Source organism: Acanthaster planci, linkage group LG04 (assembly GCF_054643075.1).
Source record: "Acanthaster planci isolate LZ-2023a linkage group LG04, COTS_SCS, whole genome shotgun sequence".
NCBI classification, from domain to species: Eukaryota; Metazoa; Echinodermata; class Asteroidea; order Valvatida; family Acanthasteridae; genus Acanthaster; species Acanthaster planci.
Genome location: NC_141780.1, coordinates 7,533,858 through 7,815,291, shown reverse-complemented (window position 1 = coordinate 7,815,291; position 281,434 = coordinate 7,533,858). Strand labels below are relative to the sequence as shown.

At 42.6% G+C, this 281,434-nt stretch overlaps 9 protein-coding genes and 1 pseudogene across 28 annotated transcripts; 2 read left to right on the top strand and 8 right to left on the bottom strand.

Moving 5' to 3' along the window:
- Window positions 1-7,210: 7,210 nt before the first annotated feature.
- LOC110989605 (galanin receptor 2a-like) lies at window positions 7,211-10,796 on the bottom strand. Its single transcript, XM_022254115.2, has one exon. The coding sequence runs from the start codon at window positions 10,514-10,516 to the stop codon at window positions 9,443-9,445; it is 1,074 nt and encodes a 357-aa protein (XP_022109807.2). The 5' UTR covers window positions 10,517-10,796; the 3' UTR covers window positions 7,211-9,442.
- A 7,649-nt stretch (window positions 10,797-18,445) lies between these two features.
- Window positions 18,446-49,828, bottom strand: LOC110989604 (uncharacterized). 2 transcript variants are annotated; one of them, XM_022254113.2, is made up of 12 exons: window positions 49,600-49,827; window positions 43,925-44,015; window positions 40,261-40,487; window positions 39,487-39,682; window positions 38,355-38,501; window positions 37,744-37,944; window positions 36,353-36,499; window positions 35,290-35,394; window positions 34,587-34,706; window positions 32,808-32,906; window positions 24,396-24,569; window positions 18,446-23,536 (listed from the first exon to the last, which is right to left on the bottom strand). In XM_022254113.2, the coding sequence occupies exons 1-12, from the start codon at window positions 49,630-49,632 to the stop codon at window positions 23,196-23,198; spliced, it is 1,881 nt and encodes a 626-aa protein (XP_022109805.2). In that variant the 5' UTR covers window positions 49,633-49,827; the 3' UTR covers window positions 18,446-23,195. The 2 variants fall into 2 exon arrangements, with proteins under 2 accessions (XP_022109805.2, XP_022109806.2); XM_022254114.2 differs by lacking the exon at window positions 35,290-35,394 and having other exon boundaries at window positions 49,600-49,828.
- c9orf64 (chromosome 9 open reading frame 64) lies at window positions 27,423-66,589 on the top strand. Of its 11 annotated transcripts, none has more exons than XM_087135242.1 (11): window positions 27,423-27,633; window positions 30,027-30,134; window positions 36,190-36,245; window positions 57,015-57,160; window positions 58,070-58,164; window positions 59,576-59,708; window positions 60,712-60,861; window positions 62,221-62,344; window positions 63,549-63,663; window positions 63,890-64,028; window positions 64,834-66,589. In XM_087135242.1, the coding sequence occupies exons 4-11, from the start codon at window positions 57,056-57,058 to the stop codon at window positions 64,996-64,998; spliced, it is 1,026 nt and encodes a 341-aa protein (XP_086991368.1). In that variant the 5' UTR covers window positions 27,423-27,633; window positions 30,027-30,134; window positions 36,190-36,245; window positions 57,015-57,055; the 3' UTR covers window positions 64,999-66,589. The 11 variants fall into 11 exon arrangements, with proteins under 11 accessions (XP_086991368.1, XP_086991364.1, XP_086991366.1 ...); XM_087135238.1 differs by having other exon boundaries at window positions 29,955-30,134; XM_087135240.1 differs by lacking the exon at window positions 30,027-30,134 and having other exon boundaries at window positions 57,018-57,160.
- Window positions 66,590-87,642: 21,053 nt separating this feature from the next.
- Window positions 87,643-94,717, bottom strand: LOC147799345 (uncharacterized). The gene is made up of 4 exons (XM_087135462.1): window positions 94,300-94,717; window positions 91,828-94,147; window positions 89,029-91,192; window positions 87,643-88,602 (listed from the first exon to the last, which is right to left on the bottom strand). Exons 1-4 carry the CDS (start codon window positions 94,715-94,717, stop codon window positions 87,643-87,645), a joined length of 5,862 nt encoding a protein of 1,953 aa, XP_086991588.1.
- A 33,544-nt stretch (window positions 94,718-128,261) lies between these two features.
- LOC147799344 (uncharacterized) lies at window positions 128,262-129,971 on the bottom strand. Its single transcript, XM_087135449.1, has 3 exons — window positions 129,935-129,971; window positions 128,882-129,071; window positions 128,262-128,673 (listed from the first exon to the last, which is right to left on the bottom strand). Exons 1-3 carry the CDS (start codon window positions 129,969-129,971, stop codon window positions 128,262-128,264), a joined length of 639 nt encoding a protein of 212 aa, XP_086991575.1.
- A 26-nt stretch (window positions 129,972-129,997) lies between these two features.
- On the bottom strand, window positions 129,998-135,284 carry LOC147799343 (uncharacterized). 2 transcript variants are annotated; one of them, XR_015425095.1, is made up of 2 exons: window positions 132,307-132,618; window positions 129,998-131,955 (listed from the first exon to the last, which is right to left on the bottom strand). XR_015425095.1 is itself a non-coding variant. In XM_087136298.1 (2 exons), the coding sequence occupies exon 1, from the start codon at window positions 134,303-134,305 to the stop codon at window positions 132,653-132,655; it is 1,653 nt and encodes a 550-aa protein (XP_086992424.1). In that variant the 5' UTR covers window positions 134,306-135,284; the 3' UTR covers window positions 129,998-131,955; window positions 132,627-132,652. The 2 variants fall into 2 exon arrangements, 1 of the variants encoding a protein (XP_086992424.1); XM_087136298.1 differs by lacking the exon at window positions 132,307-132,618 and adding an exon at window positions 132,627-135,284.
- Window positions 134,460-138,486, bottom strand: LOC147799342 (uncharacterized). Its single transcript, XM_087135448.1, has 2 exons — window positions 135,021-138,486; window positions 134,460-134,872 (listed from the first exon to the last, which is right to left on the bottom strand). Exons 1-2 carry the CDS (start codon window positions 138,484-138,486, stop codon window positions 134,460-134,462), a joined length of 3,879 nt encoding a protein of 1,292 aa, XP_086991574.1.
- Window positions 138,487-146,988: 8,502 nt separating this feature from the next.
- Window positions 146,989-147,900, bottom strand: LOC110987736 (uncharacterized; annotated as a pseudogene).
- Window positions 147,901-154,485: 6,585 nt separating this feature from the next.
- LOC110987729 (uncharacterized) lies at window positions 154,486-242,958 on the bottom strand. Of its 6 annotated transcripts, none has more exons than XM_022250738.2 (29): window positions 241,775-242,944; window positions 235,406-235,649; window positions 206,893-207,045; window positions 202,523-202,742; window positions 199,211-202,215; window positions 196,720-198,105; window positions 195,442-195,968; window positions 194,448-194,565; window positions 191,052-191,634; window positions 190,618-190,757; window positions 189,803-189,995; window positions 189,414-189,534; window positions 188,885-188,988; window positions 188,196-188,332; window positions 187,626-187,670; window positions 187,106-187,236; window positions 186,103-186,271; window positions 185,304-185,682; window positions 180,988-181,119; window positions 179,882-180,111; window positions 178,013-178,178; window positions 177,382-177,532; window positions 176,890-176,975; window positions 170,129-170,222; window positions 165,048-165,217; window positions 164,376-164,402; window positions 160,888-161,019; window positions 160,076-160,215; window positions 154,486-159,810 (listed from the first exon to the last, which is right to left on the bottom strand). In XM_022250738.2, exons 1-29 carry the CDS (start codon window positions 241,999-242,001, stop codon window positions 159,655-159,657), a joined length of 9,366 nt encoding a protein of 3,121 aa, XP_022106430.2. In that variant the 5' UTR covers window positions 242,002-242,944; the 3' UTR covers window positions 154,486-159,654. The 6 variants fall into 6 exon arrangements, with proteins under 6 accessions (XP_022106430.2, XP_022106431.2, XP_022106433.2 ...); XM_022250739.2 differs by having other exon boundaries at window positions 186,103-186,268; XM_022250741.2 differs by lacking the exon at window positions 206,893-207,045.
- Window positions 242,959-248,079: 5,121 nt separating this feature from the next.
- nudt5 (nudix hydrolase 5) lies at window positions 248,080-272,021 on the top strand. Of its 3 annotated transcripts, none has more exons than XM_022250760.2 (9): window positions 248,080-248,195; window positions 252,044-252,218; window positions 253,174-253,297; window positions 254,086-254,193; window positions 255,076-255,171; window positions 256,669-256,724; window positions 258,893-258,938; window positions 269,676-269,738; window positions 270,746-272,021. In XM_022250760.2, the coding sequence occupies exons 2-9, from the start codon at window positions 252,141-252,143 to the stop codon at window positions 270,868-270,870; spliced, it is 696 nt and encodes a 231-aa protein (XP_022106452.1). In that variant the 5' UTR covers window positions 248,080-248,195; window positions 252,044-252,140; the 3' UTR covers window positions 270,871-272,021. The 3 variants fall into 3 exon arrangements, with proteins under 3 accessions (XP_022106452.1, XP_022106453.1, XP_086992141.1); XM_022250761.2 differs by lacking the exon at window positions 248,080-248,195 and adding an exon at window positions 248,357-248,381; XM_087136015.1 differs by lacking the exon at window positions 248,080-248,195 and adding an exon at window positions 250,713-251,798.
- The last annotated feature ends 9,413 nt before the right edge of the window (window positions 272,022-281,434 follow it).

Sequence of the window (281,434 nt, the reverse complement as noted above, 5' to 3'; positions counted from 1 at the left end):
CATCCGCAACTGTCTCGGTGGAGAATTTCTGAACTATTCAAAGCTCTGTATGCTGTTTTACCACACTGCAAAAACTATGGTGTTGAATCGGTGTTAATTTGATAACCTCAGTATTTATATCACATACCGTAGTCTGGCCAGAATCTGTTCAGAGTGAGGGCTAGTCTTTGGTTGACTCCAATTCCTCCATGCTCCAATCAATTAACGAACTTGGGCATAGGCGTAAATCCCAGAAGGGATTGAGAATGTAATATCTCCCCACTTTTTGGGGGGATGGGATATTGAATCCCCCACTTTTTTGTGATGAGCAAAAAATTAAAGCGGATTATGAAGAATTTTTCGGATTTCCTAATGACAAAAATTTATTCAGTATCACCCAAACGGGAAAACAATTTTAAAAGTCATCAATATGGCTTTGATGTCACGACCATAGCCCCTAATTATACATGTAGTGTCATGTGGTTTCAGCCCCCCCCCCGCTTTTCAAATTTCCATGATCGGGCAAGTCATCCTCCCCCCCAAAAATTCCCCATCTCCCCCCCCCTCATTTTCCGGCACAAAGATCCGGAGCTACAATCCTGGACAAAATTGTTGGAACACTTGGAAATAGCCACACGCTCTCCAGCCCCTCCCACTCCCAAGCCAATGTTGTCACGTGCGGCCGAAAGGCAGACTGTGCCCGTAGACCCAACATTGAAAGGGGACCTGGGGGTTGGAGGCCCAACGGATATATGTCCAGGATTGTAGTTCCAGCGGTGGAGCTCGGTTTCGTTCAAATGACAACTGCTGTGGGCGAAGAAGCATGCTTTCTCTGGAGCTAGTAGCCCCTCGTATGTCGTGTCGTGATGGAGGCTAATGCATTATGTCGAAGTGCAGATACGATTAAAAAAATTCTGGGAGCGTTTCAGCCTCCTCTTATTCATCGGTAAAATCATCGTGTCAACCAAAACACAAAAGCAGAGCAGCAGTCTCAATTAAAAAATACATAGATGTTTCTGCACTCAAACGGGCATAACACCAAATTTTGTGTCTGAAATGACATGGCTCAAGTGTAAATTTGCACTACCATTAGACCTAAAAGACCCAGAAATTTTATGAGATTGCAGTAAATAAAGACTAGCAGTGCAGGAAAAGTGAAGGGGACAAGGTTGCTTTAATTAGAAAGATTTCATAGTTAACTGGCCTTTAGAGTCATACTGTGCTAAGCGTGCTTTGGCCGACAGCACAATGTCGGAAAAATATCACATTGAATTTCTGTATTGCTCCGTTTTGAGCTCGCCTTTGAATCATCAAATATATTATTAACAGCTCAGTTCGTTTTATATTAAAAGATAAAAAATTTTATTACTTCAGAGAAGTCTGTTCAATTGTTTTCAGGAGTGTAGGGGTATATAAAGGACACCGTACCCAATAAAGCGTGTGGCTGGTATAATGAGGGGAAAACGACTTTGAGAGCTATTCCGAAACAGGATGAAAAAGTGAAATTCCCTCGCATTCCTTGTTTCTGAAATTTGGAGCCTCCCAAAATTAAATCTGATTATAATAAATGATAATGCATGAATACGAAGTTCACCCCATGCCCTTGTGGGATCTGTGCCGTGCACACGTATATCAGCGTATATATGTATACCCTCGTACCCCACACTGCATCGATCGTCTGTGCTTTAACCGTAAACATAACTGTATAAAAACGAACACCTTCTTCTGAAACATTTCGGCGTTTAGAAACTGATACCATCCGATTAACGTGTTTTTGTGTCTTGTTTTTAAATTATCCAAATGTGTCTTTGTGTTTACATTTATCAAATCAATAGGCCTATGTCTTTATTTAAGAAATAAATACCCCAACGTGTTTCGCTTTGGGCTATTAACGCCACCACGCGTTCTTAAATGTAACCAGGAAAAGGCGTCAGAACATTATAGCGATGCTTGTTTCACATACCTAGTGCGGGCATTCCTTAGTCCTCCTGTGGTTAAGAAATTTTGAGGAAAATGTTCCCTTTTCTCCTTCTACGATTACTCCCTTCGAGGTGGATTTTTTGCTGATTTCCTGCACTGTTCCCATTTTGCCACAGATAGGCCCTAACCCTGACCCCAAAAATGCATCGGAGGTTGTTTTGACATCAGCGTGAAACAAACACTATCGCGATCTATTTGACCTTTGCCGCATGGTTGCGCTCTTGACATGCAAAATTGTGTTCGATTAATTGTGACATATAGTTGCTGCTTCTTCTAGCTGACACAAATGCAGGAGAATTTTAACAGGACTGAGAGCCTTGGCATTTTTTTCTTCTGTGAGACATGCCTTGTGGCGGCTGCATATGGGTTTGCATTATCAAGCGCCACGCCCCCAATGGTTCCCTCTATACGGGTGGCTCATGATTATAATGGCTGATAATTTAATCACGAGTGACCAAACTGATTTGTTTCTTTACCGATTGACTTGTCCACCGGTGTTTATTCACGAGAATCCATAGGCCCATAAGTGATCAGCAGTGTTATATATGTTATGGAATGATGACATGTTGACAGTAAATGACTTTTTTACAGATTATTTTTGTTTTAACCATTTTGCCTTTATTCCTGATGTGTGGCACAAGGGTAAGGAATTTGAATTTAATCTTCATTATCGTCGGGGGATACACATTTAAGCAGTGGTTGTCAACAGATTCTCCTCATTGGAATATCCTTACAAACCGAATCAAGCCGAGCCAAACCGAACCGAGCTGAGCCGAGCTCGAACCTTTGTGCATGAAAAACTTTAGTTATTAAGCATGAATGAATTTTCAATTGAAATAACCGTTGAAACAAACGCCACGCGTATTTAATGAAGAATATGTACTCTCACTTTATCCAAAAAACCTAGAGATTCCAGATTTGCGTTTAAGTTTACACATGAGTGGTTAGACAGAGATGCAGTCGTTGGACAAAACCATTGAAGGTATTAATGTCTTTATAATTTAAAAGGTAAAACTAGAGTTTATTTATCAGTTTGGAACATACCGGAGGCTTTTTGCATAGCTCTGGCTAGGTGCAAGCTGCAAGTAGTTTCAGACTTTGAAGTATTGAAATATGTAAATAAATTCAACCGATGATGTCATCGTGACGTCACTGCATGGGACATAGTTAGTCCACTGAAGTTGCGATGTCTCTTACGCAATTTCATTTTATTCAAGGTCGAACAGACCCTTTACGAGAATTCAATAAATAAAGAAATAAATTTAATAAGAAGCAAGCGGTGCCTTCACCTTTTCTTGCAAAGTATGCTGTCCCATGAATATATGCAGCTACGCGAATAACAACAGCTCCTACATACATAACTGGTATGTGTAAAATATATGGTCATGTTTGAGAAGTCGTGTATGACGTCCACAACATGTCATGACGTACAACCCAAATAAGTCTCCACAGATTACATGAAGGTTTTTTGATTTGGTTCGACATGTTGAATGCGATTGAGTGGAAGCTACTCTATTTCTGGATTCACAACTCCATTTAAAGGAGCTGACACTAATAATGTGTGCATAAATTTCCTGGTTATGAAAGAACATTTAATAAAAATTCAGTATGATCTCGACTCTCAGATATAAGCTTAATCAAGACAAGGCCTGTTTCGGCTGGTCCCTGAAACAGCATAAGAAGAGAAAGAAGAAAAACATCTCGACAGAAAGAAAGACTTCTCTGCAGTACACGGGAAAAGCTAACAAGAAAACAATGCACAAAACCGCAAACACAAGTATTCCCTCGCTGAAATGTAGCTCTTTGGACAATAGGCCTAGGATCACTGCACCTTCGCACTTCAAAGTCAGAGAGTAAAAGGTGCTTTTACGTTCACATCTGCTAAAAGTTCGACCTATCTTCTGACCTAGCGGCTAAAAGGATGAAGGATCGCCTTGCATCAGCCATTTGCACTCAAGGGAGGAGGAATTAGAAGCCAAAGTAGCGCCACCTCTTCTCGAGGCCAAGAGTGAAAAACTTCCTCCCAGCGAAAACCCTCACTTTCGACAATCTGTGCAAGGATTGAAATTTGAATAGACGAACGAACTGGCCAAATCAAATTTATACAGGAGCGCTCTCGGCGAATTCCCGTGTGGGTTTTTCGTTTTTAGCTGAGTTGAATTTACTACCCTCTTTTGGTATGGGCTGTGTTAACTTGGCAATAAAAGCGGTAGCGCTCATATCAACCAGCAGACTGTAGGACATTTGCAAGACTCAAAAGGATGAGAAAAATCACGATGTATGTCGTACCATATATTCCTCGTTTCCCCCGTTTCTTATGGTCTGCCTTCTCCCTCTCTATCAGCTGTAGGTCTAACACCTGTGCACATTGTTGTTGTTGTTTTGTTTTAACGGCTCTTTCAGCAACTCAGGCTATTTGCGCCAATAACTGTACGTTTACTCATGCACTTTATTAATCAGCATCACATTACTGAGTTAGGAAGAAGGTCCAGTTTTAGAGGCAGGAGGAAACTGGAGTACCTGGAGAAAACCTGCGAGAGCGAGTATGGACTGGAAACCACATGCACTTAAAGCCTGGGCCAAGCCAGGACTCGAGCCCAGGCCTCATTGGTGCAAAGCGAGGAAACAACCGCTACGCTAACCCGCTCCCCCCACACCTGTGCACATTAAATTTCATTTGAAAATTTATGGTCTTGACGTCATTCCAAAAATTCTTTCATTACCCAGTCTGAGCATTTAATCTTAATTTTTCTTCCCGTATGGACTGAGTAGCGTTGTGTCTGCCAATCTGATAATCTATTGTTAATTATTTTATCACTGATTCATAACACTGAAGAACATCATCTAAAAGAGCTAATTAGTACGCATGATTACTAATGATGGAGACTTTCCCGGTACGTTGCCCCAACAGCCCTGGCGTAAAATGTGCAGTCCTGTATGCACTTCAGTATAAAGTGGGTTAAACCACTGTCTATTGCATGCAAAGTTGCGTGCATCGGGTCCTATAGACTAATCCATAACTGCGGTGGCACCGCACTTACACGCACATTCTTCAGTTTGACGCGCGCGTGCATTTGGCAAATCACGACACCCTATTGGTCGAAGAGGCAAGTAACGCGCGCGTACCACCTGTCCACGAGCGCGTTGTGCCACCGCAGTAATGGCTTCTAATTCTGGTGGTCGAATTACACTATAGAGTTACTTTTTTACCAGGAGTCACACTATCATTGTCTCAATATTAACTGTACAGTACACTGCCTGATCTCCCAGTTTGGTGGATGTGATAATGGCAAACATCCGCTTGCAACGTAAGATGACACTATAACAGGCTTCGTCCCCTGGGTAAGACCTACCTACAAAATGTAATTCATCTTCACATTGACGTACATTGAGACATCTCAGTGATTTTAGGTGGCTGTTGTTTGTACCTTCCCATTGCCGAAGTCATATTTTTGGGCCATTGCTCACTCAAAGTTCCGCCGTGTTCTGTTTGCACGTTTTGAATCTTGGCACATGTATAGTTGGTGAATGAAAATGTGGTTAGTCCAAATTCTATCAGCGTGGAACCCAAGACCACATTGCCAAAATTTCACTTCAAAATGTTTTCCCCTTGCCCTATTTGGGGACAGGGGTGAGTTCAAAGTTCATGTCATGTTTTTTTCAAGAGGAAAACTTTCTCATTCGGAATTTCCGTTGGTCACTAATTTTATTTTGAGTGGTGGATCGGAACTTCTTTTCTTGACAGCTATACTCGCAATATTGCGAATCCAATTCCCAAGTTACTAAAAGCCTGACAGTGGCTCTGAAAAACAAACCTCGTGTGCACTAAACGATGAAAGATGATGGGGCCATCGGAGATCCGGTCCTAAATGGTGGTCATTGTAAAATGCGGCCGTCATTAATAAGTAGACGTCATGCTTAGTCATTACTTTCTGTTGTATTTTAAATATGCAGATGTAGGGGGATTTTTTTACGTTTTTACTTACATTTTTTACCTTAATATAGTTTAACCCGTTCTAATATCGGGCACATTCGAATTCATGTTATAAAGAATGCCCCATGTACGAACGTATGATTCCTGTGCTTAGTGTTTAAATGCAAAATTTAATTTAATCCGCATTCAGTCGGCCATTTTCAAATTCGTATAAGCCCCGAGGAAGGTTGAAAATTGTTTCTGTAACATGTGCTTTCTGTTGTATGAATTTGCTTGCATATTTTGAAAGACTTACTAAGGAAATCCTTCCCAGCCCTGTTTCCGCGGTGCGGCTCTCAGTGTGATCATGCACGAAGAGGACGCCACAATCGAACGTTTTTATCAAAGAAAAATAAAACAGCTTCTGCAGATTGTATCAATCAAAAGATTCCGACGTTCTGCTGTCCGTAAGTCGGCCGCTCTTGACTGCTTGGTAAAAAAGCCGCAATCCCTCCCCCTTTTCTTTCATTGGCCGTTAATCTACTCTACGAAGGAAGATCTTTAATGACAACGTAACCTGCCAAGACAGTGTTTCACTATGTGAAAAAGAAACACTTTGGGCGAATAGTGGATTAACTTCACTTGGAATTTGTGACTTACAGCATCTCTGCTCTTGTCATTTTGTTCGAAACTGAAAGATAAAGTGTGGAACTATGGCACACGCCTGCAGATAATGAACTGGAAACAAAAATGGAAGTCGGATAAAACTTTGTAAATAAAAAATCAAAGGAAAAAACTAATGAGGCGAAAACAGAATTGAAAAATTTGCCATTGCTAATTTTTCAATTGCCGTTTTTTTACCATTACGTTTAGGAGCAAACCAACACAGAGGTATCTCAACGGCGGTACGTAGTAGGCCTACTTTACAGTAATCCAGTTGGACATACCAACTCGTCTTTAAAAATGGCCGAGTATGGTGTAAATCTGATATTGTAAGCAGGAGAAAGGTTTCCAAGTGGTTCATTTTGTCTGCCTTTACCGTGAACGAGGATAGTTGAAGCTCACAGTCTCCAAGCAGAAATATCAAGTGTTGCACGGCGTGACAGCAATGCTGTCAAAAATGAACCATCTAATATTGTGTGTTAACCACTCGTCCTCATCATTGGATCGAACGCGGCTGATCGGCAAACATGGATGAAGCGCTGTTCTGTCGCTAACTTTGTGAAACCTGATATTATTGGTATTGGCAATCTAAAAGCTGCATTTAGCAATTAAGCACAGCCTTGCTGTCACTCTTGTTAATATGATTAGAAGGTAGACATTAGGGCCTACGCGTCAAATTCCTATACGTCGATTTTTAATTGCTAAACACTAGATCAATCAATATTCTGCACACATTTAGTATTTAAGCATATGAATTACAAACTGACAGCCAGGGGGTGTTTAGAACCGTGCTTACTAGCTACACAGTTTTTGCAGTGTAGCTTTGAAACGTAAATATGAAATTTTCACGAAATACAATCAACAGAAAAATATAGAAGATTCTGCTTACTAGTGCAAATAACAATAGTTATAATTCCGAAAGATCTATTCACTCAAAGAGAAACCTCTGATATACTTCTAAATTCGAGGTCAAACTGCATGCAGCTCTTGTATAAGTTTTTGCGGAATATCGAGTACTTGAAATACAGCCTGGGATGACGCTCTGACTTGAAGGGCATCATTGATGCAACTGCGATATCTTTGCGCCGCATTGGAAACATTTTTCACCGCAGCGAGGTGATTTTTGACTCATAGTAAATGCAATCTGTAATTTGGGCCGATCCCTATAGTGTAAGAATGTAACCCATATTACTGAAATGCAACATTTGAAAAAATAACTATATAATGACAAGGCTGCAGTCGTTGAAACAGACTTTATAGACGAATGTTACATGTTATAATGTTACAAACCGACACCAGAATATCAGAGCACACGTTATACGGTAACATACACTGTTGGCATTTTTGAGGTATCCTCGGCTGAAAGCCAGCGGAAGAGTGCACCTCAGCGAAAAGAGCCACCGACCCCGTGTGCTTTAATCACCATGATTGTGATCATTCCATTTTGAAACATATGGTAAAAACTTAACTAGAGACGATAAAAACGCCTTTCTGAGTGCCTGTTCACGAAAAAAAAAATGCCAAACGTCAAATTTGTATGACAAAAAGTGACCGAATGCATGTATCGAAAAACGGTACCCCAGTTTGATTCAATTGGGATGAAGCGCATGGATTAGAAAACTTGCGAACGAAAATAAACTCTCGAATTGATTGTTATACCCGTATTGAGTCTTTTAAAAAATAATTATATGATTTACTCTACCGAAGGTTTTTTAGGTAATATTGCCAACTTTACTCCATAACAGAAACAATCCCATGAAAACTTTAAAAACCCTGTGTGTTTCTGTACATTTAAACGAGTCTGAGCAGTTCAGCTACAGGCCACGCAAACAAACATTGTGAAAACTGTCGAACAACCAAGGCTATATAAACTTTAAACGTCAAATCCTCAAAAACTTCGATATTGTGGAAAACTAATTTATATAACTGGGGTCTTTGTTTCTTCAGTACTTAAATAGCTTCTCGTTGGCGACTTCTTTGACCTTATACTTTCAAATCATTTGATATTTACTTGTACAGGTTAAGTAATACCATTCAACATTTCACTCCTGTAGTCTCACTTTCCTTACATTTATGGCCGGAGATCCCGGGGAATTGGGGGGATACATCCGCCACTTATTTTTTTTTGGGGGGGGTTCACCAAAATAATCACCCCCCACTTGTCAAGTTACTGATTATGCGCATCCTTAGCCTTCACCACCGACTGAGCATTGGCCGGCGTCATGATCTCATCTGAGATCGAGGCCATGCTGAGCTTTCAAAAATCTCTTGAACATGAGGTGCGAGTTGGCAAATCAGAACATCGTGTTGGTCGAAAGAGGAACGCTATTTGTGGCTGTCGACTGTATATATATAATGTAAGTGCTTCAATGTGTGTCCCTTTACTTTAGGCCTAATTACATTATTGATGTTTTGAGACGATGGATGGTTTCAAGAAATGCCTGTATGTCATAACTTTTATAAAAATAAGAAGATATCACAGTGACGTCGAAAACGAAAATTAGGTGTCATTAAACATTGCCATTTGGAATGAAGTTCACAGTTAATTAATATAGTGGTCTTTTAAATAACACTGAGAAATAGACCAAACAACTTAATGGACAACTTAAGTTTAAAATAGCGTTTTTGTGTGTCAAGATAATCGTAATTGCTTAGTGCTTGTTCCAACGACATAACAAATCTGCATGCCAGCTTAACCTATCTCATGGCATCAATAAGTGTTTCAATGTTTGCTATCACTGTCATTGACGTATAGTAGCGTTGGCAAGTTCACCGATCCCCAGCAGAATCGCCAATACATGCCCATGCACCAATGTAGTCAATGACAGTATAAGTTCTACTTCCATGATTCTAGTAGTTCACTCAAGAACTCAAGACGAATTGTAGCCTATCGGACAAGACTTCTCTTTAGGTGTTCACCTGGATTGCAGTTGCTTGCCCTCTTCCCCTCGTAGTTGACTGGAGAGGGTCCGAGCTGTTGTCCGTAATGTCCTCGGCTAATGCATTACCGACTTTATTGGATTTGCATCTGCTACAAAAAGCATTGATCAGGTGCCGGCGAAAACGGGTGTAAGTTACACAGTAGATGAAAGGATTTACGCAGGTGTTGATACACAAGAGGGGCGTCTCCACACCCAGGTGCCACAGGGAGGCGTAGTAGGACCTTGGCACAACCCCGAAATTGAACAGGAGCCAGGTGAACTCCGTGGGGCCCCAACAGATGACAAAGAAGATGGCAGCGACTAGGAAGGTTATGGTCAGCTTTACCTTGGCTGTGTGCAGGGGATCTTTCACCTTGTTGGCAGTGTTACGGTGGCCGGCCGACGGCTTGTTGGCTACTTGGTTTGCCTTCACCCGCAGGCGCCTACGAAGAGCCAGGATTGTCTGGCTGTAGGTGATGATGATCAGCGAGAGAGGAAAGACGTACTCCCAGCAAAATGTGGCCACACCGAAGCTGAGTCTGGCTGTATCGTTGGGCCAGGTCGCTACACAAGAGGCGCCTTCAGGCAGGTGGACGAAGACCAGATATGACTGCCAGAGAACCGGTAGCGACCACACGAAGACCAGGCCGATCTTCACGCGCTTGATGGAGAACCACTGACGGTATTTGACTGGGTAGCAGACTGCCACGTACCGGTCACAGCAGATGAGCATCAGGCTAGCGGTGGAGACGTTGGCCAGTCCCCAGTACAACCAGCCACGTGGAACACGGCAGAAGAACTCACCCCAGGGGGTGTAAAGCCGGGTTATCATCATCACTGTGGACAGTGAGAAGTCCACGAGGGACTGGTGGAACAGGAGCTTATCGGTGATGGAGCCGAAAGCTGACCTATACCTGAGCATAACGAAGCAGACCAAGCCGTTGCCCAGGATCCCCGCAAGCCCTGCGGCAGCCCCAATGATCTGAGTGGAATCTAATCCCGTCCCGGCAGCTCCCAGATTATCAGTACAGTTAGACCCATTTTCAACTGTGGACTCCATGTTCAGGCTGTCGGTGTTTGTAGCTCTTCGTCAACTTGCTTGATCAAAATCGTTTCACAAACGGTTTGTGTTTATCGACGGAAAAAATCGGCGCAAAGAAGTCAGATTATAGAGGAAAAGGGAGCTAGTTAATCAGTCAGAGTCTTCATAGAAACGATTCTCTTTTGCTCCGGATGGGAAGTCTCACACATTTTTTATCCCTATCACACTTATCTCCATCCAGTCCGGCAATATTTTGAGTCACCGCTGCGTGTCGTCATTCATGAATCGAAAAACTGGGCACAACAGCCACTAACTGTCTCCCTTTGAACGTCAGTAACACCCACGGTGACCGATCACGCCTCTGTACTCTTCCTAGAAGAGTGCGCGGGCATCCAGGAAGATGGACCCGCCCCCAAACTGCTTATAAATTAAATTTGTTATGCGTGCATGCGCATTAGTGAGCTATAAAGTAGATGCATTGATTGGAAAAAGGAATTGCGCATATTTCAGTTTTGTGAAATTCTTCCAAGTCTGAATGTAGAAAAAAAACCACCAGAATCAATACCGTTGTTTTTAACGGAGTTTCAGAAATTATTTGGTAGAGCGTCTACAAGATGCATGTAACAATCTGCTTTGGAATGTTTGGTGTGTATTCTTGTCAAGGTCTTGTGGCACTCTTTGCCAATATCTTGTCAGTATAACAAGGGGAACTTGTCGTTTCTGAGTGTTAAATTCTTGTCAAAAGCCTGCATCGAATATTTTCAGTGTTAATTTGTAATGTGGTGTATGTTCCAGGGTTTACATTCTAAATCTAATCGCAAATGTAAATCTTAACAGAGCTGCGAAATGTGTTTCTGTAATTTGCCTATCGGTAAAATAGTGTGCGCAATTTCTAACATAACAATGAAAGCCTACAGTGTTTTTATTAAATGTTTCAAACCATTTGCTGTGTTTGTTGTGTTCAAAACCCTTTTGTTAATATATGACGTCAATATTGACGAGAAATTAACCCTCACAATAAAGTGATAGAATTTTCATTATAAATCCTTCACATAGGATGGGACCCAGCAGGGAGTCCTGTTAATTGCGTTTGACCTCTGTGCACCTTGGGCGAAAGCAAATTTTTGATTCTGTATTTTATATATTGTGAAATTCTTAGACCTGAAAGCTACATCTATATCTACAAGTGTGTTACCTTAAGACAACAACGAAAAAACTCGGAGAATCTGAGAGAACACGCCCCTTAAAGTTTTTACCCCTGTACGTTTTTAATTTTAGCGCACGCTTGCCGAACATGGTCATTTACGCGCATACTTGCATAAAAATCTTGAGTGAGAAGACCGCTTTTCACCACCTCGTGCATTTTGTCAGTGGACTTGCCGCCACCGTGCCCTTTGTGCGCACGCGTCATGGACATTCACAAAATGGATTTATTTTCAGAAGGGTTCATACCTCGCTTAATTCTAAAAGCCTTGGAAGTAGAAATTCAATTTGCTGGCTTCTTGCACAGAAGCAATATCTCACTGCGAGCTTTTAAGAATCACCTAGGCCTAATTGGTGTCGTGGTCATAATGTACGAAACAAGACTTCTTACACACAATTACAATTGACATTCGGCTCTTTTTGTGGTTCTCTCACCTCAGCGCGGGGAGGGGGCTGTACTCCCTCACCACGAACTGACGGGATTGGTTTTTCTAAATTGCTGCATCGCTAACTTTAACACTGAACACTCAGACGGGAATTGGGCGCAAATTATTTCTCAAGGGGGAGGTTTTGACTGATCGTTTTGGTGTTTTGCTGAATCACTAGAAAAATACACAGAGAGAAGCTTGTGTTGCAAACCAAACGAAGTGGTTTCATTCGACCATGATGGTCTTCTCAGCCTGTCGTGCACCACTGCTAAAGGAAGACCTTTTCATCAATTTTCCATTTCAATCTGTGCCGTACTGTTCTCTTCCATGTAACGCAGCCCAATTCTCTGATGTCATCCATCCATCTCTAGCTTTGCCTGCCTCTTCCTCTAGAAATAAGACCTAGGAGTCTAGAGTCTGTTAGCTTCTTGATTCGTCCGCCATTGATTCTCCTGGCAAGATGGCCATTCCCCCTCCACTGCTTTAACTGTATTTCCTGTAGGGTATCATGCACTTTTGTTTTCTTTCGCAGGTCTTTGTCACCGACTCTGCCCATCTTTGTAGCAACAGTCTTGAAGATTCTTTCTATTACCCTCTCTGTAACTCTCAGCTCTTTCCCCGACCGCTTAGTTCTCCAAGTTTCTGCTCCACAGGAGAGCACTGATATTATATATTTAATTAAAAACATTTCTTCAGTGAGAGTTGGAGCGTCAGACTGACCGCTATACGGCAGGATTGCTGTGCAATACGAAAAAAAAAAACAATCGCTAAGAGTGACCTCAAGGGCTACCGATAAATGCACACGTCAGTTCGGGATGGGCCCAATCTGATTTGCAATCTTTTTTTTTTCAATTATAATGACTTTTAGTGCATAACCATAGCAAGCGCACGGCAAAATAGATTTGATTGGCTATACCGTCATGGACACTATCGGCAAATACCTTGACCGAGGTTTAATCGACCTTGGGCTTTTCTGAAGCAGTGTGCATTGAAGACAAAGGAATATTTATGGAAATATTATTGTCAGCACTGGTGTCGTTGACATCCAGGACGTTGACTGTACATGGGCAAAGCTTGAGGTTCGGGGATTTGTTCGCTTCGTGCTGAGTGGTTTTTGTTTGGAGGGGGGTCATTTTTATTGAATTTTTTTATTTTCCTTACGCGCTAAGCCACAAGTGCAATAATTCTGCTACCAAAGCAATGGTAGATGGCACAGAGCCTTAAAAGCGAAAGTGTGCCCTTCTGTCGACCCCTCAACAGATGTAAGGTTGGTATTGCCGGTAGATATCAACCTGTCAAGTGTCTTGCTGTTTCCGGGCTGTAGGCCTACTTACTTCACTTCAGGTCTTTTACTACAGCAGTCCAGATGATAATCTTCTCACCCTTGGAGCGCAAGATAGTGGCAAAGAAACCCGGTAGTTCAACAGTATTCACATGTGACGTAAGGTTTACAACGGCTGAAATCCTCTTTAGAGTAGGGCCGTGTGTGAGTTACTTTGCTACAGCTCAAAGTAACACACGAGGCTATGGAAACTGCATGAAGCAGCTAGATGAAGACCGTAGAGCCAGCGTTGTGGATCAGCAATTTAATACGTAGGAAAATATTTCTTTTTAATAGCGAGCACCATTGGAAGAATGAAGAGTGGGTACCATTTGAAAGTAGCTCAACTTGTTAACCTTTTGTGTGGAATAACTTGTTAAGCAATGGGTTTGGGTAGCTGATTTTAATACAGTTGATTTCAGTGTACTCGCCCCGCCAATAATTATTCAGTGAAAAAGCTTAGACATCCTTTGGTGATATTTGTGTTGTTGATCATGTTACTTTTGCTATGATATTACATTATCATCATCAAAGTAATCAAAGCGAATGCTAATTATTCATGAATTGAATCCCCTTCCTTGCTTTGTTTACTGGGGTAAGATGGACTCGTTCCAGACGAACAGGCATCGTTTGTTTCAATTACTGATTAACGGACTGGTTTGATATTGAAAGGACAAGTGGTGCAGAGAGCGGAATTGGGATGATTGGCACGTCACGCGTCGACACTTATTTCATGTATTTAGGTCCCCAAGGGGAAACATGTCTTCACGCTGACTTCGTTTGCACAGAACAGATATCTAATCAACTAGTTAACAACTGCTCTCCGCTGGGGCCAAATCAAATTCCCGAAATACAGGGCTCTACTGTTCCCTAAACAGAAAGGAGGCTGACTCAGAAAACCCGGATCAACGTGCTATATTCATTCGTAAGATCAACATCGTGTTAATGTGCATTATTAACCGAGTGGAGCCTCAAACAAGCAAAATTGAATCCACTCATTCTTATTAAACGCTCAATTTCTCCGTCAAATGATGCGCGGTGAATTCAAAGGAAAGCCAATTCCCCATCATGCTGCTCTCTGACGCGATCGCTACATGATATCCAATGTCCGGTTTTCAGAGTTCGTCCATCAACTGCAAATCAGGTTCTTGGCACGCTCAATACAGTTTAGCCCAAGCGTCTGCTTTCTGAAAACGCTGATTGCGAAACAGCATAGGCCTACGCTAATTAGACAAACCCTTCGTTCGTCACGATATGGTTAACTACAGCAGTGAATCAGACGTTATCAGGTGTGTGTATACATTACCGGTAAAGTACATATACGGTTTGCCATGCACGTATGGCTTATACGCACCTATGGGTGAGCAAAGTTGGAAATACTATTGATACCATATTCCCTCCACACCCCTCCTCCTAAACGAACAAATTCTTCCCATGCCCTTTCTAGTGAAAAAAATGCCACTTAAGTAACACTTCGCAATCAAATAAAGTATCAAATGTTTTCGTTGAAGCCCTGGAAACTATACTCTCGCTTTTGAAATGGACGAGTTGTTTCAACTCGTCGTTTTGAGTGTGCTCTGTTCGTCATCGGGATTCTCAACTCAAAAAGGGGGAACAACTTGCATTATGTTTACCTCAGACCTTCCACACGTCGTGGCTGACTAACGAGTGCGCCTGAGGAAACTAACGGCTGTGGCTCCCTCGGGAATACGATTACTTGCGTTTCATGGAGCCATAGCCAGTAACTGTTGTATCGGACATCGACACAGCCTTAAAGGCACCATAATTGAGCAGTTTGGTGTTTGCTGTAATGAGCCCCTACAATAAGGGGACACCGTGAGAAACAGTTCGGCAGTTAAAAATCCCTTTTTTTCAAAAATTCGTTCATTCTGATTCACTACTGAAGCTAAAGCGAAGCTCATATTTTCTTTGGAAAGTACCGGTATCCCCACCCGTTGGACGACCCTCCCCGGAAGTGGCATTAGCAGCAACAAAAATAAAACGAATATGATAGAAACCAATGGCCTAAATATGTTCTGGGAACTATGTAGGGGATAGGAAATGATTACAGTCAAAAAGTGTCTGGCTGTGAAAATTCGAACGGGGGACGGGGGCTTCTGGACACCGCATGACACTGAGGGCGCTAATCACGATAAAGATGTACAGCTTTATAATGTGCATAGCAACATCCCTCTCCTTACATCAAAAGGGTAAATGCAAAGCTGTTGTATTTTCCCCCATTTTTCAGTGCTATCGAATACAGTTTGGTTGTGGTTAAGTTCGAAAAAAATACCTCAAAACCTGCCCTTTTGCTATGGGTAGGGGCATGGTCCAACAGCCTATCTTTCGTACGTCAAAAGGTGGGGGATATTTACCCCAACCATCTTTCTGCGGTTTACAACCCCTACATAGAGCTTAGCGATTCTTCGTTTTTGTGCATGACTCATGCTCGGCGCGTCGTGTATACAGCCTCGCTGTTGATCTTTTCCTTATTCGTACAATGATGAGAATGGCATGTAACTAGAGTGACGTACCAATAAATAAATAAATTGGTATTCACAGGTGTAAATTTCTAGCTTAATCAAAGCCCTTCCTCCATTGGTTTGAAATTATTCTTGAAAGGTCAATACCAAATCCAATACAGGATTGCAAGGAATAACAAAACTCTTACTATTTCAAAAATGGAAATTTCAATTTCTATGTAGATGTATCCCTGCCATAATTATCAGTCATTTTGCCTTTTGTTTCCAATGTTATTTTCCTTCCTCAGAATGAGAAGGCAGCGTAGAATTGACATTATGGGCTGGGGACACTAAGCAATGGGCAGGCAGAGCAGTGTCATTATCCAGAGTGCGGGGCACAATGCCCTGACTTTATTGTTTTCCTAAGTGGACTCGTCATGGCACTACACGTAATTTAGGTGCAACTTTATAGTTGTAAAGACATAAAGTTATCACAAAGTTAATAAAGAAATCATGAGAACGGTTTGCACGACGTTTAGAAGCAAGGGGTAGAGACGGGTTCTATGATTTGGGCCTACTTACAATAAATACTGGGAATGTGCCTTTATTTCAAAGTCATTTAACCACCGATCGACTAAATGAGATAATCGCGATAGAAGGGAGTCAGTCGGAATCCCATATAAAAAAAAGAAAAATTGGGAATTTTCTCACTTTGCTGGTATCATTTCCTCATAATTCAATTCATGTTACTACAATTAATTTTTTTTAATTTTATTGTTTTCACATTTTGTGAGGCTCTTTTGCCGTAAAATAGCAGTGACATGGTGTTGATAATATGGAATTGATAACAGGGACACATATTACAGTGCTGGTCAAAATCCAAACCAAAATCACGGGTGTCACTTAAAATCATAGAATGTGCTAATCTTTTCCTCGGAACTTTTATCATATTTACAACACATCCGACCGCGATCTCAATATGCCAACGAAAGCAAAACGGCACATTGCGGGTTACGAGAGGGCGCTATTAATAATTCCTACTGGCGGCTACTCCAACTGCGGCTCATCCACATGAGTCTTCTGTACACAACTTCCACTGTCATACATAACTTCCAAAAAAATTAAATAGAAATCCTAAAATAAAAAAAAATTAGCTTACGTGTACTTGTAACTCAGAAATGTCAAAACCTCAAACTTCCTACTTTAGCACTGTACCGGTCCAGTTGGCCCAAATTGATGCTATCGCGAAGCTCGAATTACATTTCAGCTGGCGCTGTACAGTTTGTTTACTAAAACTGTGACTCCCGTTCACACTTCAAACCTGTACGAACTTTTGTATGTCAAGTTGTGCGTGTTGTCCACGCTCACGAGGTGCGATTCACTCCAGGTCAGAACGAATCATGCATTTGATCAATAACTGTATTGCCAATTTTGCCGTCTATAATAGGTTAATGAGGTAATCAGGTCAGAAACGACACAATGAGTTCAAAGTAAAAATGTAGACCCTTTGAAAGTCCTAGCGTGAGGCTTTTCTAAAGCACTTTGTGGTAATGAAAGGGTAAGGCCACATTCGCACTTGATTTCGGATAAGTAATGAAAAGAATCGAATTCTCTTCCAGGAATGTGTGAAAGTTGAGCTGGTGTGGCCTGGTTGTGCGTGGCCTTCTAGCTAGCTGAGAGTTGAAAATGATGCATGCGTGTCAATTGCCAGGCCATTGATTGGTGTCACTTTGGTGGCTCAGGCCTGAATAGGGAGGGGTGGACCTGAAATCGTTGAGGTTGGGCAAAAAATGGAGGTTGGGGCCAAATTTGGACATTTCTTTACGGTGGCCTTTCTGAGGGGTGAGACAAGATTCAGTGGGGAGGGAAGGGAAGTGAAAAAATCGCTCATCAGTCGCCGCTTCTCCTCATTGTTCTCCACAAACAAACAAAAACTCTGCTCGGGGATGGCCCTCGTTGGCTCCAGGATGATTGTTTTTTTTATTGCACAAGTCTGAGGATAAACCATGTACTTTCCTATGGGAAAAATATTCTTAAGAGAAGACTAATCTTCATGCCTAGCCGTGATACGTGGAAGAGTCCCCTGTTGGAATGTCGGACCTCACCGAAGGACTTCACTTCCCTTAAGAAAACCAATCCGTCAGAGTAACGATTATAGCCTTCGTTCAAGTCGGATTTCCACAGCGTGTTAATATAAAAAGTCTCTTTCCCTTGACATGCCAGGAAGTGAAAATACTTCCTTATTCCTGACTTGCTCATTCACCTTTCGTTTTCTGAAAACATTCCAAAAGACACGGCACTGCATATTATTTTTTTTCATATTCTTTTATGGAACAATTAATTGCAGAAACAATAGAGCGCAAACCAGCGATGCAAGAGTTAAACTTCTAACAGCGGTTGCAACCCATCTTTTGTTGTCTAAACCGTGAGGAACCGTCTATATTTGAAACCGCTGGTGTCGAGGACGTGACTTTCTGCACAGCACACTGTTTATGAACACTGCAAACAATTTACAGGGTTGAGACAAAAACAGTTGATGTCTTTGAGTTTTTATTTTCATTTCACAAATATAAAAATCAGCATAATACATAATTCAAATTCGTTTCATAGAAACTGTCAACATCACCACCAAGGCATGAGAACAATTAAACGTGGTTCAGATTTTATAATGTTTACATTTTTGGTTCAAGCTACAATTTCTCCTAAGAACACACAGTGTAGCACCTGTTATATACCTGCTCTCTGAGGCATATCCACAACCATTTTTTTTGAGGGGGGCCATATTATTACAATTCTGTTTTGGCTCCTTTTCGAGGGAAGGGTCGCCGTTAATGCCGTCCCCCTTCGGAAATTTATACTGGGAAATAATTCTAAATGCCACCCACATATGCCTGTAACTTTTGCACGGTGAAGATACAAGATCAAGAGGTAACTGTCATTCACAGAATGCTAAGCGCTCTGTGAATAAAGTCTAGTGATGCACAATTTGAGATTCCTGCTCCTGTTATTTGGAATAAAAAGTCGGCGAGAATTATTAATGAACCTACGGAGGCTTTTTAGTGAATTTTATTTTTGGTCATTTAATCGCTTGGAATACATCATCACCTTCCGTTGAGCTGAGGGTGGGTGAAATTATTATTAAAGGCCCAAGTCTCAAATGAAAATGACCGTGTTGCGCTACCAAAACAATCAAGTACTGAAATGTGTAAAAAGGACTACTTCATTTATAAGCTTCCATTCACAGGCAGCATTAAGTCGTTACCCTTCATACTCGCTGTAGGCTTCCAATGGCATATTCCTCATACTCATTCAACAAGCTTATCTAGCTCCTTGTCAAGCAATGGTGGCTTTTTACCAAAGATCGTATAGCGCCGCGAAAATACGATCTTTGCTTTTTACCCGGTTGATTTTCTGGGAGAGTTGGGTGTGAAAGGCACTTTGCACTTGGGGGCTAGGTTGCATCTAGTGGAAATGGAAAGGTCTCCATTTCAGGTGGAAGTTACTGAAAGATTCAGTCTGGTGAAATGATAATGCACGTTAACACAAACCGTGCAAACTATGAGTACAATCGATTTTTTACAGCAGACCAACCAGACCTCCTGCTGCCAACATACCAAATTGTTTCAAACACATTTCAGTCTCACGTATAAATCAGTGCACGTATGGCACCAACTACAAAAATACCGACTCCTCGGCAAAATATAAAATTGGCCAAGCTGTGTTTAGTAACAACAAGGTATCTTTCATATGACCAATTTTTGAATTAATAAGTGTGGAAAATTGGCAGAAATATACATTTTACTATCAAAATAGATGCAAACATTATGTACACAATTCGGACATATACATGTATCAACAATATTCCTTGCAGTGGAGCATCAAAACCCCTAAATACATCAAATAAAACTTATACAAATATAAAACTCTGCACGGGGGCATACAGGGAGGGAAAAAAGATATCCAACCATTTGAAGCCCGCAAATATATTTGGTCGCACGATTGATCAACCTACGCAGTGATTATTCTTTTCCCTTTATCGAAAAACCATTTCATAAAAATAGAGGCTGCCTTTTAGTTAGGGAAAGAGAATGGTGGATAAATTCTACAACGTTCTCCCGCAAGGAATGGAGGATGAATAGAAAAGGGCTGCTGTTGGATGTTTATGCTTCAGCCAAAGAACTCAGAGCATGTTTTTCTATTACAGTTGGTTGTACTTAGCATGAAAAATAATGGCCCCTCCCCCCCAAAATACGCTGTTTGAAAAATCAAAATCGTACTTGTACAGAGAATGCTTAGTTGATTGAAAAAAGTCACTGGACACTAGTGGGCCTAACCTGAATGCAATGCAGCTAAAAATCCCTCCTTGATCAAAGGGTGTGGCTTCCATGAGTGATTAAGAGAAGAAGCCTTTGTCATCCTACAACAACATTCCTAGTGGGAGCTTAATTGCGCATGTCCATATGCCAAGGTGTTAAAATTGTCAACAGCGAGGGCGCACTCATGCATGGAGTTCATACAGCACATTTATGACATACGCTACTGTAAGACTTAGTTACACATACACACGCATGTGTGTAGTGTACATTACATGTTGTGACACAGTGTAGTAACTGTGTTGATAAGGATGTACTGCACATGCTCTGATCCATTTGTATGGCATCCTGCTGGCACATGCAACTAATTTTCCTCCTGCTAGAAGCAAGCGTGCACATGTACATATACGTGTACATGTAAGCAGAGGTCCACTACCTCGATAACAATGTTTCAGTGTCTAAATGTTAACGGATGACATGAGGTTCATTTGAATTCCAGATGTAAGGTCCTGAGATCAGATCCTTTCAAAGGTGCAGCTGGGTCCTACATGTTCAATGCAATGTGCTGCAGTTTGGTATCATCACACAGTACCGTCGCATGTACATCCTTGGGCGACAAACTGAGTTTTTATTCCAATGTTGGAACGATCCCAGATTACTAATCTGCTGAAGGCATTATTGCCGATCTGCCCATGTTGACAAGTCATCTCCCTTATTTAGAACGGTAAACTCGACTGGTGGAATGGTGATTGTTTTGGTCCAAAATACCCTTCAAAGGCCCTTTATGCCCGTGGAAGAATTGTGCTTTGGTGAAAACTTCAGCATGTTCACCCTCCGGTGTGCACAAAACTACCTAATGAATGTCACCTACCGGTTCAAGTAAATATTGTGAATCAATCCAAACTGATTTCTTAGCCTCAATGGTGCTTTACAAAATTGTCCACAAGATATCAAAATTTACAAAAACAATCGACAATGGTATAAAAAAACTGACACCCAAATCACAACACTGAAAAGCGCCAACCTCAGAAACACCATCACAGATCAGACAAAAACATGGCATTTCAATCAATAAACCAGCCCATATTTCACAAATACTGCAAGTCAGGGTACAGGAAATGGGACACTGAATAAGAAGGATCAAATGTTTTGGTCCATTGGCACACTATGCAAATTCATTCATGACGGACCACCTATTCACAAGTAGCTGTTACTCCATGTAGTTAAAACGTTTATACTATGCTAACTGTGTCTGTTGGTTTTTTTTTTCCTGAAACGTAACTACACTAATGTGGGAACACATGTCCTTATAATTTTGTCTTTTCAAATTCCTTGCTAGAAGATAAAATCCTCCTATGAGAGCAGTGGCTATCGAATCAACATATCCACTTTAGCCCAACCTTATTCCTACTCATTCCAAATTTAGGTACTGTAACATAGAACTTACAAGCAAATAACCATAGACGTAGCAACTGAAAGCTTAGATCTGTGCCCAGGTGAGCTTCTGCAATGGAGATGCTGTTTTTGTGTGCCTGGGTTGACCATCAGTCTGGTTTAAATGTTCTAACAAAAAAAACTGCCACATTTTTTTTCCAAGGGTGTGAATAATTTTGGGCTTAAAGGTACATGCGGGGTTAGCTTGAAAATGGTTGGTCTGTAGTTTTGATGAAGGTTCCTCTAATTTCAAAACAATATTGTAATTTGCAAGGTGGACATTTATGAATGAGTGGAATTGTAGAACTGAGCAATAGGAGACCAAAGAACGGGAATGTTCAAGTTTCCCTTTCAGAAATGAACAGCTAAGATTTCAAGATGACCCATCAGGAATGGTCTCTTAATAAACATCAGCAGTCAATACAAACACATTGGGTGCTAATGAAGCTGTACACCACCACATATTCACATGCCACAGTGCCTATGTCACCAGACAGTAATTACCCCTTCTGACATGTTTGTTTGATATCTGGTTAGTGTCAAAAATGCAATTAGATAACATTAGGGCTGATTGGAAAAGTTCATTCTGTTTACAATGGGGCCACTCTCTGACATTTATTTCAAAGGTAAAGTACATGGACTTGTCCAATGCTGACCTCAAACGTTGGCTGGGAGATCAATGGAAATTGACAGATTGATTCGTGGTACAATGCGCCACCTAGAGGTTGCCAAAAAGAGGCCGTTTTTCGCAGTGCATTGTGGAAAATGGTTTACAACTTCTTTCTTCTTTCTCTTAGAAGGAATACCCTTAACTATCAAACTATTTGTCTATATGCTCTTCATGCAAGTTGTGGTAAGTCACCCATGTTTTTGCCAACCATAATCTTGAAAAAAACAAAACGGCCTCTCCATGGCAACATCTTGATGGCACTCTACATTGTGTATCGCCTGTATTACTTGAGGTGGCCCATCTCATTACATGTGACTGACCTCACTTGGCCAACTCCAGGGTCATCTATGTGTGAAAGGAAGGATTACATCAACAAACAGGAGAAGAATGAGCCCAACTTAATGCATAACCTTGTTGGGTTCAGCATGGTTAGGGTCAAAGCACAGTACTCCATGTCATGTGGATTATTATACCACATATCAAGGATTTCTCACACTGAACAAAACAAGCAGGTTAGGGAAAACTTTACGAGTCAATCGCAGTAACTGAAATCTATTTACGGTACAACTTGTTCAAATATGGTGACAATATCAAAACAATTGAAGGCATCAGTAAAAATGTTACAAAATCTCCTCCGCCTTCAGTTTCAATGTATACATTGACTTCTTTGCCAACATAATCTGTACACATTACAACAGGGAGGTATTTCACATTTTCTACAATCAAGACAAAGGGTTACAACTCAGGAAGCAAAAAAAAAGAAAATCTTATAAAGGGAGTAACGCCCATCCATCAAAACCTGTATCTTGTTAACAGCCAAAGTAAAGTTACATCTCCATTTACAACTAAAAAAAGCCTTACTGGGGTCAGACGACTGTGTCAATCTGTGAAGTCTGTCTGTGAGGAAGTCTGTCTTGGCTGACGACGTCTGGTAAGCTTTGGACCTCAAATGTGATACCGTCTTCGTCTTCGCTCAGCGCCACAGACTCGTAGGTCGGGGGTGGGCTCATGGGCGGGCCTTCCCCTTCCTCCGTGGCAAACACTTCCCCGTCGGGTTCATCTTCATTTTCCTCTGTGATTACAGCGGGCACGGTGCTCCGCTTACCAGCAGGCATGGTGTCGGATTCGTCAAACACGCAGTCAGAGTAGTTTGGTGGTAGGTCAATGGCCCCGGCAGCCGTCACTGACGGACGCATCCCTCTTTCATCTGTTTAAGGCAGATCCAAAAAACTGAAAAGCCCATCTGAACAAACAAATCTCTGCAGACACTCTGTCAGCATGAGTGTTGCCAGAGCAACGGCACAGCACAAGGGGGAGGGACAAAACACTTGACAGCTGAAGACTAACAAATCATCAACTGAGGAAGGGGGGAAGAGGTTGATTCCATGGCATTGTTTGTTGGAAACTGGCACCTTTCATCTCCTTTTCTCTTTTCTTTTTGTGAACACATGTTCCAGGGTCTCACTGTTTGAAAGACAGTTCTTTAGGATATTCCTTCTTTACCATTTCCATGGGTGGATTTTTCTCCTGTCTCTAAACTATTTGTCTACAGGTATATGCGGCCCAGCAAAACTTGTCTTTAGGCAGAAGACACATTACAAATGCAAAGTCATGCAAGAAGTCAGGAGGTAAGACGATTTTAGAGCCAATTTTCAGACAAGAGGTTACATGTACTTGGATGCTTTAAGTGGAACAGTCAGTCCTGGGGTCATCTTTGTTTAATACCTACATGCATTTAATCATTTTATGACACATCAGAGAATTCCCCAAATCAGCCCTAACACTGTGAAGAGTGTTGGCGAGTTTAAACTCATCCTGTTGGTAACATGTGCGCACATGTACAAGGAAATGGTGGAATTCAATTACTGATCACTGAGATAATACAGTGTACATATATTAATGCCTATGTACACAGGCAGCGACAACTTCTGTTTCAATCAAGATTCAGACAATGCCTAACTTCTAAACTTGATGTGTCGTACTGAGCAATGTAAATCCCAAAATACAGTATTTGGAGACGGTACACAGTTGATCAATATTTGCGGAGTTAAAAGCAAAGGCCTTACCTCTGCTGTGCACACTGACTATTCGCTGAACTCGGCCGGTGGGCTCGTCGGACTGCCGCTTGCGAGCCATCGCTATGAGCCAGCAGACGGACAGGAGGCAGACGGCGCCCACAAATGCACCGATCATGATGCTGGTGTGCTGCAGGTCCGTGTAGTCGGTGTTGGTGGAGTTGTCTGCAATGCAGTAAATGGAAACGCTAGGGTTGTACATTGCTTGTCAGACGGCTGACTGTTTAGTCAGAAGTCAGCAAGGTGCCAACCACGCAAAAAGCATTTACTATTAAAGCCTTTCACGCTCTGAGCAGAGTCGCAGGAAAGACACAGCAGCCACATGTGCTACATGTATGTTATGCACCACAAACAGCAGAAACTTGATGTCATTCAACTGATACAAGCTGCAAGAAGCCAAGTCCTATTTGAGTGGCTTAAAATTCCCCAGACAAAGAAGAACATGTAGAAAGACTGACCAGTACGTGTTGGTATTACTTGTACATGTGCACTGATGAAATGCACGGAAACTAAAAACAGTGATCTAAATTACCACCATCAAAATCTGTATCCAGGACAGCAAGTCTTGGGGGTAAAGCTGTGTCAGAGCTTATCACCCCTGAACCAAAAACCAATACCCACGTGGATATGACACAAAGTACTGACTGACAGCACCGATTACTGTAACATCTGGGTCAGTACATGTATACCAACACAGATCAGTTGTTGGCAAGGAGGTGAATCATTTCCGTGGGCTACATGTAACTAGGCTAAGTGTCCAGAGTCTGTGTACTCCAAATTTAGGCCTCCTAGAGTGCGATAACAAAGCGTCACTACAATCATATCCAGTGTACTAGTTGGATACTTCAAAGGGGAACCGTTGCAGATGGGTTGTCTATTTTTCTCACACCAGTTTCAAGAGCGTACAAACAAACCATGCACTGGGGAATGGGGGGGGGGTCAGGACATGGGCGCCTCTTAAAAATGATCTATATGATTGTCTTCCTGCTGGAAAAGAAATAATTGTTTATCCTTTCAGTTTAAGTGATGCTCATAGACAAGGAAGGTGTTCCAGAAAACAAGGCTACCTTCTCTTTGTGCGAGTGGAAAATGATAACAAAACTGGATAACCAGTTAATATTAATTGTACTGATTTGGCACATTCACCGCTCAGTCGTGCCTGCCATACGTATGCAGTTTCTTTAAGCAGTAGCTGATGAAGTCTATAATTGTCACCCAGTTTGGGTGATTCTCGTCATTTGTTTGCACACAGAGACTCGGACCAGCTGATGGAGGCCGACTGTGTTTACAGTCCTAAGGCCTCTGTGTGGGACGGTAGGATACTGTAGCAAATATTTCATAACACCATTCAAACGACGCTTAATTATTTCACGTGCAAACAATAAGGCTTGGTGAACTTTGACAGGGCAGAGTCAATTGGAATATTTGACCTTAATTCCATTGACTATCCGAATATTCAGTTGTACCGAATGGCAGATTGTTAACGTACAAACCATACAGTATACAAAATCGCTTGCAATAATGCACACAATTGTACATTATAATCATTATAATAGATTCTCATCGTGTCTAGGAGTATCTCAGGCCACGATTTAGCAAGATTTAACAGACAAACAATACTTCTTGCCCTGTTGAAAATTTCTATTCCTTTTAAATTTTCTAATGAATAATTTACTTTTTGTATTGTTGTAAGACATATTTATTGTCACTTTTCATTTGAATCTGCTTTAAACAAGCCTCCATGGTGCGAATTTTCTCATTTTTAACAAAAGAAAATTCTCTCTTCCTTTTCATGAATTTTGCATTCAAATATTCAATTTTGGAAACTAATATTCGAATATTCAATAATCGCTTGAATATTCAGATATTCAGCACAGCCCTAGACAGAGAGCTGCTCAGGAGCCATTGACACAAGCCGGGCTGTGGAAGACCGAGCAGGATAGAGCCAAGCCACACATAGGGCTCCATATTGTGTACCGTATATCATGTGCCACTGCATTAGGATTTAAGATGGCCGTAGAACCCACTGGGTTAAACATGGCACAACATTAACAAGGCAATCAAAGCCATGCGTGACGGGGCAGTTTCACACTAGGACATTTAACATCCTAATGGGGAACAGTACAAACATCTTGTGTGGAAATTGGCATGCTATGTAATGTGAATTTTGTGATGCAGAATGCTGCTGTGCTAGCATAGAGTGCAGTGCCCATTACGTGAAATGTGGATTCACTTGTCGGATAGCGAATGCCTACATGTACATGACACTGATGTTTGTCATGTACATGTAAATACCAGTACAGTCTGTTAGCCATAAATAGGCGTCAATATATTTCATATGAAACCAGTTGAGTGATTACAATCAGCCAGTAATTTACCACCTCAACTCTCCATTAATTGGAATGGTTAACGGTCTAAGGTACATGTATTTATGAATATATACATGTAACAAAAACCCTATCCTGGAAGAAAAAACCCCCCAAAACAGAGAGTTTACATGTACTGTACTTTGCATGGTGGAACTTGTCTCAGCCGTGGAGTCTCCCATTTGTCACCGGACAGTCATCACAGTGGAATGGCAACAGCATACATGTACAATTTCCTGTCCATTTCATCCTGATTTAGCAATTTTATTTTTCATGAGGACCATTTACACTTGTAATGCTTTCACAACAGGAACACACTTGTCCCTGCATCAATGGCTGCCCATGGTACCATGATCACTTCTATGAATGCCCACTGTGCTGGAAATCCTACTGCTCTTGCATGAGTGACACTTCAGTGGCAACAGTATATCAAATGTATCTCTCTCATGTGAATCAAAGTGATTGACATGCCAACGTAAAAACATGGAACATCAGTGAACATGTACAGGTGCTGGTACCGGCAGCAATGATGGCCATTGTTCTGTGACAGTATTGCCATACCGCTGTTTCATGCGTGACGTAAACAAATCCTGCCATGAGCAGCACAATTGATAGCTTCAGCAACATCATGACAGAATAGAGAATATTCATAAAAAAGTAATTGGCCGCATGTATGTGTATGTACATGGACTTTGTTATTTTGCCTCATCCTGCTTGACGGCGCATGAACTTTATAGGCTAATATTGCACTGTTTCAGATTTGTCATACAGCCACAATGAACACCTGTACTGTTCTTCAGAGTAATGAAAAGCGTTAAAAGCAAGCACTATGTGATATATCCGCATTGAACCCAGGCCATTTGGTGAGTAGTACAGGTGAAGTGTCGTAGACATTTAGATCACAGGGATGTAGACCTCTCTCATGTTGTCTATTATGTGCATTCAGGGGTGACCAGAATTTCCAGAATGGCCGGTGTCCAATTTGCCCCAAAATGTAAAGTATACTTGCCCCATTATTTTTACAGAGGGCCCTTATTTTCAGTCTGTCTGTGGTAGTTTATTTCTAAGTATTTATCTTTTCGTTGCTTTGCTAGCTCCATAGAATTTTTTTTTAACTGTGTGGCTTATATTTTTTAGCTATTGTTCAAATGACCAGCCATAGCTTACCAGCCTCTGGTAGGCAAAAGTGCAGCTGTGGAGTAAACAAAGTAGACAGACCAGTATTTTTGAAGACACAATTGACTGCATCTGAGCTGCAGCATTGTTGTGCCCTCGTCCTGAATTATGAATACAGATGAAAGTCATGACATGCTTTGACAATTTCAATAATAACAGGTCAAGGCCAATCAAGACAGGCAAAGATTACGACCTTCATTCACACCCTTGGGGAGAGCTTGCACAAGTACATTCCTAGCAAACAATTTATGACAGTGTATTTGTTGAAGTTAACAGAGATGCCACAGGTTCTGCTTGAAAAAAAAAGAACTTTATCAGACTGCGACAAAATGTAGCTAAGCGCATTTAATCATAGTGAACACTGAACAGAATGCACAATTATCAGGGTTCCGGCTCCTTTCTGTTCTTTCTAGGAATTTTCAGTTGGCTCTACTGTCAACCATCCCACAGAATAAATATCATCCTCTTTTACTGCCCAAGCATGAAGTAAATTTATATCCAGTTTTCAACCTATGCACTGTGGTTTAAAAGGTACGATTGTTAATGATTACACTCCAGAGTGTATATTAATGATGCGTGTGCTGAAGTGCATCATTCATAAAGCCAAGCGCATGGTCCAACTATCACTGCATTGTTAAAAGTACCAATAGGGTGTCGCGATTTGCCAAATGCGCACACGCCAATCCGAGGAATGTGCGTGTCGGTGCAGTGCCACTGCAGTTACGGTGTCTAATCGGATGAGTCTACGAGTACACATACAGCTGTTGGGTGGTTTGTATCATGTCGCATATCGTTGTGCACCTCTGTGGCAATGATTTCCCCCTCGATCCAATGATGTACATGAACCGGGTCTTGGGAATGTGTACAATCTTCAGGTCACCATACTCTGGGGAGTATTAAGCTGATCGGAGATGAGCACACTTCCCTGATAATGTGCGATGCGCAAGACTTCTGTTTTGAAATTTTTGTTTTTCTTCTGAAAATTGAAACAATCCGATTTGTACTCATTTCTGGGTTGACTCATGTACTAAATAGGTACAATATGTCAGAAGTATCTGGTCAATTCAGCTCTATCCTGCTACCGGTACATGTACAATGTACATGTATGTATCAACAACATTAGAGCAGGAAGATTCAAAGAGAGATTGACATATTTATATATGGACAGGTTTTTGCTACATGCATTTCTTAATCCATATCTTTACCTTATTTGATTAGTCTTTTTTTGAAAATTTTATTTACTCATATATGTCCACACATTTTTATAGAGGCACTGTATAATTACATGTAGCCGTCACCGGCAAGTTTAACTAAATGATATTTTGCCAGGACAATTGAAGTAACTGGTTTTTTTGACAAACAGATGCTTACAGTCTTAGTCTCATTCTGCACCAACATAGTCATTGTGACTTCGTATTCACAAGGTGGGAATAAGACCATTTTACAATATCGGATGTTTTTCCCTTAAAAGAACATCCTCCAGAGCCATGATTCAGCAAAAGTAAATGTAGTAAATGTAGGACTCAATTCAAAAAGAACCGAAGAAGACAAGTCTTAAGTTTTGGGGATTGAAAAAAAAGAGAGAAAAACAGCTGGGCATCAAAGCCAGCTAAAACAGTATCGTATGAAATCAAGTTGTGTGCTATCCACTAGACCAATAACCCTACTTGGAATTTAGTAGTACATGTAATTTGAAAACCTTGATGGGCTTACTCGTGTATACATGTATGCATCAAAGGGGGCCCTGTCTACTGGTAGCCGGATAAATACCATGTGGTTAAATTTGCGACAGCTAAATATCAACTGTCTTTTATAAACCTTTTTGCATGTACATGTAATTTGTATTTTTAATTCATAAATACATGTACGTGTGTATGTCCAGGCACCTTAGACACATTTGTCATTCCTGTTGGAATGAAGCCAGCCACATGGCCAGTTTGAAACGGTTGATAAAGCACCGACTGTCTTATAATCCGAAACACTTTTTTGGTTTTACATGAAATTCCAGACTCCTATGAAATGTGGTCCTTTCTTTGCTGTATTGGTCGAATGTTCGCAGTCTGTCTCTTGGTTTGCACAGTACTACCAATGCCACCATATTTTGGGAGTCTAAAATTCACACTGCACTGGTTTATCGGCATTCTGCACCATCTCATGCGCACCAACCCACACGAGCACCAATCTCCATGTAAGGAAGTTGTTTCCGACTAATTTGTGAGAGGGACATACCGTAACAAGGCTAGAGAGGTATTTGAGAAAACTATGACATAAAGTGTATAATTGTTGAACAATATCACTTGTTATGATTTTCTCAATCTATATGACTCAATAGGTATTTATGAATGGGTTTGACATGGACCATTAATTAATTGGCATCCCTTCTCCTAATTTGGTCTTGAATGTCTAACCCTTATTGCCTAGGTTCTTTTCAGAGCACAAACCCTCAATCCTTCAAAATCCTCCAACTGCCCCCCCCACCCCCCGTGAAAAATTGGGAATGGCCTCAGTCCTCAAAAAATCCTCCAATATTTCTTGTAGAAGTTCCGTGGAGGGGTGCCCACTACCTCAATCCTTCAAATCCTCAGGCAATTCCTCTCATTGTGTTGAGGCAGTGTGAATGGTATCCTGGAGCAGTATGGAGGATTTCAAATATATTTGTGGGCGCGAATTTAGGCATGGCTGAACATAAACAACACAAGGTCTAACCCACAACCTTGAGACAATGCATCCTTCGCAATCAGCAATTTGTAATTTTGCCATGCAGCCTCAATCCACCAAACTTGCCTGGAGGATTTTGAAGGATTTGGGATAGTAAGGGTAATTAAAGCCCGCTAAACAAACATTCATTTAAGGGTGGGAACCTTTGTTTTTTAAATATGAAACACTGCCATGCAATCATCATAAATATTCTTAAATCCAAATACCCCCAAAACTTTACTAATGTGCAGGATCTTTATGGTAAAGAACTTTACACATTGACAGCGATCAGGCTTAAAGGGGATGGGCCGTGCTGTGAAGATTTCTTGTAAAACATGCACCAACGCATAAAACATATATACACAACAAAAAACACATCTACATAATTTCAAAATGCGCAGAAGTATGTTAAAAATTATGGTTTTCATGACCCTATTTCACTCCCTTCTGGGAGCTAAACAACAGCCGTCGGGTACAGAAAGTTGTCTGAAGAAATGCCCAAGAATTGTGACCTCATAGGATGGAGTCCTTTATCCGGTGACTGTTTAATGTTACGCAACGGCGTGTTGATTACGTACGTAATGTAGTAGCGTTAGCGTATGCCATCATGTCAGACTCAAGCAACGATAATTCCAGCATTGATGCTTTTTCTGATCACAGCGATCAGTTGTCATGTTCGTCTTATTCATTTGACAAAGAAAGCGACACTGAAGGAGCTGATGAGGCACAAGAAATATTGCTTTATCAGTTTTGAACCAGAATACACTCAGGTTGCAACTCGAGGCTGTTGGCCAGGGGCATGGCGGTGACCCGGAGGATCGACAACAAGACACTGACTGGGTCATGATTTTTTCCTGCACCATTAGACGTAATTGTCCTACCATTGGCTATTCGAAAGCGGTATAGTAGAAGTGTTTTTTTGTCCATGTATATAGGCTGGCCTACTTGGGACAAAGTTGGTGTTCCATTCCGACAATTTTTTTTCACCGTGCACTGCGAGTCACTTGCTTGGCATCAATGCGTTGCATGACAACCGTATTACATAGGGCATTAATTGCACCAGAAAATAGTCCATGTGCGCCAGTGCAATATAGTCCCATTTTACATTGTTTACGCGTAGTTCATGTATGCCTGTACATGTATGTGTCAGTACAGTACATAAACATGCATGATGTATTTTGGAATTTTGAGTCCTCGTAAAAAGCTGATTATGTGTTATCCACAAATCTAACCCGCAAACACTGGTGTGTAAAATCGCTTGGGAATCTACAAAACTGCTCTCCGAGGAATTGTTTTGATTGCGACAACAGCCACTGACAACAGAGTTTATAGGCATTCTTTTGAAATTCACAATTCACGATGGAAATTATTACATGTGTACGGCGCGATGTAAAACAAAATGAACTCAACGCGTCTAGTTAGTTGTCCAATAGCTCTGCCCCCATGTTAAGAGAAGGGCATAGGAAACAAGCCCAAATGTGGTTGACTTGACACGTATGAGTTACGTACCGGACTATGCGCCAAAGCAGAGAATATTATTCTTGTGCGGACCGATCAACTTGCTAGCCAGAACTATGCATTCTGGTCTGGAAAGTCGAGTCCACCCTATGATGACACATTTCTACCAAGATTTGTCTGCTGCCCCCATTGACCAACTTTGATAAGTTTTTATGAAGAAATCAGGCAAAGACTGAAAAAAGCATACAGAAAACGTCAATTCTTGCTGATTTAATGACATAAAAGAGGGGTTAATCCAACTTTTTGTATATATGACGGTTGAAAAACTATCACACAACGTCATAATTTAACCCTACATGACCCATCCCCTTTAATTACAATGGATGAGCATTGTAAGCTGTCATGATCTTATTTTCCAAGACCTTGCCCAGGGTTTGGAAGGATCTGGGCGGTTCGTTGTGCACACCCACCAATACATCCAACGTCACGGCATACTACGTTATGTGGACTTCTTTTATGCGGAGGTCCAAACTGCAGGTACCATGCCTGCTCACACTTTTACACATTCTTATTTCCTGTCAAACGAGCATCATAATACCACGGCACAACAACAAGCAGAGTGTTTTCTTTAAATACCCAGAACAATATCTTAAATAATAAAGCCAAACAGGTCAAAGCTACACACCAAACAAGGATGCACACTTACCAATGAATTCACAGCGGTTGCCGTAATATCTTTCTGGGCATTTGCACACTCCATCGATGCAGCTCCCTTCGTTACAGTCACCCGGCCGGCAAGGAGTGCCTGTGTATAATGACACAGGGCGGTTAATCACTCACTGACAGAGTTAACCACTCACTGATGGGGTTAACCACTCACTGATGGGGGATGGAAACACCAGCTTTTTGCAAATGACAAGATACCAATTTCTTAACAGCGCTGACCCTTTGCTGACCTGTGTTCAAGATTTGTGTGACACTCCTTTCTGCATCATTATTTCCACAAAACTCTGAGACACTATCATGAAGCAACGTCTGCTATGATGCCCTGCTGCGTGGCAGGCAGCTATCCGAGGCCTCTACAAACACTCAACCCCCCACTGATAAGCTCAGGCCTCTGCACAACCTAACTGGCAATCACTCAAGTGTGGGAACGAGTACAGATGTCACCCGGCACTGCATACAGAATTAACCAGAACAGTTTTTAAACGCCCTCTATGTTGCAACACAGGGAATCCCTGGGCACTTATGGTCGAGTTCGGGCGGCCTGTTCTTGACACGGGTTTCTTGTTCTCTTGCTCGAACAGCGGGAACACGACTCAAGAACACTGTTCTCGGAACAGGACCACACACCACCTCCTCGTCAGGGTTTTATAGGAACACATGGAAAAACTTGTGAGATTTTGATTTTTGAACAGCTGCAAAAAGCAGAGAGATGGCTTCCAAAGCCATAGACCATGTAGACAATGGGAAATTTTGCCAAATTAACATTAATTATTTTCCATAAAACAGAAATGAATGTTCCTGTTTATATAGAGAGGAGTTCAGCCCATCCAAACCTTAATTCTCGAATAACATACATGGACGCCGCCATGTTGCATGTTGCTTGTGATAACCGCTTGTTTGTTCCTGGCGTTTGAGCAGCTGACCCACGAACATCAAATCGAGCTGTTCGTGAACATACAGGAACATGCCACCCAAACTCAGCCTATACGTCACCTGGCATAAAGAAATTGATGAGCACCAAGCATACAATGCTGTCAGCAGCAACTTTGTTTTGTACGATTGAGTCATCTGATCCCGAGGGGGCACAAAGCCCATTCATATCACATTGTTGAGTCCAAGAGGTAAAAAAAGGTACCGGTAGTTACTGCAGAAAGTGATTGCTGACCTCCTTCCACGTATTATCCATCTTATATACACAGTCTGCTTCATGTGTCATTGTGTAGAAATAACCCTTAACCCCTTCATACCAGGAGCGGTCCACAGCCGTGGCTTTGTGTGAGGATTAGTGCATACCACACATACAGTCTATTCTCCATGCAGCTGCTGGTTCAATGGGGCCTGCTGCTGGACAGAGCTTTGCATACTGGGCATACCGCAGCCCAGCCATCACGGTCAAAAGAATCCCCCCGCTTAAATGCTGAATCGGCTTGAATTAAGTATCGCAAGGGTTAAAGCAGTTGGGATAATATTTTGAAGAGATGTGTACAAGGTGACATGAAAGGTCAGATTCAACCCTCTGACAGGCAATTGGTACTACACAACAACCTACATCTGAAGAGACAGTGATGTCACTGTTTTTACAGAGGGGAAAACAGTCCTCCATAAAAGACAGCCATAGAGGGTTTGCATAGCTTCCATCTTGAGGGCTGGCACTTTTGGTCCACAGAAGTATGCCCAGAGGAAGTTCCCCTATGGAACAAAAAAGAACTGCCCTGCAAGATGGCTACCACGCAAAGCCTCAATATACCGAGAAACTTACTTTCTTGGCAGAATGGCTGCAGGTAATTTCCCTGGCAAAAGCAAATGAAGCCGGGCCCATCAGACCTGGGCTCACATGTTCCTCCATTCTGACATGGCATGGACGAGCAGTCCATGTTCGCTAAATCAAAAACAAAGGGAAAAAACATTCTTCAATGCAAATGGTCAGTTGTGCAAATGTATTGTCCCTAGAGAGACATGAAACATTGCTCTCAATGTACAGTGTAAGACACTCCTTACTATATGTATTCTGCTATTCCAAAGGTGGAGAAATGTCTACATAAATCATTATGCCAGGTCATGCCCCTGCCTTCTAATTCTTTAATTCATTTAACAGTAGGTCAAGAAACCAGCCTATTTAGCTGTTATAAAACTTTGCTTTTACCGGTACTTCTAATATATGTTAATTCCTTTGTTGACTTAATAGTGGAACAGATAGGCAGCAGACACTGGCATGAAAGTGAACATGAATTTGTCCTTGACACCGACAATCACCCCGACAATTTTGAACCTGTCCAAAATTGTCAGAATGCTTCCCCACCTTTCGGGATCTTCTACCGAAATACCAAAATTATTCTGAGGCAGCCAATTAAACTGATCCCCGATTTACTCAAGAATTACGTTTCTTGGTGATTTGGCTTTAACAGTCTGGATTGTTTGAATCCGCCTTAGGAGACCTAATGACAAGATTGCTTTACGCTTACTGAATTGGCAGAACTCGCCATAGGTCCCATAGGGGCACCTGCAGGAAGGCCCTGGTGCGCTGCAAAACCCACCATTGAGGCAGGGAGAGGGGTTACAGACATCTTCTGTAATACATGTAGATAGGACAGAAGATGGCCAACTATAAGCGCATAAACATTCATTGACAAAAAAATACCGACCGTGAGATACATTTACGTGACCTCTAGCTGTAAGTTATGGAGTCCCTGCACTGCAATTCTGTTTTAGTGCAGTCCTTCAAAATGCACCTTTGATATTTCATCAACTTGATTTTGAAGTTTGTTTGGGGTACTTTAAAAAGTACATGTACTTTGCTACCTTTTGTGTTTTAGGCTGGTGCCCATTTCCATATTCATGAGCAAATGGTGATGTCATCAAGAAAGAAAAACCTGTTTCACCGATGTCTGCACAAAGACTGGGGGAATATCTGACATTTTGCTGGTCTAAATTTGTCTTCTTTGGTGATTCATTGTTCTTTGCGTGACACGGAAATGAACAAGGACCAACCCTTTCCTGGAAGTGTTTTCAGGGAGCAAATTTGCTGTTCACAAGATGGACAGAAAAATCTACGATGTGAGCAGTGTCCTCTCTGGAATAACTTCACAGTAACAGTACCCTCATTTGTTTGTAAAAGCTCAGAAAATTTAAGATGTTTGAAAAAAATGCACTTTTCAACATGCTTAACCCCAGTTAAGTAACAGTTTTCTCACACTGACGAAGAGAAAAAACTTTGAGAGAAATTCATCACACTTCTAGTTCCAGTCCTGAACATTTTTGGTTGCAAAGGGCACCAGTAACAACTGGGGCATATCGAAAAATTCTTTGCAAACCCCAGTATTGGACATAGTAACAAAGGATTTCATATCATTTCTCTCTGACAGATGTGCACTCGTGACTTCCCTGCCACATGTGTGTACTTATGAACCACGAGGAATTGGTGAGTTGCATAAAACACATTCATTGCAAAGGTTACCACAGGGGAGATTACTTTACAAAGAGCTAGGTCTAACTGTTGGAACTCTGCCAGCTACGATCAGCACATACCATGACAGACATCACTGAAACTGTTCCGTGCCTCATCCGACCCATCACCACAGTTGTCAATGTTATCACATGTCAGTGTACTCCTTATACAACGGTGGTTCTTGCAGTAGAAATACAAGTTCCCAACACTGCATTCTCCCGGTGAACCTTAAGAGATGATGAATAAGAGATAAATAAGCTCAGACCAGTAGGCAAACTGCCTGATTACATGCAAACAGCTTCAAGAGTACTTTTTCTCACAACGCAACTTGAATCTTATGACAAAATGCAGAATAAAATGAAAGTGCTGTCAAAATGATTGTACGTCATGTGAACTGCCAGTATCACACAAGCAGGGGGTATACTGTGTGACTTATAAGCAACAAGGATGATGACTCAGAGCCCAGTGGTACATGGATGTCACAAATAGCATTCACATGTGGGGTGACTCAGTGGGATGCCAATTTCAGTTGGGCTGGCTTTTGATATCACCAGGGTGTCTTGTGAACACCTGAGGTTAGGAACTTTTCTACTTGTTCATTTTACACGCTTTGGTAACAGTGTCCTTAGCTCTTTGTTTGGACAGGTTCACTGTTGGTGTTTTGCTTTTACACATCACGGTTTGACAGCTTGACGTATGCAGACACTATGTAGATGAAAATGTTGACAGGTTTCCTACTGCAGCCCCCAAAAATCAAATCCAGAAACAAATTGTCGAAAGAACTGCATGAGAGACCAGCAATGGAAAACTTCTCCCTGACCTTGACTCACTTTGTTGGTATGGGTCACATATGTGACCCGCTCTGTAAAAGTGAGTCTCCGGAGCTACTTTTGAGTTTTACTTCGTATAAGATAGAGGAATTTGAGCTCTTTGTTTTGATGTATCACTCAGTTTGGTACAATGAAAATGGACGTTGTGTAGATGTTGAAATGTTGAGGATTCTTCTTGCTTAAACACTGTGCAAGATTCTTTCAAAGGCCAAATTCAAAATGACTCTGGAAACATGTGGCTCATTTTCATAGAATGGGTCTCATACCGTATGGTTTGATCAGGGCAATGGAGATAGTGTACATACTCGTTTCATGAATACACTGTATGTGTGCTTAGATTAGGATTGAGTTTGTAAGAAAACGGTTGTCTCTCTGTTACAAATTTCATTTATGTACCACATGGAACATGTCAACAGAACATGGCAGAACAGTGAGCGACTATTCAAATAATCTTGCCATAAACACCTACAATCTGAACATCACGCCAGGACTTTGAGCACTGCCGGATGCTACTTCATTTCAAGAGCTGAATTCACTTAAATCTCAGATTTCAGCACCAGCAGAATGTCACTGGACCTGTGCACTGCGTCCTCTTCAATCGTTCCCCTGGCCAATCTGTGGCGTGTGCCAGGTGGACTTACTTGGCTCTTTGAAGGCAGTGAACGCCATATCCAAGGTGAGCGTGGTGTCTCGTATGGTCCCACGCCAGCGGATGTAGAGACACGACTGGGTGGAGGTGACCTCTGTCTGCTGCTCCAGGGTGCCGTTGTACAAGAGGGGGGACAGGGATGTCAGTCCATCTCTTACCTCAATCGGGCCGCTGTTGGGATCGGCATTATGAACTGTTGGCCGCAACACAAAGACGGAAGAAACTTCAGATGCTTCATTTGATGGTGGCCACGTTACAGTAAATTCGGAGTCTGCTTAAACATTGTTTGAAAGTATGCTGAACTGTAAATTCTCAAGAAGGACCAAGTCACCACTCTGGTGACTTTTGGTGTGAACACCTTTCTGATGTCAGTCAATTTGCTTTCACAGTTTTGTTGACAAGACCTTTTGACAGGAATTCTATGGTCTGGAACCGGAAACAATGCATAAATTACCTTATCGACTATGAATATGCATTGCCTTTTGAACAGCACTTTAAAAAGAACATCAAGTATCAAATGGAACAGATATGTAATTGTCTCATAAGGAACACAACTGTGCATTTTGAGGAATCGCAGTACATGTATAACACTGAAATACTGACTGTATGCTTTAAGGTAGATTTTCATTTCAGGTGCTGCTTCTATGTAGTAGAGGCCATCTATAACTCTGGCAGTGACAGCTGCCGGCAAGGGTTGAATGGAAACATCCACAGTCCCATAGCCGTTGCTAATATCTGGTTTTGCAGAGTCTGGAAAAAAAAATTCAAGCTAAAATTGGGAGCGGAAAGGGTTAAAACATGTTTTAAAAATTTGTTCTCTATCTACCAGTGTCTAATCAGAAATTATTTGACACCTACTGAGTTTCAACGGATAAACAGCAGCAGAAGTTATAACGGCCCTTATGTCGTGCATAAAAAATAATGAGCGCATTCTTTCGAAGCTAAAGCAGTTTGCAGCGGAAGGTGAATGAACAAGATCTGACAACCTGCAGGGGCAGGGAGGACTGACAGGCTTAACTGCCACGCTTGCCCAAAGTAGCTATCAGTGGACGTGTGTGCATGCTAATCCCTCATTGGTTTTAAACACACACACAAGCAGTCCAAGATGTCTGTGGAGACAGACCTCGTGTCTAATTTGAACTAGACTGCATGTGCTTTGCCATGCACTTGGCAATGTCATCTATATAGCTGTGCCCTAATCACACACTTTAAGTAAAAAACAGCCGTTGTTGCTACCGACTGGCTATTAAATGTAAACATTGCCAAAAGCTACCTACTGGCCTATGACTCAACTCTCGGTCTTTGAATAACTCCTGGTTGTGTTGGTGGCAATTTTATGTGCCTTTGTGTATTCTTGCCATCCCTTTGAGAACCAGTGAAAGGTGTGACTCGGCATAACGAATTAGTCAGAAGTCATCAGATCAACTTTTGAAAAAGCCTCAACCCTAACCATGTTGAACCCAACAAGGTTATGCAGGATTTCAGTGGTCCCTAGGGGTTAGGGTTAAAGGGGTCAATGCAATGCAATTCTTTTTTTGTTTTTTTTTTCAACTATAATCATTTAAAGAGCAGTTGGTGACAATGGTGACTCTGTCAGCTGTGACCCTTTATATTCAGCGTTACTTTTTCCCCCTGAATGCCAAGCTGTCCAGCGTTGTGATTGACATGAACTCGAGCACACGAAACACTCAGACAGCGAAGGCCTTGCTGTTGCAGAATGTCTCCCTGCACTCACACAAATAGACGTCGCCGAGATTCACGTACTCCGTGGCGGTGAGGTACCGGAATCGGGCCTGAAATCCCCTGAATTCCGACTCCTCGATGCGAGCGGGCCTGACGTGCAGCTCCAGCCTGACTTCCCCACCGTCATGAATCAACATGTCTGGTCTACGGCAGCCGCAGTACCTAGCCACTGTGGAGTCAGAGTATATCTGGGGCAAGAATGACATACTGTACATGTACACACAGTGACGTAACTGGGTGGATGTCAGTGGGAGGGGGTGGGGAATCGTACACCAGTGGGTGTACCATACTTATTCAGTATAGGCGCTGAAAGCAGGTGAACTGCAGCTCGTATTGAGGTTGTGTTCATTTCAAGATTTCAAATGGAGGAAAGGGCATCTGAGGACCACATACCTACCTGTATGTTGGGGCGGGGGAAGGGGGGGGAGTTTGTATGCCACCGCCCACATGTCTGTTAAACTTTACCTTGCCAATAGTGAATAAAAGAAGTGACGCCAAACAACTTCAACTTCACCCAGCAATCCTCAATCCTCCATTTGCAACAGGATATTACATAAACCCTAAGGGATTAGGGCTACCCCCTAGGGGATTAGGGCTACCCCCTAGGGGATTAGGGCTACCCACTAGGGTGTGGAATCAAGTTACATGTACACGTACGATTTAGATTTCTGGTTTCTACTAAAACAAAATGCTGCCGATTTGGTCTCTTGCGCGTGGGATCTGATGACGCACTCGCGCACTAGATTCAAATTCAAACAGTGCTTACAGCCAAGTAGTCAAACTGGTCGGCGTCGCATTCTTCATGGTGCACGTACTCGCTGCTAAGGTGGAAATCTTCAAACATGAGCTGGATGTACTTGCTGGGGTCATCCGGGATGAGGGTCAACCAGCAGGAGTAGGCCTCGGGCAGCTTGGGGTAAGAGGAAGGGAACAGGTAGGAGGAGAACAGACCCTTTCTGTTGGACGAGGTGATGGTTATGGTCCTGTTGCAATCTAGGCACAGACAGAATCGAGAGGCAACAAAACCAAAGGATTGATGAGAATATTCAGTGGGGGATAGAAGAGTCTAAAACCCATTTCTTGCTGTGGTTTGGCATTTGTAGATAACAGCAGTGGCTATGACAGGTTTAAAATCTGCACTGAACCAAGAAAATGAGTTCATTAAGTTCCAGGCCAGTGCTTCATTGGCAGATTTTTGCAGTCTTCAACAACAGGTGCATGTAAGAGTGTACATAATGTACGTATACAAGGAAATCAAACCCTGTTTAATTTTAGACAACGCTGCAATTTTGACACCCTGTTGCATGAGTCAATCACATTTGAAATTGAAAAATATCCTTTCAGACTTACAACTTACAAGTAATTACAGGCTCTGACTTAGGCATTACGATTGGTACAGAAGAAGTTGTCCATGTAAACCTGATAGAATTATCCTAAACACGGCAAGGCTGCTCACATGCTCACTTTTCCTGTATTTCTGTTTTGGGTTTAAAAAAGTACTTACACTGCATGTACTTGAAGTTTACCAGGGCAAAAATATCATCGCAAAAAAAGGCAAGGTTGCTCACATGTACCGGTACATGTACCAGTAGGTTGTATTGGTACCTGTGCAGTATTTGTGTTTTATTTTGGTTTTTAAAATGCACACAAGTATACACAGTACACATACTTGCAATTAACCAGGGCAGGGCCACAACATTTTCCATGGGGCATATACGCATGTACCGCACAGTATACATGTATGTACATGTACGTACCTGTTATTGGTAGCTACACGTATGTATGTAGGCCTACATGGATGGTACATGTACATGCAATGATTAATCTTCCTTTAATCTTTGAGACCATTCACATAAATGTACATGTACCTACACCGTAATACAGAAATAGTCGGTTCAGTTGATTAGAATGGTGGCTGGTATGTACCGCTTCATGTACACGTATCTATGGCATGTGTGCGGATTTTGATGGTTAACGTGATCTGAATGTCATTCTACAGTAAATGACCATATATCTCCGATAAATATGAAAATATAAAAACAAAGATACTGGTAAGTACAGGTGTCATAGCAACCCTTACAGCTCCTTTGTTGCACACACATGTACATGTACAGGGTACATGTAAGTACATTGCTACCAAGACAACAGAGATAATGCAGTTATGCAACATATGTACATGTACATACTGTAAGGTCATCAGGTGGTAATACATGTACATTACAAAACTAAAGTTGAGCCAATCTTTATCTCGTCCTTTATAAAGAGACAAAATAAACAAAACAGAAGGAAGAATATATAAATTGTATCCGGTACACAGCATCTGTACAAGTAAACATTTCATGTAAGAGGATGGGCGAGTGTGTTTTTTGGCAAGTTCTTGGATCAAGATGGTGGGGCTGCATGAGAAGTTCACCACAGCAGCATTCAGAATGGTTGGCAATTTAACCTACCACAGTGTTAGCAGGCATGCATCTTCTTTACACCAATTCATACTTGTGGGTGGAAAAAGGCAAATTTACATGTAAGGACCAACGGCTGGATTCCAGCTGCTAGTCCTCTGATTGTCAGTTGCGCAAACCCACAATTAAGCGTACATCCGGGTGTCTACACTAAATGTACATGTATGAACACTATTTTCAAACAATGTGGTGAGATTAAACTTTCATCGAGTATGAGTTCCCCGTACATGTACCGTATCCCGCATTGCTCTGTTGTTCATAATTGTCTCAGGTTTGTAACAAAAAAAGGGTACCCATGATTGTGCCTATGCCAAGCTATGAACTCTACCCACTAGGCCACTTCCCAGTTGGTACACATGTACGTGTATTATGGGGGGGGGGTGTATTTCTGCAGATATGATGTGTCACAACTTTTGAGGGAAGGTTGGTAACCTTGCAATAATGAATTACCCTTACTCTATCGAATAGAGCAAATCACCAGTATTGTTCAATAGAAGTTTTGACACGTACATTTTCCATCAGGAGGCTGATGATTGATTTCAGCTACCTGGACGAGTGCTTATTTATGCAGCCTAAAGGCATTGTACATGTACAGACTAAATGTGAGAATGGAGATGTGCCGATAAACTTGTAAATATGTTTGTGGTTTTGAGGAGCAGAAAGCTGTGAACGAATCATGAGTCAGTGGTAGGATTTCGATGAGCAACCATGCACACTGAAATACATCTTACATGTACATTCTTAGGGATTTCACAGCTTGTGAAGAACAATTCATTTAACTTATGTACATGTAGATCTACACATACATGTAGGAGTTCAATCCCTGACCACCTGTTTAAACTGTAACTAGCTCAGAATGAGACCACTTTTATTGGACTCTGGTGCCCACTGGACTTGACACTTTGACCTCCTATTGAGGTGTGCCAGAGGTATGCACAATGGGTGTGGGTATAAGTCTGGAATCTTGCATGAAAAGTTGCCCTGGCTGGACATACAAAGTTGTGTAAAGCTATGACCCCAAATCTGGCCATCGCTGTGGGGTCTCCAATGCATACAATATACACTATGCAGGTGGCCTGAATCCCAAAACTACATGTGTACATGTACAATTAAGAGCACAGTAGGTGACCCTTAGAAATGCATTCTGAATTAGAATTTGTGGTGGTACCAAGTTTAATCACTTTAGATTCTCCATGCTTTAAAGACCAATGGCATGACTTGAACCATCAGAAATCAGAACAACCCTTGTAGGAGCCCCCAGCAAAACAAGCAGCTGTGCGAGAGAAAGTGTTTACATGTACATCAATAACCATTTTTGATGTACTGTAGCAAGTAGAACCCTCTTTTTTGGGGAGGGGGCAAATAACACCGGGACTTTTTCATGAGCATGTATTTATCTTACGGAAATCAGAATGTTGAGATTTTTGGGCCTTTGAAAACTCAGAGCTCAGAACAGTTCCCATTCAATTAGAACAGTTGGCATGCAATGGGGCAGTTTCCAAAGTTTACTGGCAACTCAGCCATATAGATCTACATTGATGAGAGTGCCCCCAAAGTAACAATGGCACCTCACCGGATTATAGTCTGTACAAATTCCATTTGATGTGAGGTACTTGGTACTCTGGCTTTTGATGTAAGGTGCCAAGATACTGGGTGCTTTACTATATCATCCCTACGTTAACCCTAACCTTCCCCAACCACACAGAATAAAACAGTAGTGAAGTGTTTAATTCTGTGGGGATAGGTCTGGTAGGCCCATAACAGCTGGCTTTTGCATTGGGTTTGGCATGCCTCAGAAAAACAAAGTCCAACAGCCTCTGTGCACAAAGTCCCATATGGGCGTTTAACTCTGTGTAAATGGGGAAGGTTAGGGCCAGCAACCCTTGGGGGATAAGGCTTAAAGTGCAACATGCACAACACAATGGGTCAAACTATGTGTATATTGTACAGTGTACCGATACATTTACATACCAATGCTCAAGACATCCTTACAACAGTACAGGCACATCATAAGCACAGCGAGGCAGCTCAGCATTGCTTGTCTCCAAATGTGCACCATCTTCTGCAATGAAATGTAAAAAAAAAAGGTCCAAATGTCACAAAGTCCTGAGAACAAGATTAAATATCCAGTATGCTACGTGTATGTGCACCGTCTATGATGATTTTTTTTGAATGGTTGACTTTTTTTAAAATCAGATGTTTTTGATGTTGCAAGTACATGTATTATGACTGGCCGACTCCCATAAATGTATACATGTACGTATACATGCATGTCGGTTTCAACTTTTGAAAATGTTAGTATGCATGCATTCTCTGTCCTAAACTTGCCTCAATGTTTCGCTAACATTGTTAACTTTCTGTATTTCAATTAAAGGTCTGGGTTACATGCAAACACCATAAGAATTTCACAGCATCCGAGGTACCGGCACATGTACACTGCATACCCAAAATAGCCCTACACCAATCAGACCCAACAAAAAAGGCTCATTTGTTTATTTGCCAACAGCTTCCCAAATCACATGATGTCTGTGGACAAATCAGTTGATAGCATTCATGGTCTGTTACAGGACTGATGAGGGTTGATCACACTGAGATTACTGTGCTGAGTAAGTCAACAGGGAACAACTCCACAGGACATGCACCTTTCCGCTGTTCAGTCAGTGACTTCAACTGCAATGGTTTTTAACCCCATTAACCCACATTCAAGTTTTTCTTCTTTTCACAAGCACGCACATGCACATGAACTGAATGTATGGTTGACTAATGTTTTTCAAATTCCTCTGAATAATGTCCAAGATGCCAACAACTCTCTGGCATCAGAGACTGAAGTTCACGGACTTGTAGATACATGTTGTGCTCTGTGGTTGCAAAACTGAATCAACTAAATTTATAGTATGTACTTTTGTTAACTGCTTAAACCGGACTGATGAGTAAATTTATTCTGAGAGGCCTTCTTCTTCAACTTCAACTTCTTCCACTACAGCCCTTGTGTTGGCAGGTTATACAATGTAACGAGCTGTTCCACACATCTACACTTGTACACGTGTGCACCTTGGCACACTCTACTATCCCGAGATGTACTGGTATAATACATGTATGTGTTTGTTCAGGAAAGAACAAATGACAAATACAACACCCTGGGTTACACCACCTGATGGCATGTGACCAATCCACACAATATTTAAGGGTACGTGCAGAGATGCGTTCTTGACAAACTTGTCCCACCTGTCAAAATCAGTCGAGTGATGCCCACTGAATGTGTCTGTGTACTGTGGCAAACCAAGCGGAAGGAATGTTTCACTGTCTGTGACTTGTTACAGCAAAAGGAGGGTTAGACAAAAGTACATGTACATGTATGTACATGTGCAACTGTGCCGATCACTGTCCTCTACATGTACAGTGTGCATGTCGTACACGCTCATTAAAAGTGTATGGAGCTACATGTACATGTGCACCAGGATCTGACCATTCTTCAGGAAGCGTGACCAAGTACATGTACATGTACATGATGATATTGTCCATGGGTCTGCATCCTCCATTATTCAATGAAAATTGCTTTTGACCATGACCCAGATTGGTAGGGATCTGAGTACCTGCTTTACCAAACTTTTAACAGATGCATGCATGCAACTTTACTGTACACTGCACTCTGCATGTACAGTCAAACCTTGTTAATAAGAGACCCTTCGGACTTGGCAAATTACCTTGTTATAACAGGAACCTTGTATTATCAGGAATAAAACAATGATAAACAAAGGATTGGGACCTATGATTTTCCTTGGTATATGCAGCCTCTTGTATTGAGAGTGCTCTTATTAACGAGGTTCAACTGTACCGTACCATAAATTGTGTGTGGGAATTCTTTACACTCAAGGACTAATCAAACCAGGTTAAAAATTCAATCAACACATGACATTATTGTTATTAAGAAAAGTTTGTTTGAAAAGATTCTTGATGGATGTTTCCAAACCTTCCTGAACTTTTGTACAGAAAACAACTACATTTACGTGCCTCATCCAATTGCCACAAAAGCAAGGTGCATGCAGACAATTTGGGCATAGCCATATTTCACTTCTAAATCTTGGTATTGTTATCGAAAATCCACAGTACACAGAAAAGACCAGCCACACATCAGGCCTTTTCATTATTTACATGTACCTGAAATGCTATCACTGAGATAACACTAATGTGACTGGGATTTGAATGAAATCCGGTCAAGGGGCAAAGTAATGGCTGTGTGCATTACGTGCTTGGTATGGTTCAATGTAACTTTAAACTCATGAACAAATAGGTACTGTACATGTACAGTACGTACACGATTGGATCTATGCCTATGGTGTACATGTACAACTATGGGAAACATGCCAAAAACCACCCCAATATGCATGCACAAATGTATCAGTGTTTATTTGTGGGTATTTACACATGTACGTACATGTACTGGTACCTCAGGTGCTAAAAATCAGTTCAGCTGCGTTGGTTTACATGTAGATGGCTTTCAAAGTTCAAGGGCCTGATGTTTCAGCTAGAACTATAGTAGAACTAGAAGTATCTCTTTCATCTGGACCAAATGTTTCAGTTTTTTTCTTTTGAGAAAGCTCCCGCCAAGACTGAAAAGTCGGTTTTGCTACTGAAAAGTTTCTGCTCCTGGTAGCATCAAAACGTCTAGCACTGTAACTTTTAAGATTAATTCCATTCAACATGTACATGTCTGATGGTTTGTTTAGGATTTTCTTACAGGTATACGTAGTTGTTGGAAGGTCTGTCTCTTTCCAAAGATGTAGTTTGGAGAGATGTTAATTTTTAATAACTGAACATATGTTATGAATATACGTGGGTGAAAGGGCAAAACCATTATTAAACATGAGGACTGAGGATTGTTAGGGTTGATATATTGAAAACAGCATGCCCTAAAACATTCAGAACTGCCCATGTACAGTATCAGGGCCCAGTGTTGACAGAAGAGTATATAAATGATCCTGTTAACAGGTCTAGTGCCCAATCAGGCACTATAATCAAAATTTTTGAGTGGTTACAGTGTCCTCATATGATGTGAATAGCCAAACGCAACTCAAAAACTTAATCTCGGGATACCAAGCGTGTTTCTTAAATTGGTGAATAGCTTAAGGGATAATTTCTGAATTAAACATAAAACAGTTTAATTAAAAACCATGAAACTTGTTTATTTCAAAATGTTGATATATCATCACCGTTTTCACGAAGAAAGAAAAGTGTTTCAAATCATGATCATTTCAAATTGTTTTTTAGCAAAATCAGCAAAGCTAACTGCTGTCTAGAAGGTGGTGTAGTCATTTTTTTACCAAATCTACTCAAATCAGCCAAATCAAGATGATCTTGATAGGCAAAATGCAACTTAATCCGCATTTACTGTTTTCATGAAGACAGAAAGTAGTCCTTCATAGATACATCCACATGAATAAAGGGCACAACTGTGGGCAAAATCCATTTTACCGTTTTCACAAAGAGACAAAAGTGATTCAGAAAATGTAACAATTGCACCTAGCACTTGCCAATACGGACCGTTTTCACAAAAAGACAAAATGCACACAAAATCCAGCATTTTCAAGTACAGACAAATGTGTTTGTTTACTAAACAATGTTAATTGATTCCTAAAAATATGATTTTGTGGGTTTTGTGTCTTAAGATCTGACCTTTTATGAAGTAGCTTGTTTATAGTCAAGGGAAAGTCAAGTCTTGGGGAAAGGAATGTTTGCAAAAGACACCAATTTTAAATGCAATTTTCTCGAAACCTGGATTTTGTTCTTTAGAGAGACTTTTGTCTTTTTGTGAAAATGGTGACGGTATATTTTCACAGAGATACAGGTGTTACTAGCTTCCTTAGTATATAATATGCTTAGGCCTGTGAAATACATGTACATTGTAACTGGTCACTCATGCACATGTTCATCTTGGCCATGTCCCCTCGGACCTCTATGTGACCAGAACTTCATGTTAACATTTCCCTTGGCCACGTATATTATTGTTGATGCTCTGTCAACGTACCCCAACTTCACGCAGCCCCTTTTACTAATGTGGCGCACTTTGATTTTTCCAAGTGGCTAACATTAAGGTAACTGTTACGTGACTTCCAAAAGTCTATCGTTAGGGCACTGCACAATAATCATTGCCAATCTATATGGGTTTCAATTTCCATTTATTGTAGCGGCACTGCAGTAGCACATGATGTTCAGCGAGCTAAAGGCTCAGGCTGGAACGCCATTTTTAAAAATGATTTCCTTCATTTTTTTTCATCATTTTTGCAATTAGATCCTAGATGCTTATGTAGCTCCATACATGTTTTTCTTTTCATTTTTGGTCAATTCATGCCCCTAAAGGATTTTTTAGAGAATAAAGTCTGAGATCCATCTGTTAGAGACTAGTAGGGTCCGTCCTCCGCTGCAGACGATAGACCCCATAGTTCTGGGGGTAGGGGTAGGTAGGAACCAGTCAAGTGAAATGATGTTCTATTCAATGGCTGTACTGTTGAATGGAAGGAACTATTCAGTGATGTGATCAATGATCCAACAATCAGATGACAAGGTTTGCAGCAAGGCTCTGGGGCGGCGCGCATATCTGAGGCTCTTGCAAAATGGCGGGTAGTAACCAATGAAAACTGCAACCATTGGCATTGCGACGTAAGCGTGCACCAGCCAGTCAGAGGATTGGATTACAGTCATTTCTTTGATCAGTACGTACGTGCATGTTTGTTGCACTTGTTTAAGTCGGTTGCTACATGTACCTGCATTTTGTGCCACCCTATTGTAAATATCTTAATGAAGTGCGGGTTATAAACCATCCATGGTTATTGTCAGGAAAATTTCCAGAAGCCGTAACGAATTTCAGACTAAATGTGACCCGCTAAAAAGGGTATTAAGTCTCGCAATGCCAAAACACATAATGGCCTGTTCTAGTTGGAGAGGGCAAAATTTCTTCAAAAATATGATTTTGTGTATTTTCCTTTGATAGCTTCTGTACTATTTATATTTTCAGAATTTGTGACTATAAACATGGATACTGATGAATACAGATGAAAAATTGATCGTTCAGTAGGAAATCCTATAGAGCATTGTGTTTCCAAGCGCTACACTTTGTGAACTTTTTCTTGAAAGTGCCTTTATTGAATCCGAAAATGTGGATAGATACAAATATCTATATCTCCGGAATGCAGCGCACTACACGGGTTATTCAGATATAAAATTGAAGCGGAATACAGCTATGTCAAAACTCGTAACCTGAATCTGGCAACTTATTACCCATTTTTCTGGAGCTGCTCACAAACTTCATGACGCTAAAATTGTTCAAAAACATGACAATGATTATATACTACTAGCAATAGCATTAACTGAACGAATTTGAAGCAAAGAGGGTTGGCAACACTGCATGTTCTTGGGAAACGTCGAAGTGCGACACGTTAGGGGACTTCTGGCGCGGGGGACCGACCATTAACCAAGTTTTTGGTGGCCGGTGGACAACGAACACAGTTCCGGGGGCTAGGTGTAGTTCCTCCATGGACCAACGGCCAAACAGTCCATGGTCCTGGAGGAAGGCGTGCTCCACGGGCGCGTCAGCGAACCTAAGATTAGAAATAGAACGGTTCTTTGCCATGTTTGTAAAAGCTACTTACTTCGCACTCAGTCCTTCCAGACCTATCGTACATGAGCTGAATATCTACAATGACAATCGATGACACTTTTTTTCAGTGCTGCTAATGCTATTCTGTGGTGTTAAGTGACCGTAGTACACAGGTACATGTGCACGACCCACACCCCGCATGCACATTACACTATTAGTATCGTTTATTTACATGTGCCATGCACGGCTGCACTGCACCGTGTTATGTCAAACGTTACGAGCTAATAACATTAGCCTTCACCATCGTGTCACTGGTTCCCTCGCTCAACAGTAGGTAATTAAATCGATGCTGTAGGGTAGCCAATGAGGTTCCCTTGTGATCAATGGCAAGTGCACGTCACGGAATTTTTTTGTGAACCAGTGTCCTTGATCCGTCTCGTGACTATTTCTTTTCATTTCATTTATTATTTCTCTGGGAATACAGACACAGGGTACAAAGCCAACTGAAACAACAGACTTAAACAACATTTGCTTACACCCCTGATGGCTAACCTGAATAAAGGCGAACTCAATCACTGTCGAGAGGGTCTCCTAAAATGTCAACAAATAAAAAAACACACTAAAAAATGATGATCACATAATTATAGAGATTTATTATACAGACTAATCTCAGAATTATTAAATATCAGCTTATCAATATGGTAAAGATACATGTAATCAGCTGGTTAGTTTAGGCAAAATTGCACCAGGGTTTGTTGGAAAGTAGTGGGCGTTATTTAAGACTGAGAAATACATGTGTAATAAAAATAAAGTTTTGTTGCTATGGTTATTTACAGGAATCGTAAAAAATGCTGGGCAAAATAAACCCAGTTTACTTGAGGCGGGTAATTAAAAGTTACATTTAGTACATAAATTATTTACTACTTACAATGGACCTGCCATGAAATATACAAATAAGGCATGCGCATGCGCGTTACTACCACTGGTTGGCAAAGTTGCAATATACGCGGGCAAGTATAAGCACATGTACATGTACATACAGGCTCCATTTCTGTATTAGTACAGTTTGACTTGAGTACCAAACGTTATGACAAAGAATTGGTACTTTCCTACCTCAGAGCACCGGCAACTTCATTTAGTTTCGAGAAAAGTGTGCTTAAGTATCGAAAAAGAGTTGTAATAGAGTGTTGATTGGTCTTCAATGCACCAGGATGACGGCTGCATTTGCCAACCAGTGGTAGTAGCGCACATGCGCCTGCAGTTCACATATATTTCATGAAAAATCCATTAAAGTGCAGGTCAAAGGAATTTCACCAGTAGCAACATCAACGGGTTAGGTATCCCACAACCTGGGGAAGCTTACAAATAGTGAATTATAAAATGCTTATGTACATGTACGTGAGAAGCAATAAATAAATTTGATCCTGTCGAGAGGCCTCTTGTTAACTATGGACAAGTTCTCAATGTTTACATAAAACCTGTTATACACACTTTTGGCAATGAAAACTACTGACGGGAAATTTGGCCTATTATTTATAGTAGAGGAGGTGATCCCAGTTGAATGCGACGGGCAGAGTAGTCTGTCATTAGTGCGAAATCCAGGTATGTGTCTTCGAGGTAAGCCTACACACTTTCTATGGAATGTTGCAGAGAACAATAAGATGAAGGTACCATACAGGGCAGTACAATTTTACTTGACTTTGCGAATCTTTAGAAATGACTAGTCTTTTGACAAAGCCCAACATCCTAATTACTGTAGAAACAATCGAATCAATATGCCTTTTCCAGCTTAAATCATCAGATACAACCACACCAAGATACTGATAACGATCACCGATTTCAAGAGGACCGTCCAGTGGTTCTGTCGAAATTCCTCTACCTCATGAAACCTATATCATGACTGTATTCTTTAAACTGTTTTCTGGAAATTGGAATATAAAATAGCTATAGTCGAGAACATAAATAATTAGTTCGGTTGACAGTTTTATGGTTATAATAGTGGTCATTCATAACAGCACTAGTGATCCGACACGTGTTGGCACGCACAGTAGGAAAATACTTCACGGGAACTGTATGAAACTGGTGTTGACGATTATTTAATCAGGAAACAAAATTCACATGGGGGGGGGGTAATTGAACTGACTTATCTAATTCCAGTAAAACAACATATAGGCCTATACATTTTCGCCATTAACTTTGCCGTCAAACTCTTAGAATGACAACGTATGTAAATGATCTTTCAAGAATTGCCTTCCATCACTGACTCTGGACGCTCGGGTGAAAAAAAGTTGGTCGCGTGCTTTTGGCATCAAATCCGCATCGAGTGTAGAAGAGGCGGTACAAGCTAGCCCACAGAAGCCCGACAATTTAGACCGAGTCGGTTCTGGAGGTCAGAGAACGACGATCGAGAATCGTCCAAGATCCGAAACGGCAAGTCTCATTCTAAAAATAACATTAACAGAGAACAGTGACGAAGTAAGGTATGTATGAAACACTGTGGGATTGAAAAGAAAGGTTCAAAACGCCTCGGGCCTCCAAAAATATAAGGAAATCAAAGGAAATCAAATAACAAACACCTGTTAATCAATGGAAGAATAGAAATAATTATTTTCATTCATTTCCCCTTTATATCTGTTCCTTGCTCTATGATCAGAGCTACCCCAACCCCGGCCCCAACATGCCTAAGAGCCAACCCTGGATCCCATTGGATACTGTCGGGATTATGTTTTACTTAGTAAAAGCCACGAGTGATCTCAACTTTGATCAAGTGGCTTAAGTCTGTTCCGGGGATGAAGGGGGGGGGGGGGGGGGCTGAAATGAAAACCTTGCCGTGCACTGGTTATTCGAATCAAGGGGAAGGGGTGCTGACACTGCTTGGTACTATAGGGGGCGTTGTTTATGGCACAGCTGTACATCTCATAATCACCTCTCAACTGAACATCTATACAGCCTAAAACATTTTTCAGAACTATTGATAACGTTTTGTTTCTTAGGAAAATCTACAAACTCCTCAATATTTGTCTTTTTTAACCACAAATAAATGAAAGGAAGATTCAATAGCTCACTCCCATGATTTTTTTTACCAAGTAATTCGTACAATATCAATAAAATGCGAAGGTATTAATAATTTTGAAATAATTGCCTTGATTTCTTTTTTGGGGGGGGCGTCCATAATGTACGTAAGCACGAAATGCCGACTTTTCAGACCCCCTTCCCCTGTACGTATGGCCACGCAGTGGCTCCAACCCAATCCCCACCTTCCTGTATATACTCATTCCACAATTCCGGAAGACGCTGTCGGTCTTTGTGTCATGAGTAATGTTGCAGTTTACTGATAATGGGCGTTGGCACCAGAGGATAAATAGTGGGTGGACGGCTGGTGGATACTGTGTTGGAATGGTTTTTGACCCACAAAAGCTGATTCTGGTATTAATTTGTATGAGAAAATGTATTGATATGATGGAGATTCATTAAAGGCAAATTTTCGGTTTGTACTGCCTTGAACCCCCTCCCCGTCTGTACGCATGGTGTACGTACGTAACTACACCAACCCCCTCGGGGATTTCCTGCTGGGGAAACTCGACTCGGAAAACGTCTATAAATGCGGCTGTGGATGCTGCTCTACGATTTCGGATTTTGTGGCAAGGGAGTCTTCCGCGAAGGCATGAAGACTATAGTCCCTTCTCAAGACTGTAATAAAACCATTTTCCCAGATGAAAGCACGCGGTGTATCCCAAGACAGTTGTGCAATAAAAAAGCCGGGCGATCCCTTCTGAAATTCCACCTGCCCTCACTTAGTTAACACCACTGTTCCAGTGGGTCAAAAGCAGACAGACTACATGCTTCCATAACAGGTTATGACAGTTCCAAAACTCCCAGTGTGCTACACATTGAGTAGGTGAGGACACCAACACCCATCGCCGATGAACCTGCACACGAGCGTACCAGTTATTTACAATAAGAAGTAATGTGTACTGTGATATTACATGTACAAACCATCTGCCACAATCTCAGAGGACTTTTCTTTTAGACATTGCTGAACCTGATGTGAACTTAAAGATGATACAGAGAGAGTGCAAGCATTGCCGGGAGTTGTGATGCACTGCATTAAAAGGTCCACGCATGCACGGCAACGAAACAAGAGATGAAACAGACAACAAAACTTACGGGATTACCAGCAGTTTAAGAGATCACCAGCAAGGGAAATATCGAAAAACTTCCACCAGGCGCAGATACTTCATGAAATTACTGAACAACACATTGACGAAGGCATTCCTGTCTACCCATCTCTCTTAAAGCAAAAGAGTGAAATACTCATTCTTGCACCACTCTAAAAAGAGTTAGCCTATAAAACCATCCCAAAAGAGTGAAAACTACTCAAAAGAGTGAACTTTCAGCTCCTCTAAAGAGCTGTTTAAGCACAACCCAAAAAGAGTTGTCATTTTTTTTTTATTTAATGGTTCCTCTTTTAGGTATTTTTTCACTCTTTTAACTTTAACTCTTTCAAGGATGATTTCCGCTGTCTTAAGAGTGCTTCCCACTCATTGGAATGAGGGACTCACTCTTTTTTGAGAGTGAGTTTTTCACTCTTTTGCCTTCAGAGAGTTTGAATTCCATTGGTATGTAGCGAGTAAATTATTTTGGTGTAATATGCATGTATCATTAACCCTAACCCTCCTCAATCCTTCACCTGTTGGAGGACTGAGGAGTGTTAGGGTTAAAGTTCCCCATTCCTCTCTGGACTATTCCTGATTTCATATTTTGGGGTTTGCATTCTTTTTTTCCAGTCTCAGATACCTGTGTTCGCTTTTGAAAGGTCTCTCATTCCGTGGGAAGGTAGGGAAACATTCGTGATAGGTGTTTTACAATGATTTCTTATACTGAAAGCCGAGTATGGTTCCCAGGGATATAAGAGGACATCAACATAAAAGTGACGAGGTACCGTCCGTAGGTATTCGTATTTATGACATCCGACCATAATTAGTTTCCGTAGCAAAAGTTAACAGGGAAAGGAGAAGGCCGTATATTTTATGCCTCCTCTTCCCCCTCATCGTGAAAACTTTTTAATTCCGATACTTTGTTGATGGCAGTAATCAATGTCATGCATGCTACGCAGTGTTGCCTCCCCTCTTCAGCCCGTCAATGAGCTGGAGGGACAGGGACACCCAGCGAGCAGATGGCCCCCTATCGGCAAAAAATCACAAGCTGCAAAATTATCTGTTGTTATTGTAATGTTCTCTCCCCTACCCACCAGCTAGAGCTGGGCTTCCACAATGCCCAAAGCCGACGATGGGGATGAGTTATGCCCCGCCCCCAGCTCTCCTGAACAAAAATTCTGTAAGGGCCCACATCTGTGCTAGATAACTCGGTTGGTGGAGTGTTGGCACAATAATGGTCTGAAATTTGCAAGTTCTAATTCTGCCCCTGTCATTTTCTTGATTTTTTATCTTATTAGTATGGAAGCGTATTTCTTCGTCGACTTACGTCGACTTATTCTCTCGTTTAAATGACATAGCTATCTCGTTTAAACGCGATATCGCTATCGCGTTATTTCCAATTATAGCGATGCCGTTTAAACGACATAGTTAACTCGTTTAAACGATTTGTATCTCGTAGGGTTAAACGAGAAAATTCTTTTCTTTTCGCGTTGGCAGCAATACGCTTCCGTATATTAGTGTGAAACGACGAAAGTTACTTCCGTAAACTGTCATAGCGCCCTCTCCTGTTCATGGTGTCAAACGAGTCCAAAGAGGTTTCACGTGGGAAACACGGAACATTAACGGGCGTACGTAGAAATAGAGTCAAGCTCTTTACTACTTTCTGCATCACTTACGGTAAAGAAAAAGCTGTAAAATGTTGACGCTCCAACTAATCATTGGTCGAAACACAGTGTAACAACTGTTTTGCTCAGGCATGGAACCTTAAGCGGTGCCAGCTATTCAGCTGCCCACAGCTCAGATGAGATTGGTAACTTTACAGCACTGCTAGGTGCCATGCATGTCAGTCACTGTGCGCTAGAGCCGTATAAGTACCCACACTTTGTACACATTTAATGCACATTTCCATGAAGATAATAATGGGTGTCTTAATAAAAAGGACACCAAGATAAATTTGTATGTTTCTTTAATGTGACTAATTATTTCGGTAAATGGTAACCATCATCGGTTTCAATTCATTACGATATCCTCTTTTGTATGACACCAAGAAATTCAAATTTCTATCACACTCACAGATGACTCATGCAGACTGAGCATGAAGTGAAACAAATCAGAAATGGCTTTGTGCCAAATAGCAAGTTTGCTGTTGAATTCATACTGTCCGGAGATGGCTTTTTTTGTCAGAATTATGTTATGTTTGCTAGACTCTCCAGAATGCATGTTGACCACTTAAAAGCAATGAGAGCAAGGGCAGATGTGATTAGTAGGCCTACTTGATGCTTCACCCTGTGCAAACCTGTGATACATCCGGTGCAAAGCCATGTCTGATACGGTCCATTATTAACAGATCAACCCACTTGTGCTCAGTCATGTGCGATGGAAATGCAGATTTCTTGTTGTCATTTAAAGAAGATGACATACTGATACAGATTCTATTTACCATTGCAAAAATAGTTTGTCACATTCAAGAAACAGATAAATTAATCTCGGTTTCCGTGTTTAAAGACAACCCCCTTACGTTTTTGGTTGTTTCCTCCAGAAAACTCCAACAAGGGAATGCATGTGTGTCTGGACCATTCTCGTTGTCAACATGATGTCACTTTTGCCTTCGATACACATTTGACAATCACCATAAAGAGGCAACAAAAGACCTCTTCATGCCATGCGATCATGTCAATGCAGGAGTTCCTTGATGTGCGACTGTGAGAATTGTTGTTAAAAGTATCTTTTTTTACCCACAAAATAAATGAAAGCTCTGCTCTCTTTCCACAAAATTAAAGGCAAGTGTTTGGAGCGATTGCCAAATACCCGCCACTCCAAAAAGACCCCTGGCATCACTTTGAGTTTGACCTCTACCTGGCTATGAGGTTGATCATGTGGGGTAGTTGGGTATTCAATTGAGCTAAAGGGTTTCTCAGGCTACTGTTTTTTAATTTTTTATTGAAAGTGAGTCCAAATCTTCTCAACTAAGGGAAAAACTGGAATTGTCTGAGGAAAAGTTGTTTCAGATTGTACTTGTCAAATTTGTTCCATAGCAAGCCTACCCCCAGAACTGTGTGGTTCACTGTCCGTGGAATGCGGCGGACAATGAATCCTGCAGTTCCGGGGGTAGGCTTGCTATGGAACTCTTTCCACACTAAACTTGTAGGTGTTCAACCATATGTCCCTCAAATCTCCTCAGGTGTAATCTCCTCACAGGCTTCTGTCAGTATGTGGCTCCAAATTAACAAGATGTTATTGTGACATTGATGACCTCATTTTAATAATTTCTGTTTCCCATGTGATTGTGATGTTCCCATGCTATTTCTAGCAGTGCTTACCAGTGTCGAGACACATAATTAACGTCTGATCATGACAACTGAGCCCTTGATGCCGAGAGAGTCTGGCAAACTCATCGCCTCAAAGAGTCAAGATGTCACCATCTCAGAAGATGGGGCCTGCAATATTGCTAACACGGTGAGAGGAATAGTGCCGTTAATTTCATTGACAGACTCTAGTTTGAGTAACTAGGACTCTAAGTGCTTTACCATTTGGACATTGTCCAGTCACGTTTTAAAATAAAGTGATGTAGAGAGTCCTGATTGCCTGGACTAGCTATGCTAAAGGCAGTGCAGAATGTCACCATTGAACTATAAAGTTCTGTTCATCGGAATTTGGTGGTTTGATTTTTATTTGATAAATTCAGGCCTTTCGATCAAATCTTACTGCAGCCTCTACATTGTTGTGCGCTCATGTTCATTGTATAGTCTTTAGTGAATAATCACAATTAAGAGTTCTGTAACTGGACCTCACTCCACACCCTGTGCTCAAATCCCTGTGAGACTGGTCTGTGAAATTTTAAGTGTTTTCTAAATTCTTGTGGTAAATGCATAAATATTTTCCCTGGTAAACTTGACGTTTTAGAACATATCACTTGCTGATGGCTGACATGTCAGGGAAAAATCAGTTATGTCTATAGAAATCTTCCTGAATAGTCTTTGGAATAGCAGTTGGTTTATTGGTGCAGAGTAGACCTTTTTCCTGTGATGTCACAATCGTGCTGGACCGCCATGTGTTGTGGTGGTAAGGAATGCATAGTGTTGTCATGTTAATCTACTTATACACCAGTCAAGCATGCAGCATTTGCTGGTGGGCTTGCACGTACATGCAGTTAAAGCTGCCCGTAGGAATATGTGCGATCACTGGGGCCTAGCTGGTCCACACGTGGCAGTATTGTTTACATTTAGCACAGCCTAGTCACGTGGGTGAAAAAGGTCTATAGGTACGGAATACTCGTCATGTGTACCTTGTAGGCCAATGATTGCCATTACTAGCCCTAGCCATATTACGTAAATAATTGTCCTTGGAACTGTCACTGTTTCACAGATTTTCGGAAGTTTAAAGAAGAACGAATACAGCGCGAAGATATGGAAACAACATGATCTGCACCCTAAACTGATAACAAAAGAGACTCTCGATTGGTCAGTGAAATCTCTATTCTGATGCTTCAGGCACTCTTTATAAAGCAGTTTCACACATGCAAGGAGCTACTGCTAGGAATGTTTGCTCTTGTATTTGTTAGCCTGAATCCCACTGTTGTTTGAAGGTGAGAGGTACATTTTAGATATCACGATTTCAGGGTGTACATCTTCTAGTTTACAGGCAAAGATAATTAATTCGTGGGTACGAGTTGTTTTGAAAAGTGCACTTCATTGTTCACGTTGATCATGATAACTGATGAAAAAAAAGAAATTGGGCCTCCAGGGTTGAAGACGGAAAGTTGTTGGGGTTGTTGCCTTGGTACAGTATTTGTATGCCCTGTTATTAGATAATAGGAAGGATTATGCAGTGCTTGGAGGGGCTTTCTGAATGGACAGAGATTAATGGCCATCGGGCCTTCTCATGGAAATTTGCTTTAGCTCGTTTAAAGCCATGAGTGGGATTGAAATCACAGCTTACAAGTGTGGCTACATTGGAACCAGGCACCTGAGTACCAGATGGCTCGGATCTGGATTTGAACCAGTTAAAACATTTATGGAACCTGGTACAGTAACCTCACAGGCAGTGCAGAGAGCTTTTTAGGTCTTTGGTTGAAAGTTCCACCATAAAAACCGGTATTCAGTTGACTCTTGTCAAAAAGAATTCTGTAAATAACAAGTTGCGTCGTAATGAAAATCCCAATTTCTTTGGTTTTTTTTTTCTACTCCTAAATGAAGTCCTGGGTTAAAAGTAATTTGTCTGGTCTCTTTGCCGTTGTTACAATGAGAGTTGACTGTATGTGCATTTCGGTAATTTGGGTAACTCATTTTATTTCTGAAGGTTTTTGAAGAACTTTTTAGGGGCATTTTTTTTTTCTTTTGAGGAATGTTCTGTTTGCACTATGGAATGGATCCCTTATACGCTAGGAACATATAACTGGCCTTTTCATACTTTAAAGGGCCTTATCTGGAATGCCATTATGATAAATCTTAAAATCTCTCTCATCTGTGGGTCGATTCAAACATGCCTGAAAAAGAGCTCACATCTCCCAATATCTGACATGGCTTGCTGCTCATTTGGTTTTCAGCAAGCATTTGTTCTCTCATAACGCACATATGTTTTCATGGTTAGGTTTTGCCTTGGTCCAGCTGTCTGTGTATTATTATCATTTCTTGTCAGTCTATCAAAGGGTGTCTTGCCACAGGTCTTGACTTTCAAGAAGAAGCGTCCACTCCAATTTCCGTCCTTTACACCCTTTGACTATTATGTCTCCAGATTTACTTGTGTATTCTGTGCTTGCATTTCTCATTTTGGCATGGAAATAAATGTGAGTCGAATGGAAAAAGGTACACGGTATCCGGTTTACTTTTGCTCACTCCCAGCTCGCGTTGTTTTATCTGTGTATTTGCGCAGGATCTTTGTAGTTGACACGTTAAACTTCTCCTTCTGGAGTGAAACAAATGACAAGCGATTCCTGGTGGACTATCGAGGCGGTACGCACAGCGGCTACTGGGCCCTGTGTGCAGCGATCAACAGGGCATTGGATGTAAGTTGACCTGACCTGTACGGAACAGTTTGAAGGGGGTGAACATGAAGCAAAGCGGTGAATGTTTTCATCATGTTTTGGGTATGTGGAAAGTGGTGTAGCCTGTTGTCTACCGGAGGTGGTAATGCATAATTGTTGTTAAGTTGTACATAATAGCAACCCAATTTCTGAAGGATCTTTTCAGGACAAAAGCACCCATTGCAACCTACAATGTAATAGCGAGTAAATTCTTGAAGGTGGTATTCGTCACCATGTCAGATCAAAGTTCCAGATGCCAAACATCCGGTCTCCAACTGAAGAGCACTAAGTGAAAGCAACCCTGTGCAGGAACTTTTGCACGATGTGTGCTTGTTCATAAGATCTATTCCAGGAAGTGCTGGTTTTTGTGTAATTATTGTGTGAAGTAATGGTCACTGGGTTTTCAGTTAAATGCGCACAACCCTGTCATACCCGGAGCCTCTCCATGTGAGAGGCAGGCACCCCAGTGTTGTGGCCTGGCAGCAGAGCAGGGTTTGATTTGCATTAGAATCCTGGGCCGCATCCAGTAAATTTGATGTTGGTCGCATGCAGCCCCCCAACTTAACAAATCCTACCGTTTAGTCTTCACTTTGCCCGCATTATCTGTTTGCTGTATAATTTAAACAAAGGAGCCCTGTGATGATCCTTCAAAACTCTTTTTAGTCAGCCAATTTTATGATTTACTGGGGCGGTCAACCATGGAATCTGAAAACAAAATTCAAACCCTGTATAGTGAGTACTCAGAACCTTATCCACATTGCTTGTTCAGCCTGAATGCAACCTTGACACTTGAGAATAGCATTTGTTGTCTCTAAGCCATCTTCCAAGCTTGAATCTGGAACAACTTCAGTCAGTTCATGTAAGCCAAACAAAAGCAGTTCAGACATTGCAGTTGTGCCCAATCCAACCCACTAGCATTGATGCAGGTCCCATTCAATTCAGCTTTTCTATATCTTTGTTTTATTTTTTGGGGGGGCATGGACAGGAAGACATTCCAATCACATCACCATCTTATTACTCTTCGATCACCATGGACCAGTTGAGGCACATATTCCGGTCAGCAACGGACACGGACATACCGCTCCTAGACAAGAGGCTGGAGCACTTACACGAAGCTGGCAGCGTCCTTCTAGAAGTAAGTTACTGATTCAGTCAGGAATTCTCACCATTCTGGCTCAGTTTATCACAGGCTTCCTGCAGTCAGACCGGACCATGGGTGATGCATCCTAGTTGCCTTTGCTGTCCTGCTCGGCTGACGCAACATTGCCTGTGGCTGATGAAGCCGCAAATCTTTCAAAGTGATCCCTATTTCTATCCACAGGTCTTGTGTTTGAATTACATTATGCCAGATTCCTGGATATGCATGAGTGTACTTCCATTGTTATAAGATGATGTGTGTGTTTGGCCAGAGCCTGATGAGGTTGTCCTACGTATGATAAAAATAGCATGTATGCCAGTTTCTAACAACATTCCCTGTAGTTACAAGAGTGTCAAATTAACCTCATCCTCACTAAATGCAACAGAATGCACCAGCGTTGAGAAATGGTTGCACATTGGTACACTATTTAGTAGTAAGCACAAGTTGTAGAGTACATTGCGTAGCTTTGTACGGCCCAGGCTGTTGTTTATCTGGTGCACTACACAAGATTCATCAGTGCATTGTGAGGCATTCTGTTGCATTCAGCAAGGTTCGCATTTCAGCTGTGTTGCATTCTGTTGCATTCAGCATGGTTCTCATTTCAGCTGTGTTGCATTCTGTTGCACTCAGCAAGGTTCTCATTTCAGCTGCGTTGCATTCTGTTGCATTCAGCAAGGTTCTCATTTCAGCTGTGTTGCATTCTGTTGCATTCAGCATGATTCTCATTTCAGCTGTGTTGCATTCTGTTGCATTCAGCAAGGTTCTCATTTCAGCTGTGTTGCATTCTGTTGCATTCAGCGTGGTTCTCATCTCAGCTGTGTTGCATTCTGTTGCATTCAGCAGGGTTCGCATTTCAGCTGTGTTGCATTTTTGTTGCATTCAGCAGGGTTCTCATTTTAGCTGTGTTGCATTCTGTTGCATTCAGCAGGGTTCGCATTTTAGCTGTGTTGCATTCTGTTGCATTCAGCAAGGTTCTTATTTTAGCTGTGTTGCATTCTGTTGCATTCAGCAGGGTTCTCATTTTAGCTGTGTTGCATTCTGTTGCATTCAGCAGGGTTCTCATTTTAGCTGTGTTGCATTCTGTTGCATTCAGCAAGGTTCTCATTTCAGCTGTGTTTCTGCTGTCAGGAGTACTCCACCTTTGAGGTTTTAATGCGTATCATACAGCCATTTTCCATCCCACCATCATAGACAGTATATATTTTGTAGTTTGACATTTTGGTGTAGGAGTGAACAGCAGTGGGTAATCAGATTAGATGGTTCAAAATGTGTATTTAATTTTTAACCCAAGAACTTTACAGGCAACTGGCTCTTTAACCCTTTATCACCTGTTATTTAACTTTGATGTTTTAACAGAAGTTTGGAGGCTCGTTTGTCAACTGCGTCTCCCAGTGTGAGAATAAGGCTTCCAAGCTGCTGCATCTAATCCCTGAGAACTTTCCGTCATACCGAGACGTTGCCATGTTTGAAGGAATGGCCGGTAAAGTATATGGGTTCGTTTCCTTCGAAAAGTAATTTCACTGACATGGTCTGCCATCTTTAAAGAATGAAGTGAAAACTATCATAAAGAGTCCTTTTTGCTTCAAGTTACTGGGATATCTCTTGCAAAAGTAGGAGGGATTCCTGATGGCTTGGTAGTGGTGCAGACTTTTTCAATATTTGTAATTCATTATACTATATTGCTCCTCAGTGCTGCATGAAATAAAGCACATCAGTTGGTGAAATTACATTTTTGCCTTTGGAAACTTTTCAATGTTGGTTTAACTGTTAAACAGTAATTGGTGAAACATTGAACACAGGCATGACAAAAAAATAGTGTGCTCCAATCTGCAAGGGCATTACAGCATTGTCGTTGGATTCTTACCACAATTCCAAACCCATTTACATGTACATGTAGTTACCACCAATACACTTCTAGTATACCCACTACGTTGAAAAATGTCACAGTCAGCAGTCAATGTGTCAACACCACATCCATATTAGTGTTATAAGAACTGTGTTCCAGCCTGTTGCATCCTATGAATATTCAATAAAGCTCTGGAATGGTGAAATACCGCTCTGCCCAACAGACTCTGTGTTATCGATCTGTTGATCTTGTCTAGGATCATAAGGATCCTGCAGTAATTGATGTGACTTGACAATGGCAGTTTCCTAGCAGTTGGTATCCTCATCTAATCACAGTGTCTAGCACATGTTCCCTGGGCAACCACCTCAAAGAAATCCTCAGCAGCCTGTTACTTGTGTATATAAAGCGTAAATAATTGATGCACTGCATTTGGCCAATCATCAAGCCATTCTGGTTCCAGTTCAACCCTTTGCATAATTTGTTCAAAATCTACATAATGGAGCGCATGCATAATTGTGTGAGGCTCTTTTTACTTTGAAACTCTGTACCATGTTGCCGGGTTAATTTGTCCAAAATCAAGCCCACTCTTTTGTTCAATTTTATGGGGTGTAGTAGGTTTCAGCACATTATCAACAAATACTTGCAGGACTTTTTACAGTCAAATTATTCAATCTGATAATCCTTTGAAGTTGATTTGGTCCGCAACACAACACCCATACAAAGCTATTGACTTTTATGAGGAATATTTAAAACATGACTGCAGAGTATAATCTGTGTTGCTCTATTATTAAAAAGCTAACGAAAATCTTTTTATGTATCCTTTGTTTATCCCAAACAGTTTCTTTGTACAAAAGGGCACAAATCCTGATTGCTGATATTTGGGCGTGCTTTGAAGGCAAAGGTTACGGAGAGTTCAGCGATATAGAAATTCTGACTATGTTTGCAGATTACAGGTAAGATTGAGGTTTTCAATATGTTAATTAATATTTCTAGTCTGGCATGAACACCCCATCTGTTTATTTAGAATTAAGTGGGAATTATTTTAGGTTTACACTCATGAATACATACCTTGTAAAGTTGGACGCTATGTCGATCACTAATTACCCTAAAGTTGGTATGTTTGTTCTACAATTTTCATGTACGGAGCTCATTTACCTGTCATGATCTTGTTATTTTCAGAGTACCTCAAGTCTTGAACTATTTTGGAGTTTTAAAGTATTCATCCCGTCTCCAAGAGATTCTCCACTCAGGCCGTCTCTTCACACCAGGGGAGAGGCTAGAGGTTGAGATTAGAGGTTGCTCCATCTGGGCTGTCGAGGTGAGACTCACATATGATCTTTCTTGCTCTCTTTATTAATAATAATTGTGGACAGTGGTCATAACTGTCAGTGTGCCAACGTTATCAAGCCTGCTCATCGGGCACATAATCACTCATTAGCCCATCACTGTTTGCACATCTTCTTATGAAGTATACAGCCTGGTGTGACCATTTCAGGTTTAATAATTTGGCCCAATTAGGAATTCAGCTTGTTTAATATGTGGGGCGCTGTATGGTTTTGCATTGTTGGCAGAGTGCACCACTGGGAATATAAGTTGGTCCAGTTGAGAACACATGTCCAGTGCACGTACACACTAACTCTTCAACAGCCCATATCAGGTTGCATTCACATTTTGAATGTGACATTTTAAAGGCACATTTTTTTGAAATTTTTTTTGTCTGAAATAAGTTTGATCTCATACTTTGGAGATGTTCGAGTGCTTGTCAATTTCCTCGTATAGTTTTAATTTATCGGTAGGCCTACTGATTCTCAGTGGTGTTTTGTCCCGAATGCAACAGCTGAACACATCTTTATGAATCACCTTCGTGACTGTTTGCAAGTCATGCTGACTCACTCTCCCTGCTAGCTAGCCTCCTGGCCACCACAGACCACACGAGGAATTAGCTCCCATTTTCTCAGATTTTGCCATTTATATCGCTGAGCTGGTGACGGCCCAGTATTACAGCAAGATCTGACACCTGCTGTGCCTTGTGTCTAAGGAGAGTTGCAGTTCATAGATTTTGCTGAAAAGATGTTACATGTACACACGCACGTCGATGTCATTTGCTCGTACCGTAACTGCAGCTGATACGACAGAAACTGAAGGACTTGATGACCCAAGACTCATCGCTGTCGGGACTGACTCTGAACAGTGTCATCATTGATTTCTATCTGTGGGACTACTCCAAAGACCACTGGAGGGACATGCAGCATATTCCCATCCACAAGATACGCAGTACATTGTATTGAAGCAATCAAACCTGCCTGTGACCAAGTCTTACAGATAAGTATCCTTGTTGTTAAGACTGTGTATCAACTGCATGTTCACAAAGAGTGTCATGAATAGCAACACTAGGGTTTATGTCTAGAAGGATCAATGCAATTAATTTTTCTGAGATTCACCTCTTGTGCGTGTTTCAACTCTTCTGCAGCACATGGAAACTGAAATCATTTTAAACATTCAAAATTGATCAAGCTTTTCCAGACAAGTGAGGGCGCTCTTTATAGTGTGATGTAAATCTGGGAAGAAGACCCTGTTCCATTTGTATGTTCTCATGTTCAAGTTTTGAACCACACATCTGCTGCTTGCAGGCATTTTGACATAAAGTATTCAATAGTAAATTGCCAAAGGAAATGGAAACCTTCAATGTATGAACAATCCTGTAATTTTGGTGTACAAATCAATGTACATTGTACCATTGAGGTTTAGTGCCTTGGACTACTCGTAGTTTTGTGCATGAATATGTAAATTCACATGAGCATAAAACCAAAAGGCCCCAATGCTAGACAAAAATAGCAAAATGTAACTTAAAAGTGAGGTTAAAGGGACCATGTAATAGAAAGATTTTATTAAAGTCCCTGAAATTTTACTTTTATGTAACTGTGTTTCTCATGTGCATTATTTTAGGCAAGTAACAATTCTCACTTGATTGTGAAAGGAAATTAACCTGCATACCACATACGTGTGAGTGTGATGCCACTGTGGTAATGGCTTCTAATCGCCTAATATGTGCGATTCACAATTGTGCTCCTCCAAGAATTTGCAAAGCATTGGCCATTACAATGCATAAAATCTGTCAACCCTTTCCAAATGCACATTTTGCGCATTGTGATTGGCCAATGCGTTGCAACCCTTGGAGGCGCACTACTGTGAATTGCCTTTATTAATCCGTACTTGACAAATGCTTGTTTGGCTGTAACAAAGAGGGTCAGTGTTAACAATACAAAGCCATTGCTGATCTAGTTCTTGATGTAACTATGGAAAGTCGTTATGCCATAATGGCCGAGAGGAATAGGGTTAATGCTCAACGGAGCGATATCATTAAGCCAGTTATAATATTGAGATAGGTCTGAGCCTGTAGCGAGAAGTGCAAGGTTATGACCACGTAAACGACAATGTTGAGGTAGTACTGAGCCTAAATTGGGCAGGTGTGTGTACATTAATTGTTAATGAAAGAACACTGCCATTACCTTAGCTGGAACTTGTGTGAGTGTGGTGTAAGCATGATGCACCAATTTGCTTGCAGTGACCATAAGATGAACATGTATATACATTCCATCTTTTCTCCAAAGGACGCATGAGGTGCAATATTAATTCTGGATGCAATTGAAGCTCAAATAGTGGTTTTCTGCAAAAATCTCAAATCAAAATCAGCCCTCATATCAAACTTGCCAGATGGCAGTATTGCCCAGTAATAAAATAATATTTACAGGAGTATATGCACAAATTCCATATTGTTTCAGTCATAAATTTCAGAGACAAAACAGAAGCCTTTATTTTGCCATTTTTGTTAATAAATATGTATTTTTTTAGTTATTTATGTGCTGAAAGCCAGAGAAAGTTTCAACTTTTTTTCTTGGAATTTTTTTTATGGCCAGTGCATCTTCTTCAAAGACTTTTCCCATTTAACTTGGGGTCGCCTCGATCCCTGTGAGCAGCAGCCTTCCACTTCAATTGATCTAGGACCCGTTCCTCCATGCCATGGTGTGTTTCATGGCCTCTCTGACACAATTCCTGCATCTGTTTGCTTGTCTTCCCCCTCTTCCTTCTCCCGGGCACATCCGATTCCTCCTTCCTTTGGACACATCCAAACCATCTCAGCCTTGTTTCCCAACCGCCCCTGCCGTTTCCTCGGTGCACTCGTTAGTCTTCTTGTCCACAGACAATTTTATGTGTTCACATCTTTTAGAACATGTATGACAGTGATTGTCCCATGATTTAGTCCCATGGGGTAGATATGAATATTTTCAAGATGCATTTTTGCGTAGGGGAGATGTTAATTTATATAACGGATTTTGCCTTGACATCTGCACTAGTAAGCAGGAGGTCGTGGGTTCGAGTTCCACCCGAGTAAGCTTGTGAGTTTTTTTGGCAAGCTCTCGAACAAGTACTGAGCATACAGTGCTTATTAATGTACGTTGGGTAAGGGCGAAACCCGTTATATAAATTAGATATGAATAGTCTGCCTGAAGGTAGCCAGTGGGAAAAAAATTTACATTTTTTATCCATTTGTTGTCTACCTTATTTTATGCCCTTCACTTCTTTTGTCAAATTTTTCATAGCTTTGGGCAGCTGGTTGCTGGGATTCATTTTCGGTGCCCTGCTTGCCACCGCTTTTTCATTTGTTGTGACAGGAGCGATCATCCTGGCCACATTGCCAGAGCTCAGCCTGGAAACGACATTGCTCTTTTCCTCACATTCCTTTTCTTCCTTCGTAGCTTCATGCTTTTGAAGCTTTGAGAAGAGTACGGTAGCTTTAGACAGGTCAACTGGAATCTCTTGGCATGCATTAGTGTCTTCAAGAAACAGCATATACATGTATTACCGTGGTTTAATGCTGGGTCCTTGGTGACTCCACTGATTGGAGCAGCATATTCCTGGTACATGTAGTTGCATTTATCGTAGTACAAGTTGCATTAACTTTATAATTAGCTGAATGTGACCATTATTAGTGTAGAAAATGAACCTTATTTATACTGGAATGTTTCAAGGGAATTCATAGCATTTGCAAACCTATGACTGTGTAGTACTGGTATAGTACTGCTTCAGGCCACCATCGGAGGCATTGGTGTGCAAAAAGAATAGTTTCTCATAATCTGGGATGCTCACCTCGGGGACAAATCAGGCAGTCCAACAGGTATTCCAGCACATGCTGTTGCTCAGTCTTCCATGTTATCGGTTGCTTTGATGACAGCTGATTTTTGTGCTTGCGTGGGTTGGGGTTAGGTAGGGTTTCTTCAGAGGAGCATGGTTGCTAGTTGCTGTTGCCTGGCTAGCACTGGGACTTTGAAGGAGCTCATCACGTAGAACTTAAACTCTCTTTGAAGAGTTCTGGGTATATTGGTGGAAGTAGCTCAGCAGGCCCAGAAGTTTTCTTAGGTCATCAGTTGAACTGGGTTTCTTGTTTCTCAGTGTTTGAACTGCAGCTATGTCCGCTGGGTCCATCTTATGTCCCTTGCCAGAAATAATTTGTCCCAGGTAGCAAACTTCCCTTTCCAGAAGCCCATTTGTTTGGCTTAAGCTTGACACCTTTATCCCAAAGCCATCTGAGAATTTGTCGCACATTCTCCAGGTGCATGTATAAAGTGTCTCTAAATACCAGAGTATCATCAAGGTTGACTACTGCAGTTTCCCCACCTAGATCACCGTGACAAAACTCCATGCACCTTTGGAAAACTGCAGGTGCATTAGTTAACCCAAAGGGAATCTGATTCCACTCATATAAACTCTAAGGAGTGATGAATGTGATCTTCTTTGTCTTTCTTCTGCCATAAAGCCTTGATGATATGCATTCTGTTGATCAATGGGTAGAAAACCAACAGTTTCCTTTGAGACTATCAAGGATGTTTTGGATTCATGGTATCAGCTGTAGGTCTGGTATAGTCTTCTGATTAGGCTTGCAATAGTTGATACAAAGATGGAGCGAACGGTGATTCTTTCGGACACAAACAATGGGAGACGGATAGGGAGACTCTGAGTTCTCAATCCAACCCCTCTCAACAAGATCTCGCAGATATAATTCCACTTCTCAGTGCAAAAAAAGTGTGGGAACTGACCATGATTACTTATGCACTGAACTGACCACTGGGGACACTGTCTTAAGTTTGATGGTCTGAAACAATGAGGAAATCCAATATGTTTACTCTGAAAACTTTACACTCCGTCCAACAATAAGTCTCAGTCCATCAAAGCTTTGTCTTTGTCCACTGAAATGACAACTATCAGCCTCTGGACAGCTCGTTGAATGAGAGTGTAACTGGCTACTCCACACTGGCTTAACTTGTCAGAATTCTTCATCTTCACCTCAACATTCTTCACATGTCCGGCCTCATCAGGGTAGATTTCATCAGTGATCCCGTCGGACCTTAGGATACGGGTTTGCATAACACTTGTTATCTCAATCGCTTTAATCCAGAATAGCTCTTCTTGCTCGATGTCCTCTGTGATGAGAACTTTGGTTGCCTTTCTAAAACTCCTTATGTTATACATGGCAAGGCTTCTGGCGGTGACCTTCAGGAGTTTCTTGCAGCTACTAAACCTGTTGGTATCTCTTCTGCTGGCCAAGGTGTCAACTTCATTTGCGTCAGCAAGCATTACTACCTTTGCTCTCTCTGGAAGGGTGTGTTCAGAACAGGTCTGTTCAATCAGTCACTGCTCAATGGGCTGCTGCAAGAAGGCTGGTCCCTGCTGCCAGGTGCTGTCACATCCAATCTCCACTGGAGTCTTGCCTCTGGTGATGAAGTCTGCGACGTTCAACTCTCCTCTGCACCACCACCACCAGTCTTGAGGTTCAGTGGCCTCCTGTATTTCACCAATGCGGGTAGCAATGAAGGTCTTGAACCCTTAGCTCTGCTTCTGAATCATGGACCTCATGATTTCGCTGTCAACTATATGGAATTCCCTGCTGAACTCCAATGTCATCTCCTTCTTGATGGAGCAAGTGAGTCGTTTGTTGAGTACTGCTCCACGTAACTCAAGCCTGATGATGCTTACAATCTCTGTAGGAGCAATGTGACTCATGCTGGCCACTAGGTTGTAGGTGTAGCTACCATCCTAAAGCAGCCAGTGGACAAATGCTACAGTATCGAAAGCTTGCTCAGGGCCATCAGAAAAGATGATGAGGGTCAACTTCACTGTCGGATCAGCATCATCTGGTTTGATGCAATGGTGGAAAGAGATTGGCAACTTCACTCAGCTCTCTGAAGAAAATGAGCCACTTCTTTCTTATCTCTGTGGACATTTCATCATGGCAGCTAAGTTTAAAGTCCCATATCATACGTAGCAGGATCTTTGCTTTGATGGTGATGGGTGCAAGTAGACCAAGTGGATCATATAAGTATTCCATTCATGGGCTGAGACACAGCTTCTTTATCAAAATGGCGGAGATCGCTGTCAGCACTTCAGTACGCTGCAAGGCTGGCCCATGTGTTGCATTTCTCTTTATGGGGGAGAAAGTGATTCTGGTAATGATGCAAAACACATCTTTCTTGGGGGCCCAAGCCATGCCCAGAACTTTCTCGCTGATGTCTTAATTGGCTCACTCCAGGTGGGACTCTCCATTCTCTGTACCAGAGAACATCTAATCCTTCCTTCAATGAACTTCTTTATACAGTTAACATTAAGTAAGTTGTGTTTAAAATCTACAACATGAAAATACAAATAGGAACTAACAATAGGTAAACCTTAATAATGGACTATCAAACAAAACCAAGTCACTACTTTAGTTGGCAAATAACATCATCTACGAAGAACCTACTCATATAAATCCCTAAATCCTGCATTTATAAGTCAGTTAAACAATAATGAACTATTGTCTTCTAGAAGAAGAAGAATCATGATCATCACAGAAACCATGCAGTAATAAACAAGAAACATCAAATTTCTCTTACACTGTTTTGTTTCTGTAAGCAGCTAAACTCACAGGAAATCTTTCTCTCTCTGAACTATGGAATACACTGTCTGAAAATATAACCTGGGTTATTTATGAGATCTAACGGCTTCAATTTATATGGCCAATTCTGCAAACAACACTCTTCCTTCAGTTCTGAAATCACATGGAAAATGTATTTGCATAGTGTACATGTGGCAAGAATGTCTAGTGACCTCTCTAGATATGCAAGAAAAGTATTGGTGTGTATGCTTGGAATTTGACCATAATTACTTGTACTTACTGAACTGACCACTGGGGGGCTATCTTACATTTGATGGTCTGAGACAATTAAGGAAATCCAATTAAGGAAAACTCCTAAACTGACTAACTAACTAATTTCTGGCTCTGCCACACTCTATCCAGGCTCTTCCCACCTGTCCTTGCTTCTACACAGCATTCTCTCTCTATCCTGTCTATGTCTCCTCTCTGCCCTTAAACTTTGTTATATCCTCAAGCCACCAGTATTTCATGCCACTTTCAGCTTGTGGTTGCTGAATGGGTGCTGTCATTTCGCTTACACATGTACAGAAAGCGGAAGTGCACCCATCCTAGCAAGGTTGCCAATACAGGTGAGGCTATAAGTCAGGCACTCCGTGTAGGACGTCACTACGCAAAACTCATGCTGCATCGAAAACCCATTTACAGAACCGATGGACAGACACACTGCAAACAACACGTGGGTGCAGTGGCACACTTGCCCGTATGTAGTATACTGAGCGCACGGTGGTCGCTTTAATCCATTTATTTTTGCGACTTTGTGTATCATCAAGAAACGCGTAAGAAGTTAGTCTCTGTGGAATAGCTGGCACACCTACATGATATGGAGTAAGTACAATGTATTTGGCTTTTGTTATTCTGTACTTGTACTTTACAGGAATAAAATTCATAGGCCTAGCTCTTAAGACCATGGAGAAAGGAAATGACCATGTTGAGACCAATCCTAGGAGTAGGACCAGGATCAACACTAGGCATGCCTACAGTATACATGTATGTACACAGCCCATTTCTGTGTGAAAATGACACATGTGCGTAACTTTAATAGGTCTGTGCCCACTTAGATTTTGCACACATTTTGCAAATTGTTTATCCCTCCCAAGCAAGTCGTTGGGTGTGACGATGTGCTCACCATGCTCATGTGCAGCTGTAACACTACCATTTCAGTACTTGTACTACTAGGCCATCCTGTGATACAAGGCATGCTCTGCATATTAGACTTTTATTAAATGATATTTGACGTGACTGCATCAGGATGATGTAGATCAGTTAATCAATTGTCTGAGCAAGTTAGACTCTACGAATTGACTTTTTAAAGATTTGGATATGGTCCAGCGAAACATGGCAATGTAAACACAGTGTATGCTCATGAGTGTCAAGTCGCCAACTTGGCCTGGAATCAACTCACTCTGAGTCAACTCCGTCTCAGGTCAACTTGGTCCCAAGTCAACTCGGTCTTGACAACTATGGAAGGCAGGCACTTGGCTGCAGCATGAATAAAAATCTTCCAAGCTAGTTTCAACACACTTTAACATACCTGTATTAAAGTACACGTATTTCCAGAATTCTAACATTGCATGTACTGTTCATGTAAATTTACTGACATGTGCCTGAGATGCCTGGCCATGTAATTTGGGACGGACAGGCACTTGGATGCATCATTGATTACTGCAGATGAGAAGGCAAAATCCCAGTCTTTCTTGCCGGCTTGACAAACTTTGGCATATAAGTATTTCCAGAAATCTAGCATTGCATGTACATGTTAATTACAAACATACAAACAAACTGTACATGTACATGTATATTAGTCCATTAAGCCTGATACAAAAGTCAATGAAAAACTTGGTTCCTGATATACTTGTAACTTCTGTGTTGTTGAAGTGGAAATCAGTGGATTTTCAAAGACTCAGACTTGAACTTAGACTTAGACCTTCTGGACTTGGACTCGAACAATGAGAACTTGGCTACCAGGACTTGGCCCAAGCCCCTCTCCCTGATTTTTAACTTTATTTTACTGCGTAAGACTGGTGGTCTATATTTTTATATGTCTGTGGTGCTGCGACATGTGCAAAATGGGAAAACAGGACATGACAAGGTTTGGAATGCTCCTTGATACATTTGTAGGCTAAGGCCAAACAAAAAATTAGGCTTGTTTTCCTGTTACACTGAAAAATAAATTAGGGTGCTTGGTTGGGATGGCACTTTCGGTGTCTCAATTCAGTTAGGGTTATGTACATGAACAAGACTTGGGTAGGACTGTGAGAAGGCACAATTTTCCTGGCAACGGAGGCTCCTTTGGTGGGAACTGCACCACAGGCGATTATGAAGTACACGCATCATGGTTGCATCACTACCAGTGAATAAACTCTCCCCACCAACAAGCATGACATGGCTCTTTTCAACCAATGAGGGGGAGCTTCTGCTCAAGGCAGATAGACCTACATGTACATTTCAGAAAGAATTCCATGATGTATGATGATGTACACTTATCCAGGCTTTTCTTCCCACCTCTAAAACTGAGCATCTCTTCATTGTCTTCGTCACTCATTATCATCTTGTAATTGGCGCTAAATGCGCTGTTGGATGATCAGATAAATAAATAAATAAAATAAATGTAGATGTAGTATGGATTGGGCTTGACACCCTTTGCACAAATGGACCATGGAGGAAGAAACCTTATGACACTGGTCTGAAATGTTCAAGTGTTTTCTTATAAGTGAATACCAGCAACATTTTCACTACTAAATTTTGGTCCTTTGGGACACTTTTTATTGCTTTGAGATGGCTGGTAGAGCCTGTACTAATAATGTTAGGTCACTGTAGGGAATTATTAGTGGCATCAGTAATGGATTTCTTTCCATACATTTAGGCCTACATCTCGACTAACATTGAGGATATCAAGTACATGTAATCATGCCATTGCATCCTGACTGTTAGCGTTCCCTCACGTGACGCCCTTGAAAAAAATTGCCAAAACCCCACATAAACATTTTGAGAAGTTCTGTAAACAGGATAATTTCTATTATTATCTCAATTTACATACACTTAAAGGTTTGTTGGAAAATTATTTTAAATTTTTGGGCAGGTTTAGAAGTGTCCATTTTGCATCAAAGGAAAAAAAAAATTGGAAAAATAAGCCAAAATAAATATTTCATTGGAAAGTTGTAGAGGGTGAGTTAAATCAGGAGTTTTGAGATTGATGTTGCTCCAGCAAGGCACTGGAGGCAAAAAAAATCAAACTGCGCCAAAGTTAGGGGGCGTCAACAATAAATGAAGGATGTTGTGATAACAGTAACAGCTGAAGGGATGCATTGTCTTTGTTTTTATTGTAGGAGGAAGTCATTAAGAGAAGTTAACACGTAGAGTCAGTGATGACATCTGTATTTATCTCCTTTTTGCTCTTCTCAAGAAGCGGGATTAAGAGACTCAAGTTCCAGTGAGGACCCATGTGACAGCAACTCTGACAGTGATGAGGAGCAAGAACAGTGGCTGGAGAAAATAGCAGGTAGAAAAGCTGTCACTTGTCAGTCATGTATGCCATCCGCGAAGAAATCAATTTTTGCAGGTAGATTTGGTCCTAATATTGAAGTTTTATCTCAATCTGTCATATAGTTTCACAGTCACTTAGAAGTAGGAAATGGCAGTGGAAAAGTACATGTATACATTCTTGGTTGACTTCTCTCAGAAAAAAGGTGCTGTGCAAGAATGGTATGTTGGATTTTCACAAAAATGGTGTCAGAATGACCAAAAAGAGTTATGAAAAAACTTCAGAAGGCTTCTTGAAAAATAACATGCACTTTGATAATATTGGAAAATATGTTAAAGGGAGGTGGATTCCCTCTCCCTTCCCCCAGCTCTTTAGGGTAAAATTCAGAGGTTCATCAAGAAATTTCCACTCACACAGCCAGACTTTTCACAATTTGTTAGGTTGAGAAAGCAGTCACTGGGTACCTCCTGTTTTTTGTACATGTGTCAACTGGCTGAAGATGGACCTTTTCTGAATCAGCCGGCTTAGGCTGACAGAATTACACAAGTCTGTGGCAAATGACCGAAGCCACTCACTTGTGGCTTTAATCATCTAGCCTCAGCCACACTTTTTGGACATCGCCTTAAAACCCACAACTCTGCCGGGGATATGCTCAAACAAAAGTACATTTATTACAATGCATACAGACATAACTGCTCCCTTTTTGTTACTGTATTTTTACCAGGTGTGAAAGGTGATAGCAGCGTGATTGGTTCCCTGCCCCTGGGCTCATCTTCTGGCATCACTGGCCTGATAGAGTAAGGTGATAGCAGCGTGATTGGTTCCCTGCCCCTGGGCTAATCTTCTGGCATCACTGGCCTGATAGAGTAAGGTGATAGCAGCATGGTTGGTCCCCTACCTGTGGGCTCATCTTCTGGCATCAATGGCCTGATAGAGTAAGGTGATAGCAGCGTGGTTGGTTCCCTGCCTGTGAGCTTATCTTCTGGCATCACTGTCCCAGCAGAGTAGCCATCTCTTGTTTTGTGACAATAATAGTCATGATTTGGTTGTTGCAACAATTTATTTAAAGGTACAGTCCATCATTTGTCTTTTGTGGATCATTTTTCTTTGAAGCAACAAAATTACTTCTAGGACTTAGATTCAGATCAGAAGTTGCTGAGTCATGTATTAAATTGTGCCTGATTTCAGCATCTGGGAAACATTCTCATATTCAGTCGAATGCAGCTACATCTTGCCACCCCCCTGAACTGATGAATTATAGAAACTGCTAGTGTCTGTGCATCGTGTCAACGCTTGCACGCATTTGTAATAGTGATTTTCAAAAAATTTGAGAAGGCGCCTGCTTGAAATCATTCTTTCATCATGATGACCGTTCACAAGAATGAATAGGTTCTCACAGAATTTAGTCCTTTATCTAAACCAAGTATACTTTTCAGCAACAATTTTGGATACCCTTTGGATAACTGCAAATGATAGACTGTACAGTACTTTTAAGCCATTTGTCCTTGTACAGGGTTCCCACAGTCATTGAAAATCCTGGGAAAAAGTTGTCCCGGAAAGTCTTGGAAAACTCATGGAAAATTGGTCTGAGGAAAAGTCATGGAAATCAAGATTGTACAAGGGTGATTTTGATGGTGGTTTTGGATAGTACTATGGCAGTTCTCTTGTTTATTACACCAAACAAATTTTCTGTGCAGAGTGGCATTAAATGCCACAGAAATTGTCATATTTTAGTTCTGGAAAGTGCAGGAAAGGTCACTGAATTTAATTTTCAGATTTTGTGGGAACCTCGCTTGTGAAAAGCTGGGCCCAATTTTTTGGCGCTGCTTAGAACGTGATTTCACGCTTACAGATGCTCTGTGTATTTCATGCCTATCGTAAACAGTAAATACAGCCAAATGCATCCTAACCTTGGAGGAAAGATTGATGTAACAACAGAAATCTCTATCTGCACACAAGTGTTAGCACAACCACCCCCGAGCACCGCCATGAAATAGTGCTCAAGGTTAGCACATTTTTTCTGCTAAAGGTTGCATGATTTTTCTTCTGTGTTAAGAAGCCCCGTGAAATTGGGCACCGACCCCACCCAGCCTGTTACACCCTGCACTCCCCAGCACTGTATGGTTTTATAGATTAAACAGCGACCCACAATAAGAGTCCATGTGGTGATGGGTTGAAACATGAATGTTTTGCTCATTTGGAAAAATTATTATTACAGTGTGACTGAAAAACCTTATGTGACCTTTTCTTGAATATTTTGTCATTTTCCCGTGTTTAGATTTGGGAATGCCTCATTGCCAGGTGAATGTACTGTCGTGGCTGCCTACATGAACGTTGAGGCTGGCTAGTGTCATGGTACGAGTGGACTGACCCATGAAATCTCCAAAGCGAAGAGGCAGGTTACCTCATGAGTAGCACAGGTAAGAGTTCATATCATTGCTGGCTTCTGCAAAGATGAATCCGGGATGGGGGCAGGGGCCAATTGGGGTCATGACCAAAAAAGGAGCAAAAATTGTTTGCATTTAATAAATGAAAGGATTATATTTATGGTCTCTTTAATTTCCCTTCTTTTGAAAAGTGGAAATGTAGCCTAACCCCACAAACAACTTAAAAAAAATATATAAAAAAAAGGCCCCCAGTATCAAGTTTGTCCCCCTCCTGAAACAATTGGGTCCTGGATCCACCCTTGGGTGCTTGTGGCTAGCTGTTACGGGAACCCTGACCTAGGGATTGTTGTGTGCACTGTGTCAACCAAGCAAGACGATAGGGATGAGGTTAACCCTTGTAACGAGGGCAAGCTTGTTGAATGCACCCACTATACTAGAATCTTTCGCATTTTCCTGGCCTAAAATTCCTTTTCCTTCATGGTTCATTGCTGTTTCATGACAAATTACCCTTGATCAATGGTCCACATTTCCAGAGACATGTTCAACATGTTCAAGGAGCAATTTGGGTTTCATAGTTTTAATAGTAAAGCTCATGAAATGAAGCGTCTAATCATAGACACTGTGATCTCGGGCTACTGTGATCATGGGCTTTTTGTTCAGTGATCCTGCATCTAATCATAGACACTGTGATCCGGGCTACTGTGATCACGGGCTTTTTGTACAGTGATCCTGAGGACTGTATTGCTCAAGTGAACAAGTTTGTTAGTTGGTGCGATGATCACTTCTTGTCCTTAAATACAAGTAAAACTAAAGAGATGATCATCGAACCTCTACAAATACATGGAAATGTCATTGAACAGGTGCATGAACACAAGTACTTGGGAACGGTAATAGACGATAAGCTCTGTTGGAAAGGAAATTGCCAATGTATTCAGAAAAAACCTAGTCAGAGGATGTTCTTCCTCCAAAAGCTCAAGAAATTTCATGTGGATAGGACTTTCATGACCCTCTTTTATCAATCAGTAATTCAGAGTGCAGTTACTTTTAATTTCGTTTGCACCTTTGGTAGGCCAACAGGGCAGACTAGATCGTACTTGGAAAATGGCACAGAGATTAACAGGCCAAGAACTTACCCCTGTCCAAGTTATGTATGACACTTGTCTTCTGCCCAAAGTACAAAAGATAATGTCAGACATAGCCCATCCACTCAACGAATGTTACAGGGTTAATTGTTCTGGGATTCGTCTGTGCCCCCACTCGCAGTCGACTTTGATACAGACAGTCATTTATTCCAAATTCAATCCACTGTTAAAATGCAAATGTGAGACGGTAACTATTTATTTGGATATCCCCTCTCCTTGGCACTCTTTCATTGGTAGTAATGGGTGAGAATATGCAATATCATTTAGGAAATTATTATCTTTGTAGACTGTGATTGCCATTTCTGTTACTTTAATGCAATTTTGTTGTTTTGTTGAGTGTGATTGTAATATTGATGAATGCAATAACTTACTCTTTGGAATAAGCCAATGGAAAGTAAATTTCTATGTGAATTTTTGCATGGGCGATAATAAATTTGAATCTTGAATCAAATTCCTTTAGACCGACAACAGCAGGGGCATAATTTTAGGAAAGTCTCCATTTTTAATAACCATGAGCAAATGGCTGCCTTGTCCCCTGGGGTTTCATGATTTTCTGTGCAGCACTGCTCTACATCAAAGGAGATGGATTGGGTGCAACTGTGGGAATTGTCCATCAGATATTATTTGGCCCTGTTGGTCTTTTTATTCAAGTTCTAACCTGGCATAGTTCAATTTTTGTTCCTTATAATATTGCCCAATATTACAAGCCATTAGTAGAAGCCAAGGCACAAATTGTGTGAAATTCAGATAAATTCCTGACACCCCTGTTTAGTTATTATCTTTTTTGAAAAGCAAATTTAGCATATTTTTTCAAGTTTTATCTGATAGAGCACCGACAACTGTGTTTCCAAAACATTTCCAAAATAAAGTCGAAAAATTAAAATCACATACCTTATGGGGATTTGTTCAGGCTTTTTGAAGGTGAGCAATGAATATGGACAAAAATTTAAGTGTTCAGAGCTCTTATTTAAAAGATTTACCTTAATTTAATAAATATTGAACCAAAACACAAGAAGCACCATGTTGTAAACACATGTAACAGTGGTTTCAGTCATGATCCAAAATTCCTGATTTGTTTCCAACTTAACAGACTTGTGCACACTGGTTGAAACATTTCTGCGTACACTTTCGTGATCAATTGTTAAATTCTGTAGGGGCTGTTGGTCCATTGATATTTTAGGTTTGTGGTCTTCCCTGATTGATGTTACAGTATTACTGTAAAACAGCGCCCTCACTTGTTAGGAATAGGGAAAAACAATTTTGAGTGTTTAAAAATTTCACGTTTTGATTCACTAAACACTAAAGGGGTGCCTGGAAAAACATTTTTAAGGGTACAAATCACAAATGCTTTCAGAAGACATGGGTCAGCAGTGTCAAAGGAATTGTCTTGTCAAAGTTCATTTTCTGACATGAAAATGGATGAAACACAATAGACACTAACAGTTTTTTATGAAATAAAAGGTGTAAAATAAGGAGCATTTCAAGGATGGTATAATTTTTTAAGAAAGGTCTCAATTTCTGCTCCAACTTAGTTCCTTTTATGATTAATTTCTTCCCCAGACCTCCTCATATGAAAGCTGTGGGTATGCCCCAGGAGAAGCAGACCATGGTGCTAATGAGGAGAGTGCCCTCGCCTCTTCAAAGTGGAGAGAAGGAAGATGGAGGATAAGATCCTATGGGACTTCACAGAGATGATTCATGAGAATGTCAAGGAGAGGAAGTAACTCGAATAGATGCCAGTCCTTGCCTCCATCACTGAGGAGGAACAGTTTCCAAGATTGCATGAGGGCTCCTCATCAGAATCTTAGGTATTGATTCACAAAAAAGCAAGGAAAGGACTTAATCTTCTCAGAGATGCAGTTCCTTGCTTCCACCTTTAAGTGATGGAGGAAGTCTATCAGCATTTGTACACTACTCAAGGATCAAAGGATCATACGTAGTGATTAATAATTTAAACAAATGGTGTTCACATCGCCAAAAATGAGCATCATTTAAGTTGGCTATTTTCTGTCAGCAAAATAAGACACTTCCACTACAGAGTACTGAAGTCTCACAACACTGAAAAAAACCTTGGTCAGCACCTTATCCAGGTCCTTTAGGTCCTGATAATGATGTATGAAAAAATTGAGTTTTAACCTAGTAATGTGAGGGCGCTGTTTATGAGTTAAAATGATATCGCGGTAATGTGAGGGCGCTGTTAATGAGTTAGAATGATATCGTGGTAATGTAAGAGCACTGTTTATGAGTATATTCTGGTAATGTGTGGGAACTATTTGCGATTCTGAATCACAGAAATGAAGCACTTTGAAGATGTTTGTATTTCAGCATGAAAAAATTTCATGTAACTTTTGAGACCCTTTTATTCAGTAAAATAATGCAATGTCTGACTTGTATCAGTTTGCAAATCTTCCCCCGATTATTTTTCTAATTATTTGTAAAAATGATGATTGATACAGAAAAAAATCGTGGTCAGGACATTTAAAAAAAAAACAGCTTCACAGTTTTCCAAAACCTAAAACACAAAATGGTAAGAGGTCCCCCACATTTCAGTCACTTTTTCTCAAAATGTCCTAAAGCGAGACACATGTGTACATTATTTCACCACAATAGGTTGTATAGTACTGGCCATTCTCATTCATGTCATTGTACCCCCTCCAACTCTCTAAGACACTCCCAGTCTCTTATAGCCTTGCCATAGAGTCATCCCATCCTTAATTGAAGTTGTGCAATACCTGAGCAATACACATCACCCAATGCTTTTTGACCCTTCCAGCTAATTGGGCTCTGAAACATGACTAACCAATTGCACTGTCTCACATTCAATGTTGCTCAACCAAGCATGAACATGAGCTTCAGTGTACAATAAGCACGGTCAATGAGGTGCACACCTGGCTGAAATTGTCAAAGACAAATGTCTGATCCTTTAATTTTTTTGGGTAGTGTATATTGATATACAGTACAATGCTGCTATAATGAACAGGACAGGGTCCATATACAATGCTTGGTGTAGCATACCTCCCCAGCTATTGCGATTTCATTGGTACTGTTCTAATTGTTGCATTTTCAGAGGCCGAAAATCCAGACATTCCGATTTCCATAAAAAGGGGGAGGGGGAAAGTCTTGGCAAAAGAGGGCACTATTTGAGTCACTGTCATCAGTCCTAAACTTCTTCTTTGAAGCAAATTTGTGATGTTCAGTAAAATAGCGCAGAAAATTTGGGAGCCAAGAGGCATGTTCCGTATACCGAATTGTTCAATATAGTGACGTTGTACTGTACTTACATCCCAATTGTTCATAACTTTAGCGGTAATCTGTAAATTGAAGACAGTTGGTCAGTTTGCTTTTGAAGAAGACTATTGTTCGCCTTTATTTCATTGACTCATATTAATGTACATTTTAAAACATTCATGTTTACATTTAAGTTATCAAGATGCTATACATTTACTTCAAAATTTGCAAATACATGAAATTCCCATTTGGAAAAACTAGTTTTTTGCAGCCAAAATGTTTAAATGTTGACCAATTCTGTTGCCCACATTAATGTCTAAAACAATATTTTCCACTATACAGCTTTTAGTGCTTTCTAAGGACCTTTTATTTATTTCATTTGAAAATAGTACCTTGCAAAAGTGCTTTGTGTATGTGTAAAACAATCACCATTTATTGCTATAACCAGTTAATCTCTATTTGCAAGTGAAATAAATTTTATTTAAACTAGCAGAACAACTTGTTTGTACTTGTATATCTATTTGTAAAACTGTAGTACTGTGCCACTTAACCCTTCTCCTAATCTGGACCATTTTACACTGCCAGAGATTAAGGTACATTTGTTTCCATCTTTAAATTTTACATTACAGCCTCAACCTACATGGAAGCCCTGCCATTCTTAAACATCTTCCAAGCTCCTTATATAAAGTTCCCTCTTGGAGCCTTTTAGTCTCAATCTTATAAGGGCCACAATAAACCCAATAGTAATATGGAACATTAAGAAGCTATTTCCTTCAACCCCATGCGATCCTCAGAGCTCTAATACTGATAGTCCCAAGCCCTCAGCCATCCACTCTACCCTTCCTATCAGCTCTCAGACTTCCAGCCCCTAGGACTTCCACCCTTGCCAATCTCCAGTACACAGTTTGGCTGAAAAATATTCGAAGTCCAAACAATGGAAGGTTTAACATTTAGAAACGAGCACATTTTTTCAAGAAAGTGCCGTGGCATAGTGGTTAAGGACACTAACTGCTATGCACAAGGACCTGGGTTCAATTCCAGGTGGGCATGCACAATTTTGTTAAAAAACTTAGTATTTAAAAAAAAACAAAAAAAAAACAACCTTTTCCGAGGACCCCGGGGTTTGAACCAGGGTCCCCTGGCCTGGCAACAAGCAAGCTAACCACCAGGCCATAGGCCTTCTTGATGGATAAGCTTTCAGAACTTATATTTAAAGGTTAGAATTGCGCAATTTCAAAAAGGTCAGAGGGCACAGACGTTTGCATGCATTTAAATAACAAAAACAAACATTTCTATATGTGACGAGACAGACAACACTCAAAATATTCAGACCTTGTATGTATTTCAGTATATTTTAGGTCAAACATATATTTGCAAACCTTTCTATATTTACACTTCCAAATGTTCACTTCTATATCATGTACGTGTCACTAAAAATTCAACTGTGTTGGTTGAAACCTGAACACAACTTGAAAAAAGATTCTGCTAGGATTGAAATGTCGGGTCCTCTGAATTTTCATTTTACAGAATATTTCACAATTTTTGCTATCTTGCTATAAACAAGTTCAGTTCCTTTTTTCCTCTTTCCATTTCCGTTGTGTGATTCAGGCAGTGTTCAGTTCTTTTTTCCTCTTTCCATTACCGCTGTGCAATTAAAGCAGTGTTCAGTTCTTTTTTTCTTCTTTCCATTACCACTGTGTGATTAAAGCAGTGTTCAGTTCTTTTTCTCCTCTTCCATTACCGCTGTGCAATTCAGGCAGTGTTCAGTTCTTTTTTTCCTCTTCCATTAACACTTTGTGATTAAGGCAGTGTTCAGTTCTTTTTTTCCTCTTCCATTAACACTTTGTGATAAAGGCAGTGTTCAGTTCTTTGTTTCCTCTTCCATTACCCCTGTGTGATTAAGGCAGTGTTCAGTTCTTTTTTGCCTCTTCCATTACCACTGTGTGATTAAGGCAGTGTTCAGTTCTTTGTTTCCTCTTCCATTACCACTGTGTGATTAAGGCAGTGTTCAGTTCTTTTTCTCCTCTTCCATTACCCCTGTGTGATTAAGGCAGTGTTCAGTTCTTTTTCTCCTCTTCCATTACCACTGTGTGATTCAGGCAGTGTTCAGTTCTTTTTCTCCTCTTCCATTACCACTGTGTGATTCAGGCAGTGTTCAGTTCTTTTTTCCTCTTTCCATTTCCGTTGTGTGATTCAGGCAGTGTTCAGTTCTTTTTCTCCTCTTCCATTACCGCTGTGCAATTAAAGCAGTGTTCAGTTCTTTTTTCCTCTTTCCATTACCCCTGTGTGATTAAGGCAGTGTTCAGTTCTTTTTTCCTCTTTCCATTACTACTGTGTGATTAAAGCAGCGTTCAGTTTTTTTTTTCCTCTTTCCATTACCACTGTGTGATTAAAGCAGCGTTCAGTTCTTTTTTTTCCTCTTTCCATTACCACTGTGTGATTAAAGCAGCGTTCAGTTCTTTTTTTTCCTCTTTCCATTACCACTGTGTGATTAAAGCAGTGTTCAGTTCTTTTTTTTCCTCTTTCCATTACCACTGTGTGATTAAAGCAGCGTTCAGTTCTTTTTTTCCTCTTTTCATTACCACTGTGTAATTCAGGCAGTGTTCAGTTCTTTTTTCCTCTTTCCATTACCACTGTGTGATTCAGGCAGTGTTCAGTTCTTTTCCTCTTTCCATTACCACTGTGCCATTAAGGCAGTGTTCAGTTCTTTTTTTCCTCTTTCCATTACCATTGTGCCATTAAGGCAGCGTTCAGTTCTTTTTTCCTCTTTCCATTACCACTGTGTGATTAAGGCAGTGTTCAGTTCTTTTTTTTTCCCTCTTTCCATTACCACTGTGTGATTAAAGCAGCGTTCAGTTTTTTTTTTCCTCTTTCCATTACCACTGTGTGATTAAAGCAGCGTTCAGTTTTTTTTTTCCTCTTTCCATTACCACTGTGTGATTAAAGCAGCGTTCAGTTTTTTTTTTCCTCTTTCCATTACCACTGTGTGATTAAAGCAGCGTTCAGTTTTTTTTTCCTCTTCCATTACCACTGTGTGATTAAAGCAGCGTTCAGTTTTTTTTTTCCTCTTTCCATTACCACTGTGTGATTAAAGCAGCGTTCAGTTTTTTTTTTCCTCTTTCCATTACCACTGTGTGATTAAAGCAGCGTTCAGTTCTTTTTTTCCTCTTTCCATTACCACTGTGTGATTAAAGCAGTGTTCAGTTCCTTTTTTCCTCTTTCCATTACCACTGTGTGAATCAGGCAGTGTTCAGTTCTTTTTTCCTCTTTCCATTACCACTTTGTGATTCAGGCAGTGTTCAGTTCTTTTTTCCTCTTCCATTATCACTGTGTCATTAAGGCAGTGTTCAGTTCTATTTTCCTCTTTCCATTACCACTGTGCCATTAAGGCAGTGTTCAGTTCTTTTTTCCTCTTTCCATTACCACTTTGTGATTCAGGCAGTGTTCAGTTCTATTTTCCTCTTTCCATTACCACTGTGCCATTAAGGCAGTGTTCAGTTCTTTTTTCCTCTTTCCATTATCACTGTGCCATTAAGGCAGTGTTCAGTTCTTTTTTCCTCTTTCCATTACCACTGTGCCATTAAGGCAGTGTTCAGTTCTTTTTTCCTCTTTCCATTACCACTGTGCCATTAAGGCAGTGTTCAGTTCTTTTTTCCTCTTCCATTATCACTGTGCCATTAAGGCAGTGTTCAGTTCTATTTTCCTCTTTCCATTACCACTGTGCCATTAAGGCAGTGTTCAGTTCTTTTTTCCTCTTTCCATTACCACTTTGTGATTCAGGCAGTGTTCAGTTCTATTTTCCTCTTTCCATTACCACTGTGCCATTAAGGCAGTGTTCAGTTCTTTTTTCCTCTTTCCATTACCACTTTGTGATTCAGGCAGTGTTCAGTTCTTTTTTCCTCTTCCATTATCACTTTGCAATTAAAGCAGTGTTCAGTTCTTTTTTCCTCTTCCATTACCACTGTGCCATTAAGGCAGTGTTCAGTTCTTTTTTTCTTCTTTCCATTACCACTGTGTGATTAAAGCAGTGTTCAGTTCATTTTCTCCTCTTCCATTACCGCTGTGCAATTCAGGCAGTGTTCAGTTCTTTTTTTCCTCTTCCATTAACACTTTGTGATTAAGGCAGTGTTCAGTTCTTTTTTCCTCTTTCCATTACCACTGTGTGATTCAGGCAGTGTTCAGTTCTTTTTTCCTCTTTCCATTACCACTGTGTGATTCAGGCAGTGTTCAGTTCTTTTTTCCTCTTTCCATTACCACTGTGTGATTCAGGCAGTGTTCAGTTCTTTTTTCCTCTTTCCATTACCACTGTGTGATTCAGGCAGTGTTCAGTTCTTTTTTCCTCTTTCCATTACCACTGTGTGATTCAGGCAGTGTTCAGTTCTTTTTTTCCTCTTTCCATTACAACTGTGTGATTAAGGCAGCGTTCAGTTCTTTTTTCCTCTTTCCATTACCACTGTGTGATTCAGGCAGCGTTCAGTTCTTTTTTCCTCTTTCCATTACCACTGTGTGATTCAGGCAGTGTTCAGTTCTTTTTTCCTCTTTCCATTACCACTGTGTGATTAAAGCAGTGTTCAGTTCTTTTTTCCTCTTTCCATTACCACTTTGTGATTCAGGCAGTGTTCAGTTCTTTTTCTCCTCTTCCATTACCACTGTGCAATTAAGGCAGTGTTCAGTTCTTTTTTCCTCTTTCCATTACCACTGTGTGATTCAGGCAGTGTTCAGTTCTTTTTCTCCTCTTCCATTACCGCTGTGCAATTAAGGCAGTGTTCAGTTCGTTTTTCCTCTTCCATTACCACTGTGTGATTAAAGCAGTGTTCAGTTCTCTTTTTCCTCTTTCCATTAACACTGTGTGATTAAAGCAGTGTTCAGCTCTTTTTTTCTTCTCTTCCATTACCACTGTGTGATGAAAGCAGTATTCAGTTCTTTTTAATTTTAATAGTTCCTTCAAACTTTTCATAACCATTGTGTGATGTAGTAGGCTTCATGGAATGGTAATAGCGCCCTCTATGGTTGGTGTGACTGCCTCAAGGAACCACATGATGACTCCAAGAGGAGTTTTGGCTTACTCTTGACAAATTATAGTAAATGCTTCAGACTCTTCAGCATTTAGTCCCACTCATTATTATTCAAACGCCTGTTCACAAACTTATGTGAATGTGGAGAAACTGTCAAGTGTACACTCGTACTGACAATAGGAGGGCCTAGATACTTCCTGACGACTCCGTCACATGCATATCATTAGCAACTTCACTAGTTACACATGTATCATGATGATAGGCCTCATTGTGCACTGACCATGCTGGCATGACTGGGTGTTACACAACTATAACAGTGCAAGATGAAGACTAGGCGAAATTGGGCACTAGACGTTAGGCGTTAGCTACAGCTACAGACGTTAGATAACAATCTGCAATAAGAAATAAATAAAACAGACTTATTACTTTGTAATCCTAGCATAGTCATGAAAAAAGGGGCCTAAATTATAGGAAAATACATGTGCACGAGCATGTGTGAGTGTATACTATATAACGTTGAGCACATTTTTGTTTAGCTAACAATCTTATGAAGTAAAGATTGCGGTAACACCATGTATTTATCTCTTCTTTGAGTATGTGTGGTTCTGAGAAGAACCGGGGAATAACTCGACGTTTCGAACAGTGTACTCTGTCCGTCTTCAGGAGACTGCAGGATTCTAACTGGGAGTGGAGCTTATATGGTGTAGAGAGGGATCCAGATGTAGGGATTAGCTGTGTGTGTGTGCATGCAGCCCCAAGATCCAGTGCAGCATCCATTGTTCCCGCCATCACTGTTCCCGCCTTAACACCTCACCGAGCTAATCCCTACATCTGGATCCCTCTCTACACCATATAAGCTCCACTCCCAGTTAGAATCCTGCAGTCTCCTGAAGACGGACAGAGTACACTGTTCGAAACGTCGAGTTATTCCCCGGTTCTTCTCAGAACCACACATACTCAAAGAAGAGATAAATACATGGTGTTACCGCAATCTTTACTATAGATCTAGTTTCTTTCACCATGAAAACCTTTAAGTCTTATAAATCTTATGAAGTTTGCGAATTTGACATGTACTTTTTATGGTAAAAAATATAACAAATCTTACCATAAAGGGCTCTCTAGGAATCTTAAAAATCGTGGGAATTATCTGGGAATCACATAATAATCAATCTCTGGAATTATAACTTGATTAACGAAACTTTTTACTGGCAAATGTATGCCATTGTCAGACACTGCTGACTCGTGTCTGAGGAAAAAACGTTGTTTTTTATGCATCCTCATATCTAAAGTGTGATGAATGCACAGCTGTTCACATGCCCTGGGAGGAAGCTTATAATGTCAATTAGGCACAGCCTACAAAAACATGATGTAATGGTTTGGCGACATGTGATGCGAAATGAAACTATTAAATTGTGCCAAAACGAGATTATACAGAAAATTTCCAAATCTTGCGGGATTATAGGACTAATTAAAAGAAACACAAATGTAATTTTAATTTAAATTTAGACGAAGTTTTTGCTGCACTGATGCTACAGCAACATGGCTCCCCTAACTGCGAATAAATGATGCAGTTAAAAGGTTCAAAAAATTGGCTGATTCTGCATTGATTCATTGGTGTCCAAAAATAAAGCTTGATTAACAGTCAAACAGATGTCTCCTTGTTAAGACTAGGCTTCTCGTTGGGGAATCCTTAGGTCTCCTGAGAATGGCTCACTCCATCTTGGCTCGCTCCCCCTTGGCTCGCTCCCTCTGTGTCAGGGTGCTCAGGGGTAGGGAACAGAAGAACCAACTGCTGAACTGGTCTGCAGAGAACTGAGGGGGATGTTTTTGTTTCCCGTTGACATCTAGGTTCCGGTCTCCCATTAAGAGTTTTACTTTCCTGACCATTCCATCATCACTAGGGAAGACTTCTTTCACTCTAGCTAGAGGCCACTGACAACGAGGGCTTGACTCATCCCGGACGAGTATTACATCTCCCACGGAGAGGTTTTTCTTAGGTACTTGCCACTTTTCACGACCTTGGAGCTCAAGGAGGATTTCTTTTCTCCACCGCTGCCAGAATTGGTTCGCAAGATACTGAACTCTCCTCCACCATTTCAGGGAATAGAGGTCTTCACGTTGAAAATTTCCAGGGGGTGGAAGGACGACTCTCGTCTTCATAGTGAGCAGGTGATTGGGAGTTAAGGGTTCTGGAGCGTCAGCAGAAGACATATTACTGCAGGTGAGTGGTTTTGAGTTTACGATGGACTCCACTTCTGTCATCAAAGTTCTCAATGCCTCGTCATCTAGCTGGGTTCCTGCTTGCTTCAGCAGCGGGGCTAGTGCGCTTCGCACGGTTCTTATTTGCCTTTCCCAGGCACCACCCATATGACTGGCATGAGGAGGGTTGAGTTTGAAGGAGATCCAATCACAGTCATTGAACAGAAGGTATTTCTGCACCTCATCCTGGTTCATTTCAGCCAGGGCCTCCCTCAGCTCATTCCGAGCGCCCACCAAGTTTGTCCCCTGGTCTGAGCGAATCTGCCTCACTGGACCACGCCTACTCAGGAATCTCCGGAGGGCATTAATGAACGAGTTGGTGGTCAACGAGTTTGCTGTCTCGATGTGGATACTTCTTGAGGCCATACAGGTAAAAATGACACTGTACCTCTTCAACTCACTTCTCTTCTCCTTAATAAGGAATGGCCCGAAGTAATCGACTGCTGAATATGTAAATGGTGGGGACGGCTCGACTCGGTCTGCAGGAAAATCTGCCATTTTCTGCTTCTGAAAGGCGCCTCTATTCCTTCTGCACACAACACACTTGGAAATGTGCTGAGAGACTGCCGAGGAACCGCCGATGACCCAGTATCCATTTTGACGCAGTTCATTATGAGTCATACCTCGACCCATATGGTTTCATTTCTGATGCACATGTTGAATCAGCAAACTGGTAACATGACTTCGATGTGGCAGGATGACAGGATGTCTGACATCAGAAGAAAGCTCTGCTTTGGTGATTCGGCCACCAACACGGATGAGACCGCGCTCATCGAGAAATGGATCTAGCCGGTACAAACAGCTTGTGTTTCTCACACTTACGTTTCTTACTCTTACAGCATGTCTATCTTCTACTTCACCAGCAACTTCAAGTTTCTGTAGTGCCTGCAACTCAGCACCAAAATGCTCATGCTGAACACTTCTGATTATCTCCATCTCTGCATCATGCATTTCTGCTACAGTCATGGGCTGCTTTGGGGTGGGTGGTTGAGTATTGGCCTCCTGACTGCCTTTCTGGATTACTTTATTTCTCAACCTCTGCTTAAATCTTAAGCAGAGAGCTACTGCTCTTCGAGCTCGGTTCCATGATGAGAGACCCTCAAGTCGACTTGTCTCAAAGTGATTTTGGCTCTTGTTCTTGTCACATTCGGCGTTGGTTGCTAGGGCTGAAGCTTTTCTCACATTTGGATCAGACTCATTTAGCGCCACTTGTACAACTGGTGGGGGCTGGAATGGTCCGTCCATCTTCAGGAACTCTGGACCATGTAGCCACTGGGACTTTTCTGTCAGCTGCTTCACCGTCAGCCCACGTGATGCCTCATCGGCGGGGTTCTCTGTTGTATCCACATACAGCCACTTCTCTGGATCTGTGAGATTTCTGACAAGTTGTACCCTGTTAACAACATATACGTGAAAACGTCTGGCTTCATTACGGATGTAGCCCAGAACGATTTTACTGTCAGTCCAATAGAACTCCCTGATGTTTTCATAGGCCAGTTCTCTGCGAAGAAATTCACTCATTGATGCTGACACAGCTGCCGCAGCAAGCTCCCGTCCGGGAATGGTCACAGGCTTCAGGGGGGACACTCTTGCCTTTCCTATGACGAAGGAGATATGTGCTCTGTTATCCTTGTTGATGAGCCGCAAATATGAGCACTGGCCATACCCATCCTGGCTAGCGTCTGAGAAATGGTGAAGCTCCGTGACCTTCACAGCTCCGAAGTTGCTTGGCTTGAAGCACCTCGGGATTTCTATTTTGTCCAGGTTCAGGATTTCTTGACGCCATCTTTCCCATTCAGGCTGCAGCTGATCTGGTACTGGACTATCCCACTGCAACTTGTCTTTGCACATTTTCTGCAAGATCTTCTTTCCCTGTAGGATAACTGGGGCAACAAAGCCATTGGGATCATAAACGGAACTTACAGTTGACAAGATCCCACGTCTAGTCAGAGGCCTGTCTTTCAACTCGATGCAAAATTGGAATGTGTCGCTTTCTACACACCAACTGACACCCAATGCCCGTTCCATTGGCATTCTGTCTACTGTTTGGTCAATTGCTCGGGTGCCTCCTGCTCTTTCCTCTGCCGGAAACGCTTCCAGGAGCTCTTTCTTGTTGGAAGCAAGTTTATGGAGCTTCAACCCGGCTTTGGCGCACAGCCCTTGACTTGCTTTGATGAGGTCCGATGCTTCTTCAACTGTGGGTACTGACCGTAACCCATCATCAACATAGAAGTTGTTTCTAACGAATTCAGCAGCATCGGCACCAAATTCTTTCTCGCCATCATCTGCAGCTCTTCTCAAGCCGAAGTTCGCACAACCTGGCGAACTCACAGCACCAAAGGGGTGAACCTTCATTCTGTAGTCTACTAACGGCCCCCTTGGATCACCATCCTCCCACCAGAGGAATCTTAGTAGGTCGCGATACTTCTCGCCAACGAAGAACTGGTGATACATACTTTTCAAATCCAGAGAGAAGGCTACTTCTTCCTTTCTAAATCTACACAGAATGCCCAGCAGGCCGTTCATCATATCTGGGCCCTGAAGAAGGTAGTCGTTCAAGGAAACCCCACTGTACTTGGCTGAACAGTCAAATACTACACGAATTTTATCCGGTTTCTTTGGATGGTACACTCCAGTGTGGGGGATGTAATTTACTTTCCCATCCCGTTTGTTCAACTGATCTGCCGGCACTTTTTCAGCGCAGACTGAAGTGACTTCTTTCATGAAGTTTTTGTAGTCTTCATGGAACTTGGGGTTTTTCTTGAACCTTGCTGAGAGTTGTTTGCTCCGTTTCTCTGCAAGCATGTCTGGCAAAACTGCAGCCTCTGATTTCAGCGGAAGGGGCATCTCGTAGTGATCGTCAGGTCTTTTCTTTATTCCTTCCTCTAGGATGCTCAGGAAGCGTTCATCTTCAACTGAGTAGGGTTGCCCACCTTTCGTCTCGGCAAAATCCAACTCCAGAACTTTCAGTATTTTCTCTGGGCTCAGGACCTCTTTAACTCTTGTACCAAAGGTAAAATGAGGTTAAGCAGTGTGCTCACTGGCAACTACTTTGTTGCATGTGGTAGGTGTAACCTGGAAAAAAGACACACAATGGGGGAACTCGCGAGAACCAACATGAACCAGGGATCAAAAGGAAGAGTCGCAGGATATTCTCAAAAAGAAATGACAAAGGAAGATCAAATTTGATTTCAACAAGCAAAGAACAACAAAAAAATATTTACTTCAATGTGAACTGAGTAAAAATCCAAAACAAACCTCTCAATCAGGACCAGTAATTTTAGCTGTGTTTCTTAAATGTATAGACCAGGAAATATACTCAACTCGTAACCAATTAACTTAAACCAACAATACTGCTTAAACTAAGACAAATGTCAACCAGTACCAACACAGACTTAAATTATCAACCAACACGGACTTAAATTATTAACCAACACCGACTTAAATTATTAACCAACACCGACTTAAATTATTAACCAACACCGACTTAAATTATTAACCAACGCGGACTTAAGTGAAAAGTGTCCCCTCTACATCCACGCCCTGTGAAATCATTGCTTTCCACAGCAATGTCTAACGAAATAATTCTAACTTCTCTTTATTCACTCTCTAAGAGTTCAGTTCCAGTCCCCAAACCTCACTGGTGGTCTGATGTTCCTCTTTGGGCGCCGATAGATAGACCTTTGTGAACTCTCTGAGCTGGACGAGTCAGTAGCTTCATCGATGTCGGTGCCACTTGAGGTAGATGCCTCATCATCCATGTCGCTGTACGGGCTGTCCCCTGTTCTCAATACATCAGCACACACATCGCTGAACTGCAGTGGTGGAGGGAATGCACAAATGCCATCTGTTGCCACATCTTGAAACTGCAGTGGGGGTGCAAGAGAATCGATGACAGATGCTGGCTCTTCTACGTCAAAAGGGCAGATAGTGAGAAGGTTCCGATGAATGTTGCGCGTCTTTGTTGATCCTAGGAGTTGCACCGTGTATACTGGTAGGTTTCCCAGCTGACTGAGGACTGTGTAGGGTACCGACTCCCACCTGTCTTTCAGCTTACACCTACCCCGTAGCGACTTGTTGGCCACCAGTACAAGGTCACCGGGATGAAGGGCTAGATCTTTCGACTTCTTATCATATGTCGCCTTCTGTTTCTGCCTGGCCACCTCTGCCAACTGCTCCACCCTCCTTGTAGCTTCTTGTAGCTGTTCCCCAAGCTGCTGAACATAGGTGGATTGTGGGTGGACATCTTCTGCTTCCTGGAACCTTGGCCGAAAGAGGAGATCGACTGGCAGACGAGGCTTTCTCATATACATCAAGTGTTTGGCACAGTTGTAGGCATATGTGAGGGTCTGGAGGTGCATTGCCCAGTTGGATTTCTGTGCTGGCTCAGGGGTTCCCAACATCGACAACAATGTGCGACTGAACCTCTCTGTCATACCGTTGCCTTGTGGGTGGTATGGCAACGTCTTGCTCTTCCTCATGCCCAGCAGGTGACACAGCTCCTTTATGACTGCCGACTCAAAACTCTTTCCTTGGTTCGAGTGGAGTCGCTCAGGGATGCCGTAATTGGCGATGTACCTCTCCCATAGGACGTGCGCTACAGTTGTTGCCTTCTCATCATGAGTCGGGTACGCCTGTGCGTATCTGGTGTAGTGATCAGTGACCACAAGTACATGCTCAAAGCCTCCTCTTGACCTCTCCAAGCTTAGGAAGTCTATGCAGACAAGTTCCAAGGGCCGTGTTGTGTTGATACTCTGCAGACTTGCATGCCTTTTCGTGTCTGGTGTTTTTCTCAGGGCGCATCTTTTACACTTGCCGATGTACGACTTCACATCAGAGTACGTACTTGGCCAGAAGTACCTATCCCGGACATGCTGATAAACCTTCTTAAAGCCAAGATGTCCCATCAGGTCGTGAACATGCTGAAGGACAGGCCTCTTCATCTCCTTGGGGACCACTATTAAGGTTGGTGTTTCATCTCTGTCTTCCTGGTCCTTCTCGTAGACCAAGACACCTTGCCTCACAGCCAAGAAGTCCCAAGCTCGAAGTAGGGTCTTAACTTTTTTTGTTTCCCGCGCCATTCTTCTTCGACTTGGCCTCCCTGGCTGGGCTGACTTCAACTCCACAACACGCCGAGTTGTCGGGTCCTCTTGCCGTGCCTCAAGCAGACGAAGGCCTCCTGGTAGATCAACATATGTGCCCACCTTGGCTCCTTCTGAAGAAGACTTGGCACCTACTTCATTGCTATCTCTGTCTAAGGCTGCATCGGAAGAAGACTTCATGGGAGATGGGTGATCTCCCATGCTGTTTGATGCTTGCCCTATGCTTGGGGGTGGTGGTATGCTACTCCTCGTACCAGTTGTGAGCTGATGGACATGCCTGACAGCCTTATCTTCAAGGTTCGCCCTCGGCTGCTGTTCCTGCCCCTCGATGGAAGCCATGCCATCTTCTCCCTGACTACCCGCATCTGTTTTGGCTGCTGATGTTTTTGCGTCCTTTGTTTCCTGTCTTCCATTTTGACCTGTGCTACCCTCTGTTTTGTCCAGGATTCTCACCACATCAGATCTTGGAATCCGGGACAGAGAGTCCGCATTGGCATTAGACTTGCCTGGCCGGTAGATGATATCCATGTTGAAAACGGCAAGATCACTAACCCAACGTTGACCGGTAGCATCAAGCTTCGCCTTGTTCAAGACATACGTGAGTGGGTTGTTGTCAGTCACTGCGGTCAGTCGGTTGCCGTACAGGTACTCTCTGAACTTAGTCGTTACCGCCCAGTGTAGTGCCTTGAACTCTAGTTTGTGAGCAGGGTACTTTGTCTCTGCTTCTGTTAAGGTGCGACTTGCGTATGCGATGACCCTTTCTTTGCCATCTCGTTCTTGAGTCAGGACAGCTCCCACGCCATCAAGGGATGCATCTGTCTGCACGGTGAATGGTACGCTATAATCTGCAAAAGCTAGTATTGGTGCAGAGGTCAACTTGGAAACCAGGGTGGTGAACGCTTTTTGGCATTCATTGCTCTATTTGAAGGGGGGGTCTCTCGAGCCTCGCTTGCCTCCAATCAATGCGAAGAGAGGAGCAGCAGTTTTCGCATACCCTTGAACGAACCTCCGGTGAGCCCAAGGAAGCTGCGGACATCCTTTTTGCTTTGTGGAACTGGCCAGCTCTTCACTGCAGCAACCTTTGCCTGATCAGTGGCGATTCCCTCTGCAGAAACTACATGGCCAAGGTACTGCACTTCTCTCTTAAAAAGCTGGCATTTTGAGGGCTTCAGTTTCAGCCCGTGTTCCCGTAGCCTGGCTAGGACTCTCCCAAGGCGGTCTACGTGCTCCTCTACAGTGCTACTGAAGACGATGATGTCGTCGAGGTAAATTAACACACTCTCAAACGCCATGTCGCCAAACACCACCGACATTAGCCTTTGGAACGTGGCCGGTGCATTCACGAGGCCAAATGGCATCCTCGTAAATTCAAACAAGCCCATCGGGGACGTGAAGGCCGTCTTCGGTTGATCCTTAGATGCCATCTTCACTTGGTGGTAGCCTGAGGTCAGATCAAGGCAGGAGAAGTACTTGGCCTTCCCAAGCGCATCCAAAGCTTCATCTATTCTTTGGAGTGGAAACGCATCTCTCGTTGTCTTGGAATTCTTGTCTTGGTAGTCGGAAGGGGGTTGGGTCGGTGAGTGGGATTTCGTGCTCCACTGTGCTGGTAACACCCATGTCGAAAGGGCTCTGCGAGAAAACATCAGCATTCTGTCTGAGTAGCTGCTCAATCGCCTCCGTTTGCGATGGGGTGAAGTCGACACCTTCGAAGTTGATGTCTTGCAAACTGCAAGAGCCACCTACCGCTTGCTCCATAATAGCCACATCTTGAGAGGGCGTGGTCACTGGCTGGACTTCGGTAACACAACAGAGCGTCGCCACCCCTTCATGTCGTCTTACCCCCACAGCATGGTCAGATGTGTTGCACAGCCGAACTGGTACTCTCCGACCTGTTACATCCACCAACATCTTCCCTGCAACTAGGCCCTTGCAGTTGGTGCCCTCTGCTAACGCAGTGAAGCTTCTCCCTCTGGTGTGGTTGGGTAGTCTAGCTGGAACAGTAGCTTCTGCACCAGGTTGTATTACTAATGGACGTCTCCCAACATAGCGCAGAAACCCAATTTGTCCATCCTCGCCGGCAAGGTCAGCCCCTTCCCCATTAACGAACTGGAAGGCCTGAAACCAAGACTGTGACAGCACTTTACTCTCCATGAAGCGCTTTCCCAAAGACGAATTCATTTGATCTCTACATGCACGAATCACATTGGTTCCAACGAGGGCTAAGGTGTCTCGCCGAAACTCGGTTTGCGGCACCACAAACGCTGGGACTTTGCCTATGAACTGACCCATGGCGTGGACATCTACTGCGATGACCCCGAAGTGTTGAACTGGCTGTCCTCCAGCTCCCTTGATGGACATCTCTGTTGGTCGTGGTTTCTGGCTGCTAAGTACCGGATGCTGCTTGACAAATTCACAGGTAATTGTGGTCACCTGGGACCCAGTGTCCAGCAGTGCTGTACAGTTGACTCCAGAAACCTTGACTTCAACTCGGTTAACTGGTCCAGCCAATGGTAACTGTGCGGATTCATGGTCATTTGTAGAGAGAGTTGGGGAGGGGCGTTTGAACTCAGAACCCACGGATAGCCCTACATCCGTGGGTTGTTCCCGTTTAACGACCCACTGTGGTGAACTTGTGTTGAGGCTGCCTGTCGAGGAATGAACGACTTCATCTGGGGAGCTTGCTGGTGTGCTTGGCGCTGATTCTCTGGACAGCTCCTTGCCAGGTGCTGCTTGCTTCCACACATGTAGCAGCCTGAGAATTTGGGTCGCTGCTGCGGCTGGCCAGACTGGTGGTACCGCTGGCGTACTTGAGGTGCAAAGACAGCCTCTTCCAGCTGTGTCAGACGATGGTTCAGCAGGCTCTGATCCTTCTGCACTTGTTGAAGGGTCTCCCTCTGCTCTAGATGCATAGCCTGCATCTCCTCCAGTTGTTTGGTGATAAGATCTTGCAGATCAGTCCCACCTTGCATCTTCCTTGTCGATTCTGACGAAGACTTGCTCTTCGGTCCTTGTTGCGCAGGGCTGCTGGCCGCCGTGGTTGGTTTTATAGGGTCTTTGGTGGCCACCTCACTCATGGTGTAGAAGTGATGGTCATCGTCACCCCTCATCCTTCGTCTTGTCTGTTCGTCGCTGTGGTGTTGCTCCTCTGCTATAACACGCAGCTCAGCTCTGAGGTCTCTATTGCTCATTCTCCTTGGCTGCATCGGGGCAAGTCTCTGCTTTGTCCTACCATCCCGCAGACCGGCCATGAATTGAGTGGTTAAGAGGGCGTCTCTGCTGTCCCCAAACAGGCTGCGGCGACCCTGCTGTCGGCCGCGCTCCTCAATCCTTCGCAGGAGAGTCTCAAGCGCCACGGCAAACTCACTGGCCGTCTCGCCTGTCTTCTGTTCTCTTGAATAAAACCGCGTCATAGGCGACGTGACAAAGCCGTCTTCCCCAAACTCTTCCAGCAGTTCCTGGAAGGCCTCCTCTGCCGTCACTCCTGCTAGTGACCTGCTCTCCAGGTTTAGGATGACGTCACGAGCTCGTCCGCTTGTGTGGTGCAAAATCTCCTGAAACTTGACGCCATCTGTGGCCAAACCCTTGGCTCCAAGCAGATATGTCATATCCCGAACCCAGTCCTCCACTCTGATATTTTTGTCTCTGCTAGAGAAGGTTGACACCCCCTTCAGCTGGCGGGTAGTGATGGTCCTCGGATTGACGGAAGGAGCGGCTGGGATGCTGGTGGCTTGGTTCAGGATGGGGTCGAATTCATGGATCTCAGGTAACTGCTTTGGAGTTGGTGGTGCCAGCATGTCTGGGGGACACGGCGGCGTCCCCATGACTCCTGTAGCTGGCTGCAGTGGTTGTGGTGTCGACCCGTGAAGATTGCCAAAGTGTGTAGGTGAGAACATGGGTGAACTTGGCACCGCCATCATGACCGAATAACTAAGACCAATTACGACCACCTTTGACCACCCTGAGAATATCAAGCTAAGTCCTACAAAAGAAAGTAATTGCTACCCGGATTCTCCACCAAAAATTTAAAAAAAAAATGTAGCCTGGAAAAAAGACACACAATGGGGGAACTCGCGAGAACCAACATGAACCAGGGATCAAAAGGAAGAGTCGCAGGATATTCTCAAAAAGAAATGACAAAGGAAGATCAAATTTGATTTCAACAAGCAAAGAACAACAAAAAAATATTTACTTCAATGTGAACAGAGTAAAAATCCAAAACAAACCTCTCAATCAGGACCAGTAATTTTAGCTGTGTTTCTTAAATGTATAGACCAGGAAATATACTCAACTCGTAACCAATTAACTTAAACCAACAATACTGCTTAAACTAAGACAAATGTCAACCAGTACCAACACAGACTTAAATTATCAACCAACACGGACTTAAATTATTAACCAACACCGACTTAAATTATTAACCAACACGGACTTAAATTATGAACCAACACCGACTTAAATTACTAACCAACACCGACTTAAATTATTAACCAACACAGCACTAGTAAATAGTCGCAAAATTAAAGCAATCAAGCAAGAAACCAAGTTCACAGCAGACCAAAGCTGAAGGCAGAAGTTGCTTAGTAAAAAGAGATTTCTTGGCGGGTACGCTGGTACACCTGAAACAGACTGGGAGTTTTACTTTGTGCTCCCTGTCTATATCAAGCACTTCAAGTCCGGATATGCGCTCACTGGCAACGCAGACATTCTGCTCCTGCATGGTGCTTAACATCAATTGAGTCTCTGGCCCCTTGACATTCATTCTCTCACAGAGATCCCTCGACACAAAGCTTGTATTTGACTGCTCGTCAAGAAAGGCGTACTCCAGAAACTCTGCCGAAGGGTCATCTTCAGAGCGCACCAAGACAGGAATGATCATCGAGTGGTTGCTGTCTCCACCCTGGTCTGGCTGAGCACACACTTGTGTACAGCTGGATGTTCCCTCGTCTGGCTTAAGAGTCGATGGTGTGAATGGGGTAGCCTGACTAGATAGTTGGCTTGTCACTTGACCGGGTACACTTGACTGTGGTTGACTGGCTGTATTTGCTGCACCTGTTTTGTCTCGACTTCGATGAAGACAGGTGAGATGTGCACCTGCACAAATCCGGCAAACTTGCTTATTGGCAGAGTCCTTCACTTGGTGATCAACTGCACTTGCACATCCCATGCAGAGTCGTCTCTGAAAGAAGAACTCTCTCCTTTCTTTGAACAAGTTGCACTCATCTATGGAGTGACGCTTCTTGCAGTAGTAGCAACGATCATCACTTGATGATTGAGCCCTGTTAAAGCTCCCGCCACTCTGCGTTGAGGATCTTGACTTCTCATGTTGGTGTGTTGTGGTTGCAAATGCACTGGCCTTCTTCCCTCTGCCACTCTTCACATTAGCATCTGATGTACTTGAGTGCTGTTTGTCTTGACTTCTTGCAACACTCTGTAATTCGGGAATGTTGGCCTTGTATGCTGCATTCTTTATGAATTTCACAAATTCAGTGAAAGGGGGGAAGGTGTCATGACCATGTTTCCCTCTCCAGGAATCGATCCTGTCTCTCTATTTACTCTCGAGGAAGTATGGCAGCTTCTCAACTAGGTGGACATTTTCACTTGGGTAGTCTAGTACTCCTAGACTTGACACCGTTGCTCGAATGGCTTCAATTTTCCAAAGGAAATTAGCAAAATCTCTCAGCCTGGAGTAATCTTTGGGAGCCAACTTTGGCCACTGTTGAAGCTTTCTTGTGAATGCCTTGAATACTCTTGACAAATTATAATAAATGCTTCAGACTCTTCAGCATTTAGTCCCACTGATTATTATTCAAACGCCTGTTCACAAACTTATGTGAATGTGGAGAAACTGTCAAGTGTACACTCGTACTGACAATAGGAGGGCCTATATACTTCCTGACGACTCCGTCACATGCATATCATTAGCAACTTCACTAGTTACACATGTATCATGATGATAGGCCTCATTGTGCACTGACCATGCTGGCATGACTGGGTGTTACACAACTATAACAGTGTAAGATGAAGACTAGGCGAAATTGGGCACTAGACGTTAGGCGTTAGCTACAGCTACAGACGTTAGATAACAATCTGCAATAAGAAATAAATAAAACAGACTTATTACTTTGTAATCCTAGCATAGTCATGAAAAAAGGGGCCTAAATTATAGGAAAATACATGTGCACGAGCATGTGTGAGTGTATACTATATAATGTTGAGCACATTTTTGTTTAGCTAACAATCTTATGAAGTTTGCGAATTTGACATGTACTTTTTATGGTCAAAAATATAACAAAGCTTACCATAAAGGCTCTCTAGGAATCTTAAAAATCGTGGGAATTATCTGGGAATCACATAATAATCAAACTCTGGAATTATAACTTGATTAACGAAACTTTTTACTGGCAAATGTATGCCATTGTCAGACACTGCTGACTCGTGTCTGAGGAAAAAAACGTTGTTTTTTATGCATCCTCGTATCTAAAGTGTGATGAATGCACAGCTGTTCACATGCCCTGGGAAGAAGCTTATAATATGTCAATCAGGCACAGCCTACAAAAACATAATGTAATGGTTTGGCGACATGTGATGCGAAATGAAACTATTAAATTGTGCCAAAAAGAGATTATACAGAAAATTTCTAAATCTTGCGGGATTATAGGAATAATTAAAAGAAACACAAATGTAATTTTAATTTAAATTTAGACAAAGTTTTTGCTGCACTGATGCTACAGCAACAGTTGGTCAGCATCTGATACAGCAAACACAACCGAAATTCCTCCAGCCAGGATTGCTTGGAGAAATCAATCTATGTCATCAAGTTCTGTCAATTTTATTCCAGTGTTAACCCATGAGTTGTTGGGCTATTTTGTACCATCTCACCGCTAAGATCTTGGCCGTTCCAATCGAGTGTAAACCACTCCTTATTAATACAGATGTGGAGTTTCAAATCAATGTAACATACAACTTATAGTTGATACAATCATTTGAAGTTGAAGGTTACCAGCATACCAGACACTGTGTGCACTCAGCACAGCAGTTGAAAGTGCAGGTACATTTTTTGGTTGACCTGTTTCGGGTTATGTGTGATTTTCCCAGAACTGCTGTCAAAGTGAATGTAAAAATCTGCTATATGAAACTAAAGGCTTGGCTTGTAAAAATATGAAAAAGTATGGCTGACCTCTTTCATGTGGTCAAGTAGTTAGGGTCTATGGTTTCCAATCATAGGGTTGGAGGTTCGAATCCAGCTGCTGGCAGTATGGTTGTGGCTCTTGGCAAGCCTCTTCACCCCTGCTTGCCTCTCTCCACCCAGGAGTATAAATGGGTACCAGCATTAGCTGGGAAGCAACCTGTGATGGACTGGCATCCCATCCATGGGGGAAAGAAATATTCTCAGTTGTTTCATGGCAAGGAACCCACAATAAACACCGGCCTGATGAGCCAAATTGGTTGGGACCAGACTTACTTTTGTTTTGCTTTTTCTTTCAGGAAAAAAGGAGTGCTTATAATGAGAATGATAAATGTATGTGTGATTTTCACAGAATTGGTGTCAAAAAGACCACAAAAGAGTTACTGAAATCTCCTGAAGACTCGACTACTGTACTGTGGCGATATCTCGGGGACAGATTCTATCTACTCCCTGGTTCTGTGGTCAAATGAACACACACAATTAACTGCACAATGTTGATTGTTAAGTTGTCAAACCTGAATGTGATTTGGTTCAAATATCTTATGACCCCTATTGGCTTGAGTATCTACATTTGAAATCTTCAATACTGCTTTAATGTTACTTTGTGCACACACAGTGAGGCGTGCCCGGATAAAGCTATACGTGCAGGACTTTTCCTGTATGAGTTTGCTGTCTGTGGCAGATTTGGCCGAATTTGTCTGATTTTATCTTTGTTTTTGTCAGATCATTGCCGATTTCATCATGATTTTTCACAGCGCAGGCAATGTAATCCGCTGGTCTTATTAGGCTTAACACAGCGAATAAACATTCCGTTACGGTTAAAAAGTCCATGTAGGAATGTGCGTTAGATTTACATGAAGGAATGTAGCGGTAAGTTTCCACGTGCCGGGGAAAGAAAAAGTGCAATGGGAACATTGCTATTGTGCATCAGACTTTTACATTTGCTGCAGTATGCTGCATCTGGTGGGGTTAGGGTCGAGGTCAGTATTTACAAAGTGATACATGCAGTTTTCACCATTTTTTTAAAGAGTTACAGAAATAGAAAACATTTAGTTCACATGAAATATTTTGAAATAACAATAAATACATGATCATTTCAAAAACATGATAAATTTTGTTTACCTCATTTATTGTGACCCCAAAATAAATAAAACGTGTATGTGTTTCCCTGCCCACAAGTAGTCCCCTTTTGGCCGTTTGTGCTCCCTGGCTGATTGGATGACATCATTGTCAGAACAATACATGTACAGTGTACCTGGTACATAGCGCACAGTGTAGTATTGCAAGCATTAGACCACATTGTATTTGATGCAGCTTGGCCCACGCGCAAACACTGTCTCAGTAATTCAAGGTAGAAATTAGAAGACACAGTCCTGCCGTGTCTTTCTTGAACTGAAACAGTGTTTGCCCTGTTGGCAAAGCTACATCAAACACAAGCACGCGATACTGCATGTACTGTGCTCTATGTACATGTACATGGTCATGTACATGCAGCATTTTGGCGATGATGTCATCCAATCAGCCTGGGAGCACAAACGGCCAAAAGGGGTTGGCTGCCTCAGACACACATGTACCTTGAGGAGTTTCAAACTCTCATGACTCTAGAATATGTCTCAAATTTATGAGGCCTAAATGATCGTTCATTCACAACCTTGTGGACTATCACACGCAAACTCTGGGTCACTTGACACTGCTCCGGTGATGTGTGCTTGTTCACTGAGATTGACATAACAATCAAAATAGGGATTTCTTAGGTTCCACAAGAATGAATAAACTGAAGATTACTTGGATTGACTTGGTGAGTGACGAATGTGAAAAATGCCTTGATGACAGCAAGGCAACAAACATGGCTACCTACACAGCCTCTAGCTCACAGTGCGTGCACCAGCCCATCCACTTACACATAGCGACTCCAGGAAGGAGATTGACAGGCTCTTCCACTTACTGCATTTCACAACTGACAGAGTCCAGTAGACAGCAGCATGATGCAAATCTATGTTGCATCTAGCCAATTACCAAAGATAGCCGTCCCCCCATTCAGCTGTGACCCCCCACAAAACCCCCTTTGATGGAATTCTTTCAAAAAATAATTAAAGTCTTAATCAGGATTCTAAAGAGTTCAAAATACCTATATACATGTTGTTGACGATTTTACATGAGAATAAAAACAAAGTAAATGATTCACTGCACAGGCTGCTGCAGTGACAAGGGGATTTCTTGTGGGTGGGGAAACGCAGGATTTTTAAATTCATTTTGCTGTCACAATTAATGGGGTAAACATTAAGTTTATGATGTTTTTGAAACTGTTACATATTTATTGTAATTTTTAAAAATACTCAACACGAACTAAATATTTTCATTTCTGTAACCCTTTTAACTCAAACTCCTCTTCTAAAGATTGTACATGTAGACTGCTGGCCCTCTTTGATTCCACAATCTGACTATACTGGCCTCAGAGTGTGCACTGACCGTGCTGGCTCCTGTCCAGTAGCTAACCCCAAAATTCAAGCAACAGTAGATCACAGAGTTTAGTTCAAAGAATGTCTTTATTCCATGAACTTGAAGTTTGTGGGTAAAACTGTTAAAACAAAAGATTACAAACATAAGGTCAGTCCTCCATATTTGTGAAAGAAATTGTGAAAACCAACCCCAATAAACGTACAAAACTTCTTGACTATGTCAAAACACAATTATACAACCCTAAATCAAACTGTCACCAGTTTCCTCTTCACATGCCAAAAAACACTAGTGAAATGACTGTCAAAGGGAAACAATAATTTTGTGTTCATCCAGATATATACCATTACAATAACCCACTATAAAGCCCCAAGATTGATTTGTATACACTACACATTACCTCCAATGTGACAAAGGGATCGCATGGTGTGCATTCAGTCACCCACATGTACATGAAAATAACATTAATAAACTTACAGACTTGTTGGCTTCCCCGCTTCCTCTGACACAATCAGAATCTCATGTAAAGAACTGTCACAGATGTTCTTAAAAGGGTTTAACAAACACCGGGCTCACCCAGCAAAATGTCTCTGTAACGGATGACAGTCATGATGGCAACTATAAGTTTCAAAATACGTGAATCCGACTCTGGATTTATGGTACATGTAAACTAACATGTACGTGTAGATTGACATAATCTTATACATCACTAAACTGAGACGGACAAAATAAACCCCCAAATCACAATGAAACCTTCATAATCAAGTTAACAACACAATAATGGAGCTTAACTTACATAAAAATATATGGATGCTCAACCTTCAGGTTATAGCTTCTAAAAGCACTATAATTCTAGGGCTCTCAGACACAAGGTTGGAGACCGTGAACACAAAAACTGTTAAACAGTTAAACTAAGCAAGATATGGTGCGCCTGGGAATAGCACGTAACTATGGAGTGCAAAAATATACAAAATTAAAGCTTGGGTACAGCACACTGACCGTCTTGCTTGGACCTTCATCAATGTTCCAGGAGCAGATATTATGACAATAACGGGCTTAATCTGTGAAATTAAAATAATCATAAAATGATTTGACTAATTCACCCATTTCTAATAAAAACTGTTCTTTTTACAAGAAAAATATTCATTTTAATTTTGTTATTTTTAAGGAGCTTCAGAAACCTGTTAAAAGATTCAAAGTTGTGGCTTTCATCAGTAAATTTTGGGGGAAATTATACCCCAAGACATGTCTACAAAGTGTATAACATCTTGCTCTGTGTTTAGTTCTCTAAGACAAGAGAAATAACACAGAACCATACATTTTTGAAAGGCTGCACCGAGTGGCATCTTCAACTTTATTCTAAATAAGGAAAGATTTTCAGCTGAAGCAGATACATTATTCAATTTATGCATGATTTTCCTGACCCTATGGGAGAAGGGAAAGGTTATCTCCCCCTCCCAGACACACAGTGACATAACACCTTCCATCGCTTTCCACCCCACACAGCACCCTTGCCCCTTCAAAAAATTTCTTCCCCTCCAAGTTATTTTCCCTTTCATGGGTGGAAGGTGAAGCTGCCACAGCTGCCTAATTGCGATCAAATCAAAAGGGTTTAACGTGTGCATGAGCATGATGTCATATCCAGACTTACATGTCTCCATCGTCCAGTCATCTCTTACCTGATTGCCAGCTACCAGGTGTGCATGCAGGTGTGGGGTCCACCATCAAAGTATTCCAATGCAAAGCAGGTGTATAGGGTGCATTGATTCCAAGGCAGACCTGAAAAAATAGCAAGCTATCACAATAAGAGAAACTCCAATTCTACATGTAAGTATACAAAAAAAAAAGAAACAAAACGAAACTGATCAACCCATAAAAATAGACCAAACAGAAAAATTAAATAAGATTTGAAAACCATGCAATCAAGTTTAACCAAAAAGGGGGGGGGGCTGTGGAATCACAGATCAGCCAAAACTTTATACTTCTCCATAGCCGTGCTCAATGTACATGTAGGCGGGCCGGCACATACCGGGTAAAGTAAGTGCTGTCTTGAACCGCAAATGACCGTCATAACAAAACATGTTGGATTGGGTGCACCTAATTTTTACTAAATGAAGCAAGGGAGGGCTGAGTCACAGTAACAGCTGTGACAAGCCACATGGTCCAAAATAACCTGCCTTTTTGTTTAGCATTCACTTGTGACTTTGCGACCTCATGAGTGTAAGTGGCACGTGGTAGGCTGGTTTCCATACGAGATGCACATAAATGGACTCTGTACCAGATATACATAATGGACAACGTGATGTCATGAGATCCCATCCCCCCAAAGGTGACAGAGTGTCATAAATGCTCAGTAACTCACAAAGCAGTTACTGTTCTTCAAAGTCTGATCGTTCTGACGTTTTCATGAGAAGGATGAGTTTCGTCACTGGAGCTCTCCACCTTAGTATCATCGGCAACCTGATCTCAATGACTCTCACAAGGTCATCATTCCCTGGGTAGGTGTCCCTAACTTCCGCCATTTTCCAAGAACCATGTTTCCAAAGCTTGTAGGAATACTTGAGTTGACAGATCTTGGACGCATGTCAAGTGTACAACTCTTTGTTACCGCACATGTGAACACTGCACAGTAACCCTTAGTTGTGTTTCAATTCAGTTTTACGTTCACAGGTCCAAGGTAGTCTACCAACATAGTCTGGAACGGGGGCGAGCACAGAGTGACTCTGTACTCTGGCAAGTCTGCCATTTTCTGCTGGACAGGTTTGCCTCTGTGTTTCTTACATGTGATGCACGAGTGTACAACTTGCTTTGAGATATTCAGGTCACCAACAACCTAATACCTCTTCCTAACCTCGATTGCTGTTCTTAGGTGACCTCCATGAAGGGTGTGTACCGGTATGTGTCTGTCAAACACAATCAACAGACTGATATGGCTCTTTCTGGGGAGAAGGTATGGGTGTCGAATATTATAGGACAGCGGAGCATTGCCAACATGTCCCCCAACACGATACACTTTGTCGTCCTTGTCAAAGAATGGGTCAAGTTTCATGATGTTAGGATCTTGAAAATCAATCTCTTTGTGCCTGCCGGATCCAACACAACTCGGCATCTTTCACCAACTTCGAAGAGGGCCACTGAGAAATCTGTTGGGTGAGTCGCTTGAGCCATTGATTCTTGGGGATCTTTCAAGGACAGCACTCTAGCAGTCACCATTTTCAGCTTGGACCAGCTGGAGAACTTGGTGGCATTGACAACTGGAGAGTTCAACAAAGCAGTGACTCTGAGTGCTAGTGTCTTAGCATTCCGGACATGGAACTTTTTCTGCTTTCCACCTTTGGGGTCCACAGGGATACTCTCTGGTGTCTTTGGCCAGGACTCAGGTGGTAGCTCTAAGTAATCGGGTCCTTTGATGACTCGTTTCAGGTCAGCAGCAGTACCTCCTCTTGAGACCAAGTCAATGACATTCTGGTTTGATGGTACATAAGCAATATTGTGGGTAGGGTCAAACTCTGTCATGATCTTGCCCACGAGATATGCAACATAGGAGTGGAAAGACTTTGATTGACCCCTTAGCCAGCTAATAGCAGTAATACTGTCTGTCCAGATCTTTGAGTTGGCTTTGTAAAATCATACGGCAATCTTCCCAGTGAGCATCAGTCTTGACAGCAAGAGGATCGCTTGAAGTTCTTTTTGTGGGATGCTCTAATGCTTCAATGGTGTCAGCCTGGCTCGTGTTCACACAAATGACAGATGGGCTTCACTTTTCTTGGGTTGGGTCCATCTCAGCCAAATACCAATGCCCATGGCATCTTCAGAGGCATCACTTGCACCGTGTAGAGACACTTCAGGTAGAGGTCTCGTTTTCTTGTATCACTCTGGAATCGCGAACTTTGGAATCTTGATTTTGGTCATCTGTTAAAGGTCTTTGTTGATCTCTTTCAGCATGGCACAGAGGCCACCTTTGTCACTGGGAGGGATGTCCTAGTCAAGGTTCAGCTGCCACAGCTTCTGCAAAAGAATCTTTGGTCCAGCAAGGAGCCCAGACAACATACCAAAGACATTGTGGTATGATGCAGTTTGTCAGAGGATACTACGCTTTGTTGGGACATCTTCCGTGGGCTTCACCTCCTTTACTTTCAAGGTGTCCTTCTGTAGGTCCTACTTGGTGCCTAAGACAGTGGCAATCCTGGTATCTTTTGTGTTTTGCATACACCCTCTGTATTTGACTGCCATTTTCTAATGGCAAAGTTGCCCTTTTTAACCCCTTCATGCCGGGATTCTTTTGACTGTGACTGCTGGGCTGTAGTATGCCCAGTATGCAAAGCTCTGTCCAGCAGCAGACCCTATTGAACCAGCACCTGCATGGTGAATAGACTGTATGTGTGGTATGCACTAATCCTCACACAAAGCTGCGGCTGAGGATGGCTCCCCGTATGAAGGGGTTAAGGGTCTCTGTGAGTTTGGACTTGAGTTCTTGAGCCCCTTTCTCATCAAGGACAGACTCGTTCAAGTTGTCCATGTAGAACTGGTCGGTCACTGCTTTCATCAGCTGTTCATTGCCTGGTGCATGCTCAGCTACTACATGTCTCAGCGTCAAAATTGCAGCAGTTGGAGATATGCCTTGTCCCCAAAGGTGACTGTGGTCAACTCGTATAGTTTGATGGGATGACTGGGGCTCTCCCGAAATGCAAATCTGTGAAAGTGGGCATCATTGGTTTGCTTTTGATGGCTTGAAACATCTAGCTTTATGTCTGCTGTGATGCCCACCTCATTCTCTTGGAACCGCAGAGCAACCTTGAATAGATCAGAATTTATATTCTCGCCTTTCAAAAGAAAGTCATTGAGTGAGTGACCCTGGTATCTTGCCTTTGCTTCGTATACTACTCGGACTGGAGTCGTTTTTGAATCTTTGGTTACTGCAAAGTGCAGTAGAAACCACATCTTCTTGCCAGTATCCCTGTCCCATTGTAACTCTTTTTTTGTGATGTGACGGAATCTCCTTTCCTCAAGTGGTCCCTTATTTGCTTGCGGTAGGTTTGCCATTCTTCGCGCCTGTTCTTGAACTGATTTTCTAGGCCTTTAAGTCTTTTGACAGCATAACTGTAGTTGTCAGGAGGCTGTCCGGTGATTTCTTCCACGGTAGTTGAATTTGGTAGGAACCATCTTGAAGTTGGGTTACGCTTTGCTGCACAGTCTCAGTAGCACTCTTGTTCAGGAAATCAGAAGATCACTTACACCTTTTCGGCTCCAGACCAATGGTCTCCAAGCTGATGAATTCCACTATCTGTCCCGTTGCTGACACATTGATGTAGGTACACAGTGAGGTAGGACCGGCAGATTGTCTTCCTTGGATGAACCAACCGAATGGGCATTTGACCACTACCGGTTCATCAGACTTTCCACCAAGGATGTAGTCTTCCCAGACCATCAAGTGTGTGTTGTCAACACCCAAAAGGACGTCAATAGTCTGCGATGGAGCAGTGTGAATATTGACTTCACTGAGATGATTGTACTGCTAAAGCTGCTCTGGTAACACAATTGGGGCACCACCACAGGGCTGGTCAATTTCTGTGATAGTCAATGAACATGACCAATTTCCTCAACATCTTTGATGTGGCAGTCTATTAGCCTCAATTTTCTTGTGATTTTGCTGTCACCAACAAGGGTCGAGTCATGGTCCTGGTATAAATCTTGATCTTTTCTTGGAAAAATCCCTTCTTTAAAGAGTGTGGCCTGGCTACCACCATCAAGCAGGATGCGCACCAGGCGGCCGATGTTTCCCAAATGGATACACCCTAAAACAGTTGGTTGGGTACCCTGAAGTTTGCCCCTCTTGCTGGTTGTCCTGGTCGTCACGTTGATGGAACTGCTGTTTGGATGATGGGGCTCTGCATCACTCCTCAACCGAGTTGGAGGAACATCCCTTTCCTGTTTATAAACAATGGGCAGATGGCTGCAAAATGCAGATCGCTGCCACATGTCTGAATTCGACACGGGGGTCACAAACTGACAAGAGCTATTATCAAACAGAGGTTTCCCAGCAGCGCAGTTGTTGTGTCCACAGTGGCAGCAGATACCATTCTTCTTCATTTTTTCGAACTTCTCCTTCTGCGGCAGGGTTTTGAACTTGTTACAAATTTTTAGGAAGTGTGTGTGCGTATTGGGTGTGATACACACTTTGGTAAACCAGATCGCCTATCCTTACCTGGTTGACACTGCCTATTTGATTCATGCACTGTAGCGGCATTTGAAGACTTGTATGCCTTATGTTGTGCCGAAGGAGGGACTGATGAAGTATCCACACCAGTAAGCTTTGCCTTCGCCAGTAACAGTAGTTGACTGTGCAACCATTTGATGAGGCCGGTGAGGGAATCAGTGGTACCATCATCTCACACTCTTGTAGTAGGCAATATGATGCTCATCTGACAGCTTCCACTTGATCTGGCTCATCATAACTTTACTGTTCAGCTCTCAGACTGGCCGACAGTCTCTGCCCAAGTCTCAAAGGTCCAGAGGGTCTGGACAAAACGATCCATGGCAGGGAGGTTTGTTTTGCCCTTAATCTCGTACGATTTCAGGTTGTCCAGATCCTTCAGCAGACTGTCCATGATTTTGTCCTGGTCACTGTAACACTCATCCAATACCTGCCAAGCCTGTTCTACATTGATGCACCCTTGTATCTTGTTATGTTCTCTGGCATTGCTTATCGACTCTGTCAGCTGATAAAAACACTCTATTTCTGTCAAACCTATAGAGCAAGTGGTAAACAGTTTGAGGTCTCTGGTGGTTGTTGGGAATTTCATTCTCGCCATCTTTGGACTAGATGAAATAGGAAGCGAGAAATCGGGAATGGTGTGGTAGCGGTTAGCACTTGCACAACTGGGTTGGATACCGATGGCAGAGTTCTCATGCTTACAGGTTGGGTAGGAACAGCTGACGGTATTGGTGACGGCACTAGTACAGTTGAACTGGGTACTGATGATGGTGGGTTCAGAAGGGGTGTTGCAGGCGGAGGGGACAGAAATATTTGGCTGGTCAGGGAATATTGCAAATGGCAGTCAATAGCTCGTCTTGCATAAATTAACGCTTCGATGAACTGCGTTTCACACTCTGTCATCCATTCCTCCTCTATCTCAGACTCTCTTGGTTCTTCAATCATATCCATTATTTCAACATGTCTCTCCTCCACCTTTCTGAACTATTCTTCGGCTTTGGAAACGTATTTCTTTAACGTTTCCAAATTACTGGCATCATCTGTGAGGCTGTTGATTGTTGTCAGAGTTCTAGTCAACTGGCTCTTCATGTTTCACATTGACAACTTCAGCTTGTTCATATTGGAAGCTCAAGCTCCACTTGTTTGAGTACACAGGAAGTTGTTGAAGATGTCACAAAATCACAAAGTTGGACAGTTGTTGCAGATGTCACAAAATCACAAAGTTGGAAATGTTGTTAATTGCAATTTCCTCATTTAATAATCGTTTCTAACAGTATTCAAAGGCAAAAAGTATTTAAGAACTATGTAAGATACCTCATAGAGTATATTAGGAGAAAATCAATGGAATCCGGAACGTTATGAGACTTGAGACTTTGCGACCTTGTGAGTGTAAGTGGCATGTGGTAGGCTGGTCTCCATACGAGATGCATATAAATGGACTCTGTACCAGATGTACATAATGGACAACGTCCGATGTCATGACAGGGAGCTACTCTTATAGCTCTTGAAAATACATCTTGAAAAGAGCTACTCGTTAAAAATAGATTCATTCGAACACATGATAGATGCTAGTTGAACGCACCTAATGTGGTGTGCAGTAGTTAATGTTCTCAGAGATCAGAGATGGTGCCTGGAGTTGTACATGTTCACTGCCAATGAAGATCTTGAGCAAATCACAGTTGTAACAAAATTATGTCATTGGAATGACAAATAATTCACCAACAGGTACGATGGTCAAAATTTGCCATTTGGGCAAATTGAACATGATAAACTGCTGGGTTATTAATCAAAAAGGCAATTGAGAAATACCTATATGCGACTGATACCATTCATGGCCGGGGAGCTTTATCCCAATGTTTAAGCCTTCCTCCACTTGTTTCTAGTTTAGAAGTAGGGTCCGTATACCGAGGTATAATCCACTAGCCTAGCAAGGCCACGTATGCGTAGATATAGTCCACTAGCCTGGCCCTAATGAAGTCGAGTCTCTAATGTGTCACTCTTTGACATTTCCTCGACTTTCCTCATGCATCACTGCCAAAGCTCTTTGCTGAAAAAATTTGAATTCATTCAGTTACAGTAAATAATGATATTATAACCTTTAAAATACATGCTACTGATCATCTCTGTGAACAATTTTGGTGTCATGAAATTTAAAAACAACAGCATCCAGAAATTGGAACAAATTCAACTTATCGTTCCCTTTTTGTGGCACACTTAAACCTATCTCTGAAAATCCCACATCCTACATAAGAAGTTCTTCAAAGTTAATATGGATATGTACAAACTTATTTTCAGAAAAGTAGGCTTAACGTTTTTCAATTTGCAAGATTTGTGCAAAATCAAAGTGGGCATAGGCCTACTAAAGTTACTCGTCATTTTCACAGAAATGGGCCATGCACATGTACTGTGGGCCTGCCTAGGCTAGTGTTGATCCTATTCCTACTCCTAGTAATAGCTCCATGGTCTGAACATGGTCTTTTCCTTCTTGGCACAGAACAGGTTTTGTTGTAGTAGTAGTGTTCACGTTTGCAGTGAGCTTGGTTAGCATGTTGGAGGGCCTGCTCATGGACGTCCTGAGCTGCAGTAGGCGGGTTTCCAAAATGATGTGTGTCCCACTTGTTGGTGAGTGGGGCTCTCATGTTTTGCCCTAACATGAGCATTTAAGGTTTCACTCCTGTTGTCTCGTGTATGGCTGAGTTCAATGTGAATGCAAACTCTGCCACATGTGTGTCCCATGTGCGATGGTCCGAGCTTGCATCATTGACTTGAGTGTGCGATTCACCTGCTCCACCCAGTTGGACTGGGGATGGTATGGCGATATGAATTACTGTTTGATGCCCCAATCAGAGCAGACAGAGGCCAGGGGCACTGGACGTGAATTGAGGGCCATTGTCCAACAGCCAAGACTGCGGGGCACCGTGACGACTGAAGAGCTGGTGAACCAAGGTACATGCGACTGTGTATCCGGTAGTGTTTTTCAGGAAAAAACCTCCTGTCCACTTAGAGAAGTGATCCACTGCAACCATAAGATACTTCTGTCCCCCATAGCTTTTGGGGAGGGAACCCAACAAGTCAATGGCCACGACTTCCCAAGGGGCCTCAGAGTGTGTGGAAAGCATGAGACCAGCTGGTTTGCAGTTTTGTCAATGGACAAACACGGCAGGAATGGATGAAGCTGCGTACTGATTTCCCCATACCCTTCCACCACAAGTACTGATGAGCTATGCAATCCAAAGTCTTGCTCGACCAAGGTAGCCTGCCACAGGTTCTGGATGTAGCTCAAGGATGACATCACGCTGGAGGGATGATGGGACTACCACAGACCAGGAAGATTTGGTATAATGGAGTAGGATACCATCATGGACTCGGTATTGGGTGGCTTATTTACGGATGTGATCTGCAGCATGATTGTCTGCAGGTAGCTTGCCCTTGTTATGACACGTCTAGAAACCTGCCATTTTGAGGGTGCAATAACAATATTGTTGTGCTCCAGTTGTTTACACGGGCCATGCTAAATACATGACATCCCCTTTTTCTAAATGTTTATTACATGTACATGTACGGGTACTTTATGAACATTGCTGTTGAAGTTAAAGCTATATCTTTACAAGTCGTGCATTTATGAGTTATCCTTTTAAACCTGATGAGTTTTACACAACTGTTTCTTGTTTGGTTTTGAACCTCAAAATCTAAATCACAAAATCATGCAAATAAATACTATAACAGCAGCACTTCCAAGTTTGTAATAGTGCCGTTGCTAGGGGGTTTCAGTGTTTCAAATATGCAGATCGCAAAATAATATTGTTGTGTAAGTTAACACACTCACTGAAGCAAAGGCCTCGACAGGAGCAATATACAGTTCTCACTAAAGCCAGTCTATTTATTGCAGGTCTCTCCACTCCAGAAAGTGCAAACACTTGACTAGATGTGCACACAACTCTAGTCAAACTGTTCTGATCTGTAGTAGTAGTGTCTATTGATCCCAGTCCAAGTACATGTTGCTCTAAAATGTTTCACTGTCTATGTACAATCTGCTTGACTATATTCAACTTAGTAATCGGCTTCAACTGCAGGCTTCTACTGTATACGAAGGCTCCGTGAAAACTGCAAACATATAAGGATAACAATAATTAAGAAAGCTTGATTTAACTTGCGATGACAGATTAATGTACATGTTGACATTCTATCATGCACATGTGACAGAACAAAGTGTCTGGTTTCTAAAGTTACAAAGTATCTAGTTACTCCTGCTATATTGAACCCAAAGTCTAAATTCCCTCAGAAAATTGTTACCAGGTTCGGAGCTGTACGTGGAGTGTTCTGCTTCAGTTTCTGGAGTGCCTCTGTCTCTTTTGGATCTGGCTTGTAACCTTCAGCTGAGATTATCTGCCCCAAGTAGCGGACCTTGTCTTGAAAGAGGTTGCATTTTGCAGCCTTCAATTTCACTCCATGCTGATGGAGTTGCTGGAGAACTCTTCTGAGGTTAGTTACGTGGTCTTCAAAGGTGGCACTGAAAACAATTATGTCATCTAAGTAGACTTCACAGATGTCATGGTTCAGGCCATTCAATGTTTTCTCCATACAGTGCTGGTATGCAGCTGGTGCATTCTTTAACCCAAATGGGATCCGAACCCATTCGTATAGGCCAAAAGGGGTGACAAATGCCGTCAATGGCCTGCTCTCCTCCGCCATGTAGCCTTGATGATACGCCTTTCCTTATCCAATGTGGAAAACCATCGGTATATCTTGAATTTTGGGGATTGGCTGTCGATCTTTTCTTATTCAATTCTCTGTAGTCTACACACAAGTGTAGTCCTCCACATTTCTTTCTCACACAGACAACTGGGGCTGCATATGGGGACTCTGATCTGACAATCCACTGCCTTTCTATGAGGTCTTGCAAGTAGGCTCGTACTTCTTGATACAGTGGTCGTGGTATTGACTGGTATGTTTTCTACACTGGAATGTCATCTGTCAGTCGAATCTTCATCTGTAGCTCCTCGATCAATCCAACATCTTCGTCACCCCTAGCAAAGGTGGCTGATTCTTCACGCAACATCTTCTGGACTGCTGCCCTCTGTTGTTCATCAAGATGACTAAGATCAAACGGGGGTCCCATTGTTCCTCGTCACTCGGGAGTGGTTGAGGGGTGAGAGTTGAGTGTTAGTACTGGTTGTCATCTGAGCTACACTGGCCTGTACCGTTTCCATGTTTGGTCTTGTACTGTCTTCTGAGGGGACTGGAAGTTTTCCTGTGCAGACTGACCGCACCAATCGGAGACGTCCTAAAGTTGTCCGTCCCCCAATAGTGATGTTCTTGGTAGTTGCTTTGTGCACAGGAATTTTGATTTGGCTCGATGACCCTCTCCCGATGTTCACTACGCACTCCTCCAGAAGTGGTGGCTCTGTGGTGTCTGGCCCATTGGCTTCGGGTTCAAAGAGGGTGACTATACTCCTGCTAACAGGACCAATGTGTACTCTGCAGTCGCCATAAACCGTTTCACCTGGTGGCACACAGATAGCCATCTTCCCAGTCTTCACCTGGCAGAAATCCTGACGATCGTTACTTCTTATCAGATTGATGACTGCTTTGGTGTTACTTTTCTTTGATTTTGGTAGGGAAGACATCAACAACTTTTGCAATGCTACATCGTCACTTGATCTATGAATTACATGTACTTCTTCAATGACGTTGTATCCAATGATCAGTTCAGGCAGATCATCAGGAGTCACAAGGAAAGGAACAGTTAAGGAACTCTCATTCTGGTCTTGTTCAGTGAATTTCATATCCACTGCTACCCATCCATCAAATGGAACAGATGATCCATTTGCAGCAGTTAGATGGAGGTCTGGTGTTGTCAACAGCCCAATATCCATCAGTTGTGTTTCTGAAATGTTTTCTTCAAGCCACTTCTTTGACATCACTGAAACCCGTGCTCCAGTGTCCCATAAAGCTTGAACTGGTTGTCTCTCAAGGGTGCAGCTTACAAGGCACTTCTGCCCCACTAGTCGAGTAAGCTTATCGTTCATCCTTGTGGCAGATCATATTCTGGTTCACTGAAGAGACCGAGGGGGTTGGAAATGCATACTCCGGGACTCTTTCTTTCTAGGGGTTACTTCTTGTTCCCCAGAGGTAACCCTGATCCATTTCCCGACCGACACCCACGAGTGATGTGATTGTCACCACCACACTTGAAACAATACTGACACTCACTTCCAACTCCCTTTTCTCTGCAAGGGGGGCATCCTCTCTCCCTAGTCTTCCTCTCCTGCTGTCTCTTTGGAGTCATTGACTGTGGTGAATTCATAGCTTCACGGAGCGATGCAACGCAAGCAGTCAATTCTTGCAGGCCGGCAGCGAGCTGCTTGATTTGATCACTTTCTGCTGTCTTCGACTTGGACTCGTCATCCAGGGCCGACACAGTACTGATCCTAGGCTTGGGGCCGTGCTTCTCCACCCGCTTCTCTTCCAAACTAACAACAAGGCTCAGCTTTTCAAGTAGTTCCTCATCACTGATGTCTGGATCCTGAAGGTATTGCCTCATCTCTCCCTTAAGACTTCCAGTGAGGCCTGTCTTGAGGGACTGCATTAAATGTGCCCTGGACAAGATCAGTGTCATACCTGAGTGGAGATTGATCTTCCTGAGTGGAGATTGATCTTCCTGGGAGGAGAATATTACTCTCTGCTGAAAACTCATCGCCCGCATGAAAAATTCATGGGGAGACTCCTTCTGTTGTTGAGAGGCAGCTGCCAGCTCCTGGTATTGATCAATTGCATCCCGCTCCTTGTAATGTGCCCTTAAGACGCGACGCAGTTGGGGCAGTGTGATACTCTGTCGTCCCTCCAGGTAACTGCGCAGAGGAAGCCCAGGGCTGACTGCTCTTGTGACTAAAGAAATGATCTCTCGTTCCTTGTGTCCCTTTTGTTGGGCATTCTCAATTTGCCTGGCTAGGCTATTGAATGTCAGTTTGTCCACCTGTCCTGGGAACCGATCTGGCCATATATCTTTAGTTCTCTCCTGAGGTCAAAGGTCGGCTCTGGTTTCTTGTCAGTGGTACTGGTTGTACTGGTGGTAGTGACCAACCCTTTCATATGCTCTTGGAGGCCCTGGAGAATTGCTAGTCCATGATCGTCATGTTCCTCCACTTCCTCCCCATCCAAGTATCTGTTAATATACTTGATGAGACCATGTCGGTCCTTCTCACCCATTCCCTCACGGATCTTCAAGTGGTCAACCACACTCAGTAGCTGCTCCGTGGATAGGCCATAGAGTCATGACTATTAACTGGAATAAAGAATTTCCTCACTACACTTGAGTCTTTGACTTGACAACTGTCCGTCAATAACTGGTCAAATACTCGGAAACAATAACCCAATTTCCATGTAGTACACACATTATCTTGAACACGTACGTGAACACATATACATCCATTTAAAACAAGCAGTCTGTTACGAAATCAAAGAAATGAACACGTTGTTGCAATTTTTCCAAATGAGCTGAACTCCATTGTCATGTTGTTATTTAGACGACAACAGTAGTGTAGCCAAATGAAATTCAGTATTCAACAACTGTGTGATGATGGTCTGAAAAATAAGGGAAAATTACATGCAGATATAATCTAGATCGAGGAAAAAATATTGGGAAAACTGGGTAAATTAACAGATCACTGGGGTACACGCAGTAAGATACGGCTTATTACCCACAAAATCAGTCAAAAACCTCGTCGAGAAAGGTTCCTAAATTACTGCTAAATAATTCTTTTCATGGCTATGTGTGAAAGGAAAACTCTGAAATACCCTGTCTATTCCTTGGAAACTATGAAACTTACTTAAAGTTCTGAAATCTAGGATCTGGTGGATAAATGCCAATACATGTGAATACTCAAAGACCAAAATTGCAACAGGCGACTTAGACGAGACTACGACAGGGCGGATAACAAGGAATGTAACGGAAAAATATCACTCCGCCAGAGAACTTGTGCGAGACTGCGCTCCGCCAAAGCACATGGATGAACGTATCACAAAGTGACTAATTCGCGAGTAAAAACAGGGCCTAAATCTAAACCATTGTATGACAACAAAGATGAGACAGGGAAGAAATACATTTCCCAAAGGTAAAAAACTGATGCACAATCTCTAGAACTACAGCTTAGGAAATCGAGGGGCTAAAGTTTATCGAACGCACAGCATCGAAAAAAACTTCGCTAAACTACAATAAACAGGCATGTGCCACGTCAGCTCCTCAGCACATGAGGAAAAATCTCACTCTGAGGCTAATTCTGACTTATATAGAAAAAAAAATCCTATTACAGGAATCACGGAACAAGTGTGGAAACAAAGGAATAAATTTCACATACCTTGGCAAAGAAAATCAGTTAAAAAATCACAATCTTGATGGAACTTTGCAACGTGACTCACAAATGAACTTTCGGGCTAGACAAAGAAAAAAGTGGACTCCGCTCAAGTCTGAAATAGAGCTATGGGTATAGCGGAGCGCCCTCACTAGGACTGACAAGAAAAACAAATGCGCCGTGACACAGTCCTTGTAATTCAAGAAAACTAAAAATGCACAAGCACCTTCGTTCATCATAGATTCTCATGCGTCACATTCTTATGTGGCAACTGAACTTATCTGCCAAATTCTGCATTTCTCACTAAGTACATGTGCGTATTCAGTCCATTCATCTGGAATTTCCAGATTGTTTCCACACTCTAAACACTACACATTTACATGTACATCATGTTGTCCAACCCTTAAGATCCATCTAAATAACAGTTCATCAATTTACACCTTTTGTAGGCCTGCATGTGCTTTATCATTTCTACTTGGCCACAATCAGAGAGGGACACTGGTCTTAAATGAATAGAAATTACTAACATTATCTCTATAGAATCTAAGAAATATCTTATGTTACTTGAGGAATGTGCTTATCACATGGTCTGAGAAACAACTTTCACTCCCTTTTCAATCCGTTTCACTCCTTAAATATCCGACAATCCCCAACACAAATAATGAGCTCTAAATGAACTTGAATATATGAAGATCCCATATTTGATAACAGAAAATGGAAAGTATATACCTGTGAGATGAAAAAGGAAGATTTTCTTTGGACCTTTATTGTTTCACAGAAACTTTGCTCATTGACTTTTAATGACATGTCAATGAGACAAGATGAAGAGTGCCCTCTATCTTCCAAAAGTCACAAGTATACCTAAAAAAAGTTGGGGGGCCTCAATTCTGATATAATTTTGAGAGAAGTTAATGTACATTGTTCAAATAAGGCAAAATACATAATTCATAGCACATTTTAGCATAAAATACATTTACTCAGGAAATGAGAGGCTGGTAAAGGAAATGAGGGGCTGGTAACAAAATATATTATGATTGTGCTTATTACTTGTACCTCCTTGCCTCCTTCCACGTGATTACAACAAGCAAAATCTGTGATTATTGTGCCCGTAGGATCATAAAAATGTGGTTGTTTGTATGTTTGCACATGTGATTCCAGTGATGTTGAGGGCGCCATACAAACATCCAAGATCTGCACTTACAAGTACGTCACTAGTCACTTAAAGTAAAGTGTATCCCTCATGCTACTTCTTGTGCTTTGAACTTTTATCTGGACTTGACATACATGTATCAAAGTTGGGTTCTACTTCAAATGTTTCATGACCAATAAACTATAAGTGAATTTTAGCAAGTGGAAAGTCAGTGACTTAACATATTTACAATACTCGCTTGTTAGTTTTCCTCTACATACAATTGTATCTCTGATGCAGTCTGTTTAATCTTCCACTTCTACCTCTTTTTGACACTTTTCTGGGGTTCTTGTAACGACTGTGGTTGTTTCATATTTGACACATGATCTAGGTTTGGTGGTTCTAGGTTTGGTGTTCCTTCTTTGGTTTTGAGAAGATGTTTTCTGTTTCTTCTCAGTTTTCCCATGGGTGTTTTCACTATGTACGATCTAGGCTCCTGTGTTTTCTGTGTTACCACTGCAGGTTGCCATGTGCCATCCTTTTGTTGTACTCTGACTGAGTCACCTATGTTCACATTCGGTAATTTACCAGAGTTTCTATCATGGTTCATCTTCTGAACATTCTGCCTACTGATCAGTTGCTGATGGACACTGGTTTGAACTTTGGGTTCAAACAGTTTCAAACAGTTTTGCAAGTGTAGGAAGAATGCTCTTTGTTCTCTTGCTAACCAACAATTGACATGGGGATCCAAGATTTTGATCTATGGGTGTGTTTCTGTACTCCAATAGAGTCAGGTATGGATCTTGTTTACTTTCGTGTGCTTTCTTTAGTAACTGTTTCACCGACTGAATGTTTTTTTCAACCATTCCATTTGACTGTGCATACCCTGGGCTAGACTTTACATGTATGTGATCGAATTGCCATGATTGGGCAAACTCCCTGAATGCATTGCTACTATACTACTATACTGCGGGCCTCCATCTGAGATCACTTGATCTGGCATTCCATGACGAGCAAATATGCTCTTTAGTGCAGGAATCACTCTTTTACTAGTAGTGTAGTCAAGCAACATTATCTCTGGGAATTTCGAGTAATAGTCTACTTCTGTCAAGTATGTTCTTGAACCAAGGTGGAATAGATCAAGCCCAACTTTGGACCATGGGCGTTCTGGGGTTGGGTGTGGAATCACTGGCTCTTTTATGTTTGTTTTCCTATGCTCTAGACAAACTGCACACCTGCTGCACATATCCTCTCTGTTTGGACATTCCTGGCCAATACAAAGTGTCTCTTGTCCTAGCTTTGCACTTGTTCATGCCTAGGTGTCTACTATGTATTTTTGCCAGCATTTCTTGCTGTAGTGCCTTGGGAACAATTATCTTTTGTCCTTTGAACAGCAACTCCTCAGCTACACGAATTTCTTCATGAAAGTCCCAATATGGTCTTAATTCATCAGGCATATTTTGTTTTGTTTCTGGCCAACCATCTAGTACTATGTTTGTCATCATTTGTAGTGTTTTGTCTTTCTTTGTTGCTTCTGTGAACTCACTACGTTTCTCATCACTCATCAGTACATTTGATACCAGCGAGTGCACTTGTATTTCTATTTTGTTCTGTTCATTTCCAGTTTGTTCTGCTGGCAGGTAAGCTCTGGACAATGTATCTGCTCTTATCATTTCTTTGCTCGTGCCAGGCTTATGCATGACCTTTATGTCATATTTCTGTACTGCTAATAGCAGTCTTTGGATGCGTGGTGGTGCTGCTGACGGCTTTCCTGGTGATTGTTTCCAGGGGTTTGTGATCACTGATTACAGTCACGTGCCTGCCATATATGTACTGGTGAAATTTTTGACAGCCAAATTTGATGGCAAGCATTTCTTTTTCTTTTTCTGCGTTAGAGCTTTGGAGGCATATGCCATAGGACTGCCTTCTTGTGTCAGCACTGCTCCCATACCATCCTTGCTAGCATCAACTGGCTTTTCTACTTGTTTTTCTACACTGAAATACTCCAAAGTAGGAGTTGTTGTTGCAAGTTCTTTCAGTTTGTTGAAGGCTTCTTCTTCTTTTTCCCAGTACCATTCCATTTTCTTTTTCAACAGGATTCTGAGCAGAGCCGACAATTTTGATAGAGATGGAATAAATCTCCCTACGTACTGAATCATGCCTAGAAATCTTTCCAAGTCTTTTTTGGACTCTAGAGTAGGCATTTCCAGAATGGCCTTTACCTTAGCTTGTCTCGCTGTATGCCTTCACGGGGTAGCTGACGTCCAAGGTACTGGATTTCAGTTTGTGCTACTTTGCACTTTGCTTTGTTCAGTTTTATTTTGTTTGCTCTTGCTAATTCTAGCACCTCTTTCAACCTTGCATCCTGTTCCTCCCTACATTTTCCATACACTAGTATATCATCCTGCTCCATGAACATTTTCAAGTATCTCAGTCATTCTTCTTATGACACACCTCTGAAGCGCTGTGAATACCGAAAAACAATCTCATGAACTTGTACCTTCCGAAAGGCGTGTTGAATGACAGAGATCTGAGCTTTGCTTGTCCAATGGGATCTGCCAGAACCCATTGTTGGCATCCAGTATCAAAAAGTACTGGGCCTTGTCTAATTTGCTGACTATCTCTTCAATCACTGGTATGTGATAATGCTCACATTCCATTGCCTAATTCTACTCTTTGGGATCCAGACAAAGTCTGAGCTTGCCATTTGGTCTCTCAACAATTACCAATGAATTTACCCAGTCTGTAGGATAGTAAACTTTCTCCACAATGTTTTGTTCAACAAGTCTGTCCAGTTCTTCTTTGAGTTTCTCTTCCAGTGCAAATGGCACTTGTCAGGGTGGGTGGACCACTGGAGTTGCATTCTCATCAAGCTTTATATCATGACTTCTACTGAAACATCCTATTCTGTCATTCGCTTCAGTGTGTTTTCCGAGATGATGTTTGCTTGCGCTTCAGTGTCTTATTTTCAGCTGAAGATGTTTGTGGTTCACATTCAGAAACTGAATCAAGGGCAGCAAATGGGCGTGCGTGATTTGTGCAGATCAGAGCTTGTCACGAGAAGGTGGTTGGCAGGGTCTCATCAGAGGAATGGACATTGGCCCACTCAAGCTCTTTGTGATGTTCCCAATGGCGTTTCCGACATGCTGGACAAGAATACTTTCCCATGGAGGCAGCACACCTAGGTTTAAGGTGGACATAAGCCTGGTGGAACCAGGCATCACAATCGTTGCACTGGATCCAACTGATCAACTCATCTTGAGGATCAGAGCATAGAGCAGCTGCACAGAGTGATATTGGAGTAGGGCTGTCCACACCAGCACTGTATGAAGTATCAGAAGGAGACATTATACCAATGGGCAGCCGTGGGGTCAGCAAATCTGGGTCAGTTCAAATGACTCCGACAACATTCGGTGTTTCCTCTAGTCTAGATAGGGCATCAGGGACACAGTGAAGTGAACCGGGTTGGTAAACCACATCTAACACAAAGTCCTGCAACCTGAGGACCCAACGGGCTAGACGGCCAGTTTGTTTAGCCTTACAAGACAGCCAGCAAAGTGCTTAATGATCTGTCACAACGCGGCAGTGTTGGCCCTCGAGGTAGGGTTGCACTTTTCAAGGGCCCAGACGACAGTTAGGCATTCTTTCTTGGTAGTACTGTAAATGCGCTCAGCCGGGGTGAAAGCTCTACTGGCATAGGTGAGGGTCTTGAGGCCAGACTCTTGCTTTTGGAAGAGGACGGCCCCCCAGACCAAAATCACTTGCATTGGTGTGCACAGAGAAAGGTTGATCCATCACAGGGTACCCCCGGATTGGTTTGGAGGTTGATGCATTTCTGAGGTAGTCGAATGCTAGTTGGCAAGCCGGGGACCAACACCAATTAGTATTCTTCCGTTGCAACTGTTGAAGAGGCTCCGCGATGTCCATGAAGTTTGGAATAAATTTCTGGTACCAGCCAACCATCCCCAGGAAATGCTCAAGTTGCTTCAGCGTGTGAGATACAGGATAGTTGAGGATCGTGGTGACGATGTCTGGGTTGGGTTGTAGGCCATCGCAACTGACAATGTGGCCCAAGTACAACATTTCTCTGCAGGCAAAGCTGCATTTTTCAAAGTTCACTGTTAGGCCAGCAGTGCGCAGCCTTGTCAGAATGTCGCAAAGGTTATCGAAGTGTCATTGCACGGAATTAGAGTAGCAGATATCATCAAAGATGCCACTATTCTATGCCAAAAATATCTGAAAATGACCGTCTATGCTTTAAACAAGCGCTAAGCAGAGGATAAGTGAATCTAAGAAGAAGGCATTGCAGGGGACACAATAAAACAAAGAAATGTATTTGAAACTTAATTCTGAATGATGCATGTGTACACAAATGTGCTTGTTTACCTTCACTGGTGGCGGCTTTGATCTCCAGTACTGGCTTTCATTATTCCTGCCCTCTTCGAGTACATAGCTTTCTGAATTGTTTGTGCCCTGTAGTGCATGCTGAGTTTTTTCCCTTAATATGACTAGATACAGGTACTTTTTTGCATTTTTAAACTCTTGATGAGATTTGAGTTGTCTTTGCTGCTGCCATTGCTGCCACTGTCCTGTGCTCCGAACCAGAATCTGAATCTAAATCTGAATGGTTTGGTCAGCAAAATATCCACCAAAACACATCCAAGCTAACTTCTGAGAAGCGCACTGCGTATGGAATGACTAGACCAAATCATTTTAGCAGTGTTGCTTTAGCTTGGATTTGAATACATCCAGTGAAGAACTATTTACAACAAGAGCGGGTAGATTGTTCGGGTCTTTTATAGTGGAAACAAAAAATGAGTCCTGGAATGCCTTAGAGTTATGACGAATTCGTAGAAATTTTTGATCATTCCCCCTAGTTTTCCTTGTGTTAGGCTGGACGAACTCATCTAGGTTAACGTCAACTAATCCGTATTTCATCTTGTAGAGCATACAAAGTCTCTGGTTTCTCCTTCTTGACTGGAGGGTTTCCCAACCCAGCTGATTTAGGGCATTAGTTACAGAGCCCTTGACCCTACTGTAGTTGTTGGTACAAAATCTTGCAGCCTGCCGTTGGACTCTTTCCAATGATTGTATATTGGTTTTAGTAGAGGGATCCCACGCAGCTGTTGCATACTCAAGCACAGGTCTCACTAGTGTCGAATATGCAGTTGCCTTGACTTTTATGTCACAACTCCAAAGGTTTCTTCTGATGACATTTTGAACCCTTTGGGCTTTGGAGACGACTTCTTGGGTGTGTACATTCCAACTTAAGAGTGTTAGAGATATGTACTCCGAGATATGGGTGGGATGCCACACAATCCAGTTGCAGCCACAAAAGATGTAGGAGTCTTGAGGTGGGTTCCTCAATTGTCATTGTATAAAACTTATTGGGATTAAAGTCCATCATCTAGGTGTCATGCCAGCCTTCTAGTGATTGCAGATCATGCTGAAGTGCACTTGTATCTTGGTCTGCTGACACTGGTGTGTTGAGGATGCAGTCATCTGCAAATAGTCTGGTCTTGGAGGTGATGTTGTTTTGCATATCACTGATGTACAATAAGAACCAAAGAGGCCCTGTCACAGTCCCGGAGGCACTCCCGATGTTACCAATGCAGGGGCTGAAAAATGCCCATTGACAACAACACATTGGGTGTGATCCTTCAAGAAATTTTCCACCCAAGTGGTAATTTCTCCTCCTAGACCATAATAATGCAGCTTCGCTAATAGACGACAGTGGGGAACCTTATTGAATGCTCTGGTGAAATCCAGCAATGCAACATCAACCAGGTTGTTGTTGTTTAATTCCTTACTGATATCATTGATTGTCAAGATGAGTTGAGTTTCAGTTGATCTTCTAGCCCGGAAACCATGTTGGCAGTCCGTAAGAATCTTGTCGTCATCCATGTGTTTCATGACATGATTGTTGATGATGTGCCTCATTACCTTGCATATGACCGAAGTCAAAGAGACAGGCCGGTAATTAGCAGGACAGTTTCCGTTTCCATTTTTGAATATGGGTGCTATGTAAGCCTCCTTCAGTACAAATCCAGTGTTGATTGAAGACTGGAACAGATCTTGAAGAGGGCCGGCCAACTCTTCTGCCCCCATCTGTAGGAACCACGGTGGAGTGCCGTCAGGTCTAAGTGATTTATTTATATTAAGTTCCCTCAACAGCTTCATGATCCCGTCCTTTGTAATGCTCAGATGACCAATCTGGTTATAAGGGCTGGTGCCCAAAGACGGAACATCTCCTTCCCCCTCCTTAGTGAAAACACTCTTGAACTGTTGATTTAAAACACTGGCCTTTTCCACGTGCTCAATGACGATCGTTCCATCCCTTTCCAGGTCAGCAATTCCATAACTTTCTTTGTTCAGCTGTTTTACATAGGTCCAAAATCGTTTTGGTGCCTCTGCTAAAGCAGTACCCAAGAAATCCGTTATATATAAATGCCTTACTTGCTTGATGAGCCATGGTCAATGCCATGACACTCTCTCCATGGACTGTCACTTCAATGAGTGGGCAACTCCTCTGGGATGACGTTGTCCGCACCAGGTTCATCTTGTTCACAGAAGGTTTGCTCTCAGGCTTGGCCAGGGATGGTGACGGCTTGACTGATGACTGAGGGCTTGTCTGCACAGGAGGGGGAGGGAGGGATCCACTCTTGTACCCTGTGACCAATCTGTTCGAACGATAACAAACACTCGTGAATTGTCCTGGTCTGTGCTGTTTACTCTGTGGGGCCACTGGTTTACTGAGTGGCGGGATGGTTTATTTGTTGAAGGTGAAGGCTGTGGGTTAGTGGCTTTAGTCACAGATGGGGGACGGATTGGATGCGAACGCTGATGTAGCAAATATTCATCCGCTGCCCTGGCAACTTCACCCACTGTCTGTAGTTTGCGCTCTTGCAGTTTCAAACGGAGTGCATCACTCCTGATGGTCGACAGGAATTGGTCAGTCATTACAAGATGACAACAGTGTTTCAATTCTTATTTGTTGAAGTACAGTTCCAGTCTTGCGCAAAATCCTCAAAGGTATCGTCTGCCTTTTTCTGATCAGATTTGAAGAACTGTCGCTATGACTCCGGCGTACGGAAATATCTCTTCTGAATTGCTGACACTATTTTGTTGAAGTCTAACTAGTCATTCTCAGTCAGACTGTAGACTTTTTGTGCCTTCCCAGTCAGATACGGCTCCAGGAGTCTAGGCCATTTCTGCCTTGGCTTCTTTGCTCCAGAGGCTAAGCGTTTGAATGTTGCCAGATAACAGGATATGTTGTCACTGTCCCCAAGCTTATGGAAATCTGGAAGCTTGAGTCTGAGTTGAACAGGTGGTCTCTTTGAAGCATCAGTTATTGAGTCAGTAAATGACTTGCACAGTTGCTCAGTTTCCTGACGATTCATTTCCAATTCATGAAGCACTGGTGTCCTCCAGCATGTTTGGGAGATCACACAAACATTTGATGTGTTCATCTTTTGTCTTTACTTGCACTGTATCAATGTGATTGAGTTCACAAATCTACATATATATCCAGCTGTGAACCTGCGAAGGTATGTTGCTCTGACATGATTGTGTCACCCAAGGGGCACATGCATGGTAACAGGGAGTAAACAAACAATACCCACTAAAACAGCAAATGGCAGCGTAAAACTTGTGTATGCGATGACGTGGTGTTTACGGATCAAAAACACTCAACAGTAGCCAGAGGGATACCAGGCGCCGCTCGAGTTCCTCTTTCAAAACAAGTTCACAACAAACAGTTATACGTGCAAGCTTTCAGCAGTAATATGTAGTACATGACTGGTAGTTTTGATCCCGTTATATTGAGTGTAGACAAAATTGAAGTGGGGCAGCCACGACCTGCTACGCAGGGGCAGTATGACATTAAACAATCACTGTGGCGGTTTTCGGTTAATTGCTCTATAAAGTTCCCTTGATTGTCTGCGTTCAATTAAAGTTCAAAGTTCAAGTTGACTAATTGTGTATTTAACGAGCTTGAGTTCTTTAATACAGGTTCACAAGGTTTCACATGATAGCCTTCACAGGAATTATGCCAATAATGGGATTTCACTAGTGTTCTGGTATTTAAGGGATTTCACATATGTCAAGGCATTCATGAATTCACAGGTGTCACGATGATTCATGATGGTTGGCGATAGTTCACTGTGGTTCACGTAAAAACTCTGTCCTTAGGTCGGGTTATGAGAGAAAACTTCAGGGTTCGAGTCAAAATTTACCAACGATGTCTGCTAAAAACGTGGTCATGGAAAAATGTAGTTTGCGCAACAGCGCCACCATGTGGCAGGAATGTACATAGCAGGCCGCTACCGTCACATGGTTCCCCTAATTTGATACATCAAATTACTCTTAATTGATAATCAACAGTTTTTCAACAGATAAAATGAAGGTTACACAAGCACGAAAAAGTCTAAACTTGGCAAAAAAAACTCCCATGCACATGAATACAGTCACTGATGAAGCATCCAGGCTGGCATCTGGTGTCAAAGTTAGATGAAAGTTCATTTGTTGTTTGGCTCCAAGTCTGGGACTCCCCGGCGCATAAGCAACACCAGTTTGTGGATTGGTCTCTCTAAAATGGATCGACCCACCTGCAGTTTGACCTTCCTTGTCTTCTTCATGACCAAAACTCGTTGGTGAGGTACTGAACTCTATGCCATCTACATCTACAATAGACGTCTTGTTGGATGAAGACTCCTGGTGGGGGAAGCACTGCTCTTTCCTTCTATGTCAGGAGTTGAGTCGGTGTTAGTGGTTCTGGGATATCTGGTGCACTTGTGTCAACGCATGTGAGAGGTCGACTGTTTCCAATTGCTACGGCTTCGGTCATGAGGGTCCTCAACAGCTCATCATCTAATTGTTGCCCATGCTACCGCAACAAGGCCGAGAAGGCATTCTTGATTGAACGAATCATCTGCTCCCAGGCTCCTGCCATGTGACCAGCGGTGGAAACATTCATGTTGAACTTCACCCAATCACAGCTGTCTTTCAGGATGGACTGATCCATCTCAGCAAGAGCGTTGTCAAGTTAATTTTTTCCACCAACGAAGTTTGTACCTATGTCAGATCGTAGCTGTCTCACCGGGCCTCTTCTGCAAGTGAACCTTCAGTAGGCGTTCAGAAAGGAATCCGTGCTAAGGGAATTTGCTGTCTCGATATGAACTGTACGGGATGCCATACAACTGAAGATAACTCCCCAACGTTTCGGATCTTTCCTTCCTTCTTTAATCACAAAGGGGCCAAAGAAATCAACTGCACTGTATGTAAATGGCGGGGATGGATCCAGTCTGTCGTACCGTAGTTCAGCCATCTTTTGCTCACAGGGTGCACCTTGCGGCAGATAACACACTTCCAGATATGGCTTGTAACAGATGCTCTGGTGTCAACTATCCAAATCCGGCTTGTCAAATGTTATTTAGGGTCATCCCATGTCCAGAATGGCTGCACTGAATTTGGTAATATTCGATCAGAAGGTCAGTTACATGACCATGACGTGGTAGCAGGATGGGATGCTTGCTCTCGTTATGTAGCAAGGCATGATTTATTCGTCCACCAACTCTAAGTAGCTGGTTTTCATCTATGATTAGGCCAAGCATATACAGAGGGCTGCTCTTGCTCAGGGGGTTCCTAGGCAACGCTGGTCTCCATTAGTTTTGCTGAGGGCCTGAATTTCCTTTGGGAAGGCTTCCTCTTGTACCATCTTTAGTATCATTTGTTCTGCCTGCTGCAACTCGTCTACGGTGAGGGGGGAACTGGCATCGAATCCAGAAGCAGATGCTTTCAGACAGTGATCTTTGATCTTCTTCAGGTAACGCCGGCACAATGCCACAGCTCGTTTCAGGCAAAACAAGTTGGAGAAATACTTGAATCTTTCTAGCATGCTGGGGTAGTGCTGAGTTTTAGCTTGCACATTGAATGCAGAAGCCCTCTTCACCTCAGGATCATTTGGACTAGGCTCCATATGCTCTGGATTGGGCAGAGGGGTTTCACCTTTTTGCAAGAAATCAGGGCCCTTCCACCAGAGCTTGCTGTTAATAAGAGACTCAGTAGAAAGGCTTCGAGAAGCAGCATCAGCTGGGTTGATGTCAGTGTCAATATGTCACCAATCATTGGGTGTGGTGTGATCTCGGATCTTCTGTATGTGGTTGGCAACAAAAAAGCAACTTGCTGTTGTTTGCAATATAGCCCAGCACCACTGTGCTGTCAGAGTAGAAAAATTCAGTCACGCCACTGTACTCAAGTTCCTTCATGAGGAATGTGCTGACTTTCACTGAGGTGACAGCTGCTGTGAGCTCCAGTCGAGGGATGGTTACTGATGTTGATGGAGTTACTCGAGACTTTCCCATCACCAGGCTCGTGCCAACTCTTCCTTTCTCATCTATCAGCCTCAAGTAGCTGCACTGACCGTAGCCTTCGCTACTGGCATCTGAAAAGTGTTGAGTTCTGCAGACTGAACGGCATCAAAGGTTTCAGGCTTGAAGCATCGTGGGATCTCCATCGATGCCAAGTGCTGGATATTAATTCTCCACTTTTCCCACTTTGCTCTGATTTCCTCGGATATTGGGTCATCCCGTGCATACCCGTCATGACACAAGGTTTGAAGGATGCGCTTTCTGACAAGCAACACTGGTGCTACAAGATCAAGGGGGTCAAATATAGAACTTATACTTGACATGATTTCCACGACGAGTGGGTGGCTTGTCACTGAAGTGAACTCTGAATTGGAATGTATCAGATTCCACGCACCACTACACGCCTAGAGTACAGTACGCTCAATGGGAAGATTCTCCAAGAACACATCAACGTTTTGGACATCCTAAGTACGTTCAGCAACAGGTATAGCATTCAGAACCATTTTGTCATTGGAGATGTACTTATGAACACGGAATCCACTCTGCTGACACAGTTGTCTGCTGTTTTTGATCAACTTCAGGCTTCTTTGGTTGTTGAGACTGACTTGAGTCCATCATCGACGTAAGAAGTCCTTTCGTACGAAATCAGCAGCTGCCATCCCACAACTATCTTCATATGTGTCAGCAGCACACTTCATGGCAAAGTTTGCACATGCTGGGGAAGAATTCGCTCCAAACAAGTGCACTGTCAGCCTCCCAGCCACCATATGAATCTCAGGTAGTTTCGATCTTCAACGTTGACACCTACTTGGCGGAACATACTGTACCTTCAAAGTCGCAGGGGAAGCAACATGGTCCTTTCAAAATCGACACAGGACGCCAACAAGGTTGTTGGTCATGCCAGGTCCTTGCAGTAGGCGTCTGTTCAACACTTCACCCTCAAACTCAGCACTGCAGTCAAAGACTATCCTCATTTTGCCTAGCTTCTTTGGATGATACACCCTGTGATGAGGAATGTACCACACCGCTCCATCATCTAGGTTGAGCTCGTCTTCAGGAACTCTTTGTGCGTAGCCCTTTTTTTTCAAGATGTCGTCCATGAATGCCACATAGTCACCCCGAAACTTCTGATTACTCAACATCTTTGTCTTCAGCTTGTTTAGCCATCTAAGTGCCATGGGCTTGTTGTTGGGGAGCAGGACTTTGTCTGTTTTGAAGGGAACTGGCATCTGGAGGTGCCCGTCCTCTTGTCTGTGGATTCCATATTTCACCTTCTGCATGAATCTCTGATCGTCTAGGGAGACCTTCTCATCATTGTGTGTCTCAATGAATTCCAGCTCAAACATTTGGCTGACTTGAAGGGGGCCGATTTCCTTCACTTGAGTGCGAAATGCAAAGTGGTGTTGTGACTTGTGTGATGAGGTTGAAAATCCACTGGCAGTATTGTGGTTACTGGCACGGTGCATCTTTCCTACAACTCCCCATCCTAGGACTGTTCGCACTGCATATGGGTCATCTTCCTTTCCATCAACGACATCTCTGGGCTTGATAGCACGGGTCGCATTGCAGCCTATCAACAGCCCAATCTCATTTTCACTTAAGTGGGGAGGTAGCAGGTTGGCGATATGCCTCAGGTGGGGCCACTCCTTTACGGTTTCGGATCTTGGGATTTGTTGACGATTTGCATTGACTCTATCTCTGTGTCTTGTGACAGGCCCTTCACTATCAGTCCATGCACCTTTCTAGATGAAATTGTTCCCTTGGCTAGGATGGTGGAGAGGCTTAGATGAAATTCTTCACCATCAACGCCAAGCCGTTCCAGTGTAGAATCAGAGATGATACATGCATCTGAATGTTCATCCAAAAGAGGGTACACTATCACATTTTTAGTTGGGTCATTCTGGTGGTGCAGTACTACTGGGACAATGAGCGTGTGGGAACAGCTTTCTCCAGCATCGAATGCCTGTACTCTATTTGCATTGGACTCAACAACTACGACTCCTTTCTTGGTGTCGCTCTTGTCTGCATTCTTCTCTTCAAGCAGGGCCTTTGTGTAGTCATGGAAAAGCGTTGGGTGATATTTGCCACAATTGTCACATTGTTTCTTATATTGGCATTCTTGTCATCTGTGTCCCATTTGAGACACCCAAAGCAAAGGCCGTTCCTTTTTATCAACTTGTGCCGTTTGTTCAGCTTCATAGCAGCAAAACCACCACAGGACTCCAACTGGTGTTCATCCTTGCACAGTGGGCAGTTCGAGGACTGGACTTTTGGTAGTGCAGAGGGAATACTGCCCCTTTGAGATACATTCCCTTTCTTTCTCAGTATTTTATTTGTTTTAGCAGTGAATGTTCTTGCTGTTCCTGACTTTGTGGGTTTGTTGGTCTTCGGATCTTCCCCTTTTTCTTCACTTAGGCTTTGGTGGTAGGGACTGCAGGCAACACGGGCCTCCTTGGCAACAACTTGCAAAGCTCAGCAAAGGGTGAGTAGTCATCTTGTTCGACACCTTGCTTGTCATACATCCACTGATCAACGAAACGAAACCATCTATATTGGACTTTGTAGCGCCCATGCTACTTGACGTTAATCTGTCGCTGTAAACTCAGCAATCAACACACATCTAAAATTCAATTATAGTGTCTACTTGTCCTCAACTCTCCTTTAATGTCTTGACTGGCAAGAAATAAACCAATGGTGTTGCTGTATCATGAACAATGTCTCATGTGTCTCAACTGTTTGGCTAGTGGACAAGGGTGTCTCCAAATGATGGCAAAAAATACTGGGATGATGCAATTCGGCTCATGTGACAGTTATCAAAGGTGTGATGGATCCCAGTGATGACAATATCTGATGACAGTTAATATGGCTGATGTCTAACATACAGTTGTCGATAGATAATGTATAACGACGCTGACAATGACAATGGTGTCGATGATGATGACGGTTGTGATGGTTCGACTGAAAATAATACACAAAAGGAATAAATTATATAGACAAACCTATATGCCACCGTCATAAATCCTGGTCACAAACTTTAGACCTCTAGTTAAATACACCCTTACATCCATTGTCTAAACGTAACACATGTGCGACATTGTATTATACATATACATGTACATGTGTAACATAACATGTCTTACATACATGTGAAACATGGTTGCCCAAAACTCGGACATCATACATGTATTCGGAAAAATCTTGCAATTTGTTTGCCCTGGAAAAATAACTTAATAATGGCTTAATAATAGCTTATCTTATTGCTTTTATCCTAAGGCAATAACTAAAGGATAAATAAAGAAAACGATTCACTTTGCTGAGCTGACGGAATGGAAGCAAAATGGGAATTTGGTGACGTATAACTTGTCAAAATGCTCGTGAACCATGTATAAACTAAAATGGATTGTTCGGCACTGCGCGGTGCGGGCAGAGCGCCCTCTAATTGATAACACACAACTACTGTGCCCATGAAAGGACTTGTTTGGAGATGTTTTGTCCGCAACATCCCGGCCCCTAATGACCTGATAGGGGAATTACAAAAATAAAACCAAAAATGCGACAAAATATTCTAACAGTTAAATGAAAATGTCCCAAAGGCTTTCAAAAAGGCTGAAATATGTGAAAGTATTCACAGTTGTACTCCTGGAAGCGGTCTGCTCTACTGTCCCATATCCACTCCCTCAAGAAGGCAAAGCTTGTCTGTGGGTCGGTCGTATATGCCGGCTCGTGTTTTCACCTGGACGGTCCTTACTCTGCCGTCCTTGCCTGGATAGACGTCAGTGACCAGACCTAGCGGCCACTGGTTTCGAGGGGAGTTTTCATACTTGACTAGAACCAGATCGCCTTTCCTAATGTTCCGCTGCGGGTACAACCACTTCTGCCGTTCCTGCAGAGATGACAGATACTCTGTTGACCACCGACGCCAGAACACCTCTGCCAGATATTGTACTTGTCTCCACCGGCGTCTGTAGATGTCTTGCTTCGTGAACTCTCCTGGTGGTAACTGTGGGCCTGAGCGGAGAAGCAAGAGGTGGTTGGGTGTCAACGGCTCCGGGTCATCAGGATCCTCTGACAACTTGGTCAAGGGGCGACCATTTACAATGCCTTCAACTATACACATCAGAGTATGCAATCCTTCATCGTCGAGTATCTGTTGCCCGAGAAGACCATTCAAGACTGAGCGAACAGTCCTTATTTGGCGCTCCCAGACGCCTCCAAAGTGGGATGCGGCAGGCGGATTAAAGACCCACTGGACCTCCTTCTGACAAAGATAATCGCAGATCTTGTCTTGATTCCAGCTCTTGACAGCTTGTTGCAATTCTCGCTGCCCACCGACAAAGTTGGTGCCGTTGTCCGACCTGATTTCTACTGGTGCACCTCTACGACTGATGAAACGTTGAAGAGCATTTATAAACGAATCTGTCTCCATTGTGTAGCTGACCTCTAGATGGATAGCTCTTGTGGCTAGACAAGTGAAAAGGCAACCCCACCTCTTCATCTCACTCCTGGCTCTTTTGACCACAAACGGCCCAAAATAGTCTATGCCGACCATGGTGAAGGGTGGATGGCCTGGTGTGACGCGGTCTTGAGGCAAATCAGCCATAACTTGTGTCGCTGTGGGTGCCTTCCTTCTACGACATGGGATACAATTGAAGACAATAGACTTGACTGCTGCACGGCCCTTGATGATCCAAAAGCGCTGTCTAACTTCTGCGAGTGTGCGCTCAGCTCCAGCGTGTCCTGATGCCACATGGTAGTGCCTCACAATCAAGGGGATGACTGGATGTTTCGCTGGTAATAATCGGGGATGTTTGGCTTCATCACTCATCAGGGGTGAGTTGGCAAGACGTCCTCCAACGCGAATTATGCCATCGCTGAACCTTGATGGAGAGAGTTTGCAATAACTGCTCGACTTCAGAGTGGCGTCATCAAAGTTGTCTTTCTGAATGGCCATCACAATGGCATCTTCTGCCACCAGGATTTCCCTAACAGTCAGACGTCCCATCAATTTCATATCTCTCTCTCTCTTTTGGACTCTTGCGAGTAGTACAGCTTTGACCCTGAGAAGCCAGGCAACTGCCCTTTTCAACCGGTACCAAGATGAAAACTTCTTCAGAAGGGCTGCCAGTATGTCGGTTCCGTCTTTCCTTGACATGGTACTGTACACCCCAGTGTCCCTTTTCACCTCGGCTTCATCAGGTAGTGTCTTGTGGCTCAAGTCTGGTTGTGGAGGCCACTCACTTTTGTCTTCCCACAGAAATCGTGGTCCAGAGATCCATCGATCATTCAGGACAAGCTCTTCAGCTGTCATGCCGCGAGAAACATCATCGCCTGGATTTGTTTGGGTTTCGACATATCTCCACTGGGCTGGACTAGTGTGCTCCAGAATCCTTGACACCCGGTTGGCTACAAATACTTGGTAGCGCTTCTCCTGATTCTGAAGATAGTGTAGTACAATTGTACTGTCAGTCCAGTACGTCGACTCTTCCAGGGGGCATCGACAAATGCTGACAAACTAGCTCGTCTAGCTTGACTGATATGATGGCTGCCATGAGTTCTAGACGTGGAATGGTTGTTGTCTTGATTGGTGCGAGCCTCGCCTTGGCCATGACTAGCTGGCAGTGCATCTTGCCACTGGTGTCCTGAATCCGCAGATATGTTGCTGCACCATACCCTTTCTCTGAAGCGTCAGAAAAATGGTGGAGTTGTGCAGATGTGACTTCTCCAAAACCAAGTGGCTTTAAGCAGCGAGGTACCATCATGTTCTTCAGGTTTGGCAAATCTGTCTTCCAGCCATTCCACTGATGGGCGATGTCATCAGGCATGAGACTGTCCCATTCAACCTTCAGCCTGCACAGCTGCTGGAACAGAATTTTGGCTGTCAACACAAAGGGGCAGGCAAAGCCAAGCGGGTCGTAGAGTGAACTGATCGTGCTTAACAGCCCTCAAACACACATCGAATGTGAACATGTCAGCTTGAGTATCCCACAACACCCCAAGGGCACGTTCGGTTGGCAACATCTCACGATCCATGTCAACCGTGGGAACCCCCTTAGCTCGGTCGGCTTCTGGAACTGTTCGCAGAGCATCTCGTGAATTACTGAGCCATTTGGTCAGATGAAAGCCCCCGAGTGACAAAGCTTGACAAAGCTGACTGATGAGACTTGAAGCGGCCTGAACCGTGGTCACCGATGTGAGGCAATCGTCCACATAAAAGTTCTTGTCAATGGTGGAGATTGTCTCGGGATCGAATCGACTGACGTTGTCTCTTCCTGTGCATTTCAAGGCAAAGTTGGCAATGCTCGGTGACCAGACTCCACCAAAGAGATGGGTCGTCATGCGGCATGTCTTCGGATCTTCGTTGAAACCGTTGTTCCACCACAAGAATCGCAAGACGTCACGATCTGGTTTATTCACTTTCACCTGGTTAAACATTCCTTCAATATCAGCCATCAAGGCAATGGTTTCTTGACGAAAGTGAAGGAGAACTCCCAGGAGCTGATTGGTCAAGTCTGGGCCTTGGTATACGTTGTCATTCAGGGATGTGCCACAGTACTTCGCCGAGCAATCGAATACAATTCGGACTTTGCCAGGTTTTCTTGGATGCACCACCGGGTGGTGTGGCAAATACCATACAGCTCCGTCAGACCTGTCCAACTCCTCTTCTGGTACTTCCTCTGCATAGCCTTTAGCAAGTAGGTCAGACATGTTGGCAACATACTTTTCTCTCATGTCAGAGTTTTGTGACAGATGCCTACCAAGCAGACTCAATCGGTGTTCAGCAATGACTTTGTTGTCTGGAAGACGGGGTGGCCTGATCTTAAATGGAATGTCTAGACTATAGTGACCTTCGTCTAGACACAGAGACTGTTCCCACATGGAAACTACCTTCTGGTCATTGATGGACATGGCGGGCTCATTACTTCCAATGTCATCTGTTTTCCAGAACCTTTCAACAAGGCGCTGGAGGTCGTTGTCGGTCTCTGTGAAGTGTGAAGCCACGTGTTTCGTCTGCCCATTTCCAATCGGTCCATTCAAGGTCCAGCCAAGGATAGTCCTCACGGCATAGGGTGTCCCTGGGCCACCTTCGCGAACTTCCTTTGGTGTCAAAGCTAATGGATTGTCTTGCCCAATGAGTAAGTGAACTTCTCTTGCATCGATGTCAGGCAAGGGGATATCATGCAAGTGTGGCCATCTAGTCAACTCTTTCTGGGTCACAAGGCAGTTGGAACTGACGTGGAACTTGGGCCTGGTTAGCACGTGTTTCATGACAAGAATGTTGTCATCATTCATGTCGGTGACTTGAAGGGTGACGGCAAAGGTATCAATGGGTGTGTCGTGGTTTTCAAGGGTTGTCAACTTCATCCTTTCATGCCTTCCTGGTACTCCAAGTTTCTCCTTCAAAGCTTCAGAGCAAAAGTTCTGTGTTGAACCAGAGTCCAACAATGCATAGGTGATTACACCTTCTGTGGAACTTCCATGTTGTCGCACCCTGACTGGAACAATGGGTAGGGCCACTTTACTGACGCCGGCCCCAGTGGCACTACATGTCACATGGGATGAAGCGCTTGATGTCGACTGACTAGATTCGGTTGGAGTTGGGTGGCTTGGCAGCTGCGAAACAACTGGAGTGGGATTGCCGTAGGCTTGACTCGGAGGTGAGTCATCGCTCCTCGTACGGGGCAGGTGTAGGAACTTGGTATGCTTAAGTCCACATCCTGGCACAGTGCAAACTGCCTGTCTTCTACATTCACGGGCGCGATGACCTGGCTGAAGGCAATTCACACACAACTGCTTGCCCAAGACAAAGTTCAGTCTGTCAGCAACTCTCAGACCTTTCCAGGGTGCACAGCCAAAGAGCCCATGTGCTTGTCCACAATATGCACATACGGGTGGCGGTTTTTCATTTCTGAGATTCGATGTTGACACAGGTGCTGCTTGATATTTCACGGCAGCTGAAGGAGCAGATGCCGGCTGTGCCTGTACAGAGAAAGTTGATCGCTGTTTCGATCTGGACTGACTTTGTTGCTTGACGTTCTTACGTGACTTGCTCATGTCATCTCGGTTGACTAGCTTGCCAAATACGGGATCATTGACTTGCTCCGCTGACGCTGCAACGAACTTTACAACATCATCAATGGTAGGAACTTTGCTCTCGACCGTCTTGATATGGTGGACCCTCTTAAGCCAGCTTTTCCGCAGGTCCCAAGGCAGCTTTTCAACAATCTGAGTTAGGCTCCTGCCGGTGTTGATCTCACTGAGCTTTCCCATGGTGTCGAGAGTCTCACGACAATTTCGCAAGTCATCTGTATAGTCTCGCAGGGCCTTGTTGTCACGAATGTCGGGTCGGGTGACTATCTTGTTTATCCATGCCTCGCATATGTCGTGCTCATTACCAAAGCGCTCCTTGAGCAGCTTTCTGGCCAACAAATAGCCCTCACTTGGAGACTTGACTGCACAGCACTGGATAAGCCTTTTGGCTGGACCGGTACAATACTGCTGCAGGCGGGCCAGCTTAGCTGCATCGCCAACCGATTCTCTCTCTACTGTGTTTTCAAAAGCACGGATAAATGGCCAATACTCGATGGGGTCTCCATTGAATGTCATAAGTTCAGTCTTTGGCAACTGCAGGGTGTCTACCAATGACTGTTGCTGCTGCTGACTAGTGTTAAGCATCTGCGTCAGAATATCTGCAACACTTGTGGTGTTAGCGATGGGGGAAATAGGCGAAGGAAAGTCAACCACTTGATGACCCTCCTCACTTTCTTTGGCTCTCAAAGGTGTTCTGGGTTCTTCATCCTTGTCCTTAGGCTGGGCATTTGGGGTGGAGTTTTCCACTGGTGCTGAGTGGCCTTCAAGTTTCTCGAACTCAGCATATGTCTTCTCCATAGCAGCAGCTCTGGCAATTTTTGTCTGCAGCTCAATCTGTCTGCGCTGTTGGCGTAGCCTTAACTCCTCCTCCTCAAGAGCTTGTCGTTGCTTTTCACTTGCAGCTTCGGCCTCCAGGGCTGCCCTTTCTGCAGCTGCATGAAGTTTAGCACTAGAAGCTATGGAGCGGTCTGTCACAGTACTTCTGGGGCCCGTCTGTCTCCCGAGTTGACTGGACGGATAAGGATACTGGAGTGTTTCCTGCTTCTGGTCATCTTCCACTTCTTTCCGTGCACCAAGGAGCCAGGTTTGAATTATGTCACCTATCTCGGACGTTTCAGCAACAACTGCTTCCTGAAAGTCCCTTGACTTGCGTTTCTGGGCCGCACTCGTGAGTGCTGCATCATATGTGGTCTGAACTGCCATGAACTGGGCGAGATTGTCTTCCATGGATTTCGCCAAGGAAGAAACTTCTTCAAAGTTTTCTGGATCAGACATGAGGGACTTGACTTTCTTTATAATCTGCGTGATATTTGATCTGAGTTGACTTCGTTCTGCTCTCAGTTCCTTCACGGTTTGTTGCTGGGGATCCGAGGCAATGTCCTTTGTGTCTGCGGTAGCCATCATGAACAGTTGATCCTTGAACTTGAGCACAAATCGAACTTAATGTAGCGCCCACGCTACTTGACGTTAATCTGTCGCTGTAAACTCAGCAATCAACACACATCTAAAATTCAATTATAGTGTCTACTTGTCCTCAACTCTCCTTTAATGTCTTGACTGGCAAGAAATAAACCAATGGTGTTGCTGTATCATGAACAATGTCTCATGTGTCTCAACTGTTTGGCTAATAGACAAGGGTATCTCCAAATGATGGCAAAAAATACTGGGATGATGCAATTCGGCTCATGTGACAGTTATCAAAGGTGTGATGGATCCCAGTGATGACAATATCTGATGACAGTTAATATGGCTGATGTCTAACATACAGTTGTTGATAGATAATGTATAACGACGCTGACAATGACAATGGTGTTGATGATGACGGTTGTGATGGTTCGACTGAAAATAATACACAAAAGGAATGAATTATATAGACAAATCTATATGCCACCGTCATAAATCCTGGTCACAAACTTTAGACCTCTAGTTAAATACACCCTTACATTCATTGTCTAAACGTAACACATGTGCGACATTGTATTATACATATACATGTGTAACATAACATGTCTTACATACATGTGAAACGTGGTTGCCCAAAACTCGGACATCATACATGTATTCGGAAAAATCTTGCAATTTGTTTGCCCTGGAAAAATAACTTAATAATGGCTTAATAATAGCTTATCTTATTGCCTTTATCCTAAGGCAATAACTAAAGGATAAGTAAAGAAAACGACTCACTTTGCTGAGCTGACGGAATGGAAGCAAAATGGGAATTTGTTGACGTATAACTTGTCAAAATGCTCGTGAACCATGTATAAACTAAAATGGATTGTTCGGCACTGCGCGGTGCGGGCAGAGCGCCCTCTATTGATAACACACAACTACTGTGCCCATGAAAGGACTTGTTTGGAGATGTTTTGTCCGCAACAGACTTGCTTTGGTAGTTTCTCTATGATCCTCTTGTGCTCGGCTGGATCATCAAGAACTTTCAATTGGCTTAAAGTTGACATAGCTGACTCACATTGGAAAAGGAAATCGGACAGATAATGCGTCCCTTTCCATCGTCTTGCTTTACAGTTGGCCATCTTTTTATTTTTTCACGGTAGGTATTTGCAGCAAGCAACTTGTTACCATATGGCTTAGAAGTTTCTTTGCCTTGTGGTAGGCGCTGTCACTGTTCAGGGCAAGAAGTTCCTTGATGCACTCTCTAGCTTCACCGCTGGTGTATCTGCCGAGGTAGTACAGGTGGTCGGTTGTAGATGGATAGCGCTGCTCCACAAGTACAGAGAATGAGTTCATCCGTACAGGAAAATTGAAGCAGTTTCTCCTTTCTTCTTGTAAGCATGTCTTCCATTGCTGTTATGGCACTTGCCACATCATTTCTTGAAGTGTCACAGGACTGATTTTGGGGAACTACATCACGTGGCTCTGCCTTGCATTGTGTCGATGTCTCGGTGTGGGAAGTAAACTCAGGCGAAGGGGCTATTGGTGCTGGGGGAGGAGTCACAAGGGGGGGCATCATCTTCGTTAGTGTTAGATGTGTCATAGATGACAGTCTCAGGACGTTGCTGTCCATCATTCAGTGAACTCTCAGTAACTGCCTCAGTGAATGGCCCATCTATTACTGGGGGAAGTCATTCACATCGATAAGTGGGGGTGCCTTCAGTTGAGAAAGTTCACCGTCATATCTGTCAAGAACTTGTAGCCTGGCACTGCTCACATCGATTTCCGTTTGAAGTTTCAACCTCTCTGTTTGTCTTTCGAATTCAAGGCGATTGATCTCCATCTGTTTCATGAGTCGTTGGTTCCCCAGATCTAGTGAGCGTTTTGACAGTTCCAGTTCATGCATTTTATCAATCACTGCAGATCGTGCTTGAAGTTCTGCTCTCTTCTGCTCCTCCGTGATATGAATAAGCTCGGTGTTTGAATGTCTGGAACTGGTATTGGATCGTCTGCTGCCAAAGCTGATGACTGAAACTGATTCGCCAAATTGTATGTTGTCTATCACATTCGTGTCTGTCATCTTGTCCCAAGAAGAGTTTTTACTGTGGCGGTTTTCGGTTAATTGCTCTATAAAGCTCCCTTGAGTTCAATTAAAGTTCAAAGTTCAAGTTGACAAATTGTGTATTTAACGAGCTTGAGTTCTTTAATACAGGTTCACAAGGTTTCACATTACAGCCTTCACAGGAATTATGCCAATAATGGGATTTCACAAATGTTCTGGTATTCAAGGGATTTCACAGATGTCAAGGCATTCATGAATTCACAGGTGTCACGATGATTCATGATGGTTGGCGATAGTTCACTGTGGTTCGCGTTAAAAACTCTGTCCTTAGGGTCAGGTTATGAGAGAAAACTTCAGGGTTCTTTGAGTCAAAATTTATTAACGATGTCTGTTAAAAACGTGGTCATGGAAAAATGTAGTTAGCGGAACAGCGCCACCATGTAGCAGGAATGTACGTAGCAGACTGCTGCCGTCACAATCACAGGTTAGTTGACACGATGAAAACAATCCATAAAATCTCCCACCATCTTATCCTGCCAATTACGCACGTGTAACGGTCTTTTGTTACAAACAGGTTTTGACACACAACTAGTATACTGTGATTAATGGTTTATTAACAATTATTAACGATTAACTGACATGGTTGTCCTGGACTGCCGGGGAATTAAAGCCAACGTGACTCGCGGCCATCTTAGGAATGAGGTATTCCTGCATTCCCAGCCATGGGTAAATTATATTCTAATGAGATACTGTTATGGTAAAGCCTACATGTGGAAGGCGTTAAGGGAACCAGCTTCACGCTTACACTACACACGTGCACGTTTGTCACTGCACCCACATGTTGTTTGCAGTGTGTCTGTCCGTAGTCGGTCAGCCATTCTGAAAATGGGTTTTCGCAGCAGCATGAGTTTTGTATAATGATGTTGTAGCACGGAAAAATGGCACCCTAAACTGAGTATAAATAAACTAAAAAAAACAAACCAGAATTTGAGGAACTCGCTAAAAAAAGTTCAAATTTGATCAGGTAGGGACGACTTGCAAGGAAAATTAGGTGCTAATATTAACCAAAGGACTAAGGAACAAGTCTAAACTGCTGAAACACTAACGTAAAGCACCTCTCTACATACAGGGCCACTGATCCTATGAATGTGACTCTACTACATGTATCAGTTGTATGTACAGTGTAATAGACAAAACAAGAAAGAAAATCACTGTTGAATACTTAGGCTTAAGAAAAACACAACGTGAAAACAGCTCTGAAGTGTGAAAAAAAGGTGTTTGAGAACTTGAATCCTTCCAACACAGGTATGCAGGGCAAAATAATACATTTTAGTCATGACTGTGGCACAAACTACACAGATTACGATGAGTAAAATTTAAAGCTTGTCAAAACCAAATTCCTCTAGTTTTCCATCCCAACAGCAAAGAACATCACTAATAAAGACAGAGCAATAAAATGGCAAACGTAATCTAGTAAGAATGCATAAAAAATCAGGAACAGGAGTAAATCTGTAGACTTCAGGAATCGAGCACAAACATGATCATGCCGTAATACCAATCTCTCACAAGTTACATGTATTTCATAAAACATGAGATAAACCTATTTTTTAAAATAAGACTAAAGATTGACCGAGAGGATGGAAACTCAAGTACATGCACATGTACCTGACTGTATTCATTGTATTAATACAACAAAAAACTTCACCATGTAATAAAAATATCCTGAATAGAACCTGGGGTAATCTACAGCACACAATAAAATCTTCTTTCCAACAGTTTCATTAAGGAAAACGAAGTAATATAAGGGGAACTTACCGAATAAAACGGCAGACTAGGCGAGGGGTAGAGAACTCATAAAAATGTGGTGTGTGCTCTTCACTGCCAGGCTGCAAATTGAGTGGGTCTAGAAGGAATGCTGAGCACATGGTGCTAAATCAAAGGGGCTCTTTGTTCAAGGGTCTAATTACTGTGAGAATGATGTTACCTTACCAGGGGCAGGATCAAGCTAAAAAAAAATCATTTTCAAGGGGGAGGGAACTGAAGTTATTGAACATGTAGACGATTAAAATCATCCTCCTTACACTCTCCACCATTTACAAGTATTGTTGTCCTCAACAATGAGAGAACTTAAGGGAACCTACAACCAATCGCCAAACCTATCAGGGGGCTTAATTTGTCTCCGTCGAGGGCGTGTGAGTTGTTCGTCCTCTGAAGAAGAATCCCCTGCACCACTGTCGGCGACCTTGGCTCGTGCAGGGCCGTGGAAAGTCGCACTTCTCCTTGATGAAGCTGCCAGGCTGTCAGAGGAATCTTGAGCTTCCTCCAGCAAATTCTTCTCAAAGCTTGCATCCCCTGATGAGCTGTGGCCCGTCTTGGAATCCTTGAAGCTATCTGGTGGTGGGACTACAGGTACGCCTTCTGCTGTGTCAGTCTCGTATTGTCCAGAAGTTGAATCTTTGAAGGGGATCATATTGAACGGAAACAACATCAGCATGTTGCGGTGCAGGGTTCTCACAACCGGGGTGCCTATTCTCTGCACAATATAAGACGGAATGCCCTGCAATTTCTGTACCACTACACATGGGATGGCTTCCCACCCGTCCTTTAACTTAGACTTCCCTCGCTCCGACTTGTTGGCCACAAGGACTCTGTCTCCTGGTTGTATGACACTTTCACGCACTTTCTTGTCATACCCCGCTTTCTGTCTGGCCCTTGACCTCTCCAAAGTCTGCTGTACCTCCCGAAAGACCTTGCGCATATGCTGTCTGAGTCACTGGACGTATGTTGAAGGGTCGGGGCTGGGTTAGAGTGCTCTGGGTCTGTTGCTGGACAAAGCAGGTCAACGGGTACCTTTCATTTTCTCAGAACATCAGATGAAACAGGGAGAGTCCGATGGACTCATGTCTGCTGCAGTTGCATGCGTGTGTGAGTGCACCCACATGCATTGTGGTTCTAGAGTTCCCAACATCGATAGCAGAGTTCGATTGAACCTTTCGATCATGCCATTTCCCTGAGGGTGGTAAGGTGTGGTCCTTGTCTTCTTCACCCCGAGCAAGCTGCACAACTCTTGGGTAACACAGGATTCGAAACACCTCCCTTGGTCTGAATGTAATCTCTCTGGGATACGATAATGAACCATAAACTTCTCCCAAAGGACACTTGCTACCGTCGCTGCCCTCTCATCTTTCGTGGGATAAGCCTGTGTGTAGCGACTGAAGTGATCTGTGACCACCAAGATGTGCTCACATCCTCCCTTTGACCTCTCCAGGAACAGGAAGTCAACACAGACAAGTTCCAGTGGGCGAGTTGTCCAAATGCTTTCCAGGGTGGCCTGTTTCCTTGTATCCGGCGTCTTCCTCAGGGTACACCTCTTACACTTCTGGATGTAAGCCTTGACTTCTGTGTGCATGACGGGCCAGAAATAATGGTCTTTGCCATGTTGGAAAACCTCAAAGCCAAAGTGTCCCATCGAATCATGGGGGTGCTTGAGAACTTGTTTCCTCATCAGCCGGGGCAGGACTAAGACAAAGTACTGTTTATCACCATCGTTGCCCTTCTTCTGATAGACAAGTAAGCCATCTTTCACCGCCAGCTGATCCCATGCACGCAATAGCCTCCTGACTACACCTGACTCCTTTGCTGCACGCCTTTGACTCAACCTGGTCTGCTGGGTTAGTCTCAACGCTACCACATGGCAAATAGCTGGGTCACCATGTTGCATTTCTACCAGGCTAGTACCTTTTGTCTGCGTAAGACTTGTTCCGATGCGCCGAGCATCTCCGTTACTCCCATTAACAATCTCCTCTCCTGACGAAGTATTGCTGTCATTACCGGTAGTGACCAGGGGCTGATGATCAGAGCTGGATGTCGAAGTTGTGTCGCATCCGTCGTTTTGGACAATCAGGTGAATCTCTATCACACCATCGATGCTAGACTCATCTCGCGGAGTGTGCTGTGAAACAGGATGGGTGGAACCCGTCACTTTGGTATCTCCAGTGAGATAGGCACTCATTACAGAGTCACCTTAAGCTTCTCTAGGGACAGACATTCTCTGATTCGTCTCATCAAGGATCTGGTTAACCTTTTCCCTGGGAATTCTCGACAGAGCATCAGCGTTGGTGTTAGCTCTCCCCGCCGAAACACAATGTCCAGGTCGAACACAGAGAAGTCACTGACCCACCGCTAGCTATGAGCATCAAGCTTGGCCTTTTTCATGATGTAGATCAACAGATTTTTATCCGTGATAGCCGTTGCCTTCTGCCCATACAAATACTCGTGGAATTTCATCGTCACTGCCCAATGAAGTGCCCGAAATTCCAGCTTGTGGGCTGGATTCTTCGACTCTGCCGCAGTTAGGGTCCGACTAGCGAAGGCAATCACCCTTTATTTGCCATCTTCTTTCTGCACCAACACGGCTCCGAGGTCATCACCTGAAGCATTGGTCTGAACAAAGAACGGCTGTTGGTAGTCGGTGAAAGCAAGGATGGGTGCTGTCGTCACCTTCTCAATGAGTGTTTTGAATGCAGCCTGGCAATCTGCACTCCATACGAATGGCCCATCTCTGACACTTTGCTTTCCACCTACCAACCCAAACAATGGCTTGGCTATTTGGGCGTAACTCCTGATAAATCTCCTATAGTATCCAGTGAAGCCCAAGAAAGACCGGACATCCTTCTTGTTCGGGGTTAGCCATCGCTTAACTGCCTCAGGCTTTGCTGGATCGGTTCAAATTCCCGTCTCGGATATCACATGCCCAAGGTAACTGACCTCCGTCTGGAACAGATGGCACTTAGAGGGCTTGAGTCATCCAAGTAAATCAGGACTTGAGAGTAGTTGAGGTCCCCAAAGACTATGGTCATCAACCGTTGGAAGGCTGCCGGTGCATTAGTCAAACCAAACTGCATGCGTGTGTATTCGAAGAGCCCCATCAGAGTGGTGAAAGCTGTCTTCTGGCAGTCTTGCTCTGCCATCTGCACCTGTAGGTAGCCTGAGGTCAGGTTTAGGCAAGAGAAGTACTTAGCATTACCCAGTGCATCAAGGAATTCATCTATTCGGCTAAGGGGATGAACATCACGGACAGTTCTCGCATTCAGCTGTTGGTAATCAACACATAGACCTATGCGACCATCCTTTTTTCGTGCTATAACAATCGGTGAGGTGAATGGGCTCTGACTTGGCTTTATAATGCCATTGGCCTTCAACTCTTTGATGTGTTCCCGCGCCTTTGGAAATTGGGAGGGTGGAATTCGTCGAAAAGGGCGTGAATCAACAAGGAGTATCTCGTGCAGCACCATCGAGGTGCAACCCACATCAAAGGAGTTAGTGGAAAACACATCATTGTTTCGGGCAAGCAGTTCCTCCACAGCTTTCCTTTCAGCTGAGGACAAAGCTGCCTCAGATAAGTCTACATCCGGTATTTCCTGTCCAGAGAGAACTTTCTGTTCTGAGGTCACCTCACAGACAGCTGTGATGCATGACAGTGTGGCGACTTTCATATTATGCCGGATGGTCACCACTTCACTTGAGGTGTTCAGGAGCTTGACAGGCACCTTACCACCAGTCACTTCCACCAACAGTCGACCAACTGCTAGTTGCCCATCCTTTCCATCCACCAAGGCAGTAAACTTCCTTTCCCTTGTCCCTTGAGCCAAGAAAGAAACCTCTGTCCTCGGTCGAATCTCCAGTGGATGCTTCCTATTAAACCGCAAATGTCCAATTTCTCCATCTGCATGAGCAATGTCAGCGCCATCTGCATTTACGAATCAAAAAGCTTCAAACTAAGACTGGGATAACCTCTGACTCTTCTCCATGAAGCGCCGCCCATGGGTCCATTTCATCTTGTCTCGACTAGCTCTGATTACATTGGTGCCAATAAGAACCGGGGTTTCGCGTCTCAAAGGGGTTACTGGAACAACAAATGCCGGTACTTTACAAATGTGTTGACCCAATGCCTCAAGGTCCACCTCAATAACACCACGATGAGGAACAACCTGTCCTCCGGCTCCACTTATGGACACATCGGCAGGGCGAAGGGGTTGTTGGCTCAGGGTTGGGTGCCTCTTTATGTACTCATCTATTATGGTAGTAACCTGGGAGCGAGTGTCCAGCAGAGACGTAGTGAAAACTCTAGAGACCTTAACTTCTGCAGAGTTAACGGCTCCAGGGAAAGGGATTATGGCCTCTCCTCCTACATGATGGTCAGCCACTGTTTGGACTTTGTCTGGATGATCGGGGGCCAGACAGGTTTGACTAGGTGGGCATTTGCTCAATGAACCTGCTGACCGCCCTATATCTACAGGCTCTGCTTGTTTAATGGGACCTCCTTTGTCTGGGCTTGAGCTGGTGGGAATGGACGGTTTGGGCTTGGACTCGGGCCTGTTGGTCATTCTGTGCCACGCATTTGGCTTGAGGGGGCACTCAACGGTCCTCGGGGCAATTCCTGGCGAGGTGCCTCATGCCTCCACAGTTGAAGCATCCTGTGTATGGAGCCTTCTGATGTGGCCTACTTGCGGTGGGAACATGACTGCTTTGAGATGCATCAGCCGTTGTCCGTGTTGCTGCTGGGCATTTAGAAGTCGGCCCATCGCTGCAACCTGTTCCTGACACACTGCCTTCATCTGTTCCATCTGTTTGGACAGGAGTTGCTGAAAAGTAGGGGTGATAGCATCACTTGGTGGGGAGAAGTGGTCTCTTTCACTACTGGTGACTGTTTCTGGGGCCTCCCCTCGGTCTTCTGTTGAGGCAAACTCTGGGCAAGCTCACCCATGGTGTAAAGGGGAGTGCGCCATCTGCAGATTTCCTCTGCCTGTCGCTCCTCTTCGGCAATGATGTGCAATTCCTGGCGAATGTCACGAAAAGTCATGGATCTTGGTTGCATAGGGGAATCGCTGCTTGTAATGAAGGTCTTTCAACCCGCACATAAACTGAGTGGCCAAAGTCGTGTCTGTGCTCTCTTCCTCGATGCAACTCTGGCCTCGGCGTCGCCTCATCTCCTCAACTTCCCAAAGTGTGGCCTCCAGTGAAATGGCAAACTCGCTTGGCGTCTCATTCTCACGTTGCACTCTGGAGTAGAATTTTGCCAAGGGGGACATAGCACTCCTATCCTCACCATATTCTTCAAGGAGCTCAGAAAAGGCTTTATCGGCATCTAAGCCCTCTGGTGTCCTCCCCTCAAGATTGAGTAGCACTTCTCTCGCCTTTCTTCCAGTGTGTCTCACAACCTCATGAAACTGGAGGGTTCCTGGGGCTGTTCCTTTACATTCAAGCAGGAACCAGATGTCCCGGATCTTGTCCTCCAATCTGGGGCCATGCTTCTCCTTGCCAGTGAATGTGGTTACACCCTTCACCTGGTGTGTTGTCAGCATTCTTGACTGTTGACTTGGTCGCTGGTAGCCATCATCAGTCTTAATCGGGATGGGGTCAAAATCGGCAAGATGGAGTGGGGAGGCAGCTACTGGCTGAGGGGCTGCCATGAAATGCTGGGGCTGGTAGTCAGTCTTTCCCTTCACTGCAGGTGATTGATGGAGAATTGGACCCTCTCCGTAGGGGTATAGCGTTAGTTGTGGAGAGGTGCTTGGTGCAATAGACATGGGCACCAACATCGTTGGTGTCTCGGCCATTGGTAATGCAAAGCTTCCCAACCTAAAACACTGTGTTGGCTTACCCTAGTGAAAAAAAACAACTGCCTCTTCACACCAAAACACCTGGCTAAATTCCAATGGAAAATGCTCCCTACCCGTATTCTCCACCAAAAGAAAGAAAAAAAAGTAGCACGGAAAAATGGCACCCTAGAATTTGGGGGCGCACTATTGTGAATCGCCTGTATTGTTACACTTGCAACAGGGAGAGGATGTTTATGTTACTCTCTCGGTATGGTCTTTTTCGGGAATTACCACACAGGATCACATGTTCTGCAGGTACTAGTACTGAGTTGTTGGACTGTTCCAAAAGTTAAAATGGGTGGGGGATTTCTCAGGCCTCTATACAATGTACATGTATGCTTCAAAATTTTAGCCTGAGATATATCCAGTTCTGAAAACTTGAATTATAACTGGAATTATTTGAAAAAAGAAACCTTAATGAGACAAACTGATATAGTATGGAATCGAATACCTTTCACCATCAACAAATGTTCAAATGAGACAAATATATGCTTTCCTTTGGCTTTTACAAAAAAAATTTGAATAAATTACTGTATGAAAAACAAACACTTAATTCATATCTAAAATGAACTCCCCTACCAATAAATATTTCTAATTCAAAGCGAATAGTCTTGGATTTTCACTGAGATGTTTACTGATTTCCCTTACGCTGTAATTTATGTAGAAGCCTATCAATTCTTCCCGTCTTGTAATTTTGCACATGTAGCAATTGTTCATCTTCCGTTCTCTGAATTTCTGCTTGCTTTGCTGCCTGTTGTTCTAGCCATTTCACGGCAGCAGTTTCGAGCTTTTTCCATCGATTTCTTTTTTCTGCAGGAGTTTGTTTTTCCTACATTGCAATCATTGTCTGTTAATGACTGACAAATCCTTGGATTCTACTCCACTACATTTACAGCAGGCTCCGGTTTTTGTTAAACATACATTGTACATGTATTTGAAATGTTTCAAGCAAGAGGGTAAGAAAAAAGAAAATGTGTCAATAAACTGCACATAATTGGTTTCAACTTCAAAACTATTTAAATTTATGATAAAGGCAAAGGTCTCAGCTGAAATCCGACTCTTAACTTGGGAAACATTCATGAACACCACATTTTTCCATGTTACTACATGTACTTACTATATTGTATATCCAATCAACATATACTCAACTTTACCAACTATATCGCATAAACTCATACTTTACCAACTGCTTCAGCAATGATTGTTATTGTTTAGAGGATTAGCCATAGATTAGATTTTGAGTTTTTCATCAGAAAAATGACATTTCTACATTGCCAAGAAGTCAACTATGATTTTGTATGTATGTCCCCAAAAAGTCGTTGAGGTTTGTAACCTTTGTTTGCAAATTTATAGCAAATTTCTAACTTCTCCTCACCTGATGCCAACAAAACAATTTCCCACATTGTTACTTTGTAGCTCCTTGGGCAGTTTCTTATACTTTGGTATATTTAAACAGCTTTGTGTACGCACTGCTTTGCCCATTATCTGACTGTATCAAGGACGTTTCTCTGGCATTGGCCATTTTTAGTTCAACTTCAAGAATTTCTTTTCCCTTTGCTTCCAGCTCCAGATCATGTTCCAGCTTTTCATGTCACTCATTCACATTTTATGAATGGATTCTTTCCACATTGCTGACAGGATATCTGCCGACCTTCCACTCCTTCATGCTCCGAATTTGTTTAATATATCCCTGGCTGTACTTCCTTCTTGATTAATAACCCCTTTGTAAATGCACCTCAGGGAACTTGATTATCATGGATCCCTAAGACACCTTCGATGACAGATAAAATGTAATGTTACCAAGATTTAGCCTAAGGCTCGTTTACATAGACAAGCACAACCCAATTATCATTTTACTTACATTACATTCGTCCATGCAGTTGGTTTAGTGAAATCATCACAACATAAGCACATGGAAGTGCCACTGTGACATTTCTATCACGCCAGTCTTTCACCAGATTTTTCACCGCCTTGGTAGTTCTGGTGGATTTTTTTAATCAAAATCAATGATTCTGAAATGATGACACCATTGTCCTTGCATGAATAATACACCATCTTCCAATGTCAGTTCGTTTGTGTAATTTCTCTGATTTACAAGTACATCGTTTTGCCATTGGGCCAGGCCCTTTGGACTGAGTGTCTAAAAACTAGGTACCCATCTTTCTTCATTTCTTTCTTCAACTCCTCGTGTCCGTACGGTGCTTATACAAAAGCAAAATACCATACTAACCAGAACTTTTATGTCATTGGAATCATTTTCATTCTTGCTTCTGCTGATACACTCAGCTATGTACAGCGTGTATTGTGTACACACCCTACATCAGACCTTGAACTTGGTCAATTTGTAGGGCAAGGTCGTTTTGGCCTTGAGTGAAGCAAATACATGTACCACGGCTAGTAGCAAGAGCACAAAGGCCAAATGATATCTGCAGAAGGGGCATGTAAGCTAAATGCAAACATTGGTATTTATACACATGTAAAAGTAAGCCTTTATAAATATCCGATGCCGCCCCTTATTATTTTGCATGAGAGAACTTAAGGTCTTACCTGATAAAGACATGAATTTTGCAGAAGGGGCATGTAGGCTAAATGCAAACACTGGTATTTATACACATGTAAAAGTAAGCCTTTATACATATCCGATGCCGGCCCTTATCATTTTGCATGAGAGGACTTGGGGTCTTACCTGATAAAGAAATGAATTTTGTTGCATTGGGTAGCTGACCTCTCCAGTGCAGTTTTGGGACACTTGTAATCACTATTTCGCGGCACTGTTGATTTTTCTGATTTTCTCCCTCCAAGGCGGTTTCAGTGTTTTCTATTCTCATCCTCTTGACATTCTCTTCGCCTTTTGATATATGCCTTTCATTTTCAGATGAAGAGTTTGTTTCTCCTTGATTCAACTGTCCATGAAACTTTCAAACGAACTTCGGTGAACGGAACACTCATGGGAGCTGCTTGTTGTCTGTTGCAATCTTTCTTCCATGGTTGCAACGATGAGTAAAAATCGAAACATTGAGAGAGAAATTTCTAATTACTAATTTGGTTTGGGCTTGAGAGAGACAATTGCATAACTGCAGGTACGCCACCTACTGACCTACTGAGCACATACTTCGCTCACCACCTAGTGCCCAAACAGCGTGGGGGGGTGATGGCTTTGCACTGTGATTGGCTGTTTTGTGCACGACCTCCAACCGTGAGGTTATCACTTCCTGTTAGTGAAGTGTCATTTTAAGTATTGGTTAACCATAGGTCAAAGTGTCGGCCTATCGGATAAAAACATGGCCTTGGTACAATCACGGTAGCCTAATTCATCTTCTAGGTATAATTGACTACTGTACGTGTCTTTTGGCGATACATTTCAAATCATTGGTTATCTTGATCAAGTTTGGATTAATTAAGGTGTAGTGGGAATATTTTCAACAATGAGGAAGAAAAAATATCGAATTGATAACCACCACACTGAGCAAGCTCGAGCCCCTGAGAATATTTACCAACAATGCTCTGCGCGTTGTTACCTGTGACCCTGTGTGACGTTTTTCCTTCACTGAAATCTGTGCAAGGCCATCAGTCTTCCCAAGGCCGGAGCGATGAGCGAAAGCACATGCAAGACTCTGACAAAGATCGGTATGTCTACTGCCACCAGAGTCTCAAAGTCTATCCCAAGACTATTCTACCCAGCAAGAAATGGGACGGAGTGGTAGCCCCCTAAACATATCCAATCCCTATACATGCTCTAGACTATATCTAACACAACCCCATGTCTAATTCCTGGGATTCCGATCAACCAATGACCAACACAAAGGTGGGGGTGCTCTCCATCCCATATCTTGCTTCATATGAAGACAAGCAAGCATCAATCTCGGTCTGCATTACCACTCACAAAATCAGAAAAAAACCCAGATTTTGCCTTGGAAAAACCCCAGAAAACGCTAGACTGTAAAACTTGCATAAGTTTGCATACATACCATTAGACAACATCATACACGTGTATGGTTTTCTCTTCCTGATGCTGCCGCTGCTTGTGTTGGTGTACATGTATCTTTTATGGCAATTTCCCGATCGTTGATCTTGTTCAAGAAGGCTTGATGGCTCCCCAGGTGTGGCACTCTTGTCCTTGGCGGGAAATTGCTTGACCAGCCAGCAGTCTGTTGGCTACTGTGGACGCATGAAACCTGTTTGTCGGTGGTGTTTTAATCATATTCACTTGGGAGAAAATTCTCTCTGCACAAGCTGACGAGTGTGGCAGCACAAGGAGGTTGAATGGTTGAAGTATACAGTACCAAAGATCGTGAAGCGTGGCGTATACGATCTTTGTACAATAAAATGCAGGTTATGCTTTGCATGATGCACTGTAGGCCTCGACGAGCCTACATGTAATACACAATACAAACGTGGACTCCCAGGGTTGTGCAATGCCATGCCTGAACTTGCCACATGGTATCGATGGCATTACTAGCACTGCAGTTCGCTGTGCTAAACTGGTTTCCCTGTCTGATTTTTTGTGGATGGTATCGTGATAAGTTGCAAAAAGTTAAAATATATTTGTTGAGTATAAATATAAATGTTGAAATACATATTTCACTTATAAAATATAAGGCCTGATGTTTAAAAAAAAAACCCAAGATTTGGGTCTTTTTTAGAAAAACGGAAACTAGAACCCCAAATCGGCCAAAACCCCCAGATCTAGTGTAAAAACGCTAACAGTGGCAACACTGATCTCGGTCAGTTCCTGCGTAAGGGCTGTGTTGTTATATAAGAATACTCCCTCTCTTGTCCCTGTATGGAGCGGATACGCAAAGACTAAGTCTCCAGCCTTTTTTTCAAGAACACTATTTACATTCTAGCATCACAAAGCATAGAAAACAGGCTATCATACTTTAAAATGTAGATCTTCGCATTCTTTGTTCCCAATGAGAGTTTGCGACTCTCGTCCTGTTCAGTGCTTAGGAGTAGAAACGCACCTTGTATTCTACAATGGAATATTTCGGACGATTAGCTAAATTCTTGGCTTTTAGACTTTAAGATCGACTTATTCCAAGGCTGTAGGTAATCAGATATTTTATTCATAGGGTCTTTCTTGAACCAGACAGACCTATGTGTACATGCATTGTGTGCTGTAAGAGAAACGTGAAAAGTGGGTATTTTGCGCTTGAACCCGGCCATTGGCAGGGCGTTTTTCTCGTAATTTTGTTACTTTACGTAATAGTTTATGTGACATTTTTCATTATTGAAATGTAAGAACAAATGCACTTTTTAATTGAAAATATAAGTTTTTGGTTAATACTTAAGAGCAATCAGCATGATTTGATGGCTACAATAATAAGCTTGCATGTACACATGTATGTTGCACAAAGGATCCAGTTTGATAATTAGTATGGAAAAAATTATCGAAACTGGTCTGTAATAAAGTACTGACATCCAGTTGTTTTGGATTACATTTTGAATGTTCAGATTTATTAAAATATCTCGAGTCAAATACATGTACCTATATATTTTATTCCTGGTTGTGTGTTTATTAGCTTCCATTGCTCTTGTCCTTTTGCATGGATTCAAAATGATGGGCCATTTTGTTATGAGGAAAGGAACGGGCCCAGGGGTGTAGCCCCCTCGTTCAGCTGTTTACTATGGGCCTCGACCTTGACCAAGAGAAGGCGGTATTTTCTGAGCAACGAAGGCTCCTTTGATCGGAACTGAATTTCGCTGGTTCACGAAAGACTACGAAATGTACGCGTCACGATCGTATTGCTATCCGCAAGTTTAACACTCAGGATCAATGCGGCTCTTTTCTACCGATGAGGGAGTGATTCTACTCGAGGCACATAGTTTCGATGTAGTGAAAATGGGGGCCGGAAATAAATAAATAAATAAATAAATGTGATGGCTGGAGTTCCTGAATACATAATATGTCGAATTCCCTTAGAAGGGACATGCCCGGACTCCCCCGTAGGGCAACCCTTAGACTCAACCACCACCCGTTACATCAACCAACGCACACAGTGCACACCAGTTGCCTGAAAATTCGGTGTAACCCTGAATATTTTTTACCTTTAGCAGTTCAGTCCTGTATCTTTGTGATTATGCAAGTTTTCAACATTCCAAACTCCTACTTCATGGACAGCAATAAGATAATTGGTAAGGGGCATTGAATAGTACATAAACACAATGTACTTTATACAGGAAGGTCGGATTTTGAGGGGTGTTGGAGGACGAAAGTGTGCATTCCAGCGAATCAACCTGGTCAACCTGTTGGGTTTTTATGTTCAAGGACAGACAGCACCCTGCGTCTCACAGACAGGATAATTTTATTTCCAAAGCATTCAAAATCAAAGGAAAAAAAAAATAAAAGGACAGGATTGATAAACAGTAACACAATGGCACAAGATGTTTATTGCACGTTCAGTGATAAAAACATTTTCTTCTGAAGTGGACTCTTGTACAGTTTAATTATTTAAGTATTCAGTAATCGTGACTATATTGCTAATTCGGCTACTGGATGATGATCATACATGTACATGTGTACAGAGAACGTATTTAAAAGTTATGCATACTTTATCTACACAGTAAGAACACTCCTTTAATGGTGGAAACGCATCGCTATCATGACCTAAGTACAGGGCAAACTACTATTCACCCAAACCGATTCTCGGCAATGGAAAGGTATATTACATGACTTGACACTTGGTACAAAGCCGTTCTCATTTTAAGTTAGAGATAAGAAAATGTTTGCACCTGTAGAAGCACCACCTTGAAAATTAAAAGCAGAGATACTGGTTCAGTTAAATTGTCAAACATGCATAGATTTGCCCGAATCAGCGTCCCCGAAACTAAACAAATTAGATAAAGTGCCATCATACAAATGTGTTTAGGTTCAGGACGGGGCCTATATTCTTCAGATGGTTATGAAATGATTTAAAATAAGGATGTATCTATAATATGGAATTATTGACAGTTAAGCTGTGGCCGTGTTTCTTTCACACGGATTTGGATTACGATCAGTGATCCATCCTTGGTTTACGGACACCAAAACTCGCTTAATGGGTGACGTGAACCAGCTTCTGGATCACTGACAGAGATCCAAATCTGTGCGAAACAACTTAAACAGGCCCTGTATCTTGGTTCGACTTAAACCTTCCTAAATTACACCGGCTGATAGTCCACGCATGTGTTATAAAACAGGTGACGAGACAGTCAGGACCATCGCTATATTTTCATTTTGCACAAGCCCTCATGCATTATGTTTGTGTCAAAATCTGGATTCCAGGCATTAGTCTAAATTGGAAAAAAACGAGATACTCTTTATAAAACCTGGGCATTTGAATAGTCGGTTGGCAAATTAAAAGAGAACGTATCTCACCAGTTGTTTCATAATTTGCTCGCTTGCAAAGGCCAGCCATATGTCTTGCGAAAGTTTGGCAACAGGCCTCATGTAGGGACATGCCCAATACAGTCAATGCAACTTGTCTAACCATCTAAAATATGTCACACCCGGGAAGGACACCCTATTTCTAACGCTACAATGTCCTTTTCTCACTATATAGAAAATCTCATCACTCCGACAGGAAAGTGTGCCGTTTCACGGCCGAGATACTGCCCTGATGTCGTGCTGTTGTGCGTTTTCACACATGCGTGCGTGACAAGGACTCAAGAGGAGAGGGGCGACACGTATGAGAGACAATTTTGTACTGATCAAGATATTCGTAGGTCGAACATGTCGGCAAAATACACATTGTACTTCAATTATTCATTTTTATTAGCTCTTGGATGAATTTTAAAGGCCAACGTGCATATTGAAACAGCCTATGCCGGAGGTTTTACCGTGCAAGCAAAGGACTTCAGTTAAGATTTTTCACAAAGCCACTTAGGTGAGCCATTTTTTTCAACACGTTAAATTTGAAACACCTGAAACGGCTATCCGTGAAAACGTTGCTTTACATGAGCACGTTTAAACGGTGCATTACATACGCCTGTTGAGACATTTACAGTCGAAAATTCCAGCTTGGCAATGCTCCAATTTGATACGAAATGCATGAAGCGACTAAACTGGTATAAGTTCAAAATCATCAGGATCGATACGAATACATTACTGAATGCTATAACAGCTGGTGAAGATGCGTTTGCTTGACGTCATTTGTTCAATTTAGACCTCATCAACCAACCGTCTCATGAGCAAACCAACGTCGGAATTTTTTCGTGAATATTCCACTTTTTTAATTGTTTGAATGTTTACTGTTTTTATTTTATTGGCGGGTTTACCATCCGTACTGCTGCAGGGCCGAATCGAAAAGGGCCCGCAGCCGCAACGTTGTAGAGCTGAGGACATGTACAGGCGCCTCTGGCGGCCGCAAGAGGACCCAAATTAGACCACGGGGCATAGCTAAAGATCGAAAATGTTATTTTCATTGGGTTTTATTCTATTGGAGCACACGGTTTTGGAATTTGGGATCAGGTACTTTTTTCGCTTAATGTTTTTACCTCAATTTAAGAAAGTATATCCCCTTTTCAAAATGCGCTCACCCTTATTTCTTGAAACTTGCAGAGTGAAATACAAAAGTAGAAAACACGACAAACATGACATAATAGTATAGAAATCTACATCCTCAAGGGAACTGAAAAATCTGGACCCTTGTTACCATGGCAATCGTTTTTCATTAACAAATAAACTAAGAGATAACACTCAAAGGAAAGCAAAGCACTGCTCTCTTTCTTAAAGGCAAAATGCGCAGTTTTGCAGAGCTGATTTTTGTCTTGTAAAACTTAATGATTTGCCCAGCAAAAGGACAGCTGTAACTATTTCTACTACACAAGACCAAAACCTCTTTTAAAAATTCCTGTTAATCGATAAGCAACAATACATCAGAATATACCTACGGCGATGTGCAGTTAACAGTGTTTTCACAACATAATTCACCCATGATATTAAAGAAAAGGTCACAACATTAAATTGGATTTTTTCTTTACATGACCGATATGCAACACCCTGTACATGTTTGGGAAAGCAAAAATTGTATTATCTCAAAAATTTTACACGTACTATACGACAAAGGAAATGTACAGATACATATTGTTTGATATACAAGTGCATATAGAGATACTGTATCAGTTATTGGGTGTAGAATTTCACTTTTAGTGTTTTTGTACAAATTGCTGGAAATACTTTAACGAAATAATATGAATTAGGCCTATAACAGGTTTTGTAAAAGGAATTGTCGCGATTAGTTTCATTTGAGAGTGAAATTTGGGTGCCAACCATTTTTTAAAGGACCTCTTGTGAGGAAAATGCGGTAGAATTTCTTCTGTGTATTTACGAACCGGTACATCCCCTGGTGTGGCACTGTGCTATGGCTAACGAGATCCGAAGACAAAAGTGATTAATCATGGCCGCTCTTGTGCTAATTGCCACCGATCCATTTCAAGCAGACTTTAGTACAAGAATTTCTTTAGTGTTCCAGTATTAAAAGGTAATTTCTGGTCGCGCAGTATTGGTGGGCGTTGGGGCTTCCTGTAGTGCCAATATATGATGGGGATACGGAGCGTTTGTTGCCAGTAGCAACCCTGCAAACCATCTTTCGGCCACCAAGGACGCATTCATTTTGAAAGGGTCAAGGTAAATTTAGTTTTCAACGACGCATGAGGCAAAAGTTGGCTCGTTAAAAATTCACCCAGTTAAAGTAATTACACCGCTGTCCTGGCACTACGGCGAGATATTTGCGACAGCGTCTGAAATCATCCCTTCAGACATTGCGCTTGACAACCTCTCACCAGTAGGCTTAATCCGCCTCCGTATTCATATTTCTGAACGGCTCTTGCCGCGATCTTAAAATCTATGAAAAAAACAACGTTAATTTACATTTAGGACGAAGTAACTATAGTGATATGGTCCAGCAGCTGATATAAGTTAAGAATCTGGGAGATAAAAATCCAATCTACTTGGTCCGTCTTTCGATCGTGTCTGTTACCATGCCATAGATGAAGCACCTGTTCCTTTTTTTCGGAAGTGTATTCAGAAAAGTCGAATCGGGAGTTGAAAACTGCAGCTTCTGATCGTTCCGAAATCGAGCTTTCGAAAATATACGCTTGGCAAGTTTCCTTTTTCCAAGCAGTTAAAATTGCCCCTTTATTTTTGACCTTGAAGAATTCAATCTGATATTCCTCGATATGAAATTACCTAATAATTTTCATTTAGGTGACAGTAAACTAGTTTTCAGCAATGTTATTAATTTTTTTTAAAAACGTCCTTAAGTATAAGGACAAGTTGTTCTGCTTAAAGGTGATCAAGGAAGCCTGTCATGCACACAGGGAGTTTTGATAAAATTTATAATGGAATGAATATTTTGTAAGTTACATGTGTATTAAGTTTGAATAATGATCAAATAATTTAAGCAGTGAAAAAAATTAACAGCTCAAGAGTGCAGACAAAGCCCCTTTAAAAACCAAATTTTGCCGAGCCGGACAGGAACTCTTTATTGTGGGGGCGCAGACAGCTGCACAAATTCCTAGCAGGGATTTAGATTTATTACACCGACTCCTCCGAGGTGTATAGGGAAAACGAAGGAAGCTTACAGATCACCCTTTGATTGTCAGACGTTCTCCACGCCTCGACCACATGCCCTCTCGTACGGCTTTCTACAAACATCGTTGACATCCATTTGCGAGATGAACATTCTTTGTCGATGTTCTGCCAGCTCCGACGCACGCCGCAGCGGATGAAGTGACTCGGTCATTACTGTAATTACTCGTCTCTACAAGTGGGGAAGGTATTTTGATGAGTTCGTCGGCCATGCGTGTCCGTCATCACCATCGCTGTCCTCGTAAACACTGCCGCAGTCATTATCATTACCAGAGGAAACAGACGGTAGTTTTTGTAGCATTCGGAGTGGAATTAAAGCGCGCGTAATGGTAGTTTTGTTTATTCAAATGTTTACGCAGTCTGGCTTTGCAAAAAAAACATGGAGCCGATCAGTTATTCTGCAGGGGGATGGGCTAATCATTAGCATCGTCTAGCTACCATGCGCCTGCAGACTGTAGACCCTATATCTCGTCGTGGAGATCGCTGCAGTACTGAAGCAGAAGCGCTTGTGACTTTATTTTATGTCCGACTTTAAACAACGTTGAAGGACGCAAATACTTTTGTGCCCAAAAGCGATGGCACGGTTTATAGACTAAAAAATCTGCTGTTTACCGAGCAGAATGCTGTGGTTTTACACCCTAAGACTGGTGCACCACTACCTACAAATTCATTGTTCAGATATAGGCCAGGGAACACGATCAAGATGGCCGTGATGAGAAGTACCTCGTTCTCAACGCAAACGATACCAACATAGTTTCAATACCTCGAGAAAAATCACGCCGTGCAAACATACTTTATGAACATGATGTTGAATCTATCCACAACATTATTCATAAACACAACAGCAACAGTCGCATGTGACAAGATCCTTGCCCCTACCACCGTTGTTAAGGACTAGAGGGAGATTTACTGGAGGCCAGCAAGAGTTTGTACCAAGCCTCAGTCTCATTGTTCGCGATAAAGGTGACATTGTCCAGCCATATCATGGTTTCTCCCAGTAGCGTGTTTCTGCCGAACCGACCTCCGTCCGCCCAGAGTGATATCTGGTGAAAAAAATTATTCAAGACAATGTTTCTCCAGTTTACTTTTTCTTCAAGGATGAGAGTCTTCTACAAGTAAAAAAAATAATCTGAGTAGAGCAGTCACAAAATATGGAGGGCTTGATGTTTCGACCCTAGCAGAATCTTTCTCAAAGGCAAATTAGAGTAGTCGACTGCCGTTTCAAGTTTTAAGTGTATTTCTTTACTGCCATGAGTTACTAAGTCACAAGTCAAACGGGACCTCGAAAGTCGAATAAGATCTACCTACTTGTAACGCAAGGCCTGTTACGCTTGTATTGTACATAAAAACCTCGTTGAACCTCGGCTCCTTGGCAAATTTGCAGATGTGGGTTTTCTTTTTTGAGACTTTGCGGTCACCCACCACCAAGTAGCCCTTCACGTACAAATCTGAGGAGGCAAATAATATAAAAAGAGTAAGAGGAAAACTTTTCCACTATAAACGTGGGCCTGATGTGTTTCTTTACTGCATAAACTATGAAACAAGACAACTTTTTGCTGTAAGGTACGATGGAATTTGGTTAGATACAGGTACTGGGCTGACAGCTCCGTTAGTATCACGCCAGTTTATGGGGTTTTAAGTTCAAGACCTATTCTCGTCGTTTCTCTTTTGTTGACTCTTACTATAAAGACAAATTTACCTGGTGTGGAAAGAGTTTTAATGGCCTGCATGGGTCTTGGCATTCGTACCCAGGCTTCGTTGAGAACAAAACCGGACCACAGTACCCACTAACTGACCACCATCCCCCACAAAATACCCAACCCAAGCCAACCCACGGATCATTTACCCGTGCCTAGCCAAGCCAAGCCGACCAAAAACAAAACAAAACAAAACAAAACAAAACAATACATAAGAAATGGTATGCATTCCGTAGGTTTGACAAACATATCGTGGGATAAGTCTGATCACAGGCAAACAAGGCAAAAACTGTTTAATCTCGCCACTCAAGTTCTTCTTTCGTTGATTTCCATATGTCTTATTCGATATCGTACTACTGGGTTTCGAAGTATTGTCGTAGACGTCGCTACAACCGTTGGCCAGGCACGACGTATAAGTCTTACCAGGAGGATGCTCCGTTTTAAACTTGTAGCTGATCTTCCGGCACTGGATGACTTCAACGTACAACTGGTCCCCATCAGCTTTGCATTCTTTCTTGAGTCCAAGCTGTATCTCGCCAGTGGTTTCATAGTCTCCTGGCACAAATGAACAGGGTCGTGGTCAAAAAGTGACATGTTGACAGTTGAAAACAAGAAAGGTCAAAGCTTTAAAACCTCTGCTAACGTATTTACATTCCGCATTTCCTCGCCAAAGACGGTGCTAATCCCTGGGATGAAAACATGGAAGAAGTGAAAGAAATCTTGAATTTTTTCTCAGAATATTGCATAATACTAGCACTGAAGTGGAATTTAGACTTGATGAAATCAAGGATAGGACAAGGGCTGATCCAGGACAGCTTCGGGGTGGGCCAAAGGCCCGGGCCGTATCCTCCCCCCAAATATTGAAAAATAACGAAGGCAATTTTCTGGTTGATTTTATTTCCTCCAGTCCAAAAGCGTGTTAAAAGCCCCCTCCAGGCTAAAACAGTCACGGAAAAAATCCCACATTTTTGGCCTTCAAAATAAGTCTGCCCCCCCAAAATTTGGTCCCAGATCCACCCTTGGGAAGGGGTGGTATATCAGTTTAATACTACATTATTCGAACGCGCCCAGATGATTGCTAGGTTTAAGACCACATGCTAGCATATTCAAATGAGCATGATTGAAATTAATTTTACTTCATTGTCTCGTGCAGTGTAATACCAAAATTCGCTAACAGGACTGACGAGGATTTGTGTAAGCGAACATCGTTCCCCAATGCATTAAATCCTCCGCTGGTAAATGCATGCCACGCTAGCCGTCACACTACAGGGCGTCCTAGAAAAAAACCAAACCCTGAGGAAAGGGGTTAATATGCCCAAACCATGAGATATGATTATAATGTATAAGGATCTCCGAAAGTAGAAGCAGGATTCTTTCTAATGATACCTTGATGGTATCCCTCCTGCCATGCATGACTGAACACCATTGTCTTGAAAATGGGGCATCCAAACTCAGTTGTAACACTTTGGATAAACCAGTGAATGAGGTTGTCCTCTGTCATGCCTGTCCTGGATAAGATATCAGGGGCACACCGATTATTTACACATTACGTAATTCACAGTTAATTATGCACCGACACCTTCCGTGTCCAAGTCCATTCATCCTGCAACTGGTTCCCCTTGGCTGTTGGCAACGTTTTCTGGAGTTCGCAATGTGCGCCTCCTTCCCGAATGACCCTTATTCAAATTAAGGCTTGTCCCATGTTCTCGATATTTGCGCACATTTTCCCAGATGATCGACTTTGCCGGTGGATCCCTATCAGGGAAGGGTTCCCTAAATGCAGCTTGGGTTGCTTGGAAGCTCTTGTTTTCAAGAAATTTCGTCACGACAAACACTCTTTGATCTTTGGTAAGTTGTACCATGTTGCAAACTTTCTGTCCTGCTTCGAACACTTTTCAACACTGCACTGGCCTACCTCGGGGCAGGTCAACACATTTAAACCAGATTATTGCATAAATTGAAAGTGACAAAAGGCAATCTTCCCTCATTAACATGACCTTTTGTTGTCACTTTCAACCAGGACAAGTATGACAGAAGACAACCCCATTCACTGGTTTATACAAAGTTTTACAACTGAGTTCGGATACCCCATTTTCAAGACAATGGTGTTCAGCCATGCATGACATGAGGGATGCCATCAAGGTATCATTAGAAAGAATACTGCTTCTTCTTTTCGGATATCCCTATACATTATAATCATATCTCATGGTTTGGGCAAATTAACCCCTTTCCTCAGGGTTTGGTTTTTTTTCAGGGACACCCTCTGTAGCTTCAAAACACTGACTGAATACAACTATTAATACGCGTAAGAAATACATGTATACGTGTTTTGAATTCAGGGCACAGCGTGACTACAATGATAAACGAATAAATAGATAGACTGTGCAACATACGCGCAGTGATCTAACATGAATGCTCAGAAAACTTTGGGCAAATATAGCCCCCACACTATTCTGACATCATTTAAGAAAAGCTTTGAGGGTAACTCATGAGAGCCAGTTAAGGACATATCGTGCACACTCATTTGCATGCTTGGTCCAACAGTATAGGCCGTGCACGACTACATTTTAGTCGAATGTGTACAACCTTGTGGCGCTTTGACGTGAGAGGAGTACACTCAAGAGTGACTGTAATGTGACAACATCGCCAAATCGAATGGCGGTTACAATTGCATGGTCACTGCTTTGGGCTCAAGGAGTTTACAATTTAATGTTAACGGTCTCGGCATCGATACAGTGCCTGGTGCACGAAGTGCGTATCACCGCAAGCCACTTTATGTTTATGAATGTTCCTCAGTAGCCTAGTGACAACTCAAACTCGAAGACCAACAATAATTGGAATTTACACCAACATGCGTCGGACACAACACTATATCTCCTTTTTGTCTCTGCGAGTTTCGGAGAAGAGAGAATTTGTCAAAGTCACTACTTCACGTGCATTTTTAACAGCGAGCCGAGTTTCGATTACAATATTGAATTCTCTAAAATTACATGTTAAAACATAATGACAATTGGCAGATGGTGTATACAGATCGTGCAGCGACGTTTCTCTCTACAGATGATGGTAAAACAGTGATGCAACGTTTATCGCATAAAAACATTTTAATATGATTAAAACTAGTGTATTTCAAAGCGATGACAGATTACTTTAAAACTGTATTTTAAACAATATGTATGCAGTGATATTGCTAACGCAACGTTTGACATTGTAAAAGATGAAGTGAAACGTTAGGACATAGGACAGAACGATACAGCACTCGGCACGTGCATGGAAATACTCCTACTGTGGCCACATGAACGTTTTTAAACACTAAATATTGTTTCGAGGTGAACTGAAGTGTTGATGAGGACCCAGCATACAGGCGAGGATCCAACTGGTGAGCTTTTGCAGCTGAAATTTACCTCTACCTAAAGAGGACCCCCCCTTCAATAGGCCTAAAAGGACGGATCCAGAACCAACTTTCCGTGAAGGCCAACATTGTGTTTTTGAAGAAAAAAAAGAGTTCTCATGTTACCGTTAATTCTTTTTGAGGAATGGCGCCAGATTTAGGCTTCCTACGATTTGCCCCCAAAATAGGTTTCTTTAAAGGAAAGTATATATTTCTTTTGTGGAGGGCATGGCCCTCATTGGCTCCAGGATTCACAGTGTCAACCAACGGGCGCACGAGCAGCACTTCGGCTTTTAGTCGGACCTTTTCATTCGCAGGGACTTTGGTGACACTTTCTTCCTGAGAGCAGAAAATGCTCAGTTGGTGAAATTGTGCTTCATATCCTTGGATACACGGCCTTTTTAGTGTGATTTGTGCACGTCCTTGCTTGGAACATATCCTTCGAGCTACAAATGTGTGGATCCACGCCTGCATGTATGTAGTAACTACTGAGGTATCTTTTAATTATGCAGAGGCACCCTACCTTTCTTGAGGAGTAAATCAGATTGCCCTGGGCAGCAATAAGCAGACAGCGGCACGAAAAGATGAAGGAAGGAATTGAGCTCTCCGAACACTGCAAACCACTTGGACGGCATTGATACATGTTTGACAGTTAGTTTGGCAACAACAAAACCGACTCCATATTGCGATATTATTCTGTACTGTATACCTCAGCATGCAGCACGTGCAAAGAAATTATTCTGTGTTATGCGCTCACCGCTTCTGAACTATCGTAAGTGGAACCCGACTGTTGTCGCAACCTCGAGTCCAATAGTTTCCCAGTTGTATTTGGCATTGACATATCAGTCGGAAACCGGTGATGAGTCAGTCAAAGACAAACCACACTTTGTAGGCGACAAAATATGATTTTTGGACACCCGCTGCAAAATACACAGCACACAGGCAGCCTTGCCAACAACAGCAGGCCCTAATGCTTTACATATAAAAGCAAAACCAAACAAAACGAAAAAGTAGATCTCTGGTGCGCATTGAGGACACCTGGTACATTGCTTTGTTCGTTGGTATCACATCAGGTAAACTTCTTGCCTTGGTTGAAATATTTTGTTAGTTCACTTGCGACATTAGCTGTAATTTAGTCAAAATGCGAAATGCATTATCGTTTAATAGCGTAATGTGTCATGCTCGTTAGACATACTTGGCGTCTCGGGATCGATGATCTGCCCTGGCCCCAGATCTCCAGCAAACATTCTTGTGTACATGGCTGCCTTCAGGTTGACCTGCATCAAAGAGTTACTCTCCAGACTAGTGCCCGCGCCCGGTTCCAACTGCGGTTTCCGCACCCACAGTTTCGGCACGCCACCAACCCTGACGAAGGGGAGCAAACACATTAAATGGGTTCAACTCTGGATAAACCTTGACCATAGTTAATCGTAATTCGACTAATTCTGATCGAATGTCTAGTCTAGTCAACTTGTCTAGTCAACTATTTGCGACCGGCCTGTAGAGGTTGGTCGCATCGTTGGTTGCCATAAACCGTTTTACTAGCTCAGTGCATGGAGGCCCAGTTATAAGAAAAATGCCGGAAAGACAGTATGTCACTACTATAAAAAGACCGTTTTCACCATTTTTGCTATTTTGCCCTTCCCGTGGCCACTTTCTCTACCCTTCGGCCTAATGACCTGACAACGGTTGACTAGGGTCGTTCCCACTTCAACTTCACTGCACATGCGCTAGGTGCCTCAAGGACCAACCACTAGTTAACTATTGGTCGTTAATCGAACTAGCCCCTTTTGACATTCTCTGCATCGTGGGACCGGATGACAAGCCATGGATTAGTGAAACAGTCAAACGGTCGTTCATTTTTTCTCTTCAGAATTTATCTTTACTCCCTGCCCATCGATCTGCAGATGGATACATAGTATATAAAAAACGCTTTGAGAAAAGTTTGTAAAGTTTACGGAAGGGCCCCACCCTACACGCTGAAAAATGAACAGTACAGGACAGTACTGGATGACTGAGTTTCCAATCCTGATTCACATGACCACTATACCAGTTCATGCCATACCTATTCCCGTCATAGAACAAGATACGCACCGATGTCCATGGAAAGGTTTCCAACCAGTTCTTGTTCTGGCAAGCTTTTAAATTCGATTTTGCTTATTTCTGATTCTTAAATGGAACACTCTTTGAAAAGATGATGACTTGAATTCGAGTACTTAAAAAAAGGTTGAAACTGACTAAGGTCTTGCTGGTGCACTTGTTCTACAGGATTGCGCATAAACTGTACTGCTTCTCTGTTCATGAAGGTTCGAGATAACCAACTCTGATATAAATGGCCGTGACCTAATGTGATTTTGAAGTCTCCTTTGTTCTGCAAGGGAAAAGAAGATGAACATGCTTTTGGGACTCGGTTCTTTAAAAAAAACATGTTTGATGTTTTACTCTTATCAATAAAACAAGTAGATTGCATTTCAACAGAAATCTAGAGAGGATAACCTTAGAATTTGCTCCTTTATTTTCAGATTAAAGCTTATCTGTGGTTGTGTATATTATGTGCATGGATTTTTGTAGGGGCTAACTAGAAGTCTAGTCCTTGCTTCGAGTTGTGCAGTGTACAGATGTAAGCCAATAGCTTTCACGTTTTCACAGTTGGAGTTCAGATTAATCATCCTAGCATCCTGTACAGCCGAAGGCTTATATGTTATTTCACCTGAAACGCAGGGATGCTGCTTGATGAAGACCATTAATAACCCACGCTTGATTGCCCCAACCGTGACGTCTCTGTCTCTTTATCGCCATGGAAACTCGCTGCAAACGAAATCTATAATTGATGGGCGGCACTTCCTCCCGGGTTGTGTGTTGGCCCCAGTACGAACAGAAAGGCCTATTTGTCAGACCGCAAATTCGCTTTTCCATCATGAAACGGATTGCTAATCTAACAACAGCGTGAAATTACAGTCGTTTGACGCTTTCAGTGTGATCTGTACATGTGCCAATTCGCCTCCCTTCCACAGGAGTAAAAAATTGGTACATGACTTTCGAAAGCTCCGTATTATCCCCCAATATAACGTGCTTGTGCAGGGGAATTAGCATAGCTCCAAGCAAGCAAGCACAAACAGACCCCCCTCTGATAATGAGTTCAGCTGCTACGCAGATACGTAATGATCCCTTAGCTTGTTGAGCGAATACCACGCAGCGGTGAAACATGAACTTACCAGCATAGTAGACGGAATATGCTGATTACTCATTTGATTTATTGATTGTACATCTTCTGACATTAAAGACTAAACAAATGAACAGGGGATGTCAAGTAAGAAGAAAAATCACTATTTAAAAAAAATTGTGATTAACCAGACCCCTGTTCGAAGGAGAATCAATCTTCTTTGGCAGAAAATATAGGTTTACAGTTGGTGCTTGTTTTGCAAATGGGGTATTTATTACCCTTCGCTTCTTATACAACGACATAAAAACTGGTACAAGTTTCATAGCTTGACATCCGTTATGTCTTTTTGCCGTTGTGTTTGACGGCGTGCATAATGAGGGAAAAAAGGTCCACACTGGCGTTTGCTTTTTGCCTTACTCAAAGTTCTCGTCCTGCCTTCGGGGTACTAGAAAAAGACCACAAGGGAAGAGATGAATACCGTTCCGTTGTGGAAAACCAGCCTCATAATCCTACATCATTAAAAGGACATTTTATGGACATGTTCAGCGCCCTTTTCACATGAACACAGAGCAAACAAAATAAAAGACACCAAACAAAAATCTGACTTGATATGAAAATACCCGTTAATATACTCAAATCTGATTTGCACTCAGCATGCATCTATTGTCTGCTTTTAAGACATTATACAACACTTTCAAGTAATTGTAAACATGTAGCATGTACCAGACACCGAGGAAATAACCAGGGCAAACAACATCTCGAAACGTTCCGTGCGTGCAGTTCATGCACTGAGTCGATCATTTTTGTGCTCCTCGTCAAATTGGCAGGCGACGGGACGTGATTTACGGTACGGAAGGGGAGCCCACATCTCCCATCGAAGAAAAATGCCTGAGGAAGACGTGTGCGCCAATTACCCGACCCATGACGGGTTTTAACTTCACCACCCTAGGCGACCTACCACCAGATGTGCGGAGAGGCCCTTTAGATGAGTGAGTGAATGTGGGGCGCATACCAATAATATCAGAGAAGTCACCATTTGCCACAAGCCTGCCCAGGCGAGCTGGATGCAAAAAACGAATGTGTGTTAATTAAAATTCTCCTCTTTGCAAGAGCCTCTGACCCTGGCATACACTAACATGCTAAATCAACACGTCCAGCCACTTGTAAACAAACTGATGAAGCATATAAACTATTAACTTAACATTCTTCTCTTGCTGAGCCAACTGTATTGCTTATTTGAATTATAGAAATATGGACAATCCAAAACAAATCTTTGGACATGTCAAAAATATATCTCATTATTCCAAATGAAGGATGCAAGCTAACAGAAGTTGATTGTGACAACAATAATGTAAAAGCTTTTACAATCTTGAGGTCTAAATTTGTATGTTAAGTTTTGTACACAGGAGCACTATGCACTCTGATGTCAGATGTCATTTGTCAGAGCAAATGAAATCGAAAACAGAGGTGACTTTTTCCCCTGAATTATCAACTGATCACCTTTACAGTTAATGGAAAAACTACTGAGAGCAAAATCGATTATATGTAGAAACTAATTGGCTGTATGCAACGCTTACGTCTTTGCAACCTGGATGCAAATGATGGCATATTTTGTCTGCATTCTCAACCTGGGTTAACCATCTCAATGTCTTCTCCCATCTGGACCAAAGACTTTCCCCCTCATACTTTTTTCTTTTGCGCCCGGATACGACCCTCAAGGACGTGACGCTTGAACGTGCTTGAACAGCAATTTCAATGTCACTGACGGTTAGATCGGGTGCTGGTTATGGAGTGGTCGAGAAAGAAGCCCCACAACCCTTACATGCATATGAACAGGTGAGAAAAAAAACTTGAAAAAATAACTGTGATAATAAAACGGCCAGAAAATTCACAAAATAAATCAAGATAAGCCTACCACCAGCAAACAATACTAAATACATGACTACTGGAATTGGAATAATAATGATGAAAACTCTGCAAGATGCAAAATTCCAGAGGTCATGAGTTGCATTTTGTTTCTTTAACAAGACCTAAATTTACATACTTGTTTCAATGTCTAGTAGCGTATATGCTGTAACCCATGCTGCAACAGACCTCGTGTCGCAGACTCTGATGATAGTTTGAGAAGATAATTCCTTCAAAAGGTTACAACATGAGTATCCGCTTCGTAAATATGACGTCACTTGAATTTAAATCGCGTTCATAGCACATGCACTGCACATAGAGTTACATGCATGTTGATCGCCGTTTACATGGAACCGTGGAACCGGAAGTTAACGCGCAACTTCAGCGATCGTCCAATGGGAGCCTGCAAATCGTGGGCGTCCGCCTTTGTGACGAAGTCACTTACGAACCAGATTACGGGAGAAATCATTCACAAAAAGTCCATTATCGAGGGCGAATGAAATTTCATTCCCATGATTTTTTAATAGCGCCCCAAGCAGGGCAAAAGGGATAACTGCTGTAATTAGCAACCGCCTGGTTTCAGCAACATGCGATGTGATCCGTTGGTAGCGTCTTCAAACACGTTAACTATGCCTAAACGGAGTCAAACGCTAGCACGGTACGCGCCTCTCTGTGTATGCTTGTTCATCATAGTGGAATGTCTTTACCTTACAAAAGGTGTACCGGTACAGCTAAAGGATTACCCCCCCCTTTTTTAAAAAGTGACTTCGAATTATCGCATGGATACTCACTGCACTAATTTAAACTGTCAGTGAAGTTGTCTATTATGTTTAATGTTATCTGTAACAAGTGCCAAACGGAAACATGAACACAGTTGTGATTGTCAGATCCAATAGGAAAGAACAGCGCGTAATCAGCGAATGATATCAAACAGGTATGGAATATCTGAGTCAATTCCATATCTGCAGGGCAGGGATGTCATGTATGATTACGATTCGCAGTTAAACGGAACCCGGTGATTAATCATAATTAAGAGAGACCTTTGACCTTAACCGAGCATGTGTCTAGCATCATTTCAAGGAGTAACGAGGGCCATATCAATTTCATCTTGGCCGGGGAAAAGGGTTAGCAAGGAATGATTTAGGTGCGTAAATGATTCATCCTACCCATCTCAGACAGACTACGAGGAGGTTAGGGGTTGGACTTACCTTTCAGTGTTGTGGCCACCGTTGAGCAGCGCGCTGTCTCCGGTCTGCTCCTTCGGTTGACTGCGCTCGGGCTCTCGAGCCCCGTCGTCCTTTCCTGTGTGAGAGACGAGCTGACAATTAAAAACATGGGCCGAGTACGGGCCGGTATTAGTTTTGATATAATATAATGCTAATGAGTCTGCACCTACGCGCGACAGCAGACGTTGTAGTGCCCTTTGCACTATACTACCAGCGCCGCGGCACCCGACCCCGCATACCGCACCAACCGCGGATAAATAATGCGTGACACAGTGCTGCAGCATCGCCCGACGGGGAGCGGTCTAGGTACCGTATATGGTATAGCGGACCGCGGCGCGCGCAGCTCTATTCCTCGGGAACTTCTACAACCAGGCATGCAAGGGAAAAGGATCACCATCGATTATCGATAACATCAATTTAATCAACACTGGTTTGCTTAAAGGTAGTCCTGCAATATACGACAACCGTTCGGATTATTGAAATGGAATTTCAATGTCACGTGTATGGAACGGATGGTAACTTGTGACGATGGAGGGACGAATCGTTATATTCGTAACATCGCATGCGGCTCCAAATGGCGTACTTCAACAGCATTCATCCGGGACACTTAAGTACCAGCAGAAAGACGTAGAGTAACTACGGGGCGGCGTGGGACGTGTAACACCTAGTATACAGTGCGTCCGTGCCCTCCCCCCGTGTTTAAAATAGAGCCTGGTGGTAAAGGGTCACACAGCGAGCTTCCGGAACCCTCGCGTGGCCCGCCTGTGAGGACTTTACAAGGGACCGCCAAATTTTGGAAGAGTGATTTTAAACTGAAATCACCCCAATAAACATTTATCTTTTTGTTCTTCAAGTACTCTTAGTAACAGCTCACTTGAAGATGGGTATAAAGGAAATTCATTAACGATCTCTTACTTCTGCCATCATTGTCCCCAGGTTTCCTTTTTAATACACGTTTGTTGTAACTTCCTGTATTTACATGATTATTTGTGTACTTACAAGTACATCAAGTGGCACAGGTCATCACATACAGTTTTGAAAGTGAAACATTATTTTTTGCCACAATATTTCTTTTCAGGTCAGGCAATTTTTCAGTTTCTCTACATCAAAACCCTGGCAAATTTGCTTACAAATGCCTTTTTTGAAGGAACGTTTTCTAAAATAAATTCACGAATAATAATTGTAAATTCTAATTTCTGAACAGAATTTTTCCTACAGGGTTCTGGAAGCGCACCATCAAGGGACAACTTTCAGTCTATTTACTGAAATCTTTAAACAAGCTCCAAATTATTCGGTTTCAGTATCCCTACGGAAAAAAGTGCATTAACTTTTTCGTTTTGCTTCCCCACAGATTTTACCTCATATTAAAGCAATTGGTACAGCGATTTTGTCTTTGTGTCAGCACCTAGGCCTACCTCAATTTATATCGAGCAATACTCTCACTTGGTTACTCGAAAAAGTATCCAAGAATTACCCGTGAAAAATGCAGAGTTCACGGTTATTATTTATTACCCGAAGTGCCTAGAGGAATGACTGCAATCTATTAAGAATGACTCATTACCAGTCTAATGGGATGCTGTGCGATTCCCCCTGAAATATTGATGTTGCATTAAGAAAGAAGAGGGGAGAACCCCAAATGAATACACACACGGGAGGTTCGAACCCAAGGAAAAGTCAAACACGATGATGCGATCAAATAGAAACACACCACACGGTAAAAATGCCAGATTGCTTTAAAATCCCATTAAATGGGGCGTTTGTTTTACCCCCTCGTTTTTGTACGTTATGGAAATACTTTACAAAGATTCTCCTCAGATCATGGGCAAGTCAGGTGTGGGGCTCACGATTTTCCTCTACCAAACTCCTTACCCTTTTGGTTCCAAAAGCTTCTTTATATTCAGATGAAAGAGCTCCGGCGGCCTATACCGGGAATAAGCTGCTTGGAACATGAAATCCATGATAACCGAATTGTGCATAAGCTACATGTACAAACACCAAAACCTACTTAGTGTCCGACTTTGAGTCTTGTATTCTTTTTTTTGAAGACAACGATGCATAAAACAAATGTAAATACCAACGACAGTCCAATTTTCTTTCTTCCTCCTGCTTCGACGATTATACTATGCTTTCTTCCCCATTTTGTGACAGAAAATATTGCGATGTTATGTCTTTAAAACAAGTCCTAGTATCAACCCAAGAAATAGGACGCACCCTTGTACCACTGTGTATTGAAATGAAATTTACGAAGCGGAGACAACTGCATTACATATTCCATTTCAAAGTACTTAATCTATCAAATAATAAAAGAGAGTAAATAAAGGGCAATTCATCTCCAGTGTGAAGCTTAAATAAAATGCAGGAAAGCCAAACTAAAAAATATACTTCGATAACAAATCACATATGAAGTATGGAGCTTTTGGGCAAAGCAATAAAGAAACTGAGCATTGGACTTTAATAATCAATTCGATTGTCTATGACAAATGTAAGTATTTCAACCTCCTATGTTCTGAAATGCCAGAAACGAGGCTGTTGCTTTGTAACAAGTTTCTGCCGACGAGATTTGCTGAGGATGCCCTAGATGACAAAGTAGCAATGGACTGAAGGGTTCAACCAGAATAGGTCGGGTTCAATGACCCCTCTGGAACGCAGGCGACCTGACTTCAAAAATAACTTTCTGTAGCAGCTGTCCGGTTTCCCTCTGGTTTGGTAGACACGGCGAGGACCGCCCCTTGTCCTACGGCTCGGCCTACTGCAGCTTTCAGTAATGAAGTTGTTGCAATCGTCGCCAAAGTTAGACAGTGTTTATTTTTATCGTCGCAGAAAGATAATAACTTGCTGACTGGCTGAGAGATTACATTTGCTACAAACAGATCAACGACAATTGTGACAGAGCTATTATTCAAACTGGCTCACTTTGAAGAAGCTGGACGGCCTCAAGGTTCGTGCCTGCATACTTACAAACCCTTTAGAAATATTGTGCTGAGGAAAATCAAATTAGGCGGAACTTCGTCTCGTGCAAACTTGTAGTTGTCGTCTGCGTGACGCCTACGACGAAACACAATGGTAGGACTACGAAGGCAACAGTTTTAATCACCAAACCCACCAGATAACCTAACCTAGTAAGCTAGCCGGCCGGTAAGCCTTGTCTGGCGTCAGCTTTAGCCAACTGACCAGCACGCAAGCCTGCCAACTACGCTAGCAAAAAAGTAAACTTCCATATGAGCCCCTATATACCTGGACCAAGAGAGGGCACAATTGTCTCAGCAACGGAGGCTCCTTAGTGGGAACTGCACTTTACTGGTTCACAAACGACTATGAAATGCACACGTTACGGTCGTATCGCGACCAACAAAATTAACACTCCCCACTAACACGGCTCTTTTCAGCCGATGAGGGTGTGCTTCTGCTTAAGGTGGATTAACCCACCAACCCACCTGCCACCAGTCAGTACCTCGTTAGCATCTTAGTTATGTCCGACAAGTAAGATATGTAAACTAAGACAAGACAAACGCTCAAATACATTTTCTGAACTAATCTTCTCAACATCTGTACCTGCTTGTATATTTCATCTTTTCGCGCGGCATTTTTAGGTTTGCTTTTATTTTAAGGCCGTGTCCGAATCACTTGGCTGCGGCTTGAAATTACATACGAGTCTATGGTAGTAGCCGTGACCAGTTCCAATAGAGTTGTGTGTAATTTCCGGCCGTAGCCAAGTGATTTGGACACGGCCTAGGAGTGGCTATTTAAACGTAATTGCACCTTAAATTAATTTAAATCTCATAAATAGCTACTAAAAATGTCAAATTAATTGCCTGCATGCCTTTGTTATCCACATGAAATCATGGATATCGTTTATTATAGAAAACAGATTAGATTCATGAGTGGACGAGAGGGCAAATTTGCATTTGTTACATTGTCAAACCTAACAGCCAAACGAACGCATCACTCCTCCTTGTAACCTGAACACATTTTTGAACAATGAGTAAACAAATCAATTTCAGACGTGTCATAAGATAACCCATGGTACATGCACAAAACGAACATCAGTCTTGTAACGCCCAAACCAACAATGTACCAGGTATCCTTCAGATGTCCCCGAGTCAGTGTCAACGCTCGAGTAGCCAGTTACGTACACACAGATGGCAGAGCATCCAGCATGTGCTGATCCTACCTACTAAGTACCGGTTTGTTCTACAGAACAAGACGTGTCGATATGTGATCAATCCGAGTGTCAACTTATTGAATATTTCCACGTGCCCAGGCGACAGTTCCCAGGTTTTATGCAATAAATGCAGCACGCACGTGAACAGTTAACCTTGTGTAAACAATGGGTTTTCGTTGCGACGGGGCCCTTCGATTACTGGTTTGGTGTAATTCTCAGTAATGTTTATTAATCATGTCCTTTAATGACGCCGTGGCATGAATTTACGCTGAAACACATTTCGCGCGAGTCTCTATTCACCTGAAGCCTATGAAACTCACGGGGCACCACTTTTTATCCTAGATAATTCTATACTCTGCACTCTCTTCAACACTGCTACCTGCCGTTCCTGACAACTGAGGGTGCTGTGGTGTTCGTTCGGGTACAAAATCTGTTCTGGGTTTTCTGTTTCAAGTGCCAACCAAAAATCGTATATTCATGCTTTACGTTGGCTCATGGGCTGACTGTCACGTGTAGAATCATAAACGAAACGCTGGAAACGAATTCTGACGGTGACAACTCCCAGACTCTGAAATCATCGATGATTCTAAGGCAACTGCAAATCTGGAGAATCCAGCGATGTTTTGGCCATGTTCGATCGGCTACCATTTATCGACCCCTCGTTGATTCTCCTTAGCAATCACTAATCAGCGCACAAATGTATATCCTGGTTTTAAATCAGACGAAATCGATCAGTGGTTTACTGACGGTCGCTGATCGAATTGGACCTGTCGCTGAACATTCCCGATGGCCTCCTTTAATGGCGGAAAGCACTGTGTGGAGGGTTTTGCACGGAGTTACTGTCACAGAAAAGTCATTATGGGATATTTTTCACAAAGCTTATTGCCATTAGCGGGGGGCAGTGCAAATGATACGTGATAGCGTTACCATGTCACCGAATTTGGCTACGAGGTGACATCAATGTTTTGCTTATGAATATTAAAATTTACACTTGCATTAAATCGAGACGGCATCAGAAACATTAAAAATGGCAACACAAAGATAACAGTAGATAAAAGGGATACAGAGGATGCAAAGACTGTTGTGAAAACTTGATGATAACATGACATGATCTCTTGGACTACACCTCAAGGGTATTCAAAACCAGTTTAACTTCAGTTTTATCATATATTAAAGCGGCAGCATGGAGCTGCCTGCAGCTCCAGGCTTGCAATAATACCGGTCACCAATAAAAACAATACAGGGTGGCATTGTAAGCTTACTGAAGGTGGTGATCGCAACATTGATGCAGGTGATGAAAGGTGACTACAGCAATATCAAAGACGCCACTGAAGGAAAGAAACTTAGGAATGTTTCCATTTTGGTATTACTCTCACAGACACGAAAACTATTGGCATCGCCCAAGCCGGCTCGAAACCAAAAAAAAATCAGTTTTGCCCACATCTGCCGTGATACTACAAGGAAATGTCATTAAGCTAACGCGTCCTAAACGAAAAAAAAAATCCTCAAAGGATACGTGGGAAATAGTGCTTTTCACAGATAAAACGAATGGGCTGCATCGAACATGATCTTATCCGAGTATACGAGTTTCATTACTTAATCCTCATTGCGTCTTTGTTCTACATGTGTAGTGATACAAGTGTTTTTGTAACTTGGCTGTGACGACAAACCTTGTTCCGAGTATTTTTTCTAGAGTAAAAAAAGGAGAAAGGCCAGGCAGCTTTCTCAGGACGATGCTTCTGACGTTGACGTCGATGACACTGACAGTGACGTTAATTAGTAGTGCATTGTTAGCTGAGGTCATTGTTAATAAAGGTCTTCTTCAACAGCAATGACGAAGATGACGATGACAAAAGCATCATAACAATGATAATACTATGAATGATTTGGTTGTCGAGCAGAGGTAGTTGCTTCACTGGACCAGTGTTGCAGCCAAGGGTACAACATAAAAGACAGGCGGTAACGACAAAGTGGTTTGCTGCGCGACATGTTCACATTGACACAAAACGCAGACACCCGTTAGATTATTACCGGGCATGTTACTTAAGCGTTCTGCCACAGATGCCAGTCAGTACGAGGCATCGTATACCTAAGGAGACTGCCCACTGACCAGAACGCAGTAATCGCAGCGCGATATCTTTGACTTGGGTTTCTGAATACAGTGCTTCTTCACCCCTGTAGGCAGTTTGTCCGCTCTCAGCTTTAACAATCGTTGTGTATCAAAAGGCTCAGACTAAAGGTCATGGACAGTCTAGAAACTACGACACAGGAATAAATCTATAATTGCAATGATTTTTACAGCTTTTTTTCAATTCCCTATGCGAAAGTAAAAAAACTAAAAAAAAAACAAACAAACAAAAACGATCAATGCAAAAGGATGCAATAACTGCACATCTTTCATTTAAATGATCAACTGGACATCAGACTTCGCTACGGTGGCCGTTTCATCGAATCTATAGCAGTTTGGAAAAATAATTTGTCGAGTTCTGTAGAAGCACAGAATCAGAAGCCATGAGCAACTACGTTTAATGTAAGTCGCATTCATTTAATAGGCCTACTTGCGAGGCGACTCTCTGCATACCTGTGTCTATCACTTCAACCTCGATTGGTTGCCTCGTTTGAGTGACGGCTGCACTTTTCTGGGTTTCGCTCCAGGTTTCTCTTCTCCTGTAAAAATCAAGGTTCGTAGAATGAATTCTATTGAAAAATTACATTCTGGTACCAAACCAGCCGACTATTCAGTCAACCTGCAACGAACGCACCACACAGTCTACTTGCAAACCAGCAAAAAACGAGGGACTTTAGGAAATTACCAGCTTCAATAATTGTGCAACGAACCTAGTAATCCAAATTTGACAGCTGAAACCAGCAAGCCAGTTCATTTATTCTGCACCGTGACGTGTTGAGTAAACATCTGGAGCAATATTTTTACAGGGGAAATTGGTGCAAATTGATTAATAATTTCGCAACTGATATTTTGACCTTGCTAATATGGAACGTTGATCCCTTTCAAAATTCATTACTTTCCAAGTGCATTCTACTGAGAGCTAAGCGTTCTCGTGTTAAAGGTTACCTCTCCAGAGTGATGTTTTGTGGTTCATAGAGCTCAGCCGACGAGCGTCTAATCACAGAAGATGTCGAAGGTTTATCGTGGTAGATGCTCAGGTTCTGTGCTGACTTGGACGTACTTGCTCCCTTATCAAATGCTTTCTTTTTTCCCGGATCTAACATACATGGCAAGATTACGCGATAACATTACAGCTGTTTGTATGACACTAGGTACCAAGTGGTGATTTGAAACTGGGTGAAGTTTATTTGCCAGAGGGAATTAAAAATTAAAGGGTTAAAAACAGATTGCTTTTTTTGTAACTGACTTTAGTTCTGTTTTTAGCTTGTAACCAACATAAGAAATTCAGACAATAGAGACTATACAGTTTAAATAAATATCCAGTGCATTAACAAAGAGCATTAGGAATCGTCAAACAACAGCTTCTCACAGTCCCGGGAGTTCTTGACCGAGCCACAAAATGAATGCATTTACATGAATTGGAGACTTTGAGGCGCTTGGTGGCGGCAAACATACGCCCGTATGTTTGCCGCCACCTTCTGAGCGTCTCAAAGTCTCCCTGTGCAGCACAGGTACAGATCACTTTTACGGATCCTTCGCCGACTGGTCGACAGCGGTTCTGATGGGACCCACCTACCTGCTCGCTTAGAGCTTGGGTTTGTGCTAGTGTAATGGAAAATACTGGGCTCGTTCCTGGGCTTGGAAGCCCGGACATTACTGGGTGACAGCCGGGCTTTTTCCGTGGTCCTGTCCGGGGACAGGGTCTTTTGGGGCTGCTGCTTCACTGGTTTCTTCGGTTCTGGCTGTAAACGAAACAAAAAGGTCATAGTTTGCATTTAAAGAAATTATGTGCTCCAAGTCGAGTCTACGAACGATAAAGGTCAATTATCAGATCGGCTTCTGGTATGATTTGCTGTTAATTTTATTTAAACACGGGTAAATTAAATCTATCTAATTAAAATACAGTTCCAAAATAATAGCGTCCTCCTTAGGGGCTGGTTTCAAACTTCGGAGAGACAGATAGGTTGTAGGAATGGGAATAAAACGGATGAACGCAAGAACAATTATATTTATAAAACTTCAAGAATGTTTTGATTCGCCAACCCAAAAAGAGTCGGGGTTGCGGAATCCGCCCGTCAACATTTTTTTCCGATACCGCCGCAGTGCAATTCCTTTAGGAGGTGAGCCTTCAGGAGCTTTTAGAGTTACTTTTTGCAGTCATTTCGACACCAATTTTGCGAAAACCGAACAAACTGTTCTTGTGCAGCGAGCATTTGCGTGGAACACGTCAGCCCAAAATGTATACTATTTCCACAGTGGTGCTTAAAGCACTCGGGATGGCACGCATGTAGCCTTGAACTTCAAATGAGCATATTCCCTGGTTTCCATATCGACGTAAGAAATGCAGAGTAACGCTATGAGGACGCAAACTGCAACGCGGACAAATGGAAACATGTCAAACGGAGGTGTCGCCGACAACGCAGACGAACGCAAACCAGCCCTCGAACGATCGGCAAAGTTGAGCAAGGTACAATTTTGCCGACTGTCTGCGTTGAGTAGCCGTGGTATCCCCATACAAACACGCATGCTGGCATGACCGGCATGCAACGATGTCTCTCTTGCTTAGCTCCACGAATTTAGCGCATTTTCTCCTTAATGCTTAAATATTACACCCCAGTGATCAACTATATAAGGCCGTTTTCCAATACTCAACTTCGGCTCCGTCTCGGGCTTCAACTGTTTTTTACTAGCTGACTTTGAAGCTGTAAGCGCACTAATTAGTGCCACAAAACATCAAATAAGATGTAAGAGAGCAACAACTTACAGTAATTAAATTTAATTAAAACGCTTCAGGCCCACAATTTGGGATTAGTTTCGGGGACGAAGCCTGAGAGGGAGACGAAGTTGAGTACTGGGAAACGGCCTAAATAGCTGACCGTCAATAAAATGCATAAAGACTGGAGTAGAGGGTTGGCATCATGAGACGGTAGGTCAATCAAAATGCACAGTTTCGGCCGCCATTTTGTTTCAATTTTTGGGTGGAATGATGACATGCACCATTTCTTCCGTTTAAGTCTGCATCTTCACGTCTTGCGTTCCGTCTGCCTTACAAACGACCATTTGGAAACCAGGCTTATGGTTTATACGTTCGACCGAGTTCAAACTTCACATTTATAATAATAACAAAAGCGTGTTGTAATGCACGCCAAGATTCAAAGAAATCGAGCGAGGCACAGCAGAGTTCTGGTGAGATGGACCAAAATAAACTCTTTCTTTTAGGGTTAAAGAAATGACTTGAGTTGAATCCTTTTTACCAAAAGCAGCAACGTATGCCCTAATAATAATCAGGTTCGCCAGGGTGACGCCTCTGCTCAGGATGCCAGAGACACCCAAGTACACTATTGTATACAGGACATCAGTAACGGATTTCTTATATAATGGCTTATAATGTAGTTTTTCTACTCATGACGTTCCTGTTTGTTTGTATGATCTGTTCATTACTCACTTGCTTCTTCGTCTCCGCTGCTGTCTTGCTCTCCTGCGTGCTGGTCTTTGTCTCCTTGCTGCCTTGGCCTTGTTTGCTGCCGGAGGGGTGTTTGGTAGTCACGGTGACTTTAACAGATGTACTGATGCTTGACGGTTTGCTGCTGGCACTTGTGGTTGGGGAGGATTTGGGCGGCTGGCGTTTTAGGGGACTCCCATCTTTAGCTGTGTGATTCGCATTATGGTCGATAACTAGAAAGACACAGGCCGTTGGAGGGGGAGTTTACATTAAAATGAACTGCATGGTAAGCGTGCCCGTATCTCCGACGATAGAACATCTTCCTTCAGCGCCATGTTTTGATATTTACCCGTGAAACGTCCCACAGGAGAAACCTGCAGGGTACTATAGCATACGTTCCCTTAGCTGTGTCTTCAACTTGAGTTTCAAATCGCACAGTTTACATTGATTTAGATACACTTCAGACCAAATAACAGCCCCCTGAAAGTTTACCGAAAGTCACTCCCAATGGTCTTGGATGTGACGAAATGCAGCTTTAAGGCGTTGCCATACGAGCATATAGAACTGGAGTATCTCTGAGCGACAGCCTTATATCACTCGTCCAGGTTTTCTAAAATGCAGTCACTGTTTGAATCTTCTGGGTCTTTAGGAGGCCCAAAAGTCATGTCGTTATGTAATAACCGAAACTTTGCTACTGGCGAAGCGATTCAAACTTTAATAAACAGGTGTGTTATCGATCACAAATGCCCCGGTAAGCCCATTGTTAAATCCATACAGGTGTAATTTATGACTTTAAGCGATAAAGTCCAAATTTATCAAGATGAACCAATAAATAAGGTTCGAGATTAATGTGTTTCGTCTTTACGGAACCACGGTAGGAAAACCAATTTCTTTGTTCTAACCATAAAGTGACCTTTGAGCCTTGGGATCCAACCAAAACAAGCTTCTAAGACCAATCTGTTTACCAACTTTAAAGCTGATATGTCGAGTCCTTCTCCAGTTACTGAGGGAAATGCGAAGAAAGTACACTGTGTACCCCAATACTTAACCTGCAATAAGTCTGATTTACAAATAGATGTAGGCGCTCTACTACCGAAATCACGCCGCACCTTTTCCACCGTGGTCTGTCTTCACTGTTCCATTGGTCTGGTATCCCTTGCCGTGGTTTTGTCCGTTGTAGGGTTGTCTGTGTTGCGTCGAAGAGGAGGGAGGGGGCTTGGATGGTTTATCGCGATGATGGTCTACAAGGGTAAGGACATCAGATTGGGTGCTGCTGAATTATACATACGTATCGTCAACTGGAAAAGGGTAATATAACTACAATAGATGAAATCCCGTCAAAAACTGTCTTGGTTAAGTTAAAAAACGAAATTTTCACAGATGTTGTATCTTTAGCAGATAGCAGAGTTAATTCCTCCAGTTAAATTTCCTTATAAATTGATTAGTACTGGCATATTTAGTCATGGGCAGTTTACTTATTGGTTCAACAAAGTTATTATTTAATTTTCTAAATAATGTCCAATCTAGTTCTTAACTTCTTTCCTTAATTTGATCATAATTATGCAACGCACAGTCGAAATTACGATTCTATTCTTTGAATCTACTGTTAATATGTAAATATATGCACAGTACATGTATTTGCAAAGCAAACACGAAACTGAAATAAATCAATAAAAAGGTGCTTTTCTTGTTCAGAAAGTAAATAACTTGAAAGCATTTAACATAACATCATGCTTTATGCATTGTGAGAACCGGTACAATATTAAATCAATCAAAAGTCAAAATTTCTACATTTCCATTGTTAGAAACAATAGTCGATCGTTTCTTTCGTCCTTCCTTTCAGAAAACCGTATTTTTGCGATACAAACTTTTGCGATATACAAGGAACAACACAAAACAAATCTTGAACATAATGGCAGCGTTCATCACGTGCAAGACGAACCGGGATATAATAAGCACGGGGTGGGGGAGGGGAATTGCCACACGGTGAAGGCATCGGCGGTACTGGACTAAGCATTAACGTCAGACCAGTCGTAAAGTTACCTCGCGAGCTGCGCCGTTTGGTTACTGTGTCTGTAGCTGCATAGGAAAAGTGAGAAATACCTACCTAAATGGCAGCCCCGCGCCCTCATTGACCGGTCACTTTATATAGGTTTGACTGACGCATGCACATTAGTAATGCATGCTAGGGGGTGCCGGGTAGGGGGCGGGGTCAAGCGAAGCAGTGGCCCATCCTTCTTCACATTGCTAGGAAACAGATTCTAACAGTATTAACGATCCCGCAGACTGGCGTAGGGTAAAGGGCCATGTATATGTTTGTATAATATTTTCAAGTTGATGAGTTCCAGCTCATTTGAGTAACACCTAGCTAGCAAAAAAGCAAGGGATTCAGTGATAGCATCGTGGTTTGTTTCTGGTGATAATGTGTCAGCTAACAGATGATGTGACCCATGACGGTTTGCCGACACCAAATCAAGCCTGTGACTCATCGTTCCATGTCTGTTCATTGTTCAAATCCACTGAGTAACATCGTCAGCTAACTGACACCAACGTTCTATAGACTGTTCTAGGGTCACGAGAAGAATTCAGGTATTTCGCTTTTTTTTCAGTAAAAAAAAATCAATACGGGCGTTTCACAATAGTGCGCCATCAAGAGATTGCAACGCGTTGACCAATCACAATGCGCGATATTTGTCGACCTAATGCGCGTTCGGAAAGGGTCGACAAATTTCGCGAGCTGTGATTGGCCAACGCGTTGCAAACTCATGGTGGTGCACTATTGTGAATCGCCCCCTATTACATGGCGCCACTTTATCGTCACCTTATCGGATAGAGTATTGTTTTTCTGTGGATCTCGAGTGGAGATCTTGTGAACACATACCAGACTTAACGATAAACATGAGCGATCAAGACTGGTTTGCAAAGCCACACTGCAGAAATTCGATATTTTTGGGAGTGATTAATAGCTGTTGAATGTCGTCTAGCCATCAGGATGAAAATCAATTTTGACATTGCCATTAGTGAAGTCTGGATTTTGAAATCTATTATTGTTTGCGTGAGAAAAAAACAATCAACGGGAAAAATCGAACTGCATGCTCATGTGCAGTCGTCAGTGCTGTTAGATGTAACATCAATGTTGTTAAGCACATTAATTAACAAGTCGTAATATTCAAATTATTTGGATTAATATAATTATGGCAACTCAAATGAAACTGAAGAACACGAAGAAATAAAAACTACAAATGTCGTCAGTCAAAATTAAACAACTTGAGAGTATCTCTTTCCAAGTATGCAACAAATGCATACCGGTGTTCTAATATCAAAGACGTTTGGTTTTTAAATCAGAGGGCGTGAAGGGAATAAAAGGAAGAGCACAAGTTTGGGCAACAGAAAAAAAACCAGACGGGCTCGCATTGGGTTAGATCCACACCACACGACACAAGTCACAAGATTTCCACACTATATGGCCAAGGCAACTGAGTAACTAGCTCGCTGTTTCCATACCTTTGTACATGTTCTTGCTTTCGTTGGAAAGGGCCCTTTGTCAAGCTGGCAAATTATTATGCACATAAAAGTGTTCATGTTACTTCACGGACATTTCTGTAAATGTGGTACATTACAACATGTCTCCCATGAAAGGAAACTTTTCACAGTCATACGTGTAGTTTGCCCTCGTGCGGTAAGATACCGTAATTAATATGAGATAAATATCCCCACTTTTTCAACATAGATGTGCTCTTCCTTACAGTGTAATTGTTGCAAGGTGTTTGGGGGTAGACTAGACGTAGCATATTCATGACCCATTCCATCAAACAACATGTACTATTCGCTCCGGTCAATAGTGAGTGTAATTCGGTCAACATAAACCACAACACAGCAAAATAATATTCTTGATTTGAGACTGATCATTGCTTGAACTTTTTTCTCCGGAAACAAAGAAAAACCACTACATTTGGCTGGAACCACTGAGGATTTCGTGTCAAATTCAGGGGACGAAGTCTGTGCCCGCGAGAGAGGGTTGGGGTGGGGGATAACCGGGGGGGGGGCTGGAAACCACGTGACGCTGTCACTGGTGTCCTTCAGCCCCCTATTCCAATAGAATTGGGTTACGTAGCATCTATGTATGTTTTCCCAATGCCACGGAATTTCCTGATATTAAAGTCATATATCATACAAAAAACAAGGTTAACAAAAATTTATGCCTAAATCTCTTTCCCCTCTTTTAATTAAAACCAAACTTAATACACAACGTATGAAGTTATTTATGGTTGGCTCTTCAAATCGATACTAACTGAAAGGTGTAGGAATAATTCGAATTTTTGAAAAGTCATCCGAACTACGCAAAACATCTCAATACTAGCACGGTGATGCTATCCTGTAATCCATCCGTCTATCTGATCTGAAACCAACTCTTATGTCGATGTGTTATTTAGTTAACATTTTACTGCTTCTGTCTCTTAACAGATTGCGTGAGATAATAATAAGTATATGTTTTAGGTCCGCTTGGCACAAAAAAACTGGGGGTGATCCTGTTACCTTGTGCAAAAAAGAGGGGTTCGAGGATACCTCTCTCCTCCCCTGGGATTTACGCCCATTATCATATTCTACGGGCTATCTGGACGTTTCTGAGTGAAAAAGGGACTTGTTATGATTCACCTACTGCTAATTTAGGTTTATGGACCACAAATGTTCGATGTGAATTCAGCTTTATGTACCAATTTTCGAAGGGAAAATGGGAGATATTGTATCGTCTGGTGAGGAATGTGTATGGAAAAGAATGAGAGGAGAATGCCGGCTGGATCGAAAGGTCATATGGCGAGAAGAATAGGGGCCACTTTGTAAATTATCAGCCTGCATGGAAAGACAACAGAGTGAGAGCGTCTCGTGGCTTGACATTCACGAACGATCATGGCGACAGAAATCAACACACATGCACGAGGAAAAGCGACTGGAAATAAGACTCGACAATGTTGCCACTCCTCATCACTGTGAATAGGCTACACAAAGACAAACTGAAACAAACTTCGTGCCCAACTAAAGGTGAAACTTTCATTCCCGCAAATCAATTTGATATCTTGGAAAGAAAACCTCCTTCATGAACCTGTACACGAAAGTGCAGAAATATATGGCGTCCCTTCCTTCTTTAAATAAAGAGTATTTATACAAAGTGTGCAAAACGAAGAAAAACAACTCGGCTTCCCAAATTATTGTTACGTTCATCAGCTTTGCTACTCAATTACGGATTACTGCGTTCGTATAAATCTTGATCAAGAGAATTCTAGTCACATACAGTATAATTAGCCATAAGCATGATAATAACAACATTTTGTCTTCCTTTTTATATTCACATCCCAGGAAAGTGGTTAGCAATTTTCAGCAAGCAGCAAATCTCCTCAATAACCGTATTATTTGGATTTCATCTTACCCTGGCTCCAACCAGACTTGTCGCTCTGAGTGGACCGATCAGTGTCGTACTCATAGCCCGAGGAGCGGGAACTTTGTGAGTCCGACTCCATCAACTGCTGGGTGACACTGGACCCCTGCACTCGCTCCATGGAGCGGGACAGCGCGCGGCGTCTCTCCGGAGACCCGTGGTCCCCGGACCCAGTAGTTGACCCTCCCCGTCCCCGGCCCATTAAATGGCTCATTGGGTGGCCAGGATGCGCCGAGGGAAGGGTGGTGATCGGTGAGAGGGCACGCGGGGAAAAGGCCTCTTGCTGGCCGGTGCTTGCTGGCTGGTCTTGAAGGGAGAACCATCTAGGGCGGTTGTCTAGGATGTGTTGGTCCGATAAGTCTATAAGAATCTGTTTGAAGAAATAACTATGAATAAGCCTCATCTTAGCAACTTTGGGAACTATTGAAACGAAGATCCACGGTTTTACTTCCAATCTGGACAGGAACGACTCTTAATTAAAAGGCGGCAACACTTGCGCAAGAGTTGCATATCTGCCAAAATCGCTCCCGGGGCGATTTTGACGGCCGAACCCAACACACACGTGATGTGTTATGCTAATGGAGTCGGTTTTTGTGTCTGTGAAAGTAAAACGCATGAACGTGTCGAGTATGCAACGCACCAAAAAAAAAAAAACAAAAAAAACAAAAAAAAAAAACAAAAAAACAAAAAAACAAAATTGAAACAAAAACAAAAAAGTACATAAGGAAAGGCGCCTTTAGTTGCATGGAGTATAAGCCTAAGGCTTACTTCTAAATTCAATGTTGCCTACCTGCCCCATAAAATCATTGAAAGTGAATCTGTCAAAGTCCCAAACGCTGATCTCCAGAATCCTGGTAGCGAGCTCCTGAGGTTTGATGGCCCGATAAAGCACCGTCTGATTCCACTCCGGAGTCAGTGTCTTTGGAACGTACCTCGTTTTCCTCTTGTTTTCCGGTCTGCTGGGTGAAGACAGTGAATTGAAGTAAACAGGTGTTAAACGGAATTCGCCAATTAATTGCACCTGTGCCCGAGGCTTTTTTAAGCAGACTGAGAGACTACTATGCAACGTTGTAACGGTGCACATGGCAAACTCCTTATCTAAGCGATAATTAAGGCATGACCCATGCAGCTGCCATCCGGAAAGTCTTGTTCCCATCCAAATCTCAAGATAGATCGTTCTCGAAAAAGAGTAGCTAAACGTCTGTCCTTCAAGCCTAGTTTCCATATGGTTGTAACGATGATGAGATGCAGAGAATCGAGAACGAGACGGCGAGTGACGTCAGGGGACAAACAAGTGAATTGAACGGTGTCTGAAACTCGCTAATATTTCGAATGAAATGACTTTTTTTACACCGATTCTTGACGCCCAATTATATCTCAATTCAAAGTATTTAATTCATAGTCAGCTATTGTATTGACAATTTGAGTTTAGTTTTTGTCATATGGAGAAAAAGGGTCCAATACATGGTACTCAAGGGAGAAAGACAGCAATGTATTGCCATTCTGGCCAGCAACCGAGTCTGTATCGACCTACACTGACAACTTGAAGCAGACAGTTGGCAAAGTTAAACATGATCCATGAAACAGAATTTCATTTTATTGTTTATCACTGAGGACTGTTCGGCGTTGCTGTCTGCATCTAATTCCGCCGATATGGAAACTAGGTCTTTAGACATTGCACTACTGGATTTAAATGACACGACTGAAACCACAAGAGACCAGAAATTCCTGCTTCTGTTGGCGGCAGGATCATTCTTCTTGGACAAGTCCCGTAAAAAAATGAATGAAGTTACCCTCTTCCGGGTAGAAGGCACGTCTTGACAAACGGGTCGGCCAGACCGTTAATATCCTTGGGGGCCAGTCCACGGCCCCGCAGTATACCCACGCTCAGGTCACCTGTTCGCTCGTCATAGTCCAACTGAATCTGTGTTGGTAAGATAAGGTGGACTGATTTCAAAATGAGTTATCGTTTAAAGGTTTAATCAGGAAAACTAAGTATTTATTGAAGCATTTTGAACAATTATGATCACAGCACTGTACAGAAGCAAAACAAAACACAGTATGCAGAGTTTACCGAAGGATTTAAAAAGGTAGGAAACGCCAAATCAGTATGTCAGCACTGGGATGTTTTTCTCACGTGATCTCGGTTTTTCCTCGGTCTGTTATCGTTTTAGACCAAGATCAGCCGACTGAAGCTTTGAAACAGTTCCGATAATTTTGTGGCCTTGGGTGATTATAGCATGTGTTCTTGCATGCTTTGTTAATCTTTGCCATTTCTTTGTATTCGTTCGGCGCTTTTCTTTCTTTACTGACCTGTATTTCACCACTTATTTTCTTATTCCTATCTCGGCCTTTCCTCTGTAAGACAGGGGAAGAATGACAATTATTCAGCTGTCTACAATTACTGTTTGCTGAAGAGGGCGGGCATAAAGCCGCTGAGAAATATGTAATGAAGGGAAACTCATTTTCCTGTTACAAAGTCGTGACACTGCCCAACGTCCGTACATTTTGAGCTTAATGAGCTTACAGAATTGACGAATGATTAACCCCAAATCAGAGAATCTCAAGTCAGTTAAACAAAAAGCACAACCAGCGTGCCATCACAAAACCCAAATGTCTTCTTCACAAAAATAACTGCATTATTCCAACTACCATTCCAAAACACCGACTTCACTGTCCACGTTATCCGAGTAGAAGGTAATAAACGGAGCATGAAAAGACAATCAAAATAGTGCTGTGAAAGGAACTCACACCGTAGGGCCTACCATCACAGTAATATCTAGATGAATCTTTTCAGTTAGTTCACTAAGGAGATAATACATTTCACAACCCTTGCAACACTAATTCACACCACACGCTCAACATTTCCACATATAGGCCTACCTTGGGCGAGGAGTTATCGGTATTTGCCGAGGTGGTGGGAGAACTATACACGTACTGGGCCTTGGAGATTCCTTCTAGACGTTCAGACAACATCCGGGGATCCACGCCATTGCGGAGAGCCTCTTCTTCCAGTGACTCTGTTTAATAAATACACATGAATTTTTTTTCAGGGATATGCTGCTCGAACAACTTGAGTATTAACTAAACTGGGCACACCTTCACGCGCAGGCGGGGCCAAAGAAAGGATGCAATGGAAGTTAACCGAATATAACATATTTAGGAAAGCTTTGATGCTGCTGCATTGTAAATCGCCAGTGTGTAGAAAATAATTTTCGCGCAGCGCGTTTAAAATAAACTGATTTTCAAACAAATGACGGTGTTGTAAACTGGAAAGTGTCTGATGGAACATGAGCAAAACTCTCTCGAGCTTGACTAACAGGCAATGGGCAAAATGTTAGGGAAAACAACTATTTGAATTAATTACACTGGTAAGGGTGAGCTGAAAAAGGTGTAAGTCAGGACGGTAGATCAAAAATCGGTCAGTGATCATGGCAAAGTATGTCGTCGTATTTCTGAACAAACAGAAGTAAAGTAGATAGTTCCAGGATTAAAGTAGGAAATCATTTGATGTTAACAACCCGGAGAGACATTCACGCCCACAGATAGACTGGCCACAAGCCTATTCTCACCGTCTTCATTAAACTGAGGTGGGTTGCTGGTCGACCGTGACCTCGGCGCACTATTGTCCGGTGGCCTGCTCCGTTGTCGTGGCGACTCCAGCAAGTTCGTGCCGCTAAAATGGACAGAAAAATACACATTCAATATTTCTATACGTGAAAGTAGTTAGAGTCGAAAAGATGACAAAATAGGTGTTCCGCTGATGGATACTAGGCCACGAATACTAGGTTAGTGAAAAATCATAATTTATTTTGAAGCATTCGATCTACTTCGACTCGTAAGCGATACTTATTATTGGGTAAAAGCAAGGGCGGACCCAGACCCAAATTTTCAGGCATGGGGAACATATTACAGTATTGCATTATGGGCCTTTTCAGGTGTAAGGATACGTTTTGGGACTCTTCACAGGGAAAGGAAGGGAAGTGACAAGGTCCCTCAAATCGTCCTTCTCAATACTTTGTTGAAACAAGAAAAAAAGGGAGGGGGCATGGATCTGTTTCTCCCCGTATCCGACAATGGATTATCATCTCCAGCGCATACCACTTGACAACGATTTCCACGTCACCGTCCGCTGTCCGAGTGATACGCTGGACCTCTTCGTAGGTTCGGCCGGTTAGCGGCATACCACACCATTCCAGTACCTGGTCACCTTCTCGTAAACCTACATCACGTGCACCGTCAGAATGGTAAGAAATCTTCTTCAGTATAAGGTTGTTTTCCTGATGCAGAAGATTTTAGTCGTGCGGTTTCGCCGTGTTAATCAAATTCTTGACACATAATTTAAATGAAAGCACTTCAGGTTATAACATGAAAATGCTCCTGGTTATTCTGAAATGAAAACATCTATTTGCTGTCAGCTTTCATACAACGGCCACAATGCACCGCGTTCTGTGCAATCAGGACGCGGGATGTCATAAGCGTCAACAAACCTTCTCTATCAGCGACTCCGCCACGTCGTATCTCTGCCACGTAGGCCACTAGCTGATCTGTCCCTGGTATCCGTTTCCCACCGATAATCCGCATGCCGATGCCGTGGTTCCTGCACTTCTTGTCGTGGGGATCCCGCGGCAGACGGAATCGCCTGGTGGGGAACTGGTAGTCGGCACGAGATATGTGACGTTGCTGAGTAAAGGAGGAGGTGTACTGTTAAAGTTGCATTGCAATGAAAATGCAAGAAAAGCCATCACATCAATTACAATTGAATGGTATCCGTCCATATAACTGAACTGGGTAAGTTCAGCCTTTTAGGTAAGTGATTATTTTCTTGGATGAAGAGGACACCTATGTGCATCTATGTGTCGTTTGAATCGAGAATCTTTCTTCACTCGTACTTCGCAGCCTCCCACTTATCGTTTTCGTAATTCCTGCATAACTGCTACTGAGTTTCTCGCGTGGATCCTTTTCACGGTTTGGTCATGCCTTGTTTTTCGGTGGCTTAATTGAGGCGCCTTTCCATATGTACGTTTTTGGGGTGCGTTGCGTACACGATACGTTCATGCGTTTCACTATCAAAAAACCGACTCCATTAACAAAACACGTCGTGTGCGTTGCGTTCGGCCGTCAAAATCGCCTTATGAGCGATTTTGACGGATACACAACGCTTGGCGCAAGAGCTCCCGCGCATAATGGAAAAGCGCCTTTACGAGGTTCATTTAAGCCTGCGTTGGCGATAACATTTTAAATGTTTCACGACGCAAAAAACAGCCATTTTATTCGCACACTGTTTCAAAAGGCCCACTACTACCTGCATATGACGAGCTCCCCCGGGCACGCTTTGGTAGATGACCTGTCGTCGTCGTTCGTCTTCGTCATCGCCACTGTCATCAGCACGACGGGTCCACTCACTGGCCTGCATCCGGTAAACCTGGTCCCCGTAATAATAATCTGCAGTTGGAAAACAGTGTGAGGTATATCCTGAAACTCTACCAAATATTCCCAAAGCCGCTAAAACGCTGCTTTATTCCAATCAATAAGTAATACCAATCGGTGCCTATAAATTATGTTCCTATAATGAGTTCCACGAAAATTTCGTTTTATGTTAATAACAGGCAGAAGGAAACAGTTTTTATTCTCATCTCACGTTACACGAGAAACCTTTTTTGACACAAATCAATGATTTCGCAAGGCTGGAGGCATAGGGAAGTTTTGATGAAGAGAAAAGAATAAAAATGAACATACCTTCTGGGGAAGCTTGTCGCCTCTCAGACTGCAAAACCCTGGGAAGACTTCTCGATCGGGGCCCTGCTGTTGATCGCTCACTAGTCTTGGAGATCGTTGAAAGATCTTCGCCTGAGTGGTGATGCTGACGGCGTCTATGATCTCGATGCGTTTCTCGCTCCCTGTGAGTATCACGGTCACGGATTAAACTTGGGCTGATGGTACGTGCGCGCTCACGCCCGGAAGACGATAAGATGTCTTCCCGTGAACGGCTGTGCTGACGGTGATGGTGGTCGCGTCCACGGTCGGAATACGCGCCACGCTCCCGATCACGCTCTTCGGACGAAATCACATCCTCCCTTGACCGATGGTGTGGCCGACGTTGCGGGTAGTCATGGTACTCACTGTCCCGGTGGTGTGTTGCAGGCGAGATGCGACCATGAGAGGCAGGGGACGTACGACCGTAATCACGGTCCCGCTGCGTAGCGGGCGATGTGCGTCCGTGGTCACGATCACGCTGGTGATGGCGGTGGTCACGGTGATGACGGGTCGATTCCTCGGCGGATCGTCGCTCTTCTGAACTACGACGTCTTCTGGTGCTGCCCTGAGAATATCACCAGAAAGACCAAGGAGGAATGTGTGTATCATCACGCCGACCAGTTTATTTTACGGAGAGGAATTCCAAACGATAAGAATGATCAATGAGTTGACGTATGACATTTCACACATTTTCCATTAGTATATTCCTTTCGAGAGGTCTACACACATGATTTAGATAATATAATAATAATATAACACAAAAGAATTTTTTTTATAATTCTACAAAAATGTTGCACTGGGTCTAAAGCGTATGTTGATTCACTTTTCTTTCGTGTGCATATGGCAAATCAAGTAAAAGATTAATACGAACCCTTTTTAAAATAATGCATCGGGATCCAACCCTGCTTTTCTTTTAAAATTTATTAAGCCTTGTTCAGTTAGTCTTCAAGTCGAAGACCATATCCATTCTAATTGAATTCATTGGGACAAGTTTATGAAAACAGATGTAAAATGTGTAAATTCATGCCCATATCAATAAATAATAACTTGTAAACTGCACCACTGTCGTTATAAGGAAAATACTTCATTTATGATCTTGATTATTATAAGCCTATAATGGGGATGATTCACAATAGTGCGCCTCCAAGAAGTTGCACTGCGTTGACCAATCAAAGTGCTCAAAATCTGTTCACCCTTTCCAAACGTGCATTGGGTCGACAGATTTCGCACACTGTGATTGGTCAACGCGTTGCAAAGTCTTGGAGGAACACTATTGTGAATCGCCCGTTTTAAAAAAACCTGCTGCTATTTGTCTCAAAAGGTACCAAACTTAAATCTGAGGCAAAATTTGTCAACATTACGAACACAACTGTAATGCAGATGGTATTCTAAACCTTGCAACAAAATGCTAGTGTTGTAAAACATTCGTCACATTTTTGAATACACCAGCTATGGAATTGCCTATTCATTTGTTAGATTACGGAATAATGTCTTTATATTTCGGTCACGTTGCTGTGCTCGCGGGTAGTACTTGGTCCGAGGGAACCGTCGACAGCGCCCACCTTATACGATTCATTTCTGTATTATGTTCTTCAAAATGTGAGTTCTGGAGCTAATAAATTATTTAGACCTGAGTACAGTTCTCGTTGAATTTCTTCTTTGGTGTTGCTTTCTCATGATCCCGGAACCTTGATGTGAATGACACAACACTAGAGTGCTGTGCATGGCTTTAAGTTTAAGAACTAGTACCTTCAACAAAACGATCTTTACTAATGCCCAGAAGCAAATGCTAAAATGTTCAAAAATAGCAGATGGGTAGATGGGTGTTACAGACACTGCATTAGTCCCACGGAGAGCGCACGCATGGTACACTGTCATGTTTGTTATTGAAAAGCCGACCGTAACATAAACAGAAACCAAGTTCAAGGAGTTTGCACACCGGATCTAGCACTCATCGATAGCTATGCCAGTCAGAAACAATTTTTGTTTTTGCTCACGAAAGAGGAAGTAAATGCTAAGTCAATGCTTGTCTTTCGACACCGCGTAAATGTATCTCGCATATAACACTTGTCTGGCTTTAGATCCAGCTGCAGTGGTGTATATTGCATCCATCTACGTGTACTTTCCGTGACTTCTCACGTTTATTTCGCTTTTTATGATAGCAAAATTTGCAGGATACCCAATGCTGACAATTTTAGTGCCCATGATAATTGACAACCCGTGACACAATGCGTTACCAAAATAAGCTCACACAAATAAGAATCCCCTTCCTTGTGAAAAAGAATGATGTCCAGTGGTTGTTTGGAGATGCAATGCGGCCGTTTCATAGAAGTGCAACACCGAGAGTTTGCAACGCGTTGGCACATCACAATGCGCAAAATCTGTCGACTCTTTCCAAACGTGCATTCGGTCGACGCATTTTTATTGGTCAACGCGTTGCAAACTATTGGTGGCGCACTATTGTGAATCGCCTGTATTCCTACTCAAACAATGAACTTAAAAAGGGAAAGATTTGATACCTTTTTTGGTGCACACACGTGTATCAGTTTCTGTCTATTCTCCAGACTCTGAAAACCTTTTCAGATCCGTGGCACACATATGCTTGTATGCGGGGACAAAGAGTTACTTGTGTGCTACAGATAACCGCTGCATGGCGCTACGCAGTCTTTGATATTGACTTAACGAAAGCAGCGATCTATTCCCTTACACAGAAACAGCGTATTGGATGCACTGCATTCAACCCAAGAAATGCCGAGGCAGGGATCAGAAATTTCTTGCATTACACAAGTTGCTGTAGTTCTATTTTATCAGAATTGGTTCATGATTTCGAAGCATTAAACTATGACACACGACGAGTGGCGAAAACGTGCATTGCATATCAACAGATATTCTCACCGGTTGAAATAACTCTGTCCACGACTTCGCGTTCAGGGCGTTAACACAAAGAGGGGGTTTTGTTTCATGCTTAGCAGTCAACGATGTCCAGTACGGAGTGGACACATCGCATGCCCGTACGGCGCGCAGTATGCTCGACGTGTGTTCGTCTGCAAAACGCTGCGTTCGCGTTGCGGTAGTCGTGTTCAACCGTAGGTCTACAGCCCAGGGGGTACTCACAACACGGAGTAGGGTCTAAACCGGACCTCTAAGTTGACTGACAAGACATGACCGCTTTTGTTGAGCGAAGAAAATATTGGCTGAGCAAAAGTGGGTAACCAGCCAAAACGCCACGCATTCTGTATTCCTCGTGACTAGTCCCTCGCTGAATTTTTGCTTTGACGGTATTTTCTGCTTGGCCATTTAGTATTCACCGTCTGTTATCCAGTCCATTTTCCATGGTTATTCGTCGACCTACATGAGTGTGGGAACATTTTTTCTCACCTTGCTGCTGTCCGAGTAGCCTGCCTCATCATCTTCGGAGAACGCTCTGTTGGAGCCTACACTCTCCATACTGTCTTGCCGATGTGGGCGCTTTTCACGTGACGAGGATCGCTCTAGCCTAAGGAGACGAGGACAGGGTGGAACGTGGAGATGCTGAATTAGACGTGCTCACCAGACGTAATTTGGGACCACGTTTTGACAAGGTGGAAAAGATGAAATAACGCATGAGTCTCTTCTTGCATTTATGCATAATGATACTTTCAAATTCATGTTTGCAATAATGCGAATCTGATCTGGAAATAACAAAATCAACTACTTGTACTTTAGCCTCTCAGCTGCCGAACATATGCTAAATAAAAGACCAAAGTAACCTTTGAATCTATAACTGGTTTGGGTTTGGTTTGGTTTATTCCACTGATACTGTTTATGTGTTTTGCATGTACTTGTCTTTTACATATGGTGATTAGTTCGGTGGCTATAGTGCCGAATGGAATAGGCTCTAACATACACACACGACTATGTGGCATGTGGGTTTGTACCACTTCCACTGAACTGCAGAAATGCCTCATTAAATGAATATTTGTGACGTCGAAAAGAAGCTGTTTATACGAAAGAAAAGCCCAAAATAAAATATGAAAGGGCTGCGTAGCACCGTGATCAGAATATGGACAAAAATATATACAATCAGTGCTCTCAATGTATCTTATTGCCGAGCTTTCGGTAACTGGGTATACCTTCATCAGGGCGAGCATATTCAGTTCTGAATGAACGAAGAAAAATCCACGTACATTTCACCTTCCTAGCCGGGAATGGTGTTTTTGATGGAACTTCTCTCCAGTTCTTAAATTTTAAGTAGTTTTTGTTCAACACCATTCCTTTGTCTTTGTCAAAATACAAAAATAAGGTAGACATCTACGATTTCTACGAACACAGGACCTATATGAAAATGTCTGTCCACAGTCTGCAAGCTACCAACTTTTCTCATTTTACTCACCTATCTCCCCTCCCTGCCCTAGTTTGCCGTCTTCCGTGCTCCGATGCACCCTTCTGTAGCCTAGTTTCTTCGTCCAGCGGTAAAATCAACCCCTGTTGATCCCTCTTGATGACCGCCCTCTCCCTCTCGGTTAGGTGGGGCGTAGACATAGACACCGTCTCCCGGGCGCCCCGGCCCTTGTCCCGGGTCACCGTCTCCAGTGACCCGTAGTGGCGGCGCTCCACGCCCAGAGGGGAGCCGTCCCGCTCCCGCCGTCGAGCGATCTCGTCCAGGCTCTGGCTCAACTTCACCGGACCCTGCAAGGGTTTCGTCGCAGGTCCAGGGCCGGTGGCGCCTGCAGCCTGGCCACCAGCGGCCGCGGTCCACTCGACGCCCCGTCTGATCTTCAGCTCGTCTAGGCGCTTTGCCGAGTCTTCCATCTGTTTCTTGCGGCGTTCAATCTCCCGTCGAAACTCCTTCTCCTGCTGCTCTCGGATGCGCTTCTCGATCATCTCACCTTCACGGCTGAGACGGTCCACTTCCTCGGGCTAATGAAACCCATTCCCGTTATGCAGAAAAAAAACCAGAAATTTTTATTAAGCTCAAAGGAAATATGTACTTTGGGCTCTTTCAAGCGCCTTACAAGCTCTTTTCTCAAGGTTTTGAATGAATAATTTCCACCTAGATTGAGATTCCCTGGTTGCTCACAGACCACACTAAACCTTTGCACTGTTGACAAAACATCGTTTATAAATACCGAGTTAAAAAGAATTTACGCAGACACACCCCTTTGGGTTTAACAATGGAACTGAAAAGGGACAAACCGACGTATACCGAGTATAAAGGTATATCCTGTAACATAACCCTCTTTTTTTCCAGTAAAGGTGGCTTTGTTGTTATTTTTAATTATTTTGATACAAAAGTGTCAGGTCTTGAATATAATCTGACTTCGTATATGTGAAATCCTCTTCCACTCCTAATTATGGGCTTTAGCGATTTTGTAATCCAAAGGCAAAATTTCATCTCTTTAAAATACACAACATAATAACCACTTTCATTCGTATCGTCTCATCAGCAGTTGTGGCCGTTTCAAACTGTACTAATTTAAGGTAATCAGCTCCATTTTTTTTCAAATTTGTAAAGCGATTGACACTCTTTATGTGGTATGTCTCATTGGTTTGGATTCATGTCGTCCGAAAAGATAATTCTTTGAATGCAACCAGTTAGTGGACACAGCAGGCTACAGTGATGTTAGAAAAATGACAACATAATGAGCTTAAATTCTGTACATGTACCTACCTTTATGTGAGTAGCTACGGGTGTGTCTTTGCGCCTTCTACGATTGCCTGACGATGGAGCCTCCGACAAGGCTTCAACTGTCGATGATTCGTGTGAGGACCTCTCCCTTGATAGTTCCTTCGTAAAATCTTTTCTGTGTCTGTAAGTGCGCCCTTCAACACTGGACGGTTCCTGCGTGATTAGCCGGGAGTCGGATTCGTCCGGGTAATGCTTGGAGAGAACCTCACCCTCGATGTCGACATCCTCCTTGATCGGGGAAAACATCGGCGGAACGGAGTCGGCGGCTTGCCTGCGATTCCGCCGTCTCTGCGGAGACGCCTGAGGTGACAAGCGGCTGCCCGCGTTCGTAGACTTGCCGTTTCTGTCCGGCTTATCCATGCCGGGCACCGCGAGCAACTGCGGTTTGCCGTTGGCTCGACCGCCCTGCAAGAACCCCAGCGAGGCATCCATTCTCAAGGCTCCCTTGTCTTTCAGTGCCCGCTGCATGGGGTCGTTTGTAACTGAATCCCGGTCAAGTTGCGCCCGCTTATCGGCAGTGACCAGCTTTAATTCCTCCTTCAGCTTCTGGCGCACGGCCCTCAAGCGATAGTCTGGAAGTTCAAAGGTCACGGAGCTCCAGCTGTCGCTTAGACTGCCCCGTGAGCCAGAGGAGGAGGTGGAATACTGACTGCTACTGCGGTCGGAGTCGTGTAAAGCACCGTAACGCCTGCGGACATCTCTCTCGATCTCCGAGCGGTCGTACGCCTGATACGCTTTCCCTGTCGTTTCGGAAATCTGCTTCTCAATTTCCCTGATGATATCCTCCTCGGACTTGGAAAGAAACAGCGTGCTCCTGGGCGCTCCTGGTGGCTCTAAACCGTAGCGCGCACCATGGGTCGGCGATTGCTGAGTGTCGAGCGTGCTCAGGGTTTGCATGGAGAGGGCAGGCGCACCTAGTCCCCAGTCGGTATCGAGTTTATCTCTCTCTCTGCTCTCCCTGCCGCTACTAATAGGCCCTACCTCGGAATCGGATACGGAGCCGTCACTGTAGTATCTACCCCGTTGTTTGGGCTGCCGGCGTCGGGCGATCCTCTCGCTGGCAGCGCCTACCCGCTGCCGCTCCGCTTCGATACGGAGAGTTCGGAGCTCCTCGTCCCTGCGCTGTTTCTCTATCGCAGCAGCCTTCCGGCTCAGCATCTCCCGGACTCGTTGTAACTCCAACTGCTTGCTGGGATCGGTGACATTCTGGTCTTTATCCAGGAAGACCTTGTGCGAGGTCGAGCTGCGAGGGGCAGAGACGGGCACTTGGTCAGATGGAATTGAGGGGAGACGACGCCGGACCTTCCGGGGTGTGCTAGACGGTGTTCCCCCGTCACTGTCACAGCTGTCAATGTCGCTTGAGGAGGTCTACAAAAGAAAACATATTCTTTGGGTGGTAATTTAATACAGCCGTGTACAAGTAAGAGATAGTAACGTGAAATCAATGATTAAATCAAGCTGCACATATATGTTACTCCTTCAAGTTGAAATATCACGGAAATTATATGTGGACTTTGATCAGTACATAGAAATTACCAGAGTACACGGAAGCCGAGGTTTCGATATTGTAATAAACTGAATGCTTGGCACATTATATGCTGCATGGTTATCATTAAAGTAGGCTTCCATTATACATTTATTACAAAGTTGCTGAGTGTGTGTTGCTTGAGTATGCTAAGTTCAAGGAAAATAATGTCTATGATTACAAAAACGTTGATAACAATATTGATGAGGAAAAATCAATGACCAAATTCCTCACAAGGTCGATCAAGAGGGGTCACTTATTTCTATTAAACGTTTTTTTCTGTGCCAGCTTCCGTTTTGAAGACAGGCAGCAACCGATCATTTTGTACGAGGGTTGGCAACGTTTCCATGACGTTACTAAGTCGCCCTGTATATCTGCCTAGATTGGTCTTATCAAAATACTCAGTTCATATTCAAGCCAACACGCAAATTATCTCTACCGTAAAGATTTGTCGGTACAGTCATGTAAGAAAAGATAGGTGGCAACCGCTGTTCTTTCGGAAAAGCCTTACTGTTCCTTTTGGAAAAGATGGTTTGGTGCATGCCATTAGAGATTCAAGTTTTCCTCTTTTTTCAACCCTAACGGAGCCTGGGTGAAGTCCATTCTGTCGACATTTATCCAACATCAGCGCAATTCTTTGCAGCAAGTCTTAATGAGTTTTTCCGTTTAATTAACGTCATTCGATAAAGTTGAAGCCAATTACATGAGAATAAGACATACTGTTCTCACTCGCACACAACTTCCCCAGAGAGAGATCAGCTATTACGCATTAAGTTCCCTCACCGACATACTCAATCCACACAGGTTAAAATCATAAGGCCGTAAGCTTCATATGACTAGAACATCAAAACCTCATGTCGGAGTAAACTGAACTCCACAACTCTCAACAATTGAATCTGCCCACCAAAAAGGCCGGGTATTTTGGGGTTGACGGGCTTATAAGCTTACCCTTCGTTCTGAGCTGACACTATCCCGCATCACACGGGTTCTTGCTGGGGTCGAGGATCCCCTCTGGGTTGACGTTTCCCAGTCTATGCGACTCCTCCTCGTGGTAGGCGGGGACGTGTTGGAGGCACTACTCGTCTCCAGTGGGAGGTACTTCAGCGGGGTTGATCGTAAGGATGAACTCCTCTCGGGACTCGAGGTCCCACTGGACGACGCGATGGAGGAAAACGGCATACTGGCGCCCCAGTCCGTTGTGTCGCCATCGCTGCCAAATCCACCGTGGGTGTATTTTACACGAGATGATCGGCTGGCGACCGACTCGGTGTCAGTGGAAGGAGCTGACGAGGGAGGGGAGTACTCGGGACTCGTTCCCACGGCCACGTTGGTGGTCTTCGCCTGGGCTGTGTGCATCGGAGACAAAGGCAAGAGGAGCGGGTTGTTGGCGGTTGCGTCCACAGCGGCGTCAATGAGGATTCTGGCCCGAGCTTGTTTGACAGGGGAGCTGTCGGTGCTGAGTTCGATATCTGATATCGGGGACGCAGTCTGCGATGAGGTAGACTGCGTCTTTACCGTCTTTGTTTTATCATCATCGGGATATCGACGTGAAGGAGACGGTTTTGGAATCATTACACTTAGAATGTGCTCCGTCTGGGTCCCAATGCCGGCCTCCGCCGTTTGTGTCGGCCTGTTTAGGTCGTCCGCTTTTACTTCAACTGTCTTTACTTCAGTTGTCTTTCCTCCATCTGAATCCCCTTTCTGCAGAGCTCCCCTTTGTTCTGTCGCATCCAAAGGCACATCTGGACCTATTGCTTCCGAATCCACGGGTGCTTGATCCTTCGCAGCATCGTCAAAATCATCAAAATGAGATCCAACCTGCGACACCAGCGGCTTGCACACCGTCAGTGTTACCGGAGACATTTGGATTTCATCCGAAAATTCGCTTGGCGAATTATCGTATGTATAGCTACTGTCACTTAAATGCTTACTTGCTTCCAGAAGATGCTTAGGTGTCGCTGGTGGAGAAAAGCGAAAACTAGGGCTGAGTGGCGAGTCCAAATCCACCTGTTTCTTGCCGGGGCTGGTGGCTTTTGGTTTGTCAAAACTGTCAGTGTCGTAACTGGGAGTTCGAGGCGAGCTGAGCAAACTGTTCCCTTCCTCGGACTCCAGGCTGGAGTAAGCTTCCATGCTGTACCTCGGTGGCATCATGCCTAGCGGGGGAGGCTTGGGTCTTGGTGAGTGACTGTCTTTTTCCTCTTTATTGGAGAGCACCGTTTTGGGCGGTTCCTCTGAGGACTGACTGCTTGTTAGACTTGATGAGGAATTCCCATCGTCTTGGGAGTGACCAGGCAAACGCTTTTCATGTTCCCTAGCGGTTGATTGGGATAGACTTTCCATATCATCCCGCACAGACCCTTCTACGAGAGCTGTGCTGTCCTTGTCACTAGCAAGGCTTTTAACTAATAACAATTCTGGTGTGTGTTGCGTTTTGCTGGCATTTGGAGCAGGGACAGTTGGCACGACAGCGTCCTCTACCAGATCACTCGGACTGGTCGTTTGCTGTATGTTATCGGATTCTCCCGTTTTATTCTCAGTATCTGGTGTTTCTTCTTGCTCCTCTACTAGTGTTGCTAGGCCTTCATCTCTCGTCATTACCGCAAAGTCATCCCCGTACTCATGCTGAACCGCCACCTCCTCTTCCATCGCCTCCAGGTCCTCAACAATTTCGGTCCTCGGCAATTCGTCCTGCGAGGAGAAGCCCTCCTGCGAGGCATCCGCGTCGTCCTCATACTCGTACTCAAACGGGGAATCTTCTGCCAACGACGGATCTGCGTATTCCGGGGAAGAGAAGTCTCCCGCCGGGTGCTGTAGATCGGGCGACCCTGTCTCTTCGTCAAATATAGGGGAGAGAGGCAGCTCCATGACCGGTCTGCTCCTCCGCCTCCTCGGTAAACTGTTGGGCTTCTGCTTGACGTATTGGAACTGGGGCTGGCCGACTGCCGGGGTGGCAATTCTAGTGGAGCCGTTTTCCGGATCATCAGGTGTTTCCGACTCATCCGTACCGACCTTGGTAAGGTCCTCCACTGACCTGTATTTCTCATCCGAGGTGAATTCATCTGGCGAGAGTTGAGGCACGTACAACTTCTCCAGGGAGTCTGCACCAGAAGTTAGTGATTCTCTCTCTGAGGAATCTCCAGCTGACGACAGCTTGGGGTCACTCCCAGACAAGGCTCCCATCTCATTAACATCCCTGCTTAGCCTTGACCTGCTCGGTTTGAGTTCGCTATCACTGTGGCACTCATACGAATCGAAGGATGTACTTAAAATCTTCCGTCTGCTTGCCGGCTTCGGTTCGTCATCGGTCGCTCTATCCGCCGAGGAGGATCTGTGACTAACAAAGTCCCGCGTTTTTGACCGCGCGTCCCCGCACGATTCGCGTATTAGTTCTTGCTCGTGCTCAGTCAGCAATGGCGTGACTAAAGCACTCGTAGCCCCGCTTGAGATTTCTCGCGACTCCCCCGAGTCACCCAATCCGTCCCGTTCTTCCCTCTCGTACAAAACACCCAGATTGCGGAATCGTCTCTGGAGATAACTCTGCTTTCCGTCGGCCTGCTCTGAAGCAGCTGACTCGGGTTGTGCGCCATCCTGGAAACCAGCTCCTGACACACTGAGATCTTGGTCGCCGTCATCGACAGGAAATCCTCCTTGTGCACTGCCCGTGCCCTCTTCACCTGCGCCCTCCGCCATCTCCAGCAACTGCCTCATCATTTCCTCCTCGTCTATGTCCACGTCACTTTCGGCCGAGGGAACAGATTGCATCATGTTTACCTTGCTCGCTGAGAGAGCAGTTTCGACGTTAGAGAGGTCATTGTCTCGCGGGTCCGGCGGCAAGGTAGGATGCGTTATCTTAGGGCTCTTCTCTCCAGTCGATAGATATGGATCCGGTGTTTGATCATGCTCTGACATGGCATCTTCTATGGAGAAAGACCGGGGAGGTTTTGATGGGGGAACTGCAAAAAAAAATGACACATAAAAATACCTGAGCGATTGTGACTGATAAATATTCCTGTAATCTAATTTCAATGCATCTGTCTCGTATATTACAGAGATAGAACTAAAGCCACAAGCTGTCTTAATTAGAAGTTAACAACAATATCCTCGCAGTTGTATGAAAATGAACTATAAAATGAAAGACTAATTAAGTGTACGTCACCAATTTAATTAACAGCAACTGCCTAAAGTTTAACCCACTGTAAACTGTCTTGGAAACGTTAATTGCTTTTAGATGACCGTATGCAGAGTAAGGTGAATACCTACCAGCATCAGTCCTTCCGGAAACTTGTTCTAGCTCATCAGTTGTTTGCATATCTTTGCTCGCACCAACAGAAACCTCGGCAGACGACGCGGCGAAGACAGCTTCCGGTAGGGAAAGTGATGCGGCGCCCTCTTGCGAGTCCTGTCGACCACTCTGCGCTTTCATATCCTCGTACTGGGAGTAGGACGCCATGCGTTCGAGTTTCCGTGCTTTCCGGGCGGCCTGAAATAATCACAGTTTCAAAAAGAGTCACCCTCGGTGATATAGCTCTCTAACTTAGCACAGAAAGCGATCCAATGCGAAGCCCACAACACGCTTACGAGGGTTTGACAGAGACTGGTATTCCCAGCCTGAGTGATTTAAAGCTGTACTAGATGCAGGGTACCGACACGGTTAACATAGGCCTAACAGAGGCACAACAGGAAGCTAGAGCGCAGGTTAGTTTGCAACAATTTTGAACCACCTGACACACCTTTGCTGGGAAAACAAGGTGTTGTCCTGGCTTCTACGGCATGTTTTCGTCGGGTTGGTATGCATATTACAGTTTCTTTTGAGCAATTCAGCCCATAGCCTTGACCACGAGCATAATTTCACAAGGGCGGCGGAGTTAAATCTAAGAGAAACTCATGTTAAGATATAGGCCTGGATCTGTGAAAAGATGTCATTCGGAGACAGAACTGAAGAGAGGTTGACTCATTGCGCGCTCTCATAGTTATAACTGATTGCTTCTGCGCGCCCCCCAAACACTTAGCGATTGAGCATTTTACCAGAAATAGTAACAACCCAGGCCATCAGACGACAACAAACACTAAATCACACACCAGGCTGCCATAGAGATGAAAGACAGGGAACGTAAGTCCAGTCATAAATAAACAAGCAACAGAAAATGTAAATTAAGTCTGGCATGCGTCAAGGATTGTGACAAACAAGTGCCGATGAGTAATCATCATTTCAATCGCGAACAGAAAAAAAAATTAAAAAATAAAAAACGAGTGAGGCAAATTGATGCAGCTTGAATAAATGAACTTATCCTTGGCAGAACAAGTGTGCACATGGAATACAGGACAGTACAAATTACGAGGTAAACCTGATTTTTTTTATTTCAGAAGAGAAGCGCATTTTTAAACAACTTTCACAAGTATAGACCTACACTGATTACGCTGAACTTGATAAAATTCACCATTCTGTTACTTGATAGTGCCTGGCTCTGTTATCAGTATCTATAATTATTTTCCTGATATCAAAGCCTCATTTTTGGACTCCTTTGGCTACAGAGAGGTGGGAAGACCTAGCCTCACCTTCTTCGGAAAGGTCAATAATTCAAACCTCTAATACTGTATTGATCAACGCAGGGTCAAAAATTACGAAGAGTGTTTTCACGGAAAGTTACCTCGTGCAATAATGTCCGTTTATCTCAACTAATTCCAAACTTTTCAAAAGAACGGACTTGGAAGACGTTTTCTGCAGACAATCATTTCATACCCCTGTTCTGGAGGCTGATTGTACAGAGTTCCATTTTCTTACTAAAAAAGCTGCAGGGGCGGTTTTCTTACCGGCAAATTCTTTAACCTTGCAATATTATTGCGCTTTGACCCAAACAAGCACGACACGTCAATACGTCATACACGGACATGAAAAAGAATTTTTAAACGAGTGTACACGTCCTCCATGCAACAAATTAGGAAAATCGAGTGTGTTTAGTACATGTCATCCGGCTTCAAATAGTTAAAAACTCATTTTAATTCCTCAAAAGAACGTCCCTTTTATAAGATCTTTTTCAATAAATTCAAAGGTTAATGGTTCCCCTTTCCAAATAAGAACAAAATTACACTACCTCCAAATGAGCCTACATGTTAATATTCCTTGGGGAGTACGCCAGCGAAATGCCAGCCATTTGTTTAATCATGATCTCTATTAAGGGTTCCTTTTTGGTTTGAATGACATTTTGCCCGATGGCCTAATTGCATCCCTTAATGAATGCGTCATCTCCGCTGGCATCAATCTCGCTCAGAAAAAGAATGTTATGGCGTGGGTCAACGGCCCAGATCGTGTCCCATTTGGGAAATGGACTCGGGTCAATTTGGTTATTGGTACTAAAACTAATTGCTCGTCGCTTTGAAGGGTACCCTCGACCCGTTCGGAATTGTGTGGGACAATCCTGTAGAGTCTGAGGTGGTACCCTCTACTCGTCCGGAATTGTGTGGGACAGTCCCGTAGAGCCTGAGGTGGTACCCTCTACCCGTCCGGAATTGTGTGGGACAATCCTGTAGAGTCGGTTTGTCTCCGTGGTAAAAAGCAAGTAAGCCACGATGGAAGTACAGTTACCAAACCTGCTGAAAACCCTATTTTTTTCAGCATAAAAATAAAAAGAACATCTTCTGAATATACTGACTGACTGCACAATTTAAAATCGTTCTAATCGCAATTGCCGTTTTATAACCAACCGACTGAAAGAGATTTGTGTGAGTTTGGTGCAATCTGTTTACGCTTACAACGAGTTAAGGGCCGCCACATCTCGACACGGGTGTGTACATTTCTCACACCAATTGCAATATCTAATTATTCCCAAGAGAACTGGATACATTAGTCTGATCTAAGTTCGCAATTAAAATATTTTTTGGGGGGAGCTTATTATCCTAAATAAGGGGACAAATAGGCCGATACGGTTCATACGACGATGAGGTTTGATTTATAGTTCCGGCCTTGCCGTAGGTTATCGAGTCGGTTGCATGGAGTTCGGGGAATCAATTGGGTTTCCATCAGCTTAGAAGCCAACGAGACGAGTTGGCACTTTGATAAATATGACATCTATAAATTCTGGAACAGTAGGCAAGGGGTTAATTTTAGCTCCACGTCTATAGCAAACACATCTGGCAAAAAATTAGATGAACCCGCGATATTTTGTTTCGTCCACTTTTCATTTTGCCTTTTCAACTGTAAATTCTGAGAATACGCAGTTGTCTTTTTAAGCTCATGTAAAATGAACAAATATGTTGAACTCTGCTTGTCCGAGTTCTCCGTCCGTGATCTGGTTGCTAGGAAACCACTCTTCGTTGAAATTATCAAACGCTATATCGTTGCTGCATTTTGGCGCCCATTTAGACGTAACGATTTTCTGGTATACCCATTAGTAAGATGATGTCACAATGCCTACACGATGTTCTTCTCTTATGTATACAAGAAATTAACTGGTTACGTGTAATAAGTGATATTACTCCGCCGCCAGGCACTGGAACACTTGTATTTCCATTAGTAAGCAAACATCGTGGACAAACATCCAGGCCCAGTGCCTCAGGATGCCAAGGCCTTTGTCATTATACCAACGACTACATTCAAATGAAACAATAAATATGAAATGCAAATGATAGAACAGATCCACACTTGGCAACATGTTCTCAGCAAACGACCGCCAGAAACAGATCAATGGCTCAAGAGGGATAAATATGTCAACGAAAGCATGCTCGAAAACAACCGGCGAACAGTATATGCATCACCTAGAATCAGTATGTCTGTTGATAATGGCCAGGAAGCCGTCATGCATGGTTTGCAAATGCCGGGCCTCGTTCGTTTGCTTCTACTTCCAACGAAAGAGGAAGTGTGACCTTTTGGTCAATAATTTACATCTTTGCACAAATATCGCGGGGTAAGACATACCAATTCCAGGGCTAAACTACACATCAGAGCAAAGTGTAAGAAAAATTGTGCATACACACATAATAATTAATGAGTTTTCAAGAGTGCAAAACCACAGACAGGTAATGATGTGAAATAAACAAGAAAAAGTAATTGCCGATTCCAAAATTATATAAAAAAAGAGCTCTTGGATGAATCTCTACACACACTGTTTACCAAAAGCACTCTTTGCTAGAGCAGACTCAAGCACATGAAAACTATCACGACCCGCGATGCCATCGACGGTGTGGACACGATCATGTCCGCGTGGTCTGGGCCCACTAAGAAACATGTACTACATGTATTATGAACTCTGTGAACATCTCGAGCGGAACGTGCAAGCGAAGCATTGCCAGCAGACAGCACCACATCAATGCCATGCAGAAAATTTCAAAAGAAATCAGTCGGAGGACCGCCGCTAGTTGCCCGGTGAGGGTTTTCATGAACGAGATGCTTGATCGCAGGCCATGATGAATGCACGCTCTCAAAATGCGACTATACTTCTCTGCAGTGTCGGTCATATGCTTACGTCAGGAATTCGTTAAGGACGTAAGGATTTTAAAAAGTGTATGTTTTCTATTCTATTCTATTTCTAACAGCTGCAGCAAAGAAGGAAGACGTTCCGCTCATTCGGTCACTGAAATCCCCCACTGCGGGCGCGGCCAGGCTTCAGTCGCTTGTAGAGAGCAAGACGACTTACTGTTTTGAGCGCGCTTTCTGTCTCGTCCAAACTACTGCGCCGCTGTAACTTGGAGCCCGAGAACCGCTTGTTGCGGCGGCCCACGTGCCACAGGCCCGAGGTGGCCAAGAAGCGACGCCGCCTTTGGCACAGGTTGCACAACCAGGTCTCTTTCTGCGGGCAAAACAAGCACGTTACCGTCTTGTCTGTACTTCTCCACCTCCTTAAAAACTGGCCCTGACGGTGTTTAAAGTCAAATTGTGTCTTCCCCAACACCGTCAAAGACAAGGGGGTATAAGTCACAGCTGTTAAACATACTTCAATATTCGACATTTTGTAAGGTATTTTAGAAAAAGATCTCAACAGATGCACAACCACACGCAGCTGTGGTAATAAAAACAGAGTGGAAATTGGTTGGTTTTTAAAACATCAATACCTGTCTGCGGCAGTAGCACTCAGGAATGAGCTAAGTGAAGGAAATAGGCAGAGGTACACAGTAGTATAATTGCTAAGCATACTGACTACTGAGGCAATAGATTTTTTTTATCCAACATACATCTGAGACAAAAAATATTGGATCCTTTACAAACTCGGTCCAATTAGTTTCTCTACCTGCCAATTAACGTCAGTTGGACTCACGGGCTATTCGAAACCATGGCTAAAAGCATGCTCCTTATCGATGACAGTCTACAGTGTAAGACATTTGACAAAGAGAGAATGTGCCGCGTCCTCATCTACCCTTCCTAGCATAGCATTTCACCTGGACGCTTGACGTAAAACAGAGGCATGTATCCCTGAAGACACGAGGCTGAAGCAGTACCGGTAGCTATGGTTAGCAAAAGTCACGTGTTTGGGGAGGTCTTTTCTGCCATTATACGGTCATAGTAATCAAAGGAGGGGGGAGGGAGAACAAATTTTTGATAAATGCCACCGTGAAGCAATAGTCCACTGTTTTCATGCTGTATTTCCAACCTGCCCTCAACAGCATAGCACTTTGCGACCAGTCCACCGATAGAGGGCGTTCGCACACAAAGAATTATTATTATTTTTATCATTTTTTTGAGTCTTGAGTTTGGCTAGCCACTGTTCGCAGGGAGGTACTACGAATGTAGGCTAGATTCTGGACTCGAGAAGTGGCTGATCTGGGTAAACAGGGATTATGCAAATATATTATGTATTAACCAAAGAATTAAATGCACAGAGACAGCCTTTGAATTACTGACTAAGACAGCCACCGTGTGGAAACAAGATAATAGAAAACAGTTATTTGCAATTATTGGGGAAAAGTGGACTAGCCTTGTAAAACAACAGAACGGGACTGAACGAAAAAGAATAACTATGCATACCGCAGGGGTGTCCAAAATGTGTACCCACTATAACCTCTTAGTAACATTAATATTAATGATAAGCGTAGCTGTTAGGCCACTCCTCAAAAGCATATTTGTTACGTGTAACCCTCAAAGAGCCGGGGGGAGAATCCCCCCGGTTGATTTTTGCTTATAGCATCTCTGGGATTAATTTCTGCGTACTAATACTTTATGACAATTTTTTCCCAATACATTAGCCTCATTTTGACCCCAAATGTGTGAAAATTGGACGTGGCGTTCTCTTTCAGTGAAGAATTTTAGGAGGCAGGGTGAAGTATGATGTGAAATTTACCACTGACTTTTGTACACAGAAGTACATGGTACAAAGGGCAGTGGTTTCCTTTTGTCAGGAAGTCTCTTGCTTTGGGGATGGTCTATAAATTGTATAATTAACTTATACATATTACTGTATACAGCTCATAGCATCTCTTGTTTCAGTTTCATTTCCAATGGATATACAATCCATACAGCATCTTTGATGTGAAAAATGCAATAAAATCGCCCGACAATCGAAAGCCTTGGTATCATGAATAATTACTGCAAAAACTTAATTAATTTACATATAATTTCACACATATGATTAGTATGTATGCGTCTATTATAGTGCCAAATTTCATTGAAATACATCATCGTATGACAGAGATCTGGGGGGCCAGATTCCGCCCCGCCCCCCGGCTGTGACAAGGCCAAAAAAAACCCGGCTCTTTGAGGGTTAATAAAGATAGATTCATTGTAAATCTAGCCCATCATTCAACCTCTATTTCCAGCACACCAATTATGAATTCCTGAAGTTGTCTGTTAAAAGACCAAGATGCGAGTTCTACTTTCCCCACACAAACCAGAGAACAACGCTGTCTCTTACATGAACAAAATCAAGCAGTGTTCGTTTATACACGCCATTTATGAGCAGACTTCGGGCAACAGAGACAGTGCACGAAGTCCGAAATACATCCACAGTATTTTGGAATTAACTTCAAGTACTGCCAGAAAAAGACTGTCACACTCCCTATTTACTTGTAAGATTTTTCGGGTTCAAGGAGCTGAACTGCATGGACGTTTTTTTCGATTGGCGCAAAATGCTATTCTGAATTCCCACACAGTTAGCAGGAGATCGTAGGCGGGCTATCTCATCTCGCCGGTGAGTATATCTTCAGGCGTTCCTCCTTCAGTTGCAGAGTGGGGAGGTGGGGGGGGGAGGAGGAACCTGCAAGGAGACGCATACGAGAGGGGAGGATTCTCGAGACGAGGCGATACCTGCACTCTGAAGTGTTATCCGAAGACGGGGTGTTGGCCTTATCAACGGGCCTCACGTGACGGTTCAATGGCGCCGAACAGTGCAGCCACCGAGCGGGGACGTGACATCAGCCCTCGCAGGAAGCGCAATTCTTGCCGAATATTCACGACGGTTGGGGTGATTTGTTTTGGGGAAAGCAAGGAATAGGAGTTATTAGGTTTCTGCTCCTTGCACTAGCATGTCTCCAAAAGTACTTTCTTCTTCAATCATTACCCTTATCCTCTCGGTAAACACAGCTTGTTTGCGGGCTGTCGAACGAGACAGAATTTAAAGGTAGCCTAGGTTAAAACTGGCCCATAAGAGTTGGAATCTTCTTAAGTCTGCACCACAAAACACAAATGTCTGAGTACATGATGTACAGATTTAACACAGTCAATACAAGGGTTAATTCTTCAATCAATTTAAATGAACACAAACACCAATAATAAAACAAACCGATGTGAGCAAACAAACCGAACCAATCCACACCCAAGAGATCAAGTGCAAAATGGACGCAACGAGGGCAACTGGAAATTGCACTTTTACACTTATTATACTGATGAGAACTGTGACACAGAGCCATCAAAAACCAGAACGCACATAAATTCCAATGAGGACTTGTGATCACTGTACGACTTATACACCAGACAGGGAAGAACACATAAAGACTGGATGGCATCGCCGCGCACAGTACAAGGGAACATTATCTGCAAAAAGAGCAAAATCTTCCTTCTTGTCCAAATTGGTTCACTGCGATCATTTTACGGTGGCTGGAGAGTCTGAGACTTCGGAGATGTGACAGGCAATCAACGGATCTGGCCGAGCGTACCCGATACAACTTCCGCCCCGTTAACCGTCGATCTGGGCTGTGCAACGACGAAGGATGTTAACCCTTTCTAAAATGCCACGTGGGGGTCCTAATTAGTCGGCTAATGTGTAAGCAGCCGCTGAGAGAAGGGGGGTCTTTTCGATCTGCTCCCAGAGGGTTTGTATTTGTTCAGATAAGAAACATTTGGAACAATAATTGCAAGGGAAGAATACAGTCTCGGAATTATCTTCAATACATCTGTCTAGCTGTGGTTAAAGTTTGTCCAATTTGTTTTTAAGGTGACGATTCTAAAGAGTCTGAGCTTTAATTCGAACTTGTTTTCAAGCAGCTGTTCGTTTACTGTGTCCACAATCGCTTTTCAAAGTGTATTAATGAGGGTAACCAGACTAGACTCATAACAGTATAGTATGTTGTATAAAACCACAGTTTGGATAAACACAGAAGGTGATGCATACACTGATAACAATACTTTAATCGTCGGGGCACGTAGCTTGGGGCTATACCTCCATTTGGTTCGAGGCTATGAAATTCGGGACGTTTCCACTAGTCAAAGAGTGTGAAATTCAAGGGAAAAAAAAGAAGAAATCGATTTTACTGTCGTCCTTATCGTTCTCCTCACAACATTCGGGCTTGCAGGATGGGGCCTTTTGGGAAGGTCGGGGAAAAAAAGATGCGCTGGCATGACAAATGACCAATCTTGAGAAAACGGGTGATTGGGGAGTTCACGTACGTGCCCAATGCCATGGAGACCATGGGCAAATTTCAGCTGTCGATGTATGGGGTTAGCATCGATTTTTGAAGTTAAAACAAGTGGATGCAAGACAGTGAGCAACAGCAGTGGTAGAATGTGCGCTTGACTTGATCCATTCTTATAGAAAGATAAAAATGACAGAAATTTTGCAATGAGAAACACAGGTCGCTAGCACAAAACAATATACCAAACCGATAGGCTACTGACATCCACATACCTTCCCAGCAAATACATCGATTACATAATGTGATATATACATCACAGGGAAAATCAAACGAGCAGGATCATAATTGGAATTGACTGAATTTTAAGAAACTCTGTATGGGTTGGGACGATTTCTGAGAGCGGGAACACAGGTGGTCGGATTGAGAATGAGCGACGGGGGGGGTTGCGAATTAGGGAGACCTGATGGGAAGGGGGTGCTGAAAAACTGAAAACGGATCAGAAATTGCGGGCAACTCCCATGCAAGAGGTGTACAGCAAAAACTAAAAAAAGAAAAGAAAAAAAACTAGGATGTCTCATAAAGAACAGAAGCCGGTAACCGGTCGATCGTGTCCGGCCGTTCGGCTTTCACGTCCACACAGGATCAATATAACTGACAACCGAGGGCGCACTTTTCTGTTATTAAAGTGTACGACGTTTCAGCTATTTAATTTAATTCTGTTTGAGGGCTGCTTTCTGGTATGCAATTACACCTGTCCTTTGATCCATGTTACGCATTGGTTTCAAATGAGGGATAACCTCGATTTTTGCAAATTATAAAAATATTATACTTCTAATCTCAAGCCACTGCGGATGGCCTTTACCCAGTGTAAGTGTAATGAAGAAAACGTAACATGTACCTGTAAATACCTTTAAATACCCATGGTTACGACGGTTGTTTTTGACAATTGGTTAAAAATGCTGTAGTTTTATTGTGGCACAGTGAATATCTTATGATGGCACGGACGGGATTTTCTTGATCTGTGGCGATATTCCTTCCGGACATCATTACAATTTAAAGTGTGGAGAGTCGCACATTGCACTGTATCTAATTTTCCCACTTTTGAGTAAAGCGAAAAAGCGCTGACTCGTAATGTAAATAAACACTTTTAAAACATCCCACCAACTGCCGACACCGTAAAGTCACTCACACAAACAATGGCATTTGCTCGGTTTCGATTTGCCATCGGCACTAACCTTGAGTGCCAATGTGAACTACTCACGACGTCGCAACATTAGCCTACTGTCGCATGGGACAATGATCTAGAATCTAGACAGAGCCAAACTTGCGCGCAGTAATATTTGCAACTTTATTAGCGTGTCTGGTGAGGAAGAGAATAAATCTACGCCACAGATGTTGCATAAATAAAGCCTCCAGTGTGTTGGGTAAAAGGAGACAATGCTTGAACGTTCCCATCAACCTTCTCGCGTCAAGCTCGGGGAAAAAAACGAACCGTAGTGAAATCGCGTCAACATCTTTCGCCGGAAGATGCTTTTACAAACAGAAGGCCCCACTGCGATTTCCATCTATGCGCTCTCTTACATCAGATCCTCTAGTGCCGCTGTGTCACTTTGCTGTTTTCAATTTATATTCCGCCATCCCTCAGGGCGTCTGAATAAAGCATTACCACGCAGGAAAATATCAAAGTATAAAATTGGGCATGTCAACACTGGTGCGGGGGGGGGGTGTAAATACGAGGGAACACGTGGGCAGTTGGTGCCGGCCACTTTCATTACAATTTTCAACCCTGCTACGTCAGAAGGCAGTCAGTGTTAAAAGGAAGCATAAATCCAACACAACAACTCCGAAACAAAACAAGCAGACGCCACAGCAGAACGACCGTGTATTCCTCGCCCATAGCAAAGATTATATTTTTAAATGGATTTAATTCAACACCAGGATATCTGTTCGATAAATAAGAATTTTTGGAGTGAACTTAAGTCGTTTTATATGCCATTACATGAGCGTATAGTCCAACATTGTGACAAGTGTGTGTAGCATTCAGAAACTCCTAAACATGGAATACATTATTTTAATGGACAGAAAATAGTGCGGAAATAAACCAATCCTAATAATTCATTAATGCAGTGTTTGACAGGTGGTCCTCCTTTCACTTAAAGCATAAACTCTAACTGAATATCATAATAGTTGTTCCGTGTAATCTGGATTTTGTTAGAATGACGTATGTTTTTACATCACGAAATCCTTTCTGTATTTTGTGGCGTCATGCAGGTTTCGTTAGCAAATATATTTGTGGTATGACTACATCCAAGCAATGTGTTATTCACACGTCTGTCCTTCAGTATATCTCTGTTTGCGGTTTGGGATGGCAATGCAGTGTCGTAAACAAGTGGCTCAATGCTTCCAAATGGCACTGCAAAGTAGAGTATAGTACTCCTTGTCAGGGCCAACATCAAACTTATGCACGACTGTCTGGCTGTTTCATTCATGAGGCGTGACCTTCTATATGCTCTACACCTCTAACCAATACGCTGTTATCATAAATAACATACAGGCTTCTCGTTGTAGTTGCCCTTCCTAAATGAGACAACCGTACTGGTGGTTGGTTTGGGTTATCTCCATCAAATTACAATATCTCATTAACTTCTTCGCATCGCCACGCACGACACGGACGTTCCATGGACGGCAGATCATGATAAAAAGGCTAACAGATAATTACCCGTCGTTGCTGTATGTGCAGGTTTTAAAGGACACACTGAACAGCGCCATTGCCTTAGCAGGAGTATCATTACTGGGACATCAATGCACCAATGCGTATTAGATGTGACGGGGCAGGTTTACTGCAAAATGAGGTTCCTGGATACATGCATAGGCCTACAACAACAGCTCATACAACCTTTTTCTGCTTGTTTACGTTATGGAAAAATGCGAGTTGTTTCTCCATAGGTTGTAGTTAATTACATCATAACATTCCAGCGGTTTTTACCGTAAGGATCCTTCTTTCAACAAGGTAAATCGTGATCATAAACAAATGTACAGAATGAGTTGCAACGGTAATGAGCAGTTAATACCGGCTGATTTATGAGTAATCCTGCTTCTTATGATTCCTCGTTAAAATTAAATTGACTGTTGGCTTCTTTGAGTTCAACGACTTGCGTGCCAGATAAATATAAAATAATGAGTTTAAACAGTTTTTCTCATTTTGAAAAACCGTCGTTATTTGAACTTTCCCATACGACGGTTTGTGCGAACAGCATCCCGATCGACGAAATTTGTGTGGAGTTTTCAGCGACTGCATTTCTGGGTCCAATATGCACTGCCGTCTGGCCCGAGGGCTTCTTCTTTTCTCAGTTTTCCAGTAGAGCACACACGCGCGCGCGAACCTGTAACGGTCAGCAGGGAATACGCAACGCGGAAGGCGACGAAGCCCTGGCCAGGAGGTCTCATGCGTGATATACAGTGTTACCTGCTCCATGCGCAACATCTCGCATCAGGGAATTGGCCACACCCACAGGAGCTTTATGTTAACTGCTCCTGTATGTTGAAGGTGATTATGCAGCCTCGACGCAGCAGATCAAAGTTCACTTAACGACTGGCAGACATTAACGGAGGTTTCGAGACGGCGTCTGGTAATGTAAATTTGACACAGCCCCGGTGGACTGTCTTCCTTCGGGCATAGGTACTTCAGTACGTCGGCAGGCTTTAAGAATCAAGACTTATTGGTCATAGCCAATCTACCAGACTCCGGTATCAAGACTAATTTCAATACAGAAGCCAGACATGTTTGAAAATTTGGACAAAATTCAACTTTAATCATTTTCCCAAAAGTTCCTTTGAAGAAAAGCATCCCAAAATCGACCCACTTGTGTCACGTTCTTTCCACTTAGAGATTCGGACTGATCACATGCAATACTCAACTGATCTGCCCCATCCGATTACTCACCACCATTAATAATCGTGGGTTTTAAAAGAAACTGCCTGGATTACAGGCGCAGCATACATAGTACGTATTATGGTAATGTTATTACCGGCATACTCGTAGCGTGGTAGTTTGCTGTAATAGTCTTTCTTATAAATAGCGACACAGGTCAGATCAGCAGATAAAGTTCATGTCAAAAACAAATCGAAGACTTCACCATAATTTTAAATTTTGATAGGGAAGCCAACCTTTCGTAAAATAGTTCAGGACAACGCTCCTTCGATCATCTGTTGAGCATTATGAACTGCCACAGCGTCCTCAGTACTGAATACGCGAATGTACAAAACATACGTCTGGAAACTAGATTTTTGCAACTTGATCCTGGAAGGAAAAGGACAAAAGGTACCTCCCGAATGTCCAATTAATTGCAAAAGAATTCGGCCTCTAGGTGGCAGAGTTCTTTCGATAACAACTGTGCATTTTTTGTACATACTCGTTTCGGGTTGAGAGGCCAAACACTGAAATATCCGTACTCCTTCCAATTGCCCATTCAATATAAAGTGCATCATACGTCGGTATTCGGTAAGGGCTATCTTGTATAACATATGGCATTCATGTCACATTCGTATTCTAGTATTGGTAGGCACAGGGAAAGCACCGCTGACTAAAAGGGGACGGATACACCTTTGTATTGCAAGCAGGCCACACTACATGACAAGATAGGTTGACATAGGACTTACTTTGAATTTTCCAAAAATCGGTTTTATATTTGTACCAAGATATATAATACATGTCACTCGCTTAACCTCATTTATCCTAGAACTCACTGGTGTCAATGAGGGATTCGTCAGCGAGGTGTAAGTGATAGGGTGACTTTAATTCTTAAATTGCATTTGTGTTCCTTTGTTTCGACAGAAAAAAAGATGGGATTTAGATACTGCGGAGAACTTATTCCCAATCTATCCAGATTCCCACCGGGTCAAGTCGGACGAGTTAAATAAAATACTTTTTTTTTAGTGCAAAACATCAATGCTGTGATGTACTTTTGTCACCGTAAGACCTTAATAAACAAGAGATATCTGTGCGAAATTTCCCGTTCTTTTTACGTAGCCGAATGCTCGCGTGGCGGGTACGGTAATGCATTGAAATAAGTGCATTTGGGCTGTCAGTGTTTCCCGACCTGCACAAAGGATGTCTGCCGATGATGACTACAACTGATTGATTTGAATTCATGAAGTCATGATGCAAAGGTTACTTCCTTTTACACGAAAAAAAGATTGCACTAAAGGAAAGGTGCATAAAAGCACATTTTAGAAGTTAATACGTAACCACGACCTTTGGCATATTTTTCTGAAATGGAAGGACTGACTTCATGTTTTTAATGAAAAATACCGCAGGCTGCAGGTATGACGTTTTAAGCATATAATGAATTATGAACAAACCCGTCCCCTATGACAAATATCTTCCACGAAAAATCCGTGTTAAAGCACATGGCTACAGATAATAAGTCGTCAAATCGATCTGCCCTATTTTTTTCCATTTGTAAGATTCAACGACAAAATAAATAAAGACGATATACAAAGCTACCACTAATGAATGAACTGAGCAGAATTTGTGAGAACTATTTCCCCACACGCAAACGTATGAAGTCAGTCATGCCTTTCCTTCACGAGCCCCTTTCATTTGTATCGTGAGGACTGCAGGGCTGTTTCAGTCAGATTTGAAGGTACCTGACATAACATAAATTGGGCGTAAAAAAAAACAACACCCTCATAAGTGCACCTGGACATTGAGGCAACAATCTGGCAGTTTGAAGAGGTTTTGCGCTGTCCGAGTTTGTACTAGCTCAGTGCTCTCAAGCACCCCTGAGAAGTTTCCACCATCGTTCAATTTCGCTCTCTCAAGCGAGCGGAGCGGACGATTGCCTCGGATAGAAAGCTTTACGCGATAGGCCCTAAGCCACGTTCAAAGATTAACCCAGAATGGTAAAGGGTATGGGGTGTGTCACTTATACATTTCTCACCCACATCTTCTAAACGTATTTCACACCCGTCTAGATTTATGGCATTTTTCAGCTGGTGTCGTGAAATTTTTAGACTGACTTTTATAAAATTTGGACTCCTTGTTATACAAATCGGAAATAATGGAGCACATTCTTTGTTGCTGTGTAAAAGGGAAGGTGCTCATTTCGCAAAGTGAAATTGTAAAAGGCGCGCCATAAAGCCCCTCGCCTGATTGCATTTACGCTCTGCCGAATAACAGCACGCGACCGTAGAAATCAGTTTTGACAGAGAAATTTAAAGGTGGACAGCCAAGCCTAACAGGGGTTGGATTATCTTCCGGTTGTGAAAAGGAAATAAACCGAAAACAAAAAACTTAAAGCTGAACAGAAGAGTTCCTTTTTGTCTTTCGGTTTCAGTGTTCCAACTGTACTTGTTTATTAAGTCTTCCAACTATAGGGCTTTCATCAAATAAAGGTTTGTACAAATTTGCGAAAGGAGTTAAAAGGATATTTTAAAAGGACGCACTACCTCCTACACCAGAAACCATAGGAAAACTATATATACGCATTTGCGATTGCGTACGATATATTTAGGTTCACCTGTAATGTACATCTGTATCCCTATACTGTGAGTCTGCCACTAAGCTACCATGTCCACATGTTGTGCACACCTAGGAGAGCGGGTTCGCTAGTTTCTTTACCATTCTAGGCATGCGCTTCTGCGTCGAGGGCTGGTTTTTGCCCGCTTTCCTCCGGGGCATGCCACCACCAGACTTGCAAAAAAGATGAATGTGCGCTCTAGCGTCCCAAGATGATTCAAGAGCAGGGGAGAATGGAGAAGGGGGTTAAGGAGGTGTGATCTGGAAGATGAGGGCAATATTTATCCTTAAAGTCATGCTGGGCAATGCTTCCCTTTCTCATATCTCGATGGTTAGTCGCAATAATTACATGCCACGATTATATCGATATATCAGCATACATGTAATAGGTTTGTCTTTACATTCTATTGATTTGCTTCCACACTGGTACCTCTCACATCTGCTAAACGCACGGTTAATAACGCTCCAGACTTTATACGAGGTAATGAACTACTGCAGGTGAAAATCCTCCTGAACATAAGGTGAACAAGTACGCATTTAACTGGTACCCCTCAGCTGTGCTGTCTGCAAGGTAAATGTGCATAAAGAAGTTTTAAAAAGTTTATGGACAACCTGACCAAGACCGGTTAATCATAGTGACCCATCGGATAGGGGAGACCTGAGATTCGTTCAGCGAGGATTCTAAATCACATTAGTCTGGATGGTCCGACTGCGAAAGATGGCATTAGTTATTCCCATGTTTCCCGTGCCACGAATCGATCGCGCTCTCATTATTGGATTATCATGTCTCCCTCCGAGGAGCGGGGGGGTGTGCTCTTGAATAGGTCTTTGGGCTCTCGGGTCCGTTGACAGCAAATTACCGGCGATGATTTCATAAGAAATTAGCGAGCCGTTGATACCTGATATACCATTATGCCGGGACAAGCTTCACATGGAGTGGACATAATTTGTCAACGGCAGACGAAACCTGTCGAGAACTTTCCTTTCAAACAACACCTTTATACACCTTGTCTCATATTTCAACATTCTGGCGTTTCACCTTAAAAAATCAGACATTCTGGTCATAAATACAACGAAGAAGCTCACAGACAGCTAATTAGGCTATTCACATGGTAAATCTGTTCATAATTCCACACATGCCTTTAATAGTAATAGGTTGCATAAATGTACAACATAATTAATGCAACCATCGCTGTACTTTAGGGGCTTATCATCATCATTAACGGGTTAAGCCCCACGTTCATTAGATTGGACGTGCAGAAATGGCTTAATAAGTGACCAATAAAACCTGCTTTCATTTTCTTTATGTTGAAAGCGAAGGTAATCAAATTACACTGCAGTTCTAGTAGGAAAAGGGTTTAAAGTAGCACTGAACAAAATACTACTGAGTAGGATTTTTTTTAAAGTCCTAAAGTCCCTGCCCCTTTTGTCCCTTCTGTTGACGTAAATCTGGCTGCTCTGTTTTGCAGGGGATCTAACAGTTCAGTACTCTCGTGGAGTCAAAGACTCCACGAGACATATTACACTTCATACTATTTGATTCATTTTTCTCAAAAACTACAAATGATGACTTTAATTACAATAACGAATAAATATTGCGCATGATATACAAATGAGCATTTTAGTTTTGCGTTAAAACATAATCATTCTAGTTTCTTGATAATATTAGTGGTTCTCCCAATACCTTTTCTTTAAATCTGAAAACCTAATATTATGTTTTAGGAAAGTATGAGGCCAGCTTGAGAAATTCGATCTTCGAGTCGGGGTAGGACTGTGAAGAAAGAAGGATTTGAAAGCAATTGCCCCATCGCGGTTGAATCGGGATTTGAGACAAAACTCATTTGTGCAACCTCGTTCCCCTGGGTACAGTATTTCCGCGTCACGTTGGTTTCACACCACGCCTTGCGCGATCTTAGCCCCCGGTAGTAATGTGAGACTTAAAATGTCCCGCTCTAGGCCATAGGGTGCACTGAACGAGCTTCCACGAGTTACACGGTTTTAACCTCGTTCCCACCGTCTTGCTTGTATGACACAACACACTACCGTCCCAAGGTCAGGGTTGCCCGTGTAAGCTGATCGAACGCAGCCTATTTGGGAGTTTAAATAAGGACTGTAGACGATTTGTTTGGGTGCGATGCTGATTTATGCATGTATGAAATGCGTGCGCAGAACAATATGCTGATGTTTGACGCTATCGTTTTTCTGTTGCTGAATGTTCGACGAAACTAGGCTTTCGTCGGAGCTTGGAACACGCACCTGATGGCGTTGGATACGCATTTGTATTTTCCTACAATGATTGTGCCCTGTTCGAGAGAAATCTATGCCAAAAACGATCAGTCCATCTGCAAATAGCTAAATATTGCATATTCCTGTACAAACTGTACCAATTAAACATTATATTTTTTTCTCAATCATTGGAGCAAATTCGAGAGCAAAACAACTCTACACTTACAAGTATTACCCAGAAAAAAAATGACGGCTGGGGCCTGCACGCATATCTATTGATGTTTCTTCAAAAGCTAGCATGAAGCACGATTCCCGGAGCACTGTTCCCTGGCGCAACTATACTAGGACAGAGCCGATACTCATTGGCAATTAAATTTGGCAATTTAGTGGCGAGATAAACTCCTCAGTAACAAAACACCTTTCACAGCAGCATGTTGAGGCCAAGCATCTGATCGTGCGGTCAGATACCGGACTCTGCGTTTCACAGCATCATCCCTGGACTGTGTGTAAATAGCAAGGATCAATTTCAAGTCGGCTCCCCCCGGGGCGCGGCAATTCAACCGGTATTCTTTTACCTCTTCACCGCATCGGCGTTTACCAAGTGTTCGACCAAAGTCATTCCCTCGAGCCACACGTCGCCAGGTAGTGTCGCATGCTTGCATGGGCGGATCCATAACTAAATTTCTGGGGGTGGCAAACATGTTTTAGGGTGCCAAAAAATTGGAATTCTTTTCATGTCATAAACACCGGATCTTTTTGCGGACTTTGTTGAAGAACTAAATAATTTTACGGTCGTTTTGAGGTTCGTGAGTTCAGTAAAGAGAATGAGGAGTTGGGGGGTCGTTTAGAATGTCTTATCTCACAGCTCGGTGAGGATGATGGGATAGTTGTTAGTGAGGCAGATATCAGCAATTTGTTTGGTAGGGTTAAGGTAAATAAGGCACCTGGTCCGGACGGAATCTGTAACAAAGTACTTAGCCTAAGTTCTGTAGTCAACAGTTAGCCTCATTGTTCTGCAAATTTTTTTCAAATCTGTCTGGATTCTGGCAATACTCTAAGACTATGGAAAACGTCAATGATTGTGCCATTTCCGAAGGGGGTTGAAATTCAGGAGCCAAATGATTTACGTCCAGTGGCCTTAACATCAAATATTACGAAATGCTTTGAAAGGTGTCTTCTTGATAAAGTGTTGAATGAAACACGTGATTTGCTAGATCCAAATCTATACGCTTATAGCCCAAATCGTGATGTCGAAGATGCTATCCTCTTTTATCTTCGTAAATTGCTTGAACATCTTGACCACTCCAAGTCTTACACAAGGTCACTTTTGTTGATTTTTCAAGGGCGTTCAATACGATCGTTCCTCATTGTTTGGTTCGTATGTTGTCGGACATGTTAATTAACCCTAGGTTGAATCTTTGTATTCACAATTTTCTCCCCAGTCCTACAGGATTTAATCAGTTCGAACTGGAAGTCACCAGTCTCAACAACTGATCACGAATACTGGTGCTCCTCGGGGATGCGTGTTATCACTCGTTCTTTTTTCGCTATACACGAGTGAATGTAGAAACACTAACCCAACGTGTAGTATACCTAAATATGCAGATGACGCTGTGATCAAGGGCCTTTTGTACAGTGATCGCGAGGACTATATTGCTCAAGTGAACGAGTTCGTTAGTTGGTGTAATGATCACTTCTTGTCCTTAAATACAAGTAAAACTAAAGAGATGATCATCGAACCTCTACAAATACATGGGAATGTCATTGAACAGGTGCATGAACACAAGTACTTGGGAACGGTAATAGACGATAAGCTCTGTTGGAAAGGAAATGAGGAGGTGGTGTGCGATCTCGTTCCGAAGACAGTTTTCTTGAGTCGTGTTCCCGCCATTCGAGCATTAGAACAAGAAACTCGTGTCAAGAATAGGCTGTCCGAACTCGCCCTTACAGTATGAGCCCCGAGCGCTATCAAGTGAGGGCGCAATTTTACGGCGGCTCCTTAGGTAGGAACTGCAGTTCGCTGGTTCACAAAGGACTATGAAATTTGAGTGTTGCGGTCTAGTAGCTATACCAACAAGATGAACACTCCCGACCAATATGCCTCTTTTTCAACCAATAAGGGGGTTCTTCTGCTCAAGGCGGTACACTGCAATCAAGAAGAACTTCAATATTTCAAATCAGAAAAAACAAAGACATTTATAGTCCATTGTGTAACTAAGTAAAATGAAGCGAAACCGTGCTCTCAAATACTGCATTTATAATTCACAAGCAGGGCTCGTGTTTCAGAAAAATACATCCGTCGGTGCGTTATGAATATTTAATCAGCCATCCCGACCCGAGGTTCTGTAGTATACAGGTATCTTGCATTAACGAACAGCCTGAGTCCCTGTGAAGGCTCACGTCAGACGCTTGTGCAAGCAATTCATTTCCTTCGGTTGAGACTGACAGGCGTCGCATCCTTAGACTCAAGAGCAGGAAGGGGAAAGAATCCTGGCTAAAGATGCCCCTTCTCAGCCCACTTCACGTAAATGTTTGCCTTTCGGAAACCGCTCTGTGTATTTTCATCCGTTGATTGATGTGGTGAGGGCCATACATCCAAGCCTAGAACACCTTGCAACTGGTAAAACGAGACGAGCGGTATAATTATGTGACCCTTCTGTTTCTCATTTTGCAGCGCTTATAAATCAGGCCTGCGGCGCGGAGTTACCTGCTAAAAGGCGCCTTTCCATATTTCTTTTTGATGGGGTGCGTTGCTTACACGATTCGGTCATGCGTTTCACTTTCACGGAGACAAAATAAACTCCTCCATTAACTTAACGCACGTGTGCGTTGCGTTTGGCCGCCAAAACCGACCCGGGAGCGATTTTGACGGATACGCAACGCTTGGCGCAAGTGTTGACGCGCACGTGGAAGGGCACCTTAAGGCACTATACTCAGACCTTTACTTTTTCATAAAACCATCTCAGTTTCTCCTTCGCAGAACTGGTGTTCCATAGGGCCAGGTCGTACAGTGCCCTTAAAGGTGGTGTACACCACTGGTAAAATCCCGAAAATCGGAATACCGTATAATCCTGAAATATCTTACTTGAAAGAAAATACACAACAGTCTCAATTTTCCAGAAAAACAACAGTTTTGTTCTCTTTTATTACGATGGTCGGGCCGACCATCGTAATAGAGTTAATTTCACTTTGCACAACACATGCTTTAACAGGCGCCAAATTTCGTATATGTAGTGTTTGCAGATGTTGTGGAAGTCTCCATTAATGAATAGATAAACCTAAAAGCAGTTAAAAATATGCCGACATTCTTTCACCAAAAACACTGTGAACTGAAATTATAGAAACTAGAGTGTTAGGCGTAAAGTAGAAAATAAATTGGATCCGTTTGAAGCTGAATTTTATGTAAGGAAAGGTTTTTTACGGAAAACTTTCCGAATTCAAAATCACTCCTGGATAATAATGGTATGATCCAATATGGCGGCTGTTTCCGATAACGATGACTTTCGTCAACAAAAAGTACGATTTCCTCACGTTAATCCCCCTTGTTTTAAGACATAATTTTTTTACTTATAATTATTAAGGGCTCAACTATGAATGGTGTTTTAGACTTTCATTGATGTGTGAACTGACATGAAAGTGCCGTTATAAACACGATCGCGCGCGCACGTGCATTATCACTATAGGCCTGCTCTTTTCGATGTCATTGACATGAGTCGACTGCTGTGTTCCTGGATGAAGTTTTTGCATGAATCTGCAATGCTACATTGTCAAGGAGGCGCCTTAATTCAGGATAAATTCACTGATTACTCCTAGCTGTTGAAAACTGCTCCTTTCTTAAGGGAATGAGAACCTGTCATGCTAGTTTCCCACCCTGACCCCGCGGACGATGTTCGCTTTAAACTACGAACGCCTTATAATCCATAGATTTTACGCAAGATAAACTACAAGACTTTCAATTTTAGCGTTAAAATGTTTTCTCGATTTTTCACAAAGCAGTTGACTCAATCATGAATCAAGTGAGTGGAATGTAAGTTGCAGGGAATATTACACACCTTAATCAGCCAATCTTATGACATTACGACAAAAAAACCAATGGTGTACACCACCCTTAACTGCTGTGCTAAATCACTTGCATGTAGTTCTTGTAGCAGTTAAATTCCAATGAGCCCATCAACTTTCAAAACTTAGATTCGCGATACATTATACGTAGTGTGTATTCCGTATAGTCAATCTGCCATGAGGAAAAAAAACCGAAGCTGTTGAAGCTGGGTAGATTTTTCCCCCGTAAGGTTGCTTATGGAGATTTCGATACCAATTAAATTCAACCTCCGAGTTTGACTATAAATATCCAGAATCGGTGTTTTCTAACCATAAAAAAGAGCCCAGTAAGGTTCAATTTACTGGTCTGTGTACTCCCAAACTCCTTGCAAGAGTGGAGTACAAAACATGACCGAAACACGTACCGGGGTTTTCAAAATGTGAGTCAACAAGTGGCCATCACGCGCGACCGCTTTATCATGGTGCCCTACTCCTGAAAAAAATGGCGCACTTCTGCATATCTAGGCGAGGTAATTTGATATCCCCCTGCATCTTGGTCGGTATTCTACATCTCAGCTAAAAACCATGAAAAAAGCAGCATGCGCTTTGCCCTGACGATAATATCGGCTTGGCGACTTCCTACGTGTTTTATTATCGCTTGGACGGCAGGAAGCGCCGTACTGGGGGTTAATCTGCATAATTCTACATGAGCTGGTCATGGATTCCTTCCCCCCTCACTTCGATTGTCGCAGAAACTAGATCCAGGTATGTCACCTGAGCTAAAGGGATCACTGGAACGAATGCATTTCCCCCCAGCCCTCCCAGGAGCACAAAATGCAGGCAGTTTTGACATTTCCCGTATACGCAGCTAAAGCGGACGCGCAGAGACAAAGTTCCTCCTAATTGTAAACTGCCTCAATCCTATTCTTCTCAAATTGGTTAATACTTTAAAAACATCTTTAAACTTACTTCCCAACACCTGACCATTAAGCGTCCTGCCGTAGGAGCCCTGCATTAAGGACAATGTAACACTGAAGATGCTTTTAATGACCGTCTCGTCTCGTCTCACTATAGTCAGTCAATCATTGCTCAGGCCTGGATGCCCTGCACGGTAAAACCAAAACCCTGCGACCACTCCTTCGGAAAAATTGGAACATGCAATATATGCATGTCTCGTTACTATGGCAATACCCTTCCCAACCTCCCATCTTCCCGTCCGACAGGACCGGTTCCTAACACCCTCTCGCAGGTCGATGACAACTCGCCTGTGATTCATACCCGTCATCGAGGTCAAAGCGCCGCTATTGGCACGGTTGCCGGTGTGGACAAGAAAAAAAAGTGAAGGTGAGATGAATTTTTAAACTCCGTCGGCGCATTCGACAAAAAGAAAAAAAAAAGCGGAAACGTGTGCACGTAAGCGCGTGTGCTGTTTAAAAGCACGTTATCGTCGAATCTACTCATAACCAATTAGCAGTGGTCTCATAGCAACTACAATATGCAAACGGAAAGTTTCGATGAACATTATACATTTATTATACGTTCCTAACACCCTCTGCAGGTCGATGACAACTCGCCTGTGATTCATAGCCGGAAAGTTTCGATCAAATAAAACGCTCCAATGAATTGCAGTTCTGCAGAAAAGCCACACATACAATCAGACGATAAGTGAACCTCTAAACCCATATTTATCTTACAATGTTATGATAATGATAACGTGTAAATAGAAATTTAAGTATAAGCTCCTTGAGTTTCCACATGTCAGTGGCGCCAAAAGCCACACATGCTTGAAAAATAAATGTCTGTTACGGATGTATCCATGCAAACCCTACCAAGACTTTGTACCCATGATCTGACAAGGTCCGGGACTGTCTCGTGTACTCACGCGCTTTTGAATCGCACCGTTGATTTAGTATTATTTGGAATCGACACCTGATCACACATTGTCAATAAAGTGAATAAAAAATCACGTAAAGCATTCACACTACCTCTTTAAAATAGTTGCTTAAAAGTCCAGCAAGGATGGGACATAAACTAGAGACGAGGGAATAACACATGGCAGAAATCGAACTAGCTCTGCATGGTCAGTTTCTTGTGTCTTTCGTATCATTTTCAGTCAGACAAAAGTTTGAGACTGATTTTGTTAGCGCAGTAAAACCATCTTTGAGACGTAGCTGGACTCATACCTGTGCATTGTGAGGTAATACCTGCCGCCCCGTTATACAGTAAGCCACAGTTGTTAAAACACAACTCTTTTCATGCTTTAAAGTCAGTTCTGGACCTTCTCGTGAAGGTGCGTTTACAGCGACATCAAATTTTGTTGCATGAGATCGGCATGTAAACTAAGCGCCGCCATTAAACATTTCATTCAGTGTCGACAAAAGTGCACAAATCACGCTTTCAAGCATTTGAGAATTGTTTCAGGAAAACTGGGAAGTTTCATGAACAGTGTGAAAGACATTAGCTAACAAAGTTAACTTTAGGAAGGCTTGGAGGGGATAAAAGGTGATATCATGGGAAAACGGTATTCAGGGGGTGGAGCCCGCCTGAGACGCTGCTCAAGTCGGAGTGAACGCATACTGTCCGAGGGTTGCAGAAGAACCCTGAAGCACAGATTCGAAGAACAAGACGCGGGGCACGGCAGTGAATTAAAGCCACATACTCGATCACCCACCTGAGAACAAGGACCCGCAAATGCCATGGCATTTAGTGTGAACTTCTGGACAAGGCTCACAGGGGGGTTCTTTGGATTCCAAGTTGAGACGAAAAGAAGCATGATAAAGTGTCACAAATTGAAAAGAAACGTGAAATCCAAATAGCACCAGGTGGTTTATGGTGAATGGTACACAGCGCCTACGGGACTGTACTCTGCATTGTCCCTAGACAATATTGCCATTGTGGTGGAAAAGGCTCAGTAATAGATATTTTGAGTCTTTTCCAAAGAGAAAAAAGTGACATTTAAAATATCATCTGCTTTGCGTCAGGACATGCAAATACATGTACCCTACTAAAAGCTGGATGCATTGCGCTTCGACCATTGAACTACGTTGTCTCCAGTTTTCATCTGATTATTGAATGATTCATGCAATGAATTGCATCTTTATACTCATCGTCAATGTATGTAAAATATTGGACATTCTCTTTGATGGTTACGAGTACTGAAAAATAACAAATAGAATTCTACATATACAAAATTGTACAACCTTTCCAGACATCTGGCACGGTTGCCATGATATCAATCAGAGGACACGGACTACATGTAATTACTAATGGTTTATTCTGTTGAAATGGTGAACCCCATATTACTCACTGACAACATTTCTGAGATAGGTTTAGTCGCTGTTTGGCGGACTCGGGATATTTTCTGTGTCGACAGTTCGTACTGTAGCCTTAGGATGAGACTAGAGTTTATGACTTGACTACCCTTCAATGTAATGCTAGTTCTTGTCCCTGCGCTTAATGAAGTAGACCACATGACCTATTTACGTCACCGTTTGCATTACACGATTGGGAGCGCACTGAAAATGCCCCTGCGCTCTGTTGCGAGCCGCACCCAACGCTCGTCGAACAACCAGGCATTTAGCTCTCCTTATATCGGCTGCAAATCGAGCTGTTTTCGAATAGTGTGTCCAAAGAAATCTCCCTAAGGAAAGGGGATTGTCTGTGGATCAGCTACGGTCAAACGTGACCCACTATTCCTAGGCTTCGACCAGCTGTTATTTGTCGGTGTCTACTGTCTCAACCGAGGGAAATACACTGGACAGCAAAAGAAACTTGCTACTTCTGTCAAAGGCCACACATAAAAATTCACTCCATAGAAATAAACAATTTCTGTACACTGGTATACTGTAATACTCCTTGCTAATCACATGCCCAAAGCAAGTGATTATCTTTATAAGAAAGAAGAAATTGACATGCACAGCAACTTGGTTACTGAATCAAAAGTCACACACAAAAGCATTCTCCACCATGTTAAAATGACCCATGAATGGACATTTTAAACGACCAATGACAAAGTGAACACCTGTTTTGTCAGAATGATGTGCATGAGTGGTTTCTGTATAGGGATGCCATCCTTACTCTGCATACACATTATTGAAAAGTAATGATGGTGACTTCTTTTTTTCGTCCTGTGACATTGATATCTGCGTAAAACTTACGGCTCATTCTGGGTGGGGGGGGTTGTTGCTCACATTATATTGCTGCCTGCAACATAAAACAACCTGCACACAACATCTCTACTTTAATTATAAGCGTCTTTGTGCGCTCAATTAAATAATTGGGTCTTACAGATAATCCTCCTTCCCCCATCCACGCTCAGGCAAAGACAACCCAAGAGGAACACTCTCGCGTGTTAGTAAAGTTGGCTTACTGCCACGCACACGCACAATAAATAACCATTGGAAAGACATTTAGTACAGAAAAATGTCAAAATTTATAGCAGTCAATTGTTGTACACAAACGAATACAATATTGAAGTTGAACCAAAGAGACATAAGAATACCATTTAAATTGGCAGAGCAAAAAATGCAGCAGTTAAAAATAAGGTTAACTGCGTGACACACAAAGGTCTTCTTACATCTGTTTCGGTAAAATAAATGTACTGCATTGCATTCACCCTTAAAAAGGGAGCCGTCTGTATCACTTCGTATGACGCTGAATTGCGCAGCCCTGCTTGCAGGTTTGGTTTCTCGACTATTTGAAACCGCCGCAAATCGCACAGACACAGTGGCTTCGAGCCTTGTTTGCATAAACACGGCGATATTATGGTCATCGATCCTTGGGAATGGAGACGGGACTTTTTCATTTTGCTATGATCGATAGTCCGCAGAATCGACCCAGCACACGGGAAAGCATTAGGCATGGCTGATACTTCAGCATCAACTGTGTAAACAAATACTTCTATCATTCAACCAATACCAGTCATTTGTATGAAGAAAGACTTAGCACTTCTGTCAGTTAACCCTACACAATTGTGAGCAGTGATTGCTTGGTCTTGAACAGAAGGTTAGATTGAGTTGGGCTAGTGCTACATCGGACTTAGACTGGGCTGGTTTACTTTGGGCTTTGTTAGGCTGGACTGACCAACATTGGGCTTGTTATCTTTACTGAACTGATCCGGTTTGGATGGACTGAGATGGGCTCAGATGGGTTGGGCTGGACTGGTCTAGGCCAGTCTTTAACGCTAGGGCGTTGTAAGTTTGTGATACTTTTTTCAATACACACAGATGTATATTTGGCAACATCTTAAACCCCTTTGACGAGGTTTACATTTCAGTCATGGCTCTTCACCGGCTCTGGGAAGGCCAAAGCCTCCCTAAACCACCGTTTTCAGCGCTTTAGCGCCATGCTGGAGAAACGTGTACTGTTTCAAAGACCGGCAACGTTATGACTTTTGCTTTAAAGTACTTCAATAAGCATGCATACACATTTGGAGAGAGGCTGGGAATGCTTCGTTATCAGAACCACGATAGGACTCCCCCCTAGGTTGGTGCAAGTCAACGCAGAAATCCTCTGCCGCTTTCACTTCTGTGCCACTCTAGAAAGGACGCCTCAGCTTCACTACTTGTGGCCACTTTGTGGTTCCGTTGAAGAATTGTGTACTGTACATGACGTACACGTCAAAAGAAGTGGACCTTATATCTTGATGCGATACCATGAAGCATGTTTCCTATAGTACGTATAAGACATGCGCTACAAAAAAGGGACCCAATCACAGTGAAGATGGCGTGAGCTTCAAAATACTGTTCCATACTGCCACCTTCAATAGAACGTGATTTGACCTCCTTGAAGTTGTGAAAACCCAGAAAGCTTGGAAGCAACAGATATAAAATACGCAGGCGCTTCCTGTCAAAAATACCCAGCTCTGTGGCTGACCTTCAACTTCTTGACTTCTTTGACTAGATGTCCATTATCTGCTCTCGGGAAAAAGTTACTGATCAAACTGAGTGCCACTGATGTTTCTGGCAGCTTCTGATGTGGTCAACTGGCGTTTTAACAAAAAGATGTTGCCAGATGTGGCACTGCTTCTCAGAGAGAACTGGGCCCGCAGCGGATGCAGGAGTGAGTTGGGAGAAAGCGACTTTTAGTCAACATCACAGGAATTCAAGCTCCTCGGTAGGTTTTATGCAGCATACATTGCTATTCTTGGGAACACTGCAGAGATTACAAAAGTGGACGTATCTAGACTCTTGGATAGAAGCAATTCTACGTGGAATTGCCTCCTATAGAACGATGTGGACCTACCCAGCTGTGCTTAGAGACGCTGTGTGTCAACTCAGAGAGAGAGAGAGTGATCCAGCAACGATATGGCTATCAGCACAGTCTGGCATCTGCGATCCAAAGGATGACGTGTGCCCTTCTCTTTATTTAACATATAGTATGAATACAGGGAAGACGAGAAGAGTATCCCTTCAATGTCGTTCACCCCCCCCCCTATTATACATGTAGAGGCTGGAACCAGATGACCGGCCTAACTGTGTTGTTGAAGGGTTATTTACTTGTGGACGAAGCCAATAACATTAATCTGGAGCACCATGGAGTACCAGTTTTGAGGTCTGTAAGCACAATGAAACTGAAGGTATGCAACACTGAGCACTGTGCTGGCACGCAGGCTTCATAAAAATGATGTTAAGCCTGAAGAGCTTTTGTGACATTGGGCAGCTGTTGCAGGTGTCAAGCTGGCTTCATCAGGAGACACTAGCTATACCAAGCGCCTGATCCAGAAGCCTTGCTGTGCAGGGCTCCCTTAAGGGACAGATAGGTTGTTATATAGGCCTAGTTACTTTTCACTGCACTGTGACCTCCATGTCATAGACGATTGCATTGCAGAAGGGTAGGAAACATGGCCAAAAATGTACACAAATCAATTTCAGGCTACGACCGTTTGCTTAGCATGCTTTCACGTTGTCAACCACTTTTCAGGTTAAAGGGTATAGCATCAATGAACCCGCAAGAGTGCTTACAGGGATGTCCATCAATTTTTATACCATTGCAAGCCAAGGCCTGTTAACATTTAATGGGATTCTCAAATTAATCCAAAATCATTGGAAATGTTGACTCCCAAGCACCCTTTAAATACCTCTGGAGTAATGTCCCTTGCAAAGCCTAAAACTGTCCACACATTCATTACCGCACAGCTGTTTTTCAAATAGATCACAGCAAAATGGTCACATGCATATTGAGGTGGTCAATATCGCAGGGCTGTAATGTCGACGCCGATCGATATTTGCACACAGCTACGTTAGCCAACCGGCCTAATTAGGGTCCCTCGGTTGGTGGGGGCACTGGTCGCTTTACGCTGGTAGTCGACTACCTCAATCGATTGGAGAGGACGTGTGAACATTGAATATGCCTGCGCGAAGAGAATCGGTAGACCGTGATAGACTCTAATTATGCCGGAGACTTCACTGGAGCGTGCTAATTTCTTGCGCCCTTATTAACCAGATCCTCCCTTGGATTGTGCAGACTTTAAACGCCCGCAGTCAGGAATTACAGAGAGGTATCTACATGAAATCGTCCAAGGGCGAAGCAAGGTCTTTAAAGTTTAAGGGAAAGAACGAATCCCAAATTTTAATGCATGATAATGTGAATGCCATGAACAACACCACACGAAAAGTTAAAGAGGTATGAAAGGGGCTGATTTCTTGTATCGACAATGGCAAAAATTATCAGGGTAGGACAATTTCGTTCAATTCTACCGAGCCTAAGTCTCGCCATGGCTGCGCTTGGCAACCAGTGAGTGGTATTTATTTCAAGTCAGGAAACAGAATCACCGCCCTGTGCCAACAACTGAATCATATTGAAATGGGTTTCTGAGAATCAAATTTGGGCCGGGTAAAATTAACTGTTGCAGGTCTCCGTTATTAGGCTTAGTAAAGAAAAAAATCTATAGCATCCGCGTTAAAAGGGGAAAAATGAGACGCTTCTCCTTTTCCCTTTTTTTTAAAAGATGGCTGCCACTTTGTGTTAAATTTCCGCCAACTGTGGGCGCTGTCACCGGTCAACGAGACAAAAGGGAAAAAAATGGGTTGCACAAGTAAAGTAGGCATATTTACGGTCTTGAAAAATAGTTTTAATACATAATTTTATAGCACAAACAGCATCCGCATACTGGGCACACACTCTTGCATATTCTCATGACAGCAGTCACACTGTAATGAATAAATGTTGAAACGTGTGTACAATAATGTTGGCATAATTATTCAGACTGGATTTGTAAATGACTTGGAAATGTGGGAAGGTGCAATGTGTCTTGATTTGCCTCGGTACGGCTAGATGTAACACACGGGTTTTGGGGAGATGACTGCAACCGCTTCCATAACTTGTGCGCGCAAGTCCTAACCCAGTCTATGGCACAGTAATATGAGCGCAGCCATATTACGTGTTTAGGTATTGCAAGAGCCGTCGCCTGTATTATGACCATGACGCGGGAACTGCCCCACAGAGTATAAAATTAGAAGTTCCTGCTGCCAAGTATTTTACATTCCAACAGATTGGTTGACATTATTTCGTGTTTTTTCACCTCATTTGTATGTGATAAAATGTAAAAAAATTCAGGTGACCTACAAAGGAAGTAGTTGAGGACGCTCCGAGGATGCAATATAAGTAAAACAGATTCTGCCATGTCTGATACCAGTCGCCCCGTGGACATCGAATTCAGGGCTGAGTAATTTCAGATCAACGAAAAACTGTACGAATATGGCATCTTTTTGTCTTAAAAATTAAACATTTGAATGCAAGGGAGAAGCTCACCGTATTCGGATTACCAGACAATACAGGGTAACCCTCCCCGGAAAAAGCCCCCTAAAAGTAACATTTATTTCACCACGAAACAATCGTCAGAAATGATTGCTTTTGGCATCAAATTAAAGCTGCGAGTTTTTATCTTTTCAAAACTGAGGACTTGATTAAAATTTGAGATGTCTTGCAGAGATGCTTTCAATTACAACTCATTTTTGCTGCGTCCATTGCACGTTTATACAGTGTATCTTGCAAGTGCACGAAGTCAGTGAATTCAAATTCTAAATTATCACACAAGTGTTTGGGTTCCTTACTTCTTTCAACTGCATCCGAGCTCTGAACTTGATGAAACCAATGTTATTTCCGAAGGCAATTGTTGTTATCACGGGCGATTCACGTGCGCCTCCAAGAGTTTGCAACGCGTTGACCAAACGCGCATTGGGTCGACAGATCTTGCGCGCTGTGATTGGTCAACGCGTTGCAAACTCTTGGAGGCGCACTATTGTGAAACGCCTGTATTGTTTGTGCAGTTTCAGAGTGCAATTAAAGCAGTTTCAGCTGAGCCTGTGAAAATTTACCTCAGTCAACTTGTGACAAGATGCTGATCTTATTTTCTCTTGCAGTATAACCACTTTGAACCATTTCAGGAGTCTGTCTGCTTGTGCAAAATACAAGAGGTTTTAACACAGCAGACCTCCGTTCAGGTTCAGTATCCTCATTTGAAGGCCTTTCCAATAATCCCATGTGTAAGGGTATTAAAGAGCTTTAACAAAAGCCGTTTATTTGCTCTGGTAAATCCCAGTGGACAGAACAAAAAGCACTTTTCATCATCAAATTTAAATGAAGTCTTCAGTTTGGAAACGCTTATACCCCAAGTCTAAATTTGATATAAAAAAAACTCCAGACATTCATGTTCGGCTAAAATGTAAGCTACTTTTGGTTGATAATAGGGTTTTTTGGAAGGGGGTGAGGCGGGGATCATCCTACACGATCCTCTTTGACGGTTCTGTAGAGCGACATCTGGATGTTTGTCCAGGTAATAAAACCCATGGAAATTTACGTGCAGGACAATATGCAATTCAGGAGCACAGCTCCAGGCTGAATATCTGTCTGTATCTCACACTATAGACGGTTATCAGTGTGTATGCAATCATTTCACTTTCCAATTCGGAAATGGTACGAGTTACCAGTTCTTACCAGGCTTACTATAGTAAACCATCTTCCCGTCACTCCTTGAGCAAAGGAGCCACCCCTAATCTAAGACATGACATCGCTTGCAGTGTACCACTGCAGTCAATAAGGCTGAATTACCCGATCGTTCCCGGGGCACACTGTTTCCCGATTTCGCACATGAAAACGCACAGTGTCTCAATAGGTAAAACGTCTCTCGCTCTAGTCTGGGGGCGAACATCACATACTGCCAACATTTCATATCAGGCATACCTGTCCAATTTTTTAAAAAAATTGCGCAGCGTTTTGATTGATCCTGAAAAAGCGACTACTCGCGTGCAGTAAATATAGTAACAAAAATAACAGGACATAATTTGCTATCAGGACAAGGTGAAATGAAAAGAAGACAAAATTAGCACTTGACGAATAACACACATCTTTTTTTCATTACTATATGAGGGCTATGTGAATCCGTTTAAGACTCCAGAGGGAAGATGCCGGGGTGATCTGGGCGGGTTTCAAGTTCTCGGAATCTCAAGGCACCATAATGATTTAAGATTATTTCAAAAATCATTCCAAAAATATATCCATGTCAAACCTATCTAAGACGACATATGGCTAAGTCACACAACAGTGATACGAAAATGAAGCGCGTGGCATGCAGTAACGTGTAGCGAATACATCCCAGCAGACAGCTCCACATCATTTCACAAACATTACGTGTGGACTTGCACTTGTTCAAGCTTCTTGATGTAAATTAGCCTTGGTCGATGCGTGCAGGTGGACATATTGTCAATTAAGGCGATAATGTCCGGCGCCAACTCAAGCGTTCGTTCGGGTATTCAGTAACAATATTAATCCAACGCAGATCTGTTTTCTTTGAGTGGGCCAGGGGAACCTGAATTTGAGTGTTGGAAGTCTGGTGTTATTGTTTCTTTTGGTTTCGGTTACAGTGAAATTGTTGAAGAATCTGACAAAAACTCCATTAGTTGTCAGGTCAATATACGCGGCGCACCGTCATGATTTGTGAAAGCTTCGCGAATCTATCTTTGTCCTTTGAATTGACAGGCACCTGCCTCTGTTAGTGACGCCATGGTTCCCGGACAAACACAGTCGCCAAAAATTACCGATGCCACAGTTATGAACCCAAAGAAGGTGCTGTTTCCACATTAAACTGGAGACAACATTGTGAGAATTGGCGTACTCTCGTTGACTGCGTGTGCCTAATTAAAACCCCTCACATCAAGTCATTCATTTGTCCTTTACGGCTTGCACACGTATTTCAAATATTAATGCATTCCAAGCATGGGCATATTAAAAGCATATTTCAAGGGCTCTGGGGATACTCCGAAGACTCTTGACATCAATCTGTTCTTGTTGCAAGTCCTAGCTACTTCACTCAGGCGCCCATGAAAAATGGATGGCTATCGTGAAATAAATACTTCACGGGAAAGTTATAAAAACAGTGGAAGTGGATACCACAGTTCATGCAATAAATGGAATCGACTCATGGATATGATTACCACAAATGGTAGATCCGCGTATTTTACACCTTCCCAGCATGTCGATATTTTTATAGGCCTACGCAAGAATGAAACATAATTACATGTATTATGACAAAGGAAAAATAAGGTTTAAAAAGGGCTTCACACCAGGGAAAACAAAGTGTGACTTACATCGGACATTATCGCTGGTGCGTAAAATCCACACTGGAGGCAGACTACCCGATCGCAGTCCCCGCACGGCTGCCCCTCCTGTGCGGAGCCGGGCTGGGGGTCGGGTACCAGCTCGGTCACGTGGCATATGGGACAGAGGTCACCCTGTTTGGCTCCTGCGCCCGCCTCGGGTTCCGTAGTGGCGGCGTTGGACGCTCGTTGGAGGACGGAGGCGGCATAGTTTGAGAAATCGTCCTCGAGGTCCCTGAAAATGTACAGTTAGAGACAGTCGAGTGAGATTAGTGTGCCGCATTAATTTCTACCTTTTCCTCAGAAACGAATTGTTGGATTTTAGAGTCAAGTCTATTTGCACGAAGTGGATCATATCGAGTCAGTAACCTTTTGCACCGGAGTCGAGTCGAGACAAAACTTGCGACTCGAGTTAGATTCGTGTACAAACTCCGTTTCTATAGAAATGGTGAAATTATACAAGCACATTCTTCATTGTGAATAGAAAAAAACCTCATGTTATCAGTGCACCGGTAACGTTTTCAACATTCAAATCATGTCAAGTGGCATAAATTCACAATGCGCTTCATATCATTGAATTAAATAGTGCCTGAATTGTCACGTAAATGCATGTACGTACCTAGATCGTGTATTTTGGGGGTACCACAAGTCGATCCTTCTCTGGTCTGTGGTCATATGACGAAAGACATATTATCTTATCTATTTTGCGGTGTTCGTTATAACGTATGTGTTGCATATGTGTGAGAAATACCACGACCTTTTTCTCTAAACTCCGCAAGGACACCCGCGAAAACTTTACCTACAGTATGGAAATACAGGTCATCCATCGTCTGCCAGTTCAGTTAGGTTAACAATCGTTTGAAAACATTCGGTGCCTGACTTACAAACCATCATGAACATGGAAAGTGACAGAGAACGACATTATTTTAGAAACAAAGTTGATTTGCTCCTTTCAGAAAACCTTCTTTGCTTGCAAACTTCTTATTCTGGCACTATTATCCTGTTTTTAGTTTGTGTTTTTCCTTTTGTCATTAATTAGTGTTTTTACTGTGTCCGTTTTAGTCAACCTGCTTGACGATTCTGTCACCTTTTCACGTTGTTCTACCGAATCCATGATGTGTCACAAGGGCTTCCGTATGTTACGGGGAAGGGTAGATCTGACCCATTTTGACGGCTGCCCTGCGTTAGTCGACCTACAATCGACCGTAAAGAACAACTCATCCTTTGGTATTTACCTATCAAGTTCGCCACGAAATGACAGTGCACGGTGCCACACGGGAGAGTTCTGGACGCACGAATCCTGGTCTTGATTCTGTTTTTTTTGACGACGATCATTCCACCGGAAACAACGGACGGTTGATGGCGGTTTAAGAGCCGTGTTAGATGGGTTTGGTTCCCACAAATTCATGCAAGACACGGCCGCGGAAAAAGAGGTGCGTGCGGCTGACGTGCATTTTGAGCAGCATCAATGCCGTTTGCGTAGGCGGCAATCTATGCCCGTTCCCCCAGGCAAACTGGGAATGTCACCGGACCATGATGTAGTCTAGATTGTGGAGACCAGCCTATTTTAGAGGAACGCAAAGTCTGCCTGAGTTTAAACGGACAATGATCTTTATTTGGGTTTACGCAATGCATAGCTCTGTGAAACCAAAATGCCTCAGTGTAACACTGCGCTAATGCGTAATACAGGGTGGATACGAAAGTTAAATCCACAACGCTGTAATTTCAGTAATATTAAACGTCCAAAGTGTAATGGAATTGACCCCTAATCCTTCGAAACTATAACAATTAACCTTTGAAAAGGAAGCAAAAGGTAGCACAATTTAAAACAGTACATGTATGTCCATAAATAGTTGAGGGTAAATGGCTGGACCGATTTTTACATATATTTTTAGAGTAGAGTAGGCAGTTGTCCAAGGATCATTGCCAGGCCGAGTCCTCTTTTGCGTATGTTCATTGACCTTACATAACCGTCGTCAAACGGTTAAAATTCTTCCTGAGCTGCTCCGACTGATATATCTGAAGTCAGGGCTTACGCAAAGTAATCTCTCAGATTAAAACCTCCATCCTAACGTCCACGACAAGGCGTTTAGAAGTCGACACTATGGCTAAAGACAGAATTGCTTGTGGGCCGTACGAAGTGGTCCATTGATAAAATGTTTGCAAAAAACAAAGTACAACAAATCTTTGAAGCACTGTCGTTATCATTGAAGGAGCACAAATACAGCCTACGTAGACCAATTTTTTTTGACGAGATGTTCATGTTGCATTTACGTTTTTTTAAATTTAAAACTAATAAATAGTTGAACTTTGAACAAGGTCGATGAACCAGCGGGGACGAGCCTTGACAGATTCCTTGCTCAGATTTGTATGCTGAGGTCCAAAAAAAGGTAAATTAAAGTGATGTTACTGCAACCGGCCCTGCCCTTCTCTTTTTGCCTCTAACACTGCATTCAAGATGTTACTTTACGGTTATTTCTTAATTCATGCAGTCCCTATAACTCCGGGGCTTAACAAACGAAATGTACATGAACAATGATTCACTTTAACACCAGTTAGGCTCTGGGTATAGGCAAGTTACACACGAGCCCAACGGACGTTTGAATATGTCAAGCAAATCAGCGTTGCATCTTTTTGTGCCTTCAATGCAGGAGACTTAACTGGTCGTGTTGGAAGTCGCGACACATGCAATCTGGAGACTCGTGTCACAAAGTGGACTACTAAGTTAGGGAAGTCAAACTTATCACAGAAAAAAACGCGCAAAATAGAAATAACTCGTCTCATTAATTCTTGCATCTCTCTCGGAAAAATATCATAAATCAAACCCAAAAAAAAGAAAAAGAAGAACGAACAATACTGAGCTCAGCATTCCCCTTGAATCAACAGAATGCACGCGTTTACATGGCACAGCCATTAAAACTCGTAATGGTGGTAAGAGCATTGAACAAGGACGTACAAGGGTTCACTCCCACTTTCACCTCCCATGGAGTACTTCCAACACGGGAAAGTTTCCCCCGTCATGTTTTCTTTGCTTGAGGTGCCTCACGTTCAATTACAGGAATTGCCGTACCGTTGTAAAGGTCCGATCGAGTTGGCAAGTTGTGACGTCACAGGCAGGTGCATATCTTGGCGCAAGCCTTACACCAGCGCGGTCTCGCGTCCATAAAGTCCATCGATCCCTGTGTGAGCGTGGGGCGGGGGGGGGGTTGTAGCGATAATATTATCCCGGTCGGGTAACAGAGGTCCAGGTGTAAATACGATGGTCGGGATGGACGCCAAGGCTAGGCAGCACATTGTTTTATGTGATCTTGGGAAAGTGGAGAGAATAACGTGGTTGGTTGTGGTAGATAATATTGCAGGCATTTGTCATCCTTCGATTCTATAAAATTGCCGACGGGAGAGGAACATCGCGGTGTTATCTGGGTAAAAGTTCTCCCGAAAATGACATCTGCTTCGTGGCAAGTCTGTTACGTTGGACTAGGACAGGAGAGTGATCCGTGCATCGAAAAGTATCTTGTTTAGAGTTTTTATTGTTGTTTTGTTCTGTTTGTTCGTTTTCTTCCTTTTCTTAAGCTACTGTTGAGTGGTAGAGTAGAAATACCCGGAAATGATTTCAAAAGCTTTCACATGTTTGATGTGATTTGATATGCAGCTTAGCTTACGCGCCCACAAAGCCGCGACAGCAACATCACATTTCTCATACACATCCTCGCGCCGCTTGTTTTTTCTGATGTGCATAACATTTGGCCGCTGGCGTTCCGCATAATTATTACGGGAACTCTTCACTCGCCACGATGCCATGAAAACCGTCACCAGGGAAACGATTTACACCGCGCATAATGAACGCTGATGAAATTTGACAGTTCGTAGTAGTTCTCGGTTCACTGCACGATTACACCGTGTATCCGCCATATCGTTTCGTATTCCGTCGCATGATCATTCTGGTGTTGGTATTGTGCACCAAGATTAGGAGCTGCTTTCGCAATGAAAAAAAATCACCAATCATGCCGTGTAAAGACAAGAAATGTCATGATACCAATACATCTTTGACTATAATTATTATAGTTGTTAATAACAATACAGAGTCGGGCAATAATATAGTCATTGCCAGTTTTTTTGCATGAATTTTCTTCCGGAAAGAATCAGAGCACACTCACCGAAATGTAGCATTTCCAAATCGTGTGCTGGCCCTCCATTAAAAAAAAGCCCCAAGTATATTTACACTTACACTTATTTACACAGGATATTCACACGTAAGCCCAACATTATTCATACCGTTTGAAACATGTGGCAGTTTGCTATTTTGTTAAAACATTTAAACCGGACTGATGGTCAACCCAGGCACACAAAAACTAGCATTTTCTGGGCAAAGATCTAAGCTTTTGGTTGTCGACTCTATGGTCTTTTGGCTGTAAATTCTATCTTAGCAGAATAAGTTGGAATGGACATGAATATATTTGCGCTTAACTGTACATTCGCAAACACCTAAATTCCTCCAGTGAGAACCTATCCTCGATGTGCCTTTTAGCGACAAGCATCTACCGCAATTGGAATTAAAATAAATTGCAAGCTCAGGCAAGGACATGTCCACAAAGGCCAAGATCGAACAACCGAGCAACCACGAATCTGATTGGTTTACCATGCGGCTGAGCAATTTCATATTGATCTGATGAACTCCAGCTAAAAAGCTCGCTATGGTTGAACACAGTGCATCTTATCAATTATAAAACTCACTGCGTGTTGTGATACTGCTGAAAATAACACTAATTAACGTAGCTACAGCAGCATAAAACCGACAAATCGGCATTCTAACACTGGTTTGCAAAGGCAGCAGGAGGGAGTGACACAACTAGGGTTATTATGTGCGGGCCCGGGGCACCCGGGGGTGCACACATTTTTTTCAAGGGGGCACCAAAGGACAATGAGCTGCAACAGAAGTTGTTTATGGATTCCAAATGGGGGGGGCTCCCAGGGTAACAGGCATTCGGGGGGGGGCGTGGCCCCCGTAGTTACGCCACTGAGGAGGGACCGCACTGACATTTATCAAAATTTCACCTTAATTGTACGCCTCAAAAAGACGTAGGGTATGAGTGGACTTAACGACTTTCAGCCACGTTGGTAAAATTGTTCAGTAATTTTTTTTATGGTTCGTGATGAAATGTGTGATGAAAAGAAAACTTTCTCGAACCATCAGCGGAACCCTCTCCCCAAGAAAAGCACCCCAAAAGCAAACAAAAGAAGACAGATAGAAAAAGCAATAACAAAGCAAAAACAAACAAAAAGCTGCAGGTTTTTTTTCAATATAGCGGAAAAGCTAATTTACCGTGACAAAGTTGAACATTCTTGGCTGACTTTGCATAATTATTACTATATAATGTCGCGAAACTGAACCCGAGTGCTCGCAAGTTTTTAATATGACATCGAGCAGTAATACGCTTTACGCCTGCCGAATAATTAATGAATACCACATCATTAATCTTATACTTACTATTTGCATGATGTTACTCTACTAACACCTTGCTAATAATTATGCTTATTTGACGCAACTTTCCTTCTTTTTCTTTCTCTGTGATAATAAACTGGCAATTGGGACAGCTAGACTTCATGGGCAAAACAAGCCAAACCCGGTTAGAAACGCACGTACTCTCGTGTTAAAATACATGTCCTTCAGTTGAGCAGGCAGAGGACGTGTTATTTACTCTAACGCAGAGGTACCGACACGGAGTTGGAAGGTGCACTTTTCTTATTAGCTCAAACTTTCTATACACGGTAGAAACGGTGACAGACAAAAAGCCTTGGTACAATATTATACGAGGTATACTTGAGTACCGCTGATTATCTTGATTTCAATAGTTATTTCGAAGACAAAAGTATACAGTTAAGCGTAAGAAATATGTCAGGTTGGGAGGCCTTGTTTACGGAGTGTCTCGAAGTACGATGGGTTATTAGCAATTAGTTGCCTGTTTAAGTATAGTTAAATTCATATTTGTCATGAATTTGATACATCGAATTCTACAAAAATTCAAAATACATGTATACCACTTCGTACGTAATGCACGGTGTCGTGTTCTAATATTGATGAGGACTTACGCGCAGGCAACGTCCTCTGCATGAGGCTTTGTCATCGAAAGGTTCGCTTTTATTTCTGTTGACTCGGGCGATGTCTTCCTAGACTAAAACCGGAAAAGGCAGTAAGTTCCTCAGTACTTTTGACCTTCGTGGTATGATGTGGTATCTTCCACAACATGGAGCATCTGAGCGGTGGTTGTATAGGCTTTTGGTGTTGGACCAAAATTTTAAAGTTGAATAGCATTTTTGTTTTTCATCTTTCCATTCTTTTTCTTTCCTTTTTAAACTAACCTGACACGTCTTTCATCCCTCGCCTGTAAGTCTCTAGCCCTGGCCAAGACAGACAAGATATGCGCCCTTTCCTGCTCTGTTAGGTGGCTCAGGTCGGCCTCCGGGGGCTCAATCGGAATGTTATTGCCCCTCCGGGTTGGCCGCATCCTGGCCGACTGTTCGGACATCACACTCAAAGAGTCGTCGGTGTAGTAGCTGTCGTCCTCCTGACTGCTCAGGTTGCCCATGCTGTCAGGCTCGGCCCGACGACCATTGCGTGTTTCAGACGCAAAGGCTCATTGTGGACGGAGGCAACGCGAAGTTTTGTAAAATGAAGGCGTGTGAGGTGAAGAGTATTGAAAAAGGCTATTTATAAGATACTTAAATCCAACCTCCCTTGTTCATTGGATCAGGTCCTCTCGATATTCTCAGCAGTGGTTCAAAATTAATGGCGACGCCAATAATCACGTAAAGAAACACTATTCAAAACGAAGCAATGAGCTCCAACCATTGGGCAATCAGCAAACGCAATCGTTTCACTGGGCGGTAGTGCCGCAAGAGTGTAATTAGTCAATGGATGCAGCATCAGCGCCGCACGGCTCGAACATCAGAAACTCAATACAGTAGCAATCTTCAACTTAGATGGAGAAGATCGGGCTAACATTTTCCTCTAGTTTTGGGGCAGGCAAGAGCACACTTACGACCACCTGTGTTACACATCCGAACGGTATGCGCGCGGAAACGACACATGGACCACCGAGGCGAGTGAACGTACACTTCCGTAAATGCAAGTCATAAAATAAATCCACTTCCTTGGCATTCAAGAAGGAGCATCTCTCGGCAATCTCCCGATGGCGTCTTAAGTAGCTGCGCTATCCACGGTAATGCCCTCCTCCCCTTTCTCCTCCCTTGCCGTCAGTGCTAGTCATTAGTGCAGCCATCTTCCTTCTTGGCGAGAGATGCACTCCTCATCAGCATGCATGATGCTGCAATGCGATGCATCAAGGGCAACCGCGAAAAATACGCCGTCGTGTCATGACCACGCATGGTAATGAGGCGGCGTTGTATTCAGGGCGCATTATGCAGACCGCGGACCATCATCCCGGCATGGGATGTGATCCGTATAGTGCTGCGTGATGCTTGCAGAGGAAATTGCCTGTGCTCTCTCCTCCCCTCTTCCCTTCTGGGAGTGAAACATTAAGGTCAGGGATCGGAACGATCCATTGTAGATCGGAGGTGCTCAGCGGAGCCAACCACTTGTGAAATTTACGAGCAATTATGATTTGTTGCGCCAAGTGAGGCGTATGTGGTGTTCGCGTGCTGAACACTGCCAGTTAACATTATTCATGATGAGAGATGACGGTGTCTGTGTGGATTTTTCGCAAAGATTTAACCTACAAGTACATTCTCAAATGTAGACGTATCGGACAAAGAAATTCACTACGGCTTGCCAAGGGCATTCCAAATCACAAGAAGGTAGCTATTCTTCTAAGGAGGTGCAATTCTTCTATTAATGGCTAGTGCGGAAATGGACCGCCTTGATTGGTTGGTTTAACAGAACTTGACGAGGGTCACAGATAATTCCAACGTTTGCAGTTGGATACAAAAGATATCACGTTGTGCGGTCAACAAATTACCACTTCACTGAATGACAGCGGGAAAATCACATCCCTTTTATGAATTACATGTCGTTAGAGACACTCGGTGCTTGCTGGACAAAATCTTCAAAATTGAGCACAAGGTCAAGCACCAATTATAGGGTGCCTGAATAGGGTCAGAATTTGTTCATCCTTTCGTAAAAACAATCGTGGTGATGCATGCATATCCACAGTAGAGTCTAGAGATGCCTTTATTCCTTCATTATGCACACCACGAAAAGAAAACATTTCTACTGAACTAAAATTAACATTCAGAGTAAGCCTATTTACACAACAGCGATTAACGTTCACACCTTCGAGATTAATGCGATTAGAATCCGAGCATGGTTGAACTTGAAGTAAGCGACACTGTAGCTAACCTGACTCTCGTTCACACAAAAAAATGAACATGGCTTTCCTCTCGAGCTAATCCAGCCTTTCCTTTTGAAAAATGACGAGGAGCGGATCTTGCTCTGACTCGTTAGCCATGATTAATGACTTTATGTTAAACACCTGTGCAAGCAGCGTGCACTGACTGACTGTACCGAGCAGAGGCTCATTAATACAGTCCGCAAATTCGGTTGCTACAACTGGGGGTATTGCGACATTTCGAAACGGCACAATTAAAGTTGACGAACGTGATCATTATAATGATGAAAACAATACACACGTTGGCTGGCAAATGCATTGAAATGTTGTCTGAAAAAGACTTTGTCACAGCAGGGTATGAAAGCAGTTTTTTCAGTTTGCAAATTTAAGTTGAAAATGTCTGCGGCTGATTTGTCAACATTATTTTAGAGGGTCAACAGATACCGTCAAAAACAGACTGTAATGTTTTCTGCCTTTTGGGGGGTGATTCATACTCAACGTGGCGTTTCTATTCTAAAATGTATTTTCTGTCCTCCCGAGGATAGCTCATCAATGTTTATTGTGAAAATAACTTGCTTAGTATAATTCTTCTGTGCATAAATGCTTGGTGGAAAACATCAGAGTCTCTCTTACGTAGAGATGATCCCCTAAAAAGGTTCCAAGCTTGCAATCTTTGTTGTAATTTCACAGTTTTATCAAGTGGAGCATTTAATTAAAAGGTGACGTATTATTCCATTGAAGCTATAATCTTTGCTATTTCTCAGACATATTTCACATGTCTCTTAAGAAGGACATGAAAAAAGTGGGTCCTATTTATACGTGAAACATTTAGGGCTAAGCATCGTGAATCTCACTCGACTAGCTGTTAAATCATATAAGTGTATGATCGTCGGAGGTGTTCATTTTTGTTGGTTGCTGCGCGACCGCAACGCACGCATTTAATAGTCGTTTGTCAACCAGCGAAGTGCAGGTCCTACCAGAGGAGCCTCCGTTGCTGGGAAAATTGCGCTCTCTCTTGGTCGCGCTCGGGGTACATAAAGATATGAACTTGCTTAAGTCAAAAGGATGAATGGTCTTTTTCATTCATATATAGGGTTGTATGTGATACACAATGAAAATTTAAAACACGTTCCAAGTATCACGCAGCTGTGATATCCACTTACACGTCAAACACTAAAACCACTGCATCAGAAAAGCAGTCCGATATTTTATCCTATGCTAATGGATATTTCGGCTCAAGAATTATAACTTGAGCCACTCCAAATCATTTGGATGTATTTTCACTCTTGGTAATGGTAGGCAAACAAGTTTCACGATGTAAGGTGAGACACCAACGTTCAGTGGGCCCCTCAACCACCCATTCACAACAAAGACACACATTGCCAACCATCATAGCGGAAGCGCTCTCTTAAAACGAGTACAGGTTTCCGTACGGTGAAGCCACTGCAGTGACAGCGGCGCTCACAATTCATCCTAGGACACGACTGTCTTCAAATAGATTAGACTGCACGAGTTATTAATGACCATTGACATAGGCCCCTGTAATTGGCCCATTCAGCGAGGTTATTAAAAGGCTGTTTTGTACTTGGTGCGAAAGTGAACCCGAACGCGAGAGTATGACTTTAGATCAATTATTCGTTCCGCGAATTCGCAAAAAATGAAGAAACTTCAACCCAACGAATTTCGCTGCAAATGTTGTGTGACGTCAAACTCGCTTTGTAAACTGTGGGCCAAGTATCCATCAACAGCGCCCTCGATTCCGAATTCTTTAACTTTTTTCCAAGCATTATATCATCTTCGTTTCGATCATTTATTATCAGCAACTGTTTCTGTTCAGCAATACAGACAAACTGTAGCTCACTTCATTTTGATCGAGGAATTTAGAGGAATCAAGTTTTGTCCATGAGAGATCGATTTGGACTCTGGAGTATTAGGCTGAGTTTGGGCGGCTTGTTCTCGAATGTTCACGAACAGCTTGATTCGTTGTTCTTGGGTCAGCCGCTCGAACGCCGGGAACATACAACCGGTTGTCGCTGACAGTGACAAGTAACATTCAATATGGCGGCGTCCATGTACGTTATTCGAGAGTTAATGTTTGGATAACTAGGTTGAATTCTTTTATATTTAACCAGGAACTTTCTTTTTTTATGTTACGGGAAATTATCGATATTAATTTTGCAAAACTTCCTGTTGTCTCTAGCTTTGTAAGTCATCTCTCTTCTTTTTGCAGTTGTTCAAAAATCAAAACCTCACGAGTTTTTCTGTGTGTTCCTGTTAAACCCTGACGAGGAGGTGGTGTGTGATCCTGTTTAGAGAACAGTGTTCTTGAGTCGTGTTCCCACCGTTCGAGTGCGGGAACAAGAAACCCGTGTCAAGAACAGGCAACTCGAACTCGACCTAAAACAAGAAAAAAAAATTGATGGGGGCGCTACAAGAGGGACGTGTGCACAAGAAAAACGCTATTGGCAACAGACTCGTCTGTGACAACCAACCAAAAGCGCACGCTTAATGTTACAAAAAGCCGTTCCTTGTGAAATATTGTCAGCTGAAAATAACACAGCTGTTAATTGCATTGATTAATAAAAGCAAATAAGACCAGAACAGAAAAATGAACCCGCTTGCTTGTTTTTCTCGTTACCACAAGTTTATCCAGAATGTACATGTATTTTGCTTCTCATATTCTTTACACACAAAGCACTGAGGAATCATGCTGATCTCTGCTGAGACATTTATGCACTCACAACGAGAAAAGCTACTTGGTGAAACTAATCCTGACCGTTCCTTACAGCAGCACAGGCCTATATTTTATGGTTTGAGCTACTCTTCGAAAATTCTCAAGCCAAGTGTTGCAAGCCATTCTCAACTCAAGTCAACAGGCTTATCAAATGAAGATTCCAAAAGCCATTCCGGCACAGTGACCTGCTAATGATTAATCTCCATTTTGTTTGACTTGCCCTGAGCTTTTATGTATGTTTGACTTTTCTTTAAACATTAAAATTTTGTTTCTTAGTGTAAGTACAGTAGTGAAAACGTACTGAGGGAAAGGTTGTTTTCCCTTGTCTATGGCAGTTTAAATGCACTGAAAATACTTTCGCAGCGCATCAGCAAAACAAATTTTTACACAGGTATAGATGACAGCATGCAGAACTATAGGAGTTCGTGGCACAATACTCTCGCTGAATCGATCATACACTATACCACTGCATTCAAAAAGCATAATGTGGTGCGACTGTTCTAGACATTACAAATAATCACCAACTTAAGGATCTATCGGCCTCGACAATGTTTTAGAGTTTTATTTAAATTATTTATATCCATTATTTTGCATCGTAAGAATAGAATTTTTGTCGCCTAAGCATTATCCACGATGTCGCTGGAGAAACTTCCGGGTGAACAAAAAGTCATAGCTCTGGTTTTGTGTTCGCCTGTGCTGCCAACATTTAACGGTTGTCTAGTAAAATAGCCATGGTGTCACATTGTAAAATACGATTGGAATTTCAATTAACTGAACAACTGTCCCACTCGCCGAAAAAAATTGCTATTAGGCCTACACTTGCTTATAGTTATACAGTTTCGGATCGCCGATGCATGCGAGAAATACGGGCTGATAGCTACATAAAGAAATATGCAGGCATGTTATTACGACCGTACCAGTGTGGAATGTAACAAGCAATTTCAATTAACGTCCTTGTCTTTGAGCAGCGGCGGTTATCAGGCAGGACGCCTGATCCTAGCAGTCGCAATCGATCTGCATACTGTCGGTGCGTTCATGGCAATTCAGCCATATCAAAGCTAAGATTTATTCCCTCTTAATTGGGGTCTACCTGAACATGTTTCGTTGTATAATAAGCTATGAAAGTTGCTACGAAATGGAGGGGGTGTTGAGTGGTTTGTAAAACCATAGAGCAAGGAACAGAGTGATGAAGAACTGCCAACCGCACCAGTTCATCACGGTGAACCTTGGTGGGAGCCCTCTGAAACTCAGTAGACTAAAAATCATGGGTCTACGCTCCGTGCGTTATATCTGACTACTCTTACCTTAAAATTTCTCGCGTAAACTCTTAGAAGGATCGCCTCCGTCTGAGCACGGTCTGAGCATGGCTCCATGGTCTAAGTCTGTTAGCGTTAGCTTCTGTTACGTAGCCTGCTCGTACGTACATGTACAGTACATGTATACAAATTTCCCAGTTCAGCACAGCACGTGCTCACAAATGACTGGTTATTTTGCAATCTTGTCCGATGATGGCGCTGCTACTAGTACTACGAACTTACTTAATAGTCGGATGCCCTACTTTGAATTTTCAAATATAGCTTGGTTTACAGAGGGTGAGTCTTGGGCGTAGTGCGCGATAAAGGAGCATGTGGCAGCAGCCCACATTTTACATTTTGTTTCTTTTCCGTAGGTAAAAGTTCACTCTGGCTTGGAGGGTCACAAGGTAAACCGATGTTAGTTAGTTTTGAGAATGAAGTAGCCTTATGTCATTTGTTTCACATGTTTTCCATCCTCTGTGAATGAGTATGATCATGGAGGTATGATCATGATGATTGGGGTTTCCAGGATAAACAGAGCTGTAGAGATCTAGATCAGCCTGTTTGGGCAGTGCAGTATAACGTAGGAAGTGGTAGGCATGGTTAGGCATGGTAGGCTTACGTTACAAAATAGTTCTGAGCAGGACAAAACCATGTGCAAACATGAACTCTATGCGCACACCATCAGATCGGTTTATTTTTGTTTAGTTAGCCTATGGGAAAGAGTGCCATGGCATAGGCACTTGGGCCTAGGCCTACACTGACTTCTGAGTCTCTTCACCAATTTTCCCCTGCCATGTTTATCACTATCAGTTGTCAGAAACCAGTAACATTTTCTACAAAGTACAAATCATACATGTTTACCTAGGTCTGCCTTTAGAAACAACTTGGAGTCAAGTTTTTCCATACCAGACTAGGGTTTGTGCACAGGTAGCTCTGCTTAAGTGGATTGTTAGTATTCCTCTGTTACGATTTTGGACGGGATCGTCATACTAACACTCCATGACATTTCATAGAATAAGGTGAAAAATTCTAAAGACTCACCAGAAAAACCTCTATAACCACCTCCTGGCTTCCGTATATGTCAACGTCAATAATATTTCTGACTGCAAAATCTGTCAAAATCCGACCGTTTTGCTCGACACACACATAGCACTTAAATTTTTCGCTGCCTCCTCGCATTCAAATAATGGGCGTGTAGTTTTTCTGGCCAGTAACTCTACAAGCGAACATGGTCCCCCAAAGACGTACATGTATGTGATAGAGGTATTTTTGGTGAGTGTTTGGAATTTTTGAGAACCTTATTCACCTTACCCTATGTAATGTCATGGAGCGTTAGTACATGTATGACGATCACGTCCAAAATTGTAAAAGAGGACTACGAACGCTCCGCTTAGTAGAGTTAGTGCACATGGTATCAAGCAATGTCTGTGTATGGCGGAACTCTGTTCCAGTTAGGTTTCAAAAGTGTGTACTGTACATGTACATGTATAGGATAAATACCCCCAGAGCTGTGTGGTTCACTGTCCACAGTTGGAGCGCAGCGGATGGTGAACCACCCAGTTCTGCTAGAGTACAGAATGAAAGAAAAACAATCCATGACCCGGTCTTTGTCTAGTTTAGAAAACCTGGATGAGGGGAAGAATTCAGTGTTCCTTACGTTCAGCACCCTTTTCCTGGAAGTTTAATAAGGACACAAAGTCTATATTTACCAAACAACTCTCCTACAGGGGAGTCAGGTTGGCGTAGTGGTACTTTCCTCGCCTTCCACCTCTGCGGTCCCAGGTTCGAATCCTGGCCCACATATATGGATTGGGTTTTCAGTCCCTACCTGATTCCCTGGGTTTTACCCATAATATCCCTCTGGGGTTTGCCTCCCACCTCTAAAACTGTAACTGCTTCTCATTATCTCCTATCTACAGGTTTCTTCAGGCTTGTGAGCTACATGTACAGTGGTCAGTGCATATGGCACTTTTGAGAAATTGAGGAATCCTTGGTGTCATTACCAGAAATGAATAATGATAACATGCATGACATGTAGATCAGTTGGCCATGATGTCCTCTTTCATATCAGACATGTCAGAAAGATTATGTTTGTAAAAGAAGACAAGGCTTTGATATTTGAGGGAAATTTTGGTGTAACGTGCCCCTGTAGATTAACGTGTACAGGAGTACATGATGAAAAGGTGTGAACAAAAATAATTACAATGTAGCAAGCAAATGTAATCGGTATCTCAACCTCGATGAAACTTACATCATGTAGTATTCACAGTGGCTGGGTCTGATAACCAGACTCTCGGTGAAGTGCCTCTATCATTAGCTGATTTGAAACAAAATGGCATGATCTGACAAAGTGGTGGTTGTTCACCACCGAAAATTGTAGTTTTTTACTTACATGTAAATATTGTCGAAATTTGGTTAAACTAGAGCTGTTGGAAATAAGGAATGAATGCTCAAGGTCAAAATGTCAGTTATTTCTAAGGATGGATTTGCGTCGGGGAGATGTCAACTTTTAAGTTTGGTCAGTGTTTCCCCCGAAGTACATGTATACAGTGTTACAATACACGTCGGACAGGGCAAAAATCCAAAATTAAAATGTCAGTTATTATATAAAAAGTAGACTTTTTTCCTGATGGTAGTAACAGGGTGCTAAAGGTAAGTAAGACCAAGAATTCCATATATATGGACACCATGAATTTTCCCTGCAGTGACCTGTTAACCAAAGATCGTATAGCGCCGCGAAGCGGCGCAAGATGGTGAATTTAATAGTGAATACACGTAAAATGTTGTAATCGCATGGGTGCCATTTGAGCAAGCGATACGCCTGCGCAAAGCACATTAATGCAAAGGCGCAGGCGCCGTGGCAGGCACGTGCACCTTGTGAGCCTGCACCTAAGCATTGCTGTAAACTGCGCAGGCGTATCGCTTGCTCAAATGGCGCCCATGGTAATTACACCTTTTGGGCAGAGCTATCCATCTTGCGCCTTTGGCGCTATACGATCTTTGCTATTAACCATCTTAAAGCAACAACATGTCCTAAAATGTCAAATGTAGCAGCGTAAAATAATGAGAAAACACTTACGCATGTTAGAATATTTCAGACCAGTTTCATCCATCCATGGGGTGTCAACCGGTATCCATAAATGGAATTCTTTCCCCAGATGAGCTACATAGAGGGTTGGGTTTTCCCAGCCAGGTGGCCACTGTCAATCATGGCCTTGGTTGTTGGGCATGAATCTGCTCTATACATTGTATAGACAGTATTGAAATTGGCAATTTGTACAAGCAATTGGATTAAAAAAAAAACCAATAAAATAAACCTTCAATTGCAACTTATCGGGTAGAGAAAACAGGTAAAATCACCTGCTGGCCTCAAACCTTAACATTGTGGTTCCTTTTGTGAATCCCATGTGCTAACCACTGGGACCTGTACATGTATTGTAGGAGAGAGGAACATAATACCTTAATGGTGTCAGTGCAGTGCAGTCTATTTAACCAACAGACGTGACCAGTTAAAGGCAATATGCATACTAAGTGTTATACAGGCAGTGGATGTTTGACCATGAGTCAGCCCATATGTTGCTGTTGTGCCACCAACCAAAAATACACACGTCTGTGCAGTGAGTGGTTTTGGGTACTTTGAAATTTGACCTCAACAGATCTTTGGCTGGATTGTCGCTGTGAATTCATATTCCATGACGTCATGTATTCATAATTCAGTTTTTAAGTGCAATTAGGGACTTCACCTCCCCCCCGAAAAAAAAATCATCCAGAGATGGGATCACAAATGAAAAGTAAAATGTAATGCAATTTCATTGAGATTAGACTTAAAAACAGTGAAATGGACAATATTGCAACTTTGGGAAAGGGGGGGGTGGAAAACAAATTTGTTTATGGCATTTATGCTTGAAACAGACTGTACTGCCATTGGAACACACGCCATCGTGTTCTGATGGGGTCAGTGCCACGTGCGAAAACTCCTCGACCATGCACTCACGCAGTCACAACAGGTGAATATGATAATTATATGGTATCTATGTCAGCTGTATAGGCCAGTTCAAAAAAAGACAAAAAAAGGAGAAAATAATTAAGACAGGCCTGACACACTGAGAAACAAACTCAACGTACTGTATACCAGAGCAGTGTACAAAGTTAGATGCCAAAGCTGAAAGTTACATGTACGTTTGCCTAATCCATGTTATACGGTATCGTATCAGAGGTTATTAGTATTCTTGATGCCAATCTTGTTCTGCAGGTTGTTGGGCCAGGTCTCTGTACTGATTCCCCAACAGTCGAAGGGTACTGCCAGTTTCCTGTCCGGCTCTCTGGCACGCCGACTAACATCTTCAGAGATGTCAACCGAAGGCACCAGCTCATCGTCAGTGAATGATGATGCCCAGAAACAGAAAGCAGAGTTCATCAAACAAGAGGTTGGAAATTTCTAAGGTTATCTTTTTTTACTTTTCCCTGGAAAACATCTGGAATCTGCCGATGGCTCATTGTAGGTGTTTTATAAAGAAATTCATGGGTTCTCTGATGCTGAAAACAGGTTAAAATTCCAATTTGAAGCAGCACTTTTATATCGAATATGGGAATAAAGTTACAGTTGGAAAGTGCCTAAGAAAAGTCGTAGAACGAGGTGCGTCATGGGCATATCCTAAATGTTTATACTTCATTCTATCTAAAACACCACATTTACGCTGAAGAGACATGACATGGGAAATTGAGAATCAAACCACTGAAGAATTGAAGTAGAAATATGTAGGATATACATGTGATGCACATCGTTCTATGTGGCCTCCTTCTCCGACTTAAAAATTGACATTAGTGTCTCCTGGTAAGGCTGTGCTGAATATCCAAATAACTGAATATTTGATTGAATATCAAATATTTGAATATTATTTTTCAAATTTGAATATTTGAATGCAAAATTCATGGAAAGGGAGGGAGAATTTTTTTTGTTTTAAATGAGAAAAATTGCACTATGGAGGCTTGTTCGAAGCAGATTCAAATGGCAAGCGACAAACCTTACGATTCAAACGGTACATTATTAAAAAATTGAAAAGGAATATACAATTTCAACAGGACAGGATTAAATCTTGCTAAATCGTGGCTGGAGATACTCAAAGTGAGAAGCTATTTCAGTGATTATAATGTACAACTGTGTGCATTATTGCAACTGATTTTGTATATGGTCTGTTCCTCAATGAACTGCCAGTCGGTACGACCAAATATTCGGATATTCAATCGAATTGAAGGTCGACTATTCGAATAGTAAATTATTCGAATTGACTCAGCCCTATCTCCTGGACGGGTCATTGCTGCATAAATCATAATCCTATTTAGTATTGTGCATTTTACATGTATGTTGTTGAATTTCACCAGACCATTCACCGAGAGAAATGGCTGTCTCTGGAGAGGATTACATACAAGGACCCCAAGGGGAAAGTACGGACTTGGGAAGTTGTTGAGAGAACCACCAAACCTCAGAGGGCAGGAGTAGCTGACGGTAGGCCAGCCCCCCTACTTGCATGATTGTCTCTTTCCACAACATTCTCTTCTACATAATGAAAAGCCTGACTTTGGTGCACCCTGAGACCATGATAATCTTCTAACTTAAGGTGGCTTCAGGAGTGCACATCCGAGCGTGTGAACAGTTCCCTTCATCAAGTGCAAAGATTGCGCATGAATGTCGGACTCAGACCCAGACTTTGAAAAGTTTCTAGCTAAGCTGTAAAGTAAGTTGTGGTTTGAAAGTCTCTCAGCCAAGCTGATATTGCAGTTCAATGTATTTTGTTTACAGTCAACCAATTTTGACAATTAGAGCATCATTTTTAGTTAAAAGGGAGAAAATGGGCAAAATGCATGCTGCTATAAATCAACAAAGACATTGTTGTATGTTCATCATGCCAACAGCTTGTTTGTATGGACCTGGTCTAGCAAAACTCAGTGCCGTCTCTGTTTGTATCAGTTAGGAAAGACATCGACCAGGCGTACTCCCAGCTCTAGCTTTTTTTTTGGCAGGCTTTGCCTACAGATATCACTATGGGCGATGTAATTTTCAGAAAGAGGCTGCCATGTCATAACCTTTGTGTTTTGGAGTGCATGGTAAAAATGGTAACAGCAAATGCACTGCGCTAAGCAGCACGCTCTCGACCAATCAGAAGACAGAATCTGTGGGTGATAGATGTACAGTAAATTAACGTGAAATTTTCTGGATTTAGTAGAGTGTGTGCATCGTATTACACATGCATTTCTCTCTTCTAAAAGAGTTTACGATGTTGATGTTTTAAACAGCGGTTGCCATGGCAACCACCGTGAAGCGGTTACTGCACTACGACTCCATTTTATTGGTCCGGCAGTTCAGGCCGCCACTCAGGTGTTGCACAATCGAGTTCCCGGCAGGTGAGAATGCCTCTCAACTTTCATTTTGTCCCGCAGTGGTTGGGATGATTACCGTTCTCACACGGTCATTGCTCTACGACTGTTTGGTGCTGGTGCAGCAGTACATGCCGTCTATAAGGTCTTGCATAATAGAATTCCCTGCAGGTTCGATTTAGGCAAAGTCCACCTGGCTATTTGACACAGTACCTCAGCATGGGATCATGATGCCTTGCCCTCATTCAATTCCTTGCTGCGACAGTGTGTGTAAAGTAACTTATTGAAATCATTTGTTAGGAAGGGTTGGTCATTGACCCACATGGTGAATTATCAATGAAAAGAAAACTTACAGCAGCAAAATATCCTAAATTCATGCTACTTTGGGTGCTGGAACGTTTTTGAGGCATCTGTACCAGGATGACATCATAGCTTTGCCCAGGAATACTGCTGTTTGCATCAGCATTAAACCATAAAGGCACCAAGTACCCTTCAAAAACGGCACCAAAAACTGAACATTTGGTTAAAAGGGGTGCAAAGGTGAGCCTTTGAAGTTCTCTTCAAGTATGAGAAATATACATTCTGTCAGTATGAGTACACAAAAGTACATTTGACTTGGCAAGAGCTTTGTTTAGGGGCTGGTTTGTTAGAAAAATCAAGTCCGAACTTCAGACTCTCAGGAGTTAAGTACGTCCCCACAGTAACTACTGTTCAACACTTTTTGGTTGCCACAACGATGGGCGACAGTACCAGTGTGAGGACCTGGTGAACACCACCTGACTTCAAGTGTGAAGTCAGTGTTGCTGTACTCCAATCATGTCAACACTCACTTTTCCACGTGAAGGCCTGGATGAAATGTACAAGGTACAGCACGGCCATCAATTTACACTTCATCTTTCTGCTTGTCAGGTTTGGTGGACAGTGAGGAGACAGTGTCCGAAGCAGCAATACGAGAACTGAAGGAGGAAACTGGCTACGTAGGAACAATAACCAGCATTTCTCCAGGTACGTGCGTGACAACCAATCACATCATTGCACAGATTTGATCGAGAACTTTGTATAACTTATTTTTCCATTGTGTGGTTTAATGGGATCATCCAGGAATGAAAATATGAAATAATGCCACCTGCATTGAGGATTGATACAAAATTGTTATATGTGCAGTAGAATTGAAAAAGACATTTAATCGATCGCCAAAGAACACAGTTGTTTATTTTTGAAGCATCTAACTCGAAAGTTGAAGTTTTATTGGAATAGCACACAGTTTTAGGAGATCAGGTGTAAACCTTTGCCGCCTCTTCTGTATTTGTTACTATTTTGAATTCAGTCTCGGGGAAACAGAATTGTCCACCGTTGGGAACCGATTCCTGAAAACATGGGAATTGTGATTCCAATTCCAAGTTTGAAATTGATTCTTATTGATTCTAGCATGGAAACATCTGACACTAGGGCTGCATCCAAATCTCTTTTCTAGAGCTAGGTCTAGGTCTTCGCTCCATTGGAAATGCTTGGAGACGCGCAGACAATAGACCTAGTCGTAGCTCTGGAAGCCTGCTTCGGACACGGCCTAGAATACACACTAGCTGAGACAGGTGGACACTGAGACTAGTGGACACTTTTTAACCAGTCTGCTTGTAGGGCACCCTGGACAGGTCATCAATAGGCAGGGCTCAATACGATGCGAAATCTAGCAGAGGCTGCATCCGAATCTCTTGTCTAGAGCTAGAGCGTCTCCATTAGAAATGCATGGAGCAGCGCACACAATAGACCTAGCTGTAGTTCTGGAAGCCTGTTTTGGACACGGCCAGAGACTCAAGAACATAAATGTTTGTTGAAGGAATGTTGTGAATCAGGCATTGTGAAAATGGCCACATGACCAAGCTTGCTGATTGGCTGTTTACGAGGTTTGCATTTATTGCATGCAGAGGGATTGAGTCCTACACGATTGAAGATTGTGTGTTTCATTTTGCTCACCAACATTTGGGCAATGTTTTTTAGAATCAAAAACCAATGTTAGATTTACATTTGTGGAAAAAAGATATTAAATAGGCCAACACATTCATCATTGCATTACTGGATTTGAACCTGTCAGCTTACCCTGGTCAGGTTAGTGGTGGTAACGGAAAGGCAGCATTTTCCGTGCATCGTAGCATGTCATTTGTTGTTCATTCCATCCCATCTTATTATACTCTTAAAGGTATATGTACAATGATGGAGAGCCTTATGTCAATGCTCACTTATGGAGTCACACGTTGCCTACTTTTTCCCATGATGCAATGCACACTTCCCTATAATGACAGTGTGGCAGCACTGCGAATTGTTTTCATTCTTTTGGAAAATGAAACTCTACAATTGGAAAAGATGTTGTTTCTTGCTGTTCTTTCACCCGAGTATTAAACTAAGCCTACATTTCTTTGGGTTTGAAAAAAAGGATTTAATCACTCCTGCTATTCATTTCTGGATAGAACAGTACTTATCTTCTCTTGATTTTTGTCTTTACAGTTGTGGGTATGGACCCGGGTGTTTCTGCTTCAACTCTAAACCTTGTTTTCATGCAGGTGCGTACCATTTTTAAGGTATTTGTTTGTCAAATTAAGCAAATGGTGACCTGTACATATCACTGAATCACTGGAAGACAAGAAAAGGGTGAATGGTTTCAGTGTGAACAATGCAGGGTTACTTTGGTTATGGATGAAAAGCTAACACCTTGTCTGGGGCAAAAACTGTTTGAAGACTTTTTGAAGCACGTGCAAGTTTTCTTGAGAAAGTTCCTTCTCTGAATTCAATAACGAGCTTGCCGCACGTGGACTATTGTAAAATCTTGTGCTTTCAAATGCTGGCAGAGTTGCTTTTAGCTTTTAACATCAACTTGTACTTGGACCCATGTGTGCATTGGGTGAGAGGCTGAGACTGTTTTCATACACAGGTACATGTACATCTGTGAAGGTGCACCATGTATACTGTTCAACATGTACATGTGTGAAGGTGCACCATGTATACTGTTCAACATGTACATGTGTGAAGGTGCACCATGTATACTGTTCAACATGTACATGTGTGAAGGTGCACCATGTATACTGTTCAACATGTACATGTGTGAAGGTGCACCATGTATACTGTTCAACATGTACATGTGTGAAGGTGCACCATGTATACTGTTCAACATGTACATCCAGACTGAAATATGGCAGAGTTGCTGACTCAAGTCATGTGACTTGGACTCGAGTCACTATTTTTGTGACATATGACTTGTAAATACCAGCTTTGACTTGCGACTTGACTTGGACTTGCAAAAAATGACTTGCGACTTGACTTGGACTTGCAAAAAATGACTTGCGACTTGACTTGGACTTGCAAAAAATGACTTGCGACTTGACTTGGACTTGCAAAAAATGACTTGTGACTTGAATTGGACTTGCAAAAAAATGACTTGTTACCAACCCAAGTCAGACGCTACTCGACCGGCCCCATATATTTTTATAACTAACTTGGAACTTCCTAAGTTGACGCCTGTTTCTTTTTGCTGATTACAGCTTGACAAAATAATGTGCAGCTTGACTTGTACTTGGATAAAGAGACTTGTGACTTACTTGTGTTTAGACCAAGTTGACTTGACTTGCCCTGTGACCAAATGACTTGTGACTTCACATAATGACTTGACTTGGACATGCATATAATGACTTATGACTTGACTTAGACTAGCAAAAAAGGACTTGTGACTTGACTCGGACTTGCAAAAAAGGACTTGCTGCCACCTCTGGTATTAAGCTTTTCACCCTTTCTTGGTGTAAATTTTTCATAGGTCCTTCTTGTTTGGTAAAAACTAGAGATTTAAGAAGAGGCTGGAATCTGAATGTTAAAAAAAGGAGCAATAGTGTTTCTGTTAATCCGACACAACTCTAAATTAAGTCCAAATGCCTTCATTTGTAGCTATCATTCATATGTGCCATACATGTTCATGTCTTCAATCTTTCACATGTAATCTTTGTCATTGAAATTGTTCATTGCTCCTTGTATTTCAGCCTGGGTAGGACTGGGTAGGTCATGCTCAGGGCAGTTGTGAATTGGAGAACCCAACTTCATGTACAGCTGTGATTCTATGCTGTGCTTCCATAGTCAATGTGCCAAAAAGGCAATTCTTTTTAATGAAAATGAAAATGGATATCAACCAGGAGGCAGACCAGACACAGCTTTGATTCAAGATCAGACTAAGTCTTGGGAAACAGTACTAGGATGAGAGCAAATAAACAGCAGAATCTGGTCTTGATAGAAGACCGACAAAATACAATAGAGAGGGCCTGTCATGCCAGCAGTGTTTCCCATTGGCTACACATTTCTGCAAGTGTTTGGCAAACTAAGCATTCAGGGTGTAATTTCGATGAAAACAGTAGAGCACAATATGTTCTTACCAAGTTGCTCTGGCTTACCAAATACTTTACCAACCACCGGGGAAAACACTGTGAATATGAAGGTCATTTTAATACTGGCCTCCTTTTACTCTGCTTTGTTTTCATATCTAGTCTGGTGTCATATCTGGAGTCGGGTTGGGCGTGGCCTCAACACAAGTGTTCTCAAGAAACTCTACGTGTTGCCTGTAAATGTGTTTTTTCTAAAAGGAAACCTCGAAATGCATTAGTGCCTGCTGCTCCAGAATTCTGGATTGTGTTCATTCCCATTAGGTAGTCAATGGAACTTGATTGTATTTGGGTTTTTGTTTGGTTAACAGGTTGATGGTGATGACCCAGTTAACCAGAGACCAGTGCCCAATTTAGGTATGTAAATTGGGTTAAAATCAATTTTTGGTGAAAGTTCCATGTCAAATAACAAAGGTCAGATGTAACAGGGACACAAAAATGTCACACTTTTTGGCCCCCTAATTTCTGGAATTACCTATGTAGTGGAGACTAATTTACTTGGAAATTGCAGTTCTTTGTACAAAAAGCCAGGGTACATGTATCTTCCATAAGCAGGTGGCCATTCACTGTTAATGTTTGATACACTTGTATTTATGTTACCCATTGGTTGCTGAGCAGCTAATTGGGTGCTGATCCATCATTTGTCATTTGTGCATTATGTTCTTTGGAAGCAAAAAAGTCACTCCAAAAATCTAAAGAAGGGCGCCTAAGAACACACCTGACTGGATTTCAGCTTAGTGATGAGTTAGTGATGAGTGATATAGTGACGAGTATGGTATAGTCTCAGGGTAAACTTTGTTCTACGATTTCAATTTGCGATCAAGACCATGCTGAGTCATGTTTTGATTTGGGCCTAAATTCAGTGTCTGGGACACGCTCTCATATGCAGTTGGATGCAGCTAATGCTTCATTGTTTTTCTCAATATGACAGCTGGCCAAAAAGGATAATTTCATAGGGAGTTTAGTCCCGTAACAATCTTTAAACCAAGTAAGGTGGAATGCCGCTGCAATGAACAACGCTATACCGAACATTCGGAGAATACCAAACATTCACCTTGGCTCCCGAATTTTCAATACGATTTGTGGTCCCTTAGTTTTTGGATAACTGTAAATGATGGACTGTACCTGTAATAATCTGTGTCATCACCTCCTGGAGAAATGACCAGTGGATTGATTCAGTCCACTGTCCTCATTGTGTCAATAATCTAACGACATATTGTGGCATCCACAAACTGATCTTAGTGCTGAACAAGTAATTCCGAAATTGAACACATCGGTTGCCGCAAGTAATGTATGCAAATAATCAAGCATTCATGAATGCAGTGGTAAGAAGAATACCATGATGAAATGCCAGGAATGGAAAGAAATGATTCTTTCCATTGCATAAACATTCAAACATTGGTTTTTTAAAGTGGCTGACTGGATTCTCGTTATTGGTCAAACTCCATATTTCACTTCTCAGTGCAGTGTGAAATTCTCTCAGCTAGGAGTTGTCCAGTTCCAAAATAGTTTGTCCTTCAACGAATGTTCCTGTTTGTCCTGCAAATTCCTCAAAGATTGATGTACCAGTGATCATTTGACCAAATATTTTGTTTTGTGTCTGTAAGATCGCTGGCGACGCTCGGTGGCAGGGTCCCTCGGGGGAAGAAACGGTGTTGTTCTTTTAGGGTGGAGGATGTTTGTCCTCCAGTAAGGAGATCCAGAAGAATGAGACTCTGACAGTGTCTGGCTTTTCTGGTTTTCTTTAATTAGGCCACACAAAATAACAAATTCTATATGCAATCAAATGCTTGTAAAATAATTGCAAACAAAATTGCATTGCATCACACACGCCCACAGAGCCTACATAGTTGTTGTCATGGATACGACCCAAGGGTCACTTAAGTTTCCACACGCTCACCCATGCACGCCGTACGTGCGTGATAGATGAAAAGGTTTATGCACTCAGTATAAGTTGTGTACAAATCTGCCGCACGTGAATCGAGAGGAGCCCGGCCAAATGGTAAAATACAATCCAAAAATCCCTCACGATCCATTCCATTGACATTAATTACATACAGTCAGTCTGGTCCTCTGATCGTTCAAGATCTCAGTCAACAACTACAAATTACAGTTTGGAAATACATGTAAGACAAAAAGAGCTAATTACCAGGTTTCGGCCAAGGTGCGCTTGCTCTCAGTTGTAATGAAAAGAGACCGTTTGAGTAGGGCGCCCCCTAGGGCTCAACATTGGAAAATAATTAATGCAGAAAAGAGGATCCCCACATTTCTTTGTATGCATGTTGTACCATAACATGTAAGTTCAGAAATTTCTTAAGCTGCCAGAAGAAGGAAAGGCGCTTTATGTCAATCGTAATGGTCTGCCCATATTGTGCAAAACATGATGGTACGGCGCCATCAATACTATGTCCATGACTGGGGGATTTTTTTTAAATGAAAGGTTCTTTTAACTGTTTTTGTGGCCACTACGCCTCCTGCAGATGTCTGAGATCCAGTTCATTGCGGCTGTTGCACTCTGTATTGGAAGCATTAATTCATGTCATATGATGACAGGGATTTCAATTCGAATGTATAAAGACTATACACTGTGGAAGTAGTCTGCACTTTGGGAAAGACCAAAAGTATTAAAGCCTGACTCAATTCAGATGCATCATGCTTTCTTCAGTAATATTACCGTGAGCATTGTGCACTCCAAAATTATACCTTTATTATCTAGGATGAAAAGTAGCGGTCCGTGTTTGTGGTCGGTCATTAAGCACTGTAACTGACTATCACTCAACTGGGGCCAATTTCATAGAACTGCTTGAGCACAAAATTTGCGTAAGCGTGAAAGACCTTACTTAAAAAAGCAAAGGTTACCAGCTCAAACTTTATCTGATTGTCATGCTAACCAAAAGACAGCTAAATACAGTCCCAGAACAATATACATCACATGGAGTTTTGACTGGTTACCTGATTTATTTAGCAAGGTTTTTTGGCGCTTAAGCAATTTTTTGCTTAAAAGCAGCTCTATGAAATTGGCCCCTGCTTTCTCAGTGTTTTGCTAATGACAGTTGTGCCATTAAGGGCCTCAGTGCCGTGATGTCTGCCAGAAGTAGTGTTACTATAGAAACAGTGTTTTTCGGTGGGTAATGTCAAGTGCATGATAAGTCAGTGCTTGACAGCAAAATGTACAGACATCAAAAGACTTAACAGGTTATGTTTGTGTACATGTACATGTAAATATAGACTTTCTAAAAATAGAAACCTTGCCTATCATTTTATATGGGGTGGGGGGTTCAGAAGCTTCAGTTCTTGGTTGGCAACAACTTTTGTCCTCATTGACTGCATTGGCGTTGAAGGTGGATATATTCTGATTTAGTGTTTAGTGCATTGACAGCTGCTTTGATTGTTTGCATTGTGTCAATAAGCCTTTTGCAAGTTAAATTTGCAGAAACTCTGATACACTGCGTAATCTGATTGCACCTACATGTAAATGTAACAATCGGAATTCCCCAGACTACAGACACTGTTGCTGTACCCCGTGATTTGGGGCAAGCTTTTACATGTACATAGTGACCACCATCTCTGGAATGGACTGGTTCCTTTGTGTCCATCTTATTGATTGAAAACAGTGTATCGGTGCAAGTCCTTTCTTATGTAACTAAGCAAAAGCTTGCCCCGACTCTCTAGGTATCGCAACAGTCTCTTTAGGATGGAGAATTGAAATTGCTATGTTCACGTGAATTGAAGAACTCAGTGTACCAGTTTTTCTTCAAATTTCACTCACAAAAGGCATATTACTCTGTTGTTTTTTGTATTGGTGGCCAGTTCTAGTTTGTCATCCACAAGTTGGCTAAAACTGTGACTGTGTCCCAGCAAGTAACTTTGCAGGATCTTTAACCAGCTCACACCAAAGGATGTGTATCCAGTAGTCATTTGCAGTGACAGTAGCATCGAGAGTGTTATAGCGTACCCTGGTAGGGAATATTAACAGCAGTAATTAAATGCCAGTTTCCCTGTTATTTTGTACACACAGGTCCTTGGAGGTAATGGATTGTTGAATGTGAATTTTGGAATCTGTACACCAAGTGTATGGAAGCAAATACTGCTCTGTTGTGGGACCTCTGAGTTTTATTTTGCAAAAATAAAGTTATGCTGGGAATCGCAGCCATCTTTGGCTTTGCCAGATATTTAGGTCTTTGACTACAGAGAGTGCTAGTCAAACTGAGTTTTGTCACAGATTCATTAAAGCCTTTGATTTAAAGCTGAAGAGGACTCGTCTTTGTGTCAGTTGGTGTGCAGCATCGGCTGATATATTGCGGTCCTTTTGTAACGTTTTTTCTCTCTTAAGATAAAGCTTTATAGTGTTGTAACTACCGAACGCTTTGACTAATTTCTACCAAACTTGGCTATATTGTCAAATGGCCCAAGTTTTCATGTGGGATGTGGTCAGATGGTTACTTAACGGTCTAGGGGTTCTTTGATGGAAAATTATGAAAAAATGCTTCTCCCACAGTCTTCATCAGATAAGGGCCAAACTCGGTCAGTCTAATCTCCAGACAAAGCCTTTTGCTGGAGGTCACCTAGTGGGCACTGTGGCCATTTAAAAAAAAAAATCGATTAGCAACTTCTTTTGCGGCATTGCTCAGCTGGTTGTAGCCATATGTAGTTGAATACTTCCTTGTCTGGAGCCCTCTAAAGGTTGTAGCTGATTTGAGTTGAAGGTCACTCAGTAGTCGGCAGTGGTCATCAATGGACAAAAGGGCTTTGTGCCCTCTTTTTTCATTAGTTTCACCTTCATGCATTTTGGTCAGTGAGGGCCCTCTTGCAAATTTCATTTCTGCTGTTTGCAGATTTGGGGCAAAGTCGTAGCTGATTTGAGTTGAAGGTTGCTCAGTAGTCAGCAGTGGTCATTCTCTGGAAAATGGACAAAAAGGCTTTGTGCCCTCTTTTTTTTCATCAGTTTCACCCACATGCACTTTGGTCAGTTAGGGCCCTGTTGCAAATTTCATTTCCGCTGTTTGCAGATTTGGGGCAAAGTCACCTAGAGGTCAGTTTCATGCCAAATATTGGAAATACCACGTTCCCTAGGCTTTTATAAAAGCAATTAAATCTAGATGTGGCCAGTAACAGTCCTCTTTAAAGGACCAAAGGTCAGCCTGTGGTCAGTAGCAGTCCTTTCCTGATAAACATCCCAATTGGGTCATTTCTCAAACTGCCATGAACTGAGGGGGGCAGGATTTTATTCAATTATACAGTAAATTAGTGTTGACTGCCAAAGATGAACTGTTTGTAGAGGAAGATCAATATTGGTCAGCATATATTGTCTCGTGACATACTGACCCCTAGCTGATATTTGTGTGTCATGAAGTGCATACAGCCTGGTCCATTTTCATTCATTGTGGCCATTAGCCACAATAGTAAGGGGTCGGACATTCAGCCCCTCCCCACAGTTTCTCTGATATCATCGCATTGTATTTTTTCTGGCCCGTTGGGGTTTTGTCCAGTTAGGTCTTATGATCATTTTGACACCAATTGGATGTGCTGTTCTTGCAAATGAATGCTCATTTTTCAAAGACTGGTCACTCGAAAAACTTCTCCCATTGACGTGCTCGATGCATACGGCTGACACATGGTTAGGCATGAACATTATTAATATAAATGAACATTACAACAGAACCCTATGTCAGATTGTCATTGAGACCTTTCAGATGTAGCGGTACGCACACGTTGAACGGCTTTACGTGCACAATTTCTTTTCCTAGAAAATCAGCCAAGCTCTCCTGGGCATATTCTCCCCCCCCAGTGATTAAATGATCAAGAACCCCCTTCAATCTCTGTTAGGGTTAACAACTTGCAAATGGTTCTGAGGCTAGCTGAAGATCAAAGGTACAGCGGAGCCTTTGAGAAATGCCTCATAATGCATGGACTGGACTGGGCACATGCATCAACCCATTTTTCTAATAGTGTACGCATGGTGCATTTACACTGTACTTGCACGTCAATTAGTCATTCTTCTAACGCCTAAGTGGTTGAGAGTCTTCCTTTAGTTGGTCTTTAGTTCTGCCACTGATGAGATATGAAAGAGAGATACTGCTGCTGAACTATGATGCACATGTCGGCACCGTTTTTATGAAGAGCCACCCGCATTGAAAGTAGCATTTTTTACAATTACGATTGTTAGGAGCCAAAATCTTGATAAGTGCATTTTGCTTTTTCACAAAGAGACACAAATCACACTGTCCCTCGTACACGTACAAAATGTATTGACTGGAAAGGCTGAAAAGAAGGTCAGGTATGATTTTGTTTTCACCAAGAGCACAGCCCTGTACATGTAAATGGCTTCCATACTTGAACATGTAAGCCTGTAAAGGGTTGGTCACCAACCATGGCTACAATACATGTACAAGTAAGCCAACCTTTCAGGTTGGCCACCAATCATGTCAGACCAGAGCTAATGGAGTGAAACTAATGAATTAATGGCTTGCTTTATTCAACTACCCAACTCTTGCATCAATACATGGCCCATAAGCATGCAACATTTCTTTCCCTTACAATACTAGTTGGCATGATTTGTTTGCCAAGTCAAAGATTATCATTTCTTCCTAAAAGAATGAGTTCAGTTAAGAATGATTTATTTATAGAAAGACTGGATGAAGTTACCTTATCCCTATATTCATGATGAATGTCTTATGGGAGAATCAAATTGCCTCAATATTAATGGATGGGTTAGACAATTGGAGATTGAAAAATGGATAATTGGATTTGTTCTCATTGCATACACAGGGAAAATGAAAAGGAGAAAACAAGGGTCCTGTCTGACTAGCAGGTTTGGGTTTCTCTGTGGCGAACAGATTTATTTGAAAATTTAGTGTGGAGGAGTGTTTACTTACATTGACAGAAAACAGAGAGCCACTAATTATGCAAAACAAATTCAGGAGGATGCAGAAAATATAAAAACCTTTGAGTGATTCAAAACTGGTTTTACCGTCTGAAAGATTGTTGATGATTAAACCATTATACAAAATCAGTTGCAATAACACGCGCAGTTGTACATTGTAATCACTACAATAGCTTCTCTTCACGTTTAGGAGTAAGTTAGTGAGATTTAAGAGACTAACAATACTTCTTGCCTGGTTGAAAACCTATATTCCTATTTCTATTTAATGCTTTTAATGAATAATTTACTTTTTGAATCATAAGATTTTTGTTGCTTTTCACTTGAATCTGCTTGAAACAAGCCTCCATAGTACAGTTTTCTCATTTAAAACAAAAGAGAATTTTCCCTTCTTTTTCATGAATTTTGCATTCGAATATACATTAATTGGGAAAATAACGTTCAAATATTTGATAATCGATTGAATATTCAGATATTCGGCACAGGCCTAGCCAGTTTTATCTCGGTCACAATATCTTCCATTCTGAATCAGCTGATCTACTGCACCCACAGTCCATTCTGTGAACGTAGCACTTTACAACTCTTCAAATCCCAAATCAATACATTGCCTTGCAAGCTCAAGTGAAACAAAAGTTTAAAAGCGCTTAAATTGGAATGTGCACATGTGTCAATAAGGTGTTTGTTGTAGCTCATCAATTTTTCTGATTGTTGGTTTGTTTACATCATGTGGGAAAGCCACTGGCATTCACAGCTGTTTGCCATATCAACCTAGCACAGAAACTTGCTGTGTGTAATATCTGACCTCTTTGCCAGTTGGCAGAATGCAGCTATACAAAAAACTATATGCACATGTATGTAGCCACTGGTAGAGAGTGTGTTCTTTGCATCTGCACTTCTTAGGCCAGAAAGTGTCCAGAACTGATTACATGTACACGTAGCTAAACAGATTATGACCAGCGGTGACAGCAACAGTGCATGTTGGGACACCCCTCATGGTTGTGACAATCTGTTCCGTGCTGGAAGGAGAAATGGGCGTAGCTTTTTCTTGAGGGATGAGATGCCAGTCTTGGGGAAAACATCACTGATTTTGTGTATGAGTCTGGCATGGGACGCATTGAGCGTGCGTAACCATTTTTCGTGTTACAATGTTTGGTCTTGTGCACTGTTTGCCACATTTGTCATCACAGTTTTCCCACTAGGTTTTTTTACTCTTTGTCTGTGAGGGGATACCTCCAATCAGATGGATAAACAGAGATGTACATGTACGTGCATTGAAGACTGCCAGTGGCCCGATTTCAGGTTCCTTCCCCCTGCTCCCAAAAATGATGCTGATAATCATTTGGTGTCATACATGTGTTTGTGTGTTAGTGTATAAAAGGATCACAATAATGTAAGTTTTACAAACAAACTTCCAACTTTCACCCCTGTGTCCCAGTCAACCCTGTTTCTAATTGTTGTCTCACTGTTTAAAGGGCATTCTGCTGCTTATTTGGTTTTTGTGCTAATGTGCATTTCCGTATTTTTTAGCAAAACTGTGATGTCACTCATCCCAGGAGGAAAACCTTAAATGTTACATGTACATTGGTTTGTGCAGAGAAGATCCCTGCATGTTTTTTAGACTTTACCAGCCTCAATTTTGCTTTCTTTGATGATTTATTGTTGAGTAAGTTTCCAGCAATAAGCAAGCATGCCACCAACCCATTCTCAGAAACGTTTTCATTGAGTTAATTCTGGGTTCACGATTTGAACAGAAAGACCTTTGCACTGAAACATATCTGCCTTGGATGGCATCACAGCAACGGCACCCTCAGTTGTCCAAGAAAGCATGGATAATTTTAAGAGGAACCAGGAAATAGAAATATTTTATAAATTTTACTAAAAACCCTTGAAATTTATTTTATTTATTTATTCCATTTCTTTACCCAGGGTACGCCCAAACAGTTAAAAAGTGGTTTCCATTGGGGCCCTGCGATCATTACAAATTTATAAAATAGTTAGAACTCACAACGAAAAGTAAAATTGACAAATACGACAAACATTTAAATTTACAAATACAAACCACTAAAATATCACACACATGTGAACATTTAAATAATCAAGGCATTAATTAAATACTGATTACTGGATGGGCGAAAACCCTGCAAATACCCTATGGGAAAAAAGAACATGGGGAAATTGCCGATCTGGCTCCAATGAACATTGGCAGCCAAGTTAACAACTCCATAGATCAGCATTTTGGACTACATGGCACTGGTCATGGCTTTCTGTAGTTCTGATTTGAATGCCCCTAAGGAGTCTATACTTCTGAGTTGCTCTGGCAAATTGTTCCATATTTTTGCACCTTTCACCACAAAACTTTGAGCTTAGCATTCTTTTTAGACTAAAGGGACTTTAAGTGCCTTGCTACATGTAACTGAGTATCTTGTTTCACGAATCTGTGTGAATGGCATAAACAGATTTTGTCATATACATGTACATCGGAGTCAATTTGTTTAGACATTTGAAAACAAGAACAGTCTTTTTAGATCTGACTCTCTCAGAAAATGGTACCCAGTTCAGTGTAGCAAACATATTCACTGAGGGGGTGAGAGGTATATTTGAGGATTCTCCGTGCAGCTCTTTTTAGACATTTGTTAAGAATGGTATCGTGGGATATGTATCTTCCTCCCCGTACTGTGCAACAGTATTATAAAGTTGGCATAACTAAGCTTATGAAAAGGGTTTGCAGTCTACTTTGATATAGTTCCGGATTCTGTTTTAACATACCTAATTTAGATGAGACTGTTTTTCTTACATAATCAACATGTGAACCCTAACTCAGTGTTTCATCGATAATAACTCCCAAGCATTTGCAAGATTTTTCTTTGACAATTAGGCTATTAGCAATGTAGAGGTTCAATTCTGTATTGGCGGTTTTCTGCCTTGAGCCAGTAAGCATGCATTTGGTTTGTTAGTTCAAGTTTGTTTCTTGAGCACCAATGTAGAATTCTGTCAAGAGCTACATGTACATTCAGACACCTTTCTATTTCATTAATATTGGAAGAGCTGCACGTTAGAGTGGAGTCATCTGCATACATATACAAGTTACAATTTGATGGGATACAGGATGGCAGATCACTTGTGTAAATAATGGATAAAAGCGGTCCTAATATTGAACCCTGTGGGACACCAATGGTTAGTGGCAGAACCTTTGATATGCTACCCTCAATATTTACCGACTGACTACGATTGCTTAGGTATGATTTGAACCAACCAATTAGTGAAGTAGACATGTTAAGCCTTTTCAATTTTTCCAGAAGAATTTCATTCATCTTTGGGTTTCAATTAACCTCATTTTAAATTTTTGTTTTGCAATTTTAACCCACATTTTGATGCTTTTGTGTTTTTATGCTTATGGTATTTGCATATTCATGAGCAGAACTATGATGTCATCCTAGGCACTGAATCTCAATGTTGCACTGATTAGTTCACAGCAAATTTCCAGATTTTTTTACCACTGCCATGGCAGATTTCATTTCCTTTGGCAAAGTATATGGCAATAATCCAGCAAAAATCTCTTTTACAGAAATGTTCCCAAACAGCAAATCTGGGATTCACAATTTGAACATGAAAACATGCAACCTGAACAATGTCTTCCTGGATTTATGTCAAAGCAAAAGCACCCTCACATGCCCAGAAATACTTGGTCAATTTTTAATGTTTGAAAAAGTGCGCCGTTCAGTTCACGTAATTTAAAAAAGATGTCAAACGGTCAGAGATACTCACAAAGTGATTCTAAGAAAAATTCGTTTTCTGGATCCTTTAAACATTTCAAGAAGTGTACTTCTCAACCCGTGGGGATGTCAAAGACTTCCATACATTGAAGGAGAGTACAAAGTTGCAGAAAAGAAAAAAAATGGCTGCAGCTACACTTCAAACTTTACCTGTGTGTACGTGTGTTTGCTAAAGTGCTGGAGCCCACTTAACACCTCTGAATAGAATAAGCAATTGAGCTCTACTTATAGTCGTGTTTTTATTACACCACAGTTTTTACATTTTAATGTGAATGCAGTGGGGGGGGGTTTCAGATAGACAAGGCTTGCCTCCTAGCAGACTATTACTACTGCCTTCGTCAAGATGAGCAGTGATGTCGTGTGGGTGTAAACTTTGGAGCATTGTGTTAAGATCTGAATATGTTGATTACAAAATATATCTTGTTTGCTTGTTTGTTGCAGATGAAGGGGAATTTATTGAGGTTATCCATGCACCTTTGCACGAACTCAAGGAAAAACTAGATGGTATGGATTAGTCTTGACTTTACTGTACTGTGCTTGGCACTAATACAGTGTTGGTGGAAGTTCAAATTTTTGAATGCAATGAGATTCACTGAAATATGCACTTCAGAAACAAAACCCAAAAAACCCTCATATTTATCAGTCTTCATGGCGTGTACTGTACTTGTCAGGTGCATCTGGAGAATTTGTTAATATATGTTAGAAAAGGTTCTATTCAAGGTACACTGCGTTTGTTTTTAATTCAAATCTAGACAAGTGTGAATCATAAATAAGGCGGGGCATGGCATTTGTTGGCAAGATTTGTTGAAATATTGTGTGACAGATGCAGAAATCCCCAGTGATCAGTTTTAAAGTCAAATGCAGTTTGAGGCTTTGCATATTAGTGAGCTCACAATTGAGATGTGATGTGTAAAAAATATCATGTCTTGGAAACCCTTCGTGCAAAAGTAAAATAGATTGCCACTGATTCTAACTTGATGTCATGCTCGGTGCAGTCTTTCTGTCTTTTGGAGATTGCCCGGAGATTTTTGAGAAAGATAAAAATGGATCTGGTGTATATGAAAGAATGACATCCCTAATGAAAAGTGGTGTAGCCATCCTGGATGGTGTCTGGGTTCTTCAGACATATGGACTCCATTTGGGATCAAGACAAGTTTCTTTGTTACCTGGCAGTGGCGGCTTATCCGACCTGAGCAGAAGCACCCCTTCATTAGTTGAAAAGAGCCACGCTGGTCTGGAGTGCTCATTCGGTTGGTAGCAATGTGACAGCAATGCCTGCGTTTCACTCTCATTCACGAACCAGCGATGTGTAGTCACCGCCAAGGGAGTCCCCCTTGCTAGGAAGACCGCACCTACTCTTGGTCCAGCTCGGTTCCCATTGTTAGTCTGTGCAGTTTAAATACTCGATGATGAGCCTAGCATTGAGTATTCATGGCTTAAATGTTCATTTTATGTCACCAATTTCAACAAAATGTGAACATGGTCATCCTTTTGCCGTACATGTACCACAGAACTGAGTGATGCAGGAGACATTGTGGATTCCAGGGTCTATACCTACGCAGCCACGCTCCATCAGTGCCAGCACAAAGCAGAGGATGTAGACCTGGAGCAGCAAAAAGGGCTCTTCAAGAAATGATATCGGCAGACCACTCATCATGAGCCAGATCGGTGTTTCAAAAATGGCAAGGCTAGTTCAGAACAGAGCACGTGTGCAAGTTGGTGGATGGGCCCCAGTGACCTCGGACATGCTTCATTTTGGACAGGCACTATTGGAATACCGAACTGGCCCCTTTGTAAGGCTAGAGTGATGCAGGTCAAGCTTTTGCCATCTTCCTCTGGTCTCCAAGGGACTGGACCTTAGTGAGAAATGATGGAGCCTCATTAAGATAGTCGCCAGGGTTAGTTTATACCATCTCCTGTTTGTGGGCCAGTAGGCATTGATAAGCATGTAAGTGGGAAGTTAACCTGGCTTCATAATGATTAATGGTTTAGAGACCGATGGATGCTTGCAATGCCCCACCACTTTGAGATGGAAACCTAACCTGATTTTATTTTACTTGGTTGTGAATGTAAGAAATTGAGGATCAAGTGACTTATAACAAACTCTTACAGTGAAGGAGACATTTTGTATATGTGCATTGGGATTAATTTTGTCACTCATTCGAGTGATTTTAAACACTGAACAATCGGGACACAGAGGTAGGCTGGGATCATTTCAAATATCCTTTAAAATAAAACAAAGTGGACTTTGAATTGTTTGTTGCACAGACTTGCATTTACGAGGCCTTATTGTTTCTTTGCAACCTGTTGCCTATTTTTGGTAATAAGTAGGCAGGCTGCCTTAAAAAGCTCCTGTAGTGTTGTGTTTTTTTCTGCCAATGCTACCAAACAAAGTGAGTTCAGGCTGTTTTCATGTTTCCGTTCTGCTTCCATGTGCATTACAGTTTTTATTTCATTTTTAAATTTTAGCCTTCCAGTACCTTTAGTCACCACGTTTATTTTGTCAAGTTTTGTTGTTTTTGTTCAGAGAGATTTTAAACTTGATGTACACTCATTATGCATACAGCACAGGGAATTCTTGTCAAGTCATTACATTTGACTTTGATTATAGAATCCTAAATCTGTTCCAGATTTTATTTCAGTAATTTCTTTCGAGAACATACATTATAGTAACCCTTTTTGTAATCTGCGGCAGAGTTATGTAAATAACATTTATCAATGGATCATTCCGATGTGATATCCATTCTGATGTAGTTATATAAATAATATAATCAATGACCATTCTGACATGATCGTACTCTTGGAATTATTGTATTTTAATTTGTCCAGATCCATGTCTTCGAGGCAAGTATGCACGCCTTAGGGAGGCTTCGTTACTGCTTCGTGATTGATATGATTTTTGCCTGGCAAAAATTGAAAAAATATCGTGAGAAAGCTGTCTTTAACCTTAACCTGTACCCGGTCTTCCACAATTCCCTGAGTGTGTTTTATAAGGAGTGAGGTTATATGTCAAAAAATGTACGCAGAGCTGATTCAGAAGGATTGACTGAATCAATTTTTTTGGGCCTGGACTGGTGTTATTTACGCACAGCCCTGCTTAAATGGATGACAAGATCATGCATTGCACCAGAAATCATCCAGGGTACAATTCGCACTACCTCAACATATTGACACGAATAGACCTAAAGCCCAGTAACGTCACTCCTTTTTTGCACTTTCATGTGGGGGCGTGCGTTGGTGGACCTTTGTCGAGTCGAGTACTCGGCATGTCGTATAGAAAAGCGCATGTGTAAACAAAGCTTGACGTCATTATGCCGTAGGTGTATTGCCGGAGGATTCGGAAGGATTTACCAGGCAGCAGGATCGTGATACACATCCAAGGGAACACGAGAAACAATGGATGATGATCGCAAATTGAGGCTATATCCAGTTTTTGGTACGAAGGCAGTTGGCGGATTTAGCAGGATTGCGGTTGTATCCTAGCAAAAATGCCCTTGAGGACAGTGGGACAAAAATGAGGAATGGGATGCACGTGCTGTACACATGAAATTTATGCCGTTGCGTAGCAACCGGTTCGAAATGTTCTCGGTCGAGCCATGCTGCGAAATTTTTCATCAGTGCTGTTTGGTATTACAGGAACTAGCAGTCACAATTTCTGAACCAACCAAAAAACCCTCAAGTATTTATTAAAATCGTTGCAGCCAGGGGCATAACCTGAATATTGATTCGTAATACGTCATGAACTAAAGCTTCATACTGTTTATGCGAAGTTTAGTTTAGTGATACGGTGTCAATATGCGTTTAGTTTTGAGACATACTGCAGGCTTTCGGATATGAGCAGGTGAAACTACATTCTATCTATCGGACATTTATCAATTCTGGAGGGTACAGGTGCAAAACGGACAACCTGACTGAACCAAATCGTCTAAAGGCCAATGGGATAATCCATAGTAGAAGTGGTAGCGATTAAATGAGGTCTCTCGGCTTACGTTTGCGGAGCCAATATTAAATTGTACTATCCTTGTGCAATTTGACTTTTACGAAAGCACCCTCGCTCATCCTTTCAAACTACTCACCGTCCACTGACGCACGTGGGGTGGTTTGTCGTTTGTCAATGAAGTCGAAGTAAACTATTAAGTTTCATTGGGTGCCGACTTTCGATTGCTGCCGTCACAAATGCCACATACTCCAGATAGACCTAATCTAGACACCTTCTGATGTCAATGAAATTTGTGTTCGGGTACCAATATCCTTAGTTGTCGATTCCTGAATATAATCAACAACGGAAACAAACAAATTTGGTTTTTTAAATGCATTTTGTCGATTCGATACCGTGGACATCATACTTTTTTAATATGGGTAAACAGATTCCAAGACATACTTAAAAACGGTGAATTTAGTGCCGACTCGGGGAGGGGAGTCATACCTCGCGTTTCTCAGACTAATAAATTCTCTTTTCGTGATGATTTCTGCTCGTCCTGGAAGATAATGTTTCATTGTATAGTTTGTATCTATAAACGCGTAATCCTCTGTCCAAAACTGTAAACAAGGTCTGGCACACTATTTTATTCAAACCATCATAGGCCTACCATGGAGCATTAGGTATTGCGACAAGATCAAAGATTGTGCCGGGTATCTTTGCACAACGCAATACTTCTTGTAAATTCGAAATTATGTCTTGTGGCCAAAAGCCCCGCCAGTTATATTTATGTAAGGTCAAACCCTCAGAGAGCAAAAAATACTACTGATGTGGTAGGCCTACTCCGCTTTTAGTGTTCCGTAGGGGCCATAATATACGTTAGTGTCCAGAAGGCCCTTCTTATCCATAAGTATGCTACGCCAATGGCAGAGCGCTGGTGACAAGCGCTGGAGCCTCGCTTTCCATTTTCGGACCTCAATTGTAGTATAGGCCTTTCTTAATATTTATGCAAATTGTATTCACTGCAACTGAAAACGAGGCTGTAGGGGACTCGCGTGTCACGGTGGCTGTATAAAAAGGACGGGATCTTTCCGTGGTTCCCGAGGTAATCTTCGGGTTTGTGGAGGATTACGCCAAAAGGGGCTCCAAAAGCAGTGTGGACACCAACAGCTTGGTAAAGGCTTCAAGTATTTTCAGAAGCCTATACATTCATAATATGAAGGGTAAGCAGTTTATTAACAGGATTTTGTCTGGGACCTTTATTGACGTTGCAACTTTCATGCATGCACTATTTATGTCTAGGACTAATTTAATGGCCGGTTGTCGCCACGATCGAGCAGTTTGAAGACCTTTTTTGCCATTCAGCGGGTTACCTTTAATGACTGGGCCATTTCCTTTCGAAGTTTAGAATTCTATAGATGCTAATTCAAAAATTAGAACACAGAGTGATTTCATTATGCTGGGCGGGATCAATCATGGAGGAAGGAAATGACTGAATCATAAATCGAATTGCACCAAAGTGCAATGACGTGTATGGTGTAGGGCTAGTGATACGAATTTTTATCGTTCCAGAGTCAAAATCTACCTTGAATAATGGCCCCTCGTCTCGTTTGATCTGAACAATCCACTTTTCCCGCAGGAACTTGTTTTTGGGCAATCGATGAAAGCTAATTTCTGGCGATGATCTTCGTGATTGCTACAACACCGCACTGAACAATGCTTCGCCGTGTTTGCCGACAGCGCGAAGTCCCTCACATCCTCGTTTTCAGTTCCTGTGCAGAAAATTTGCATTAATATTAAGAAAGCCCGTATAGGCCCGCACAGTCCGGTTTAAGGTGTGAATAATGCACAACCCAAAGACCTGGTCCCCGGCCACTTGCCTTGTCTGCCTCATATTTGTTGGTCGAGTCCAAGCCTGTGTGCCACAGATCGACTTGAAATTTCACAGGGTTCCAGATTAACTCTGCTACCTAGCTTTGCACGAACTTGTCTAAAGCTGATTTTCTTGTAATTTACAGGGCTTCAATTAAAATAGATGGGCCTCACTGAAGAGAAGGAAATTACCGGGGTCTTTATTTGTTTTCTGTATACCTGCACAAACCTCCGTGTTTGATCACTCGGTTCGGCTATTTGATTGGTAAGTTTAACACGAATCTTAAATTAAATAGGCGTTGAGCCGTTGACAATGATCTTTCTATATGGCCACTGGAGCTATCCAGCAAGAAGAAATGACAGGGAGGTTCATTAGAGCCCTCTCGTAACATACGCATACTTTTGTGCTTTTCTTTTCGTTTATCACTTGCGCTTGTTGACAAATCAACCACCAAAATAATGCAGCATGTGTGAAGGCAGTGGCGTAACCACGATGACAGGGCGGGCACTCTCTGCGGACGGCTTTCCTCCTTGCCCATTCGAAATTTCGAAGTCTACACAACCTATGAACAACCTGCAGTGAATTAATTATGATTGAAGGTGCCCTTCTTGAGATTGTTCACTGCAGTTTACAGGCTATTAGCCAAAGCCTGTGTGAATCTCTGTTGAGTCACGCCAGCCCGTCTCAGAACTGGTGTTATATTAAAAACACGTCGGCGGGTTTGCAAGTTTGAAGCGGGTTGGTGTGAAGTTCGGATGGAGATTTCTTTGCTAAAATCCTATTCAGCAAATGCACTGTCCTTTACTCAAGTTCAGTGCCATTATATTCTTGTTACATTCAAACATAGGCGTAAATCCCTTGGGGGTGGTGGGCATATATACCCCCCCCACATACACACACACCCACACTTTTAAGTGGGGGGTGGGCTAATGAATCATCCCCACTTGTTCACAGTGAGAAAAAATAAAGGCAGATTGTGAAGGCTTTTTCGGACTTCCCAACAACCGAAATGTATTCAATAGCACCCCAAACGCACTGACACATAATACGCCGTTTTGATCGAAGGTTTAGCAGGACAGATACCTATCACAGATGAACATCTGTATGACGGACATTGCCCTACAGCGCCGTCACCCCCTCCCCGTTTGTCTAATTTCCATGGCCGAGCAAGCCATCCCCCAATTCCCCCTTCCCCATTTTTGGCACAGAAGTATTCACACCGCGCCACTGCACGTGAGCCTGCCGTGATAAATCCTTCTTGTTATAAGCCATCCAGCTGGTTGGTTAAGTTGATGGGCCGGCGTCCCGATTTTGCTCACAGATACAAAAGTAAGTCTCACCCTACTGCCAGCTCCGGTAATGATGCTTTTGCCAGAGTTGTAATGACTCGATTCAACGATTCAACTCGAGTCCGACCGGTGTCACAATCTTTTGGCGACTCGATTCGACTCGAGTACCGACCGATAAATGACTCAACTTGACTCGAGCCACTCAGCTGCCAGCAAATGACTTGGTTCGAGTCCCTCAACAGAAGACCCGACTCAGCGAAAAATCACTAAGACTTGAGTCCCCAAAATAAAAGTAAACTTCTTTGTGAAAAAATATTGGTAATCTTATCGTGTCATGTGTTATCATCAAAAGTAAGATGAGGTGCTTACCACATCCTATTAAGAAAAAAAAAACGACAAAAAGTAACTTTCTCTCTTTTTGTTTCTGTTTATCGAAAATTGTTGTGTTCAAATGTTTGCGATTCGAACTGACTCAAGCCAAATACCTGATTAAACAGTGATTTGACTTTTTTGCCTAATGATACTATGGACTCTACGCGAGTCACAAAAATTAGTTACTCGTAACAACTCTGGCTTTTGCCCTACATTACCAACTATACATGTGCTATCAATGGTCCTTCCATTCTGCATAAAACGGGGCAGTTAAGATTGACTCAAAATGTTTTCCTAATACTTGGAGCACTGCTTTGCTATCTGTATGGATGCCTTGACTTTTTACTTGAAACACTTGTGTGCCTGAATCTCAACGTGAGACACAACTCGTGCCTGAGTGTGCGTTGTCTCATAAAAAAGAGACGATCTGCTGGTCTTTTCAAATTTCAAATATATTATATTTCATATGTTCAATGGCGTGGATGATAAGGGCAGTGAAAATTAACATCACTATCATATACTGCCCATGAGCCTTGTATTTTACGCAGCTCACCACTGGCTTTTACGTTGTCAGCTTATAAAACCCAAAGGAATTACTTGCCTTTTTGACGTCCTAATAACGTTGTTACGGATACCCTCGCAGCCCATCGAGCCTCCAGTTATACTGTGTAAATAGAAACCTACTTCATTTTGACAATGGCGACAGCAACCTTCCTTGTCGCTGTTGAGCGGCAACAGCGCGACAAGAACTTGCCTTCAATGGTGGAAGTACGAGGGTGACGAATTTATAGCTGCCACAGCTGCTGTATAATTATACTTTCTAGGTCTGAACGATGAATTTTCCCTCCCTAAAATTTTTTAGCACTTTATTTGACATTCAGACATTTTACTAGACTCTTCATCTAATTGAATCGATGTTGCAATCCACTCCACAAAAGTACGCTAACGTTTCCCATAGGTCCTGTGCTGATATTAATGACAAATGCGCCCTAAAATTACGCTTCCCGGGCTCCGTGAGTTTCAACGAACACGATTCTGACCCGAATCCTATAGACTCCCCATTATCGACAGTTGTTTTATTAAGGAATTAGGGTATTGCTAGAAGGAAACCATTTATGTTCTTTTTACGGTACCTTGTGTTACGTCTCCTCGTGCTAAATCGAATAAAAATGCTGAGGCACAAGGAGTTTGCGAAATCATAAATGTACTGCCGTGAGGTCGTCTCGTAAAAAAAAAAAACAACTCACTGTCGCCAATTGCAGGTGCAGAATGTAAATGAGTTTCGTTTGTTTATTAATCACAACTTTAAGGATATGGGTGGCGGAAAGGCTGTGTTCTAATCAGAGGAGACTATGTTTGATTGAAGTGCACTAATTACCAAAGACAGCTGTGTTTTAGGTCCAATATATGACAAGGAATAAATTGGGTTTCGTTGTTATTTTCTTTCAATGGCGCTTTCAGCTACTCAGGCTGTTTGCGCCAATAACTGCATGTACGTTTATTCATAGCCTCTAATTAATCGGCATCACATTACAGAGTTAGGAAGAAGGTCCCAATTTTAGAGGCAGGAGGAAACCGGAGTACCCGGAGAAAACCTGCGATAGCGAGTATGGACTGGACACCAAAAGCACTTAAAGCCTCGACCAAGCCGGGAGTCGAACCCGGGCCTCATTGGTGCAAAGAGAGGAAAGAACCGCTACGCTAAACCTCCTAAACAGGGTTTTTTGGTACCTAGCTCCCTTTATAAACTGGCGAACAAGACTGTGTAATTCTGTTTCAAAGCGCTGTTTTATAAGTTTTGTTGTTGGAAACAAGGACTTGCCATGAACTCGATAACCCTTCCCCTATAAAGAAGCCGTATTGACAGTCTTTACGTAACAGGTTCATTCCATGCAAATTGTTGAGAAGTTTGACTAATCTTTTGCAAATTTTCGCCTAAACGTCTGTTTTCATTCTCTAAGAGTAAGACTACCGCTGTCTGCACGTTTTAGGCGGTTGGGGAAAAGGCTTTTTTCTATTTTGCACAACTTTTAAAATATCTGAAATGTGAAGAGATTCTACATTAACATTTATGCTTTCTGTATAGTGACTTATAATCTATTTGGCGTTGCAATCTTCATGAATAAATTTACTAATCTTATCCCCAACAGTTTCAGACACATAATGATTATTTATTCAGATCCCTTCACAATGTCTTCTTTCCATTTAGCGGCTTCCCGCTCTCTAGATCAACCTACCATTTTATAGTCCTCGCTTACGGAGCACCATTGACAATACAACCATAGAGCAATCATTTTTCTTACATTTTGTTGTAACTACATGTACATCAAAGCAAATTGTCTCGAATGTTCTGAAGCTCTCCATTGCTGTAATTCGCTATTTGAAATTTTCCACGTTTCTCGCAAGCGCCACAGAAATTTGCATTTTTCAAGGGAATCCGGACTTTCTCAAAACCAGGTATCACCTTCAACCTTTGCATGTTTAGAAATGTGACAGCTGTCAAGCGGTTAAAGAAAACGTGCACGAACAGTTCATGCACGTGACCAACGCGTTGGTTTCGTGTATGCACCAATCGTGCACGTTGTGCATGTGGATACAAATGACTGTTTAATTCAGTTCAAGTGAGTCAAATAAAGTTTTCAAATAAAAGCAGGTAATTAAAAAGTTTATATAAAGACCAATAATATAGATTGTAATAATATTTATAACAGTACAGTACATAAGTTACGAACGACCGTACATATTTAAGGGAGTGAAAAGTTATGGGGCAAACCGAGGTTTGTAGAGCAAACACATGCACGTGCAATATCAGGAAAGGAATGAACAAACGGTACTTGAGACGGGACACTGAAAACCGAGACAAAATTACTAGTTTTAATGAAGAAAGTGTGATAAAAGAGATAATGCACTGTATGAAAACGTTGCAACAAAACAAAGTGAAGAGAAGATGGCTAAAGAAATTAAATGAAGTGGGAAAGCTATGTTACATGGTGTAGAAGGAGAGCACTTTGGTATGAGGATTTAACATGGTCCATGCATAAATGTTCCCGGGGCTCCCCCCCCCCCGGATACTCCGTTGTTGGCGTATACCGTACACGTACTCCCATGACAGATGAACCTTTTGTCAATTCTTATGAAATATATTCTGACCAATTTATTATCCAAGTTGTCAGAGGCTGGCATAGGGAGACATGACTGGAGACTAGATACAGGCTGAAGTCGTTGCTTCGCACACGCTCCAATCACGCTGCCCGATCCTGCAAGGCAAAAAGCGCGCGCCCGGGGTTCAGGATGCACCAGCATACACGTACATCCAGTACATGTATGTTGATCATCCGCCAACAGTTTGTCAATGTTTCCCCCGGGTATTGCAGGGCCCGAGGCGGAGAAAGCCCGGGTTCGGTTTACTCACATATTGATTAGCGCGTGGGCGCATCATTCGCTTCTCGTCTGCCGTCCAAACAGTTGATGAGGCATCGCTCTTCACACAATTGCCACATCGTTCGACCTAACGACGTGCACGTCTTGAGCTTAGCTTTACACTCTCACTTTCCTCCGTATTGCAGGGATGTCTGAAAGACTCAGTCCTGTCGCGTCGCTCAGGTATTTATTGTAAACAACTGAAGCCAGAACGCATTCTCTACCCATGGCCTTTGACGGTGAGTCTTATTTCTGGAATGACTTTCCTCATTAACGCACACAGCAGTCTGTCGGCGAGAACAACATTGCTTGTATTTGAAACATCATTTTGGTTGAGAAGGTAGTTCGCCTTTGGTATTTCACGGCACCCTTAATGAATGACCGTCGATATTCAGCATTTATTTGATATTGTTGTCTGCATATATGCCATTAATGGTAAAGTTCTCCATCACTGGCTGACATCTCTACCTCATAATCATGATGAGGATTCATTAATGTGCTGAATCAAGTGATGTGCATTCCCTGTTCAAGGGCTACATAACCAAGTTAACATATGTTCGGATACGAACATAATGGATACGTGTGACTTTCAGTAAACATTCCCGCTGTTGAAATCACACCACTCTATTGCATCTCGTGTCTACTTTTTATTGTTATGTTACGTGACTATTTTGTATACAACAGATTGTGTATACTGCGTTTTACTGAAACGTATTATGAAGCATTTTGTTCACTGGTGACCCATTTATGATTGCACACTCCATCGCCTACACGTACTTGTGCACGAAAAAAATTGTTTTGAATAAGCAAGTAGTATTTCCTTGACAACTCATGACTTTGACCGTCATTTTTGACTTTGCTCCATAATTACCACTGTTACTAATTCACACCCTTGTCGGTGAGGAACCTTTTTTCCTCTAAAATCAAAACTCAGACAAAAAGAACTACGACACACTGAAAAACACGCATGACAATAAAAGAAAGGCTACCGGTACACGAGCACGTCCATAGTTTCCACAAGTATTATCGAAAGGAATAAAGAACGTAAAAGAACTGCAAGAACAGGAATCAAGCAAAAAGAAAAAGAGGAGCATCAACGCTCCCCTCCGTAGAGTTAATAAAAATGGTACTAACAAATCGTTTATTGATCATATGCTAATTAAAATGAAGTTAACTTAGCTGCATATACATTGCTTTATTACCTCACTCGGGCAAATCCGTAACTACCCCAACTGCGTCCATGACACACTGTTGAGCGTGCCGCATTTTGTCGACACAGTTGGACGTGCCTACGCCTATTTAAATATATATCCGCCTCGAGCAGAAG

Bases quoted from the DNA above. Each gene is read 5' to 3' on its own strand.
- LOC110989605 (XM_022254115.2), bottom strand. From the start codon at position 10,516: ATGGAGTCCACAGTTGAAAATGGGTCTAACTGTACTGATAATCTGGGA.
- LOC110989604 (XM_022254113.2), bottom strand. From the start codon at position 49,632: ATGTACGATAGGTCTGGAAGGACTGAGTGCGAA. The intron at 37,945-38,354 runs GTCAGTATTTCA...TGCGGCCAACAG, and splicing joins AATCTACCTTAAAGCATACA to TTCATAATGCCGATCCCAAC. The intron at 23,537-24,395 runs GTAAGGCCTTTG...TGCCTTAAACAG, and splicing joins AGTCAGTGTGCACAGCAGAG to ATGAAAGAGGGATGCGTCCG.
- c9orf64 (XM_087135240.1), top strand. From the start codon at position 57,056: ATGACAACTGAGCCCTTGATGCCGAGAGAGTCTGGCAAACTCATCGCC. The intron at 60,862-62,220 runs GTAAGTTACTGA...ATGTTTTAACAG, and splicing joins CTGGCAGCGTCCTTCTAGAA to AAGTTTGGAGGCTCGTTTGT. The intron at 63,664-63,889 runs GTAAGATTGAGG...TGTTATTTTCAG, and splicing joins ACTATGTTTGCAGATTACAG to AGTACCTCAAGTCTTGAACT.
- LOC147799345 (XM_087135462.1), bottom strand. From the start codon at position 94,717: ATGGCATCTAAGGATCAACCGAAGACGGCCTTCACGTCCCCGATGGGC. The intron at 91,193-91,827 runs GTTTGGGGACTG...CTTTGGTACAAG, and splicing joins AACATCAGACCACCAGTGAG to AGTTAAAGAGGTCCTGAGCC. The intron at 88,603-89,028 runs GTAAGAGTAAGA...TTCCTTATTAAG, and splicing joins AAGTAGAAGATAGACATGCT to GAGAAGAGAAGTGAGTTGAA.
- LOC147799344 (XM_087135449.1), bottom strand. From the start codon at position 129,971: ATGAGGATAGTCTTTGACTGCAGTGCTGAGTTTGAGG. The intron at 129,072-129,934 runs GTGAAGTGTTGA...AACACTTTTCAG, and splicing joins CTGCAGTGCTGAGTTTGAGG to ATGCCAGTAGCGAAGGCTAC. The intron at 128,674-128,881 runs GTACAGTGGCGT...TCTTATTAACAG, and splicing joins TTCCTCATGAAGGAACTTGA to CAAGCTCTGGTGGAAGGGCC.
- LOC147799343 (XM_087136298.1), bottom strand. From the start codon at position 134,305: ATGACAGCTGAAGAGCTTGTCCTGAATGATCGATGGATCTCTGGACCA.
- LOC147799342 (XM_087135448.1), bottom strand. From the start codon at position 138,486: ATGGCTACCGCAGACACAAAGGACATTGCCTCGGATCCCCAGCAACAA. The intron at 134,873-135,020 runs GTGAGATGTTGC...TTGTGTTGACAG, and splicing joins TCCCACGGTTGACATGGATC to CCAAAATTCTGTTCCAGCAG.
- LOC110987729 (XM_022250738.2), bottom strand. From the start codon at position 242,001: ATGGGCAACCTGAGCAGTCAGGAGGACGACAGCTACTACACCGACGAC. The intron at 207,046-235,405 runs GTAAGTCACACT...TTTTGCCCGCAG, and splicing joins CACCAGCGATAATGTCCGAT to AAAGAGACCTGGTTGTGCAA. The intron at 189,535-189,802 runs GTTTGTTGACGC...CACGTGATGTAG, and splicing joins CGGAGTCGCTGATAGAGAAG to GTTTACGAGAAGGTGACCAG.
- nudt5 (XM_087136015.1), top strand. From the start codon at position 251,776: ATGCACTCACGCAGTCACAACAG. The intron at 255,172-256,668 runs GTACGTGCGTGA...TTGTCTTTACAG, and splicing joins AATAACCAGCATTTCTCCAG to TTGTGGGTATGGACCCGGGT. The intron at 256,725-258,892 runs GTGCGTACCATT...TTTGGTTAACAG, and splicing joins TAAACCTTGTTTTCATGCAG to GTTGATGGTGATGACCCAGT.